Source organism: Mastacembelus armatus, chromosome 12 (assembly GCF_900324485.2).
Source record: "Mastacembelus armatus chromosome 12, fMasArm1.2, whole genome shotgun sequence".
Classification (NCBI taxonomy): Eukaryota; Metazoa; Chordata; class Actinopteri; order Synbranchiformes; family Mastacembelidae; genus Mastacembelus; species Mastacembelus armatus.
In genome coordinates, this window is record NC_046644.1 from 8920443 (window position 1) to 9166079 (window position 245637).

The following is a 245637-nucleotide window of genomic DNA, read 5'->3' on the forward strand; positions in this document are numbered from 1 at the left end:
TCATTAAAAAAAAGAGGATGGGATCTGTTTTGAAAATTTCACCCACACAAGTGAGTGCAGTTTTCCAAAGAACTGGTTATAGCTGTGATGTCATATCATAAAAACTTGACAAAGCACACTAAGAGTACTGTATATTGCTTAAGTCTGAGAAGATACTTTACTTTGTACAGGTGCTAAATGCTTACTATGTATGCATGTAAATATGAGGCACTTAGAAAGTCTCTAAAACTGATAAATAGTGAATTAACATGTGACAACTGATATCGGAGGCTGAGTAGTTAGCACCGTTGCCTCACAGCAAGAAGGTCTCAGGTGCGCAGCCTGGCCTTTCTGTGTGGAGTTTGCATGTTCTCCCTGTGCTTGTGTGGGTTTTCTCCAGGTACTCTGGTTTCCTCCCACAGTCCAAAAACATGTATGTCAGGTTGATTGGTGACTCTAAATTGCCCATAGGAGTGAGTGTGAGTGTGTGAGGTTGTCTGTCTCTATGTGGCCCTGTGATGGACTGGTGACCTGTCCAGGGTGGACCCCTGCCTTTCACCCAGAGAGAGCTGGGATAGGCTCCAGCTGATCCCCGTGACCCTGGTTATGGAATAAGCGGGTATAGATGATGGATGGATGGACAACTGATATCCAAAAAAAAGTTTGGTATAGAATAATGTAAAGCAGATGTAGGTTAATGTAAGGAATGTAAGTTTCGTCTAGGGCATCGTGCGTGTCTGTCTGTCTGCAGTGTGAATGTAGGTCATGTATATGAATGTGTGTTGGTACCTCCCATCCTCAGAGGATATCTGTGTGTTTGACATGGAAGCTAAGGGCACATCCAGGAAACAGGTCCTCTGTTAGACTATTATCCATCACTGGCAGCACTAGGAGTCCTGCGCCACAAGGTAGAGGGTCAAAACCTGTAGGAAGAAGAGGGTGAGGAATGGTTTCACTCTTAAACCAGATTTTCAACAGTTTTTCTGTGATGTTTAGTAGTTTAACATCAGATAATATGCGCCACTTAAGTTAGGGTTAGGGCTGGATGGTTGATTCTCATGAAGGGTATGATTGCACCAGTTGAATTCTGCTTGTCTTTTCCTGATCAACAACAGTCCTCTTCCTGATCAGCTGTGGTGCCATTTTAAGGAGGGAGAACATCATACCAAGCACAGAAAATACCAATAGACAAAGGATTCTGGAAATGAAGGTACAATTGTTAACATCAGCAAAATTTCCTCTTGCTTGGTTTGATGCCTGATCATCTGTTCATCGCTCTGGTTATAGTACACACAGATGACCACTGACGTTCAAATTTTAGTCATCAATTATGTAATCAGACACCTACACTTTTTAGGGTTCATGTCCTGGCCTGTTTTCTTTTGTTTCACTACATAAAATGACATCAATATATAGAATAAACTGCAAAAAAAGATAATACAATGTATGCTATGAAAGTTGGCACATGACTACAGATCAGCTGTCTGCCAGCCTGACTCATAATAGAGCCTCGCAGCGGCAGTCACTGTTGTTACATGGCTGCTGTTGCTATGGGTGAAAATGATCTGCTTTCTCCCATCTTAGCGTCGCTGCACGAACACAATTCAAAGGTCATGAGGTTTAACAGAAAGATGGATCACTTGAAGGAAGGAGCAGCAGAGGGGCATGAGTGGCTGAATGAAACAATGAACACATGAAGGAATGGGGGATAGTGTTTTAGGGTTGCGTTTCTATAGGGGAGCGATGATGAAGGGACCACATGCATGTGACTCATGCACTGTGTTTTGGAGAAAAAGTGTCCTAAAAATTGATCTGAGGCACCCCTGCTGACTCCTGCCAGGAAAAACACCATAATCACATTAATGTGTTGTTATGAACCACTGTGCTGATAAATACTGCAACCAAGAAATAAAAAGGCAATAACCCCTGAAAAAGTGAAAATGGTGACAGGTTGTTTGTTTGCCTATGCATCTTTTTTTTTTTTTGTCATGTTTTGTGACCTTCCGGGTCTCATTTTAATCTAACAAAATAAAGAACACAGATTTTTGCACATAATGTGTCCAGACGGGGTCCGGGGGCTTCCAGTAGCTGACTCAGACTTTTTACTGGAAGCCCCATGAGTCACTCGTCTTTTACCCCTCCCAGTCCACCCCAGTTCTCCCATCATCCCCCCTCCTCATTTATCCCACATATCAACTAGTCCTCTCAGCCTGAACTATCCTGCTTCAGGTTCTCCATCCATGTAAAGATAAATTTAAAAAAAAACAGCTAGAACATTTTTTGTTATGCAGCTAGTTTACATCTTTGTTGCTAAATGCTTCATTGTGTCCCATCATACAGTGCATGCATTCCTCAGAGAAAAGTAAAGAATGTCACCATCAACTCCTCCCACCCCTTTGCCCCGACACCCATTATACCCGTCCCCTCTGCTACCCCCTCCTCACCCCCCTATTCCCAAACTGTAATGATCTCAGCCAGCTGTCACTGTGTAATCCCACCCACACTCACTACAGTGTGCAGATCTGTTGCTGCTGGTGGCGACTGACATCATTTGTTTTGTTCATGTCACCGTTTCCCTGAAATCCAAAACACGCTGCCAGTCAGACGCTTCTGAGCACAATGTTTAGTAGCTTTATGCTTTAATGTGCCCATTAAAAATGCTCTAAAAGTTGAAAAAAATAAAAGAAACAGCTTTGTGACTGTTTTCTAACGTAGAGGTGGAAATAAACGGGATTATTTTGTGCAACTGGAATTAAGACACAGATGACATTAAAATGAGTTGGGGGCAACATGTGGCAAATATGGTGTGATTCAAATTGACGACATCGCATGAAAACGCGATACATGGATGCCAGCTCTACTGAGCAATCCACAAAAACATAAAAGTAAATTTATTCCACATGCATCCATAAAACAAATATTTTGTGTCATAATGGTGATGGTTATGGCGTACTGACCACCAGTTGAGTTTAATCTTATTTATATTGACATCCTTGAGTTTATAGGACTCTTTGACAGGAAGTCTTCCTCAGCAGCACTCCAGGAGCCGTGGGTGTGAAGCAGACCATCTAAAAGCCAAATCCAAAGAGGGCCCTTACTGAGCGTCGCCACGGTCAAGTACCACCAAAAGGAGATGCCTGAGTGTGTGACTGTGTTCACGGGCATACTTTTATTTCTGTATGTTTGTGGTCTACGCACAGTTGAGCACATCCGGAAACGCTGCACTCGGGTGGCTGGTGTAGGAGTTGAATTATTGAAATGAGAAAACCCTGCAGCCTGAAAGACACAGAGATCAGCTATTCTGGCCTGTACGGTGATGTGTCAGAATGTAAGAGGCGTCAGTGATCAAAAAATGAGCACCGCCCACAACCTCAGAGCCCGGTTATACTGCAAATCTATGCTGTGTTTATGTAACTTGATGTTTATGCAGTGAAAAGAGATGGATTGGGCTGAGGTGGATGGCAGTGGTTCTTGGGGGGGTGGGTATGGTGTGCACCCACCTTGCTTTAATTACCATATTTCAGGGAAAATTAAGACTGTTGGCGGGAGCATGGCATATATATTTAGAGTGTATTCTAAACATTTAGAAAAGGAGATGAGGTGTGTTCGACTCTGACTAAAAAAAAAAAAAAAACATTGAATATTGCTCCTGTTTAATCCTGCTGGTGCCACATTGGACTGGAAGACTTATAAGGCTGCATGTAATGAGATCAGGACTCACATATTCCTGTTGTTACACGAAAACCTCATTTTTATCATCTTAATGTTTTTCACTTCAGCTTAAGAATAATTATATTATGGGATGAGTAATTTTACCCAACCTTTTAGGCTTGTGAAACCTTTTTCAAAACCCTAACCCCGATATCAGGAAAATTATTGTTGACGGTTCTTAATTCCTGTAAAAAAGTAATGCAACAACATGAGATTAGCGCAGTTCCTGCAAATAAAGACAAATCCCTTTAAATTACCACTTCGCCTTAACTGTCTGCTATTTTGAATAGTGTACACACTACTGCTGACTTCATAACCGTGTGTATAGATAAACTCAGGTAGTCAGGTAGAGTTGCAGATCTAGTTTTTCCATCCATGTTCCAGCTAAATTTAGCTTTGATGAGTCTGATATCTATGAACAAATGCAGGAAATGATCAGTGACTGCGGTTCTTTACTCTCTGGACATTTTTAATAACTTTCAGCTCATTGTTTTGGTTCTTTGCAAACTCATCGATGGCCTTTTAAGGAAAAAGACAGGTGTTTTAAGGCAGAAAGCTCAGAATCAGACAGAACAGACACAGATGGTGCATTAAGGTGGATCTAGCAGCTAAAATGTTTTTCTCGGCCCTTAGTGGAAACTAAAGGAAAATGAATATAGGCTATTGTACTTTGTCAGGTGCCTCAAGATAGATGCAATTTTTACTTTGTTTGCTGAACGTGTAAATAGATGTTTTTGAACATAACTTTATAACATAGCCTGTCAGGTGTGTTGTCCACACAAGTGACCAAAGAAATAAATGGATGAATGCACCTTTAAGTGTTAACTGTGCTTAATAGCGTCACTGAAACAGCTTAGACGCGTTGCACTCTTACAAACTTCTGGTTTTTAATTCACTTTGACCAGGTTACAGCCGCACACAGCCACATTCCGGGAGGAAACCTTACACCTCCCATCCTTTCAGCCTCCAACAAAAACACTCAATCCTTTTGGCTTCGCTTTGCAGAGTAAAAACTCGATGGACGGCGAGCCAGCCAATCAGAATCCCCGAAGATTTCGATTTTTCACCTCCTCCAATGCGATTGGTCCGTATCGTCCCCAGAGGCACCCGCCCCTGTGAGGCGATTGGTCGGTTTTCCCGGCTTTGTGAAGTCATTTGAATACGCTTTGCTTTGAGGCTGTGTAGCGCTGCTGGTTCAAATGGACTGAAGGATCAGGAGAGGAGACACAATGGAGCTGAGTCGCCGCTGAGACACTTATCTGTATGTTTCGTGCAGCCTGCTACACACTGCTGACCGCGGAAACTACCAATAGTTTGGAGAGACTTCTTTCTTTTCATTACCAACTTTTTTTTTCCAGTCACAGAAATTACAGTCGGACATAAGAGGTGAGTTTCGAGGTGTGGATCATGGGATTATTTATAGAAGCTGCTTTTTTAGTGTTGAAATTAATACTCGACGTCAGAAATGTATTTTGACTGTATTAATCTGTTGTGTAACTCATGAATACGTTTAATGCGTTAATAATAATGCATTTGCATTACTAAATTAACCTTTAGAGTCTTAAAATAATGTTTACAAGCTTTATTGTATTGCATGTATATAAATTATTCACTAAAGTATTAAGTATTTAACTAATTTGCCCTTATTCTTTGTAATTGAGGTTTATTTTATGACTATAACAAACCTAATTTCATAACTTTATTGTCAGAAAATCATGTGAGCTCAGACGCTTTTGCTAAGTTTTGTGACATTTTAAAAATCCAGTGTAAATATTATCTTCCCTGATGTCTTTTGTCTTCTTCATAGGAACATTTGTTGTTGTTTTTGTTTACCATCCATATGAGTTTATAATTAGGCTTTCTGTCAGAAACAAACAAAGATTAGTCACCAGCACCTGTGATGGGACTGTGGTTGCACAGCATGGCTTTTTCACAGTCAGCTTTTACTTTTACTGTGTTATGACTCAGTCACAAGCCCATAATGTGGACCAGGCTTGGTGTGTGTGTGTGTGTGTGTGTGTGTATGAGAGGGAGAGATACAGAGAGAGAGAATAACAGATTGTGTCTGTAGGGAAAAGAAAAAAGAACGAGAGAAAGTGAGTGTACTTCTGCCCAAACAGACTTTAACAAGCTTGAATCATCTCTTATTCTGTCCAACTCTGCTGAAATGAATGCTTCAGCTGACTTGGTAAACCAGGCTGCTTAAATTAACCTCAAATTAAATGGTCATACCTGATCAATAATTAACACAAGTGAGAAGCACAAACAACATTTGAGTCTAGAAACTATCATGTTGAGTTGTTTTGGGAGCTTAAATTCACATATTATAATTTGAATCTTAATATTATGTGTTTCCATTGTGGTGGGAGACAGTGATCTGTTCAAAAGTGCATGCCAGAGAGAAACCAGCTTAAGGTTATTATTTCCTATCACAGTGGGTGATAATGTGTCTTTATCCTTTCGTTCTCTGGGTTAATACTGTACTAGCCTACCAGATCATGCAGGGGATAGGTGTGTGTATGTGGGGAGCCTACACACAAGGAAATGCCAGCTTGAATGCAGTGTGTGGGAAATTAAATGAAATAGGGAGCAGCAGTGGGTGGATTGTATTTTACATATCTCTCCAGTCAATCTGAGTATGGTGTCTGTTTGGATCCAGCTCTGGTTGCCTGTTCTGTCAAATTTAGGTGCAGGTTTTCGCATTGATCGCCAGGTCCCTGCATCTGGTCTTATGGGTCTAATCGGACCAATGCGCTTACTCAAGCATGAGTGGAGTGGTTTGGTTGAGCTCTGTGATGTTTACTCCTACTTGGCTTGGCTCCGTTGGTCAGGTGATCATGGCGCTTGAAGTCTGGTGGCCGCGAGCGGAGACAATGGCAGCTGTGGTTTGTGTGATGTAATATAATTTCAACAAAGTAGAAGAAAGCAAACCCAGAACACAAAAGAGAGTGGATATAAAGAGATCAATACAGATTATCCTGCTTGAACAGCCAAGTAGAACAAAACATCTGGACTGAAGCTTACATTCAGCCGTTTATTCATATGTTTTTAACTAGTATGAACTCGACATAAGATATAGATAATTACATTAAGTAAGCAGACTGAAGTCATTTGTTGGCTAGTTTCTAGCTCTTTGAGGCCACAAAACTCAAAGTATCCCATGTGAAAATGAGTCTCATGCTCTCTAGTGTCATCTCAGATTTCAGACTAATTAAACTAGAGGGGATTTGACAGAACTATACAGTACTTACACAACATGCGTTTGATAATGAGCAGAGAAAGGTGAAAACAAGCATAACCTGGCTTAATATGCTCACACTGCTGAACTTGGCCTCTGTTATTATTTAGGCCATTGATTTAACATATTTATGAATTTTCCTGCAAAGACCATTTTCACTGTATGAAAATTACTAGGAGGAAGGAGGGATTGAAAAAAGGGGAGGATTCTGTATTTTTCTTTTTGCTAAAGGGAAGTTGGGCTGACAGGATGGTTTTTTACTCTCGTTTCACTTGTGACATTTATCATTTAAAGAACTGAAATGATAACACTCCAGTTTCCTCCCACAGACCAAAAACATGCATGTCAGGTTGATTGGTGACTCTAAATTGCCCATAGGAGTGACTGTGAGTGTGTGAGGTTGTTTGTCTCTATGTGGCCCTGTGATGGACTGGTGACCTGTCCAGGGTGTACCCCTGTCTTTCACCCAAAGAGAGCTGGGATAGGCTCCAGCAGATCCCCGTGACCCTGATTGAGGAAAAAGCAGGTATAGAAAATGGATGGAAGGAAATTATGATAACATTAAAACAAGAAAGTTTTAGCAGCAGCCTGTTCTTAGTGCACTCAGTATTGGCTTTTATAAATAATCATAATAATAATTCTATATTCAAAATAAGACAGTGACTGCATTTTCACCATTTTGTTATGTTTATTTTTAGTGTTTTGTTTGTTTATACATTGTTTTGACATGTTGGAGAGTATTGCATATTTTTCCTAAGTCATAGGGGTTATGAATATTAATGTTGCTGGGAATGGCTTTGCTTTTTTTTTTTTTTTAAAGAAATATAAGATTTAGACCTCCTCCACATTGCAGTAATGTTTGTACAGTTCCTTATCAGAACCTGGGCATCTGGGGCATCTGTGACTGCCAATTGTAATTTCAGCAGCTGAATCAGCGCAAAGTAGTTCCAGGTGAAAGAAAATCCAGTGGAGTTCAGCGAAACTCCAACAGGTTCAAGACAAGACAAGATCAGGATTAATTAATCTGGTCTGCTTATAGGGCTCAGATATATCAGCAGAAACTTAAGCGAATACTGTTCCTGTATTTGTATCATAGATTTTCTTATTTTTATGGCATTGAGTTGCAGTCACTTTCCCACAGGAAGCAACAAATCAAAACTAACAGCATCCAGTGAGCCCCTTTTCCAGCAAAACCTGGACTGTATTTAATATTACAGGCTGGCCAAGTTGAGATAAAAATACTTGGGATGTGTGAATGTACTTTTTAAGAGTTCACATGTAAAACACTTTAGTGTGCAGCTTTCACAACACCACAAGTGGTATGAGCACAGCCTGGACTTTAGCCTTATTTATTGGCTGACTGAGGGCTTTCCTTCAGACTACCATGCTTCTCTCACTACTTACCTGCTGGAGCTCATTAGTGTCAAAGTACATAAGGTTCAAAGTAGAACAAAGATATCATTGCATTATAGTGGCCTTTTACTCCTCTGAAAATATTTTTAAGGCCCTTTATCAGCTGCAGGCTGTTTGTTCAGTGCTTCTCTTGGGAGGTTTTCTGACACACCATGCTGTTGTAAACCTACAGACTTTATACCAAAATTAGTACATTTCAATGAGCTTAGCGTTCCTGTTGTGCGCCCAGATTAGAACCTGCATTGGAACTGATTACATGCTGTTTTGCTTTCAAATAAACTGGCCAGCACAAACAGACTTTCCCAATCATAAGAAATTTGCCAAGCACTTTGATCGTTGCTCACAGCTAATTTCAATGCAACAAGGCTGTTGAGAGACAAAAATGTTCCTAAGACCTCTGGACTAGATGTCAAAAAAAAAAAGCTGGAACCAAACAAATCTTCTCTTCTTCCTGGCAGTTCCTGTTTAACCATCAGGGAATTTCAATACTGACTATTATAAGTTCAGGGAGTACGTAGATGTTCACTGGGCTCCATTAGCTTTGAATAAGGACAACGTATAATGACAATGTTAGCTGCAGATTGTTTGCATGCCACTTTGCATGATTGCACTGTTATGTTATGGTCTACTGTCTGCTGTACAGTGCATGCGTAACACCCTGCCATCTTATTGTGTACTAAAGTAGAGCTGCTGTCCTTGAGCTCTATGCTTTAATGGCTGCTTCTGTCAATATGTGCGTTTTGATATGCAGTGTAACAAAGATCAGTGTGTCTATCGCAATTATAAATTAAAATACAGATTTATGAAGCATGGCTTAACAGCACATCATGTCAAGGTATAGTAAGAGTTCACACCGCACAGAAGAATGAGCAAGGTCTGTTTTACTGGTTTGATTGATGTGAAAATAATCCCAGGCAGTGCGTCATATGGCCTGTCGGTGGAAAGCAGTGTGTGTGAAAATCACTGTGTGTGTCTGATCTGCTGGGATCTGCTCTGATCTCTTCCTGGGGGTCTTTGTGTGGTTGTTAATGCCATGACAGGATAGATAATGCCCCTATTGTCGAAGACCTCCCCCTTGTCCTCCCCCTCCTGTTATTACAGGCTTGAGAATAGCTTGGTGTACCTTTTAAAATCACATTATGTTATTTAGAAGAAAAAAAAATTATTCTCCCTAAGGTAGAAAAGATTAGGTTGTTGAGTAGCTCTTGCCATCAGTGCTTCCTCAATTCTACAGGGATCCAGGAAGGAAGTTACTTCAGCTGCAAAACAAAGGGATGAATGCCAGCACTTACCCCTAATCAGTTTATTTCTTGTCAGAATAAAAAAAAAACCTTCCAAAGAATCATTAAAGATATCCATTAGACACTTAAAAAGAAAAACAGGCAAAAGCAAAGTTCATACGCAGGAGGATATTTCATAACTGTAACCACCAAGAGGGAAATGCACTGTAAAGTGTGCAGTGTTTCTTCAGTGTTTTAAAAGGTTCAGCAGTAGGGAAATTCCTGCACATATGAAACTTTATCCCTGTGGTTTTGTTGTTCTAACAAAACTATACATTTCTGCCTTTTCCTGTATCTTTATTACCACATCAGCTTTCCCAAAGCTGCAGTCTTCAAAGTTTACAAATAAGAGAATGTAAACAATGTTTTCAATATGAAATTATGCTTCTAATGTTATCATTAAGTCGTCCACAGACAGTCCAACCTATGATTTAGAAAGAGTGAAATTTCAGCGCAGCAGTTTGGTAGCCACAACTATCCACCGGGTCAACTTTTCAGGAAGTCAGTCTGGACAAAACAAGATTGGTTTTGAATTCTCAGACATGTTTTCCTCACATATAAGGTCATCTTTAAATGCAAACAGAAGCAAGGAGAAAGAGAAGGGCATCAAAACTGGAGTAAATATTATTCAGTAGAGTGTTATCTCAACTTGACCACCAGAACCTCGCCTTTTCAGATTACGTATCTTAACGTTAGGAAGGTAAAGCCACTGTAATCTTTTAACAGAGTTAGAAGAAGAACAGCAGGCTCAGATCACAGAGTTCAGAAGAAGGCTGGCACTGGACTGGCTTAGACTGGCTCAACGCCAGGCAACGTGGTATACAAGAGTGTACATGCATGTCATTCAAGCCATCATTTGTTTATGTGTGATATGTGTGTGTGCATGTGTGTGTGTGTTTGGATTATACCAGCATGTGGCTAGGCGCCATGGTGGACCTGGGTGTGTATGTGTTATGTGTGTGTAAGATGTTGGCTCAGGCAGACACTCCTCTGTTGGCACTGTGATGGACAAACAAAAGTCTGATTGATTTCTGCAGGGTTCTTTTTTGCTTCTGGCACAGTGTGTGTGCATGTGTATACATTGCTCTGCAGGGTATGTGTGTAAGTGTGTGTGCGGCTTGATTTACACTGGCATGTGGTTCCTAGACAGACAACAGTAGCAGGATAAAGATGGCTCCAGTGTTAAAGCGCGCCTTGGTGGTGATTTGGGATCAGCTTACCAGCCTCAAATCCAATTATCTTTACCATTAAAGCAAAAGAAAATCATTGCAGTCTTTAGATTATCCATCTGTTGGCCTATTTGTTTTCTTTCATGCAGCGCTGTTGCCAACAAGTTAACTTCAGGAATGTGTCGGAAGATGCAATAAAGCAGTAGACGCCAAAGAAACCCCCCAGAAAAACAGGAGAAAGTTCATTTCGCATGTATCTTAAGCCAAAACAGTAAACAGAGGAGAGGTAAAATTATGTGATTAAGTCTCATTACTTTCACAGACACCCCTAAGTCTGATTTGTATGACTGACTTGCTCTAAATAATATTTTCACAATATGCATTCTAAGCTTATGTATTAACCATACTTGCAGAGAATAACATGGGTGTCACTGGTTTCTCAACATGTGGGTCAGGACACACCAAAGAGGTTGCAAGAAACTGAGGAGTCATGAGATAATGATGAGCCTTTGTTGGAATGATCAAAAACCTGTCCTGCTTTGCAAAATCATTATTTTTCAGACCTTTTTGTAATCATTGTATTACGTAAATGCTAGTTTAATCACTAAACATTTTATTTAAGTCTGAAAAAGTAAAATCACCTGTCACTCAACTGAAAAAAATAGTTGTGTCATAATATTCCATATACTGTGACTTTACCCATTTTGCTCACATCTAAGGTTGTTTCTGTGTCTTTAACAGGTCATCATGCCTCCCACAACTCCATATGCTGGAAAGTTCAGCTCTTGCCCTCCATACAGCAATAACAACAATCATCCTCAGCCTCACAGCCCGTACCGCAGTGGCACTGCCCCGAAGCCCGTGAAGGAAAACGTCTACAGCTGTGCCTATTCTGCCTCAGAAAACCCCTACGCCATACCACAGCCTCACAGTTCGTACCGCAGTTCCTCTGTCTCCTCTGTGACCGTGAAGGAGCATCATTACAACAGTAGCTATGCGGTTTCAGAGAACCCATACTCCTCGCCACAGCCTCACAGCCCTCACAGCCCCCACCAGCACAGCACTTCCTGTCCGGGCCGCGCATACCGTCACACCAGCAGCAGCAGCGGCAGCGAGCAGTCTTGTCGCAATAACTCTGCAGTAGCCAATGCTCGACTTTATGGACACGGCATTACCGCCAGCTATGGGGAGATGTGTTACCATGATAACAGTCTGGTTTCAGCATCGCTTGAGGCGCTGATACAGCACCTGGTTCCCACAGTTGACTACTACCCTGATGTAAGTACTTCAGATTCACTGTATGCTTTAATGCCTGCCTTGTTTGGTGGTCATTAATCAACTAGTTCAGTTTGTGTGTGCAAACCTTTTTTATCATGTTGTTTTTCTGAGCGTTGGTTTGTCCTCTCATCATCAGAGGTCGTATGTGTTCACCTTCCTGCTGAGTTCACGCCTCTTCTTGCACCCATACGAGCTCATGACGAGGGTTTGTCACCTGTGTGTGGAGCAGCAACGGTCTGGAGACGCCCTGCTGGATAAGGTGAGAGGATAGCACAGGCACACACACACACACACACACGTAGGTAGTATTATTTCTGTCTCCTTCATAGCCTGACACCCACTGTTGCCATTCTTTGATGGGAGGAAATATTTATCAACTATTTCATAAGCAAAGAAATTCCAGAGAGAGGGCATTCAAAATCATGCAGGGGATAAAATGGGAACAGTGAACAAATGAACAAATAAAAGCAGTTTTTGTCTAAGACAGACAGACAGCAGTGGCTAAGTCAAAGTCAAAGTCATCTAAATGCTATTAAATGATATTGATGTGTATTTTAGCGCTTTGACACATAACATGCCGTATAATGTCTTTCAGATTCGTTTCCGTGAGGTGGCACCTAAACTGGTGCAGCTGCTAACCGAGTGGACGGAAACGTTCCCATACGACTTCAGGGATGAGAGAATGATGCGCTGCCTCAAGGACATGACACACCACGTGGCCCGAGGGGATGAGGTTAGTGTTGTAATTACATTTTTAAAACAATACAAATGAAATGTGCAGGTGCAGATGGGAAAGGAATTTGTGGCCCTTGCCGACATGCTCAAAATGTACTAGCATTTAAAGTAGTATGTTCTCACACAGCAGCTAGAGTTACTGTAGAATCAAAATCTTGTTGTTTTTATGGCTCAGATTTGGAAACTTGTTGTGAATGACCCAACCTCGCCTAGCATTGCCCTGGTCATGTAAAAGTTTCATTTTCCTGATCTTTAGCATCATGTCTAATGATCTGTGTTATGTGCATGTCATGGTTCCAGTACTCTTGGCGAGCCATGCAGCAGATGACCCAGCGGCTGATCAAACGCCTGTCGGCCCTAGGCCAGTACGAAGAGGCTGTGGCTGCGCTTAACACCGTGGCCATGGAGCGGCCCGCGTCCCTTAAAAGCAAACAGGCCTCGGGTCAGAGAAGTGACGTGCTGAGTGTGTGCGATGATCCGTTCGTCCTTGCTCAGCAGCTCACACACATAGAACTGGTAAGAGCTGGGTCTTAACTGCAGCAATGATTCACAAGTTACATCTGTGTAATCATTTATTGTGAGACATGGAGGATCTGGAGTGGTGTGTGTGTGACCTAAAAGTGTTTTCATAGTAGCAAAGATTTTATTAGTTGTTAACAAGCACAGTTTTTTTCCTTGAACTAAGTGTAATAAAATGAAATTCTGTCTCTAAGAACACATTTATGGCCTTGATGTAAAAGTTTATGTTCATATATATGTTAAATAGCTAAGTTGCCTTCTTTTCTGGGGCCTGCTTGTTTTGAATTGAATTGTTATTATTGCTTATCCTTATTTTTTTTTATTGTTTTTTCCATAAACCATTTTGTGTGGTCTGTTTTGCTGTGGCAGTGCATGTAGAAAGTTTAGTTGTCACGTTATATGAAGATAAATTGCTCTCAGTCTTATGCTCCTTTCCTTTAAATCCCTGCTTTTTCTTGTGTGAGACATTTTTTTATTTTTGTAATGATCCTTTATTAAAATCACAAATCCTCCTACGCACACTGATGGTTTTTCTTCTCTATGTTATCATCTTTTCATCATCCTTTCTTCCAGCTCACATTTTTTTTTACCTATTCATTACTGTCATTATTGCCCTAATTGTTTTCTCTTCCTGCGCTCCGCCTTCAGGACAGACTGAGTTTTATCGGTCCTGAGGAGTTCATCCAGACATTTGCCATGAAGGATCCTCTGGAGAACCATAAGGTACAATTGAATTTGAAAACATAGACACACAATATTTTATCTCTCTCAGCTTGTTTTTATATATTTATAATATTTCTGTCTTACACTTGGCCAGTTGCAATCCTGTGAGATAACTTAACATTAAAAACAATCACAACCTTTCAACCAGGAACTTGTAGCTTGGACTTTATTTGTCTTTAATTTGTTTGTTTTGCCTTGTGATGTTTTATTTTTCTGATTAAAATGTATCAGATGTATATCACAGAATTATCCAAATTAAACGGACTTGTTCCAGACAGGGTTAACGAATAGATAGAGTGGCTCTAACAGCTACGACATGTTGCATCGTTTTTTTGAGCAAAGTTGGCATAGGACATAAAGTAACATGAGCTATTTGTGAACGTCAGAGGAATGATACAGAAAACCACACATTGCAGTCACTTTTAGGTCATTCCTTGTTATTTTGATGACGTGTCTTCGATTTGGGTCTGCTTTGAGTGTAATTTGTGGCCTGTTTCAGTTCATTTGCTGTAGGAACCACATGAAATATCCTTTGGGCGGATTGTGTGTGATTTTCTGCGTTTTTTTTCTTTTGAAATTTAGTTTTGAAAATGCATCAAACACAGTACGAAGGAGCCATTCTGTGTATGTCTAAGTGTATCTTAAGGGCTCTTTCCTTCCTAAGTGGTCCTCTGAGTCACCGGAAGGGTCATTTTCAATCATCGCTGCTGAGAACAAGCTTTCAGTCGGTGTTTATGGCCACACAGCATCTCAGCCCTCACCGCTATTGTGCCAGTTATATAAGACCCACTTTTTTATAAAAGAGTGATTGAGTCAGTGTAAGGGGTACTGAAGAGGGGAACTTTGGAGTGGAGTGGGCTGCCGTTGTTGTGTAAGCATTTAATAGAGCTGTGAATCTCTGGGATTGCATCATCAAGTCAGCTTTATTTATACAGAGCTTTTATAATGTTTATTTATGTAAAAGTGCCTCAGGCAAACAGATTCACCACAGAGCATCTTGCATACGCTGTTACCATTTGCCTACCAGGGTTCCCGCTTATCTTTCTATCCATCTATTTATCCCGTAGAGGGTTGTGGGGACACTGGAGGCTAAGAGGTGGGGTACACCCTAAACAGGCCACTAGTCTGTCACATGGCTGGATAAATTCATATAAATAATAATACTATAAAATAATAATAAATAATATTAAACATTATGATGCAACTTTTTAAAGAGCTACTCAGATTTTATGTCAGGACATATTATGACCTTTTATAAAATATGTGTCCAAAATGCCCAAAAACTTATTAGCTTTCATCTGCTACTCATGGTTTTTCTCAGCAGGAGATAAGCCAGCATTTGTATTAATATTAATACTCAGTACTTCTCAAACGTAATCTTTTCATTGTGTGGACTTCAACCATTTCCTTCTCTCTGTATTTTAGGGGTTTTTCCGAAAGCGTAAAACCAGTAACCTGGAGGCCTACGTCAGCTGGTTCAACAGACTGAGCTACCTGGTGGCCACTGAGATCTGTATGGTATGAGCACTTGAGAAATATCTTAAGTCTATTCCTCTATTACACACACCAGAGTTTACAGTATCCTGCTGCAGGTTTCATTTACACTTTTTTCATCTGTTCTTCATACAGCATAAACAGTGTCTCTGAGAGCTGTAATTGATTTTTCTATAACTAAAACCGTCCTATACCACGTTACACAACAGCTTTAATTAACTTGCTGTCGCAATCTCCTTACAGCCAGTGAAGAAGAAGCACAGGGCACGGATCATAGAGTTCTTCATCGACGTGGCTCAGGAGTGTTTCAACATTGGCAACTTCAACTCCCTCATGGCCATCATCAGTGAGTATTCAAGAGAAAACAAACAGAGCATCACATGAAATAAACCTGGCATATAAGTAGAAGACGGTTTAAGTATTTTTTATTTAAGTTAGAAGACAACACATGTCTGACCCAACAATGTTTGAATAACAGGTGACTTCTGGGAAATGTAAAGCATAATCACCACTGTGGTTAAACTTGTGTCAACACACATTATGTACAAACACTTTAAGTCTTGCAGCATCTCAGTGCTACTGTAAAGGACAGATATATTTATACAATTATTTAAATAACTTCTGTTTATTCCTGAGTCACAAGCCTCTGTGTCTCAGTTTGTTTTTGACATAGGGAGCACTACAGTTAAATTGTAGTTCCCACTGTGTCCTTGTCGAACAGCCAGTATTGAAATTCAATAATGTCAGCAAATACGGTGCCAGCTGGCTTGAAGCTAGCACTAATCAGTTCAAGGAAGTATAAAACTGAGTTAGGGGGACATGAAGGAGTCCAGTCTGCTCCATTTCTTACATCTGTCTGTGTAAATACTTGTATAGTCATACTGTCTCTGTCTAACAGCCGGGATGAACATGAGTCCTGTCGCCAGACTGAAGAAAACCTGGAGTAAAGTGAACACTGATAAATTTGAAATCCTTGAGGTGAGAAAATCTGTATACATCATTGATTCACTGGTAGATGTTTTGTGTACCAGTCAATTGAAGATTTTATTTTGTAATTAGTTTTTTGTCATGTTTTTTTATATGGAAAGTGCAGGATTCCTCCTGCATACTGTGTGTAAACTTTGTGGTCACATATACTGTATGTGCCAGTGTTTGACCTCTTGGTCTTACTCCTCATTCAGCACCAGATGGACCCATCCAGTAACTTCAGCAACTACCGCACTGCGCTCCGAGGCGCCACCCAGAGGTCTGAGACTGCACACAGCAGCCAGGAGAAGGTGAGAGAGCCAAAAAACAACCCGAACAAACAAAAAAAAAAAAAACACTTATGTCCGAAATGTAAAATGTGCAATTAAACATACCATCATCTCTTTCTTCCAGATTGTGATTCCTTTCTTCAGTCTCCTCATTAAAGATATCTACTTCCTGAATGAAGGCTGTGCCAGCAGGTTACCCAACGGGCACATCAACTTTGAGGTCAGTCCACAAACCTCCAGACACAACTTTGTTACAAACATTATACCTGCATTCAGACTTGATACTTCATATCTTACTGCCACACAATAATAGCTCTACTTTGAGAAGAGACTTGCAGTCTTTCACATGTAATATATTGGCACCCCCTTGTGGTTAATAAAAGCAACACATACTAGGTGCTTGTTTTATTTATGGTCTTAGCGCTATGCCAGGAACTGCAAGAGCCACACAGATAGTCAGTAGTAATAACGTCTGTGCCTCAACAGAAACTGTGGGAGCTGGCAAAGCAGGTGAGTGAGTTCCTGGTTTGGCGTCAGGTGATCTGTCCGTTCGACAGAGACCGCCGGATCCTGCAGTACCTCGTCACCACGCCTATCTTCAGCGAAGATGGTCAGTGTACATTATCATCTTTCAAACATTTTACTGTTGCTTTTATATATAGCTGCATCTGTCTCGTTATGTATCAATCCTAAAGCCTTGACATTGTGGGACATATTCTTGTTAACCAATGGAGAAAACAAGTTAAACTCAGGCTTTGTGTATTTTATTGCTGCAGAGCTACATCTGGCCTCATATGAGAGTGAAGGACCTGAGAACAACATGGAGAAAGACAGTCGCAGATCTCTTAGGTGAGTGTACACACACATGCACACAGACATCAAATAATACATATAATACATCAATTAAGCCCTGATAATCCGTGATCTATTTTCCAGATCTTCCCTTCTGCATCGAGAGAATCGGTCTTAAGTGAAAGACTCCTCTGAGTTTCCTCTGCTCTACTGCCTGTAAACGAGGTGTTTTAAAGCTACACATTCCTCTGTATTATCTTAAGGACATATTTTACTATTACAATGGCCAAAGTTTTAAGTCGTGGACTTGGATAAATACGGATCTACAATAAACAGCAACAAATGTATATTGGCCATCATTTTCACACATAAACGTCAAACGGTTATGTGGGTTCACAAGGAGCATGAATGATTTGTAAATCAAATTCTTCTAACAATCCTTGATAAAATTCATCCAATGCTGAAGGACCTCAGCTGCAGTTATTGCTGTAGCCTCTTCATGGAATGAAGTCATTTTCTTCTTAATGATTTCCAAGAACATCTCAGATCAGCTCTTTCTAAGGCACTTACAATATATCAGATAGCCCCAGAATTAACCAAAAAGCAGATTTTGTTTATATCAGCAGTGCAACAACAGCCTCATATTGTAAAAGGACTGAAACTGGAATCATGAAAGGCTGGTTTTGTCTCTAAATGATAAAGATCAGTTATACTGCAATATTAGCACTCCTTGACTGGACAGCTTGGCTGAGTTCAGTCAGAAACCACAGTGAAACACTATAACACTATGAAAAAAGTCAGTTAACATTGCTTTGTATTATAAATAATGGGCTAACAACTGCTTTTACATGTGGTATCACTGCTTGCTGTTTTGTTAAGTGTTTGAGTTTAGTGCCAACTTTATGAACCTACATCAGATCTAGTACATTTCCTCCCTTTTTGCACACAGCACCAATTTCCAGCTGTTCAAGCCTTTTATCTAATGTAAACATATAATGTAGGCCACTACATCAGCCACGTTTCCAGACACATTTACAACACAGTATTTTTGTCAACCACATACTATTTGATTTTAAACATTTTGTGATGTGTGCACTTTTGCTGCATATTGTTAATGTAAGTGAAAGCAACATCATGCTACTCATGCTAGTTAAATCGAAATGCACTTCAGTGGGTTCTTGTGTATTGTATTTTAGGATTTGTTGACTCTTGGCATCTTTCTATACAGTATTAAATTGTATTTTGTATCAGAAGATTTTTTAAAAAAAAGTTTTTTTTTTTCTTTATATACCTTCTCTGAAATTTTACCATGAGCTTGCTACTGGCTGGTTGGTAAGCTATTTTGTTAATACAACACCAGATCATGTATGACAAAGAAGGGATGAGACTGATATGTGTGTGTGTGTGTGTATGTGTGTGTGCAACTTACAGACAGGAACCTCAGCCTCTTCTGCATCTGATCTGTGATGATGTAAGTGTGATGTGATCTTTTAAAATCTGCCTGAGTGAAAGTGATTTTACTTTTTATGTTTATAAAAAGCTCATTTTATGTTTCATATGTTAATGTAAAGTGTTTTCTCACGTATGCTTTTTAAAAAAAATCTTTTTCATGTATCATTTGTGTCACCAGTCAGGGTACTTGTATTGAAGGTCTTTGTGAAAAGAGAATTATATTTTTTTTCTTTCAAATAAACAATAACTGGATAGTTGTCATTTGGATTTAACTAATGCACAGAACTACAAAGGAAACAGGTGCTAGATGATGCAGTAAAAACACCAGAGAATATGTAAATATGTTTATATAAATAGATTTGCAATACAGTGAATTACAAAAGTCATATTTAAAGATACTGTACATCAGTCGTCAGCCAACAACAGGAATAAAATGAGAAGCGTCGATTGTCATGTCTGAATATCAGTGACTCTGAACTCTGGTGAAGTTAATGCAGCGTCCCTAGAGACAACCAGAAACACACATTACAGTCGTATACAGACACAATGCAGATGCAATTTGTGTCACAATAAAGATGAAATATCAATTAACATGTTAAGTTTAAAATGTTGACCTTTCAGCTACATTTAGACTTATCCATAAAAAAAAAAAAAGTTCAGGAAGATAGTGAGACCAGGGGTGAGTCCAAATTCCAGTAATTGCATCCATGTTTCCTGCACTTGTGTTATTCCCTTGTGTCATAGTCCTATCCACATAAGATACAAGGAAGGACAGAGCTGGGAAAACATGTTTTAAGAAACCTTTTTTAATGTGAAGTGTTCAAATGCACACTGATTTCCAATATAGGAGCATGTCAGCCTGTAAAAGACTTCTGGAAAGGATGAACTCGTGTATGCACATTTATCGCTCCTCCAGGCAGCCGCCTCACTCCTCAAGAGCTTTGGGATGGCCTTCATCAATGTGGATTGGAATGACTAGAAAGATTGTGCTTGCACTAGAATCTACATTTTTACTATCTGTCCTAATCAAGCTCATCACTGCCTCCTAGTGTCCGGGAGCACTTATAGCAGCAAATCCCCCTTTGCAGCATTTTTCTATTCTTTTCCGGATTTGCATTTTTCCAACATGCTAGAACACTTGTATGTATTTTTTGACCCCAGGTACCACCTCACTGCAAACATTTCTTACCTTGTCTTGAGGTGTCGGCCTCATGATTGCCACTCTGTCATACTGTCTCCTCAGTAATGCCAGCAATGCATCAAATCGTCCCTGACGGTCAAGTCAAATTAGGTTGAGTCAAAAACATAAGATAATAAGTCAAATAACGACAGGTGCTAGGACAGGCATAGAGTATTACTAATTTACAGGTGTCTGTATGAAGGAACAAAAGTAGTAGCATCCTAAATATAAGGATATTCACTGCAGCTTGCAGCATTTGAGAAAAAGATCTTGTAATGTAAAGTGTGGTCAGTAATAACTGGTCAAAGTGTCTCACCTTGATGGGAGTGTACCATTTGGACTGCGATGGGGGGGTGTAGACTGGAGGAGGTCTTGGTGGTGGTCTAGGTATGATGGGCTCCTCCACGTCCTCCGGCATAGTGACCACAGCATTTTTGGCTTTCTCTAGTCGTGACCCTTCCTCTGTGGATCCTTTATGCCCCCAACGCACCTAAAGGACATGGGCACGAATTGCACATTATAACTGCACTCTCTGACAGCGGCATCAACGAAGCCAAATTATTGAAGATACTGAACACTCGGACACTTGAACACAACAACAACCACTCAATCAGTAAAATGTTTATCTGAATGAAAGGTGTTAAAATATATATAAAAAAGCAGCAGGTATCCATGTAGGTGACTGAAGAGATATTTTCTATTTTAGGTTTTTATTTACCTCCATACGTTTGATTCCTCCAGGACCCCTGCCTCCATAGTATGAAGCATCCACTGTAGGCCACTTGTGTCTGGGGAAGGGATCCTCTTCTGGCTCCTTAGAAACAATAAAGGTACTTATAAAATGACTTTTATTGAGTTGACACATACTGACCAATAGTTACTAGTATAGTTACTAGCCCTGTGTACTATGCACCTTTTATGTCTAAAATTGTAACACAAAATTTAATACTGTTGCAATACTGGGTGTCTACTCACAATGACAGGAGGTGGAGGAGGGGGGCGTGAGGGAGGTGGGTCTCTGATCACCTGTTAGAAACAATATGTAATACACAGGTCACTTAGCACTGTCAATGCACAAAAATACATGGGTTTATTTCTACAGGAAGTCCATGACACTTGTAGAAACAGTTGAACTTGTGAGGTATTTCCATAAATAACTTGCTTCCACTAGGCCTAAATTTGAGAGACACACGCACCACAGTGCAGCAGAGAGGCCAGAACCACCAGAGTAAAGCCAGAGCCAGCACCAGCAGGAGAGCCAACAGCAGCCACAGCACCCAGGTCCCATCTGACTGCAAACAACACACCTAAATCAGTTCAACACATTATTCCATACACTACATTATATTACCTATACTTATTTGTGTGTGTGTGTGTGTGTCCTTATTCAGGGATTATTCCATTTTATATATGTTATATTTTGCCCTTTAGTTGTACAGAAGATGGTTAAAAGTAGCCTGTTTTGAGACTCTAGTGCCACCCACAAACCTATCCTGACAGAATTACACCAAGTAAATATTTTATTCTTCCTCCAGTTAGGCAAATCTCCTTCAAACCTAAAGCTGAGGGCTTTTTTTGTTTAATACGACTGGTACTTACACATGCTGTGGCATAGATGCTGATGGGACTGGAGATATAGGACTGTCCATTGTTCAGGCTAACCAGCACTTCGACAGACCTGGAACGATCACAACAGAATCAGTCCCTGTGTACCTGTTACCAGCTACTCTAAACCTTTTAACATGCAACTTCCCAAGAACACTGACTCACTGAAAAAGGAAGGCTTTGCCATTCATACTGTTATCATAACCTGACCAGATTTCCTGATTTGCAGTGAAATGCTGTGACGTTTCAACATTTTAACTTCAAGTGAGTTCCAGCTCTGCCCCTGGTAAATGTTCAAACCCTGCATTAAGTATTTCAGTAAAGTTGTGTTGTGTTGGATAGTGGGTGAAACATGATGGAAAGTGAGAAGTGACTGGAGACAGGGAGGTAGACAGGGAAAGAGTGCTGCTTGAAGTGGGTGAAGCTAAATCAGCCTTGGCTCGTTCTCTAAATGCCACAGAGATATTCTGGTCAGTCTGGCTTCAGTTCACCTAAGACCTCAAGCTGTTTGAGCTGTTCACAGATTTTAGTGTAAACTTTGTTCTCATGATGCTTTCCATTAAAGATACATACACACACACACACACACACACACACACACAGATTTCAATCTGCTCTGTTTGTTATCAGACAAAGGAAAACATTGATAGAAACTAATGAATTGGGGCACGACGATCTACATATACATTAATATTTTGTTTAATTTAGTATTAAGTATTCAACATATCACTGCATTTACAGTATCGTGCGTCAGCTTTGTGAACCACTGCTCACTACTGCACAACTTGATGCATCTCTTTAAAAGCCTGAGCTGAGCGGGTGTTGTCAGATAAATGCTGAGGTAGTGATGTCATAAAATTATATTGAGCCGCATAATGATCTGGAACTGGATTTTTCTTTCACAGACATTCATGTCTATCTCTATTTTGTCTTTCTATTTCTGGTAAACACAAGCTCAGTGTTTGCTTAACAGCGGAAGAAAAGGCCGATGAGGCACCGTGATGCCCAAAATTCTAATTTCACTCTAATTTTCAACATAGCCTTTAAATAATTTTAGAGGTTTTAGTAGACGACAAAAGAAGACAGAAAACCCCCACATGAACATACCCAATCAGAGTCACTAATTCCACTTTTCAGACTCCAACCTGGATTCTTAAGTTGTATATTAAGAATTTCCTGTGGCTATTATTTATTTTGTAGGCTAATCCTGCTCTGACTGTACAATAATGTTATTGTAAAAACACTTGTAATCACAGTTTGAGGGGATTTGCTATTTGGACATCAAGCTCAGTTTTTCGCTCTTGTAGCTTATTGACAGCTTAACACAGCGTTGCAAATATTTTGTGTATGTGCATGTGTGTTTGTTGACTTACTGTCCGACCTCATGCAAAACAGGAGCTGGGCACAGCAGATAGCCATCTCTAACTACTGTTGGCTTCTGGTCTTAGAGGAAACAGAGAGAACTACTGACTATAAAGAACTATTATTCCTATAAAAACATTTAAATATTAACAAATGGTGCAAGTAATTAAATAGTAAAGTGAAAAGAAAAACATTTATAATCAGAAGCAACAGAGATTTACTTCTTAACTTTGTTAGTAAAACTAACTACGCACATAAAACTATTGTAGCCCTGTCCAAGGGATAAGAAAGGTTGAAAAAAAAAATTCAAAAGAAGAGATAAAAATGAAGAAAAGCAAAGATATGCTACAGTCATGTGTTATCCCTTTGTGTCCTCCCAGTGACACTGCCCCCCCCCCAACCTCCAAACCCCACCCCACCCCACTCTCAGCCCACAAACCTCCCTCGATCTTTTAATAGACTAATGAGACCGAGAACATGCCCTTCCTCAATCTGCTCAGTCTTATAATGTCTCCTCTGTTCTCCGGCTGAAATCAATAAAAAGCAGCCACTGTTTGTTTCTGAGCATCATGACTCTGATTTTCCACTGCAGCACAGAGATCTGCACACTGTATCGAATTTCATTTCATAGATGATGTTATCCTAATGTGCATTTGCAGTATAGCTGCACGATTTAGCATCAGTCACGATGCAATAGGTGCATCCTTAGCATCCACTGTATATCACCTGACCTCTGATGTGTGAGTGTGTTAAGTCCTTTACTGACTGTAAGTGTTTTGATTGACAGTGAGGAAACAGAGGATGCTGTCAGCCTTCCTGGGTCCACTGAAGCCACTGCCCCTTAGCACCACATTGAAAGACTCTGTAAAACATCAAACACATTACATAAAAGAAAATTACTGTTTATGCCGTAATTTATTTATTTTTTGCTACATTATTATATTTAAACATCAGAGTCAATAAAACTAACTTACCATTCACGCAAACACTTGACGGCTCTATTGTGAATGCATCAGTGCACGACTGCTTCAGAATCTGCGTGGCAACAGGGATACATGTAGAGCGTAAGTTGTAGGTTTGTGTTCACAATCATAGCGTGTGTGCCCGTGTTTTTGTGCTTAGTTTTATATGATGCCACCTCACCGAACTGACGATGTCTTTGAGGGCATGAAACCCAGACAACACTGGGAAGACTTGCTCTGTGCCATCTGCTATTTCAGCAAGCTGTGACAACAATACAAAGAAGTTTACCAGCTTTTAAACTAATTTCATTTCAAGATTGCACATGTGAAAAACATTATATTTCTTGTCTCCTCTCTGGGAGGTCTTTTGCTGGTTTTACTTCACGCTTCAACTGTGTTTAGGGAGGAAATGCCTGTTTCTAGGAGATGAAAGCTTTGACTAGAGCCGTATCTTTCATCTCCTCCCTTAATGATAGCAGAACAGGAAGCTCATCTGGCATTATTCAATTAGAGAGTGATCCTAGACCGCAGAGTAGACTTGGTCAATAACTGGCCAGAAGAACCAGACAGGGGTTATGCAACTACTAATGCCACTTTAAACAAAACATTGTAGTATTATATTTCTCAACAAGTGTGATTGGAGTTTTTGTATTTGCTCTGTAAGTTGTGAGTGAAGATAACTTGTGAGGAGATGTTGACTAAAGAAAATATAGGTCAATCAGTCAATACAGTAAAAATCATATGGGTTCATTCTTATTCTGTGTTAAATTCAACTTTGAGGGGACATAAGGTTTTGTCTGTCACTATACTTGGTTCAGTGTTTTCATTACTAACACGGTTTTCTGTTTCAATGAACAGATACCTACAGAGTGAGACATTAAAGTCTCTCCCAGGAAGTAATAACTCAAAACATGCAGCCTCGTTTAATGTATTCCATGTTTTTACACAAACTGAATTCAGCATAAGCTAGAAGTCTCAGCATGCTGCTGGCTGCTCTGTCCTTAGTGGGTTTCACTTGAACTCAAACAGACTAAGCACAAAGGTCAAGGTGTGTGAATAAATGGGCCAAAGACAACATTTTAGTGAAGCTCTGACACAAAGACAAATAGAACCTGTATCAGTAACAGAGAGGAATGTGCTTTCTCACAGTGCTCCATGACAGTCACAAACCAACAAGGCAAAGTAAAGAGAGATGAGGAGGAAAATGAAGTCCCCCTACCTGTTTGTGGTCAAAGTCCATGACCCCGACACAGTACACTCTGGCTCCAAACCCTCTGGCTTTGTCAGCCTAGGAAGCACAACACAGGGCATGTGACTGACAGACAGTAAACCCATATTTATGATCACTTTTTAGAAAGGAAGTAACTGTTAAAAGACCATATGAGTGGTTTCACTCATTATAGCTCATTTGTGTCCAGTTTACTGTATTTTTTATTACAGCTCACCATTTCCAGGGTTTATAGTTATGTATGCTTTGCTTCTTTCATGCAGTGACTGTGGTTCTGTTCATGCAACATGATACAAAAATCAACATGCACGCCCTTGTTGCTGCTATTGGAGTGTTGTAATAGAGTAAAACAACACAGTGATGTGAGAAGCATGTGCTCGTGTCAGTGTGTCTGCTCAAGCAACACTGATTTCAGAATTGGCTGCTGAAACCACTGTCCTGCACTTAACTATAATCCACAAACACGATTTCCTTCAAGTCGAAGTTTTGTTTTCGTTGTTGTATATAAGGAGGCAACTTTCAGTATGCTTATGGAAAATGTAAACATCCAAAGTTACAGAGATGGGATGCTCATCTTGATCATGCAAGGCCTCGTTTTCAGTCTTCAACTTACTCCTCATCCTCATTATCTGCCTTCCTCAGTAGCGTGTGTGTTTTTGTGTGTGTCTGTGTGTAGGATACCTCCTGTACACTCAGTTCATATGGGTAGACCTCCAGTTTGCCATCAGTCAGGACGATAATGATGCTGGATGATGGTGAAGTTTGTGCCTTCATCTGCTCTGACACCTGGTGAGTGAAACATGCTGTTAATGCAAAGCTCAATGTAAAATCCAACCAATGCTTCAGTTGAAAATAACAAACACAGAATAAATATGCAGCCACCTGTGGAAGCAATATGATCAGAGGTAAGGCCAGTGTGTCATATGAGCATACCCACCGCTTTCATGCCTTCGTGCATAAAAGTTTCACCAGCAGGTTTGATTTGGCTCAGCTTCTTCAAACCCTCTTCTATTTTCAGCCTGCACAGGCAGATCACAGAACACAGTCAACACAGCTCAAGTAGACACTGATAGGAGCTCGGTTTGTGTGATCTGCTAATTTTGGGTATGTTTCCAGAAAACCGAGGACCATACCTGTCTCCAGTCAGTGGCAGTATTACAACTGCTTTAGCTGAGAAGACTATGTAGGAAACCCGCATCCTGGGACTACAACACACACACACACACACACACACACACACACACACACACACACACACAGGAAACATGCAAATCATATCTACAGTGAAATAAGAGCAAACACCTGAAACTAACATTTGTATCTTTTAAGGTCTAAGTTATAAGAGGTAATATTAACTTTGGACTGGACAGAAAAATACCCTGGAAAGTATCAGAGTAATAATATAAAACATGACGTTTAATGTGATAGAACATGACATGACTTTTTTTAACACAGTTATATTGTGTTCCAAACCATGACATGAAACAAATTAACAAACCATAAAATTTACACATGGGTAACACTTTTTCCCTGAGCTCCACATGTGGGGGGTACTGATGTTCTAATCCTGTCACTGTTGCTTCCTTACTCTAGGTTTCATGCTGTGAAGAGGGGCAGGATCGTCTGGTGTGGTCAGCACCACCTTTAACATCTGGCTGGATGTTTGGCTCTCATATTTAGTAACCCGTTATTAAATCTAAAGTTATCACACACCCTCTGCACCATTTCCCAGAGGGGTTTTGGAGCAGTTGGTGGCCTTACATGATGTCTGCTGCCCAAAATAGCCATGCCCTACTTTTCTTCTCACTCACAACTACCTTTGTCACTATACTGACTCCTCGTTGTGTAAATACTTTAATTTCTGTTGTATTCAACAAGTCTTGGTCCCATGTGCCTGACTGTCTGCAAAGTATTTTGAACTCTGTTCTGAAAGGAGTTATATTGTTTTGTTTTATACTGTGTACTTTCTAAGGCTTTAATGGTATTGATAGCATCTAAACTCTAAGGAAACGGACATTAGAGGAGAGGGCAGGAGTGAGGGAGTACGGCCTCATAACGTCAAAGCACTAAACAGCTGCTTTATTTACCTGACAAACCTGCTGGTCAGCTGCTCCACAAATCCATAGATCTCATGCCAGTGCCCCGACACACTGCCTGACCTGCAAAAACACACGGCAGGCTCTCAAATTTGACAACAGCGGTTTATAAAAACAGGAGAACAAGAGAAGGGCTTAAAGTGATGGGTGTTTATTCTGTTGTCATAAGTTTGTTAGTTTGGAATACACAGATAAAACAATTTATTGTTGGAAAGTGTCTTATGGCCACGGTCTGTGTATACTTGACATATGTAACAACAACATAATGCACTTAGAGCAGCACTGGTTGCTATAAAAACTAAGTTGATGGTCAGATTGAAATAAAGTCTGTCAAAGCTGCAGTGAAGTAGGAGAGGAACATGTAAACACAGCCTTACATGGAGAGGACCGAGTCAAAAGCCTGTCTCTGCTCCGAGGAAACTAATAGGTCTATTCAATTAGTATGTTCAGTCCCCGCTGGCTCATTTATCCCGCGCACCCAGACGCGTTGAGTATTTAACTCACCTGTCCAAAACAAAATAAATATCAAACGCCCCATCGCAAGAAGCGTCATCGCCGTCACTCAACGATGAATTCACATGAACCCATAGAAAAAGGAGCAGTTTGCAGCATATCCATGTGCGATCCATAATCCACGCGTTTCATATCAGCAGTGAATTTGATTTTTTAAAATTATTATTCTATTTTTAAATGTTAAAATAAGCAGGTACAGTGCATCTTCACAGCATCAGTCCGGCTGCTCACATGTTGAATCACTGGTGTGTGTGTCAGCAGGATGATAATGGAAACAGACGAGGCAGGGCACACAGCTGCTACTCAAACTAGTGTCAAAGCAGCTGCAGTGAAAACACAACGGAACTTCCACCAGGAAGTTAACCAGGGTTAGCAAAAACATAAAATAAATATATATATAACTGTATAAAAGTAAATTGTACAAAGTAAATATAATTTCCTATCATAGAAAAATGTCATTTAACGTAATGCATGTAATATTAAGGTGAAAAAAAATCATAGCATTTTATTTGTATTTGTTTCATTCTGAGGTCCTTTTATTTTGAAAGCGAATGCTACTGTGTTTCCCCTGGCATCTCAGATTATACATCACAGTTGCCAGAGCGCAGAAATAGTGTCTGACTGAGATAACAAAAATACAAAGAATGTCACATCGCTTAAAATATCTACATATCTGAACCATGAACATTTCTGTGACTTTATAACCTAATGCATGCCAAAGGAGTCGCTTTTCTTCAATCAACATAGAAATCCCTTCCCCTGTGAAAATGCAGTTGATTGATTTAAATTAGAAAAATGAATTTCCCAGTTCACACTATTATTAACAGTGTACTGTTTTTCCAATGTCTTGTTTCTGTTGAGGACAAACATGTTCCTGTAAATATGCTGCAGATGGAAAACAGAACTGAATAAGCTAACACAACGCCTTTGGTATGTCGAAGTGATCTGCTGCCTTGCATGAGTCTGATCCAAGTGACTTCCCAGAAGTGCAAATTACACTTTCTCCTCTGTCTCAAGAGATACAACTGTGTGATGAAACCCATTCTTATAATGATCCATGCATGCCTGTTCATCACAGAAAATAACCATACCCCTCAAATGCATCATGTTTACAGACAGAAGCAGCAGTGACTTTGAAAACAAAATGCCCTTTCAAAAGCTTCACAAAGTTAAACATCATCAGTATGAGGCACACAACACATTCCAAGGCTTCTTTTGCAGTGCTGTAATAATATATTGGATTGTGGGCTTTGCAAGCGTGCAGTGCACCGACTGACTGCACGGTTTGACTTCAGCCTTTAAGGAAGATGAAGTCACAACATTAAACAACCCAACATACCAAACCCATTGTTTCAGCAAATGGCCTGGCTTCTGTCTAATCTTGTGCTAGTCAGGGGACCCGCCCCCCCCCCATCATTGATATTTCACTGATGGTTCTTATGTGATCCGTTTTTTATTTGTGGGTGTAGCTGCGTTAGGAGGTAGAAATGCTTCCTGCATGTCCCCACCACATGTTGCCATATCTCTAAAGACAAAAAAAGTATTGTTTAAAACAACTACAGGGAAAGAAGAGGAGGAAAAGATGACCACCAGGTAATCATTAAACCAGTTATAGGGAAGATACAGTCTAAGACCAAAATGACTAAAATATAAATAGAAGATGCAGTGTAACAGAGTTCATCTGTCATATCAGGAAGGTTTCCAGCTGCCTTTTGACAGGACAGTACAAACTCAAACTGTGCAGCCAAACAGTGCTCACACCCTCACATGTCTATTGATTCCCAGAGTGAGATCACAAAACCACTCCAAATATGTTAGACTGAAATTTGGGGGATAGGTGTAGAAAATTATGCACATCTAAACTCATTGTACGTATTATGTAGTGGGAATTTATGAAGTAGAAATAGTGGAATAGGATTTTTTAAAAAAAATATAATAATATTACATAAAGTGAAAATTGGGGTTTGAAAAGTCAAGAATGCCAGAAGGAGGACTGGTCTTGTTTTTACCAGGGAAAAGGGACTGAAATGGGGTGTAGTCCAGATGTGGCAGAGATATTCTGCACTGACCTCAGTTTAAAAACAAAAAGAGCGTTCTTCATAGCGCTGCCTATGAATTTCAAACACTATATAACCACAGTCGACTCCTCCATCAAAACCCAAACAAACATTTTTCAGGGTGTGGCCATAAGTCTGCTCTATTAAATGAAAAGTTATTATGAGCAACTCTGTAAGTAAACAAGCCACATTGCAATAAAAGTGCAGACAAATGCATGGGTGCCAGTTATTTACTGGGAACTGTTCAAACCACTACAGTAAGAGAGACAAGAACATGCAGTACTTGTATGGAGAGAACCCACTGACTGAGGACTTTGTTGTAGAAAAGTTGAGGAGATCCTATAAATGTTTCATAGACTGTAAAATCCTCCACACTTAGTTGTCACCAGGTGGCAGCAACTCACCTTTTCATTATTCCAAACAAGAAGAAGATGATGAAGACGAACAAAAAAGAAAAAGAAGAAGAAGAGGAGGAAAAGGAGGAAGAGGAGGAAGAGGAAGACAAAGACAGGTTTGTTGATTATTAATTTTCTCTAATTGACTGATAATAGACTATTTTATTTTATTAAACAAAAATGTGATTTTTTAAGGCCATGCCAGCGTGACAGCCGCCTCAGGCATGGCTGCACTACCTAAACAAGGACATCGACAATCGGAATGAGACTGATGGTGAGTCTCGACCCCTTTTTACACCAGTTTCAGCGGAATAAAATAAAGCCTGTCACGGCCAGCGGTTAACGAGAGCTGGCTATAATTTAGCCTGCTAGGCTAATAAACAGTCTGACATACAACTACATCATTTTTTTCTCCTATTTTTATTTAGAGGGTTAGATTACACCCTTTGCTGTGGGAAACAAAGGCTTTTCAGACGATGAACATGGTAAATGAATGTTAGCTTTAGCCGGTTTACAGTATAACCCAGACTGTTTTACGTTTTAACGGGGTTTAAAGGTTATAAGGCCAACTGTGGTTTTGCATCAGTAAATATCTAAATGTTGTGAAGTTGAATTGAAGTCAGAGCCTCTCACTGACCACTGGTTTGTTTGTTGTTCTCCCCAAACTCAGCCTTAACCTCCCTCCTTTGCCTTGTGCCAGAGGAGCCTGGATCAAGATGCTACTGAAGATGCCCCAGAAGCTGCTGAAGACCGCACACTACATGGAGCTGGGCAGCTACCAGCACTGGCCGGTGCTGATACCCCAGAGGATAAGACTGTACACGTACGAACAAATCCCCCTCTTCCTGAAAGAAAACCCCTACATCACAGATGGCTACAGGGCTCACCTGCCTTCCAGACTCTGCCTGAAGAGGTGGGAGTACACTTGGACAGAGATTTGTCATTTGTGGCTCATGGTGTTAATAATGAAGTCCCTGAAAATGGGTATCATTCACACAGATATAGCAGGTGCATGTTATGCTGGTTAGTGTGTGTTTAGTGTGCATAGGGTTGTATTTATGCTCATAGATGTGTTTTTTTTTGTTTCCTCTCTTCTGCTGCAGTATTTTTATCCTATCCAATGAGACTGTGAATATCTGGAGCCATCTGCTGGGCTTCCTGCTGTTCTTCTCACTGGGGGTCAGTGACCTCTCATCAGTACTGCCAGCCTCTGGAGCTAACAGAGCGGACTACGTCATCTATGCTATAGGACTCTTTTGCTTTCAGGTGCAGACACATAGCAAGAGTGACAAAATGTGGGAATGTTCTGTACCTTCATCCTGACCTTTGCTGTGTTGAGTACATATGAAACTAAATGTGAATATGTTGTTTGGCAGTCATACAGTGTATTTTATGAGCCTCCACACTCATAAAGGCATGTCAGGTTTATACTGTATGTGCAGTTTCTGTCAACTTTCTCTATTCAGAAGTGCTAAGTCAAGGACTTGGTTTGGATTCTTAAAGACATTTTTCCTCTCATCCAAAAGGCTTGTTAATTTCTGTCAAGTGTTTTTATTTTTGAGCAGCTGTTGTCTGTGTATGTGTTTTGTATAGAGTTTATTATAAGCATCTTCTTCAGTAGAGTACTTGTCGATGAATGAAAAATGTACTCCCAGATTCTGTGTCAGATATACATCGTTTAACAAACGACGTAGTTTTACTTGTACATTTCCTGCAACAGGTGAATTCAGGTCATCTCCACATGCCGAGGTGTAACAGTTGTGAAGGTGGGGCACAGTATGTTGTAATATCAAGAGCTTGAGCAGGAATGTAGTGTAGTCCAGAGTTTGTCTTGGCAGCTGATGAGAGTTGTTCAACATAGATTGTGGTTAGTTGTATGATTCCACTTATGCACTTGTCTCCCTCCCTCCCAAAACATTTATCTCTTCTCCCATATTTTCATTTTGTGGGTATGGCCATCCAGATCATAACATGAGGAACATGCTTTTTAAATGTATTTGATGATATCAATAATGACATCTGTCAACACATCGAAATTTGTCAAGAAAAAGATGACGGTAATATTAATCTCTGTATGTGTTCATCCCAGGTGTGCATGCTGTGTTCAGTGGGGTATCACCTGTTCTCATGCCATCGATCAGAGAAGACTTGTCGTCGTTGGCTGGCACTGGACTACGCAGGCATCTCTGTTGGCATTCTAGGTTGTTATGTACCTGGGATCTTCTACGCTTTCTACTGTAATGCTGTAAGTCTTCACACACAATACAACAGTTTCTATGAAAATGATGCAGTTAAGATGATCTGACCCAACATTTCCACCAATAGATTATTTTAATTTTTCTCAAATTATAATCCTGACAAAGAAAAATATACTCCAACTGTGATTACTCTGTATCTAATCTCTCTCCTGTCTCATAGTTTTGGCGACAGGTGTACCTGCTGACAGTGCTGTCTCTGATACTGGCAGTATTCTGTGCTCAGATCCATCCTCATTACCTCAGCAACGATTGGCGATGGATACGGATGGCGATTTTCTGCTGTGTGGCTGGCATCAGTGTGATTCCCGCATGCCACTGGGTTTGGCTCAATGGAGGGTTAACCTCTGATGTTGTACAGGTCAGGAAATACAATAATATCAGAAAACGATGTCAGAGCTTGCTTATAAATGCTCACTTGTATTTTCACACCTCTGCAGTCACTGTTGTGCAGTGCAAGTGGTCCTAATTTTTACAGTTGTACAATTGTAATCCTGAAATTCTGATTTCCATTGTAGCTCATGAATCTTTCTTCTTATGACTGCAGCTTTTCCTGCCTCGTGTGATAGTGATGTACCTAATAGCTGGATCTGCCTTCTTGTTCTACGTCACTAAGATCCCTGAGCGCTATTTCCCTGGTGAGTCTGTGTTTAGCTTTTCCTCTCTTTTTCTCATTGTGTGCACAAGCCTGACGCAGAGAAGTGCCAAATCAAATCTGACATTTGTTAAACTAAACAAACAAAAAAAGAATAATTTAGTAAAGCAATTGTATGTTTATTAGTTTGTGAAAAATTATTTAAAGAAATACTGTTTCTGTTGAAAATGGTAGTTGCATTTTTCTGTCAGTGAAGAATCACAGTGACTGTTCCTCTGTAATTAGCTTGAATACTGTTCAAAGTCTTGTACTTAAATCCGACTCATATGGACCAAAATCACATGGTCACTTTATCACACCTGTGTTCAGAAACTATTGTTTAAACTCCATGTTGAATTCAGTCTAAACCCAATTGCTGTTCTGTAGATACTTTAATACCACTAGAGGTCATCATATGTTTTATTTCATCTTGTGAAGTTGTTAAATTTTGTGTAAAGGCAGATTTATACAGCTTGTCTACATGTATTATTTTCATAAAGAGAACGCTATTGTAACTGAAGTATGAACCATATTGAAATTCATTTTACAGCCATTACAGCTTATTTTTGACTCCTTATAGAAGGTTAGTGAAACAACATTCAGTTAGCAAATGCACCATCATATTCAACACAGCATTTCCAAGGAAGTGGATATGCTGTATGTTTGCCATGTTTATAGGTGAATAGGTCAGGTTGCTGCAATCTATTTTTGTATAGTCCAATTTTATGTAAGAAAGTACATAAATTAAAAATAAAACCATACAGTTTGTAAAGCGTTTTTGTTCTCTTTTCTCCCAGGGCAGCTGAACTACCTGGGTGCCAGCCACCAGGTGTGGCACATACTGGTGGTTGTGATGTTTTACTGGTGGCATCAGACCGCTGTACACATCATGCACTTCAGACACAGCCAGCCCTGCCCTACCCACACTCAAAGCAGCTAAGTGAAAGAGATCAAATAATGTTTTTTTTTTTTTCTTTTAAGGAGATCAGTTGCAGTTTAATAATCAAGTAAACTCACTATATTAACATTAAAAATCTCCAGTTGACTTGAAGTTGCTGTCTAAAGGTTTGTCAGTCACTGACTACCAGGCTATTACCTGCTGAAAGTGAGAATGTGACAATAATGAGTGACCATTATTTTTCACTGAACTGTTGTTTACTGTTTTTACCTGCTCGTGCCCTGACCAGCTCTTGAAGGCCAGTATCCTCTTTTAAATGTTAATGTTTCTAATAGTAGATGTCAGCTAACCTAGATGGCTAGGAGCAGTTGGAAGTTTAACAGTGTCCTAACAAAAGGGCAGTGGACCAGAACCTGCACTGGTGAGTACTTTGGGGATGTAGTAGTCAGAAGATCAAAGTTTAGCTTTCAGGGATTTTGAACTGATTGCAGAAGCGATGCAACTTCACCACACTGAGCCCCACAATGGAAAGAAGTGAGCAAACCTTGATGTTGCATCACGATTAGATCATTGCATGAACTCGCATGTTTATTATTAGTAGACACAAACTAAACTTTGCTGTTTTAAAATGGATAATCATGTTTTTCTCATGGTTGGCTTAGATTGCAAATTTTTTTTGCACAGAAATACAAACAAAATTATCCATGATGATCAAACACAATAGCCTGTGTGAACAATGACTCTTTTGCCTGTTTTATCTTGCATTTTGTTCACCTTTAGATTGTGTGGCATTTCCTGACTTAAACAGTGGAAAAGTACAGAAGAAAATTGTGACAACTGGAAATTCATTTAACCATTGTCTCACTACTAGAACATTCTTTAAGCTACCAAACACAGGTTCCCTAGCACTACTTGATTATATTGGGCAAAGTCAGTATGTTAGGGCTCATTAGACAAGATTAAGCCTAAATCCAGATCAGCAGAATTCCTCAAAATGTTCTACAACCACCTCCTTTGCTGGAATTGTCATCAGGGTGTTGGGTATAATGTTATCAGAAAAAAAGAGCCATCCATTGCCTAACATAATATTACACAACTATCAGGTCTCATTGGGAATATGGGAATATCTGCTTACATTTGTTTAAGCAGAATACAATGCTGGCCAGTAGGAAAGTTCTGAATTGCCTAACAAGAGCATGCCAAGAATGCTGTGTTCATCCAGGCTTCAACACAACATACCTTCTCATAAATCTTTACTCATATGCAGACAGTTGTGATTGTATGTGCCCTGAAATTGAGGCCTCTCCCTAATCCAAAACATGTCAATCAGATTTCTTGCAATGAAAATATAACATAAAACCCCTTTTAGGAATTACTTCTTTAAGAAGTGGTTCCAAAGCCCAGGCAAACACTATCTGCAAAGGAGAGACCGTTTTTTTTTTTTTTTTCTTGAACTGTAAACCTTGAAGTTAGTGAAATCACATTTTTTGCTGACAGCATGCTGTAGCACTTAACTCATTACATGCATTTAGTGATTCCCAGTTGTCACCACTGTAGGTCGTTTGACATAAAGACTGTGAGAATTGTTATTGTCTCCTTAATGCTGTTGTTTCAATCAAGCCAGTGTAAAGTTTTTAAATACCTTAAAAAGTTATTTTTCCTGAGTACATATTGGGACAGTTGAATAATTTAATGTTTAGTGTGTTATGCCAAGGTTTTTTTTTTATTTTTCTTTTCTTTTTTTTTTTATACATCACTTCAGTATGCCTGTACTTCATTTGCCTTATTATTTTTGTGTATTTGAACTGCATACAAACTTACTGTTACAATCTGTTTTTGGTCAAGAAATGACCATAAGCCAGAACAACATGATCAAACTCAGACTATCATCTTTACTCTTTCACTAGCAGGCCAGTATGTGTTTGTTATATATAGAGAAATAATATTTAGAATTGTTATCAAGCTGAGAGCACTTACTACTACAAAAACTGGAAAATGCACTGTTTCACAGGTGCTGAAAGAAGTGGCTTTATTTGTGCTTTTTCTGTCATTATTTTCTGGAGCTTTTTGAATGACTCTTTTATCTTGTATTTGTGTTTTTCATGAATATCATTTGTATGATAAAGCACTAGAACTGATATGATGTATAATATTTATTTCAGTGCCTCTGTGAAAATATTTTTTTAATCATGATCGAATGAATAAAGAATGCTGGGAAATAAATTGTAACTGTTATTTATAACAACTCATGATTTAAATGTATTTTAAATATTGGAAATCAGTAACATTGGATAATTGTGTTAAAAGTTGAGACCGAAATAACGTCTGACCTCTTGGTTACCTAACTAATAAATATACTGGTTGAAACGTTTAGTTGGCCTGTGTTTTGTTGTATGCCATTCACACTCTTGAACAACAGAGGGCAGAATTGATACAGAAGTTGCTTATTTACAATAAGGAGTTCAGAATAAATGTAGATGCTTTTGTGTTATAAAAGTAAACAAATTATTTAACTTGTTCTCTGTTTCCAAAGTACAGGAGCCATGTTTGTTTCCCCATCTGAGCAAATCAGCTATTAGTTCTGTTCTATCAAGTGCTTAACAGTTTTCTATTCAGTGTCAAGTGATTCTCCAGTGATTTGGCAAATTAAAAGTTTGATTCAAAACAAAACTCAGCAAAAACTACAACAGTATAACTAGATATTTCTATGTCACCCTATTCCAGAAGCTGTAAAGATTAGGGTATTATAGAAACAATAAAACTGATATATGCATTTAAATAATACTGAATGGTTTGGTAATAAGGTATATAGATGCCACTATCTTATTGTATCAATATATTTTTATAGCGCTTATATACTTTATTGTGGATTGTCCCACAATAAAATGTTTTATAGGCTACATATGACTGTGCTCAACCAGAAAAATGTAATGTGTACAAGTAACGCATGCAAACACCTCCACCAAACAACTCACAGGGTATGCAGAGACACTCTACACTTATTAACTGCTGCAGGTTTTACGAGCTCATCACAGATGTATACACTTAAGATGCCACATCGGGACTTCTATGATGCGTCTCAGGCGTCACTTTATTGCCCGAGGTTCACAAAGTGGTAAATACCAGACCTTTGTGCTGGTTTAGGGTGTTCTCATTTAAATGCAGAATATGTGATTTCTTTAGGAAGAGCTTGTTTGTTACATTTCTTGAATTTCTCTTTTTATCCCGATGACAGTGAATAAAGAAAACAGATGTCACCTGTTGTCATCTGTGCTTAAACAAGCCTGACCAATCGTTTTATTCGGCCATTGGATGACCAACCTGCCCGTCAACCTACTTCTTACATGCGTGTACTCTGCCTTTGCACTCAGTTTCCCATAGTTCATTGCGAACATTCGCGTTTACGCTTTATTTTCATAGCGAAGTTACGGCTAGTTGTGGCGGAGAAGCTCCACTGCAGTTTTCCTCCACAAACTAAAGACTGTATTAGAGGAAGACACAACTAAAAATAAGTTTGAAGCTGCAAAAACTAAAACCACAATTAATATTTTGTAGCGTTGGAACAACGAAACAACTGAGGGAGCTAAAGGGGCTGAAAATGGCGCCATAGTGGCCGTGTTTCTGCTCGACAGGTAATTATCAGTTTGTTTTGTTTTGTTTGGGAAGGGGGTTGTTTTCATGAAAAACGAAAGCACAACACAGTTAAAAACAGTTATTTTCCAAAACACAACACAGTTAAAAAGTTATTTGCGAAAACATTCGCTAATGTTATCAAAGTTACACCCGAATGAGCCATGACAGTGGCTGAGGTAACAGGCTCGTGGTACTTTGGACACTAGCAGCAGTAAATTGTATATTATATGTATTGTGCTTGTATATTTTATATGCAGTGCACACACAAGCATGATTGCTTGACTCTGTCTTGTTTTTGGCGCAGGGTCTTATGAGCCGAAACAAGCTTGACTTACAAGTTTTGGACCAACCATTTCAGAGAATCATTAAAAACCTACCAAGACACGTGTGTAATTTTTAGCTCAGTGTTTTGGACAGGGGAAGTCAAGGCTTTTTCTTAAGACTTTAAAAGTTAAAAATGTCCCTTGATTGTCACTGAAATTGACAGATAGACACATATGTGTAGTTATTCTACATAAAAAGTTTATATTATATGTTTTTTATTTATTTATTTAAAGCTGTTACGTTAATTGACTGCATGTGACATTAACCAACACTTCAGTTCACTTGTTATCAAAAACATATTTAAATGAATATTTTAGGGACACATTTTCCTTTCCACCCCAGACCGCCCTGCCACAAAATTGTTGCACACTAGAAACTCACTCTGATATTTGTCAAATGGATGGAGCAGATGTCCCTCTAATGATCCGTGGAGAAAAAAGGGAAAATAGATAACGTACACGAGATAACATTTGATTTGATGATGACCTGGAAGTATTTATTTAAAATAAAAGGTCAAATGTCCAAGTGTCAATACCATGAGTTACTCTTCTCAGCGATTTCTCTTGTGGTGGAAAAAATAGTTAACGTTACACCTTAGCAATAAAATGCCTTGTATCCTTATTATTATTATTTTAAAAAAGGTAGACAGTATTGCTAACATGTTTTAGGTTATATCTGTTAATCAGCTGTGTGACTGCATGAGTTAAGTAGCATGAAACTGTTTAAAACAGTTTCATGCTACTAGCAGGGAAATAGTTTGGACCTATGAAAAGGATTTTGCATGAAAGGAAATCTGTGATTTTTACAGGCCAGGAGTCATTGTTTACTCCATGAGAAGGGAATGTTATCTTGTACAGATCAGGAATAAAACAATGGTAACCCTGATACTCCCTGATGTCTTCCCCTCCCAGAGAAGCCCAGTGGTCTGCCAACAGAGGAACTGTGGTGTTATTGTGGACCAGGACCAGAGGCCACAGATGACTTCATGGGAAGAAGGACAAATGGACAAATAATGAACCCATGCATTTAACGGTATGTGAGTATATTCTTAAAGGAAAAAAAGATTTTGAACGGTGAGTGTTTAATTGGTTTTGGGTTCCTGAGGATTCTACACTGTTCAAGTAAATCTGTCCATAGAGATTAACCAAGAGTTTAACTGAATTCAAAATATTTTTCTGATTTCATTTAAACTGCTATTTAATACTTTTTACTAGTCAGTAAACCGCCTCACCTCAGACATGTAAACCTACGCAATCATTGTCTGTCTGTCTGTCTTTGGGCAGGCAAACTGCTTACTCTTAGCATCTTTACAGATAATAAGCAAAAGATGGTCCCTTAAAATACACCTGTATATCTAACTACAGTATGGATAATTACATAAACTGGTAGCTCTCAGAGGCAGCAATCCCTTTTTAAAACCCTTTTGCTATGCTCTCATTCAGAATGGGTTTGACCATGCAACGAGACATGCTGTAAGTGTAAAGTATGATAATTATTTTGGAAAATGATAGCTATGATTGTATTACCGCATGGACTAATTAATAGTTAGTGCAGCCTGACACAGCAGAAGCAGCAGTGGTACCTGTTGAGCTACTCAGGTTGTCTACACACCAAGAAGTGAGTTTTTGTTTGGAGAACTTTTCATTTTAAAGACTTAGTTACCTCAGAAACATTAAAGTAATTGTCAAATGAAAGCATCTTCTTCCACTTTAATATATACTGCATGTATGTAGCCTTAGCTCCTTGTGACTAAAGGTTGCACTTGCAGCACATTCCCTCTTTACATTTTAGCATTTTTCACATTATTTCTTTTTGGAAAGCCTATTTAAAATGTCTCACTGTTGCTTTAATTCCACTTAAGACTCATGTATCAAGATCTTTAGATTATCCAGAGAAAGAATGCCATTATTTCTAGGAAGACAAATTAATTCTGGACCCTTCAAATTTCCTTGATACAGTTACAGTAAAGTTATTGAACTAAAAAAGTGAGATCAAAGACACATAAACCCTAATTAGGGTGACTGGGTGATTGCAGAATTGGGTGATAATTTTGAATTGGTTTGTCACTACAAAGGGCCTGTCATTATAAAATAATAATTTGTGCAGCTTTATTATTTTTTTTTTTTGGGGGGGGGGATCTACCAAAACTTTGTGAATATTCCCTTAATTTGGTACGTGCTAATGTTGGCAACAACAAAGACACAGACTTTTCATTAAAACATATCAGTTTAATTCAAGTATTAACAGTAAGGCAGTGTAAGTATATGTAGTGTTGAATGCGAGAGCTGTTTAAAATTAAAGTCAAAGAGATTCCTCTAAAAAATGTAATGTAATCACTATACTACAAATAAAAACAAGAATGTCTGCATGTGACCTTGTCTTTGACATAAACTATAAAAATAAATCCCTTTTTGAATGATTAGACTAAAACTTATAGAATACTTACAAAAAATGTTATGGTTTTCATCTTGATTTCACATGTGCCAATAACAGGATAACAAACAAGAAAAACTGTGATTTCACAAAGCAATGTCTGCTCTAATTTTGCATGTCAAAAATATTTGATCAATTAAACCAGTGGCAGTGAAGAATTGTATCATAATATGAGGTAATGCTTATTTTCCCAAAGGACAAATACGTCTTGGGCACAAGTGCTGAACGCTACTGCATATAATGTACAAACTAAATAAAACAATTGGGACAAAACAACTTATGCAGCCTGTCAAAGGTTTTGGGTGACCTAATTTTTTTTTTAAATTTTGTATAAAAATGTCTGTAGCTTCCTCTAATGTCTCAGTGTATTCTGAGTCATTCAGCAGCCTAACACGTTTGTGGCATTCAATTAAATGAAATAATGATTGCACATTACAAATACAGAGTCCATATCTATACCAGATGTTGAGAAACCAGGACAATCTGATGACAAGTGGGTACTGGAACAAGAAAAAGAAGAGCTGAGAGTAGTGAACTGAATCACTGGGGATTAAAATATTATTGAAATGCTTCTACACAAATAACCCCAGTGAAAGGGGTTACATGCAGAGGATCTGGGCTCTATAGATACTTTGAACATCTAGGCTAATGCTGAAACAATTAGTAGCTCAGTGTTCCAACTGCACAAAGCACCTGCCATCATGACTAAAGATTGATGAGGTACAACACAAATGGTACAGCAAGCAGGTATAGGTATATCATCACCCCCATGCTGTAAAATTGGGTACCAAGCCCCAATATTAATTTGCAAGCTTAATGCAAGACAAGCTCACCTGAGATTCATGGTGAGAATGTACACCTGAAACCTCAGATGCTGATTATCAACACCGAATGAAGTACCTTCCACAAGTCTACTAGAAGATGTGAATACACCATTGAAAACAATCACTACTATCACTGAAACCAGTAACCTGATATGCACCACAGCATCTGTGATCCATGAGATACTTGGCTATGAGATGAACAAGATGAGCCATACAGAGTGAAGAAAGTGTTTGGAATCTAAGATCAAAGCAGCATGGAGAGAAGTTAGCCAGCTATGCAAACTGCAGGAAAACATGATGAAGAAAGGCTTACCCAAGAAGTACAACAAGTTGGCCATATCTGAGGCCTTCGAGACTAACAGGCAAAGACTCACAGCCCTGGCTACCTGCCTGTAAAGGTGCACCAGAGATATGGAAGCCAGGAGAATAAACCGAATGGTCTCCTCGTGAAAGAAAAACCCCTACACAGTATGTGCCAGAAGAGGAAGTGGCTGATATCAAAAAGTACAAGCAGTGGCTGGACAAAGCTGGACTGAAAGACAGCACAGAGGCACTAATGATGGCAACACATGAACAAGCTCTTAAGTACAAGATCATTAGAGACTGGGGTCTACCACCCAAGGTGCAGATGCAGGCTGTGCAAAGTGGCCCCTGAGACAATCCAGCACATAACAGTGGGGTGTAAGATGCTAGTAGGTAGCGTGTACATGGAATGCCCCAAATGGCTAGTATCATGTACAGAAATATCTGTGTCAGTTATGGACTCGAAGTCCTAAGGTCAAAATGGGAAACAACACTCACCACTATAATAGGAATAGTTCTACTTCCTGCTGTGCAGTTTTCTCCATGATGATGCAATAACAGTCTTTTCCAACACTGCTTAACGAGTTTGTTGTAAGTACTTAGTGATGTTGGGACAGGTTGTATCAATTAGATAGTCCTCAATACCTGATCTCTTTAATCTACATGAATTTACAGATTATATTATTTATTTATTTCCTTTGGTAGTTTAATACTGGACTTGAACTGCTTAATATAGTTAAACGAATGGGGGTGCGAAAAATGAAATGGGAAAATATGAATCACAAAACAGACACAATATGTAACCAGTGAAAAGGGTTAAATCTTTAAAAGATAAAAACTATATGTAACATTAGAAATGCAAATATTGGCAATGTTACCAATTTGAATTAGAGACCAACTTTTAATTAAACAAGTTAAATAGTTTTTCTCCTATTAATATTACACACCACAATTTTATAGAATAAGAACACTAAAATAGAATGTTAAGGAGGAATAAGAAAGCAAACTGAATTTCCTGCATGTGTTTAAAAGAATATAAATGATAAGGAGGTGAAGACCAACTGGGCAAAGTCCATAAATTAGATAAAGCAGTTCAACAAACAAATTAATAAGCGTTGTACTTTTTATTCCATTGCCTGATTAAAAACTATTCATGCACGATTTTTGTTCATCAGTCTAATAGAAGTTGGGACAGAGGAGAGCATCAGACAAATGGTTTTGTGGTTGTACTGATTTTGCTGGTTCTATTGCATCTATTCAGGGTGTCCCTTTATAGAGTATGAAATATCTGATAGGCCCTTCAGTATTCTGTCTGCTTGTCTAAGGACAGTCTTTTCATAAGTGTAAGCTATTGATCACAGGCTTATAGTTACTCACCTCCCCGGGGTCAAATATCATCTATTTTATTTAGTTAATTATTATCAATTAGCTGAGGTCTTGGCCATCATACAAGTCCACAAGGGTAACCTTCTCCTTGCAAAACACTAAATGGCAGGCGTAATATAGTGCTCTAAAACTTTGCTGCATCTGCATTCTTTGTGTACAATGTGAAGAGGAATGGTAAACTCATGCAACCTTGTGATCCTTCTCTTAGAAAAGTAGTGACTGATCTTAACCTGCAAACCTGTTGACTTGCAGCAGGTTTGCAGTCAGAAGTCATACATTTATAACACAGGCAACTTCAGTCATATCTTGTTTGTATATTTTTATGTGGATTTTAAACAGAATTTTGTAGCAAACAATCCAGCAAATGTGGCCACTGAATCAACACATGTAGAGTATTTGGTTATACTGTTTATAGACTGCAAAATTAATTCATAATAATAATTCATAATTTGATTTTGCCATATATGAAACGTTTTTAAGTGTAAACTGATACATTTCAAAGAAATTTTTTAGCCATGGTACAGTTTTCTCTGTTTCAATATGTTTGTGGTCTTCTTATCTTTTTCTTATCTTACTATTACTACAGAGTTTAAGCTTAGTTCTGCCTGTTCTAATATGGGGGGTACATGTCAATGAATTTCTCCATGTATAGATATGAAAAAAATGCAGCGGATGACTCAAAACATAGATTGTAGAGGTGTAGCTTGAACCGCATGGGTTCACCTCTGAGGAGAGTTAGAGGGCATCTCCAAACTGTCAGCTTGCCATATTCTTAGAAAATAATTCTGCATATTTGGCACATTTTCATGATATAATGTTAGAATCAGATATCAGGGTTACTTATACATGGTTGTTAGAATTAGGAGAGTGCTGTTTAAAAGGAGTTTTGGAAGGCACCATGTGGAATGGACCCTGATTGTTTTTGGGTTTTCCCGTTAGTCATTTAGAAAATAACTGCCCCCTTCCACTGCATAGTCCATGGCATAGTTTTATGACAGGGCCCTTTACCTGCAGCGAATTTTATCTTTAAAATTCTGAAAACAGTGTTAAAGATAGCTGGTTGTGCAGTTAATTAAATTAATTGTACTCATGATATTTAAGAACACAAAGCTCCAAAAAATTTTGTAGCCTGATTTTAAACTGCTTGTTACCACCATGTGTGCTTGTCTGCTTTCTACAAGGAAACATTTGAGCTACCTTATGTAGTATTGTTACAGATGGCACATATAAATTCACTTTTAGGTTTGCAAAGATAAAAAAAAAAAGGAGTAACAAAAGTGTTTTCAGTATTTCCTTTTCCTCCTCTGCTCTACACCACAGAGTCTTCTGACCTACTTTGTGCTGCTGCATATGTACTGTTCGCATGAATAACTGCAGCATGAACTGTATGAAACAGCAAGCTGCTCATGTCTTTGTCATTCTTCCCAAAGAATTGTCCCTTCTTCAGGGTATCAATAATGGAGGTGTTACAGCTGGCAAGAAGGATGTTCACCCCGATCTCTTTATATTCCTTGAATAGCCCTTTAAACGTGGCAACGCCTGTCGAGTCAATGAATGGGATGGCAGAGCAGTCTAAAACTATTGTGTGGAATTCCAGCTCTCTTTGAATTAGTTCAGGAGTGAGCTGTCCATTGTTTTTATCCCCCTTGGCCTGTTTCAAATACCTCTCTTTGGCCTTCTTCTGTGCCTTGTTCCTCTTAGTTATCTCCAAGAAAGGTTCTACTTTGACAACTTTGTAGATGGATTTGAGGAATGTGTCCTTGTTGGCATAGTACAGAGGAGCCTGGAAGCGTAAGACATGAACCCGAGGTGGTGGCACAAGGTTTTTGTACTCATCCACATCCTCGTAAAGATCAGTGTCAGTGGCCCGGCCGAGGAGAGAAACCTAATATCAGACATCAGATTAGTTTAGAATAAATTTGGAGATTGCTAAATGCCAATGTTGTTCTTTCACTAAATATTTCAGATCAACAAATCATAGTCAGTATTGTGGAAATTCTTTTCTGCAACATCTACAGTTAAATTTCATACTTTTGCCACCCTGGTATTATTATTTGTATCACTTTGAAAAAACATTATTAGCATCAAATCATTTACTCACCTTAGGTTTCTGGGTCTTAAAGATTATGCAGATCATGGAAAAGCTGATTCCGACCAGGAGGCCCAGCTCTACACTGATCAGAGCCGTGGCCAACATGGTGACCAGCCAAACTATGGTGTCACTTCGACTGTTGCGCCACTTTGCTGGTACATCCTTGAACTTTCTCAGGGCCCCCCGTAGGCTGATGATAATGATACAAGCAAGAACACACTTTTGAAGAGCATAGAAGAAAGGTGCAAAGAACAGGAGGACAAGAAGGACAACCAGGGCGCTGATCAGACTTGACACCTGATGGAGAAGCAGAGAAATGGAGCGAGATGAACAAGGATGAAAGAGACATTTTCTAGTTAACACCTTTTAAAAAGTTAACATGAACATATAAAATACAGTATGTTTTTATGCGCAGAAAGCTAAGGCTCTACAAATGACCTCAGGACAGGCTTTCTAGGAACCATTCCTCACACAGAAACACTAGGGGATATCAAACTAATATTTGTGTTATGCTGAGCTCTTTCCTCTAAGGTGATTGGACAAATCATTAAAAATAGGTTTGACCATTTTCAAAAGGTTTTAAATTTACCTGTGTCTGGCAACCTGTTGAATCCTTCACCATGGTTTTTGCCAGTGCTGCACTGGTGGTGAAGCAGTGGAAGAAGGAGGGGACAATGTTACAGAAGCCGATGGCCAGCATCTCCTGGTTGGGCCGAACTGTGTAGCCGTTTTTCTTTGCAAACATCTCGGACAGCGACACCGTGAAGGCAAAACTAGAAAATGAAATTTCATTGACTAAATGATGCTGTGGCCAATTTTTTCTTCCCGAAACAGTCACTATTAAGTGGAAAATGGCTTCATTTCTGCATCCATAAATCATTTGAAATCAGGAATTAAATCTCAGTCTGGGTAATGAAGACATGTGTATCACTGTCAGACAGTAATAAACTTACCAAATTGCATCTAACAGTCCAGATGAAACATATGTTAGTGTCAAGCAAATGTGGTGTTAAATTGGTTGTACATTACCTAATTACAGCCAGAGGAATGGCATCCAGTGCCACTTGTGGCATCAGACTAAAGCTGGGTACGCGGGGAGGGATGAACCCTGTCGGAATGTGACCAGAAACACTGGAGCCATAACGGGTGTTCAGCTCTCCAAAATGGCTGGCCAGTGTAGCTCCTGCCACTACTACAAGCTCTGTGGGCAGAGGGATCTTCAGACGATCCTTGTAGCGCTCCTGAATCTCTTTACCTGCCACTATATAAATATAATTTCAAAATTCATAGTGTTATTTTATAAGGAATTTGTTTCAGATTGTACTCAAGGTCATTACTAAACACCTGACATCAAATAGCCAAATATTTATATTTAATTTATTAATAGTCAAATAAATGATCATCTTTGTGTCACTGGGAAAACTCAATGTTTGGCTTTTTGCAATTAAAAATGTATGTGCAATAACTGGATGCCCCCTCCCATGTCATTCTGAGAAGTGCTGTGGCATCCATCAAAGCAGAACCAGGTGTGGCAGCTCATAACACTGACTGCTTTGGAGAATATGTAAAAAAAAAAAAAAAAAAAAAGGTTTTACCTAATATCAAAATACAGATGACACTAGTGATGAAGTCACACAGGTTGGTCTTGTGAATGCTCGCGAAAATGTTGAACCAGGTGACCACAACTGTGCTGTAGCCATGGTGACGAGGAATCTTTAGACCCAACAGGTATTTAACCTGCACGGTCAGGATAGTGACAGAGGCTCCTGTGGCAAAACCATCAAGCATGGGAGTAGACAGGTAGACAGAGACAAAGCCTAGCCGAAACACAGCCATGATGACCTGGTGAAGGGATCAGGATGCAGAGGAAGGGAGTCAGTAATACATGGAAAAGGCATACTGTGTTTGTGCACATAATATATACTAACAAAATGGGAAAGCACTTTTTAAAAAATTGCTCTATTGTGAGTGTGCTGGTTACCTGTAATTAATATATACAATGTATTAGCCCATACATTAGAGTCTAGGGACAGTTAAATCAGAATAAACTGTTTCTTCACCTGGTAGACACCAGCCAGTAATGTAAGAGCGGCAGCGATGCTGATGGCATAACACTCCTTGTCACACTGTAGACCCATTAAGTCCACACTGTGCAGTTGGCCAACTGTAATGTTAGTGTCCACTGAAGCATTAAACTTATCAGGACCAGATGCAATGGGATCCTCGCTGAGGTCAAAACCAGCAAGGAATAACTCCCTGTCAACCACCTGCAGGCGCATAGAAATAATGAACAACAAATCTTAATTCATCAATAAAATAAATAAACCACTAAAAATAGAGATTAAGATGTTATATGGTTAAAAGTGTAAAAAAGTAAAATTTTTGTTTTATCTTATTTGCTGTTTTTTTGTTTTTTTTGTTTTTTGTTTTTAAATCCTCACTAGGTTTGAGTAATCGGTGACCTTAATTGACAAATGCAACAAGATCTTTCTATATAATTATATGATTCCTAGGCAATTTCCTTTTAACTATAAGTGCTTTACACTTATGATCCATTACCTGTCCAACCATGAGGCTCATGAGACTGAAGATCCCCACAGAAACATGTTTGGATGTCCCCATGAGAAAGTAGATGATGTTGGCATAAAATGAGGTATATAAGCCATAGAGAGGCTCCACTCCTGCCAGCAGACAGTATGCAATGGCCTGTGGCACCAAGATGATACCCACAATCATCCCAGACATCAAATCACCCCAGATGTACTCTTGTAGCTTGTATTTAGGCAGCCAGCGCAATACAGGGAAAAATCCAGTCAGGGTGGATCGGACTCTGGGCACGGAGCAGGTCACGCCTTGCTTCAGTTTGGACTTGATGACTGAAGCTGTGGGCTGTCGCTGATGTACCCGCCGTTCTAGGAGGAGTGATGTAGTGGCTGGTTCAGTTTCTGTGACCTCCTCCATAGTATTAGTGAGGATGAGGGAGAAGAAAAGTGAGAGGAAGAGAGAGGGGAGGGTGACGAAGTGGTCAGCTGTGCTCCTAGGAGATCATCCAGGAAAAAGGAGGACCAACAGGGAAAGACAAAAATGGAAACTGTGAAAATCATCAGAGATACTGCAGTTTGTTTATATATACTGTAGAACAGAGAACGACTAACTTTGGAGGTAGTCCTATGTGTTAATGTTCACTCAGAACAGAAGTGTTATGGGGAATGACTTTGCAAAGACAATCTTATGTACAAATTAAACTGTTTGGTTAAACTTCAGTGAATGGTTTACAACAATGCAAAGTCACAATTTTACTTACACAACATGAATTTACACATTTGTGACACACGTGAATGATGCTTGTGATCGGCAGGTTGCAGAAGACCTTTCTCACAAAGCCTGTTGTTTTCAGTAGCAGCTGCATCTCAGCTGAGATAATCATATCATACATACCATAAAATAACATGTTGTAAGCCTCTATCATCACAACACTGGAATTTGTGATTTAGACCTTCTGTTACACCCCAGGTGACTTTCACAGACTGATATAAGGATAAAGAGGAATATATATATTTTGTTTGTTTACTTCCATCAGATTTGCAGTTTTTAACAAAATCTTTTGTAGAGATGATTTTTTTTTCTTGTCTCTAGTTTTACTTTGCAGTTCAGCTGCACACCATGCAAATATAATGCCTCTATAAAACAAATGAAGGGCCCAGACTGTCTTTATATGACCGTTATAAATCCAAGTTGAATTCTCTTTCAGTGATAAAAGAGAGCACAAGAACTACTTTCTATTTGTGTTAAGCACCCTGCTGAATTTCTTAAAACTGTCCATCTAAGCAAGGATTTCTTTCAAGTAGAAAAACAGACTCCTGATTAATTGATGAACACAACTGTGAGTCACACTGAGGACTGAGATTGAAGACTGAGAACTAAAAAATTTAATTTATGTAGTTGTCAACCCTGAACAACAGAAAACTGATTAAAGCTGTTTCTGTAAACCGCTTCTAATCAGTGTTCTCCACCTTTTAATCATGTGATATAAAAGCACACCACTTGCTTTGAGGTGACAGTCCCCCTTTCATGCATAGTTTAAATCTTTTGAATAGTATTAAAAGTGGAAGGTGAGGAAATAACTCGGTATTCTGAAGCTGAGCAGATACCATGCAACAAAACATTTACCCATCCTGAACTGTCAAAACAATATGTAACTGATTAGCTCACCACTAATCAGGTCACATGGTGAATAAAGTATAGGTTGTGATGGTCAAGATATAGGCTATCATTCAAATGTTCAAATCCTGAAAGATACAGTATTTAAGTGATGTGATGATTTTATTACAGGAACATGATTTTAAAAAAACTTTTATGATCAGCCCATAAACTGAGTGCAAAAACAATGCTTAACTTCTGAAGCTAGGACTACCGTCCCCAGTACAATTTTGGTTGTAAAACACACCAATAAAGACATAAAGCAACGTAATTATGAAAGACGGCAGTCTCGCCACCACAACCTAATAAAAGTCTGCAGTCAGCAGGGGCTCAGGACTCTTCGTACTTCAAGTTTGCTACGCCAATGTCGATTTAGTGGTTTGGCAAAAATGCTAATCATTGTCAGAAAACTCTCTTTTCAAATTAAACTGAAATGGGAAGTTCAGTACTACTAGTCCAAGAGGACTTAATACAAAACTTGAGTAAAGGAGAAATAGTGAATTTATATATACTCTAAAATACTGATTCTTACAGTACAAAGGATGCTAAGGTTTTAATATAGAGCTTATTGTATATAATATTCAAATATATACATAACTCTATAACTTTTGAAGCACTTCATATCCTGTATGTGTTCTGTTCTTTCACCTGCAAATCATCACTGTCCACAGCTGTGCAAGCAACACAGCAATAACAACATTATCTACTCTTCTCAACAAAAGTTCATAATTTTCTAAAATTAAGGATAAAAAAGAACCATATAGCACATGAACAACTTAAATTTTTACTTTTAAATCCAAACTTTAACATTTGTTTCAGGCAGTAAGTTGTGATATAGTCTCACCTGCAGAGTCACTGGGACAAACAGGACCGTAATATGTCTCCAATGTGTTGTAATTAACTCAGCTCTGTTGTCCGACTTGATGTCTTCTCTCTCTCTCCTTCTCTTTAACACACTCTCTTTTTTCATACGAGTAGTATGACAGCAGAACTGTGATATCTGCTGAATAAATAGTAAGATAAGAACAGCCCTTTGCTCATACATGCTGTTTCCTATTGGCTTGATCACCAGTAGGGGGTGGGACTTGCCATCTTTTGCATTCACAGAAAAGCACATCTGTGGGAGTGTGTGTTAGTGGGGAAGGGTGGCAGAGGTTAACTGTGGTAACAGGTAGTCTGTGTTTTATATGGTATCTCAGTGGTTCAAGGTGTAACAAGTTCAGAGGTGCTGGTGTTATCTGTGTGATCTGTACAGTAAACAACCCATACCTGTCCTACAACAAATTCACTGCTATCAAACATCACTTAAGTTTTTGTACTATGTCAAAACTGGAAGACACCCTGATTTGTATCTGCAAGATTGGATAAAAACAACCATGCATACAAGTTGAAAGTGACAAACAGGTAAAAGGAGTAGTACTTATATTCTGCTGTCATGTTGGATGACTGATTTACATTTAAATTTCATGTTTTTCTTTTTTCTTTTTCTTTTTTTTTTTTTTTACTTTATCTCTAGGTGGTTTTACTTTGCAGTGAAACTTTGCATAGAAATGAACCCTTAAACAAATACAGATCCAAGTCTGTATTCATATGGGTGTTATAAATTAAACCTGACTTTTTTACTGATTGAAGAGACACAAGAGACAAATAAGCAACTTTGAAGTATAACTTACAGTTAATGAACATCAGCCAAAAACTGGGCAAGAACATAAAGGTTTTTGTTCAGTACAAAAACACAGACACCTTATTAACTGCCAAATGCAGCGGGGAGTCACATTGAGGACTAAGACTAAAGAATGAGACCCAGAAAATCTAATTTATTTTAACCCTGAGCAGCATTGAAAACAACTGATTAAAGTTGTTTCTGTAAAGCGTTTCGAATCAATGTGCTCCGCTTTTAATCATGTGATATAAAAAGCGTTTGACTACTGCATAGAAAGCTTCTTTTGAGGTGTCCTGCTATTCATACATAATTTACTTGTTTTTAACTAACACCGATACTAAAATCATACCATATGACAAAGAATTTAGGTGATGTTTGGTAATATTTTCCCACCACTTTGATTAACTCCTGAACGGTGTTTAATATTACGTCAACAACAGTATTTCTTCTCAAATGTAATGCATAATATAATTTGATAAGACATGTTTCTTGATTTTGTTCTGAATTTTAAAAATTTGTCACATTACAGTGTTGGTCTTTAAAGGGGGATTAGTAACAAAAAATAATTTGTTTGTTGTAGGAAAGTATGTGGATACGGAAGAAAAAAAATTCTAGTATTACTTAATGAAGTACTGTGGCATTGCAGTTTAGCACTGTCGCCTCACAGCAAGAAGGTTTGGAGTTGGAATCCTATTTCACCCTGGGACCTTTCTGGGTTTGCATGTTTTCTCTGAATCTGCTGGGATTTTCTCATTTGGTACATTTTGTACAGTGGTACTGTATAGTGAGTGCATGAAAAGATGTGCAACAATCTTAAAAGGTGACTGGATTGACTGTTTTTTGTGATGCTGGCTGATTTGGATTGTGGTTTAGCCTATCAGAATGAATTTGTAGAGTGATGGTATGTTACTACTGCTTCAGCTAATTCTGGTTTACTGCTGATTTAACTTTAATGTCATGATGTTAAAGTGGAAGATTTATACATTATATGAACTGCAGAGTCCAGTGAAGTAGAAAACAATTGTGAGGGGACACAGAGGTAACATAATGTATTTGCAATAATTTTAGCATTCCCATAATATAATATGTAATGTAAACACTTTAGTAGTTGTCACGATGTCAGTGTGGAAAGTATGAAACATAACAGTCTGTGAAATACTAGCAAAGTACTTATCTAACAGATATTTACAGCTACAAAGGTTGTCAGAAAAATTGTATAGTAGCCATTGTTTTCATGTATTGATCTGTCTGAAGTGTGTGGCTGCAACTGTGATCATTATAAGAAAAATAATGGGTTTAATTTTCTAGTTGCTGACCAGGTGGATATTACAGAAAGTTGGTTAAATGAAAACTCAGAGCTGTTTAACCCTGAGTTGAGGGAAATTCAGTCTCAGTACCAGAAATAGAAAATTTAAACTTGGTTAGTTACCATGTGAAACTAACCTGCTCAGTGGTAGGTTTTCTTCAACAAACCCTGAGTTTCTGTGTCCCCTTTCCTCCTGGTGAGTCTGCAGATGCTGTCATACAGGCTCTTTCATTTCCTCATTCGTACTGTTCATACTGAAACACTGATTGGAAGTTGAAATCTTAGGAATAAAGTTGTGATATTGACATTAAAGATGAAATATGTCAAGTAGGATTATGAAGATTTTGTAGGTGAAATGTAGCCTATGTGTTGAAACTGCATTGTTTAAAATAAAATCCACTGCATGTTGAAATAAAACCACTGAGTAATGGTTAATTTCTTTAATGTGTCAAATATGCTTAAATCAAATGAGGTTATATTAATGTGCCTATGCAGTATACCTTACCTGTTTGTATGATGTTCCTATATTTCATTTTGAGCTGCTGCCAGGTGTGCTTTTGTCCCATTGGATTTCACCTAAATGAATATAAAATTTAGTCACTTTCCATTACTTTTTCATCTGTAGGCTACTGTTAAAACAAACTAGTAAGTTGTAAATGAAAGGATTGTGCGTAATGTAAATGTGTTTTTCAAACTTACGTAACGGCTGAAACAGCAATTGTGTCCTACGCCAATTCTCTCTTCTTTGCTGCTGCAGCTGTACTTTCTTTTGAACAATTTGTTCATGTTCTGTGTAAGAACGCATAAAAATTTCTAATTCCACTTCTGTGACAAATGCAGACCTTTTTTTTCCCTCTGTTGTGATGGTGAGTCATTGTATCTGAGCTCCATTGAAGATTGCTTTTTATAGTCCTTGTGCATGTGGTTAACTCAAACAATGAATCAACAAAGAGACAGTTGATTGGACTAAATCTAATCAGCTATTCTGAAACTGAAAACTCAGAGTTTCCCATCTTAGAGTTAATAAACTCAGAGTAAAGGTTAAGTTCAGAGTGTAATAAACCCCAGTAGAAGACTGCTTACAGAGTTTATATTAGTAAAAGACATTTGAAAGTAGCAGTTGTGTATCCTCCTGCATTTCGTATATTGCTGTATAATCTTTCTTCTGATGTTGCACATTCATTTGCAGTCCGACGAACATCCATGATAAGAAAACAAGTTTCCGGCATTCAGCCATGTCAGTTTTTTACCTTCGGCATGAGGTGTTTTGAGTTTGTAATTCAGAATGTTCGTCCTGGTCATTTCCAAATTTCAACTTGCATCAGTGTGGACATGAGTCATCTGCCAACTATAAGCCTTTTCCTTTTAAATGCCTATACACTGTGTCCCTCCCATGGTACCATCAGCTTTGCAAAATACACAACACACTGTTCTTAGATTGTTAGTAGTAGCTATCTCCTTTCTAAATCAGCTCTCATTTGCTACTTCCTTCCTGCCTTTAGCTGCTTGAAATATGCCTGTTCGAGGTTGCTTCCCTCTTTTTTCATTTTTAAAGACGCAACACTACATAGTTACATGGAAAGTTGAGTTTTTGTATTTTTGAATTTGCTGCATGTTTCCAGTTTTTCCATTATATGAAAACCTCCCGACACATACTTGTAGCTTGAAATGAAAGTCTTCTCTGAGATATATCGTTAGTGGCTAGAGTTTGTTTATCAGACAAAGCAGTTGCAAGTTCAGACATATTTGTAAAGTCTGCAATTTTTCAGTTACTGGCTACCTGTTGTTTTCTCTTATTTTACTTTTCTTGTAGCAGATGTCATGTAGCATATATAATTTGGAGGATAAGTGCTATGGGAGGTGAGCAAAACAAAACTTTGCAAAATAAGAATTTAACCCTACTGTTTTCTCCCACAACGCTCTTTTATTAGTTATTTAGCCTCCACTTGGTAACAGCCACTGAAGTCTGGTGAGAGCAATTTGATTTATGCAAGGAGGAGTAACAACACTGGGCCACAACTGGAAACACCTGTCTGCCAGCTCAGTAAGATCAGCTATGAAGATTGTTTTAAAAATGTCAAAAATTGGCTGAGTGATTAATCACTTGATGAGGTTCATACAAGAACCTGTATCACTGAGGTGAGGAGGGTTAAAAATATGATGAAAGTGGTTATGTGTTGTGCAACAGATCCTGAGTGTGTGTGTTTGTGTATGTGGGTGGGTGGGTGTGTCCCTGTGTGCATTATATGCTAGACTGATTGACATTGTCAGTGTTAAGGTGAAGTCATAGCAGCAAACCTCATTTTTCTCAGATACACTCAGCAACAGTTAAGACTGGAGTCATATTTGAACTGCACACCACATACAATACATTGAATATGTTTTTGTCTGTGTGCATGTGATAACATCAATGCATAAGACCAGCCAGTTATTTACTGCTGAGAAAAAGCAAGCAAAAGGAAACAATCCCAAGATGTCATGGGCTTCTGTCTATTTTGTCACCTTTGTTAAGTGTAAAACAAAAAACACCTGTCACTGTTCAGTTTGAGGGGATTACTGCACTGCCGCTTTAAATCCACAGGCAGCATCCATATCTGCATGTCTACCGTGCAGTCACACATTATGATTATCAGACACAGTTTGCTTCTTAGGTTAAAAACAAGTGAAATGAGGGTGGACTCACCCAGATAGAAGGAGCAGCTTGAACGTGATCTAGAGGCAGTATTGGCCATACCTCCCTGACTGGTCCTTCCTCTTCCACCAACAGTGGATTTCTTTATACTGCCGTTCACTCTCCGTCTGCTCATTAGCTTCATCTGGTGTCTTCCTGTTTCCTTCTGAAAAGCATGATGGGAGAGGCAACCCCCATCTTCTTCCTTTTTGCTGATTGGCGCTGAAAAGAAAGGGAGGGGAGAGAGGAGAAGAGAAGGGTGGGGGGAGTCAGAGGGACTATTGGCTGTGGATGATGGTTACCATGGTGACTAAGCTGCTGCTGCTGATGTACTGTATGTGTGTGTGCTCGTGCATAGATGATGTCCTCTGTGTTCTTGTACATTACTTGAGAGCAATGACGTATTGAAAGGATTTTTTATTTTATTTGTAATATTTGAACATACAAAAAAAATGCATTCATATTTCCAGTTTCTAAAAGCTTCTTGTGTTTATATCTTTCCCTTAAAATCAAACTGTGATGCATTTCAATTGTGTCCATAATGTACAGTATGTATGTGTGTATACTGTAGCCTATATAAGACAAGATGTGGCACTATACAGTGTATTCAGAAATTATTCAGACTCTTTCCACTTTTTTCAATTTTATGTTGCAGCCTGATACTACAACTGTTTAAATTATTATTTTTTCCTCATTAATCTACACTCAGTACCATGTAATGACAAAGTGTAATCACAATTTTAGTACTCTGTGAATTGAAATGAAAAAGGAAAAACTGAAATATCACATTTGTATTCAGACCCTTTACTCAGTACTTAGTTGAAGCACCTTTGTCAGCAATTACAGCCTCGAGTCTTTTTGGGTATGATGTAACAATCTTCACACACCTGGATTGGGGGATTTTCTGCCATTCTTCTTTGCAAATCCTCTTAAGCTCCTCTCAAAACCTAAATTCTGAATACATACTTCCTGCTTCTGAAGAGTGCAGACGCGTTTCTGCTTGCTCCTGCTTCTGCCAGCTTTACTTTGCTTTTATTCCTTTTTATTTCATTTATTTTTACCTAATGATTTTATGATACACTTTTTTTACCCCTTTTTTAGCTGCATCTGGAATTTTAGTGAGGATTTTAATTTTCTTTTTAACACTTAATCTGACCTATTGAGGGACTACAGCCATGGATTGTTTTCAACATGAATATTTCAACACGTCTGGAAAAGAAAACACATTGTGCCAAAACTGCCGGATATATCTTCAGAAAATCAATGTGTTACAAATGAAGATTCTTGCTCTGGAATCTGAAAGAGGACTTCACGACACGCTTCTGTTCAGACCCAGTGGTAAGAAGCCAAAACCTACTATCAATAATAAGTGTTATGTTGACCAAAACGCTACTCTGACCCTGGATGATACAGTGTCTTTCCCAAAACTTTCAAGAGTGGGAATTGATCAAAATGAAGCCATCTGGCATAAACTTGGTGCCAAGCCAAAGCGTCACAGAATTAGAAAGAAGAATGGTGGCACCCCAGGACCACATGTAGCATCAACAAACATACAGCTCAGTAACAGGTTTCAACCACTGTCTGAACTAAATCTTATTGATCAAGAAATGTCTGCTGTGCCTGAAAACCAAAAAAGCAATAACTTTAAAAACAGGAGCCATGGAGCTAGTCAGAGAAACAGATACAAAGATTCTGTGACAAATGTGAAGGACAGAGATATCCTTATTACATGCAGCTACCCAAGTGCCATGGTCACTGATATAGCAGCTCTCCTCCCCCATGCCATCTCAAAACACCATGGAGTCAAACAGCTGATCCTGCATGTGGGTGCAGTGGACACCAGAAAGGGAGAATCAGAGGTTTTAAAACAGGACTTCTCTAAATTATTAGAGAAACTTGACAAACTGAAAATCTAGTCATTTGTCAGTGGACCTCTCCCAAACATCGACAGGAGGATTAATAAATTCAGCCGGCTGCTTGCATTAAACACATGGCTGTCCAAGGCCTGTGAGATAAGAGGAGTGCACTTCATTGATAACTTCAACCTGTTTTGGGAACGCGATGACCTGTTCAAGGGAAAGGGCCCATATTTGAGCAGGAGTGGAGTGAGACGGTTAACGGATAACCTCCTCCACTCTCTGAGACACCACACTGGGTCTGGATGGCCGTCTGAACAGCTAAAGGCTCCTCTAAGAGAAGAGAGGAGTGAAGTAAACACTCACACCACACCAGCAACGGACCCCTCATCAGCCAAGGATCCCCCCCTCAACAGCACCTTCAATGTTGCCCTCTCCACTGCCCTGGGCCCCGCCAGCTGCATCCGCATCCTCTGCAGACTCATCACTGACCATCCCATCCCCGGCTTCACCAATGGGATTTCCAAATCATTTGGAAACCTTGGTGAAATCAGGAATTAAAATGGTGCCTCTGACCCCTAACCTGGCAAGGTCACGGGTATTATCATCAACGCCAGTCAACTCATCCCCCCAGCAAACACCTGTCTTTCCTCAGAGCACCCCTGTCAGAGCCCCCGCACCTGCTCCCGGACCAAAGTTCCTGATTAGCATCAATGCTGCTATCAGTAACTAGGACACCCAGGGCCTCTGCTGTTCTAGGACTTATAGCCATAATAAACCACTTATCGACCTGAGGCCCAGGGAGAGAGCACTCTCCCCTAGTGCTATAGCTCCAGTCAAAACACGCAGAGTGGCTAAAAGAGTGACAGTTAGACTGTCCAATCAGAGAAATCTAATTCAAATCCCTTGCAGACAGATAATCTCAGGTCCTACTCAAACTAATTTGAAAGTTGCAGTGCTCAATGTCAGATCTCTATGTAACAAATCATTTTTAATCAATAATTTTGTCTCCTCTTATAATCTTGATTTTATGTTTTTAACAGAAACATGGTTAGATAGCAGGACAGCAAATGCAGTTCTTATTGAATCCACCCCACCTAATTTTACATTTCTATCAGAAACACGAGAAAACAAAAAGGGTGGTGGCGTCTGTGCCTTTTTTAGGGATAATATGGTTATCCACAGACTGTTATTTGGGGAGTTCTTATCATTTGAGTATGTATCTTTTAAAATGGAGCAAAAATTCTCTCTCTCTATACTTTTTATTATCCTCTACAAACCTCCCCAATGCTGTCAAAATTCTATTGATGAATTTATTGAGATGCTTTCAGTCGTCTTCACAGAGTTTGACTGTTTGGTTATTACAGGTGATTTCAGTGTTCACATGGATAAGGCCTGTGACAGATATGCTTAAGAACTTTCTGCCGTCCTTGAAACGTATGGCCTTAGTCAGCATGTTAGTGAGCCGACCCATACCAAAGGTCACACTCTGGACCTTGTCATTACTAAGGGTGTTAACGCTTCTAATATCACTGTGATTGATGTTGCTTTTTCTGATCATTTTTGTGTCTCTTTTGATTTGTCCATAATTCCCAAAGATGCAACTGGACCTACACTTGTTCAGAAAAGACACATAAATGATAACACCAGGAAACTGTTTATGGAGATGATTAGGTTTGAAAATACCACTTTCTCTCATGTTGAAGACTTGTTGAATTCATATACTTCAAGTGTTCTAAATGTCATAGATGTGATTGCTCCTGTTAAGGATAAATTAATCAGGAACAGGCAAAAGCCACCGTGGAGAAATGATGACTCGGTCAGGGCACAGAAAAGGGAGTGCCGGAAGGCCGAACAAAGATGGCGTAAATCAAAGCTCCAGGTTCATTATGACATTTATAAGCAGATGCTGTGTGTGTTCAATGAAACTCTACGTAGAAAGAGAGAAATGTATTTCTCTGAAATCATCAACAACAGTAGTAACAACTCACGTGTCCTGTTTGCTACAGTGAGTAGGTTGACAAACCCTCCATCTCCATTGCCATTGGAACTAATTTCAACATCTAAATGTAACGAATTTGCATTATTTTTTAATGACAAGATTCAGGGTATTAAACAAACAATAAATTGCACAAGGCAGATACCAACTCTGCAGCCATCCAGGAAACATTTGGTAGAACTGACACACTTTACACCAGTAAATGACATAACAGTTGAAGAGACCATCTCAAGTCTGAGCTCATCCACCTGTCGCCTTGTTTTACCCACTAAGTTTCTGAAATCAGTACTAAGCAGTTTGTTACCACAACTCACTCAATTAGTTAATAACTCATTACAGTCATTTCCAAGGGCTTTGAAAATTGCTGTCATCAAGCCTCTCCTGAAGAAGAGCAGTCTCGATGCCATGGGACTGAACAACTACCGGCCCATATCAAACCTGCCGTTTTTAGGCAAAATCATTGAAAAAGTTGTTTACCAACAACTTAACTGACTTTCTCATGCTAAACAACTGCTTTGATGATTTTCAGTCAGAATTTAGGCCCCATCAGAGCACTGAAACTGCCCTCATCAAGGTGACAAATGACATTCGTCTGAACACCGACGCTGGCAGAGTCTCTGTCTTAGTACTGCTGGATCTAAGTGCTGCTTTTGACACAGTGGACCATGTGATCCTGTTACAAAGGTTAGAGGACTGGATAGGCATCTCTGGTACTGCCCTTAAATGGTTTAAGTCCTATCTTGAAGACAGGAAGTATTTCATTGAAGTTGGTAACTGTGTCTCAGACCAAATGGTGTTGACATGTGGGGTCCCCCAAGGGTCCATCTTGGGACCCCTTTTGTTCAATCTTTACATGTTTCCTTTAGGCCAGTTAATACGCAGCAATAATGTGTCATACCATAACTATGCAGATGACACTCAGATTTACTGTACATTTCACTCACAGCTGGTGAATATGGACCAGTCAACTCACTGTGCAGCTGTATTGAACAGATCACTCTGTGGATGCAAAACAGCTCTCTCCAAATAAACAGTGACAAGACTGAAATAATCATCTTTGGGCCTCAGAAACAAAGAGAAAGTATCAGCAGTCAGCTCGAGTCTCTTTCTCTAAAATTTAAAAATTAAGTTAGAAATCTAGGGGTAATCATGGACTCATACTTGAATTTTAACAGCCACATTAAATCGATAACATCGTCAGTATTTTACCATCTCAAAAACATTGCCAGAATCAAAGGGATCATGTCTAAACAAGACTTGGAAAGACTCATCCATGCTTTTATCTCTAGCAGGTTAGATTACTATAACGGCCTGTTCACAGGGCTCTCAAAACGAGCTGTAAGGCAGCTACAGTACATTCAGAACGCTGCTGCTCAGGTCCTGACTAGAACCAGGAAGTACAACCACATTACTCCTGTTCTCAGATCTCTGCACTGGCTTCCTGTCTCTCAGAGAATAGACTTCAAAACAGCACTGCTTGTGTATAAGTCTCTTCATGGCTCAGCACCACGTTAGATCTCTGACATGCTGATGCCATACAAACTCTGAGAACATCAGGGAGAGGCCTTCTGCTCGTGCCCAGAGTCAGGACTAAACAGGGAGAAGCAGCGTTTCAGTTATATGCAGCTAAAACCTGGAATAGTCTTCCTGATGATGTTAGACAAGCCTCATCTCTGGCAATGTTTAAGTCCAAGCTAAAAACCGTTCTTTTTTGTGTGGCATATAACATATGACCAAACTAGCCCTGACAGTGTTTTATCCAAACCGATCTATCTGCACTCAGTTTCCTTTAATATTAATTTTTAACTTTTTATTATTATTTATTTTTTCTTTTTTAAAACTGTCTTATCATTACTTTTGTCCAGTTGGGGGAGACAATCGGACTCACGGTCAGTACTCTAACTTGATTAGGTTGGGAACCTTCGATCTAAAGCCAATTGGGTCAGGGACTCAGGGGTTAGGAACCCTGGCGCTTTAGTGTTATCCTTAGAATATGGGTCTAAACAGCTGTAGACTTAAATAAGGGGTTTGGAACCTCCAGCTGTAGTCTACTCGATCCTAGACGTAAGAGTCCGGGACTCAGGATCGTCTACGCAGATAGTCTGTGTTGAGGTACTTTTAGTCCATCAGGGATGGGACAAACTAAAAGTAGGGGACCCACAAATATGGGTCAGCGTGGTCCGATAGTCGATATCATAAGGGGCAAATATGGTGACAAAGTGGTGGCATGCCTTTTTATTTTTTATTCTTGCTTATGTCTTTTATTTCTGTAAAGCACTTTGAATTACTCTGTGTATGAATTGTGCTATATAAATAAACTTGCCTTGCCTTGCCTTGCCTCGGTCAGGTTGGATGGGGACCATCAGTGGACAGCCATTTTCAGGTCTCCCCAAATATGTTCATCAGGGTTCAAGTCAGGGCTTTGGCAGGGCCACTCCAGCTACATTTACAGAGTTGTCCCTAAGCCACTCCTGTGTTGTCTTGGCTGTGTGCTTAGGGTCGTTGTCATGTTGGAAGGTGAACCCTCTGCCCAGTCTGAGGTCCTGAGCTCTGGGGAACAGGTTTTCATTGAAGATTTCTTTGTACTTTGCTCCATTCAACTTTCCCTCAACCCTGACCAGTCTCCCAGTCCCTGCTGCTGAAAACACCCCCACAGCCTGATGCTGCCTCCACCATGCTTCACTGTTGACACACACAATGTTTAGAATTGAGGCCAAACAGTTTGGTTTCATCAGACCAGAGAATCTTGTTCCTCAATCTGAGTCTATCAGCTGCTTTTTTGCAAACTCCAAGAGGCATTCATATGTTTTGCACTGAGAGCCTTCTGTGTAGCCACTGTGCCATAAATCCCAATGCCTTTTGCCTTTAAAGTACTTAGGAAACTGTACTTCCACATCACATCTACATCATAAGCTAAGTTTACTGCCTGACTAGTGTGCTTATCTTAAATTGCCCTTTATTGAAAATAGTCCTGATCTGTAAAGGGATATTAACTTACCGTATATATTAATCAGTTTATCCATGATCTGTGGCTGTATTCATAAAATGTCTTATCTTACCACTAGGTCTCCTTTTAAATTGTACTTAAGGTTCTTAGCTAAGAAGTGTCTTCATAAGATCTTCCAGAAAGCTGCTCAGAGCATTGTTTAGTGCAGATCTGAGAGAACTGCTAAAGGAAGGGTTGGGGTGGAAGTGACCTTGTTTCTGTACATGACAAAATGTTTCATAAATAAACCGATTCTTTATGACTACCCTGATTATGAGCAGGTGGTGAATGTGGGACAAATTATTTGGGAATATGAAGTTTAAATCCCATTGCATCAGATAGCTAGATTTCATGCTTTAATAGGGTAGTTATAGAGCACCAGTGCTGTATGTCAGTCCTGTGATGGTCATGAGATCAGTTTTATTCATTTAGTTCATTGCTGCTGTCGTTCATTACTGATTTAATAATTCTGACATACAGCTGAGTTAATTTTTCCATCTCTCTTACATAGGACCAAGTTACAGCTCTAAAATCAATCAACATCAACCAACATTTATTTAAGATGTGCCTTAAAAGGTTTTTTGAACTACAGCAAAAGCATAAGAGTTCAGAAGTTAAGACTGACACATTCCTGTGTTGAGCTTCCTTGAACCTGGCCACCGAGGAGCTATTTTTAGCTTTAGGATGTTTGTGAATACAGTGATTGCCTTATTTTTGCATTTCCATGGTTGAAAGACTAACACAAGAAAAACAAGTCACTGGTGCCTCAGGTGATTTTTGCTACGTTTTCATAAAACAGGCTTCACAGGTTGATTTAAATACACTTAAAGAACACAAGAACAAATTTAAACGGATGTTGTAACATTAAAAATAAGTGACATTTAGACAAATCAAGGAAAATGCATTTCACAAGTTTAGGTTTAGAACTGGTCAGTATGACAACGTAATGGCATCAAAAGAAAAGATAAGAAAAAATGGTGGGGGTTTAGTAGGCAGTGATTCAATATCATATGGAGTTGAGAATAATACTGCACTGACTTTCACCTTTCCACCCACAGTTTTTGTCAATCTGTAAACACGCACATTACATCATATCCATTAAATCCAGGAGGGCGCAATTCAGGTTTAGGTTCAGAATGGATCCATAAGGCGTAAACATGAGGGTGTTGAAAAGAAAGCTCGAGCTTGGAAAGTGAGTAAGTTACTCTTTAAGTCAAGTGGTTTAATGAGAACAGGTAAGAGGCTTTGAGGAGATAACATTAATCAAAAGATAAGTTCAAAGGTAAAATAAGAAAGGAAAAGAGATGCAACATAATATATAAAAAATAAATAAAAGCTACAGGTGGCTAGTAGGGAAAAGAGGGTTAGTAGAACATGGTTCTTAGGCCAATTTCATATGGACTTGAGAACTGTGTTATTTCTTGACTAATTCTATTGACTTTGACCAATTTCTCAACCCACCTTTTTGGTCAATCTGTAAACATAGATTTTAAAATCTTCCTGATTGTTAGTAGCAATATTAACTTGTTTACTAGAAATTCAGCACTAATTCTGCATACAGCAGGTATGTATTATTATTATATCTTTCATAACTACTGCAAGCTGCCCAATAGTTTTATATTATTACAATGGATCAAATGATGGTAGCTTGCTTTTAGTGTGGGTTTAATTGATTTCAAATCTGCAGTTTCCCTGAATTGGTACTTCTTTGGTGGTGTTTTTGCGTTCGTTTGTTACTTCTTCTAAGAAATCAAACCTCCAAATAATCCAAATCCTCCTAAAGACCCTTACAACATGCCACGTGGTAACGTTCTCTTCTCCTTCAAAATTTCTCAAGGATTACAAGGGAACTGCAGAGGACACTGTTTATGCAAGGTGGGCATCATCTATTTAATAATCCATTGACTTGAGGGTGAACCATTCACCTGTCTGGAATGTAAATGTTTAACAAAGACCATCTGTAGCAGAGGACAATATCAGGCTCTGATCACTTAAAGACTTGGTTTAAGTGTGTGAGTACAGCTTGGTATTAAATGTATCCTGTTTACTCAGCAGAACAAATCAGTGAAGTGTACTCATTACTTTTCTCAGAACCTGAGCCAGTTTGAATTTATTGATGAGTGTGCAAGAGTTACCATTAATATCCATGCAGCCTGATCTGGATGTGGTTTTCGGTAGTACAATTATTCCGCAACAGATTTCTTGAGAACTTGGAGTAATAATTATGCTTTAGTTAAAAAGTTACCAGCAGCATGAAAAAATGCACTTTGGGTGTTTGAAACAACAAAATATCAACTTGCAACCAATTATATGGTTGTATTGTTTCACAGACCAAACAGTCGAAATCTCACAGCAGTGATGTCAGGTTGGCTTCACTGATTTCACAGTATTTAGACTCATTTCTTTTCATTAGTATTCTGCTACAGAAGTTTGTCCATCTATGTAACTGATCCAATGGCTCACTGACTGCACCTGTGCCCAGTATATTTCAGACACAGGGCTCTGTAAGCACTGATTGACCTCTTAGGCACTGAAATATTTGCTATGGATTTTCATGCACAGGTGCACTATGTGGTGAAGCTGCAAGAAATAATATTTGTTTTGGCCTCATTTTTAAGGGTATTTTTTCCTCAGGTCAGCAGGTTTTAATAATGAAATAATTCAGTGGCGATACAGAGTATAGAGTAAGAAATAAACAATCCAGCCATTAAAGCCAAGTACAATTTAATTAATTAACAATTAAATTTTGTTATAGCAGCAAAAGCCTGGATGTTACTACTAATAACAACACTGTGTTCCCAGTAAGACATCTCTTCAGCTAAAAGAAATGTAGCCAACATTCATTACATTAAGGTTTTTCTAATGTGATATGTCAAAATGTGTTCTGTGAAAAAGACCCACTGCTGCAACTTTTATCTCCACAATATGAAGTCACCGTCAGCCTGAATGGCCCTGCCAGTGTTGCAGCTACATCTAGTGGTAGTATGGATGCAGTGTGTCATTGCATTAGAGTCAATGGTGTCTGTTATTTTCATTTCACTGGTAGTGAAAGAATCTCATTGAATATATGAGTAAGACTTAAAAGATAAGATAAACTTTATGAATCCCTAAAGGGGAAATAAAGCTGATAAGATGCCATGTATTGAAGCTTTTTAAAGTGTTGTCATGGCACAGTTTACTTTAAAAATGAACGTACTTGAACACTGAATTAGGATTTATATAGAAAGTGTGTTTTTCAGTTTACTCCTGTAAAGAGTAACCATTTCCCAGAGCTTTTCTGTGGGAACTACGTGGAACAGTCCTGAATGTGGCTAGGTTCACAGTTACTGCTTTGATGATGAAACTGACCTCTTACCTTCACATGGATGGAGATAAGTTAAGAAATCCCCCGGCAGGCTTTATTAAAAAAAAAAAAAAAAAATCACATATTAAATCCTGGAACAAATTGTATTTTCAGTGGACATATCCAATGGAAAACCAGATTAAGCTGGATTCACAAAAGAACCAAGAACATCTGTTGTTGCGACTTGCCTGACTAATTTCTTGCAGCCCATAGAAGGATAAAATACTGACTCTGTATCATGGGGTTAAAAATAATTTAATGTTGGCTCCAGAATAACCTTAGAGCCTAGATGTTTTTAGAAAACCCAGGTCCAGTTAGGACATTGCTGTGCTATGAGACAAAGCTGTGAGATCTTCGTGCTTTCAACAGGCTGTAAGTCTTGTGGGATTGTGTTGGAGTCTGTGCATTTTGAAAGGGCTCAAAGTTGATTCCTCCTCTAGATGTTCCCTGATTGGTTAATGGCCAATAGAGTCAGGGCCAGCACCAATCAACCCAGAAATGCAGTTCAAATAGGGTTTTCAGTAACGGAGTGAAAATTGGGCATGATCGTGTTTTGTTGTTACCAAACAGGCTGACGAGAGGCTTCATGTGTAATTGCCACCTGTCACCACCAACAAATGTGTTTCAGGCCCACACAGAATAATATTAGTCCATGTTTGATGCTTGTATCTTAACTGAGGACAGGAGCACAACAGAGTCCAAGTGAGGTATTAAAAAAAATGCTGGGACCTGCTAAAATATCTGAGAAAATAGTTTTATCCAAACAATTTGATATATGTAAAATATTTTTGTCATATTTTTATTATTTCACAGGTTGAAATCTAAAATCTTTTCAGTTTTCAAAATTCCCCAGAAATTAAGCAATTTCACTAAATATTGGCATTCTCCATTTCTTACAATATCTCCATCACCAAAAATAAACATGAATTTTGGGACACAGTCATCTGCTAAAAGTTGCCACAGAAACAAGATGTGGACTTTGAGGGTGCGCATCAAATTTACAAACAAAAGATGATGAATTCACTGTTTTCTGAGGCAGAGATGTGGAAAGAAATTAAAATGCAGATATGAGTGATGACAGAAAGTAGGTGGCTGAGCTGGTTTCACACCTCTGTATCGACCTCCTAGATGTGTTGTGATAGATACAGAGTGAGATGGAGAGGTCACTTATGTAAATAAGCATCAAACTGTGCTGTAGAGGTGTTGGTATTCTACCTTTCAGTCAAATGACTATATAATGTGTTGCTGAAATGTTCCCATTTCTTGTTTTTACAGGATAAAACAACATGTGCTCATGCAAATTTAGTTTAGCTTTTATTCTTGTAGCAGCATGCATGCACTGAAATGATTTGCTAGGGACAGAAAAAATGAAGATAATTTAAGAAAAGATTTTGTTGTGGTTAGAGGTACTTAACTAATAAATAGATTTAGATCTGAAATTGAAAGTTTTGAGAACCAGAACTGATATGCATTTTTTCTTTATATTTCCATCCATTATGTACAGAATCTTTTTGAAAAATAAAAAAAAGTACAGAAATTTAATGTATTACCATGTGCAGAGAATCCAAATTGTAAATTATTTAAAATACTGTATAGAAATATTGCTATGATGTGTTAAAAATATTTATGTGCAAAGCCTTTCTCAAAATATCACCTTCATATAATCCTTTCTAATAAATTTTTTTGCTTATCTGTGTTTAAAGACACTGGGTCCATTTCACAAGTTTAATCAAAGCATACTCCATATACCTGAAACATTTGCTTGTCGAGATACTGTACATGTACGGCAGAGTGTGTTTGAATGTCTTATGTGTACTTTGTATTTATAAACTCTACTTTATAAAATCTTTAAGCAAAAAAGTAATACATAAATTCCGATATGTGTCATTTCTTGCAGGATGATGAAGGTGTCCATAAAGATGGACTTCGGTATTGGCAGTTAAAATGTCTACAGCTTTGAAACTTTCAACCCACAGAGGTAAGTGCAACAATTCCTTATGTGCCACGAAATGTGAAGGTTGTTAAGTGTATCAGTACAGTTAAAATAAAATAATTTTTAGTCTTACTAAAGGGGAACAATGTTGGTAAATATAAAATACAATAACCTGCTGGTCACCTGCATGATCAGCCAGCATTTAGCTCTGTTATACAATGTCTTTTATTGTTTTCTTTTTTTGCCACGCGGCACCAAAGTATGACAGTTTTAAATTACGACACTGTCATCAGAAACAGGAAAAAGCAGAGGCTTCTGGCTTCCCCCTTATTCAGTCAGTCAGTTTGGCTTGTAGTTTTTTTTTTGGACCGTTAACTTGATAATGGACTAAGAAAAACAGTTGAACAGTGGAAACATATTAGTGGTGTGTTACAGTCCACAAAATAGTCAAAGTACTCTAAAATGCACCAGTGTGTTTCCCAGGGATCAGATTTGATATTCTGCAATCATTTTGCAATAGTTTCTACCAGCTCTGAACAACCCGGGAGAACATCAACATACTTTTAAAAGAGTAATTTCCAGGTAAGATAACATGTTCGACAGGAAGTGTTGGGAGGCCAAAATTTCAAAGGTTCTCCACACCTGCCGATGATGTCAATGTAAATGATATTCATTGTGCTCCAAGAGAGTCCTGTGACTCATGCTCGTTGGCCAATATCGTCCGTCCATTGTCGCTGTAGCTCCGGTTTGGCAGGAAGGACAATCTAGAACAGAAAGAAGCCTCTTTAGTAAACTTTGATAAAATAAAAGTTGTAAATGTACATATATTTATTTTTCTGTTGATCAGCACAGTCATGTTATTTATGTATTGTATGGACTTTCAGACAGAAACAAAATAGAAATGGCAAATTGGATTTGGGATATGCTAAATATTTTTAAAACACCATATTAGTAGTATTCAACAACACTGATCTACGCATGTATAATGGCTTGTGCTGGTTTGATTTTATCTGCACAACATCAGAAAGAAAGGTTATGGTCAAAGCAGGCACAATTTATCATTGCTCTGCTGGCTGAAAGAAGCAAAGAAGAAAGTGTCAATGGCTAGAGGATGGAGGCATGGGAAATGTGAAGAGGAGGGAGATAAGAGAAATAAAGTAAATTTCAATGTTTGTTTTTACAGTGATAGTTTGTCTAAAGTACAAATTTTAAATATAAGAATACATAACATAGCAACAATCTTTAACTAATTGGTGATTTGTCTGTTTTTAATGGTCCATTTACAACAAATGTTCAAGAAAACAGCAGCAACATTTATTTGTTTTTAATCTGGAAGTATGTTTGCGCATGACAGACACTTTTACTGTTTGAAAAGTACTGCAGTATATGTACAAACACATGCGTACAGAAAATGTAACAATTACATATTGTTGTCCTGTAGAAACCTAATTTAGGCTTTTTACTAATGATATAAGTCATGCTATCAGACATTTTAAATCTTTGTAAATACTCTTAAATATGTGTAAAAATCTCTTATAGTTACCACCTAATACATTTGACATGTAGCTGTATTCGTTTCCATTCGTTTGCTGTAGTTAAAGCTTGCTAACGATGAGCACCCCACTGAGGATATTGAGAGTAATAAGTCTTTCCACCAGTATGTTTTTGGTTGAACTGTACATAAATCAACTTAATGACTTCAATTGCTGTATGCTGTAAACCCTACAGGAGCCACTTTAGGAGCCAAGAAGTCATTTACTCTGGAGGCATTTTGTCCTCATTCCTGCATGTGGCAAGGGACTACCAGGAAAGAAACACAGTCAAACACACACCTGAACAGAAATCCGGGTGGATTCCTTCTGGTAAGTCCCTTTGATTGTCTAGTTGTTATCAGACCAATCACTACAATTACTCTGCGCACACACACACACACACACACACACACACACACACACACACACACACACACACACACACACGGGCACACAGAGTCCATGTGGTGGCATGTATGTGAGGGTGAGAAGGCGACGGAGAGAAAGATAAACAGGAATGTTCTGTAACTTCTGCTCCTCGTTTTTGTGTGTTTTCTGTACAGGCGGTCTGTTTATTGTACAAACACAGTTGTGTCTCACTGTCTGTCTCCCAGTTCATCTGTCTGTCATAGAGTTGTGGATGAGATTCTCATCATCCACTAGGCAGGGAAGGGATTAGCATTAGATACTACCACCCTGAATTACAGGGAGGAAATTCAGGGAAATCTCAATCTCATCCAGATTTGCATCCACATATTTCCATATTTGTATTTGATTAAAGGTAAGAATGAAACTGTTGATCTAATAATAACGTATATTCAAACCATACATAAAAAAATAAAAAAGGAAGCCTAAACTCAGCCTGAATAAAAATCTCTGCCAGAAATGGCTCTCCTCACTGCTCTAAGAAAGATTAAACATTTATTGAGTTTATTTTAATTGATTTGTCACGCAGAAATCCTTAAAAACATCTATTGCTTTACATGAGCCAAAATAAAGGCCAGCTTATCCCTTACATCTGTCCCTCGGCTGTGTTATATGAAAACTACAGGCAGTGTCATTTTAGACATACTTAACTGCATTAATTTAATACTTTACATTTGGAGGTGTTTGAGTTTTATCCTGCTGTGTTTAAATTCACATGTACACTTTGACATCAATATGCCGCCAATAGAACAAAGATGTTGTTTATGCTTCTTATCACTGCAAATTAATTCAACTTCAGTTGAGATACAGGTCACTATGCTCGACTTACATACTGTATATGGTATTGTTCACAATCAAAACAGAAACACGCTGTCCTAAGTCTTATCTGTAAGGCTGAAGCAGATGTTTTGACTACACATATCAGATGATATATGACACTTAAACACATACACGTGAGATATATTAGCATAGTACACTGCACATATCTTTTCTCTGACATTTACTGTAACAGCTTCTAACCACAAGCAGTGTGGCTTCAATTTAGTCTAATCTGTTGTGTTAAAAGATTGAAAAACCAGTGTATTCCCTGCATAACAGAACATTCCCAGAGTTTGAAACCTGTGTGAAGGGAGTGTTGGAACTTTACCAAATGTAAATCAAATCTTATTACATCAGTTTCATAAAGAGACCGCAGGGCGAACACTTTGTCCAAAGATAGTGCTTCATTCTCACCAGAGTTTTCCCTTCTGTGTCTCCTTTAATCTATATCACTGTCTGCTTCTTTATGCTACAACAGGGATTTTTCTTGCAGCACATGTGCATTTTTGTGTTTTCTGCTATTGTGTTTGGTGTGAGGGCAGTAAAATATCTTATAGGGCTATGTCAACTGTCAGTTGTGCTTAAAATAAAAACTTGGCAGGCAACAGACACCTCCCGCATGATAAGAGAAAGAGGGTGAACGGAGACATCCTGCACTTTGCTTGCCAGGCAGCAAATATTGAAAACCCTTTCTGATTGTGTACATGGATGGTGCTACCTTACAGTATGTTTGCAAGATTCGTAATGCAATCAACCACTATTCATGGTCCACACAGGATGGATCTGTTTTAGATAAAAAGTGAATTAAAAATAGCCTGAATTCCCCTCCGACATATTGTAGATTAAAACACACATCAAACAGCTACATGCTTAGGAAAACTCTGTGAGAAAGGAAGAAGCTTGGCCTAAGTGATCTTAAAGGGGTTTTAGTTCTTTTGAGGAAAGATGAGATTTTAAGTAATGGCAGACATTTCAGATTCAGATTAGAGATTATTATTTTTTTATTTTTTGTTCACACATTCTTTGTGTATGTTGGTTGTGTGGAGTTAATGGTTTGGACTGCTGCAGGCTATTTGGCAGGTTGTTTTCTAATGGGAAACGTCTTTTTCCCATGTTAATTTCCTATAGTGCTCTTGCTATGATATGTAAAAAACAAAAGGGTTTGGGATTTTTAGTGCTTTACCCTGCAGGCCAAATGAAATCCTTATCCAGGGTATATATTGTAAAAGCAATTTTTTCTGATCAGTGTTTTTCTATTGTGTTTTCATATCTTTAGTCAGAGTAAAAAACCAGTATGATCCTGTCAAAACCCATGAAAAATCTCTATGCACCCTTTCTTATTTCTACTTGTTCTCCAGTCCAATTAAGAAAAAAAAAAAAAAACGAACTAGCTGTCTCCTTTACAATCACTTGCTGTCCCATAAGTCACTTATGTGAAAACATCATCTGATCCGTGACCTTAAGACAGATTGACATGAGATAAGAGCAGAGGTTTGTGTTCCTTTCATTTTCTGCTAATATCTTTCAGGGACATTAAATAATTAAATTTCACTCTTATCTCTTCCCTTTCTGAGCTGATGTAGTGAGGAGGGAGTGCTGATGGGGTAGGAAGATAAGTCAGGTTTTCCTGCAGTAACACTGAGGGGCAGGGTGGTGGGATGTGGTGGTGGCATTGGCAAATTCTATGATTGAGCTTGTGACCGCACAGGTTAGTTTTAAGTCTGTTGACCAGTAGAGCGGATATTACTGGAAGAGCTAGGTTCTACTCTTGGAAAGCCATAGGAATGTTTTGGGGTGTTTTATTTCAATAATGGCAAAGTGTATCCTTTATACTTCTCATTACTGTGACCACAAAATGTAGTAGTGATAAAACAAATAAGGACTTGATTGTTGTCTCTCCTCTCTTCTGTCCTCTTTCTCTAACACATACAAATAGAACAAGTACAGACTGAAATTTTACTTGGAGAGCTCCAGTACTCCAGGGAAATTCTTTAGCTAATTCTCTGTGAATTTAATCTGGGCCAGTAAGGCCTCACTGTTTTCAATACAACAAATACAGTATGTTGGACAGATCAACAGGGAGCTGAAGGATGACTGACTTGAACTACTTTTTTAAATTTAGGAGCACCTGGGCTGACTTTTATTGTGTTGACATAAACAAAGCAGAGATACAAATACAGAAACAGGAAGCAGAAGTGCTCTGCTAGTATCACCATGCCATATATTAAGCTGTTTAATTTTTGTTTTGGCATGTAGGAAAATGGACGTAATACAGGACACTCAGCCATATTAATAATATATTTCAGGCTTTTACTCCCTGAGCTTTCTTTGCACACACTGCCATACATAATGTCATTTCCTCCCTCCTCCATGTAATTTGTTTTGTCCTGGGTAGAAAATGCATAGGATATTTGCCGTCCACATATGCCCCCATCTAATCTTTGAGTTAGGTGTTTCTTTCAAAACTTTTATTTCAAATTGAAGAGTCTTGCCTCTGTTCCAACCTAAACCGAATTAAACACCACATTGTAAAACGTTAGGGGTTACAAGACAACAGACTGTGCACTATAAACAATGAAAACAAAAAGGCGTGAGTGATGGTTAGACTGAGCATTCACACAGCACACAAACATGCCCCAAAATCCAAAAGTAACTAGTTTAAATTTAAAAGGTCCCATCATTATGCAAGAAAAAGTGATTGAAGACAGACGGTCCTGACCCAGATTCATTCCTCCTCTCTCATCAAACCATGTTCTGACAAACCTTAAAGAGTGTCTTTGCCACTCCAAGAATAAAACATACTGACCAGACAGTGACACATGAACATTCAGGTGTTTGAAGCTTCACTACGATAGCATTCAGATGGCAAGGAAGGTTTTGGCACAAACAAGCCTTTGAAAACTTTGAAAACAAAATTTGATACTGACTGACTGAACCACAAACAGCATACTTTAACATGATCCCTCACTGATGTCCCTCATCCCCTTCATGAGCGTAATCCCTATTTCTAGTACAGAAAATCCTGTGTTGTATATTTAGATGCCTAGTATTTTGCCACAGAAGAAAGGGAAGCCATTTTCACTCAAGAAATCTTTTAATGCAGTGACCTCATACTGCATACATTTTGCTTATGTGTCAATATTAAGTTTCTTATAATGAATAGAATATTAGGCTGGTCCCTATGAGTCAGCTCCAGAGTTGTTTCTGTGTGTGCAGACTCTCATTATATACCAAGAAAGCCCCTGCTTCTATCCAAACAGAGCTTGTTTTGTTATAGAAAAAGGAAAACAGTTTCATCTGATTGAGTTTTGGACCTTATCCCTCCTATCCCATTGAAGTTAAATCAGTTCACTTCCTGCTCAGTGATGGCTTCCCTGATAAAGAGAGGCTGTCTCTATTTTAGATCATGGAGTATACATGTGTTTGCCTATGTGTGGGTGTGTGCGTGTGTCTGGTACATCAAAATTTGTGTTTATTTAGGAATATATCATTTGTGTTAGGTCATATCTTTTGTTGTCGTTTTGTCTTGCCAACTTTTTTCTGACTCGTGGCATATTATTGATGGATATGACCTGTTCTGGACCATTTTTTGGAGCCCATGATTTTATGACCCCAGGTATTAATTTCAATTTGAGTTTAAGTTAAACTGAGTATAGTTTACTTTTGGATTCTCAGCACTATGGTGCCAGGTCAGAATAACACTATATTTCAAACCTATTTACTATAATATTAGGAAACTAGCTAAAAATGTGGTCATTTTTTGTCTTGTGTTCACATACAGTAATAGAGCTATGAACAAAAACAGAAATGTGCTGCCTAAAAATAAGAAAATGAACCAGAATATTTTAGAAACTCTTTGGAAATTGTGAAGTATACACAGTTTGTAGTTGACAGGCAAAAACATACAAATGTATCATATGATTGACATATAAGTGTGAGTCCATTGTGTCTTTACCATGTCGGTCATTGATTTGGAAGGTCAGTTACTATATTTTTCTATACTCAAGAGTGAGGCTTTTTTATTTAATAAAATTTAATTTGTATAAGATAAAATGATCATCAATCAGTCAATTGTAGCGTTATCTGGATGTACCAAAAATGTTGGACAGAACTCTAAGGGCTATTGGCCAGTTACTACTGTGAACCTTAAACAAAACACACACCTCTATTGTTCTGTCAGTCAAATACACACAATATTGCACTCACACGCACAATCACAGCTTTGTCAGCTGTTATAACTTAAGTATGAAAAATAAGACTAGATTGAATCTCTTAGCTGAAGCTGTAACAGCTGGAAGCTGTCTGCAGCCCCAAAGCCAACTTGACAGCAGCCGAAAAAAGAACATCAGTGCTGATGAATTATGGCAGCATTGACAATGGAGATACGCCTTATTTCAAACTGTCCGTCATCTTTCATTGTTGCATCTTAGGATGCATCTACACACTATATATATGAGTGGGCTACCACTAATTTTTGAAGGTGTCAAAAGCTCTCAAGGTTTCTTCCATCTTTTTCTTAATAACATTTCTAGGCATGCACTTTAACTTTTCCAGATGGACTGCGCGCTGATTTCAACCTGAGAGCATTTTTTAAACCTAAAAATGCAGTTTCAATTTTGAACCCAATTACTGAAAATTTTCTATAGGATGAAGAAAAGATTAGAGAAAATAGCATTTCATTCTCTGGAACACACAGCAGTCCTTTCTTACATGAGCCAAAGATGACAATAGAGATGCTAATAAATTAAAGTCATCTACAGATGGTGTGGCTCAGACTTTAACACAGAGATATTAAAAGCCAAAACAGAATATATAAATACTGTATGTGACTGTGATTATCTAAAGAAAGCACCACCATTTATTTTGGGAAAAAAAAAGCTGCCAGTAGGATTACTGTCATTAAAGTAATTAATAATAATCTCCTTTAAATATGTACATTAAGACATATATCTGTTTTGGAACTAACGGGAGTTAAATGTGATCCTGTCTTATCTGTCAAGTGCATCGGAGTGAAATCAGACTGTGCCCTATTTTGATGACTAACCTGTGGCTTACGAAAGACTAGTCATCATTTCTCCTACCTACTTGCTGTTGCTAAGGAAACAAAAAATTAGAAAACCACTCAAAGCAAAACAATTTTTTAAAAAAACTGAATATTTGGTTCATTGGAGTGTTTACAGCACATGGAAAACTGCAGGAAGGCAGGAGAATCTGGATGAAGACAGAAAATAAGAGGTGACCACAAGTGAAGCAGTTCAGCAAAGGGCTAAGGAATGAACAATTGAGTGAGAAGCAGACTGTAGTAAAAATAAATCACAAAAGTTGAAAATAATCTTTTTACTTAAATTCACCATAATTTTCTTGCTTTAAGATAAATACTAAGGTCATCTTGCTGACATGTTTTGAATGACAAGTTTATCATGCTGATGTTACCCTGGTTGTCACAGCCTTTGTCTGCTCCAGATTTTGCTGACTCTGCCCAGCACCTATGTATAAATATATAGATTTTTTTCTGTTTACACTCAGTTTGTTTTATGGATTCTGCCTTCTGCCTATTAATAAAGTAGTTGTGAAGACGTGTTAGTCAACAACATCAACATTGTCTGAGTAATCGGAGTAATCACTGATCATGTAGCTTGCCTGGCCAAATAAATACTGTATGTGCAGGAATTATATTTGTATGTTGGTTCCGCTGTGACACAAACTGTATTTTTTAAATGTGAAGTGTCTGTGGAAGGAAGCTTTAAAAATGGCAGAATCAGACATTCTCAAGGTTTTCGACCTTTAAATTGCAGCACAGAGCATCACTCAACAAATCCTAAAAATGTCTGAACCTCATTCCAATATTTAATACCAGCTCTGCACAATGCTTGCTAGCTGTGTTTATGTCAGATTTAAACTGAGCTTTTTATCATCTTTGTAAGGCCAAGTTATTTTTTCTGTCTTTTGAACAGACTGAGGAATGTATGTTATTCACCTCCAGCTAAAAGCACAGTTGAAGTTTCACTAGAGATGTCTGGCAGCTACAACAAACTCACCTTGGACACATATGAAGTCTCACACAAATACAGTCTATCTCTGCAACTCTTTGAAAATCAGCAATTCTGTTTCCAGCAGGTTTTGGAACAGGGCATTATGGGAAGCAGGTCTATGATAACAGCAGACAGGCGACAAATATGTGTTTGGAACCAAAATATTTAACTATCCTCTTTGTCCAGTTATTTATTTTTATTTTTTGAAAGGGTTCATTTCTTTAAAATTTGTCCCTCAGGGGATCTTATGAATAGTCGAATCATAATGTTTTAATGTCCTTTCCCTTGAATGACAGATTCATAGACCAACTAACTGACAGACTGACTTTTCCATTTGTCTTCTTAGAAATATTTATCTTTACGTCAATGGAAAAAGACCACTGTGACTGAATACCTTTACCTGTAGATGATAGTTTTTTAAAAAAAACCCTCGTTATGCATATGCAAATATGCCAGAATTACAGGCAGTGTGATTAGATAGGAGATATGCCAATAAAAGGCTTTGTTTTACTTTCATTAGCGTTAGGGGTTAACAACAAATCACATTATTATTTCTACGTTAAAGGAGTTGCTATTGTTATGAATCCACAGATCTGAAGAGCATTTTAGCATTTCAAGTTTGGGTTTTACAGCCATTCAGGGCTTCCCTCGGTGTCATTTTGGCCAAAGCAGGGATCTGTTTTTTCTACTGAACATAGCAGAGCATTTAGTAGCTAATGACAGATATTTTGCTCAAAAATACAAGTCCGAATGAATTCTAATGTTGCCCTGTGTCTCCTAGATGTTTTTGGGTCAAAAGGTATTCCATCCCCAAAATCATACTGAAAGAAAACAAAACGATACATTTATTTTGTCCCTTACATCAGATTGTCTCAGTTAAAATCCAATAAGTTTATTTTTTTAGATAATAACAAAAAAAAAATTTGTAGAAAGATGGAGAGGCTAGAAAAAAAAGAAAGGTGATAATGAAAACAAAAATATTTCACACCAATGCTCAACAAAAAAGAATTAAGAAAACAAAAGAATTTCTCAAGTAAAAAAAAAAAAAAAGAGAATCAGTTAAAACTGAGAGGAGCAGCTGGATGATTTTAAGTTTCAGTCAAACAATCATAAATCATACACAGCCTATAATAAATCACACACTGGAGTGTTTATACTTTTGTGGCCTGTGTGTCTAAACTAAGTGTCTGGGGTTGACACTGCATGCACGTTTCCACTAGTGACCCGCTTTTCACTCATGCAGTTACACACCTACAGTACATGTCTGCAGAAAGTGTCACAGCCTGTACAACTACAGTCAGAGCAGAAGGAAGTACACAAAAATGAAATGTTAAAATAATCTGTCATTTTAATGGCTAGCACTTAGATGTCTGAAAGACAAATGACATGAAAACTTTTGATTTGCACTTCTTTTTCTTACATGAAGTGCAACACACCCATTAATACCGTCTTTACCGTGTTTAATAGGTTCCATGGGGTTTTTGCACTCTGACCTGCAATCATTACCTTCTTTCCCTCTGTATCATTGTTCATAAACCCAATTTCCCTATAAGGAGGTGGAACTTTTATTTTATCTCTGTAATCAGAACACAGAAACATTCAAGATGGAAAAACAGAAAAGATCCATTCATAGGTTGAGCCCTCACAGCTGCTGTTCGAGATGAACCTCATACCTTCCAAATTCTGCTGCTTTTAAATAACTAAAATGCTTTGCTTTGACATAGAAGGCAGGTGAGTCCCATAGCACCCAGTGACTGTATATCCCTGTTAACAGCGTTTTATGTTTGGCTGTATTTATAGACTTTAACAGGACTTGTAATCTCTATGTGGAGCTGAAGGTGAACTTGGGTCAAATCATACTGAACCTGATTAACTTTTACAGGAAGAGTTTGACATTTTGATTTGTAGCTGTTGTTTTTCCTCACTAGAATTTAACACTTGTTGGAAAAGGAAAGCAGGTTCATCATAGCACTTTGGCTTATCTAAACCATTTAACTAAGCAGTCTTTTTATTATGTAGTGTGTTTTTTTTTTTTTTTTTTTGGTACTAAGAGGCACAGTGTTTTACCTGTAAAAGGCTGGCTGCTAATTTGTAACCTGGGGTCTGATTTGTGCACTTTTAAGTGCATATTACACCATTCACTCCCATAATTTTACTTTTGAATTCACGCTCACACATTCGGCCCACACTGTTTTAAGTAGTGATGCCAGCTGCTCTGAGGGAGGTAAAGATGACAGTTGAGAGAATCACAGAGCACTAAGAAACTGCAAACGAAAGGTGAGATTCAACTTGTAAAACTTAAAAAAAAATCTCGTTCATTCCTGAGTTACTGTTGTAGAAAAAACAAACATTCAGCATTTTCTGTCCATTTATATAACCACCTACAAAATCAATTTATTAGTTATAAAGTAGAGCTACATTACCTATTATAAGAGATAAAGTTAGAATTCTAAAACAACAGCAGCATGCAACCAGCAGCAAGAATAGCTGATTTACTACTCTTATTCATTTTATTACAGAAAATTAGATGAGAAGGTTGATACCACTCTCATTTCCGTATTCTAAATATGAAGCTAAAGCCAGTAGACGATTAGCTTAGCATAAAGCCTGGCTCTGTATTTGGTCTGCCCCCTGCACATAACAGTAGCTAAAGTTTCCCTCAGTTTGATATCAGCAATATGAGTAAGCAAACAACCCCTGTTCATCAGCATCAGGGTCAAGGTAAAAATCTTGGTAATTTTAAATGTCCTCTAACAGATAAACAGCAGTGAATCATCAATAAATATTGTAAAGTTGTACAATATCTTTTGTACTTTCTCTACCAATGTGCAAAATACAAGATCTTTGTTATAATTGTAGTCACAAACAAGCACTATTGCTGAAGCCGTGTGTGTGTGTGTGTGTGTCTACAGTATATGTGTGGGTGTATCTGTGTGTGTGGGATGGGACCTCTCAGGAAAACGGCCTCAGGATTTTCATAGAGGAAAAAGATCACAACAGTGCTCTGTGAACATATATTGTGATTAGAGCAGGAATGCATAGTGAACCATAAGCCAAAACTCAACTGGACTCAACATTACCACCAAAACATTTTGATACTGCAATGTTGATTTTCTTTCCCATAGGCAGCAACTCTTTATGAGTTATTTTCAGGGAAATCAACGTATACAGACTTGAGACAAATTATCCTTTGCAGGCAGAACAACCACTGTTGGTGCTGTCTTTTAAACATAACTACTACAACAATTTTTGAGTGAAACGAAAATCACCTTTTGAGCCATCTAATCCAAGAATTGAAAATCCTTCATTGCTAAAATAAAACAACCAAGAAACTGTTTTTTTTTTTTTATCTGCCGTCAAACTTCTAGTCTAAGCACCACAGATTGTGAGAAAACAATCAGTGGTTGATTAATAGTATAGTCATTGTTAAAATCTGTACTGTGCTTCAATACTAATGGTTCAGAATATTTCGGTCAGAATTTAAAATACTATAAACCCATAAAATGTGACTACATTACATCAATCTTAGCTTTCCTTCACATATCAGATCAGACTTTAAGGTGTTTCTAACAACATGCCCTTTATACCTGTCTGATCTCCTTAAATCTTATATTACATCTTGCTCTCAGAATGCAGGTCTCCTGTCTGTCCTCAGAGTTTAGGAGGAGTCTGCAGGCTGCAGGGCCTTTTTCTATCATGCCTTCTTCCTCTGGAATAGCCTTTCTGCTGATATCAAAAAACCTTTAGCCCACAAGAACCCAGAAATACAGGTATCACAAACACCACGATTTTTAAGGTCATGTCATGGGTGCACAAATTCACACACTGTCCCATGACTGCACCAGCTTTTTAGTAGGGATCACTTAGGGACTTTGTGATGAAAGGTCCAGGATAAAGCTGTATAATGAAATTTGCAATGCATTTAAAAGTTTGTGAAACCTGGGTTACCATGTGCTGTTATTGGTTACATTTAAACCTAAAACTCATATACAGTGGATACGGAAAGTATTCAGACCCCTTTAAATTTTTCACTCTTTGTGTCATTGCAGCCATTTGCCAAAATCAAAAAAGTTCATTTTATTTCTCATTAATGTACACTCAGCACCCCATCTTGACAGAAAAAAACAGAAATGTAGAAATTTTTGCAAATTTATTAAAAAAGAAAAACTGAAATATCACATGGTCATAAGTATTCAGACCCTTTGCAGTGACACTCATATTTAACTCACATGCTGTCCATTTTTTCTGATCCTCCTTGAGATGGTTCTGCTCCTTCATTGGAGTCCAGCTGTGTTTAATTAAACTGATTGGACTTGATTAGGAAAGGCACACACCTGTCTATATAAGACCTTACAGCTCACAGTGCATGTCAGAGCAAATGAGAATCATGAGGTCAAAGGAACTGCCCAGGGAGCTCAGAGACAGAATTGTGGCAAGGCACAGATCTGGCCAAGGTTACAAAAGAATTTCTGCAGCACTCAAGGTTCCTAAGAGCACAGTGGCCTCCATAATTCTCAAATGGAAAAAGTTTGGGACGACCAGAACTCTTCCTAGACCTGGGCGTCCAGCCAAACTGAGCAATAGTGGGAAAAGAGCCTTGGTGTGAGAGGTAAAGAAGAACCCAAAGATCACTGTGGCTGAGCTCCAGAGATGCAGTAGGGAGATGGGAGAAAGTTCCACAAAGTCAACTATCACTGCAGCCTCCACCAGTCGGGGCTTTATGGCAGAGTGGCCCGACGGAAGCCTCTCCTCAGTGCAAGACACATGAAAGCCTGCATAGAGTTTGCCAAAAAACACATGAAGGACTCCCAGACTATGAGAAATAAGATTCTCTGGTCTGATGAGACCAAGATTGAACTTTTTGGCGTTAATTCTAAGCGGTATGTGTGGAGAAAACCAGACACTGCTCATCACCTGCCCAATACAATCCCTACAGTGAAACATGGTGGTGGGAGCATCATGTTGTGGGGGTGTTTTTCAGCTGCAGGGACAGGACGACTGGTTGCAATTGAAGGAAAGATGAATGCGGCCAAGTACAGAGATATCCTGGAAGAAAACCTCTTCCAGAGTGCTCAGGACCTCAGACTGGGCCGAAGGTTCACCTTTCAACAGGACAATGACCCTAAGCACACAGCTAAAATAACAAAGGAGTGGCTTCGGAACAACTCTGTGACCGTTCTTAACTGGCCCAGCCAGAGTCCTGACCTAAACCCAATTGAGCATCTCTGGAGAGACCTGAAAATGGCTGTCCACCAACGTTCACCATCCAACCTGACAGAACTGGAGAGGATCTGCAAGGAAGAATGGCAGAGGATCCCCAAATCCAGGTGTGAAAAACTTGTTGCATCATTCCCAAGAAGACTCATGGCTGTACTAGCTCAAAAGGGTGCTTCTACTCAATACTGAGCACAGGGTCTGAATACTTATGACCATGTGATATTTCAGTTTTTCTTTTTTAATAAATTTGCAAAAATTTCTACATTTCTGTTTTTTTCTGTCAAGATGGGGTGCTGAGTGTACATTAATGAGAAATAAAATTAACTTTTTTGATTTTGGCAAATGGCTGCAATGACACAAAGAGTGAAAAATTTAAAGGGGTCTGAATACTTTCCGTACCCACTGTATATGCCCTAACTTTCGGTTAGTGATGTAGTTGACTACTTCAGGCCTTTACGTGTTAACATTCTCCAGCTGGTGGGTCTGCCCGTCTTAATGAATCATTAATATTGTCTACGTACACTACAGTCCAGGTTGCTCTCGGTATCTCTAGCCCATTGGCTGTTTTCTTGAGCACATGAGCATGAAAGCTGTGTGCCTCATTCTCTCCGTTCTCTTCCCTGCCTTTCTTTTTTCACTCATGCTTACTGTGCTGTGCAACAGCCATCCTGGACCTCTCTCTTTCTTCCCCAGGGACTGGGGCCTGATTAGAGGTGTTTGTATCTGGATCTTCATCGTCCATAAGTCCCAGCTTCTTCCTTGTCTTGTTTTCTTCTCCTGAATGAATAGTGGACTCTCCATATGTTCTTTGTATATGTTTACAACTTATAATTTGTCATTCTAATTGTCTTTAATGTAAATCCACCATGTGCTTTATTCTATACACAAGGCATCAATTGAATGTGTGTTTATCCTGGGCAAAGGATGTCTCCTCAGTTGCTCTTTGTTCCATTTGTCTTTTCCTATTACATGTTTTTTTTTGGCGGCGGGGGGTTATCTAATTCAAGGATCTAAGAATAGACTGTGCTGTATGCCTTGAGGCAAATTTCTGATTGTCATATAAGTAAAATTTGACTTGACTCAAAAAAAACACACTGCAGCTAAAACATCCACAGACACCTATAGGACAGGACAGGATTCATCTATAGTTTCCAGTATCCTGCCAGCTGTAATCTAATTATACAAATCTGTTCTCTGACTGAGACACATTTTAAAAGATGCACACACCATGGAAACACACAGATTATGTACAGTGGTGAAAACGTGTTTACCGCCTGTTAAAACATAACTTAACTGTGGTTTATCACACCTGAGTTCAATTCCAAAAGATCCTCAAAAGCTAGACATCATGCGGAGATCCAAAGGAATTCAAAAACAAATGAGAAAGAAAGTAATTGAGATCTGTCGGTCTGGAAAAGGTTATGAAGCCATTTCAAAAGCTTTGGGACTGCAGCAAACCACAGTGAGAGCCATTATCTACAAATGGCAAAAACATGGAACAGCAGAGAACCTTCCCAGGAGAGCAGCGACGACTCATCCAAGAGGTCACAAAAGACCCCACAACAACATCCAAAGAACTGCAGGCCTCACTTGCCTCAGTTAAGGTCACTGTTCATGACTCCACCATAAGAAAGAGACTGGGCAAAAATGGTTCACATGGCAGAGTTCCAACATGAAAACCGCTGCTGAGCAAAAAGAACATAAAGGCTCGTCTCAGTTTTGCCGGAAAACATCTTGATGATCCTCAAGACTTTTGGGAAAATACTCTGTGGACTGACGAGACAAAAGTTGAACTTTTTGGAAGATGTGTGTCCCATTACGTCTGATGTAAAAGTAACACTGCATTTCAGAAAAGAATATCATACCAACAGTAAAATATGGTGGTGGTAGTGTGATGGTCTGGGGCTGTTTTGCTGCTTTAGGACCTGGAAGACTTGCTATGATAAATAGAACCATGAATTTTGCTGTCTACCAAAAAATCTTGAAGGAGAATGTCCGGCCATCTGTTCATGACCTCAAGCTGAAGCGAACTTGGGTTCTGCAGCAGGACAATGATCCAAAACACATCAGCAAGTCCACCTCTGAATGGCTGAAGAAAAACAAAATGAAGACTTTGGAGTGGCCTAGTCAAAGTCCTGACCTGAATTCGATTGAGATGCTGTGGCATGACCTTAAAAAGGCGGTTCATGCTCAAAAACCCTCCAATGTGGCTGAATTACATCAATTCTGCAAAGATGAGTGGGCCAATATTCCTCCACAGCGCTGTAACAGACTCTCACTGCAAGTTATCGCAAACGCTTGATTGCAGTTGTTGCTGCTAAGGGTGGCCCAACCAGTTATTAGGTTTAGGGGGCAAACACTTTTTCACACAGGGCCATGTAGTTTTGGATTTTGTTTTCCCTTAATAATAAAAACCTTCATTTAAAAACTGCATGATGTGTTTACTTGTGTTATCTTTGACTAATATGTAAATTTGTTTGATGATCTGAAACATTGAACTGTGACAAACGTGCAAAAAAATAAGAAATCAGGAAGGGGGCCAACACTTTTTCACACCACTGTATATATAGTTACATTATACACATGCCAGTTAAAAATAGAGTATACTGTCAGTGTGATTCTTTTCTACAAGCTGCAGACACACACATAGCACCATAGATTAATGTATGTACTGTGTGCATGTACTGCCTGTGTTTTTGCGTATACAGTATATGCTGTGTTGAGTATACTGAAGGATAAAATCAGACAGTAGTAGTAGTCGTGTGTGTGTGTACTGTACATGTTTTGTATCAATGAATTTGTCAGCTGTGTGTCTGTGAAGTGGATGTGTGATTGCTTTTGTTTCTCTCCAGCAGCGAAGTACTTATGTTAAACAGTGTAGACAGACACAGGCCATCTCCTCCATCTAGTCAAAGGGATGGAGAGCGCATACACAGACACCAACTAAATCACTACCATTAACATCAACAGAAACCTCTTTTAAAAAAACACTGTTGGACTAGTCTATGATATTATACATTATCATTCAGTTAGAGTTGCCAATCAGTAAAAAACAGACATAACTATAGTTGTGTGAACTACTGGGTGTCTATCATATACAGTAGAGCAGTGCGTAAATGAGGGGTGAGGCCCCTATTAGTTAAACTAGAACAGCAATATTTTGGCAAGTGATAACTAAAGTTATTCATCAAGTAGCGAATAGGAACGCCTGCAAAATTTCATTAGAAAGTGTTTTGTTAATAACATGAAGGAGCTCTGTCACTCTTTGCAGGATGAGATAAATTAACCTGGTTTTCTGTATAGCACCCTGAGTTTCCTCTTGGACAGAGCACAGAACAGAACCACACACACATGCATGTCCTTCCAGACTCACTTATCCTCCTTTACTCACACAGGCTGTGTGACACAACATCAGTCCAATGAAACTGTCCTGCACATATCATGACAAATTATGTGCTCACAGACCAGCTGTAGGTAAAATGTATATTTTATAACACTGGTTCTTCTGGCCAACTATGCAAATTTGAGGATCTATTCACACAAACTGGTGCAAATGTGACTGTGCACTGTGTACATTTACCTCAGTGCCATAGACGTCCCATTAGCTGATGCGGCTGAACATGCTCTGCCGGTGTGTCCAAAAGAGTAGCTCCCCTGCCGTGCGTACCGCTCGTCCCCACAGCAAAGGATGACCAGAAATGCCCTTCGAAATGCCCTGTTCAAGAATGCATACAGGAAGGGGTTCAACCCTGAGTTAATGTACCCGAGCCACAACCAGGCTGTCCACAGCTGCCAGGGCACTGAGTAGTGAATGAAGGGGTCCACTATATTGGTGATGAAGAATGGTGCCCAGCATAGGCAGAAGCAGCCCATTATAACTGCCAGCGTCTTTGCCGCTTTAGTCTCAACTCGCATGCGGCTATTTGTGATGGGAGCCTGCTCTGAGGAGGAGGAGGAACATGTTGTTGTTTTAAGGCGGTAGTGCTCTGATGGATCTGAGGAAGTGGATGACCTCACAGTGATGACTGGAGCTGTCCCGGTAACAGGAGCAGAGCCAGCACGTTGTAGTGTCTCGATTTGCCGCACGTGGGTCATGGCGGTAACGTAGATACGCTGATAGGCGAGGATCATCAGGGCCAATGGGACGTAGAAGGCCACCGCCGAACAGATTAGGGCATATGGCCGATTGACCAGAAACACACAGCTTGTGTCGTTGGAGCCTCCTGTCAAAGCTCGCCTTTCCTCAATCTGCAAAAGAAAAGAGACACACACACAAAAGCATGACATGCTATCTTTAGAGCTAGAGCAAGGAAGAGATTAGCCAATCATAGCAAGACTGGGGGCAATGGGACACAGCAAACATGGATATATACAAGTTCAGAAACTTTGTTTTACATTTCTGTTTCTATAAACAACAACAAACAAGGTACAACAAGGTAATTACTTAGCTGTTGTTCCATATTTTTGGAATCAGCATAATGGTTTCCCCCCTTCTTCCAGTCTTTATACTAAGATAAAGATAATATGCTAAGTAATATATTAATAAAGTGCAGAATAATTTCTTTTTTTATTTTTTTTTTAAGAGGGTTTGCCCATATATTATTGTATTCATTTGATAAATATGGTTCGATCAGAGTAAATTGAAAACCATGGAGGCATAAAAGCAGTAAATGAGATTATCTATGCTGGATAACAGTGGTACCAGTACCGATGAAGTACAGTTTGAGCTCTCTGCGGTAATTTGGCAATAAAGTCTTAACTTACAAGAATTTAAAAAGAGTCATTCATATATATTTGCACTGTATTAAGTGCTTCTTGTTTCAAAGCTTAAAGAGAGCAGACTCCTCAGTTTACAATCAACATACCACCGGGAGTGTAGATCCTCATTCTTTCTTTTCTAAAAATGGAATAGATCTTGCTCAAACCAAACAGATATTTTGAATTACATAACCTTTGTCACAATTAATGAATCAGTTTTCTGACAGATGCACCGAGAGAAGGAGTTTCAGTTTTAAACAGTTCCTTTTTGGGACAGACTAATAGATTTTTTTTTTTTTCCTGATTTGAGTGAGAGTGACCAAAGAAGAGGCAAAAATAGACACAACATAAAAAAACTTGAAGTGCAGAGGTCATGGTCATTTCAAGTCTAGTGTAATTTCTGTGACATATAACTTCGGGACATTCAGACAGCTATTAAAAGCAGAAGATTGTTGTTTAAACGCTGCCTGAGTGAAAGACTGAAGAAAAAAATAACAATGTGTATTTCATTAAGTCTGGCTTAATGAATTCATCTACCCCTGTCTGCCTCTGGGAATCCTGCTGCTCATTTCAAGGCAGCTCGAAAAATAACCTCACGCCAAAACTTATCCAAACCAGCTTTGCAGAAGTGCTGTCTTAGCCTGTAGCAAGAGAGCCTCCACAGGGACTGGGATTGTTTTGTGATCACTGCATTACTGTGTCATTGTTCAAGGGATTGGAAACATTATTAGAAACAGAGAAGAATAAATAGGAAAGGTTTGTGCTGCATTTGTTTTCATAGAAAGAACATCTTTCTCTGCAAGCATTTGAGGAAAGTAATAAATAAACTCCAGTACATATTGCTTATGCAGAACAATAATACATTATTATTAATAATAATACTAAGTGCTGCTTGCATTATTATTATTATTATTATTATTATTAATTATAATGCAAGCAGCACTTATGTTTGTGAGCTCATTATTGTGTCACCTCTAATCTAAGCTACTGAGGACTCACAATGTCCTCGATGCCGATAGCGTTCCAGCTTTGCATGATGGGTAAAAAGGAGATGAATGTGGGGATGAGCCAACAGCCGCTGAGCATCACAGCTACTCTCACCGGGGTCATCTTGTGTCTGTAAACCAGTGGCTGGCAGCAGATAGCGTAATACCTAGAATAAAATGAAGCAGGCCATCTTACAGAGTGAACCTTAAAGTGATATATACATGATATGTGATATCACACATGCAAGAATTATTTGGAAGAGCCATCTCAAGTAAAATTTGCTATGCAATTTAAACATTTTGTTAAATTGAAAAGCACAATTTATTGAATGTGATTGATATCTTTGTTTTCATTCATGTTCATTTCATCATGAATGACAGTGTTTTTGGGTTTCAAGGAGAAATCTCAGTGTGATACACTCATTTCAAAGAAGATAATTTATCTAAGCTCTTAAATGAGGTTCAGATCGCCCTCATCATCTCTCTGTCACATGCACAGACCTGTCGAGTGCAATGCAGCAGAGGTGCAGGATGCTAGCAGTAGTTAACAGGACATCCAGAGACGTTCGGACCAGGCAGAAAATTTCTCCATACCGCCACTGGCCAGTGGTCAACTCAATCGCAGCGAACGGCATCACAACCAGCGCAACGAGCAAGTCAGCAAATGCCAGAGACACAATAAAGTAATTGGTTTTTTTCTTCCTGAGAGAAAAGGAAGACAGAACACAAAATTGTTCCAAAAACAATCACTGTTAAGATCATGAGGCGAAGTTCGGTGTAGTTTATGCCACAACCTTTTACGTCAGTGTTCTGCCATTTTTAGGCAGGCACTACTCACCGTAGATGCCTGTCCTTGCAGAGCGCCACCATGACCAGCAGGTTGCCAAATACTGTCATGACAATGATGATGGAGAGAAAGATGGTGAGACTTATTGTCTCCAGTGAGCTCAGGAATTCCTGCTGCTGTTCCTGTTGTTGTCTTGTGTTTATGATGTCATCCAACAATCTAAAACAAACAAATAAACAAAAAAAAGTTGTCAGTTAATATTTTGAAACTTGTATCAGTGTCATTTTCTCATAACTGCAATTAGTTTAGATTTATTACATTTATGACTTACTGTTGTGGTAATGCTGTGGCCATCACTGGTCATCTGCACTGACGTCAGCAGAGGAGAGTCCTCATCATTCCATGCTCTGGCCCTGTTTCGACACACACACACACACACACACACGGACGCTTATGGTGTAATTGTGTTGGCTCGTGCAAAGAGTGTGCATTTTTCTGAAAATAGCCAGCTTGCGTATATAAACTTGACTGGATTTCTTGCTGTTTCTTCATCCAACTCCAAGTTTAAGTGCCAGAAATGTGATACTTGTATCTCAAGTAAGCAGATCACAGTTTGAAAGCGTTTATAGGGTAAATAGGCTGCAACAGACAACAGCTGTGCCTGCCAGATTTCATCAGCATGTTCGTTTATCTTTATCGTGCAATAATAATGCCACATTTTAGTGAGTGCCACAAGGGAAATTCTCCTTTTATGTTTCTCTGTCAGGGAAGGTCAGAGGTCAGATATCAGTTTCTGAACAACACATCCGGTTCCTTCAACAGATGCTGTTTTTCAGTGTTGAAGGACGGTGTGTCTGATCTTGCAGCCCAAATTTAATGTAGTTTGTAAGGCGAACGTATTGATCTTACCTTCACCAGCCTGAGGTGCCTGAGCAGGATACTGAGGGTCACTTTTCACCTGGGCTTTCTTTTGCCTTTACCAATTTTTTTTGGCAAATAAGTAATCCCGAGTCAGATTATGTTTTTTTTTTTTTTATAATGTGATAATTTGAGTAAGAACACATAGATGAGTTAGAATTTATGTCTGTCTCTAGCAATTTTAATGCTATAGTGGCCCTGCCGCACTTTACTGCTGCCCTTTTTGGCCAGTGTCATGCCAGAATTGATCAATGAGGCAGGGTATGATGAGAAATGTTTCAAATAGTGCTCTGAGGCATTTTATAGTAACTGTTCTTGAGGAACAGCAGAGCCTTTCGTCGGCACAGTAAATGCCTTATCTGCTTTAAGTACCTATTACAGCATCTGCTGAGTCTCTGCTTTTTATGACTGCTGTTTGTTCTTATTGCACTCAAGAGTCAATATCATCGCCTGCCAGATTGTGACAACTGGCAGTCTCGTCAACAACACTTCCTGCAGACAGATCACCATTTGTCACATTTGTCACATCTAGTCCAGTAATTCTGAATCTCATTTCACTTATCTCAGTTCAGAGTATAGACAGTTACAGTAGGTCTGATTCGTTTGCTGGTCTACAGGGCTATGGTTGAGAACCCTTAATCTAAGTTTTTCTACTTGTGACTTGTCCAGTTTGATATGGACAAGAAAAGTTTAGGGTGTTTTTCGGCTATCAGAAGCAGAAAGATAACACAACCCTGACAGATGACGCTAAAGGTTCAATGTACTTGGATATACAGTGGGTACGGAAAGTATTCAGACCCCTTTAAATTTTTCACTCTTTGTGTCATTGCAGCCATTTGCCAAAATCAAAAAAGTTAATTTTATTTCTCATTAATGTACACTCAGCACCCCATCTTGACAGAAAAAAACAGAAATGTAGAAATTTTTGCAAATTTATTAAAAAAGAAAAACTGAAATATCACATGGTCATAAGTATTCAGACCCTGTGCTCAGTATTGAGTAGAAGCACCCTTTTGAGCTAGTACAGCCATGAGTCGTCTTGGGGATGATGCAACAAGTTTTTCACACCTGGATTTGGGGATCCTCTGCCATTGTTCCTTGCAGATCCTCTCCAGTTCTGTCAGGTTGGATGGTGAACGTTGGTGGACAGCCATTTTCAGGTCTCTCCAGAAATGCTCAACTGGGTTTAGGTCAGGGCTCTGGCTGGGCCAGTCAAGAACAGTCACAGGGTTGTTCCGAAGCCACTCCTTTGTTATTTTAGCTGTGTGCTTAGGGTCATTGTCCTGTTGAAAGGTGAACCTTCGGCCCAGTCTGAGGTCCTGAGCACTCTGGAAGAGGTTTTCTTCCAGGATATCTCTGTACTTGGCCGCATTCATCTTTCCTTCAATTGCAACCAGTCGTCCTGTCCCTGCAGCTGAAAAACACCCCCACAACATGATGCTCCCACCACCATGTTTCACTGTAAGGATTGTATTGGGCAGGTGATGAGCAGTGCCTGGTTTTCTCCACACATAGCGCTTAGAATTAATGCCAAAAAGTTCAATCTTGGTCTCATCAGACCAGAGAATCTTATTTCTCATAGTCTGGGAGTCCTTCATGTGGTTTCTGGCAAACTCTATGCGGGCTTTCATGTGTCTTGCACTGAGGAAAGGCTTCCGTCAGGCCACTCTGCCATAAAGCCCCGACTGGTGGAGGCTGCAGTGATAGTTGACTTTGTGGAACTTTCTCCCATCTCCCTATTGCATCTCTGGAGCTCAGCCACAGTGATCTTTGGGTTCTTCTTTACCTCTCTCACCAAGGCTCTTCTCCCACGATTGCTCAGTTTGGCTGGACGGCCAGATCTAGGAAGAGTTCTGGTCGTCCCAAACTTTTTCCATTTGAGGATTATGGAGGCCACTGTGCTCTTAGGAACCTTGAGTGCTGCAGAAATTCTTTTGTAACCTTGGCCAGATCTGTGCCTTGCCACAATTCTGTCTCTGAGCTCCTTGGGCAGTTCCTTTGACCTCATGATTCTCATTTACTCTGACATGCACTGTGAGCTGTAAGGTCTTATATAGACAGGTGTGTGCTTTTCCTAATCAAGTCCAATCAGTTTAATTAAACACAGCTGGACTCCAATGAAGGAGCAGAACCATCTCAAGAAGGATCAGAAGAAATGGACAACATGTGAGTTAAATATGAGTGTCACTGCAAAGGGTCTGAATACTTATGACCATGTGATATTTCAGTTTTTCTTTTTTAATAAATTTGCAAAAATTTCTACATTTCTGTTTTTTTCTGTCAAGATGGGGTGCTGAGTGTACATTAATGAGAAATAAAATGAACTTTTTTGATTTTGGCAAATGGCTGCAATGACACAAAGAGTGAAAAATTTAAAGGGGTCTGAATACTTTCCGTACCCACTGTATATGTCATCTAATGTTAATTTTTAAACACACATGATCATCAATTAAAGTAAATTTATGTGGCGCAGCAAATACTCTTTACTTATTTTTTGTGAATGATGTTGAGATCTTGATCATTTCCACAGACCTGATCAATAAACAAATGTCATGTGCTTCAGTTGAGCCATATTGTGGCCTTTAGGGGTCTGTGGGTCTGTGCATGAAATATTCATAGTTTATATTCACAGTTTCAGCCATGATTTGGAGATGAAAACACAAATTATACACAAATATGTCACGTTTTTGAAGAAATAATTCAGCTAAACAGTGGTACACAGATTGATTGTTGTTCAGCTTTGCTGTCTCATTACAACATCAATTTGGTTCAATAGCACAGAGAAAAATTAGCATTATCATTTGCTCCTGTTTATACACAGAGATAATATCACCAGACAACAACACTAACACTACCCACCCTCCTTCTCGTTGCTCACTTGGTTACTCAAATGTCAGACTCTTAGAATCTGAAATTCTAAGACAGGAAAAAAGAAGCAAGAAGGGAGAGAAGTCATATTTTGCTCACAGGTTGCTGCTGTTCTCTTGTGCGATGTGTGTCCAGGGAGGTGTGTTTTCACGGCTCGCCATGTCGATTTCACATCTAACTGACACAGAGCAGAACTGGACTGAACTGAATGAACTCTTGACAGCAGTTGGGAAAGACTAGGTTGTGCTTTTTTTTTTTTTTTTTTTGTCTATTTTTTATTTTTACTGTTATTTGTGCTGTTAACAAGTTGACATTGACAGTGTTAAAATGCTGATGTTGATGTTGACTAATAAACAATAGGCAGACATAGATTAAGCTTCTCATAGGTAGTGCTGTGCTGAAGGGAGGAATCTGACTGGCTGAGTAAAATCCAAGTGGGTCTAAATGTCACTGGAATAGTGAATGAAATGTTGCAGTATACTTACTGTCCTCATTAGATTCTGCTTTTTACATGAATCTCTTCATATTGTCTCATACTCAGATTGGCTGTGCCCTCAACAACAATGTCACTGAATTTATGTTGACAGGTGTTGCTCAAAGTTTTAAAAGTGTGTTTGTGAACACATTTCGTGATTCATGATGTGATTTGTATGGACAAATTTAGTCCAGAAGTTCATTCATCATGTTTTGCCTTATGTTTGCCAAGGACTATTTTATATACAACATAACAGCCCACAGCTTGCAAGAAGTGTGCCATGAGATCAGTGAGAAGATGCTGTGATGTTAGTCAATCCTTAAGATACTTTGTACACTTCTTTCTTCGTGTATTTGTTTACTTTGAGTCATACTATAACACTATTTTTACATTTACATTAGGACTTGAGTATTTTTTTTTCTATGAAAGTTGTGTTTTGAATGTTATTATATTTATTCCTCCTCTGTAACACTGTTCCTAATTATTTTCTGGCACTCTGTTTGGCACCCACTGTGTAGTGACTTTCTCCCATACACAACCATACACATAGAAGCTAAATTCAACACTTCATAAGCAACAGTTTTCAAGTACTCAAATACTGTGATGGGCTGGTGACCTGTCCAGGCTGACCCTAAATAGGAATAAGCAGGTATAGATAATGGATGGATGTTCTCAAATACTGGAATACAGAAAAACTGCCTATGTGCTGACTCTTGACAGTGTGCATAAAAGTATATGGTGACATTTGTAACAGAAGCCTGAAGTTGTTATTAATTACAAAATTAATTGATTATCACTGTTGCGTTGCATTGCAACAAATGCACTAAATTAAATGCTCTTTAACTCATTCCCTTGTTTTCTTGTTAGGTGGGAAGTAAATACTTCTCACAAAATCTCACACCTCAGCAGGCTGAACTGTGTGTTTTCATATGCACATTTGTTTGGTTGTATGTGGAGGAGGAATTTCTGTTGCCGAGGAGACCGAGGGGCATCATGGTCTGCAGATGATCCTCCTATAATTTTAAATGTTTGAGTAGATAAGATTGGCTTTTAAACAAAATGTTGCTGCATATATAAATGGATGCTACTAGCAAGTATGGTCTGTGAAGTCTGTGTTGCCTGACATATATTTTTTTTACTGCAATAGAGCTCCACTGTCCAAATTGTTGTTCAAAAAATATTAAGAAAAACATCAGTCAGCTGCACAGCTACACTGGGTGACTTGGGCACAGTAGTTTATTTTGAACAAATCTCTAATTCACAGTCCTGGTATCAAAAATAACTGACTAGATCGAATGTGCATTAATCTGCTGTTAAAAATAGTTAAAACAGCTCCAAACCCTTACACGCATACATCAAATCCTCTATTTAACACATGCAGAAATAAAAAAACAAAACAAACAAACGGTGGTTTTACAAGCTTAACAGCAGTAGGCAGCTAGCTTAACGTTAGCCTCGGTGACCATATGCATCAACTCTCATCCTCACAATGAAGTTGCAGGATTCACACACCCTCTAACTTGTGACTGTGCAAACAGCTGACACCAGCAAACCACCTAACAAGACACAGCACAGAAACAGCTTTGGAGTTATTGGGTGTTGCTTTTTCCCCTTTTTTGGTAGAGGCAACACTGTCAATTATGAGAAATGAACTCGTTGTCTTAAAGCATGGTCTAAAAAATGATTAGAGATCAAATTCCTGCTCCACTTGCTGGTTTTGTGGGTTTTCAACATAAGCTCTGTAGATGTGCAAACAGGTCAGTTAATTTGGTGTTTGTTCGTTTGGTTTTTTTTTCATAAACTACCAGCCCATTTTTCAAGCAGCCGAATAACCAGGCAGCATCTGGAGACACTTATTCCAGTGTAAAGGCCTTCTTTGTCAGCTAAAATAAATGTAGCTAATTTTTTGGGACATCCAGAGTGGCTGAAACAAATTTTCTCAAGTTATCAAAAGCCATGCAAAGTCTGTTGATTACGCTAATGATCTAGATTTACAAAATACTTCAATTTCAGTCATGTATTGTCAGAAAAGTGCTACTTGTGAGAAAACCCTGAATAATGCTTACATTTAATTTAACAGAGGATATTATCTTTTTAAAATTCAGTTAAAGACTAGAGTTATAACGTTAGTACGAGAGAAGATGATGATATGATAGTAATATTGATTTTAAGCCTACCATGATTCATCATATAATTGTTTATAATCTTAAACATGGGAATAATACTGCTTTAAATTTTGAAACACAAATTTATTTTTTATCATATTCAATATTGCTGTCTGTACAGCAAAATGAATCTGCCATTTCAACAAGGTTCAACAAAAACAAAAATTTAGCTTCCGAACCAGCAGTGTCACCTACAGAATCGAAGTACATGTAAACAGACACAAAGCTACATGTGCACAAATGCAACAGACAGGCAGACTATGGAAATAAAGCTTCTACCCAGTCACCCACTGTATGCCTGCTCATGGATTTGGTTAGACACTAGTCAGTTTTCCACTTTCTCATAGCACCACTGTCTACATCAATATCTCTTTCTGCACATGCTCTGCCAGGAAATTGTGCAATACATTTATGGAAACAAGTATGTGACAAACAACTGTTAAAATAGTGAAATCAATGAAAACAGTTCATCACAAAGCCTAAAGCGATATCTGAACTGCTTATAGTCCAAAACTCACAGATATTATTTACAGAGAAATAAATCTTCCAATTTCAGAAGCTGGAACCACTTAATGATATACATTTTTCACTTGGTTAATGTTGTTAATGATTAACTATTGATATTGTTGTTAGTTACTTTTTGAGAAGCAATTACTCATAAATGTCATAACCATGTCATACTTATCATTTAAAAAGTGCCATTAAATCACATTTACAGCTGTAATAGTGTACTGACAGCTACAAATATAAAAAATAACAGTCAGTATTGAGAGCTCTGTGTTGATTTTACTGTTGCCCACATGATCTCACCTTAAATTACAGAGACCAGAAGTATAAACAGATTCTGAGTGAGTTGATGCTGATTATGAATAAGGCCTGGCTAGCCCTGGGAATCAGGGTAATGAGTTGGCATTGGTATACATGGGCTAAAATTAACGTGAAGGCAGTGGCTCTCTCTGCTCTCTCTGCATGTCTACAGGGAGTGGCTAATAAGGACATCACAGTAGGCAATAACAAGGACAAGAACTGAATTGTTTTTGTGAAGCCTGAGATCAGGCCTAAGCCCCAAAACCAGATACTTTGCAACTGTCTGTGTGTTTTATTACCTGCCTGATACGTTTATTGATGCTCATACCTGGGAGCTAGCCAGAGTTATCAGTCTGCTTATGGGTACTGGCCAGTGTTGGAATAATGCCCTCCTCAGAATTTCAATTTCTGGATGAGGCAGGAGTGCTTATTTTCTTCCAAGATAATCAAAGTCAGATTTAAATTTTATCCAACTTTTATCTCAATAAATGTCTGATATTAGTAAATCACCATGACTAGTTGTTTGCACAAATTGCCTTTTATTTATTTTGTCTTCCTCCCAGATGCTGCCAGAGGACTATTTATTCCTGGGAAGCAACTTAAGGGAAGCTGAATAAAGAGCATCTTATTTTTATGCTGAATTGGATCAATGGTGTGTGTTTACAGGATTATACAGTATGGAATGTAATATGTTTTGTACATGTGGACATGCCAAAAGATGTTGGCAAGCTAATGCTAGTTTGGACAAGCTTTTCTGAGAAGCGGAGGTATGTCGAGGGAAAGCAATGAAAGTGATTTAAACAGTGGATATTTAATCAGTGGCCACAAAAATTACTTTAGGATGACACTACTGACTCATAACAGTTAAAGTATGTATGTCTGTGCTATTCTGTGCTTTGGCAAAACCTGCTTGCAAACAATCAGAGTATAATGTTCTTATGGTCTTCTTGTCGTCATTTCATTTTGAATATATTTGAAATGTGGAGAATTTTAAATGAAATGACTGAACTAGACACAAAATTCACTGTCCCATTCTGGCATTTCACTAATCAAATACATCTCACACTATATAGGACACTTCTCTCTGTGTTGGCACTGAACGTCCTGAGAAGTGTCCAATATCAACTAGGCTACCGGGCTGAGTATTCATATTATTCATATTTGCAATACATAATCTGCTCTTCCTCACACATTACTCATGTTGTGAATCTGTCTTGGTGCATCAGCTTGTGCTGGATGTCTGCACGTATCTGCTCACTGATGCAGGGTTGTGTGAAGTGTATTTGTGTGGACTGGAGCTAAGATTTGTATGTGTGTCACCTAGAAACGCAGGCTAGTAGACAACATCATCCCACTGCACTTTCAAAATAAGCAAGGCACAGAGATGTTGCTTTCAGTAAACTGGTCTGAGGGCAGTTTAAGATTGATATTATAGTTAACTTTAAAAAAGCACACGCATCATGAGACTTGAATATGCAGTACAGTGCTGCTGTATTTCTGCATTTGCCACCTATGAGCTGTACAATTAGGTAGACTACAGTATTTGAAATGATTAGCTGAGCTGTAAGCTAATGCAATTATATGACACTTTTATTCAATTTTTTGATGTTTCACGATTGATCAAACACACACACCTGGCCACATAGTGTGAACAGTACAATCTACTGTGAATGAGAGCAGTTATCTCAGTGATGAACTACTACTATTACAATGTTTACCATCAATTAAAAGCTTAATCAACTGAAAAGCAGCCAAATATACAACAGCAGAAGCTGCCTACTCTGCTGTGCGTTTGCTCTGTCAATAGATGTTGAGGATGTATGTGTGTTTAAATGAGCTTCTGTGTGGAAACAGAGACAAATGTGTGGTGTGTTTTTTAATAGATAATCTATACTGTGATAAGGTAACAAAGAAGGAAATGATGATGAAAAAAGATAAAATGTCATATATAACTGACTATATATAACAGTCAACTTTTCCATATGTCCTGACAGCCAACAACAGTATTTGGACATTTTGACATGTTTGGAGATATCGATTTGAAAACAACATTAACCAATCATCTTATGGATGTAACAACGGCTTAAAACAAAGACCAGGGATAATTGGGCAGATGCTGTTGATTGCTGCTCCTCTTGTCGCCTCACAGCTTCCATTTTTTACCTATTACACAACTTTACAGTATGTTTACTCGTCCATACACTCAGATGGACACCTGTGACTCATGAAGATAGAAGTGGTGTCATAAAACAAGAGATAGAACCTTGCTTAACCAAAAGAGGTTCAACTAAAGTCCAAGCTTGTAGTCTGAGGTCAGGTCTGCCTGTGTGTACTATACAATAAAACAATAACCTCTGCCCTAGTGCAAAGTTCTATATTTGTAGCCCATTAATTTCTCCTGTACATTGAGTTTCTTTTCTTAAAAGCTAATCTTGTCAAGCTGTGTTTGTATTTACTGAATTTCTGTCTGTACAAAAGACTCAGCAACTCAACATTTAGATTTTTTTTTTTTTTTTCGGTGACGTAAACAAAATAACACTGGAGCACTGCACCAAATGAAATCATAATGGATTATCAGTTATCTTAAAGAGAAGTCAAAGTTTTGTGCTTGCTGTTATTAACCTTATCAGGTACATATTATATCTTAGAACATTTGTCTTATAACAGCCATTGTATGCAATTTAAATTTTATGTTTTATGGCTTAAAGGTAGATGATAAAAAAGTAAACTGTGTGACAAATATAGCCTATATAGACCCAGAGCATGAATGGGTACAGTAATAAATGGTGACATTAAAATGATAAACACCTACAGTGTATTGCTCTTGATGATTGCAGCCAGATGCCAGTAAAAATACTATGAAAGATGAATAACTCTCATTAGGCGGCAAAAATCAATGATCTGTAATCAAACTGCAATTACAGTTTATGTTTCGCTTAAGGTGCAGGCAAAGTTTGAATTTACTCTTGGAAATATACAGTCTCTTTCCTTTTTTCTTCTCTCCGTGAAACTTTTGAAAAACGTTTATGAAAATCGCTTACCTGTACTGGGCTCTTTGGCTCCGTTACTCCAATCCAAGCTCTCCACTGTGTGCCCATATTCCAGCTGAAATAAAGAAAAAGAAAAAAATAATAATGTCGCCTGTCCAGACAGCCGGATCTGCACAAGCTGCAGATGAATGACAGTAGGGAACAGTGTGCCTCGTGCCATTGAGAGGGAAAGAGAGCAGAGAGAGGGAGAGAGAGAGAGAGAGAGGAGCAGTGAGAGTGAGACAGAGAGGTGACCAATGCTGCCATCATGTGGTCTTTTAATGCAGTCAGGCACAACAATCAGCATTGGGTAGGGCAGTGATAGTTGGAAAGCAAGAAATTTAAATGTACACATTTATATATTTTACAAATGCACAGCCAATGAGCGAGTACAGGCCTGCCCCTGGCCTTTCAAAGTAGCTTCCTGTGTTTGTCCTGCAACTCTTAATTCAGTTCAGATGAACTGCTCCATAATGCAGCACTCTTTGTTTCTCTTGCAGCCTTGTTAAGTAAGTCAGGCTTCTTGTTCTACACTACACCATTGTGAAAAGAGATCCTGCAGTTCTTCTGTGAACAGTTACACACAAACCTTTTATAATCCAAGGTTCACATGGGTTTGTAGCTCCTCTGAGAAAATTTCAACATCTTGAATTTAACAAATCCCTCTCTTTTCCTTGAAGACCCTGAATATCTTAACAGAGGTACAGAGATATCAGCCTCTGGTCATTGAGAGATGCAGAACAGATCAGGTATGCAATTTAACCCACGGTGTGGTTAGTTTCCTATTGATTTTTATGTAGTACTGAAACGGTATCAAAGTTTTGGGTTTGTTCATGTGAGTGCCACTTTCAGGATCTTGTCTAAAGCCATTATGTGGTAACAAAGATTGAGTCATGAAGGCTGATTTTCAGCATCAGTAAGAAAAAGGAGGCAGGCAGTTCTTATTTTAGTTGAGGATTTAGTTTTGTAGATTCTTTAATTTGGGTGTTTGAACAAGGCTGTTAACTTGTTTAACTGTTGTAGAACAACACAATTATTGCTTAGAAAACGTTCTGGGTTTCGTACTTTTGAAGGATTTGTGAAAGTTGTTTTTGTACCTTTTATATAGTTTTACTCCAGTAGTCTTCAAATGGCTGTGCAGGCTGGGATTATTTGTTGCAGTACTTTCCTCTAGATGGCGACAAATTATAGTAGATGATAGTCTCTTCCAGCATCAGGTCCTGTACTGCTGAGATACAGAAAGTGGTCAAAGACCTTACATTAAATTATATTATCCCTGTAGTACAGTAAATACCAGTTTGGTCAGTGTTATAATGTTCTGTTCTGTTGTTGGTCTTTCAGCTTGTGTTGTCGTGAATCCTGTTATTTTTGAGACTTTTCCACCTGCAACATTAAATACATCTCTAGAGTGAGTTTTGTTGCATTGACTCCTACTAACACAGTGTGTCAGCTTTAACAAGAAACATCACTGGACAAGTTACAGAGGCTCAAAGAGGCCAGACAGTCACTGCCTGAAAATCAAACACCTTTAGCTTCATTGAGTTAGTGTTTGGCCTGCTGCAGGGTAGTTTTATTCCATTAGACAGTGTGTCTGTTTTTGCACATTTCCTGTTTATTATAAATTGTTTCATGTCAGTGCAGGTATCATTTCCACATGCATTACTTACAGGTGACTCTTTGTATATTATGTTTTGTGTTAATTAACATGGAAATATTATATCCTGGACTTTCATTCATTAAAATGATTGTTGTTTTCATTCTGTATGCTGGTGTGACATTAGCCAAACTACACATATGATCAAAATCTTGTCTCTTGATTGGCCAGCTGTGTTCTCATAGGGCGTCTCATTCACTGTCCCCGCCTCCGTCCACACCAACTGTCTTTGATCACTGTGACCTCATTAAACAGGCTTATGCAACAGCCCAATCAGAGGCATTGATCCGTCTCTGCGATTGATTGGCTCCACTCCGCCGGAAGGAAGGAAATGGGTGGGGGTTGGGGTTGGTGGTGGGTGTGACGTGTGATAATGATGCTGTGAAGCCAAGTGGAAAGTCATTTGTCATTTCTAGGAAATGCACTAATACTTTTTGATTCGCAACGACCTTACTGGGACATGGGTTTACTTTAGAGAAGAAAGAAAATAGCCATGAAGTCCGTAAAGGTCATGATATAAAACAAAGAAACAAAAATGGGCAGACATGCAAATGTGCCAGATGGGTTTTCCAATACTGACCATGTTATTTATGTTGAAAATGTCAGAAGTAACAGTGACAGTTAATTAGTGACATACTGCATTTGCACTTATTATGCCACTTATTGCTTTTACCCTTTAATTTCTTTGTTTGACCTCAAACACATTATTAACAAGTAGAAAAGAAAAAGGGATCAACAGTGAAAGTGCTAGATCTGCAATGAAAAGATTGATGAGATGTTTGTGTGTGCAGGAAGGCGTTAAAGAAGCAAAGATTATTAGTATTCACAATCAGGTGGAAAAAGTAGAAGCTCCATCAGGTGGAACTAAGATATGCAATAGTTTTAGTAGCTTGCGTTTGAGTGTGTGTGTGTGTGTGTGTGTGTGTGTGTGTGTGTGTGTGTGTGTGTCTGAGCGGAGGAGGAAGAGAGTATGAACTCAGCAAGGGCAGTGGCATCTTTCAGTGAGAAACAAGAGAAAAAGAGTTTTGTAAAAAAAAAAAATCCACTCCAGCAGAGACAGCAAAAGAAAAATGGGAGAGAGGGCAGAGGGAAGAGAAACAGTGATGATGTTCTCTGCCAGTCCATTAGTGCAGCAACTAATGGATATAGTAAAAAGGTGAGTTAAAAGGATAACAATTCAGTAAGTGGTCTTTTTGCTCTAAGGTGGCTTCTTTCACCAGAACAACCAGCTAAGGCATTTTTAAAATGGACTTAAAATTTTAATTCAAGCAAAACATCAGTGTTAGAAATGTCCTATTCATTTTTCGAAAAGGGTACCTTTTCTTTCATTTCAGTGCAAGTGGAGTGCATGAGAACTGACAGACCTGCTTTAATATTCAGAATCTATGTGAAGCAGCATTTACTGTAGCGTTTGTGTAATCAACCCCTGCATTAGAACTGAATGTCAGTTCATTATAATTTGGTATATAATAACATGAAGTCTCCTCTGTGCTGCTGTAGGAGTGCAACCTCACAGACTTTTCACGTGTGTTAAGGGTTATAGTGCAATCTGTGTCAGCCACTGGATCCACCGCAACCCTGAGGTTTTTCAGCAGCCAGTCAACTTCCTCCCAGTGAGCTGGAGCAGAAGGTGAGGATTTCAATTTCTGTTTAAGTTTAGGCCTTGTTGTGGAAAATACACTAAGATATCCCAAGTGATTCTTCTAGTAAAGAAAACAAGATCAAACAATATTAAGGAAGAAAAAAATGAGAAACCTAGCAGTCATCTCAGATTTCGTTTTTAGCTCTTTAGACATAGCAGGTGCTTCTGTCTATAGATCAATATCTGCACCCACAGAGGCAGAAAACAAACCAGAATGATGTTCAAGAAAGTAAACACTTGAAAACTGGAAAAAGTTTTTTTTCTTTACGAGAAAGTTGTCTTCACCTACACATTAAACCTAAAGCTCAACAACAAAAATAACAACACTGAAAATGAATAATCACATACAGTAATGAAAGCATTGAACTTTCCATACTAATAAAATGAGAAAAGCAGCACTGGAACTCTCAATTGACTATTGGAGTTTTTGGGGGGAAATTGGAAATATTTTAAATAACGTATTAACCAGGGTCACAGGGATCTGCTGTAGACTATCCCAGCTCTCTCCAGGCAAAAGGCAGGGGCACACCCTGGTCAGGTCACCAGTCCATCACAGCATTCAGTAAATCACTAGTTTAAAAATAAACTCAGAAATGACGAACTAATGAAGGGCTTTAAACATAAATTTAGATTTACAAATAGCTTGCAGAGTCTACTTCTTCCCTCCTAGTGAAACTGACAAAATGACATAATGCAAAGCAGAATGATAATTCATTGGCATTTTGTGTGTGTGTGTGTGTGTGTGTGTGTGTGTGTGTGTGTGTGTGTGTGTGTTTCATTTCTGCTAAAATGACACCTGATCTGGGTCCTTCACTCAGTCACTCATTCAACCAATTTTCTATTCATCCACTGCCTCCATTCACCAATTTCGACTCGTTCATTCATGCGGCAGAGCAGAGGGGGGGAAAGCTTATGAATGTATGTATGTAGGCAGCTGCTGCCATGGAAACTGGTCACCTGACACAGTCTTTACCAATAGGGATTCCCTGTGCATTATTGTGTGTTTGTGCATATGGAGGGTGGGGGAGTATGAGATCCTATCATATTTTGTTTCTCTCTTGTACACATGTGTGTGTGGCTCAGAAAAAAGGATGGTGATTCCCCTGAAATAAAATGTTCTCTTTTAGTTTATGGTATTCCCTTCAGTTAAATATCACCACCACTGTATAAACCATTTTTTCTGTCATTTTTTGAACTGTAAACATCATCAGCAGGATCAGTTTTTGTCTGGGTGTAAAATTAGCAGTTGATTCTTTAAGTAGAAATTTATAGAACAATTTATAGATAATTAGCATTCAAGGGGTGACCTAGTGGATTTATAAAGAGAAAAGGTGTACTTCTTTATCTGATGTAAATCATTATTTGTGGTCACAGCATAATTCCTGTATTTTAGTATGTATGAAATCACTACCACGCTGAAAACAAACATGCTTCTTATATTTTGAAAAGCTCAAACAAGCATAATAATAAATAAATGAAACTTATTGATTTTCTGAAAATCAATTTACCAAATGTATTGTTGAGGATTTTTTTTAAGCAGAAGATATTATTAACAGTGCAATTCAAAATTTACTTAAGTGTGTGTAAAAGGAACAGAGCTGAAAAAATAAATCTATTAATGAGTAGACGGGTAGCTGCTACCATGGTAACTGGCCACCTCACACCCGTTTTTACCAATGGGGATTCCCTCTGTGTTTTGTGTGTGTACATCTGGGGATAGGGTTAGTGAATGAGTGAGAAGAGAGTTTTCTTGAGACAACAGTATAAATGAAGTCTAGCAACTTTATTATAAAAATATGCCATAAAGATAATAGGAGAATGTGGGTCGTGTGTGTCTAAAATTCTCAACTGAGCACAGCAAAGGTTAAACAGAGACCCACATTTAAAATATTTGGATTCTGAGCTCTAAAGAATACATCAGATTGCATAAGTACAGCTTCATCTTATTCATCTGCCATGCAGTAGTTATGTTATAAGTGAGCCACATCGTTGCACAGGGGTGCCACGATTTGTCATTACAATGAACATGGGAACTGCAGTTTACTTTGAGTTGATACCACGTAGACTCTCCTGCTTGCCATAAATAGTCATTAGAATGCCAAATCTGCAGATAAAGCTAGTTCACAGCAAAACACACTATTTATTCTTGTTTCAATGATTTTTATTAAGAAGTAAAAAACTCAGCTTTTAGGAATTTGTTCAGCTGTCTTTCCTATTTTACATTTAGCTGTATATCTTCAGCTAAATGGCATTCAGCATCAACCAGTGGGCTGGGGACTTAGTAAGTTGTTAGCATTTAGTTTTCATTTTCTTACATACATTTGTAGTTATGTTTGTTAAACTAGCGATTTACCCATCTTTGGTCTTTACCCTTGTTTCAGTCGATTTATTGCTGTATCTCCTCTTTCTCCTGTTTGTCTTCCGGCCTCCTTTCCTCCTTCCTGCTACTTTCCCTGCTTCTCCATCTGTCAGTGCTCTTGGAGACTGTTTTCCTGTCTGCCTTGATAGTTGCCTGGCTCCTTTCCTCGCAACCTGGCTGTTTAATTTAATGATTGCAGTTCTGTTATATAACAAGCCCACCTACATAACTACAGTTTAACCATATTGTCTGTTTGTGTTTTTGTGTGTGTTTCTTTGTGATAGTTGTAAGGTCTGTCTGTGAGCGTCTCAGTACATGTCGTCACACTGTGTGTGTGCTTTTCCAGTTGGAAGCAAATAGAAGAGTTGGAGAGTTATCCTATCAGCTGAACGCCCACACAGGCTCTGGCCGCAGATAAATGATTCGGAAGTGCTAGCAAACACAAATATGAATTTAAGCTACAGAAGCTGGTTACGGTAGTTTTAGATACATGTAAAAACAGGCAGTTTCCATTTTGTCAGCATGTGTTGTTTATGTAGGGCTAGTTCAGTTTATTGCAATGATCTCATCACACTTCTAGCTGGAAGGTCCCTGGGTGGACAAGAACAGAGGTGAGGGAGATGACGACCACATAGAACCACAGCGGCTGTGCAGTCTGCTCGACATGATTTATGGTGACAGAGTCAGACTTTGTCCCTCTGACATTTTAGCTGTTCAGAACTGGTTTTATTGTGTTTTCATTACTTTAAATACTAAATTTAGATCAGGGCATCAGTGAGCTCCTGGACAGTCTATGGTGGAACATGGTGCGGTCTGATGCACCAAGACATAATGTCCCATAGGTGCTTTATTAGAGGGGGGGGTACAGGTCAAGGGAATGTGAGGGCCAGTCAATGGTATCAATGCCTTCATCATCCAGGAACTGTCTATACACTCTGACCACATGAGTTCGGCTATGGTCCAGCACCAGGACGAACCCAGAGCTGATGTTGGACCTGCCAATTCTGGTGTTCTCTGGCAAATGCCAATCGGCTGTGAATACAGGGGTGTACTAGAGAACGCTGGGCCCTCATGCCACCCTCATGGAGTCTGTTTCTGACAGTTTGGTCAGAATAATGCAGGCCGGTACACTGCTGCAAGTCATTATGTAGGACTCTCACACTGCTCCTCCTGTTCCTCCTCAGATAAAGGAGCAGACACTGGTCCTGCTGCTAGATTGTTGTCTTAGTATCATCTCCATGCTCTTGAATCTATGATGGGAGACACACCAAACCTTCTTGCATTTGCTCATATGGATGTGCCATCTTGGATTAACTTGACTACCTGTGCCTCGGGTACTACCTCATGCTACTACAAGAAGGAGAGACCATTTGTCTATGGCCCCCAAAAGCAAAATCATTCCCTTTTTGGGGGGGCTGCCTTGCTACTGCCTCACCATTGAACCTGTTGTTCTTCTAAACAAGTGAAACTGGATTCACAATCACTTGTACATCGTAAATGGACAGATTAATATCACTGAAGGGTAACTGACTTGGTGTTATACTGTGTGATGTTTAAGTGTGTCTTTAATTTTTTGAGAAGTTCATGAATGAAACCTAAAAGGCTCTCAGTATTTTTCTGAAATTTGTACCATCTCAGAACAACTTCTCTAATAGCTGCTTTGCATTCTGTGTGCTACTAGGAGTGTAGGAATTTCTCCTCTCTGCTGCCTTTTTCTTTTTATAACTATTTTATGTTGGTGCTCAAATTAAGAACCATGCTGACACATGGTGTTTTAGCTGATGAGAAAAACCTGACAAATGCCATCATCACAGAAAAGTTTTTATGTTCAGCAAGTTGGAATATTAAGACACAGAAAAGTGCACCACAAAACAACATGCAGCCAACAATAACAGGTATATGCGACTACCTATTTTAGAAACCTATCTGTTCAAATTAAAGGCAGATACATGCATTAAACGTTTTCTTGGCCTCCAAGGTCAACTCCTGGCACTGCTCACACATTACACTTCATAGGAGAAACATTAATTATCTTGTACAATAGATTATTCCATGATTCACTTCCCATTCACTCAGCACATTTGATATAATTATATTCCCAAGTGCTTGGTAAGACTTCTGTGTCTCAATAATACAACACTACACTGAACACATTACATCCTCCTGTTTCAGGATGCCCTAACCATTCAACCATTAGACAGATGTTGCAGAGAACACTAATATTCTCCCTCTCTCTTTCTCTAGCTTATACTCACACAACGCCTCTTTCACACTGAAACCGGACTGTACACGTCATTAATGCTTCCTGTTTGCCTTTAATCAGAGCTCAAGTTTCAGGAAGACAGGATGCATTAGCGGCGTGAGGCGAGAAATGGTCTGCATTAGGAGGCTGTTGACAAATCTGCAGGCTGGAAACAACCGGTGCAACAATCTGTATTTTTGCAGTACTTTTATAGTATGTATATATACATACTATATAGTATATAGTATGTGTATTGTATAGTATATATTTAGAGGAATTACACTAACAGACTATCAGCCAGTGTGTAATGTTGCAACACTGATTCACATCCATGCTATTTTAGCAGTCAGAGAGGTCAGAGGTCTGACAGGTACTGTGTTATTTAAATTTAGACCTTAAAGGTACCCAGTGGAGTTTTGTTCACTAGTAGCACACAGAGAAAAGTTTTTTATAATAAAGTTTTTTATTATTTTGTTTGTATGATGTATAATATGCATTTCAGTTATTTGGTGAGTCACATTTGATCACAGCTGCATTTATGCATAAATGGGGTATGCAGTTTCCTGTCATTAGTTGTAAAATGTGATGTCAGCCCATCATGCCATCATGAGCTGACTGTCTTCTTTGATAGTTTTGTTATATTCACTGACCAGAAGCATGAAGTTGTCATTACTCTGCTTCGATCCAGTCCTGTTAACACCGACGTATTTTTTATTGTAGCACTTTGATTTGTAGAAAAACATTTAAAATTCACATCATAAAGTTTTTTTCCAGCTCTTGAAAATTTTGTCGTAATATTTTTACATTTTTTGCCTTTTTGTATGTGTAGGAATGCAGGCCAAGAGCACTTTCTGTGTGTTCCTTCATTAGCAGGCCTGGAAGCTGTGTTAAATATTTTCACTAAAGTAGTACTGCTTTAAACAGTATGATTAAATTTCTCTTTTTGTAATGCGTTTTTTTTCTATTTCTCAAATCTTGACAGCTGAATCTTACAGGGTTGAAGAGATTTGTATTTGTGTAATGTATGGACAAAGACACAAGATTAATGTAACTATTAATGCAGGACACAAGATAACATACAGTATGAACAAAGGCAGTCTCATTAGTTCAGAGTTTGGATGCAGCAGTGATACAGGTAACCATCCCCCAATCGTTCACTAAATGCAGTAGGCTACTACTCATGGGAATGATGAAATGTTTGGTTGCGTGTTGTTGTCCTGTTCAAGCCACCTGTCTGTCCCCGCAGCAATTACCATAACCACCACTGCTTATGTATATGTGCAATGGTGACTAGGGTGAATGCTGTCAAGAGAGTCAGGCACACACGCACATACCTACTGACATACATACAAAAACACACAGCCTGTAGAAGGCACCAGAACATGCCAGGTGCGTTATAGGTGTAACACTAGGAAGAAGAAATTTATTTCCCTTGTGGGGATGTTCCCTCTTGGGACATGTGCGTGCATGTATGTGTTGTGAGCTTTGACACTGGTGAGTGGGGACAACCGCTGCGAGTAAGTGGGTTCTCAAGACCTCTACGGAACTGGCCTGTATGAATCCGCTTTCACATATGATCACAGATGAACAAATGTAGATCGTTTTTAGTTCGCAGTGTTCTTCCAAGTCGTAGTGCCTATGGCAAGGAAAGATGTTGGTGCAGTGTGTGTATACTTGAACAAGACAGAGGTTAGAACAGTGTGTTTTATTTTTTCAGTTTGCTTAGAGAACATATTTTGCTGAATAGCTTTCCACACAGTTGGGGACCCTTACTGTGTGCTGTTGTAGCAGGGCTTTTTTAAAAAAAAACTTGTGCTAAAGAAATGCTCAGTGGAATTGGCCTTATGATTTATTAGGTCACTACTGTAAACTTGGTAGCAGAATGTTATAGCAGATCATGGCAGAGCAAATAAACTCACTGAATTGAAGTGGTGCACACTCTTTTGTGGTGATGCCACTGATTCAACTGTGAAGTCTATTTTTAACAGCCAAACACCAAATGTGCAACAGAAATTAGCTCTGTTTAATTTTGAGCACTTGGTCTACACACCCCTATTATAAATGACTTTGTTTATTGCCAGGTCACTTGCATGTCATTGCTGTTTCCCAATGAACAGTGTAGACAACAGCAGGAAGGAAGCAGATTGCACCAGTCAACCAATGAGAGGCTTATCTCAGCAGTCCACATCCGTTGAGTCAGACTGTTAACTAACACTCTTAAAGTGCATTACTTAACCTGTTGTGGTATATTACAGTCACTGAGACAAGATCAGTATGCTTTCTTCTTAGACTCTTAAGAGCAACAGCACATACATACAAACAAATAGTAATAAACCAATATTATGGATGGAGTGTTACTAAAAGTTATCTAAAATGCAGCAGTGTGTGATGACTCAATCCTCCTCACCCCCTCCACTCACACACAAACACACTCATGATTCACTGTAAATTTTAGGCCTGGTTGAATGGCACTCAGGTGAAATGTTCACAGTGCTCTTTCCTTCCACTGTCCTCATTTCAGGACAATCATATCTCCTTGTTTTACTGACTGTAGATAATCAAATACCACTTATTTTTTTATTGCTTAAGTGAGTGTTGCTCTGACTGGTGACCTGTCCAGGGTGTACCCCTGCCTTTCACCCAAAGAGAGCTGGGATAGCAGCTCCAGCAGATCCCTGTGACCCTAAATAGGAATAAGCGGGTATAGATAATGGATGGATGAATGTAGTGTTGGTCTTGCACTCACCCTCGCAAAATCAACAATATGTAGACATCTTCCTTTGGTATGAATTTATTTATATAGACAGTTGGAAATCTGTAATTGAGGTTGAAACACATTAAGCCATTTTATACCTCCATTACAGTGATTTATGTTTATGCTTTAGTGATAAGTAATTATAACTTAAGTATTAAGAAATTATTTTGCTACACCTAACAGGTTGATTTGAGAAACAGATCATTTGAATTTTTATTTCAATTTTTTTTTTTGTCTAAGATTTAATTACATCTAAATAATTATAGAATAATTATACAGGATTTAAATTTAATTTGTTACTTTTATTTATTTAATCTTTTTAAATTTTATTTTTGTATAATAATAATTATACAAAAAATTGCTCTCAGGTTCTTTGAGCAGCATACATACAGTGGCTATCTAAACACTGCTGTCATATATGTGCAAGCCATATACTCACTGTGCATCTACTTGTTAAGGTTTACTTTGCTCTAGTGATGCATGCATCAAACCTTATCTCTCACTGTGATCTCTGCTGGTTTGGCTTGAAGATCAGACTGTTTGGCTGTTGTAGGTGTGTCTGATTGCAGGCTGGCCACTTGCACATGCCACCACACACACATGCAGGAGGGCGTGACCAGACTAAAAAGTAGACTGCAGGGATCTAGGTCAGAGATGTGACTCATCGCCTCCTTCATCCTTTCCCCTTTCACTTTCCTCCCTACCCCCACATTTATCATCTTTCCTCCATGCTCACACTTCTGTCCTCCCATACTCCTTTGCTGTTCATTCATCCTGCTCCTCCCCCTCTATCAGGAAAATCTCCATAAAGTAGAGGCAGGCAGGACAGCCGGCTGTTATTGGTAAATGCAAGTGGTCAGCTATGTGGCTAAGAATTCGCCAATGCTGTCTTACGATGGCACCAGACATGGAGCTCTGAGTGTGCATAGCATATAATAAAGCTCTGTGGAATATATAGAATAGATCTTTTTTTTTTCTTGTGGAGCCACTGAATATGTTGAAGTGGAAAGTTAATTATTTACTTTTTGACGTCAATTGAGCGCAGATACAAGTGAAGTTATTTTTAAAAAAAGAGCAGATCCACATGACTCAAGTGAAAATTGGTTAGAGCCGCCAACGAAGTCCCATGGACCTAATGTTCCATTTCAGCTTGGCATCTAAGAAGAGCTCTATTACGTTACTATTCCTAAACCTGGAAAACAACACATAAACAAACATAAAGTGTTAAGGGGGTTGTAGTTTTGTAAGTTGGAGACTTATTCAGCGTTGGCAGAGGCTCTCGCTCTCACCTTTTTAATTTAGTATTTTGCTAATTTTTCTGCTGTAAAATTAGGCAATTGTCACTTATCACCCCTCTGCTCTTTACTCAAATGTTATTTGTCAGGAGGAAGTAAATTACTATAAACACAGAGCGTCTAGAAACAGATGTGTGTGTGTTTGTGTGTGTAAGAGAGAGAGAAAGCATATACCTGTTAAAGCACTACAACAGGAGTTTGGAGACTCCATCACAGGACCGTGAGTACAAATGGCTGCCTGTGTCTCACCCCACCGACCCTCCTACTATTTCTTTCATTCAGCTGGATCAGACCGGATCTGACAGAAGTGACACCAGCATGGGATTCACAATAGATTTGGTGTTAAGTTGGGAAAAATATATGAGCTCTAAACTGGCCAAATATAGCTGTCTAGAATGCAAAGAAAAAGCTAGAGCACATTTTAACACACAGAGAAAAGCCATCAGAAGGCGAGGCTTTCCCCCGCTGCCTATAAGACAGTAATCGTCCTGGGGAAAGCCGAGGAGTGCGCTGGTTTCACTCTGTGTGTTCCTCTGCCAGATATTCTGCAGCTTTCTTTGATGATCCTGCATTGGGAAACAAAATAAATGACTCATTCCTTCTTTCTTGTTGAATTTGACAGCATATATTTTGGTCTGTTTTTAATGAGTCATTTGTTACAGTTAAAAAGATTGACAACATAAAACTCTGGATCATTAGACCTGTCTTATACGTCAGTGTTGAACCGAGATACCCCTCTCTTTTTTCCCCCTTTTTATGATGCTGTAGACTATAAACAGAAATTGAAATAAACTGCAGCTTTTATAAGGTAGAAATAAAATTTTCCCCACACTTTTTAAACCTGCAAAATCCAAGTGAACCCACGCACACACACGCACAGAGGTAAGCCCTCAGATTCCATCACTGACTTCAAACCTGTCTCCCCTCCTCGCTCCGCCACCTAGCAACCACCACTGCTTAGCAACAGTTCGTCATACTGACACTGCCTCGCTTCCTTTTAGTATGCAAGTCTCACACACACACGCACAATAACCTGGTTATTTTTGAATGCATTCAGTTGGCAGTGATACACATGCCATCTGAATCACATTTAAATGATGCCAGAAGACATTTGAGAGCACACACCTAAATTTTAGATAATCTGAGTAATGTGATGATTTTTTTAGCCCATGAATCATCGATCAGCTACATGTATTTTGAGCCTGCTAAATACATAAAATTGATTTTTTAAAAATGTATTCATAATCAAATCTAGTATTAATACCTTATATGTTATGTTTGTATTTGTCTTTCATAATGGTTGAAGGACTCTACTTGTTACATATCTTTTGTATCTTCCATCATATCAACATTTGTCACATAAAAAATGTCATATCTGTCAACATAGACTGAGCTATATTTTAAGTATCTTATAGTGGCCTAAATATCACAATATTATTTTTCATATTGATAATTGTTGATATATACATTTAATACCACTTATGAGTGAGGGCATACATTCTTAATGTTTGTTAGACTTTAAGGATACACACAATTTGTTATGCTGAGTGCCACTAAATGTCAACGTGTGTTTACAAGAGAGTTCCACCATTTCACTTGAATTTCGATGGATCCAGTGTAGTGTGTAAGATTCAGATTTGATATGGTTCTAAACTCTTATTTAGTTTTTAATCAATATTGTCCACAATGAATATGACTTCAGATTTATGTAAAACGTGAAATGGCTCTCAATATGCCCCGGTTTATTTTTTAGCTTTTATCATACAGTATATCATGATAAATTGATCATATAATTGAAAAGGCAGATATGGGGGACTGCTGCTGGAGCTGAACGAAACTAACTATGCCATAGTGAAGTGGTTCTCACCTTGAGGGGGTTGGGGTGGTGGGTTCTGAGATCAATTTAAGTGATAACCAGATGTTTAAAATGAGAAGAAGAAAAAAGTCTGTCACATATAATTATTTTTGTCCGAGCTACTCATGTCCGACACCCAAAAAAAAGACTATGATTAATTTAAGTTAGTTTAATGTTGGGTACTGCTGCCAAAGTGTGGCTTATAGCAGCTGTTGTTTTCAGTCACATTTTACCTAAAAGCAATAATTCAAAATACATTTTAGGATATAACAAGTTACTATCCTCCAGTAAAACACAAAGTAACTAACATATATAAGGATATTTGGCCATTTTTATGATAGAGTTAAATTGTCTTAACATGAATTTAATTACAGAAATTAACATGCTGCAAAATTAATGCCATGTTTTTTGGGGTTTTTTTTTTCTTTAGTAGCATTTTTTTTCCTTCTGTTATTAATAAAAAATGTGTTCATTGTGAGCAGAAACATATTCAGATACCATGTTAATGAGTGGAGTGCTTAAGATGCATAAAATGTGAACTATGCTGTTTGCAATCTGCGTAATTAGCTATAGGCATGTGTATTTGAAAGATGCTCTTGTCCTGTGGACAAACCAGCTATTGTCCTTGCTGCTCTGTCTTGTTGTCACACATAGATATATCCTTTGCTATACACTGAATTATGCTGAAGACATGCATATTTCTTACTCGCCCTCTCTGTGTCTCTCTGTTTCTCTCATACATACACACTTGCAGTCATAAATCACACAGGAACTGGCACAAAATGAAGTTCTTGTGAACACAGTGGTATGACTCACTGCTCTCTGCATTTGTCCATTAGTTGAAGCGCCTACTCACAACAATTTATGACAGGCGAGAGTGACTTGCACTGAATCCTCTTATGCACTAGGACACATGCCTCTGTTTTGTGTATTTTAATTTTTTGTGACATTTGCTTCTTAGACTCAATTGTTGTTTTTATTCAGTTTTACCCTTCTGATCTAGTTGAAAAAACTGAGAGAAGACTAAACAGTTTAAGCAGGCTATTCATGGTTTCCATATTTTATCTCATAATCTTCAGATAATATTATTTTTCTGACAGCTGCTAGTATCAGATCATATTTACAGTGTGGAAACACTTTTTTTGTTATTAGCAATGAAAAAAAAATTTTTATGTCATCTTTAATTATCATGGTATTTGGGTTGAGTGCAGGGATTTTAATGGACGAGTTCAGTTTTGGTATATATGCTTATTCACTGTCTTGTTGAGAGTTGGATGAGAAGATTAGCATCACTGCTTCATCTGTTTTTTAAATATAATTCTTCAGCTAGCAGCTTATTATCTTGGCTTAATTAACTTGGAACCACTGCTAGCCTAGTGTCATCTAAAGGAAACAAAACTATGTACCAGCACCTTTAAAGGTCCCTAATAAACATATGTTTGTTTAGTATGGATAAAGACTGAAGTGTAAAACTGACCAGATTCAGTAACTCCCTGGAGCGTTCACTGGTCACCTCGGTCAACTGTTTCTTGATAAAAATCACATGACTGTGTACTCTCATACAATGGCCCAGTGACTGTAATGAACTCCAAGAATGTGATGAGCAGAGGTGGCATGTTATTTTCTCATTTTCTCTTTAATATATATGGATTAGAACTAAATGCAGTTCATTTAGAAGTAAGTGGCAGCTTAAGTGTTCATTTTGTGCACATGATCTTTCATTTAAAACCACATTTATAAATCATACCATTAAAACTACAATGTGAAAGGTTAAAATTGGAAGGTAAAATATGGAAAGGGTGGATTAACAATATAATAATTACATACAAAAGAAAGGGAAAAACAAAGACAGCACTACAGGTGGGGTCATTTTCCAGGATTGTGAGAAAAAGAAAATCATGTCACCCACTCACACACATCCAACAGGAGGTAGGCCACTGTATCCAGATGGCAGAACAAAGCCCCAGGTCAGTTTTAATGAGCCGAGCTAATTACCACATGACTGTCCTATCTGTCCAGTCTCAGTGGACTGAGGCCTTTAACAGGGTATACAAAAGGAAGTAAAGACAGGAAAACCCCACCCCCTGCAATGGCAATACACATAACAGTTACTGTAAACAAAAAGGTGTGCTGTTTTGACAGACATTGTTTTTTGACACAGTAGACTCACACATTAAGGTCATTGTAATACCAGAATGTGTTGAGCTATATCAAGCCTTAATATTTAGGTTGTTGGCAAGTCAGCTGGACATTGTAACATTTACAGTTAGTGCAAAAAAAACATACAATTTCTTGTGTTTTTGGTTTTGGAAAGGCTCAAAAATGGTAGCACTCTTCTGAAGCTTCCCATAGCTGGTACCACTCTTTTTAGAGCCCCTTTAACAATGGTCTACTTCAGCAGGATCAGTTCATTTCTGTTCAGGAGAGTGGTTTAGTAATTGTAGCCCTTCTCAGGCCTTGTTTGAAAATGAGATTTGATTTTTTTTTTTTTTTTTTTTTTTCAGAGATGTGCTCCCAAAATGAGAAGGTAAAACAAACACAGCACACAGTTTGTGCACCAATGAACAAAGAGCAATGAAGAGTTATTGTTGTTTCTGTTGCGATTAATCTCAAACTGCACAGCCACCGACTTTATGCTTCCTTCATGTCAGCTGGTATCTCTCATTGTTCTGATGTCTACAAGTGTTTGTTTGTCTGCCAGTTGAATCCCTGTAACAAATCTCAGGCCACACAAAAACACACAGGTACCCACTTGCACACACAAGCATGTGCCTGTCAGTGCAGCACACACACTTGTGCTCACTACTGTGTTTGTCTGTGCTCAGACAGGCAGGAAGGAAAAGCCATTAGTCACTGAGGTGCCATCAAGCACTGTTTAATTGTCTCATTTATCTTCGCTCTTCTGCTGAACTCCACGCCACTGTTCAGACTCACCAAGGAGCCCTCAGGAGCAGAGCACTCTTCAAATATAAGTATATAATCATTTGCTGCAGTAAATGATCCTATATCTTCTGATTTATATGCTTATCATAGAAATTGAAGCGATCACCTGGTTGCCAATTATACTCTCATATCAGTTGAGTTTGTGGTCAGTCAGCTCCATAGAATATTAAGAAGCTTTCAGATCCATGAAATTAAAATGTCTGAAAGCTAGGATACTTACTGCTTATAGTGACAAGGTTAACATGCTGATGCCAAGCAAGCATAACGCATCCCACCTAAGCAAAGTTAGCATGCATTCATTAGAATTCTTCATCTATAGAGCTTCAATGTATATACAGATTTTCATGGCAAACCATGTTGTGGTTGTTGAGGATTAATCAGGAACTATGTTGTCTCTCTAATGCCTGAGGCGTTTTCTGTGCCTTACTGGCCAGAATAGGGCTTTGCTTCAAAGCTGTAGCACTCAGTGTCTTCATACAACAGGAAATGTGACTGTGTGGGTGAAGTCTGGGTATTCATGCACAGAATTGACCTTAACTGGTAATGTCACCATTTTCTGTTTCCTTTCGAAGCAGCCTACTGTAAATACAGTTTTCTAAGGGTGAACAGTTGTTAAACACTGTATATAAAGTCAGTGTGTACAGGTTTTCCATATTTGTTAATCGAATCATTTATGTTGCTAATCCTCTTGCGTTACTTTGTATAGGTATTATTGAGACTCGGGTCTTTCTGATACTGAAACAGCTTACTAAGTTTGAATACTATTTTAGGTTTACTGTAGCTGTTATCCTCTGGTGACTCTCATCATAATTTCAGAATTAAAATCAAGTGTTGTTCCATAATGTTGCAATTGTAATGGGAGAAAAGGAGAGGAAACATGGGAGTCGGATGAGTGGTTGGGAGTATGGTTGAGTAAAAGCATCCCTCTCCAAAACTCCCTCCTCTCTCGCTCATTGACATACTCTCACTCTGTCGCTTAAACACTCAACCACTCATCCTCCTCGTCAGTCTCTCATACATTTTCGCTCCCCCCTCCCCATCTCTCCACCGCTCCTCTTTTTGGGACTGCAGTCATTAATTTCAACATCACGGAACAGCACTTGACCTGTTTTTAGCTGCTGGGGTAATGGCTCTGTCTCCGGTGACGTCCGCTTGGGAGGAAGAATAAAAGAAAAGAGGTAGAATAGGAAGAGAAAGCCAGTGAGAGGGAGGATGCACGGAAGGAATGAGAGGTCAGAGGATAGGAAAGAAGGTGTGTAGGAGAGGAGGTGGCAAGGAGAAGTTAAATTAAAAGTTGAGCTGGAGTAGAGACTTTAAGTCTGACAATTCACACTACTATTTTTAGGATAAATTTGCCACCAGCTGAACTGTCTCTCACTTTCTTTATCAGATTTGACCTGTTGTTATCCTTGGAAATAATATCTATGTGAGTAAGCCTGTGGCTTATTCCTTTGTGCCATAAACCTCCACTGTTGTCATATGACATATAAATGAGCCACACTGCATCACAGGATGATCTGTTATTTTGTTTCGAGAAAGAATAATGTAGGCCTTGTAATTTATTTTGACTCAATCACATGCTATCCTGTGCTTGTAAATAGTCACTAGAGCACCAAAAGTGTATCTGCCTCTAAATATAGTTCCCAACAAAGGCACAATTTACTAGTAGTGACTAAAGTTACCAGGTATTTTAGGGAATGAATAGGCCATTTCTAATTAAAGTCTATATTTATTAACCCCTTTTTAATGCTGTCCTGTATATTTTGATTAAGAAGTAGCTGAGAGCTACTTGGTGTTTTCTTGGATTATAGTTAATATTGAAATATATTACCCCTGCCTTTCACCCAAAGAGAGCTGAAATAAACTCAAGCAGATCCCCTTGACCCTGGTTAGGAATAAGGAGGTATAGATAATGGATAGATGGATAGATGGATGATATATATTATACAATAGTTAAAAAGATAAAATAGAAATAATTGCAGCTTTGTATTTTCAGACTGTTTAGTCCTTACCGAGTCTACCTTCAGACAAGCTGGACAACTAACATCCACCTACCAAAATAAATTCCAGACAAAACATCTTAGATGTCGGTCAGGCCTCATTATGCACACTAGTGCAGACATACATTCAGCAAACAGCCCAACCAGGGAAAAATTTGGACATGCTGCATTTTTCCTATCAATCTGTGCCAATCTGTGCCAAGCACTGAGAAAAGTATGTTTATCCTCAACAGCTTCCAAACACCCTCAGATAGAGAGACAACAATAGCAGGCCTGTTTCTTCTACAGACTTAGCCATGCTCACACAGTTTGAATTAAGAGGTCAGGCCACTTTTCTAATAGACCTCCTTTCATTCCTGACCATTATTTACACATTCTGAGTTTACTGTAACTGTTCAAGTGAGTTCATACGCAAACTCTTAGTCAAGTAGTATAGTTCAGTTAAATCATGAGTTCAGAAGATGTCATTTTACACATAAGGTACAGTAATAGATTTAGTATATTGCAATCTTTGCCTTCACAACATTCATTTTTTCAAGCAGCTTATTTTAAACCCATGCAGTGAGTTCAACTGATGACCTCACGTAAACACATCAGTAAAGGTACACAGCAGAGACTCACTTATTGGAGTAGATACTGTAAGCGAATGGAGGAAGTGGTAAAGGAAATAGAAAATAGAACATTTAAATTGTATTTTGCACAGTTCAGGTGATTATTGTTTTTTAGGATGATGATAATTATAGGATGGTGATTCTGAGTCGTAAATGTGGGTACATTTATAGTCCAAACCGATAGAACGTGTAGAAAAGAAACCCCCTCCCTAGTCAGCTCTCATGCAAAGAGCATTGTTATAGTTTAGTACTACATCTTTCTGTCCTCCATGATACATTTTTTCCTCATAACTTATTCCAGTGGGAGCGTAGGAGGAGATGTTTGTCTTTGCGCAATAAGAGAAGATAACAGCAGTTAGAATATGTGGTGTTAAGGCAAAACTCTCTGTCGTGATGCACTGATAGCAGAAAAGAAAGCTCGTATTCAAAACTGATATATGGCTCAGTGTTTGGCTGATGGATTGAGTAGGAGTTGGACTGTGAGTTCCAGTGAACTTTCCAGAGTTTTATTCTCCCTCTAGAGTTTTGATGGTTTCAGGATTTGAAGACGTGATAAAGTATTAAGACTGCGCAACATAGCATCTTCCTGAAAGTGATAAGCCAAGTGAAGATGATGATGTGTAATATTCTCAGCAAGAGGCAGCAAATGAGACACATTGTCCAAAATATTATCAAGTGTTTCCTGGCAACCACCCTGTTTTAGTGACATTAAAGCACAATGCTGAGGCGAATGTGTGACAGGCCTAAGGCATAATTCATGGGAAACATTTTTAAGGAGGAGGCATTTCCCCTGCAGCAAGAACAGGAGCTGGTTAGTGGGACATATCAGATATGGATAACACAGTCCTCTTTCAAAAATAAACTCACTCAAACTATCTTTGGTTCCCAGCATTTGGTCCGCCCTCAAAGTTATGTAACATCCTGTATCTACCAGGCCAATTCTCCTGTAAATATTGTCCAAAAGTCATTCTTTACCAAGGGGCAGTTATTTATAGACAGTGTGTTAAAGCAAAGGGCATGGGCAGTATTGCTTGCAGCATAAACAGACAGTGGGTATGTATAGTAAAGTCAATGTGGATAATACAGTGGGCTTTAAAAGAGCAAACCATCATGTCATATCAGCCACAACACAATGAGATTAGCTGAGAGGTCCAGTAAATGTGACTTGACCCTAACATCTGAAATATAATGATATTTAGTGGTCCGGCTAGAAATGATTTGAGCAGAAAAGTGGACAGGGTACAGTTAGGTTAAGCAGAATGACAATGATGTCATGTTGCTGTAACCTGTGACAGCAGAAAGTCGTTTGACTTTTATTTTGTGAGGAAAACTTGACTTGGCATGTATAATATGCATTTTTGCAGAAAGCCTGAGTTTGAAATGTTTACCTCATCAGTGCAGCTGATTTTATTTCACTGGTCAGGTGAGTCTTTGATTTTTCACAAAATGATTTTCCACCAACTTGGGTTTGGGCACCTTGGTGAAAGTGAGTGTTTGTTGGCTCAGAGTTAATCTTAACTTTTCTGATGCAAAAATGTGTGAAATGTAAGTATGAAGCAAGAAGGGAGAGAAAGCTTGTCAAATGTTACACGGTACATAGTATGATTCAGTTGCACTGTACTGTGGCACATTGTGATAACATCTCAAGCCCTGAGTTTCATTTTGTGCCTCCAGCAGGCACAGAGGGGGGATGAGGAGGGAAGTGTTTCAGTTGTGTGTTGTGTAACTGCAGTCATGTTGGCTGTCAAGCAATTGGGCAATTCACTCATGGTTATACAGTACACTCATATACACACACACACACACACACGCAGGAAATTCAATCACTTAAATGAGACTGTGTCACATTAACAAGGACACTCCGCTTCCTCTTGTTCCTCCCCCATTCACCTCCTGTCTTCCTCTCTTCCCCTCCTCTGCCTTCATACCCTCTATCACTGGGCAGCTACCCTCCATGTTTTTTTCTTTTTTGTTTTTTTTGTTTTTTTTTTTGGTAAAATGAACAGAATTTTATGTGCTGTGGGTCAACGTGAGTTCAGCCTGGATTGTTTACATATACTGTATGCATCCAATCTGTGAGATTGCAGTATGTGAGGATGCTAGTATACATATATATACTGTATGTGTGTGAGTGCACATGTGCAGTTTGTGTGTCCGTACCTGTCGTCACCAGCCACATTCGACCCTGCTCGTTGCCTTAGTAACCAGTTGCTGGCTCTGTCACAGTTTCTCAAACAAAAAACATGACAGATTGATGACGTCAACATGTGTGTCAGGTTGGACGCACCTCTGCCACATAGGATGATAGAGTGTGTGGTGCTAGGATTGTGTGTGTGTGTGTGTGTGTGTGTGTGTGTGTGTGTGTGTGTGTTTTCGACTGTCTGGGTGCATGCTAGCAGCAGTAAAATATAACAGTATTGTTTCTAGACTCTCAAATGCATTGTATGGATGGCCAAAGAGCTGCAGTGTATGTTTCTTTGCTTGTGTGATGTGGAAAGGGTTTCAGTTGCAGTTTCCTGTCTTTAAACCCTGTGTGCCACATGTAAAACAAACACACTCACAAGTTGTGCTTCAGTCCTGCCTGCTTTTGTTCTACAGCTAATCCTCCTTGCAGTTCATTCACAAACACTGAGCCACTGATGAAAATCATATAAAAAATATTTTCAAAAAAAGGGAAACAAATGTTCACACAGACAAACCTATGACATGCATGTGCACTTGCACCGTCAGATTACTAAATTACATTCTTCACACAAACTTTTATTTTGTCAGTTAATTCGTGTTTTATTTTACAGTTGTGTGGAACTTCACAGTAAACCTAATTCATTCCTGTGGATTAAATGAATCTTTTCATATAGTTTATCCAGTTTAAATTTGTTGAACTTGCAAATGCACACTCTTGACTGGTTGTAAGTGAAGGAAGATGTTGCACCATCTTTTTTCATTTCTTTTGAATAAACTTTATGAACCTATTCTGCCACAAGCTGGCTAGATGCTCAGAGAGCATTTATTCCCCTGTGAAAACACAAAATGCTAAGAAATGTGAAAGCCCCAGTAAGAGAAACTGAGAGCTGTTGAGCTTTGAGAAAAATTGCATGTCCCACAGCTGTTTTCTTTGTAAGTTAACTTGCCAGCTGCAGTAGCTACCGACTGGCTCTACAAGTCGTCACTAGTTCTCCAATCCTCTATAACTATATATATAGTAAAATGTGCAGGTTAATTTTGCTGTGCTGGTATGACCAGGCTATAACAACTTAAACATTGCCAGTATGTGATGGAGACTGCTGCTGAGCACTGGTCCATGTCATTGTATCATCCAAAGACGATGACTGGTTACCTTCACTTATGCCTTTGGCATCTCCACGTCTCTAAACCCTTGAACACCAGCCTGTGGACACTACCCAGATAGCCAAATATAAAAACAAGCAGTCTGAGACACTATTTATGACAGGAAGGTAAAAACACTCAGGCAATGATCATGTGCTCTCTCCAATTTGCATTAACTAACACAATATTTGTATTAGCTGTGTAGCGTGAAAAAACAGTTTGAGCGTAACAGGCCTAACAGGAATGTTTGGCTACACACATGCCCCCATGTTACAGAAGTCTAATTAAAATACTGTATGAATACTTTTGAATATAATCTCTCTTGTGCTGCTTAAACTATTCAAAACACAATTTGAGTGAGACATTAGTGTTTTGAAGAGGTTTTTTTTGGTCAAAGTTTCAGATAGCAAGGGAAGGAAAGAAAATGTTCACAACTTTTTTGTTACATATATTTGTAATTTATTTATCATAATTTAGGTTAATGTCATGCCAAACTGTAAGGTATGTTGTGTATAATGTATAATTGATAGGCTCCAGCAGATCCCCGTGACCCTAAATAGAAATAAGCCGGTATAGATAATGGATGAATGAATGAACAATTGATCATAAAAATAGTTCTACTTTCTTATCTATTAATAAAAATATGACAGCATAACCAGAAATTGATTAGCTACCTTAACATAAAAACTGGGAACAGAGAAACAGCTAGCTCTGTCTAAAGGTAAGAGAAATCCAAATTTATTAAACTGCACCTTATTAAATGTTCAGCTACAATTCTTGTTCCTTTAACACTACTAATTCAATTCAGTTTTTAGTTCAACACTGTAAGTTATTTCTTGTTCAGCATTCCTTGTTAAATAAAGGTTAAAATTTCCCAAAGACATTCATGTCGGGAGTCAAGTATAATCAAATGGTAGTGTTTGTGCTCAAGGGCAGGGAGGAAGTAGGTAATGCAATGACCAAATAGAGAGTTTGCAATTCACATTCACAGTGATGAGTGGGCGTAAAATAGCAATAAGGCACGTGGGTGTGTGCTGACAGTGTGTCTGGAGCCTGAGGTTTAGTCGGTTAGCGTGCAACAAGAAGAGTTTCAGTGTAGTGACTTTGCATGCGTATGTAGGGGTAGAACGAGCTGTGCCAGCAAAATGGGGATAAGCCACTGGTGACCCTTCAATGTTATTACTCATTAACTAGCAGAGTCTCCACAAACAGCTGTGGACAAATATGACATTGACATTCTCCATTTTACAGGTGGCAGAAATCAAATGTACACCTACTGCTATTATTTATAAATAGGAGATATCCAAACATAAAAATAAGGGAGTAGAAAATCAAAAATATCTAATCTAAACTAATTAAAACTGAGCCTACCAGTGACATGAAGAAGGTTTCAAAGATGATTCCTTTCATCACATATACATTAGAGTGTTGCCAAAGCAAGCAGCAAACAAACCCACTAATTATCCCAGAATAAATCTTTTGTCTTGTGAGTAATTGTATCTCTGCAGGCCTCAAATTATTCATATAAAACAAAAAATAAACATAAATAATGACCTAAACAGACTGGGACATACCGACAGTGGTAGTATACTGAGCAGCACAAACAAAACTATTCACTGCTATCACACTGGGAGGGCAGTATGTTGTTTTCATAGTTTTGGTGATCTGGTAAGGGGCAGCACGGTGGAATAATGGTTAGCACTGTTGCCTCACAGGTTCCTGGTTCGAAACCCGACAGGGGCCTTTCTGTGTGGAGTTTGCATGTTCTCTCTGTGCTTGTGTGGGTTGTCTCCAGGTACTCTGGTTTCCTCCCACAGCCCAAAATTGAGTGATTATAAATTGCCCATAGGAGTCAGTGCGAGTGTGTGTTTGTCTCTATGTGGCCCTGTGATGGACTGGTGACCTGTCCAGGGTGTACCCCTGCCTTTCACCCAAAGAGAGCTGGGATAGGCTCCAGCTGATCCCTGTGACCCTAAATAGGAATAGGCAGGTATAGAGGATGGATGGATGGATGGATGGATGGATGGATGGATGGATGGATGGATGAATAGTGATATGGTAATTTATTGCTTGTAAGAGACAATAGAATCATGAAAGAATTGTCTAGTCTTCTTGACACATTGAACCAACTAGCAAAAAAGCAAGCAAACGTGGTTTGTTGCTGTTTTTATTTCCCCAGTAAAGCAGAGGATTATTATTTTTATGATTTGATTATTCCATTGGAAAGGTAATCTCCATAGGAGTATCAACATGCCTCTGAGAGAAAATATGGATGTGCTCAAAACAGAGTAACAACCCGACCTCTCCACTCGACACTGCTCGACTTCCTGAGCTCGTCTCCATCTTTTTTCTGCTTTTTTTTTTTTCTCTCTTCTGTCAATTTTTCATTGTCTGTCTTTCATATGATCAGTCTCCCTTTCATATTGTTTCTCACTTACAAATAACTCACTGTCTGTGCCTCTTTCAACACATTCATATAAAAACAACTGACACAAACTCATTCATAAAAACGTAGCAGCACTCAGTCAAGGCTTAACCACTGGATTATGGGATTAGAGAGTGGGACAGATTTAGTGTGTATACACATGCATTACACACACACACTCATAGTTTTGAATCTGCGTTGTTTTTTACGGTATGTCTGTGTTTTCATTATCCTGTGTTTTGGACTTTATTTGTACTCCTAATACCCTATGCAGGAAGTCTATAATGCTGATGAATTGACACACTATTATATCACATACAATTCTGTGAATGCTACAGTTACATTACATTCTGTTCATTCAGAGCTTATTTAAAGGCAAAATTAATCGAGTTGATAATGCAACACACACAAGGTTATATTAATAATCAGTATCACCTTGTAGCTTATTTATACTCATTTAACATGATCAACATGGATGTGCCTTTAAGGTTCTTGTATCTCATGTTGGCTTCGAAAAATGCATCCAAATCCAGAACTTCATTTCAACCATTAGCTATTGTTACAGTGCTATTAGTGTTTATATGTGTTATGTGTCTGGCAATTGCATAATGTCTTATTTTCATTTCCAATTGAAAATTATTTTTAAGGTGGTGGTTACAAACATGTGATATGCAAAGCGCCATGAGTATTTTTGGTCATGCAGTTTTTCCCCACTTTTGGATGGTAAAATACGTTAGTGTTGAAAGTATCTGAACAGTGTGTCATGACCACGTTTAATGTTACCGGGGATTTCCAGGGGGAGCAAACATTTTAAGGGGTTCTGCATATATAGACTGAACCAACAAGTAATTTGATAGAATTGAGCAAAAATGGAGAAGGAAAAGTGATATTAGCAACACTGCAGAGCTCACATACGAAAAATCTTCTCTCTCTCTCTCTCTCTCTCGTCCACTGTATTGATGGATGACGGCATGCCGGCAAGGGATGTAAGGGGATGAATGGATGGAGAGGGGAGAGCAGTGGGAGGGAGGGATGACATCAGCTCAGTCTGTATCTGGCCAATCCTGTCATGCCCCCTTTCCTGCTGTCTCCGCCCTCCTACACCTCTCCCTTGTTGCTATGGCAGCCGCACCACCCTGCCTGTGCAAGGCATTGTTTAGGGTTGGTAGTAATGCAGCGTGGTGTGTGTGTGTGTGTGTGTGTGTGTGTGTGTGTGTGTGCGTGCGTGCGTGCGTGCGTGCGTGCGTGCGTGCGTGTCTGTCTGTCTTAATATGGGACTCTATAGGCTGCAATCCAGGACAAGCCATCACCTTTTTTTTTTTTTCCTGCACCCGAGCTTCCATCTCTCATTTTAACTCCTCCCTCTTTCTCATCTTTCATCTCTTCGTCCTCTTCCTTTCCTGTTCTGACCATCGCTCTCTCTCATCTTCCATCTCAGCCTCTCTGTCTTAATGTTCAGGCTCCTTTCATTCATGATTTATTTTGCTGCAGTGCTTCTGTCAAGAATATTGCATGCAACAAACAGCACACATATGCGCTCAGGTTGTATACACACACACTTCTTTTAATGTTCAATTTCTGCACATGCAGATATTTCCACACAAGGCACAAGTGGCCACTGAACTGTTTGTTGAGAATGATGTGAATCACACCGTGGCCTTTACAGTCCCAGGATCTCCACCTAGAACACCTGAGAAAATTTTGACTAAATTAGACAATGCTTTCTACCATCAGCATCATCATCCATCAGATTTTGATGAATCTGTATCAAGGAGCACTGAAGTTGCTCTAGTGTAACTAAACAACTCAAATTCCTGATTTGTCAACACTATTCTACATCGCTTAGTTGATAATTCTATTGTTAAATTTGATTTACCGGACAGTAAAATGTTATTTTACACATGAAGATCAGTTTACTTGTCACGCCGCACAGCCTGTTGTACAAAGGAGCTCTGTCAAATTTAAGAAAATAACTCACGAGATATCAGTGAAGATGCTTTTACGTTACATTATAGAAAACATTGGATCCATTGTTTGGAGTTTGACTCATACAAGGAACTTTGCTGCATAAATGATTACAAATCTTCATTTTTCTTTCTCTTCCCAAGTTCTCCTGCTTTATAGAAGTGCAATACTAAACTAATGTAGTGTCTCTTTGATGCAGAGGACAGATAGTACATCTAAATGTGTCATAGCAAGTATCTCCAGGTAATGTCTTTCCTGCAAAAATAGGAAATACTTTGTACTATAATGTACAAACATGTAAAAATATCACATATAAGTGAATGTAAGAACAAGAATTTTCATTTAAATAATTACAATCCAGTCTAGTCCAAACAACTATACTTTTTTTTTTTTTTTTTTACCATGTCAGACAGAAAACAAGACATTTCCACTAAGTTCCACCTGTTTGGAAATAAGCAGTTTCTGATCATCTGCTGCGTCATTTCAATGTTGCTGTCAGATCACACTTGAATTACATGTGTTGCGTCTTGGAATAGTCATTAAAAATAAATTAGATATACAGTATTTCAGATGTGACCACAAAGGCCTGTGAACAAAAGCCTAACACACAAACACAGATCCATATGCTCATGCCTGAGCTCTCACACACACACACACACCCTCATAGACTCATTCATAATAAATGCATCTGAGAATGCTAAAATATTAAAATGATCTGTTTTTACAGTCTGTTTGTCTGTCTTTTCCAGCTGGAGTGTCTGCCTATTTCACAGCCTGTCTGTTCGTGAAGGGGTGTCTGCGTTTTCCTCCTCTCATCTGCTGCCATGCTGCTCTCTTTTCCTCTCGTAACCATGGAAAGGAGATCAACATGCAAATACCTGTGCACGCTCACTAAGGCTGTGTGATAGAAGATGCAAATTACATTTCCTCTTGTAGGATTACACACCCACACACACAGATGCAAACTCAGATGTATGCACGAGCAGGTTTGTGTTCCTGTGCACACATACGTAAGCACGCCCACCTGCAGCCCAACACATCACACTGACTTTGGAATAATCTATAGGTGAAGTAAAACAGGATTTTTAAAATTTTTTTAATCGGCAGTCATGTTTCTGGCCCAATGACAAATCTAAGTCCAATATTAAGCATTCATATAGCTCTGACTTGGTTTACAGTAACCCTAAGAAAATAGAAAAAGATTTTTTTCTTTAGTTACTATCTTTTGTTTTGTCTTTCTTCACAAGCTAAAAAGCTAGAACAGTGGTGAAACTATATACAGTACATTTGGAGTTAAGAAAAACAAAAATATACAAAATATTTACTATCCCAGTTGTAATGACTTAGATGAAGGCCAGTTTAAAATATAAAGAAATTTAGTGTGGCATGTCAACAGTTATTAACATGTTGTTTTTTCTTAAATAGCATCTTGATTTCACCCTAACCCAGCCTGCTAAAGATCATTTAAACGTAGTTCTGAACGGCCTGCCTCATGGAGTCTAATCTCCATCCCCATCGCCTCTCCTTTCATTGATGGCTGTCTTTTTTATGAATGAACGACAGAGGAGGAAAGGGGAAGGGAAACTAGACGCCTTGTGATAGGCTCTCATCGGTTGACGTCACCTCCGCCGTGACGCGATGCAACCATTCATAAAAAAGGAAAAAAACAGAAACAATCCTTAGGAGAAACGCTTAGAGTGAAAGGGAGAAAGAAACAGAGGTGGCCAGACTGTGCGTAAAGAGTAGTGCGGTTACAATGCGCGGATAGAAGAGAAGCGCAAAGGGAATCCACCGCAGGATCCGTGCACCTTGTCCAGGTTTGGAGGGCGGTAGGAGCCACACAGAGAGAGACAGAGACGGGAGATTGGCGACAGTGAAGCGCACACACGCAGCCCGCAACGACGTGCGATGGAGGAGCTGTGTGAGATGGACTGCACGGTGCTGAAGCGGCTCCTGAAGGACGACAGCGCCAAGTGCCTGCTGCTGGACTGCCGCTCCTTCCTCGCCTTCAGCGCGGGACACATCCGCGGCGCCGTCAATGCCCGATGCAACACCATCGTGCGTCGAAGGGCCAAGGGCTCCGTGCTTAGCTTGGACCAGGTCTTGGCCGGAGACGAAGAGGTCCGGAGCCGCCTCCGCTCCGGAATGTACTCCGCCGTGGTGCTGTACGACGAGAGGACGCCGGACTCGGAAACGGTGAAAGAGGACAGCACCGTGACTCTGGTGCTCAACGCGCTGTGTAGAGACTCCTCCGACACACACATCTACCTGCTCAAAGGTAAGCATGTGCCTCATTGTTAGGTTTATTCTTTATACGGGACAGCTGTAGCTTGGAATAATGATAAAACTCAAAGCACTGAAAGCACCAGTATAGTCACGATTTGGATTAATCCTCAGTAGGTCCACTGAAAGTCTTAAATGTAAAGCTGCTGTTATTAGTCGGTGGTTCATTATTATTATTATTCAGTATTAGTATTGGACAGTAAAGATGTTCAAAGATTATAATAATACAAATTACATATTCAGTAACTCCTGTTAAACAGTACTAATGATGATAAAAAATATTCCTTTTTTTAAAATTTAACCTTTAGAGAAGCCTGTAGCCTGTAGAGAAGTACTGGCCTACAATACTATTATTATAATATATATTTTTTACTAACAATATTATCATAGGCTTTTTTATCCTAAATTAACCTTTAGGATGGTCAGAAAAACAAGTTCAGTGAAAATAATAACTGTGCAGCTAAGTGTTTCTGTTCAGCTAGAGATTGTGGCTTTAAAGGACAGACCAACATAATCAACGTTATCTTACCGCCTGCATAAAGATACTGTGTGTTGTGTTTTTAGCTGCTCATTAACCTATAAGCCAGAGACATCCTGCTGACTGTGCCTGTTCTATTTTTTATAGTCGTGTATATAAAGGACTTATTTTTGTTGCAATACACGGATTCGGTCGCTCACAGCTACACACATTCACACACAGACCAATGGCTTTGAGCTGATGAATGAGGTAATGGGGATGTGTAGAAGCCACATGAAGCTGGGGGGACTTGCAGGACCCACACGATCATTTCAATGAGAGTCTGCTTTGAGTTCATCATCACTGGTGGGAGACACTAAAATCTAACCTCAACACTGGATTTACCCACTAGACTATATTTAGAAGCTGCTGCAAGCTGTAAGCTGTGGCGCATCCTTTTTTTTTTTTTTTTTTTTTTTTTTTTTTTTGTGCATCCTAATGACGCAGACGCCTTGAAGCACAGGAGTGTATGTATATAGGTTATATAGATGACATTTTCAAGTTAATCTGATGTGATCCCTGAGGTGCAGAGATCAACAGTCAACCAGCAGCTGTCTAAAAACAAAACAAAACAAAAGAAAATAACAAAGGAATGATGAAATTGTTTTCAAATCCGTGGCGGTAGACACAGGATAGAGTAGGTCAGAGGTCGGTTTAAAAGACTCTGTGTCGGCCGATGTGGAGGAGAAAATCCTGGAGCTGATTGTGCTGGTTTGTTAATGGGGGCTGCCATGTTTTCTTTGTTCTTAAATCCACAATCTGTAGCATGTTTTATGCATAAAAATCCCAAACAAAATAAAGCTATAACGTTTCTGGCCTGTGATGCTCAGTAGTGAATTAATCCCCCATTGTTTATAACAGTTTCTTTAAAGTATACTATCTTTTTCCTAAAGCACGGCACTGCATTTGGATGCATCATATTTAATCCTAGTGTCTTTCTTTTTTTTCCTCCAGGTGGATATGACAGATTTTTCACTGAGTACCCAGAGTTTTGTTTAAAGACCAAATCCTTACCATCCCTCACCAGCCAGTCCAGTATCGACTCTGCCTGCTCGTCGTGTGGGACACCACACCATGACCAGGTAAGAATTAACAGGGCAAACAGATGAGATGAGGGAAAACCTACCTGAACTCAAACCTCACCTAGAGTACGTTTTCAAGCTGTAACGATTCATTTTAAAAATATAATTAACACACAACATTGTTCAACTGATATAGGTCATCAGTTAACAGCATGTCTGTAGCCACATATTCACAAATAAATCATAAATTATAAATAATTACAAACCAAAAAAAGTCATGAATCTGCTTATTTACTGTAGTCAGACTAAATGACTTAGGTTTTCATGTAATGTAGGACAGCAAGAAGATATTGTTTATTATTTATACTTACAATAAATAGATTATCAAAATTAAAACGTATGAAAGCCTTGTTAATCATTTCATGTTTGAACTGTTTTCATAATGTAGAGGTTGACTTCAGTTGCACGCACTAACGCTGAGAGCTCCTCAGTGCAAACACTGGAGGTTATTTGTCTTGCTCAACAAAACTCAACCGTTGTTCCCTTTCCCACATTCATTCAACCACATTAACTGTTCTAGTCTGAGAATTCAAACTAAGCAATGTAAACTTATTTCTCATGTCCAGGTTTTGCTGAGAAGACATGTTTTTTTGTAAATTAGTCATTTGTCTTATGAATGTTCACCGTTGATTCACCTCTTCATCACTTCCTGTGACCCGAGTGGCCTTGTTTTTTTGTTGAGCGATCTGCTGTTTGAGCCTGCAGATTTTATGCAACACTCGCAGTCACATGTGGTTTAGGTTTGATCCCACTGAAACGCATGAGCAGGGAGACAATTCAGCCTCTGTATGTTTTCTAAGAAAAATGCTTGCTGGTCACGACCACGGTGTCTGGTGGATTTTAATCCAAAGACTACTGTAGCTTCCTGTTGCAGCATATTTATGATGGAGTAAAATGTTATTTGCCCCCCCCCCCCCCCCCTTCTCCTCACATTACATCTCTTAGAAGTATTGATCATTTCCTGATGCTGTGTCAGTCCCGAGGTGGTCAGCAGCAATGACATAAACAGTCAATATGCTTCACTACCGGTATAGACCGCCAGTGAACGATCCAGTGAAAGAGGAAAAATCCTATCACTATTCCTATCACATTAGGAATTATTTTTAAAAAAAGCTGTCTCAAAATTGCATTGGTGCATGTAAACACTGGGTGATATTTGCTTTTTTATGTACCACAGACTTAAGACAGCAAGGTCACGTATATGCTGAGGTCATCTGGTATCTGGCCTCTGCTGCACTGACACAGTCATTTCTTTATCTTATCAAGTGAGCTGCTTTTCATTTAAGTAAATTCTCTCTGACATGGCTCACTAAGCTCAGTGTCAGAAGATGATTCTTTATGAAATGACTGGATGAGTTATGAACTGTCTCAGAGCAGTAAATCTGTTTCTTCACCCCTGAATAATGAAGACTTAATTAATCATCAACCTTCCATCTGTCCTTTGTCAGGGCGGCCCAGTTGAAATCCTCCCGTTCCTCTACCTTGGAAGTGCCCTCCATGCCTCGAAGAAGGAGGTTTTGGATGCTATAGGAATCTCCGCCCTGCTGAACGTGTCAGCTGACTGTCCCAACCACTTCGAGGGGGCGTACCAGTACAAATGTATTCCTGTGGAGGACAATCATAAAGAAGACATCAGCTGCTGGTTCCTGGAGGCTATTGAGTTTATAGGTCAGTGAGTGAGTGTGTGACCTTGTGTGTGTAAGTGTGTTTGTGTCTGTGTGTGTGTGTGTGAGGGTGTGTGTGTGTGTGTGTGTGTGTGTGTCCGTCCGCGCGCGTGTGCGCGCATGCGTGTGTGTGTGTGTGTGTGTGAATGTGAGTGGTACAATAACAGAGGAAATGCATTCCCATGGTGCATATCCAGAAATAATACAAGCTTCCTCCAGGCTACCGCATGTTTTCTGCTTTAACTTGTTTAGGTCAAATCATGTTTAGGTTATATTAAGAGTTCATCTTAGGTAACTTTGTTCATTCTGGGGGAATGTTTTTGTGCAGTGCTTGCTTATATAAAAAAGACATATTAGCTGCAGCTAATGAGAATTTTCATTAATGATTAGCAATTGTTTATCTGTGAAACAGCGCAAAATCTGTCATGTCCCGTTAAAAGTCTGTTAAATTTATTTTAAAAAATTCAAACATTTGAGAAGCTCAAACCATAAATATTTGGCATTTTTGCTTGAAATTAATGGACTATCAAAATTATTGCAGATACATTTTATGACAAATTTTTGCACATATTTAACTAAATATAATCACCTGTCAGTTAAACAGTGTGGGCAGGGCTGTGATATAATCTGAGTTTCAGATATGGTGGCTCACCGCTGCTCATCCTAACTAAACGGTCCTGTTCTTCTATTAATCTCAAACTAGCCAGAAATATAAAGTGCATCAATTCTGGTTGGAGAATTAAAAGAGCTTTCAGAGAGCTGCAATGGAAAAGCTCTCGGACAAATGAAAACAAATCAGACCTTTATTCACTGGAAATCTTTTGCAGTGATTATTTCCAAGTAGCCCTTTATCAATCACAGCTCAGTGGACTTTGCAGAGAGAAAAAAACAACCAAAACCTAATGAAATTAATCTACTACACATCAAAATGATGTTATACAGTAAGGGGTAAAAAAAAAACAAGCAAAAAAAAAAAAAAAAAACGATTGGATTTGAAATCTAAAACATTCCAGTCAGTTGTTTCTCTGCATCACAATTTCAGATGTGTGTTTGTCTGTATAATATAGGCAAGAGTGTGATTTGCCTTTACTTTGCATGTTCATACTGTGGGAAGATAGTGTGTGTGTGTCTGTGTGTGTCTGTGTGTGTAGGTGCTGGTATGCGTCATAGTTAGCTGCTGTGGGACCAGAGTCTGACTCATCCACTGTTACCGGGTGAACAGACGCTGTGGTGAAGTTACCTGAAATTTGCGTGTGTGAGGGCGTGCGTGTGTGTGTTTGGGGGGGGGGTGAGAGAGAGAGAGAAAATATGTCTGAAAAAGCAGAGTGAGACACAGGAACGAGAGATGGCTGAAAGAAATGGATGATTATTAGCAATCAAGCTTCTGTTAATTGGCAATAAACATTCCTCGATCTGGGGTAATTCTGCTCATTTGCCCAGAAAGGTGAGCTGGATTTAAAGCTGTAATTTTAGCTGTAGCAACATGGAGGAAAATTTGATGAAATTCACCAACATGAAAAAACAATAAATAATGTATGTAAATGTAAATAATCCTACATTAGCTTCCTCATATTCTGTGCTTCTAATTTCCTACAAAACAGGCTCCAGGGACATTAAGCACAATTGTCCAACTAATGCAAAATGACACAGTTATGGAAATTTAGTAAATGCTTTAATCAAACTATTACCTAAATCTGATTATTCACACTAACAAACTAATAGCATGCATCTAAACATACTGAAAGTGGCAGAGACATAAATAGGACAGTGGAGGAAGTGTGAAAGAGTGGCTGATGACTCAAATTTTGGCACTTGCAAGTTTCAGTTAAATGTGCTGCTTTCTCACTCTGAGGTTAGTTAACAGTTTGACTGCACACAGGGGAAGGCGAGTGTGGAGGAGAGGAAATAAAGAGTCTGAGGCAAAGGCCCATCTGTTGTGTTTAAAAAAACCTGGCAGCTGTAAAAAAAAAAAACATATACAGTTTTCTTTGAATGTACTTGTTCGTGTATGTTTGCACTGTGCATGTACCAGTACTGTTGGATGAAAATGTGTTTTTTTTTTTTTTGTTTTCATTTTGTTCTGTCTTTGCATTCAGTATGAATTGAGATTTACAGTTTAAGTCATCTCAGTGCTGTTAGGCCACCAGAGGCATCTTCATCACATGAAAAAATAAATGATTGAACTGCTACAAATGTTTTAGCACAATTACAACAACAAAACAAAAGCAAGACCGTGTCCACAACCATAGTCGGCATCATCCTCTGGTGACCATGAATCCATCCGATCGTTGAAATATTTCAGATATTTGTAGTAATCTTATAAAAAATGAGCTGTATTTTTCTGTGGAAATCTCTGAACCCTACTCCCTTTTCTTTTCAGATTCAATTCGGGACTCCAGTGGGCGAGTGCTTGTCCACTGTCAAGCAGGCATCTCCCGCTCGGCCACCATCTGCCTGGCCTACCTGATGAAGAGGAAGCGGGTACGTCTGGATGAAGCCTTTGAGTTTGTGCGCCGGCGCCGCAGCATCATCTCTCCCAACTTCAGCTTCATGGGGCAGCTGCTGCAGTTCGAGTCGCAGCTCCTCGCCACCTCTTGTGCCGCTGAAGCAGCCGCCACGGCGAGCCCACTGCTCGGACCCAAGCCGTCAACAACCACCACCTCGACGACAGCTACGCCCACCTCTCCGTTCATCTTCAACTTCCCAGTCTCTGTGGTGAACCCTGCCTACCTACACCACAGCCCGATCACAACCTCACCTGGCTGCTGATGGACAGCCAATCACAGCCTTCCCCCAACAGAGTAATTGAGCACAGACTGGGCTGGTGTTGGCCTGAAGAGCTGTCAGTCTCACTGACCGCTGCAATATGTACATGCTTCCAGGGCGTGGAGGTGAGAAGCGTCACGGTGCCTGATTCAAAACTCAGACTCGAAAAAAAAAAAAAAAAAAAAAAAAAAAGAAAAGGAAAAAAAAAATGTTCCTCAAGTTCGGACACCAGCCAACGCTCCTTCCATTTTAAGACAAAATTTGTCCAGACTGACCAAAAATGAACTGGCTTTTAAAACTTTTCAGAAAACAACTTTGGATGGAGTGTTGGACTGAACATACACACAAACCACATGCACAGAGGCACACTGACACACAAACACTGACACAGAGAGGCACGAGGCGCAGCAAACTCTCTTCTTTTCTCTCTCTCTCTCTCTGCCTCACACACACACATGCACACACACACATTCATGACTACCAACTGAATAAGTGCAGTATGAAGACAGGGTTTGTTGCTATGGATACAACAGGTTTTTAGGAGAGGAGATGGACACAGGAAGGAAAGAGGAATTTTAAGCACTCGCTCTTTCTCCTTTGGGTGTCCCTCCTGTTGCCTGACAAAAGAGATGGATGGAAAAAAAGAGGGGAGGAGACGGTGATAGAAAGCAGGAGCCTCTTCAGTGACAGGTGCTTTGCCGGCGATCCGTCCGGAGCTTCCTGTCTTTCATACGTCCTCTTCCTCTCTCTGTCTCTGCCCCCCCCACACACACACACACACCTTCCTCTCCTCTCCTCTCATCTCCTTTTCATCCTTTTATGTTCCTCACCTCCTTCCCTCCTCACCTCCTCCTCCTCTTCTCATCTCTGTCTCTCATCTTCAGCCTGTCCACCCCCTCTCCTCTGCTCCTCCACTCTTCACTGAAGAGGCTAAATAAATAAGATGCCAAATAAAGGCCAGCACCTTTGCAAATTGACTCAATCCACCCCTCCCAATAGGCTTGTGACACACACTTAGGAACCTCTTCTTCTACATAACAGAAAAGTTGTTGGATGAAAGGGCTGAAAAAAGCTAGAAGAAAAAGAATGTGTTGCTTCTGTGACATTTCCATTGTCAGTTACTGGATTTTCCTTTTAGGCCAGATGGCTAATTTTATTGCACAGTGGTCCTGGCAGACAGCCACTTAAAGGACCATGCTGGTAGCTTTGTATGTCTTAACTTATTGAAAATAATATATTCTCCACTGTTGGTCGCCATTTTCCAAAACATACATTATGCTTAAGACACTGGTTTCAGTTTCTTCTGCAGGTTTAGTTTCATAGTGCACAAAATACTGGCTCTTACTGGATACTTTGGAAGTTAGTAGTTTAGTTGTTCCTCACCCCCAATGAATGGTGTTTGTGCCTTCTTCATAAAGGTGTATTCCATGACTTTAGTAAGTAACCCTGGGGTTACCAGTGGAATAATACTTTTTTCTTAGCTCCTGAAAAGCAGGTTGGTGAATGCTAGTAAAAAAAAAAAAAAAAATCTCAGTATCTCAGCAATGGAGTACAAACTCTCAATGTCAAAAAGCTTTTCTCTTCATCTTTTTCCTCACACCTTCACTGATCAACACAACACACACACATATTGTACATGCGTAGGTGTAAGTCCATATTAGACCACAGTAGATGGTGAATTTGTCCTGTGAAACAAATTTTCCAAAAACCTTAGATTTTGAAAGCAGCGTTTGAATATAGACATGCAAACTTCCTAAAACATGAATGGACATTTATATTTTCAAGTAAAATAGTGATGATTGGTTAAAGTTGAAGAATTCAGGTTACCTTAAATGCATTTCAAAAGTAATCCTGCAACCATTTTTGATCCCTAATCATCTAAAAAGAATACTGTGACATTTCTATTTTGACCAAATTGGACTTCAGTACTATCTGTTCCAGCTCAACCTACCATACTAGATTTTTAGGGAATTCAAATGTGGATACTTTTATACTTTACTCCTCAAACAGTGTTGTTTCTAATGAAACAAAAAATGATTTTTGAGGCCATAATCCAATAACAATAATAAGTTATCGTTCATTTGGTATCTGTACACACAGCTGTTTTTGAAGTGGTCACTACACGTTAAAGTCACGCACTGCACTTAAAACCTATTCGAGAAAATAAGGAACGCAGTGGCTTTTTAGGATGTTACACTTACCATGTCAAATCTTCATAACATAAGAAGGTGAGAGACAGTGTTTTTAGTCTCTCTCTTTCTGCTAAGCTCAACACTCTGTGCTAGAGATCCAAAGGCACAAAGTCCAACCACAGTTGCTTTTTTTTTACCCAAGTCGTGATGTACACACAAGACACACTGGCATATACAAATACACACACATATATCAAAGAAAATGAACCTTTTTCTGTTTTTGAAGCTTGTTGGCACCTATCTCTGTAGCACTTTGAAGTGATGCAATACTGTATTTATAATTTATGATTGATTTGCACATCATGGTGATGCTGGACTGACTAGACATTTTGTCCATGTAGGTGAGAGAGAGAGAGAGAGAGAGAGAGAGAAAGAAAAAAGAGAGGGCAAAAACGCAATACTTTGTACACTTCCGTGTGGTCAGCCTGCCTGCCTCTCTGTGTTCATCCATCTGTCTCTGTCTGGTCAATGCTGTTTGCCCATAATGGCAATATCAATCTCCACTTGGACATTTATATATTATAAAAAACAACTTTCCCTCAGTTTTATTGTGGAATGAATGATCCGTGCATTTATTTATTACTGAAGATCCACTGTTGAATAAATAATGTTCTTTATTAAAGAGTATGTGTTCTCTTTGTATGATGGTGTGTGTGTGTGTGTGTGTGTGTGTGTGTGTGTGTGTGTGTGTGAGAAAGTGAATAGATATACAGCATGAAGACACATGAAGACTGAAAACAAACTATCGTCATATGAAATTTAAGACAGCAAATAACCTGTATGTATATATATATATAATTATATATATATATATAGTATAATTTCATCACCATAATTTCACTTGATAAATGGAATTATAGGAATTTAGGAAATCATGCACAGAAGTGGGAGTGCAGCAAAAACCTCAGAGAATGACTCATCTAATCACAGATGGATGATATAATAGTGTAAAAACAAGGAGAAGGAAGTTTTCGACCATAGTTCCTTTTCTGGTGAGCCAAACCAGTTTCCAATCAATTAATTTTATTTTACTATACAAGTAAATAAATAACCCCCCTGGCTGGTCAGAGGTCAAAGACAAACTGCAGAATGTCCAATATGGTCAAGAGGATAACAGCAACACCAGTACAATGTGATGCAACATCACTGTGGTTGTTAATGCCTTTACCTTTCTGATCTTTGATTTCTTGACAGATCAAGAACAGATCTAGATACAATGGTTTAGGAAGATAATAGGTGAATATTGTATATAGATCTATATATAAAAGTGTTTTAAAGAAAACAAATCTGTGCCATAAAAATATACAGAACTGCATTCTGTGTTAAGAAAATGCTGTTATTTTTGCCACAGAAAGCAAGTGTGAGGTTTGAGCACCTTCTAGTGGTGAGAACATGTAATTGTCCTGTTTCAACTAAAAAAATATGAGCAAAGATCCAACAGATACATGAAAACAGATTTTACAGTATTTATATTTGTTAAATAATTCTTCCACTTCTCATGGTATTAGCTGAGGAAGTATTTATCATTGAATAAATGTCAGATTCTTTCTCATTAACTAAAACTACCAAACAGACCATGATAAAGAAACCTTTATTTTTTATACATTTTACACCAGATTTGCTTCAACCAATACAATTTATTGCTAAAATTATTAAATTATGCCCAATGTCATGTCATGAAAGTTATGCATTACTTGTCACACGCATGCTTTTATTTTGGTATTTCCTGTCTACTCATGTATATGTGTCCCCCTCTTTACTTTCAGGTCCAACCTTTTGTTCTGCTCGTTCTGCACAAGTTCAGGGACCTGAGTGGTGAGAAGGTCCTAGAGGAGACTGTGAAAGGCTGTTAACCTCTCCATACAAACAACAACAAAAGGCACAGAAAAATGGATGTGAAGCCATATCAGACCACTAAAAAACAAACACTGTGATTTAAAAAAAAGTGTGGAAACAACCCCAAACACTGCAATATAGCAACCAAAATATATATAAAAAAAACAATTACCAGTGTCTGTTTCCTGCCTTAACCAAATACTTGTGTTTTTACAGTTTTCTTACTTTTTAAAGTTTTGTGGTGAAAATTGTCTTTTAATAGGATGTAATTATAAAATATTTCTGTAGTATGCCATGAAAAGGATGCCTTACAATAATATATGGTGAAATGTATGACTTAGTACAGCATGTGGTGAAAATGATGCTCTGTGTGTGTGTGTGTGTGTGTGTGTGTGTGTGTGTGTGTGTGTGTGTGTGTGTGTGTGTGTGTGTGTGTGTGTGTGTGTGTAAAACGACACGTTAGCTCCAATAATAGTCTATTTCTAAAGAACTGGGTCAAGCAGCGCCCTCTACCGGGCAGTGTGGTGGGAGAGGAAACAGGTGAAGTGAATATTTGTTGATTAAACGCCAAACTGGGACCGATTCAGATGCGGACGCTGCTGCCAGTGTGGCGAAATGTAAATAGAGAAGCGATAATTTCGGTGAATTGTGACGTTATCGGGAGGTTTTCTAGTGTTTTTGTCGGTGGACACAGCGGTATGAAGACACAAATAGGATATTTAATATTCGCCTTCATGAAGACACAGGAGAACTAACTTCAGCGTCACATGCGGTGAGTAGCCGAATGCTAATGCTGGTCTGGTGTTGTTTTGGTACAAGTAGTAAGAACTAACAGGTCTTAACTAGTTTGACTAGTCAGTGTTTATGCCAGTTTAGGATGTAAGCTGTGACATGTAGTGTAGTTGCAGTTCCTCAGACCAGTGTGGGGATGACGATGATGATGATGATGATAACATCCTTCATCCTGACTTGTTGGCGTTTTTAATTTTGGATTGGAGAGCTAACAGGAGGCCTCAGTGCCCACTAACCCACGCCCTCATTTGCATTTTGTGCTACTAGTTTTGTGCTACTAGTTAACTAATGATTATTTTGGCTCTCACTAGTTCAATCAGTGAACATTTTGGAACTTACTAGTAACTATGTCAAAATGCCTGTGTCGTTAATGGAGCTAGTGTGTAGATTTAACCCTGCTAGGTAACTAGTAAGCATTTTTATTCTCATTAGTTAACTGGTGAGGCCAAAGGGGCTTTTAAATAGTTAACTAGTCAGTATTTTGGTCATCACTACTTAACTCGTGAGGATTTAGGCTCTCACTGGTTAACTAGTACAGACAATTGCAGAGCACTACTCACCCAAACTCATGTTTGACTAGTAAACCTGTCAGTTTTTGCAGCACACTAGTTAACTAGTAAGACTTCAGCCTTAGTAGTGTTGTTTGGAGGTCCACTAGCACATCAAAAATCTGACTTTTCTTGGAACTAGTTGGACAAAAGCACCACTAGTTGCTGAGAAAGTGAGTAGTAAGTGTTTTTGTTTTACTAGTACAAGTTAAATGTCCGACTAGTTCTGATAAACACTGAACTAGTGTTGGATTTGGCATTGGTCCCCCTGCAGACACAGCAAACCTGTATCACCAATCAGGTTAATGTCCCTTTGAGACAGTTGCTGTGTGGATACTTGTTATAGCTGAGATTAGGGCTCTGCTGTGAGTCTGCATAGTGTGAGTGTCTGTATATAGGCATAGCTTTGCTTTTTGTCATAGGTAACATTACTTATTGACAGTCCTGAAAACCTTTTTAAGCTGAGAAATTGAAGAAATGGTAGGCCTGTGTGTTGTTTACTGTTTCTGCTGAAATCTCAATCGCTCTCATCATTTAGCTTGTTAATGCTAATAGACTGCAGTTTTTCAGTCCCCTTGTTTTTTCTGCTATAAGTCCTTTATAGACAGATCATATCTCCATATTTCACATTTGTATGTTATTAGTTTTAAAGTAAGAAAAACAGTTCACATGTCCTCCAGTGTTTCCTTTACCTTTTAAATGTATACTTAAATACAGTATTTTGTAAATGTATTTAGTATGTTTCAACATTGAAGATGATATTTTCAAAACATCTGGCATTGTTTGCCCCCCCCCCCCGATTATAGCCAGAAATACTTTTTAGTAAATTCAGTATCTTAAAACTACAGCCTATAGGTAATTTAATTGGATGTGTTTGTGTGCATCAGTAACTTACCTCCATGAGTGTAATGCAAAAATAATACAGAGGCAACACTAACTAAAAAGTGCATAATAAACCGTAGTCTTCAGTGAAGGAAAAGCAAAGCCACTTTGTTAACCTTTTATTAAGGATTTCTGTCTGCTCCATGTGTTAGCTGGTCAGCAGCTCTGTACATTGTCTGTACAACAGAAAGTCGAACATGTGATGAGGAAAAGTGTCAGTTGTATTGGTGACATTTGGTAAAAGGCAGATCAGAATGTGAGACAAGGATTGTCACACTTTCCAAAACTATTTACAAGGTGACTGACTGGCTCTTGCGACAGGTAGAGACAGACCACCTAAAACACAATTCAAATATTTATCACATAAAAAAAGTCTTTGAAAGAAACTCAAAATCATCCATGAAAGACCCATCAAAAGGCCCATTTGGAGTTAGGATTATTTACAGGTATTAAAACAAAGCCCAGAGCTCTCTGCTGACCTTAGTGAGGTCACAACATAACTCTACCTGCTCTGTTTACAAAGAAAACAGCCATCTGAAGCCACTGTTGTAGTGTGGACACTGATCAGGGATGTGTTTGTATTCCTGCAGTTTTCCAAAACACTGACTGCAAACTTACGTTGTCTGTCATTCAAACTCTTAGCTGAGCTTCAAAATTGAAATCTGGGCACTTTGTAAAATGGCAGACGTCTTGGAAAACATACTTTACACAGGGTCATATAATGTGTTCAACATGTGCCAGGGCTGCAGTGCTTTGATTTGCCAACTTCTCGCCATTACAATTTAATTTCAAGCTTATTACTTTTTCTCAGTTGTTCTTCCATGTACTTAATTTAATTTTTCAGTTTTAATTCACAGCCTTTTTATTTCCCTACAATGAATAATAGTAACTTTCAGTTATCGAATAAGCAGCTACACAAATAATTTCTGTTGTCATTTCTGAAAATATTGCTATTAAATGTGAGGGCTGTGTAACTGGAGGGAAACTGAGAGCTGAAGAACAGTCTGACAAAAAGGGTTAGTTTCGTAGTCTCAGGGTGCACTGACAGTTAACTTTCTTTGAAACGAGGTCTTTACACTCAGTCCACACTCTGACAAGGATTTAAAGTTTGTTTGGACCTGGCTCAGACCAATGTCATGTTCACTTTCCCCTTAAAGTGCAAATTAGCTGACATCTGAGTTTGACTGGCAGACAGCGTAATGCTAACAAAATACAGATAAAAGAAAGTCTGACATGTATTTTATGTTGGAATTAAAACAGAGCATGTATAGCTTGTCTTCTGACAAGCTTTTGCTGCTGCCCGATATGAGTTTTATCCTTTTAGATAAAGGATAAACAGTAAATCCAAGGCAATGTTTGACTTTCAAAAACTTTTAAGGCCATTTTTCTTTTCCATTTAATATAATCTCAAGACCTTCAGCACTCCTTAACCTGATGTGCATGACAGAAGTAAAACTCACGTGTGGTCCCATGTGGTCTACATAATAAAGTTAAAAAAAAATCTGTTCAGTACAGTACATATAGTGTGAGGAGTTTGCTTTGTTAGTTTTGTAGTACATGTTGTAAGATATGTGATAATTCATCTATATGTACAACATATCTATTGTCCTGGATCTCAGCCAACCTGCAGATTTCTGGTTATACAGTATAAATAATTTTTTGCAGCCTGTGATCAGACTGATGTATGGCTCGCTAAGATACAGTGACGAGGCTCACGTTTCACATTTGCTTAATATTTGAGGAGTGTAAACTCAGCAGAATAAACATGACTCCAAAAAAGAAAGGAGGAAAACAAAAATACAGTATGCCTCAGAAAAACAAAAAAACAAATAAATAGATAGGGGGAAGAACATATAACTACATAAATGTCCTTCTGATACAGTAAGCATTATAAGCACTCCTGTAGTCTTACTGCAAGCCAGCAATTCCTGTTTGGCCACAAGGGGGCATCAATAGTTACAGGTATAGAGGAGAAGGGGCAAGAAGGCAGCAGTTTCATGTAAACAACCTGTGATTAAATGTGGCTCCATCTGAGACAAACACAAAATGAAAAGATGTACCTGTAGATAAGAGAGACAGGTGTGGCAGAGAGAGGTGTGAATATTAAATTGCACTAACCCAGATTAGGATAAATCAGTTTAGTTTCACACTTCACAGAGGTTCTCCACTATTTTCCACCAGTCAGACCTCTTAAAAAAAAAAAAAAATCATTTGTCCCCAAATTATATCTTGTAATGATTGTTAGCAGGAAAACAGGACTCAGAATATAGCACTTTTAGTTTATCTGTCCCCAGTGTTGTAGTAGTAGTGGTAGTTGTTTGAGTTAACAAGTGCAGCTTTGTAGGACTTGTAGAACTAATTAAGGCATATATATATATATATATATATATTTATTTTTTTGGTAAGAATCAGTTTGGACTGTTTTAATGAGCTGGGCTGAAACAACCCTTGTATTTGACTATCAGAGCCAATGCCGAAGGTTTCAAAGATGCAGATGCTTTAATAATGTAATGTACAAGGTCAATTTTTACATGTTACTTGTTGACAGATAGAAATAACTTTCCATTTAAAGGAGTTTAAGACTCAGGGAACAGTATGTTTTAGGGCGTGTTGTTTGGTGTGTTAGGTTATTACACTCAGCTAGCTGCTACACTGCTCTGCCAAGTAAAGGTAAAAACCTCTTTCAAAAATGTATCAGTGTTTTCAGTGTGTGTTTTCTGGTAGGTGCTGCTCTCAGGCATGAACTGGTTTGGTCTGACTGGTGGCTGTAGAAGATGATTCTGGAAGAACTATGGTGGAAAATCTGAAGCCTGCACTGTAGCAGCAGTCATTATGGTCTGTCTGCTGCTTTCTGGCATCAGGTTGTTGGCCTACAGTAATATCTTAGTTTCCTCTACCCACATTTCTTCGTTGTTTCTAGCAGAAAAAATGTGGGTAACACAGAACTGTCTTATTGATGAGTTTCATTGGTGAAAATGTGCCACACTGAAACATAAAATGGTGAAAGAGGTATCAAGAATATCAAAACAACACATTAAAAACAGGTGAAAATACATGACCAGTGCAAAGGTGCAAAATCAGATGTTTCTTTTCCTTCAAACTGTATTCTGTTCCACTTTTCTTTTTAAATGTCTTTAGGATCAAGCCAGCAGCCAGCAAGTTTAAACATGAGTTTACTGGTTTCCACAAATACTGATCAAAGCAAATTGCGCTTTTCCTGTAAAATTAGAACCAATTAATTAAAGATGTGGACTGACTGCTTCTTAGAGCTGTGCAGGTATCATATGGCAAAACTCTGTCACTGCCTCCTAATTCCCCCTTTCTTCGTCTGTGCAGACAGGTCCATATCTGTTTCCGAGGGTCATCTGACGCCTGTTTGGTCGATGCACCACCTCAAGTTCATCTCAGGAGATGTTCATTTTGGGTGTGAGGTGAGAAAATCTTTCTATGTTCGGTACTCCTCTTCACAAGAAATGGCTGTGGTCCATTGCAGTCTGGCCTGATTCAGCTCTACGTCTGTTTTAGGACTTCTGCTCAGCCGTGGCAGCAGGTGTGGACAGACTCTCTGGCTTCACAATCTGGTAGGTGATCAAGTACTCTGGGTAAGCCTGTGAAACAAAATGTTAGACAGTTCTAGTGCTGAAATCACAAGTGAATTACCATAAGAGAGAATGAACAATTATGATGATTAATAGAATAAGTAAAGCTTGTTGTTCAAAGTAATCCACACACTGATAATGAAATTTCCTACAATATAAAAGTTTCTTTACAAAGATGAACAAGTTTCTAGTGATAAAAAAGTGTGTGTGTGTGTGTAATGACCTGCTCTCCTCTGTAAATGACATATTCTGCGTATGCCAGTCCATTGACACTGGGTCGTCCTATAACAGAGTGATGTCCAGGGGGAGCATGGGCCATTTTCATCGCACTGAACTGAAGAAACGACTTACCCAGTGTAACTCTGCAAAACAGCATCTGCCTGCAGGCAAACACAAAGGCAAGTGCCATCAAAGGTAAGACCCCTTCACTTTTTGACAACTTTGTGTTTTTGACTGTCCACTGAAAAGGACACCATTTCAATTTTTGATATCCAAGGGAGAATTTACAAGAAGAATTAACATTTTCAACTGTCCAAATGTCATATTTTCCATTAAGAAATTACACTGTAACCACCCTGACTTTGTGAGGGCTTGTGCCTGCTAGCTGCCTAAGTACAGATGATAAAAAAAAAATACTTGGATTATGTTATATTTTCTTAAAAATGACGATACACATTCTGACGTGATTTTTATGAAAATATAACATTATAGCCAATTGTAGTAGAAAGACTGTAGATAGCTGCCACATTCTGACATAAGAATTTCAGAATACTTCATTTAATATAAATAACATTTTACAAATAGCTGGTACAAATTACTGCAGTGTTAAGTGTTAACAGTTTTATGCATCTAACAGCCAGCAGAATCAGTGGATGCTTAATCACAGAAGTTAGTCCAAAATTAGACAACATTCACCTTGTATGTGTTATATGTGACCACCACTGTGTAATGTTAGCAAGTGTTTTCAAAGCTACGACCCCAGAAACAGTCAGTCGTCATAAAAACTGTTTACTTCAATTATGTATTGCACTAACTACAGACAGTTAATACTGCAACAAATAGCTACAGTACTGTTACAAGTGACTGTATATACAGTGATGTAACTGTAATATGTGGTATAGTGAATCACTAACATTAGCTGTACTAGCTGGTATGGTTTTATCAGTGTTTGTAAGGAGAAATAGCTGTATTCAGGTAGGTAGCAGGCAGTAGCCCTCACTGAGTCAGACAGCACTACAGTGCGATTTGAATATTGCTATGGTCAGATTCAATCCCGGAGACTGTTGCCAGAACAATCAGCAGGCTGCTACTCTTCAGGCTAAAACTCCTAATTTACATATGCAATTTGAAAATGAAAATGTGGCATTTTCCAAATGGAAAATGTTGCAGTTAAACAGCTATAGTCTTAAATAGAGAAAGGAGTATGTTAAAAGCATATATTTAATCAGGCTGACCAGTTTAATCCTCACAGGGTCTTCATCAGGAAGAAAACATTAAAACAGATTGTTTGCAGTAGTATTTCCTATAGATGGTACCATGGAAATGATGACGATCATCCACCCCTTCAACATCATAAATATTTTTTTACTTTCATTGGATGCGCTAAGAGACATCAGAAAAAACAGTCAACACAAATATGCTACTAGATTAAAAAACAGACTAATGCATATTATTTTGCTGAATATTAGTCATGCAGTGATAGTTTACTGAGGGTAGGGGGAACAGAAGCTATTGAACAAACTATTAAAGGGTGATCACCTTAGAAAACTATGCAAAAAACAACTTAGTGTAAATTTGATGCTCTGATATATCTAGGCCTGCATGAATAAAACAGACTAGTACATTATGACAACCTCATCACGTAGGTCATGTTTCTCCATTTTATTAATGCCAAATTGGTTTTCAAGTGCCTTTGTTTTATAATGATATTTCAAACTGGTTTGATATAATGGAAAATGTTTCATGTTGATGTGTTGGTAATTACATCACTTCATGGTACCAGCCAAAGGAAATACCAGGAAATATCTGTTTTTGTCCTGGTGAAGACCCTGTGAGGTCAAAACTGTTTGTCAGGCTTTATTTTGAGGCCCAATTAAATAAATACCCTTACTTACCAACAGCTTGCTCTATGTAGGACAGCCTGAAGAATGTTTTTCTCTTTAAAGAGCACCTTAAATTGGAAAATGCATTTGCATTTGTCATTGTATTTTTTTTTTTTTTTTTTTTTTTAAAAGCTGAACTGAACTGATTGCTGCACAGACCTGGTTCATCTATTGATAACATTAAAAATTCTAGCAGTCAATTTAAGTGAGGTAGTTCAAGGTGCTAGTATTGTGCATACTAGCTTACACATTGAACTGAGCCATTGTTAACCAATTTGTTTATGTGCTTTAGATGTGTCCTGTTATGACAAGTCTACCATGGACGAAAAAAAGGAGTTAGTGCGAAACTGGAAGAAAAGGTTATCTACACGTGAAATTTCTCACCTGTGGCACACATAGCAGGAGCGGTCTTTGTGGGTGGGACATCCTGTGCCTCCACCTATCCCATACACATACTGGTTGCTTTTGGAGGAGTTCTCAGCAAAATAGATGCCAGCGCCAAACATGCCACCGATGTAGGCATGCCGCTCATCAAAGCCCTTATGGATGATGGCATTGATGAAGGGAGAACCTAGCAGGAGAAATTTTACAAGGTGAGAGTTGCATTCCACTGTTAAAGCATGCAAGAGTGTGCTTGCAATCCACCACTGAGGGGGCATTTATTGTGTCATCATCCTTTTCTGACTGTCCTGGCAGGAGGGAAAAAAAAGGATAAATATATTGCACCTCTGATGTGATGTTTACATTCACCGTCTGCTCTGCTGCAACGGGTACATCTCCCTTTTAATAAACTTTCCAAACAGCTCAGTTCTTCAGGCTGTGAATCACAAAGCATAAAGCTATGAAGGATGCAGACAGGGTAGGGAGATTCAGATACTGTTTGACTAAGTGTTATCCTGGGAAATCTATGATCTAAGAGACTTTGAACATAGCAGGATGTTGTTGCCAGATACACTGTTTCAGGCATCATAGAAACCAGACAACTCCCTGGGATTTTCTACTCTACACTGCTTAAAGTTTTAAAGAAGCAGAACTCGACTGCAGTGCTGAGGGTTGTGTTCTTACTGAGCCTTGTGGCTGAAAGGGGACCTGAAAGATGAATGAGATTCATTCAAGCTTACAGTCAGTCTGCAAGAATGAAAATGCTGCAGTACAAAGCAGAGTTCATCTCAGAGCATACGCATGGTTGAACCCGGAAGCAGAAAACCAAGCTGTATTTAACTTGTCATGTAAAAGGAAGTGACAGAAGCTGCAGGAAAAGTTATCAAAGCCAAACGAAGAGGAAAACCTGCCACCAGGATGGTCAGATTCTAATCTTATGACAAGCAATCATCACTTAGAAATACCCAGATATTTGGTCTAATTTCGATAGGCCACTGACGGGGCCACTGACGGGTCCAGTGACCTCAGAGGGTCTCTTTTTACTACAAAAGGTCTTAGTTTAGGGTGTAGATATGTCTTATACCTAAGTGAATCCAAATGAATCTGAGCATACTATGTCAGCTGTGATTGTAATTGGAATAGTAGAGAATATTTTTGAAAATCAGTAGGATGTGACCCTTTACAAAATAATTTTTCAAATTTCATGAACAGGGAGTTGGTTATTTTACTTACACTGTATCTAAATAATGGCTAATGCTTGGCCCTCCATGCTATACCCTGCCTTTTATTTGTATTTACTTACCATGAAAGAGCATGCGCTCATTGTGGTGGTTGTGATTCTCATCTGCGATTTCCTTTTGTCTGTGTGCATATCTCTCCCTTAGCTTCTTATTCACCACCTTCTGAATCTGCAGAAAGGAGGAACAAAGGGAAACAGAGAAAAAATTGACAAATCCTTTGTCACAAAATTAAGATCAAATTTGTTATTTGTGGTCATGAAGAGAGAGACTGCTCTCAGTGCCTGTGTTTGTGTTTTGAGTACACACCTTAATGATGTTGTACCGGCTGAAGACTCCGCCTGCATTGCCTCCATCACGGTGTTCTCTGATAGTGCTTTGTAGCTGATAAGGACATAAAGATGATAATTAAAATGACACACAGAAACTCTTCAAAAGAGGAAATGTGTGAAATAGAAAATGCTAATGAATGAGTCATTTATGTACGTCAGCTTCTCAGGACCGTTTTCATCGTCAGAGAAAAAGGGACATCAAATGATGACCTTGATTAACAATTCAAACTACAGCAGTTTGTCATTTTTTTCCTTAATACTGTAAAAATGTATATCTGATGTTTCAGGCTAATACCGACTAGTGCAGGGATGAAGTGAAGCAGCAACTCATACAATTAGATACTCCAGCGATGCCAGTGGGGAATTTAAAACAATGCAGCTGCTAAAGTGTGGCATCAGCAGTGATAAAGAAGTGTTGCATCTGAACATGAGAAATGATAGGATGGTTTAAAGAAATGCTGCTGTGCTGTGGGTGACGTGATTGGTTTATCCCTTAACAATGGAAATTAATGATGTTAGTTAAAAGCAAAACTCCTGTGTGTGTGTAGGCTGCTTGTTTTTTCATCCCTAACCTGCCTACTGCTGATTACCTGGATCAGATGTGTTCAGTCAATCAGAAGCTGGAAGATACCAATTCACTTTGTCTTCCAGACCCCACCGTCATTTGAGATAGTATCTTCCACCTTCTGACTGGCTGAATACACCTGATCCAGATAATCAACAGTTTGGCAATGGAGCACTAGTTGGAAAACAAGTCTGTCAGTGGCTCTTGAGCAACATGGGTCAAATATCCCCTGGTGTAGGCAAATGCCGTTAACCTACATTTCTCAACACAGTTTAAGAGACACCATGCCATCTTTCAAGTTCTCCAATAAAAATTTAGTTCAAATTACCTGTTAAAGTTCTGTCTCTTATCTGACAGTCCTTATTAATTTTAAGCACATTCAGACTGGTGTCTGCTGTCTCATTCAATTGCTGCTTTCATTTACAAAAGTAATATAATCAGTGGAGCAGATATACTCTTATGGAGCAGTGATGCTACACTTTAGAGAAACTGCATGGTGTGTCCTCAGCCAGTTGACTGAAATTATAGCTGAAAACCTAAAATGTGTGCAGGTGATGAGAGGGAAAATTACCAAAATCACCTAAATGTGTGTAGTGTCTGTATTCGTTTTCTGAGTAAAGCTGCTTGTGTGTGAAAGTGTGTGTGCATACTTCCTCCTCCACAGACTGGAACTCCTTGTCATCAGGTGCCAGGTCGATCAGGACAGTGCCCTGGCTGGAGCAATGGAATGTCAGGTATGGGTTTGCACCTGCAAAGGCACATTTTGATTTTGAATGTCAATCAGGACAGCATCAGTCAAGCAAAGAATAGAGGATGACACCTTAAATTAGAAATTGCGTGTGTGTGTGTGTGTGTGTGTGTATGTGTGTGTATGTATGTATGTATATATATATATATATATATATATATATATATATATATATATATATATATATATATATATATATATATATATATATATATATATATATATATATATATATATATATATATATATATATATATATATATATATATATGTGTGTGTGTGTGTTCCTGACCTTGTTGTCCTCCCAGCAGCCTCTCGATGCCCTTTATGAGTTTATGTCTGTGACCATATGCATTGATGCCAATTTCTTTCAGCTCCTCGTGACCCATATCTGCCAACACATCCAGTGAAATCTGCCCAAAAACAATAACCAAATCACATTAGGTTATTACTTACTTTGAACAGTGGTTTGTATAGATGAAGTGCCTTTTTTGGGGGATTAATAAAGTATTCTGAATCCTGAGTCTTGCTTGTGTTTGCTGCTAAAATACTGTACATTTTTAGAAAAATAACACCAATTGTAACTACCCTATTGACATTGTCATTGACATATTGTCAGATAAACTAGAAATCAAATGTTTTCATCTATGTAACTAGAATGCTACAGCTCAAACAAAAATTATTTTCAGTTTCATAGTAGCAGCAGGCTACGCTACAATTGATCATCAAAATCATTAATGCAGTGAAAGATCTAAAACAGTGCAGAGACAACAGTTTTGACAAATATTCATGAGAGAAAGACAGAAGCTGCATGGAGAAAAGGTCAACTAATGGATTGCAGTCATCAACCTATTGCTATGCAAATTGATGATAGAGAAGGTTGTGAGTTTGTTCAGGGAGAGCAGAGATGAGATCCATGCTGGAGGCAGAGATAACTCTGTTTTTCAAACAGTAACCTTTACCTACTTTCCTGTGTTGATGTGATCACTGCTGCAGGTCCACATCATCACACACTAAATATCTCTGCTGGGACTTTAGAGGCAAAAACAACGGCAATAGCAATTTTCTCAGGCACAAACTTTGATCCAAAACTCCTGAATTTGGTTTCAGATAGAGTAAAGAGACTTAGTTTTCATTCAGCAGCATAAGCCTGTATGAGCTTTCTAATAGTTTGTCATCAGTCCAGTTTGAGCCAATGTGCTATCTGACAAAATAACATCTACTAGTTCCTTGTACTAATTCCTTACAACATTGCAAAATTATTAGCATTTTTCTGCATGAAAGGGTTAAGTCCATAGGCCGAAACAACAGTGAGAGACCTGTCCCTGACCCGAAGGCGCGGGGAAACAACCCTCTCATTCAGGGGGGAAAACTCCAACACGTGGTGGCTGAGCTGGGGAGCAATGTGCAAGCCCACGCCAGCTTGCCGTGAGCAACTGCAGAATAGAAGAGAGTCCAGCCCCTCTCAAGGAGTTGGGTTCCAGAGCCCAGGCTGTGCATGGAGGGCAAACCTGACTATCTCTAGTCGGTACCGCTCAACCTGCCGCACAAGCTGAGGCTCCTTTCCCCCCCAGTGAGGTGACATTCCATGTGCCTAGAGCCAGTTTCAGCGTCCAGGGATCGGGTCGTCGAGGTCCCCACGACCACTGCCCGATCCACATAGCACCGACCCTTTATGGATCCTCCTGCAGGCGGTGGGCCCACAGAAGGGTGGCCACACGTCACTCTTTGGGGCTTTGCCCGGCTGGGCCCTATGGGGGGAGACCCAGCCACCAGGCACTCGCCAATGAGCCCCAACCCCTGGCCTGGCTCCAGGGTGGGGCCCCGGCTTCGCCGTACTGGGCGACATCACGGTCCTTGCTGTTCTCTTTATAAGGGGTGTTTGAACTGCTCTTGGTCTGGTCTGTCACCTAGGACCTGTTTGCCTTGGGAGACCCTGCCAGGGGCCTATAGCCCTCGACAACATATATCCTAGGATCATTCGGGCACTCAAACCCCTGCACCACGATAAGTGGGCGGTTCAGGGAGGGGTAGTTATTAATCATTACAGCTAATATAGCTTGAGTGCTTTCTGTTTAACATCAATATTGTACTGTGTTGTGCACACAGCTGTAAAATAAACTGCACAAGAAAAATAAAGGGGCACATAATGAGTAAAGACTTGGTTTTATAATAATGAAACGCATTAAAAAGTCAGTGAAATCATGTATGACTGTTATACACTGAGTGCTTGTTAATGCTACTCTGAAATATGCTCTCTATCTGAATATTAATGAAGCCTTGTTTCCCTTTAGGGGGGACTGAGAATAAATGTAACACACATTCTGTCCTTACTGCTCCCACACTTTGATGCTTAGCTTTTTAATCAGCTGTCGCCTTCAATTTCACTATTTATTTTTATTTTCTCCTCTTTTTGTCACCCCACTGCCCCCCCCATCTATATTAACCACCATTTTCTCCTCATGTCTCTTTCTCTCTGGCATCACAAATCGAAAATAGAGCAAAAGTGATAAAATAAAACAAAGGTGTGATAAGACGTATAGTTAATCTGACATGAAAGAACTTCAAGCACAAAAATTATACATAAGGAAAAAACATCTAAAACTTTTCACTACAATTTGAAGCCTCTTCTGTCTTTCTCTACCCATTTATCTTTTTCCACTTTCTGCACCCAAACACACTAAAAACTGTGCGTACCTGTTCCCTCTGGAAGATGTCCCGCAGGTGTTCCAAACCCAGACTCTTTAAGAACTGGTTGATGGTCATGTCGAGTAGAGCTGCAGAGAGACGGTGAAGTTAGCAGTTGCTGTTACTTCTGTTTACAACATAACAAAAACAACCGCTGTGTGAGGACACGGCTTGTGTGTTTGTACATACTCTCTCCTTCTTTCCTGTCGGACCCAGATGCTCCATCTGCAGTTCCAGTGGCCCCAGCCACCGTGATGTCACTGAGAGGTGCAGTCAGATTGTCTATGCTGCTGGCTGCTGACAGGCAGGATGGGGAAGGAGAAGGAGAGATGACCACACCCCCTGTTGCACCTGTACTCACCACGCTTGCACTCACCTGAGAGTGGAAGACAACACATTTGTTTTGAAAGGATAAAATGTAGACACTGACTGATGTAAGATGCTCTTACAAAGGTGCTCACAGCTTTTACTCAGCACATGTTACAGTAGATATGAACTGACACCTACCTAAACAACAACAGCTTACACAAGGACTACTTTACAAGTATGTGCTATAAACTAAATGTAATTTCCATTTAACATCTTGCATACAAAAAAAAAATGGTCATTTTAAAAAGTGAACTTGTCAGCACAACTTTCTCAGGAAATGTTGCCTTTTCTAATTTCTTCTTCCCACAGGACACACATCATGTGGCCACCACAGGATACGTTTCAGCCTGAAGCTCTCTGTCTATGCAGTACTTGTATTAAAATGTGAGGACGTTTACCACAGTAGCCTGTGGTTTTAAACAGCTTGGCAGGGCATCTGGTGGCATGGCATCAATCAGCAATGCTCTGATGTCATCCGCCTGTGACAGAAAAAGAGATGAAGAGAAAAGATATAGACAGATGTTGTAGTTGAAGTACACTCTAAAATTTGATGAATATACTTAAAACTTTTTGCTTGTACTTTTTCCATATAGTTTTGCATTTAGTTGAGAACTGAAATAATCTGGATAAATAAATGAAAGTCATCTCTCATGTTTGCTAGTAACTTACAACACCAGCAGATGAATGGGTTAAATGCTCTTTTTTCCCCAACATAATCCCTGCTAGCGACAGTACCATACTCTCTGACCCAGAGCAGCTAAGTGCAAGCTGTACAACAAAGCAGGCCATATTTGTTGTCATTTCTAGGATGTTACATCAGGATGAACGTGGCACATATAAGGTTTGTTTTTGCTGTTAGCATCAAGTAAGTAACAGTCAGGATGTAGAACAAAGCCTGTTATAAATGAATGGTGGGCAGAGGTCTCTGCTTTGGGATATTTTGTTAGAACTAAACTAACACAGCAGGTATTTACTCACAATGAGACAGAACATATCAATATGTTTTTGTTCCATAAGTAGAACAGACAGTTAATGTTAGACAGGATACTCTTGACTTCATGTGGACCTCATCTGCACTCCTGCATTGTTTTCTCTCAAACTATGTCATTCAACTGAGGAAGACTAGGAAGCATCATTAGTAGGCAGCCTATTACATCATCTAAATACAACCAAACTTTCCTCAGAGTCCCAGTGTCCAGACCAGAATAGTTAACCACAGCCTGCCAAGTGCCAACTCATAACACATGTGAGGCTTGTAAGATGAAAAAATGAGGACAGATGGTGTCCAAGATCTCTAAGAAAGTGTACCGTTGCTAAGTCCAGTGGCGTCTGTCCCTCCTGGTTCTTCATGGTGGGATCGGCACCATGGGCCAATAGAAGAGCGCAGAGCTGAGTCCGCCCCTTCTGAGCAGCTTCGTGGAGGGGAGTAAATGCCCACTTGTCTGTGGCGTTGACGCATGTGTTGTATTTGATAAGGAGGGCAGCTATGTCCACATGCTAGACAGAGGAGAGGAGGCAGAGTTGAAGGCGAGGAAGAGTGAGGAGGAGGTAATGATGGACACAGACAGGAATGTAAGATAAAAGATGAAAGCGGACAGAAGCAAAATGAGAGGAGGTCGTGAGATGATGAAAAACAAACAGCAACTATAAAAGCATTTAACAAGAGCAGGTGTGTTAAAAATCATCATTACAAAAAATATGTTTCATTCTCTGGAACAGAAATTGGGTGAATTATTTATTCCATCATGATTCGTTTTCCCTCGGATCCTTCCCTCCTTCCTTTTTATCATTGCTTGTCTACAGCTCTTGTCTTAGCCTCAAACATCATGTACTGTCACTTGCTTCTAAGTAACAATGGGTGATGTTAAAGCGTGTGTATGTGTCTCCAAAACAGCTCGGCGAGCTTTCATTCAGACATGTTTAATGACTATTTCACTAGCAGACTGTAATCAGCATGTGACACCAAACACTTCAGATAAAGACTAAATTACATACATCTTCCATTTAAAAAGAAAAACCACAAACATCTGTTTCTTTCTTATCTCCTTTCTTATCAGCCTTGCTGACATGGCCAACATATGAAACCAAATTAAATCTGGCTTCTGTGTGACTATTTCTTTAGGCTTTAAAATGTATGAGAAAAATCATAAAAAAGGCCATTTACCAGAACCCAAGCTGTTATTGTCAAACTGCAATTAAAAATTAACTGAAAATCCACATATAGGAAAACCAGTGGTTTTTGACATTTTTGTCATGTGTGTGTATACAGTGCCTTCCACAATTATTGGCACCCCCGATTATGATGTGGTAAAATTGGTCGTTATTGGGTCTTTCAGCAGGATAATGACCCAAAACATGTGGCAAAATCTACTAAAAAATGGTTCAGCAGACACAAAATCAAGCTCCTCCAATGGCCATCTCAGTCCCCAGACCTCAACTCGATTGAAAACCTATGGGGTGAACTGAAAAGGAGAGTGCATAAGAGAGGACCCCGGACCTTGGATGATCTGGAAAGATTGTGCAAAGAGGAATGGTTAAAGATCCCTCTCTCTGTATTCTCCAACCTTGTGAGATGTTAGAGGAGATTAAGTGCTGTCTGGTTGGCAAAAGGGGGTTGGACGAAGTATTAAGATCAAGAGTGCTGATAATTGTGGCACACATGATTTCATATAAAGTCAATTATTTGCTAATGTTATTTTTGTTTTTTGCTGAATAATTGTCCTTCAATTGAAGGTTGGATTTTTCTCTTTTTTTTCTGAATTTTGGTTCTATTTTTAAAAAGAAAATTAATTTATTAGAAGCTTAAATCCAATCTTAATCAGGGGTGCCAATAATTGTGGAGGGCACTGTACATTAAATTGACTTATAGGTTCATCATTACACTAAATTATAGAGTTTATACTCTTCCTGTATAGAAATTACTGGTTTAAAGCAGTATATGAGCACCTAGACCTCTTAACTCAAGTTATTTTTGCCGCGTGTCTGTGTGTCTGTGTATCTTACTCCGTATGAAGCAGCATTGTGTAAAGGTATCAGCCCTCCTTTGTCCTGTGCATTCACATCTGCTCCATGTTCCAACAGATACTCTGCTACCTCCAAGTTATTATAGCCAGCTGGAGAGCGGCATGGAGAAGGCCAATACAAAAAGGAAAAGAGAATCGAAAATGTAGTCAGGTAATGAGAGAGAAGGAACGAAACACAAAGAAAACAACACGTCTGCCTACATCTACTGCAGCGTGACAGGATATAATCATCTTTTCATTTTACAAGCAAGTGTATGAAGGAAGGGGGTGTGTGGGTGTGTGTCGAGATGGTCAGATCCTTTAGAAAAATGCACAGCTTTTTAAAGTTTCTTTACTTTAGAAGTGATGCTGCAGAACATTTTCTTTTGCTTTCCAAGATATGCTTTGTCATCATATAAAACCTCAGTCTGGTCATGAAATTCTTTATAACTAGACAGTCTAAAGAGAAGACACTGCAAGAAAGAAAGATCCACTTCATGACGACCACCGTGCTTCCCACTAACATAAAGGAAGCTGTTTTTTTTATCTAAAAAACATTGGTGTGCATATCAGCACAGCTTCTGGATTGTTTGTGAGATTCTGTAGCAGCATGGTGCATCTCTTATCACTGAAGCTGATGTTATCATGATTACAGATACTGAATAAATACATAAGTATGTGTGTGTACGTGCACCATTATCTCTGCTATCAAGATTGTAAAACTGCATGAAGTTTCTATAAGAACCAAGGTCATCACTTACAGCTCCTAGTGTTTTATAGTTTATTGGTAATACAGGCATTTCCTAAAATGTCTAAGTTTTCTTTTAATTAATTAGCCTGCCCATAACTTTAAAGGCACTGCATGATGAGAACCTCTAGCTTTATCTTTCATTCATTAGAAGTGTTTGTTGATGAAATTGTGTTTCTGCTTGGACATTACCTGCAAGGTGCAGCGGGGTGGAGTTGCGTCCCTGTGTATCGCGGCAGTTTATGTTGTCAGGACTGCATAACTTCTGCACCCTGGCCAGGCAGCCTTTCTTAGCAGCATCCAGCAGCGCAGCGTCTCCCCTCAGCAGGTCCTGGATGTCAGTGTCCCCGTCCTTCACCAGGTCCAGAGGAGTGTTCCCGTCTCGGTTCTTCTTAGTGGGGTCCGCTCCGTGCTGGAGAGAGGAGGATGATGCAAAGGATTGAAAGACAGAGAACGAGTGTGAGAAATACAAATGCCGTATTTTAAAGAAATATCTCCCCATGTGTCCTTGTACACCAACAGCTCTAATCAAGACCATTTTAACAGAAGTGAATTCATCTTATTGTTCTGCCTCTGAAGTATCATGAAAAAACGTAAGTAATACCAACACTGAATATTGGAACAAAACAATAGCTATCACTGACTAATCAAAAATATATCATTGTCAAAACCCTGTTATTGTCTGAAAACCAGAGGAAGTGTTTCTCACCAACAAGAAAAAGAAAATGACAAGTGATGAGTGAGAAAAAGATGGAGGTAATTCACCAGAGAACAGAAGAGAGGGATAGACAGGAGGAGGTGGAGAGGTAAGGACAGGATATCCAGTGGAGTGGAAAACACCACATTCCCTGGAGATTTGTGGAGGGGGGCAGACATTTTCATCATTCAGCTGTCTGCTAGGTGATGATTTAACCTGTCATTTCATTGTAAGTTTTGAAATCCGCTCATTAAAATTAGATGCTGTGGGACCACTCCCCTGAGTATCCCCCGCTGGCCTGAAAATGTCCATTAAATATCTGTCATGGCTGCGTTCGTCCTTTTGAACATATCCATGGATTTTTCTGTCCTACTACTGAATTTCTATCATGTCTTTGCTGCTGTTGTAATCACAGCCTCACTGTAATTTATTCTCGATCCAGGAACATTACAATAGAAATAATTGGGGATGTTTATATATAAATAAATAATTGTTAGTCTGCATTCAACTCACGACAGATTTTCCATTTAAGCCACCATAACAAAAGCCAGCTACAGTACATAAGCTCAAATTTCACCAACAGGACCTCTGAACACACGACTTGATTGACAGTCTCCTGCAAGATGATGATACATCGCACCCAGTCATTAGTCAGCCGAGTTCACGCTTTTCGTGCTTAGTGTTAACAAGACAAATTCCACTTTAACTGAGGAGAAATGAATTATGTTCTCACATTCCTTCCCTAACAAAGGAAATGCTAATATGAATTCTGTGTATCTCACAAGATCCTTACACAGTATGGGAGGATCGGCAGTATTATTTTGAGCACAAATCTAACACAAGGAGGCACAAGAGAAGGTTGACAACAAACAAATGAAAGCCTACTGCTGAACTCTACAGTAGTTTATTCAAAAAGAGAGAACAGCTGTATCCCGAGGCCACAGCAGATTAAAACCAAAGTGTTGCTTGTGTAGGCATGTGTTTAAAGGGGGAAATGAGGGCACAGCCACGTGTACACAAGAATTCGCAATGACAAGCTTAAAATCCTCCACAAAATTCACCTGTGTGTGAAATCTCCAACTGGAAAAGCGTAAACTTGCACCAACCTGGACAATCAATCTCCTGACTCTGTAACCCCTACCTTCTGACCCCTCACTGCAAGATCCAAACCAGCCATGAGCAGAGTGAAAGTCAGGCCTGAGGGAGTTATCGTCTGTGAACTCTAAGACTGTTTCGGTAGCACTGACTAGAAGTTATCTGGACATGAGACCACACATGGCTCACACACTATCCTTCAGGAATATGTTGCAACTGGTTTATTCAAAATAAGCTACTGCAAATTGAATGATATGATTAATGACAAGGCTAAAAGTCCTTCAACCACAATACATCCATTCCACACAACAACAGAAGAACTACAACAAGAACTTAGAAAAATAAATAGAATTAGGACACCTTCAAACAAAATTGGTCAAGGCTGTTTAAAGACGAAATCCGATAAAGATCAACACATATAAAATCACCCTGCCCCCTGGACAAAACATCTTCCCCGTGGATTAACATATGGGAACCCACTTGCCTCAAGTCAGCAACTACAGATGTGTGTCTACTTACAGGTAAAATCACCACAAAGAATCAAAGTAATTTGGTGGACCACCACAAGCCTCCAGACCAGCTTCATTGCTCTTTTACATGGATTTACCAGCTGTGGAACACTCTGCTGAAGGGATCAACACCGAAGATATAAAATATTTCCCCAATTGATGTTTTAATGTTGTTTTAATGTTGACGATGGTCCAACATCTCCCAAAGGTGCTCAACTGGCTTGAGTGCCTGCAAAGGCCATAACATATGTTCACAAGATTTTTACATTCACCAAATCATTCGCTGACCTCATTACTTCTGTTTCTCCACTTATTTATTTAGGTTTTTTCTTAATGTGTATGCCATCTGCATTAGTCCAGTGCTAACACTGTTGACTACACAGCAAATAGGACAATCACATCCATGAGAGGGTAGCATTTCATTTGACTTTCATGCATGACATTTAAAATATATCATTTCAGATTGTTATTTTAGCAACTAAACATCCATCCATCCATCCATCCATCATCTATACCTGCTTATTCCTTAACCAGGGTCACAGGGACCTGCTGTAGCCTATCCCAGCTCTCTTTGGGTGAAAGGCAGGGGTACACCCTGGACAGGTCACCAGTCCATCACAGGGCCACATAGAGACAAACACCCTCACACACTCACACTCACTCCTATGGGCAATTTAGAGTCACCAATCAACCTGACATACATGTTTTTGGACTGTGGGAGGAAACCAGAGTACCTGGAGAAAACCCACACAAGCACAGAGAGAACATGAAAACTCCACACAGGAAGGCACAGAAAGGGTTGTGAACCCAGGACCTTCTTAGAGTACAGACCGACTGTCAGGCTTGGAAAACTGAGGGCTGCATTATGAAACCTTGTCTTCTTTTTTTCTTAAAATGTGCCTGCACACTTGCTAACAACTCCAAGTCTGTGTTCAACTGATTTCAACAACTTATGATGTGACTGTCTAATAACAATTGGTCAACACAGAACAAATTCAGAGCCCGGTTTGGTGCTGCCCTGCCTACCACTCAGACCACCATGTAAGGTGAACATCAGGAAAGAACATCCTCCAGAAATGAAAGAGGTGTTCAAATCACTAATCACAGTTAAAAGAGGGACAGCAAACACTTTACCTCCTGAGGAGAAATGTGAAAACATCACACTCAGAGCTTTTAGAGCAGTACTATTCAATCATCTGTAGATTGCATAACATGGTGCCGACAGTCACTCCAAATAATGAATATTTTCATTATACATGAATCTGAACGGTTTTCAGTTGTTTTGTTTTTAAAAATGTTCAAAAATAATGAAAACTGTTCATCACATTTTCTTAGAGCCAGAAGTGACATTTCTTAATTGGCTGTTTTGTCTGACCAAGAGCCCACAACACAAAGATATCTAATTAACAATCAGGTAACACAAGGAAGCAGAAAATTCTCACATTTGAGAAGCTGGGTCCAGTGATAAATGACTTAATTAAATGTTATCTGAATTGCTGTAGATTTACTGATTAAATCACTGGCACTGCCAGCATTACAGTATTATTTACAGCACTCACTGCCTCTGGGGACTCACTTCACATTTCGAAGGACTCACCCCCCACCAGCCACTGCATGTTTGTTCCCCAGCTCTCTGTGAAGCGATGTAGAGCCGTGTATATCCACACGCTCAAGACTTAGAAACACTTTCCCTCCCAGAGTGGTTGCTTTCCCTAACACTGCCCCCATACTGCCCACTGCGTTCAGCCATGACTGCCATCCAGCAACTCTACTGCACCATACTTGACATCCACACACATCATCTACTGCAGCTCTCAGTTATTGCTGCTGTAAACTGTTGCATGCCGTACTTGATTTTCACCTTGTCTCCTCCTATTGTTTTACCTTACTAAATGCATCCACTACAGACTACTCCTAACATCACAGTGCAATGACAGTAAGTGAATTCTTAATTATCTCTTGAAGCAGCATCATTCCCAGCTGGTGTGTATGGTTTGCTGTGTGTGTTCATGTGAGTCTTGTGTGAATTAAACAGTGCTGATCTAATAATAATTTATACTGCCCCAAATGGCAACGACACTGTGGTGATGTAACCCTGTCTGGAGGTGTTTATGACTGGAAAAACAAAAAACACATTCAGCTGTGAAACTGCAACATTTCACAGGACCCATTTAGACTCAAAGAGATGTGACAATCAGGTATTACATAACATAAACATATTTTCATAGCTGTAATGTAACCAGGCTGAAAACTCACACAGTCATACAGTATCTTTTGGTGAATAGTAGTTAACTGGCTACTGCTGTATGAGAGTATATACTTTCATAATTGTAATTTGTACATACTGAGTAACATTATTCTTTGCATCTGATACACAGGGAGTCACATATTATTTGTTGCATTAGTTACCATAACACTGTCAGAATAGACTTCTGAGTTTCACAGAGGCACTGTCTTATAAACACTGCCCTCTGAAACTGTCTAAAAAAGGATAAGGTGGATGTTTACACAGTAGACAAATAAAATGTAAAAGTTTGAATCCTGCAGACCTTTAGTGCACCAAGAAGTGACTGCAAATACCAGATATATATTACATAAACTGTATTTGATATAGGGTTGATTCCCAATTAGATCCATGCTAAAATGTATAAGCAGTTAGGGCTTCAGGTCATTTATCAATTAGCTTGCCAACTATTTTCTCAAAATATCAAAAAACAGTAAGAAATGCCCATCACAGTTTCCCAAACTAACATCTTCAATCATGTAAGTGTCATACTAGAGAAATGTGGACAAGGAAATTGCTTGAAAAATGACTCAACTACAACATACTAATGATTAATCCCCTCACTATTTCAGCTCTGTGTGCAATCATGGTACTGAATGCTGAATAGTTATGTGTAGGAAAAGACTATGCAGGTCTAACCTTAAGCAGCAGTTTGCAGATCTCGTATTTGCCCTTAGCAGCAGCTTCGTGGAGTGGAGTGAACTTCCACAAATCGGCCACATTCACTGAGGCTCCGTGTCTGACCAGCAGCTCGGCCACCTCATAGTGTCCGTACGAACAGGCATTGTGGAGGGGAACCAGACCTCTGCCATGGAAAAGATCAGTCGCACACACAAAGTATTAGTTTCTTAGAAATTAGTCCCCCTTGGAAATAAGGATAGGACTTAAACACTTGGAATGTAAAACAAAATGGCTCAAATTCTCTCTAATTGTTTTTCTAATGTAGTTTCTGATGTTTTGACATTTTTATATTTGCTCTAAATGTAACCACAACTCAAGAGTCGCACCCTTTGTCCTTAGCGTGCACATCCGCCCCGTGGTGCAGCAGGTACTCCACCACAGACACTCTGTTGTAGCCAGCAGCAAAGTGAAGGGGAGTGGAGTGTCGTCCCTCCAGATCTCTACAATTCACATTCTGAGCCGTACACAATGACTGGAGAGAGAGAGAGAGAGAGAGAGAGAGTGAGAAAACCTGTGAATCTGTCTGCAAAACTGGCCACAATTCATTATTCTATTATTTAGATTTAAGACATACTGTATTTCATCTGAACAAACTTTTGATTAAAAGATGCAACCACTGCAAGACGTTTCTCATCAAGTTTTTTTTATGTTCAAGTGGGAAAGATAGATCAGTCGTGATGAATAATCAAGCTCTTAAAAATGAGAAGAAAATAAGTGACAGGTAGCAAACCAGACATTTTTTCTCTGTGATAAAAAGTACATAATTTATTCCATATAAATATGAACAGTGCACCTATCTCTGTTCTGCCTTGAATAGTTCAGGTTTAGTTATATAAGCAGAAGAGTCTTCTTATGAGTATCAATGTTATACTTTGCTTGTTATGGCATTTCAGTGACATTTCCTTATTATATTGGCCAACTGTTCGAAATGAATCTACAAGAATTCAGGTTATGTTTGATTTCATTCTGTTGGCTTTTAGTGAAAGGTATACACAACCTTTGGACACACTGGCATGAAATTTGCTTTATCTGACTTATCATTTAATGCCATTACCAGATGAGATATTTCAAAAGCTACAGTCATTTTGTACAGCAATAAAAATGTTGCCAATACTCTTCTTCTATTCTGCTTTAACCAAAGCAGATGCAGCCATGTCCTTGATGCGCAGGTTCAAGCATTTACGTGACCTTTGGCTAAAAACCAAAAACCATGTTCTTATGTTCTGACACAGCAAGAATAGAAACAAAAAGACAGAAGAGAGTATCCCTGTTCCTTTGCTCATCCATCCGGGTTTGTGATGAAAAATATGTCTGTGAAATGAAATATGTTACAAAAAGGATTTTAGGGTGCAACTGCAACAAGTAATGTTTAATTACCACTGAAGCTGAGGAAGAAAATGTACAACAGCTGAACTGAGGCAGGCACTTGCTGCCATCCTGTTCACAGAAAATAACAGCTGTACTTTTCTGCCTTTTTTTTTTTTTTTTTAGTTCAGACCCAGTCACCTTCGTTCAGTAATGAAAGTGAGAAATTTCATGTTTCCTTGTACTACCCTCTAGGATCCCTATTCTACACGAAACAAAACACACCATCCTGCTGGTAGATTTCTTCCTCAATGTAGAGTCATTATCCCTCACTTCAGCTACCTGTGAAACAGTGCCGCTGCTGTTAATGAAAGCTGTGTTTGCAGCAAAACCTTTACAACTGTATCCTGGTCCATGGTGAGTGGAATGTGAATTTTTCTTACAATGAAAATGTAAGAAAAATAGAAATATTTCTAGCTGTAGCTTGTGGAAATTAGTTTTCACACTAATCAAAACCCCCAGGAACAGCAATGTACAGATAATCGGGTATGGTCAGGATGACATAGGCTCACTTGAGGATCCATTTCTCATTGTATACAGTATAATGTACAATCTTTTGATATAAGATGATATAATCTGTCTTAATCTTTAACCTGTAGATGCAAGTGATGATCTTTCTAACAGTCACAGTCTAACAAGTTCAGTTTGAATCTCCTCAACATTTGGACAGATGACAAGAATCAGCTCCAGTGCATAAGTGTCAGGTTAAAAAAAAAAAAAAAAAGCGACTGACAGAAAGCCAGACCAGAGCTCATCTTCAGTTCAGCTACCATCCCCTGCCAACTTGCCAAAGCATCACACGTCAGACCCTCTTCATCTGGATAACCCCATTACTGTCTGAGAAGACACACTGTTTCACTTGACATCAAACAGTTCTGTCCAACACTTCACCGAATGTTATCAGGTTCTGACATTTGGTGGGTGGTTTTATCCGAAGCATATTACAGTGCATCATGAGCGCCTACATTTTTAACATGAGTGGGCCCAGTGCAAATCTGTTAATTGAGGCAGTGCAATGAGTTGCAGAGGATGACTATGGACGGTACAGTACGGTAGGAAATATTTACAATTGTTATCAAATTCAATGTAAACAATAACAGAACACATCTGACACAGAGCAAAGACCATCTATCTGAGGTTTAACAACAATCCCTACAACCAGGACTCCCCAAGAGCAACAGGAGCAGTCAAAAAGGTCAAGACATATTGTTTCAAATTGATTTCAAAATAAACATTTGGAGGTAAGAGTAAGATTATTCAAGATGTGGGTGCATCTGTAATCCATCACTCTCTGTTGTGCGTTACTGTCATGTATTCATTTCTGATTGAACAATTAGGTTTTTACAAATTTAAGGACAACTACAGTTGTTTCTTTTATATCTGGACAAGATTGCACATTACTTTGTAAAATTAATGAAGCAATTAAAAAGATTTCTGTTCCCTCGGAGCAAATTATTTCCCAGGATTGAGAAAGATGTGATTAACTGCACCTTTGCAATTAATTTGGACATGAATCTTTCAATGATTTATTAAATTGTTGGGCTAACAGGCTGGCCCTGAAGGCAGAAGGATATAATATACCATATCTGGATCTGGATTATCATTACCAAAATGACCACAATGACTACAAGGACCACCATGTAATTTGTCAAAGTATATTACTGCTTAATTGTAATTTCCTGTAAGTAATACAAATACTCAGTTTAAAATGTGGGCAATATGCAACCTAACTACCTTGACTGTGTCCAGGTCTCCAGCTTTAGCGGCTTCCAGGAGTCTGTAATCCACATCTGAGTTTCTCACTGGGACGTTCTCTAAAGAGTAGCACAGAGAGATGAATTAAAATACACAGACCGAACATGCTTTGGCCAAATTAAAAGTTACAAATGTTTATTAAACTAAATTTATTTGCTACAAATATGTACAACTGAAGGGAAATGATGGTAGAATGAGTATTGTGAATTCATTTTAAACAATTATTGGTTTGTAGATAAATGTAAAGGAGGGGAGAAATCCTACATTAGAAAATGTCAAACAAATTACTGATCTACAGTGTTAAAATGTGTTAAATGTTAAACTACTAGATTTCTGACATTTTTGGGAATGAAAGGATTTGCATCTTGACAAAAACAGACAGGAGAGAATGATTCACTGTTTTTCTCCTGATGAATACAAAGCTGTGGTTAAACCAAGAGAAAACAACAATGGCATTTTGCCAAGAAGGTGGGCCAGGACTGGGCTTCTTTTTCCAGTTTTAGATAGTAAATTAAAATTGCTGCAGCTACAGTATGTCAGACACTAGTCTACAGCCACATACTTAAAAGTCATAGGCAAATTTAACTTACATTTTTTTACATTTTCCACATTTTAATTTAATTGTATTATTTCTTTCATTTGTTTCATCATTGTTGTTTTTTTTAAATCAGTAATCAGTTTCTCAGTTGTGAATACTCTGTATAGGTTTACATAGAATACAGTATTTATCACAGGGCTGGAAACCATGACCTGAAATCTACACTGATGAGTTAAACCATTATCAACAGCATGGCCACTCTGTAGCTGCAGGGTCTGTGATACATTCTTCCTGTAGCCATCGTTAACATTTTCTGTAACTTGTTCTGCTGTAGCCCTTCTGTTGATTTGGACCACACAGAATAGCCAGTTTGTGGTTTGTCCCTCCTCAGACCACCGTTTGTAGGTATTCACTGCTGAAAGCGTTAGAGATATGCTGACCCAGTTATCTGGTTATAATAAATTGACCCTTGTCAAAGTACCTCAGGTCTTTACACCTGCCCATTTCTATCATTGAGTGTGCACTTACTGTCTAATATACCGCAGGCTATTGTTACTAGATAATCAACATTATTCACTTCATCTGTGAGTGGGCATAATTTGTTTCAGCATATCAGTGTATATCAACATAAATTATCACAGTTTCCTGAATAGCTAGAATTACTTTTATGCCTTGATGCATGTGTTTCTTTTGTAATGTTTTGTAATGGCACAATTCTGACATGAAATCTTTAATCACCGTAGGGCCATTGCAAAGTACTGCAGCATTTGCTTGGTTGAAATTCTGGTGAGATATCATTGTTTGCTGTAATTACGGTCAGTTTAGATAATTAAAAGCACAATAAGTAAATGTATTTTGGTTAGACATTCACACAGTTAATTTAATAATCTAATGTACTGTTTTTGTATTTGTTTGTCTTGCACAGGAGTACACTAGTAATATATATATGCAATAGCCAGGGAAGAAGAAGACTACAGACCTATGAATGAGGATGTAAACAGTGCATGTTACAAAATGATAAACAAAATCAAATTTGCAAAGGTTTTGAGGGAAACAGCAGACATTGTCAAAGATACACAGAAAGATTTTGGTGAGAAACACTGAATGTAAACTAATACTGTGTTCCCAGCTCCACAAGGCACTTTTATTGTGGAAACACTGCAGTAACAGAGTGAAGGCTGAACAGTTGAGTTTGCCCACTCTGCCTTGAAAAGTATTTACCTACCTGCATCTTCAGTGTGAAAATGTCAATACAGACTCCAAAACAATCCCAGTTAATCCCATTGATGCAAGCAAAGCAAGCAAAACACAGCACCTATCCATCTACACACACACACACACACACACACACACACACAAGTAACATACCACTGAGTATTTGCTGAACAGCTTCATTTCCCATTTGAGCAGCAGTGAATCCCTGCAGTGACACCAGTGATGCGTCTGCCCCATATCCTAGCAATAGCCTGCAGGTCTGAAGGTGGCCAGCTAGTGCCGCACGGTGCAAGGCTGTCTGACCTAACGTGTCCAGTGCATTCACCTGCAAACACAGACACCATTGCATTTTAATTCCTGACAGCACCTTCAGTTTCTACATTTGTTCCTTGATGCACTGTTTATTATGCTACAATTTTATGGAAAATTAACTGTGAAAGTCTTTATGACAAAACAGACAAATATCATCTTGGCTATATCTCTGGCTAATCTAGCAAATTAAAACATCACAAACCACAGTACATCCATCACCTTATTATAAATAGACAATATTTATATATAAACTAGATATTTTTTTGTCATGTGACCTCCACCACATGACATATTCTTACATAACAAGTACACTCATGGCTATCATAAGAGAGAGCACATTTTCCCAGTAATGACTATGAGGAGTCACCACTTTTACTGAAAACCACTGCATTACATTCTGCTCTTTAATGGCCTGTTAATGTGTAAAAAGCTGTGCTTCTCCTACTCTGAACTATATACACCCTGTATGACTGTTGCATAGCAGACAAAAACAGACCCTGTGCTTTTTAATGCTGAGGGGCTGAAAAGAAAATAATGTTTAACACCTCTTTTTTTTAAACTGTAAACATTTGCATTAGTTACATGGCAATGACAAAAGAACAACTAAAAAATGCTTTAATTTACCTTAGCACCATGTTTCTGTAGTACCTCCATAATGTCATTATGAGCACGTTCTGCTGCTACATGGAGAGGAGTCATGAAACTGCAGATTGACAAAAGATTTTTTTTTTTTAAATACCTTTTTTTTTTTTCAAATTCATAACAAAATAATTCAGACAAGTGAGACCAAATTAAAACTGGTGAACCCTGATACTGCTATTGATTATTTAATTACAAAATATCACCTTTGGCAGCTTTTGTCTAATTATACCAATACCACCTTTTAATCACATGTATATGTTAATAATTTCATTTCTACACATACAAACATAAATAATGATCTCACTTTTTTGCAACAGCAATACTCACTCTTTATTCTTCTCATTGACATTGGCGCCCTTCCTCAACAGCAGCTCTGTCACCTGCTTCCTCTTGGGGTGAGGAGATGCTACTGCACAATGCTAACACACAGACAAATATACAATGTCTTAGCAACATGTTACAAGGGTAAACAATACGTACACAGCGAAGTGTTTTTGTGTTTATCTTACCAGTGCAGTGTCGTGTGTGTGAGGATGTTTGAAGTTGATGATTTCCAGTGCCAGGGTTTTCTTTGCCTTGGCCATGTCAGCTTCTCGAGCAGCTTGAAGCAGTGAGTGGCCCTTAAACTCATCTGAACACACACAATAAGTCGAGAAGTCAGTTCATCCTGACAGGTTACAAACCCAGAGGTCGGAAAAGTATCTAAACTCACCCAGGGCCATCCCATGATTGGGCTTATCCTATGCTTATTGAAAAACTGTACAAAAACAGGAGTTACATGTTCTAACCCAACCACAACAAAGCCTATGAACAGTCCAGAGAGATTATTTCAAAGTTTTAACCAGTGAGCTAATAACATATGATGCTGGATGTGGAGCGGAAACAAGTGATTATCTCCTACAGACCAAAAATAACAAAACAAACCATTTTCTGTCAGAAGCCATTCAACCTGCATAAAATAATTTTGTTCCAGCCTATCTAGCGGCTGAACAACAGCAATCATGAATTTATAATTAGGCATTTATACAAAAGGAATGAGAAACAAATTTATTTCATATTCAGTACAATATTGCTATGAAAAAGTCAAAACTGTCATAGAATATAATGCCTTTGCAATATATTCCAGTGAGAAGTTTGAAGTCATTTTTCATTCTTGTTAGTCTATTATAGTAGTGCCCAAGGTTTTGAGTTTGTGACCTTCCTTTACTCCAGACTCCTCATAATTTGGCTGTGTGCAGTTCAGCCAAAAAGTGATTTTTTTTATTCTGTGGCTGTTTTATGTAAAGAACATGCAGGAGCCTCACAGCAAGAAGGTCATGGGTTTGCAACCCATCAGGGGCCTTTCTGTGTGAAGTTTGCATGTTCTCCCTGTGCTTGTGTGGGTTTTCTCCAGGTACTCTGGTTTCCTCCCACAGTCCAAAAACATGTATGTCAGGTTGATTGGTGACTCTAAATTGCCCATAGGAGTGAGTGTGAGTGTGTGAGGTTGTTTGTCTCTATGTGGCCCTGTGATGGACTGGTGACCTGTCCAGGGTGTACCCCTGCCTTTCACCCAAAGAGAGCTGGGATAGGCTCCAGCAGATCCCTGTGAGCCTAATTAGGAATAAGCAGGTATAGATAATGGATGGATGGATGGAACATCCAGGGGCCAGGCAAAGCAATTTAAAACAAAGCAATTTAACATCAGGAAGAAGAAACAGAATCTTGTGCAGCAAAAACAGCGTTAGTCTTACTTGCCCTGGTGGTAAACAGTTTAAAAACAATGAAAGGATAACAAGACACCTACTGGATTAAAGGCACACTTTACATATATGCTTTATACTGGATTAATATGAACTATTTTCACTCACTTATGGTCTTCAATTGAACCAATCAAGTATTTAATTATATAGCACCTTTCATTCAGAGTTTGCCATTAAAATTGCTTTACACATTGACCGTTCTACCTTAAATGCAATTTACTTTCAAGAATTATGTGTATGTATGCATATGTGCTGGATTTCAGTGAAATGTGCTTGACATAAGAAACCCTTACAGTGAGCATTTTGTCTGATAAATTGTTACTGTCAAATATAACTGCAATATCAGATGGCTGATAATCAAATCCAAGGGATGACTTGCTAAAGTGAGAACACTTAATGCAAACATTTTTCCAATATGTTAGGACAAAGTAACACATGTAACATGTGACACAATACTCAACATCCAAAAATAGAAAAGCACAAATTAAAGTACGTACACATCACAACAAAGGCTTTGGCCAAAGAAACCTTCCTCAAATGTGAGAAAACATTCAAACTGACAAGATGTCTGGTTTTATCTTCTAGATTATTGGGTTCAAACCTAGTTGGCTCTGAGCAAAAAGTGGGTATCCGCTGGTTATTAACTATGATTTTAAAGTACTTTATTATTGTGGTTAAAATGTACATTTCAGTGGGCACTGTGACTTACTGATGTCTCTGCTGCTTGCCTGGCAACCTCGTGGCAAGAAAACAAATACGAATATTACCCAAAATGTCAAAGACTATACCTTAAAACAGGTGACCTTAAGCTTCTTTCACTTTTGTTTTAGTCATTCTGCCAAACTAGACTCATATTTTCTTCAAAATCACCTTTTTTCCCCACTATCAGAAAACTAGTTTCCCACACCAGTATTTAAGGTAATTGGAACTTTAAGTTCAGGGTATCAAAGGTTCAATAAAACCCATTCAGATAACAATTTCTGCTGGGAAAAGAAAAGGTACTGGCACATCAAATTTTGTCTGAACTCTGACAATATATAGTTACATCAAACACACAGAGACTTTCACAAATACTGTAGAGACACACACTCTGTAGAGACATAAAACCAAAGAATTTTAAAATGGTCAATTATCCATTTATATTTGTGTTCTACTGATGAGCCTTTTAACTGCAGCGAATGTCCCACACACCCACATCAAAAACAAACTAACACGAACAATTGTTGTGCAGTTGTACATATAATTAAAATGATTCATGTAGCATTTGACTTTTGTTTTGATCTGCATCATTACAAGGATACAGCAACAAGTGTAGCAGAGGCAGCACTGACTCACTAATTAACTTTCAAAGAGTTGCAGAGAGCTTTGGCAGAAACAAAAGCTAATCTTGTCTTCTGAATCTGTAGTGGCTGTAGACTCAAGCAAATTCTGCTGTTCCTAAAAAATAATTATAGTGCTCTTTCTTTCTAATAACATATCGTATCACTGGAAATGTAAAGTATATGTATGACCCATACTAATGTTCAAAACCAACAGTAGAAAATGGAATACATCTTTTGTCCAGCACAGGTTTTCGAGGACAAATGCAAAGTACCTCTTGACCCTGAAAAACTGTGGGGCTGAAAGGTGCAACAATTTATCGAATATGAAAATCTCTCTGTCTTTATATCCATTAGCCTTTCTTTCTGATCCAGAAACAGTTTGTCACAAGACTAATGTTTACATTGTCAAGTCCTTCAAAGCTCACGTAAGTTCAGATCAACTGCACCAAACATAACTGGTGTAAATATACCCCTTTCTAAGACAACCTATTCATTAATTCAGCACCATGACACATTTAGCAGTGCTGTACACTGCAGCTGCACTTTATGTAAATTAAGCACCACACTCACATGTAAGTCTCTCCTTCAGCTCAGGAGTGGGTGCCATGTCCACAGAGCTCTTGCTGTGGCAGTTGAGCAGGGTCGGGTCGGCCCCGTGGCTCAGCAGCAGAGAACAGACCTCCACTCGATTTTTAGACGCCGCTTCGTGGAGAGGAGTAAACTGCCACAGGTCCATGGCATTAACACATGCTCCATGCTGACAAAAAAACAAAAAAACAAAAAAAAAAAAAAAAAAAAAAAAAAAAAACCCAAAAAAACAGAAAAAGACTGTATTGTTAGGAGCTATTGATTATTATTATTTTGGATAATACTTAAGATAATTCAGCAGTCAGTTCTTACAAACACAAGGGAAAAGTAGATAATCATATCAATTAGGCTTGTCAATATTTCTGCCTACATATATTTAGCTACTGTGCGTGTGTGTTCTTATGTATATGTTTACCTTCAGCAGTAGCTCTGTAACTTCATAGTGTCCATAGGAACAGGCATTATGTAGAGGCACCAGACCACTGGGAAAGGAAAAAAACAAACATTTTACAATAAATCAACATTAACTGAAATATAAAGACCTAAAAACACCTATGCTTTACCCCTTTACCCTTATAACTGACCTCTTACCCTTATAACTTCAGTTCAATGACAAATTCTGTAACAAGGCTAAAACTATGCCAGTATGGATGCACCATGCATTAATCTACAGTATATGAAGTTGAAATCAGCCACAAACCAGTGCTTTCAGCTGAGATATCAGTATAGTGTTGTAACATGCTCATAATCAATGCCAACATACTGACCTTAAGCAGGTATAAATAACGTTTACCACGTCACCATCTTAGTTTAGTGTGTAAGCATGCTAACATTTGCTAATCAGAACACAAAGTACAACTCCAGCTGATGGGAATGCTATTATTTTTGCAGATATTTGATGTGTTTTTATGATTGCAAGTACCCTGGTTCATGATACATACAGTACTTTACTCAAACTACAAATATGAACCTCATGATGGCATTAGAGGTAAAGTCAGATGATCACCAAAGAGAGAAAGTTAATCCCCTGGGAACCATGAACATATACACAATTCATCTGACGGACGTGGACGTATTTCAAACTGGCGACTGCACTTACCTCAGAAAGTGCATGACTTACAATTGCCTCAAATTCATTCAAAATTTAATTCATCAAAATTTGAGATTATCAGAATTATAATCTCTTTTTTTAAGTTTGGAAATAAAAAGTGAGCCAACTGGTAAGTGATTGTCTGATCGGATCAGGAATAGATGATGTGTCAGTGATGGATCGCACAGATGATCATTTATTAACCTCCCGTGCCCACTGTGAAGTTAGTAGCACAGATATTGCACTTCAGCCAAGATCACCCTGACACATTCAAAATGCATTGCCTTTATTTACTTATTTACTTGTACTTACCCCTTGTCCTTGGCATGAACATCTGCTCCATGCTGTAATAACAGCTGAACTATCCTCACCCTGTTGTATCCTGCTGCCAGGTGAAGCGGAGTAGACTGGGGAGACAGGAGGAGAGACAGAAAGAGAAAAGGAGAGGTAATAAAAGCAGTAGGAAGGAGAAAAAGAGGCAGGGGGAAGGTCAAACAGAGTGGGAAGAAAAGAGAGAAAAATACAGTAAACACTTGCCCATATGTTCTTTTCACAGCATGGCAGCCTATCATCAGTCCTGTTTACAAAATGTTGAAGATGTGCACATCCAGGTATGTACTCTTTGAACAGCCAGGCATTTCTAAAGGAGAAATAGGCTTCCCACCCCAAATCGATCTACACTGACAAAGCCTGACATTTTTTCCATAAAACTGATGAAAAGCTGCAGTTCTGAATGCTTTAGGAAAGGACTGTGAGGAGATGGTTTTAGCCCTCTATACAGTGCTACATCTGTAACACCATTCCTTATCCAAACCTGAGTAACACCCAGACTGGTGGAGAAATGTTATACTGTAGGAGGAAAAAGTAATAGAAAACTTGCCTCTAATTCGTGATATTTAAGACATGTATTTATTTACAACACTGGAGAGATTAACAGACTAGAAAGGGACTGGGATTAAGCTACTACATGTCTATATCCAGATTAGCTGACCCACCAACAATTTCCTTCAGAACCTACAGAGATACTTAGGACTTTGCAGTGCTGCTATACAATGATGATATTCACAGGTGAGAGGCAAAGTTGATCCAAAACATACTTTACCAACAAACATCCTTTTTTTTTTATTTTATGAATGTTTATCTAGATCCAAGAGCATTGCACATCACCACATTGCAAGCCTGGTTATACTGCTTACATTCCCATTATCTAATATTCACAAACATTAGTTTGAAATAGTACAAATATATATGCAAACAAACTTTTTTTTCTCTTTGTGTAAAAAAAAAAATTGGCTTAACTGCAGGCTCACGCATGGAGAAAAACAGCCCTTCAACTTTCCTTTCAAATGCAATACACGGCACGTTAGGACCATATTAACATCTGATTTCAGAAAGGTAGCGACAGGCATCTCCTGACGTGATGGCATTCAGCTGAAAAAGAAAACTATCATTTTGAAAATGTGCTTTTAGAAGGCTTGTTTTTTCCAGAACTGCTGTTGGACAGGTAAAAAAAAAAAAAAAAAAAGGTCTGAAATGATTTGAATAAACACCATATTGTTACTGAAATAACTTTTTCTTTGGTGTTTATCACCCCTTTGGGAGTGGATGTGAACCGTTTAACAAACGGTATCATTTCATCATGCATATGGTCACATCATACTTTAGCAACTCACACCTGTATCTGCTGACAACTACATTATGCTCTAAAAAATAGCAAGGCATCACCGTGTGATAGCAGCAGCTGGTGGAAAGTGAAGGAAAGGTGCCTAGAGAAGAAGACCAGGTGTTGTGACTCGTGTCAGCAGGATTCAGATGTTCAGTTGCTTTCATGGCTTCACTATAAACATGTTATGACAAAACAGCAACAATCCAGAAGAAAATGTCAAGTCCTAAAACAGTGCATCAATCTGAGCTGAGCAAGCAAGGCAAACATGAGTTTAAATAAAACCATAAAGAGAACAACAAAACGGCACAGAGATCACAACATAATGGCAGCATCCACTAATGATACAGCACAGATAAGAACAACCAAAGGGGTGACCACAGTCACAACTTAGCACTGGCGCTTTGGATATTTTTTCTGTTGTAAAACCAATTAACAGGTTATTCACAAGGCAATTAGAGGGATGCAAAATATCTTTAAAAATTCAGCCTACAACATTGTTTCAGCTGTGATGCAAAGCCTTGGCAACATCAAAAACATTAAAAATGTTTACAACGCACTGGTTTTCCACTTTCAGTGAGAGTTGTTTACAAAACAAATGAAAATGCTCGTGTTTCCACTGGTGGCTGCCTATTTTGTAAATTATGCAGCATGTTTTCAAAATGTTACGAGAACCATATAATAAATTTTAACATAGCTCAGAAAAATACCAACAGTGGTTGCAACTTGGTGTTTCTTATTTTTTAATTTAGTTCCAAGTGCCATTTTGCCCAGACTTCAGAGGAGCTCTTGAAAAATAGATCATCTCTGGCGATCGCTGTTGCTCACTCAGGAGCTCAGCTGAGAAGCAGCAGCAGCAGCCAGGCAGAGAGACAGAGCTGGGAGGACAGATGGTACACTCGTATTTACAGGATGTGACAGCAGTATTTGGAAGGAGCAGGACAGTTAGTCATCATCCTCATTTTAAATGCAGTGTCATAATGTGTGTGTGTGTGTGTGTGCGCACGCACGCTTGTGTGATTGTTATTGCAAATTGTTGTGGATATAAATAAACAGAAAAAAAAAAATCAAAAGTGAAAACCATTAATCGGGTCCTGGGTACATCTTAAACCGCAAGCCACCAATGAGTTATCAGGTAGGTCTTACACACATACACACGTATACTGTTGCATCACCATGATGTGGTTGCCAGGGTCAGACTGGGTAGTTTAAGCTCCACCTCTTCAATCTGTCATCCCTGATAGAGGAACGGGTACACACGGATTTGTGTGTATAAGGCGGCTGCTGCACAAACACCATCACATCTTCAGTTGCTCTTGTATTATATTCTCTACACAGAAGCCTATTTGGAGTGAAGTCATAAAAAAACTAACTATGATTGTCTGACCACAAGGGAAAATCTCTAATTTAATCAAAAGCACCATCTATTTAATGTCTGTTTGACCCATCTTACATCCTCCACCCATTCACCACTGCAGACTTTTCCTAGCGCTCCCTAACGCTTAAAAAATAAGATTATTGTACATATTGTGTACATATGCCACAGTCTGAAAGAATCACCTTGGGCTGTTTCAGCTCAGTTTGTATTATTTACAAGCTACATGTTCCAGGCATGTGCAGTATGCAATATATTATATAGAATATATAGTATACATATATATATATATATATATATAATATAGAAATGCCCACATTTGGCATGTGAGTGTTTGGTGCACATTCTAGCACCAAATACCAACAAAATTAATGATCTCCTTGCCAGTCTCAGCAGCTTTGTGCTTAGTGTTAATTAGCAAATGTTATGCTAATACACTAAACCAAAATGATTAAAATCCTATATAGATATATTGCATTTGTTTCATGTTTGCATCAATTCCTTTCAAAATGTAATTTACTGTGTTTTTTTGCAAATTCAGTTCAGTTAGATGTTCAGTTATGAGTTAGATGTATTTTGTTTGTAATGCCTGTGTCCTTCAGTGGTGTTTCTGTTTTTCTTTCCATAAAGTCCTCGGAGACTTGATGAAATATGCTGCCCTAAAGTGAAAACCTAGTGGACCATATTTCAAATAGATGCAATCGGCAGTTACAGAGCCAGAGTGAAGGTGAACAATAGCAATACAAAGAAAACCCTGCTTTGTTGTGTTTTAATCATCTAAAAGCTTTTCTGTGAGATGGAGGGGAGTGGAGGAGGGGAAGAAGGTGTAGGAAAAAAAATATGGGAGCAAAATGAAGATGAAGGGAGCAAGGAAGCGAGCAGAGATGCTGAGGGCATATTTAAGCCTTGATGGAAAATACAAATATATTTTTCTGACTTCCCTCAGTAGCATTTATCTCTTTTTTGATTTACCCCTTCCCCCTTCACAGAAACACTTCGCATTTGAATGGTAGCTGTAAACTCAAAGTAATGCAAACATTTATTAGGTTTTGCTTCATTCGTCATCTTCCACCAACCACTACTGTATCAAAACCAGCTAGAAAAACAAGTGTCAAAATCAATATCAAAAATATTTGCTACATTTTTAATACACCATTTAAAAACAGATGGGATGTGTAATCTACTGCTGTGTTAGTTCCTCCTTTGTTTCCATTTTTCTCTTAAACCTCTCTTACATCCTCTCCCGCTCGTCTCTCTACGTGCCTGTCAAGTTGTTCCCATGACAACGGTGACTGCTAGCTGTCAGCAGTTGCCATAGCAATGAGACATGATCTATGTCGGACGGTGAAAGCCACATTTGGATCGTTTTGTTTGGTGTTGTTAGCATGAACGTGTGTGTGTGTGTGTGTGTGTGTGTGTGTGTGTGTGTGTGTGTGAAGCTCTGATGTTATTCCTTAGCTTTGCCCTGCAGGTTCTGGACTCGATACACTCCCACTTAAACCATGAATCTGTGAATTCACCAGCTGCAACAGACAAAACTGCAAAAAAAGAACAGTCCTAACAAACAATTACACCTTAGGCTGTCTTGAAACAAAAAATATTCTCCTAGTAGGGTGAGAGAATTCAATTTAAATCCAAGACCAGTTGCACTTGGGTCCTTTAAAACTTGTCACAAGAGCAGAGATTACTGCACTTCTATCAAGAAAACTGATTCAACTGGATTTTTTTCCACAGTGGAAAAAGAGGGAACAAACCGTGGGTAAAAGAAGAGAAAACAAATAGTTGTCGCACCCAAATTGAATCTAAATATATGGCCTGTGTTGAAACTAGAGGTGCACAGCAATGTTTAGAGCATCAATCAGCAAATGAATGCAAATGAGGTCATAAACATCTTTACCTGTCACTGGTGCGGAGAGTCTTTATAATCAATCAGTGGGATGACAGAAATACAAAGTACATCTTGTGGCACTGACGCACACATTTGTCTGATTGCGATATTTCACATTGCTGACAATGGTAAGAATGTATATAATAATACTGAGCTTCATAAAAGATAAACAGTTACTGATGCATCTAAAATTCAGGATTAATTGCTCTGGTATTCAGGTCAGAGGGATGTTTCTGTCCTGTCTTTCATGCTACATGATATCTTCCCCTTGATGAACCGATCCATTCATTCTCTACTTCAGTCTTCAAATATAACCTTAAAACAAATTTCCAACTAGACATTGTTTCTCTAAGTATTTTAAAACATTACGTTCTTGATATTGTCTCAGTTTTAAGCAGGCTTGTTAAATGCAAAGTAAAACCATATATTAATCGACTAAAACAAAACTACTACTACAGTAAATCAGTAAAATTAGTAGACCATTAAAATGTTTGTAATTAAAATAATAGTGAAATATCCTTTTAACTTGTGCTCAACTCTTATAGCTGCCTTAGTACCCAGGTCATTCCTGCACATCAGCAGGTGGATGCTCGAACAAGATGAGTAGAGTGAGACGGCTGGATCAATAAACATATTGGAAAATCAGTGTGTTATTTCCAACTGATACACACAGATACACACACAAACACACACATACATTATAAACTGTTGACAGCTCAACTGAGCCACAGCTTGAAGATAAATAACCCACAGCTAGTCTTCACATCTTATGCTCGCCGTGTGTGCTCACACAGACAGACACACACTGATATCTCAGCCATCACCTGTCTATCTGCTCTGCTTCCCACCCATAAACACTGACATTTCTAAGGAACTTGGGGCTCCATGGAAAGTTTAAACCTCAGCAGCTCAAAAAGTAGAACTTCAGGAAAACACTTCAACAGTTATAAAAATACCCCACAAAAGAGGATGCTTGGGGTGGAGCAATAAGGTATAAGACCACAGCAGTACAGGCCACACAGCTGTGAAGGAGCCACTGACTGTGAAGCTTACAGGAAACAGCTGACAGTAACTAGCTGATACAATTTCATGGCTCTGACACTTCCCTGCACACAACTTTCTGCCACAAATGCTTCCTGCAGCAATACACAACACTGCCCCTGCACATAAATTGTTTGCACACAACTGCTGAATCTAAACATCGCATATATAAGGATACTGTGATGTCAATGTAGCAGACAACTACAGTACAAGGTTAATTTGGGACCCAAAACAAATCCATCACCCGTGACTAATAACCTCTTCACATAGGCTGTTTTTTTTAATTCTCTGGGTATGTATCAACCTATCCACAAGTATGAGAATAAGTGGAAATTTTCTTCAGACAACGTGGGCGTTATGGAAGTAACAGGTTAAATATATCAGTGACAAAGGTTTATTCAAACTTTTCCAGACCTTACTTGTCACCTGTCATTTGAACAGTTACATACCTGTCCCTCTCAGACAGGACATCAGGATACATTTATAAAACATGCAGAGTCTGCTGTGAAAAATCTGTCAACCAGTTACTTCACCTGGATCTGTAAATATGAGTGAATTTCTGCCAAGACAAGAGCCACAACGGCCTCGACTCTGATCTGATTACTTTTTTTTTTTGATGTATTAAATCCTACTTCTACCTTCATTACCTTTTACTATATTTTGTCAATTTCAGGTTTCCATATCACATCTAATTTTAGAAACTGACATACAAAGGTGGAGTATAATATAGCAGGGCTTCTACAAAAGCCTTTTTTTCTTGAAGTCAAACATCCACTATATTTTGCTCCTGAAAAGTTCACTTATGGAAATACATTTTTCAGCAGACAGGGATGATGAACACTGTCAGTCAGAGTGGTGCTCTCAGCAGTGTAAGGTCCTGTATAATCAACATTTAAGCAGGGCTTCAAGCCTTTTCTTTTTTCTCTTTTACTCTGTGAATTTTAGTCTTAGTCTTGCTCTTCCATTATCAGTTTCTCTCATGTTCATGCCAGCTAGGACACGAGTGGGTGCAATGATTCTCAACACAGATATAGACCCAAAAAAAAAAAAAAAAAAAAAATCACTATCTACATACACACACACACAAACAAATGCAAAAACACATTCACAACAGATGGGGCTCAACAGAGTCCAAAATATGAAATATATTCCTTTTTTAAAAAACTGCATAAACAAATAATAGAATTTCCAGCACAGCTACTGACAGTCAGTCTCAACAATGCATATTAGATGAGAAAATTAAATAATAAAATCAGGGGAATGAGAAATAAATGTGTAAAAAGTGTGGTGCATGTCTATGTGTTTGCAGTGGGTAGTCTGAAAGCACGGGTCTTCTACTGACAAAACAGTATCTGTAGGAGTGTGTGTGTGTGTGTGTGTGTGTGTGTGTGTGTGTGTGTGTGTGAGGGTGTGTGTGTGTGTGTGTGTGTGTGTGTGTGTGTGTGTGTGTGTATCCACCTCCATTGGGTGTATATACTGTATGTCTGTGTGGGAGTTTGGGGGGGGGGGGGGGGGCAGGTTTCAATAGTGGTAGCTTGATAACACTCTCGACTCAGCTGTGTTAATAATATCCCACTCCGATGGACTCTCAATCATTGGAGTGCATGTGCACACACATACAGAGTACTGTTATCTGTGCTATAGAGCTGCTTAATATTTTTCATTTAGATCAGTGAGGCTAGACAAAAGAATAGAAACACTTCTCTGTATAATGCAACACAGTTCAACAACAGCACATTCTACAGTACAGCTCCACATGATCTACAGCTGAATCAACACCTTTTAAACGATCTCCACACAAAAATGCAGTCTAAGTGTATGATTGTTGAATATCTCATTACAGAAGAAAATGGCATTAATATGCTGCTATAAAAGCCTCCACTCTACTTGCAAGATTTTGGAACTTGGCTAAAGGTGTTAGCTCCCATTCAGCCAAAAAAAGCATTACAGAAGTCAGCATCTGACATCTCACAGTCTTCAAATAGTCTGCAAACTGCTGCCAAAAGCACATTATTGTTTAAAATATTGCTGTATCATTCCCAAGAGTTTTTTTATTTCAAACCAAGGAAAAATGTTTAAGTTCAAAATTATATGGTGGCTGTTGTCCATATATTTCTGGCCAAAATCTCTCCCTCCATTTTGTTTGCTCCCCATTTCTTCTCTTCTGTATGTTGTGTACAAGCAGAGATTTTAATTTTACCAACAGGCATCTGCAATTCTGCAATTAACATTTACGCTCCAGATTTGTGAGAGTGTGTGAGCGTGGTTGAGGAGGAAGAGATGAAGAGCTGGTGCCACTTCTAATTAAAAATAGAAGAGCGAGGGGGACAGAGAGACAGAAAGGGAAGGAGGTGTCTCATGTCTAATTTTAAAATAAGCATCATTATTTTCAATCATTAGGATTCTGCCACGCTCCATTTTGCCCATGATTAACATTGGTGTGCTCATAATGATATTTCTGTATGTGTGTGTGTGTGTGTACATGATGCCTGTGAGATGCTTAATGTGCTGGATGACAGTCAGCTACATGTTTTTGGGGATATATATCAAACTTTTTGTTTTATAATTTTAAATAGATTAAAAAGACATCTGTTTGCAAACACACCTGAAATATAAAATCAAGTCTCTCTTTCCAAATCAGTGATTTAGACCATCTAATAGCATATCATTGGTGGGATTAAAAAGCTTTGTTCCCACAAAAAATTGTTTTGTTACTTTTAATGGTAACTATTGAATATAATTTTATTTTCTCATATTTTTTCTGACGAGTCTTTATGGAGAAGCAGTTAACAATAGTTTGAAAAGGTATTATTTATCTATTATCCCAATATAATGACCATAATTACAGAACAATTTCGGGAACATCTGTGCCTTTTAGCATGTACACAACCCACTAAAGATGCTGCTTGTGTCTGTGCTTTTACGCCTCTGTAGCAATAAAATGCATGCATCTATTCTCCGCACTGGAGTTTTGTTACTTACTTTTATACTTCCCAGCAGACTGATTTGCTATAGTTGCTTTTGTGAATACGTAGTCTGAAAGTTTTTATTATCCCTTCATTTCATCTAATATTTATAGTTATTAAGCAGAAGAACCTTAATTTCTGTTAGGAGTGGGAAGGTAAATCCCCATCACCCCATTAAATTACTCTAAAACCATAACTAAAATTGCTATGGTGCACGACTACATTTATTCTGAGAAATCAAAGGGCATTACACAAATATATTGTGCAGGTACGGTCATTTCAGAATATGTCTTTGCACAGTTTTTATATTTGGGGCACTGGTGGATTCTGATGCTTATGAAACCCTAAATTTTAATGTTTCTCAGTGATCTCTTGTGTTTGTCTCCTGCATCTCTACAGAATTTCAAATTACATGGTTTTCCCTTGGGGTATCACATCCCTGGCAGGCCACCTGCACAGATAATAGCCAGAGAATGTTCCCTCACAATTATGGGATGATGGTGATATGATGGATTCAAGCTGCAGCTGAGCATCATCAACATCTGAAGTACCCATAATTATAGGAAAGTACCTCCTCAAGGCTGTTATAGCATTTATATGACAGTAACTAGGAATACATAGTAAGTCTCCCTTTAAGGTTCCCTGCTTGTCCAAGCAGTTGTCATAGCAACCAATAAAATACAGTGGGCTCTGATTTAGCAGCCAATAATTAACAGCTATCACTTTTTTGAAAAATGTCTCTGATGGATCAGATCACTTAGATGAAACTATCTCTCCATGATGGTTTGTTTCTGCAAACTAACAGTTCTCTCTCATTACATCAGTGTCTGAAGAATGTCACTGGTTTGGGTTTTTAATTCTGCTGTTTCAATTTTGCTGAATGCTGTTTCGGAAGCTTTTCTACTCTGACAAGATCATTAACTCCCAGGAGATACCCACAGAACCTCGAGAGGAACCCCAAACCTGTTTGGTCAATTGTCACTGCAGAAGTTTCAGTCTTGCTCTGCTCAGAAGGAAAAACCAAGGTCACCAGCAGTTTTATTTCTGGCAGGTTGGAAAACAGTGATATGGAGGACTACTGGGACTACTTCAACTAAAGCTTGAAAATACCCAACTCGAGAGAAGTCTGTTTCTCCTTTCACTCATTCATCCAAGGGACTAATTAGTCACAAGTCAGATGAACTGCTCAACCTGAGGCTCATAACTGCCTGAGCACGCAGGAGGGAATGCTGTGGTCACATAACAACTTTTATTGAATGAACAAGATGTAATACAACACTTTACTCTATTGGCCAATGTACTTTTAGTGCTACCTGGCATTTCATTTAGTAATCCAAGCAATTGTTCAAGCCCTTAAGTCTTACTCTACACTCTGCAATCTAATAAGACACAAATTAATTTTCTAGTGCAACATTAGCCAACTGAAACTGATCTAACTTTACTATTATATATGCAAATACAACATACAGGTAATTACACTGAGGCTACACACACCGCAGGACATGTACAGAGATGACCAGCACAAGAAAACTCAGATCACGTAAATTTTACACATTCTGGTTTTCTAAACCTCTTTCAATATCTTCAGATTTGTGCTTCACAGCACCTCGAAATAAACTCTCACTTGGGTGGCTTTTGATTAATCGAGTTTTCTTGGGTTCACCCATGAATGTATCAGGATAAGTGTTGCAATCATTGCAGTCAAAGCTAATTAATTTTCTATTTCACTTAATGCCTCAAATGATGGTAGTACACAGGAAAAGATTAATTTTCTCAAGATTGCATATGGAAAAATCATTTATGCACCACATAATCTGCAGTTCCACGACTGCAGCCACTACACCAAAAATGCCTCACAGGGCACAGTTACACCTGCACCTATAAAACCAATAAGGATTTACCAATATTAATTAATAATATAACTAAAATCCTGAGGCAGAATTTGAGGACCTGTCTCATGTTACCTGAACACTGTCATACATTCTTTATAAAGTCAATTACATGTATTTTTTAGTGTTAAACGCTTAATATAAATTAACACTTTTGGTTTAGGTTTTCTGATTATAACTCAGTCAGAAATATATAATGTTACTCAGAAATACCTATACTTACTGGGTTGCTAAACAGAAGAAGAAGGTAATGCTTCTCTGCATTTATTTCAAAGAGAAAGCCACCCTCAATTCTCTGGGAAACATTACAATGAAGCAGCTGCAGAAACTGTGCAATTTGCATTGGAGGTACACAGCCAAACACACCTGCTTCCTAACAACTGGTATATCTGAAGAAATTATTACATGTGAATTACTGCATTAATACATTCATCCAAACCCATTTTTTGTACATTCATCAACTGAAAAAGCAGTTTATTTTCTCTGGTTTCAGGGACAGTTACCAGAGGAGAGGTCTGGCAGTGTTTTGCATGTTCCTTTGCACTGCTATTGTTTAGCATGAGTACTAATTTATTCACTAAAGAGTTTGTGTCTCTTATTCAATTAAAATGACTGACAGCCACAAAAGGCTGCTAATGCCTGCTGGAGGGTGCTTAGATTATTTGATAAAACGGAGACATACATCTGCCAAGGACATCATCTGTTTCACTTTCCAGGACAAAATGTATAAAAATAAAATCAAATAAAACCTTCAAGTATTAGTTGTATGCTTTTGTACCCCTAATGACTTTACTAAGGCCCAGTGACAGTAAACACAAAGTGTAAGCGATGAGCTTGTTACCCTGTATGTGTGGGGATACAGGGAATTTTCGACTTACCTTGCGACCATCACTTGCATGGCAGTTGACGTTGAGAGGAGTGAGCAAGGCCATTAGTTTCTCTTCATTTCCACTCCTGCCAATGTACACACATGAACACACACATTAGACAGAAAACATCCACCACCACAACCACCAAGCACTGTTCCTCAGCAGGAAAGTGTGTTTGTGTGTGTGTGCCTACATAAAGGGGAGGGTGCGAGGCAAGGGGAGTGAGATGATAAACTTGAGACTAGATTAAACCAAATTTTACCTCCAGAAAGAGACATACGTTAAATATTTGAAGGACAGAATGAAGGATGTGTATGTGTGTGTTCATGCATGTTTCCTGCATTATGTCCATAAGATACAAAGAGTATGTTAGAGAATAAGCCATAAGCCTAGCTACAAAGGAGTTAAGATTTTGATTATGTTGTTTTGTGTTTCCTGGTTCATGGGCTCACTGCCCTGGCATTGGATGACCACTGGAAAGTGTTGCCAAGGCAGCAGCCAATCCACCATCATCCTCATGACAGCCGTAAAGGAAGAGGCTGTCAGATGGAAAGAAAAGGATTATTCTTCTTTTCCTCCATGTTCCCCTCTATTCCCACTCTCCTTTTACATGTCCTTTTTTTGGGGGAGGGCGGGGTTAAACTTTTCATTCCTTCTTTTTGTTTCTACATCTTTCACTCTCTTTTAAATAAATAAATCACATCCTCTCTTTTATTCCTTTCTTCCTGTTTTTTATTCCACCACACCAACCACCATTATCTCCTGTTACTGACCCTCCCTCACTCTTCTCTCAAAAGAGCTGTTCACCTTTACCCTTCTCCATCCATAGCTTCTCTCTCTCCACCTTCACTTCCACCGATCAACATCTTCCTTTTATTTGTTCTATTTCAACTAACCACCTCCTGCTGTTAGCGCCAAAAAATTCAACCTTCATTTTGACGGAAAGTAACATCACGTGTGTGTGTGTGTGTGAGAGCTAGATGAATGGGCATCACAACTTAGCATCTAGTCAGCTCACGATAATATAAATTAAAAAAATCAGAACACAGCAAAAAAACTACAAATTTATATTATCAGATGAATATGAGATTGTCATCCTATCTTGATCTTGTTTAAATGAGGTATTTTAAAGGTGCAATCAGTAACAGTGACAGTTTTTGTGATTGCTCTAAAGGTACCAATATGTCTTGTCTGATCTCACACAGCTTAAAAATACCATCTGAAGAAAAATGAAAATGCATTTCTGACAATCTCTATAGCTGTGACTGGATCATAATACTCCTATATCTCCTTAACGTCTTCTGAATCAATCAATATGCATGTTCATGGTATTAATTCACCAAAATTAAACAATGTTCTCAATGTTTACATTTGGGTTGTTTAAAGCTGTAATTAATACTTTTATACCATCAACTGATCAAATATGAAAAAGGGCTGCAGTTGAGTGACGACTGTGAAGGGACAGATTTGCAGTGCTGGACTCCCTCATAATATTTTCTCTTATTATTACTAACAATTACTTCTTCTGTCAATGCACTGAGTCATTACATTACTCTCAGACAATTTAGAACTGTTTTACCAATTCTACCTATTTTCCTTCTACACTACCACAACTGCGATCTGGGCTACTAAAAAAAAAACAGGAAACAAAAATAGAGCAGAAACCACTTTTCCCATATGCCACGTGTAGGAGTTACCTGACCAAACACTAAATTAAAAAACAACAATATATTGTCCTGAAAAATGACATTGGTGGTAAGCAAGTCAGTGGCTCAGCTGTGAGAGGCTCACTCAGTTCACAGTTCATACTTAAGCAGCCTGCTGACCCCATAATACACTGGGGTTGTGCGTTGCTAAGCCAGCTGCTTCCTTGTGTTTGTGTGTGCGTGTGTGTAGGGGGGTTGTTGAGGCACTGAGCACTCAGCCTCCCACACACAGTCCCAAATGAAAGCTATGTCATTTCCACATGCAAAACATGGAAACATACACACAAACACACTGCCCACATGCACTGCCTGTAACCATAACATGCTTCCAAAACGCACATGTCCCAGGTTCACATGTATTGACCTATCTGGATGTTGGACACTTGTCTAGTGTGTTAGTGTGTTCGCGTGTGTGTGTGTGTGGGTTGTGATGGAGGAGAAAAAGCACAAATGATGAATGACAGTCTGACATGGAAGTAGAGTGGCAAAATAATCCCAGCAAATGATGGTATCCAAAACAATATAAAAAAAAGCAGGAAAAAGATTACAAGTAAAATTACTTGAAGAAAAAAACAAGGAAAGGAAAGGAAAGGTAAGGAGGAAAAAGAGAGGAAGCAATACAGAAGAGGAGAAATCGGAAGGAGGAAACAAGGGGAAAAGATAAGACAGGAAATAAAAAAATGAGATGAGCTAAGAAGAAGCAAACAAGAAAGCAGAGATGAGGGTGAGAAACAAGGACTAGAAACAAAACAGACATGGATCAACCAAGAAAGGAAGAGGAGGTAGGAAACAACACTGAAGAGGGAAGAAACAAGCAAACAGAAATATAAGAGAAAACAAGAGAAGGGAGAAAATGGTAAAAATAAGAGAAATTAGAAGAAACAATGGGAGAGGAGAGATGGAGGGGAAAGGAAACAAAAACAAGAGGAGCAGAAAAGAAAGTAAGCAAGGAATCAAGGGCTGGAGGAAGAACTTAACTGGTAAACACGGAAGAGGAAAAGCAACACAGGAAAACAAAATGCCAAGAGATTTCACAAAGTCGGAAAAGAACAAAACAAGGCAAGAAAAGAAAAAAACAAAACGAACACAAAGGGTCTGGTACTCACCTCGCTGCCTCCAGGAGCTCATCCTTCTTGTATTCACCTAGATGGTTACACAAGATCATGGTGTCAGACAACTGGCCACTACCACACACCAGCTACACAAACACACATCAAGCAGAAACAACAAGCACACACATGTAAAGACACACAGGAAGAGGGGAAGACACCATGTCTCTTTCTCTCTTCCCTTGCCCCCCCCATCCGTCTCTCTCTGCCATTCTCAGTGCGCACCCCTCTGGCTCCGGTTGCCGTGACGATGCGTTGCCGGCAGCGACCACAGCACGTTCATTGTTTGGCCGACGAGCGGCAGACTGACACGCGTGCTGCCTCTATCTGTCCGTGCATCCATCCATCCCTCTGTCCTTTACCATGTTTGTCTCTGGTCTCTCAGCCATTGCTCATATTGCTAAGCATCTTCCTTCGCCTTCCATCATCTCTGTCCCTGTCTCTCTGTCTCCCTGCTTTTCTTTTTCCTCTGGGCTCAGGAGGCACAGTTACCGTCAGAAAAAAAACACAACGGAAATAAACAAACCCCTCCCCCTGCCTCCCTTGCTCTCTCTCCCTCTCTTAGCCCAGCCCCCTGCTACTACAGTCACAACACACGCACCTTCCCATATGTGTCTTTCTGCCTAGGAAACAGGCGAGGGTGGAGAGACAGAAGCTCAGACATGGAATCTGTATCCTTGCTGCATTTATCTGTTTCACTAATCCATTTTTGTTTTTTGGCTTTCTTGCACAGATCATCCGTTAGGGTTGTGGCATTTGATGATCACATTGATGATGAAAAGGAGAAACACCAATTCTCAATTTCAAAATAAAATGTTGTGGTAAGCCAGTAGTCATTTCCTAGAACTGTTAGAGCTGAAATATAATTATAAGTATCCTAATCTGAGCTCTATTATGTCCTGGATATTTTTTGCATCATCACCTAAAAAGAATAGTTCAGCATTTTGGAAATGCTCATTTTCTTTCTTCACTCTCAAAGTGACTCAAAAAAGCAGATTTTAAAGAATCAGGGGTTTTCTAAACTAAACTGTCTGTATAAAATCACTGCAGAGTCACTGAAAGCAAAACTTGGATTAGCTTGGCTTCTAAATGTCACCAACTGCACACTATAGTTAATGGAATAGAAATTGTAAAAAACTAAAAGAAGTCATGTTTTGCTTAGTTGTTAATGTAGTTGTGTTGTTACTTTACCACTGCACTACATAAATGCAAGCTCTTTTGTTTTCCTCACAGGCCCCGTTTAGCCTGCTGTTAAACAAAAAGCTTTTATTGTGAAACAGGTATAGTTGCTACATAGACTTGATTGAACTTTTCTAGCTGTGCTATTCTTGAATCAAAAGGCATGTTCTGAGCTATTTAGTAGTTGGATCCGTTTTTACAGGGAGGAATAGGAAAAAAAACCCCACAGACAATGGAATGCAGGTGACAGGCTCTTAGTCCTTATGTCTCTAACACATCTAACATCTAAGTATAGATATAGTTGACACTATATATAAGTATAGATATAGACACATCTCTAACACAAGGGCAAGAAATAATATTTTGCAGTAAAACTGAATGACAAGGTCGGACCTAGTAAAAAAAAAAACACACTGCCTTTACAACTTCTGCTGAAAAGTGACTGGAGAGCTTATTCAAACATCAAACCAATATGGAAAATTGCCAGTACAATCATGCAAAAAAAGTTCATCTCTGAAAGGGGCTAGACAGCAAGACAGAAACATAACGAAATAAAACAATCGGAAGATAGAAAGGTAAATGTGATTCAGATAAATGGAAAGAGGATGAAGAGGAATGGGATGTGTGTACATGGAGCAGACAGAGGGGTGGGGTAGGGCGAGGAGCAAAGAAGAAAGGTTACAGAGAAGGGAAAAGGAGGAGGGAGGAACAAAGGATTTGTAGATGAAAGAAACAGGATGATTAGGGATCTGGAAACTGACATGCATGGATTTGACACAGTATAATTGGTGTTAGGGAGGCTAAGGCAGAAAAGCAAGAAGAAAAGGGAGATGGAGAGGAGCAGAAAGGCTGAGAGACATTAAAAATATAAATACAAAGAAGGATGAAGAAACTAAATTAGATGCTGTAGTGCTAAACAAATTCACTCGCTGAGACAGAATCATATTTCCATTACACACCTGCCAGACACACCTTGCAGTTAGTTGGATTATATTACCATTATTATCATGGTCATTACTATTGTCGCCATGGAAACATTTACTGGACAACAAACACAACTAGGGCTGATATTTTACGTTTTATACCGCTGCCTTTTTTTCCCCCCAATGGACGACAGTTCCCATAGTTTTACCACCACATACAAATACAAGACATTGAACTTTGATATTACTCTTCATATTGATCCAGTGTATGTTTCATACTAATGTGATATTATTTATCCCCACAGAGAAAATTTAAAAAGTTGAGAGAAAAATGCAAAACTATATAAAGTCTTACCAATCACTCCCACAGTTCATATTATCCAACTTTAAAATGTGCCATCACACTTTGAAGTTTATTGGTTTAAAATCGAGCTTTAAAGCTGTTAGCTCCAAGCTTTTTGATATGTGTTATAGCTACAGGGCAGTGAAGCTACCAATGATATTAACCTCTCTGGGCTCAAGAAGTTCTCTAAACAGCAGCAAAACATTTTAATTGCATCTGCTCTAGCAATTTTCACTCTTCAGATATACAGTATACATCAAAAATGTTCAGCTTGGTGTCCCCCCACTTGAAGCCTCGGAGAGATTTATGTTTTGAGTTATGACAGACAGAAAGGGAGTGACTCGGTCTCCTAATTCAATCCAAGTGCAACTGATATGTGAAAGCAATCATATTATCACGTTTAACCGTGTCTACAGCCATACACTGCATACAAATGGTGTGTAAATAAAGGGGAGGCAATATGAGAAATCCCTTTTTCATAGTTTGCTTCCAATATCATGCTTTGAGAGCTAAAGCAATTTAAACCAACTATGACTAAGCAATTTTAATTTGTCTTCAAAACACACGCACACACGCACGCACGCAGGCACGCACGCACACGCGCACACGCAGGGACATAACCATAACCAGGAAACAGAATTCGGTCCCTCTGCACCTGTCAAGTCAGACAAACCGTTCACGTCAACCTCTGACTTAACAGGGAGTTGGTGAATTTCTGTGAGGAGTGACAATAACACCATTTGGTGCAAGGAACTACAAACATGTCAACAGTTGGCAGAATGCCTGCAAATGCACCACCAGCAAAATAAAATCTACTAAACAAGCTCAATTACTAAGAGTTATTCACTTATTTTTCCCAGTCTAGCGGCACCTACTTATACCAACAACCTGTCAACCAGAAAAGGCAAGAAAGCCATCAAGCAGCGTTTTGCTGAGGAAACACTACCTATTTATTTTTTTGAATTATTTATCAATATTTATCATTTTCAGTGCCACCATATTTTCCAGCAAGGAAAACACACAAATTGCCTTAGGTTTTAAGCAACATGATGATCAAAATAAAAGTCAAATCAACCTTTTAAAACTGCATCTGTTTAATATTCTGTAATATTTTGGATGTTTTGATGGTTCTGATGTATTCATTTTGACAGGTAATGTCAAAACACTAAGACAACAGAGAAATCTGTTTCCTTCTGTAGTGGAAATAACTGAACTAACCTGTTTTAACATACTTTATCAATTTATTTTTGCAGCTTAACCTGCCTCAAAGCATTTTTTTGTTAAAGACCCACTTCACTCAAGTGTGGGTAAGTATACGGGGGGGTTCATGCTTCTTAAATTGTCTGTCCAATATTCATAGACTCTAAATCTTTCAGTGATGGAGAAAGATGCAAAAAAAAAAACATATCTGAAAGTTATTCCTTAATATTTTCAATAATAATAATAATAATAATAGGCCTACATTCTCTGAACCAGTCCACACTTCACTAGTTAGCCAGTCCCCACATCTATAAAATTTGAGAACTCCTGCTTTAATGCATAGTCAACATACGATGTGAAAACAGCATTTATATGTTAACACAAACCCTACTGACTGTGGTGAGCTTATTAAAAGGGCTATCAACTATAGTAAGAACAAGTGCATGTGTGGTGTCCACAGTCCTACTGACTCCAAAAAGAAGAGACAAGGACAGGTTAAAACCTGGGACAGTCTAGCGTCCTCCTGAATGATGATGATGATGATGATGATGTATATGTGAGTGAGAGATACGAAGAGAGATGCAAACAGGGATAGAAAGAAAGAGAAAAGGACACAGAGAGAGTGTGTGCATGTGTCTCTGTCACTCCCTTGACACAGTGCAGCAGACAACGATCACTGCTTGAATTCCAATAGATGTACTGTTTTGCTTGCAAGGGGTCTGTCTGTGCTGCACTGTTATCTGTGCACATGTATGTATACGCACATGCATTTGTATGACTAAAGGTCAATCAGTAAATGCACACTTTTATATATGCACATATATATATCTTGACAATGCAGCAAAGACCCTGCATATTGTGTGTGTGTGTGTGTGTGTGCGTGCACCAAGTACAGATGATGCTGACTGATGCTGAATGGACCGTGTGTCGCCTCAATGCCCAGCTGTCTGCGTGTGTGTGTTGGTTTGTGTTTAAATCAAATATCATTTATTGTAGAAGCAGTTTATCCTCTGTTATACAACAACTGGCTTTGAGTCAGGAGTTGAGTGATCCACTTATAACCTCGGCAAGGTCGCAAGTGCTGAGGTTGTAAGTGGATCTGTGTGCACTGAGACCAATCAAAGGGGGGAAAAAAAATAAAATAAATGGGAGGTGAACGGAAATTGGGCCCTTTACTGGCTGACTCGGCTTACTTCACACACTCACCACTTACACCTCATGATTAATTGCTTCACATAGGGCACCAAAGTGAACTGCCCTGAATTAATGTTGTTTCTGGGCACCTGCTCCACCCTGTTTCACTATGTTGTGGTTTGTAAACTTTGGAATCAGTGTATACCTCTGTAAACCAGAGAATGAATCATTTGCAATTTACTATGACACCATGTCAGTGTGTTTCTGTGTGTGACCTTGAGTGGGCACAGCCAAGTCACTTTATTAAAAAGGTTTTTCCAACCAGGTTTTAAACTGGGTTCATCTGAAGTTTCTTCATAATGTTTTGTTTGACATGTTTTCTCCTGTTTAGTAGGTTTGTCAACCCACCAAAATGTGTGTGCTATTATTACTGCAGGTTGCAACACTGAAGTTATCTAAGTTGACCTATAATAATAAAGGCATTTAAAACACAACAAAACAAAAATTCCATTTGTTTTTTTAAATGGTCATTTCAATGTGACTGTCATATCTGACGTTCTTTGATTGTAACAGCTTGGATGAGGCTAAATAACAATAAAAAAGAAAATGCTAATTTATGATGCTATCAGAAAACTAGTTAGCATGCCTTTAAAGCCATAACATGTAAGCTTGGACTCTCTTCATTATTTCTTTAACCAATACAAAGGACTGAACAGGGCCTGAGTGCCCACTTCTGCTCTCAGGAGCAAAACTATAAAAACAACAAAGTTAACTATGGACAAATGAATAGGTATACAGATAAAATCTTGACTAATTTGTCCTGACTGAGGCTTGTAAACAAGAGTCAAGCAAGAAGAGAAACAAAACAGACCACAGTCAGCTCATTACTATACATTCCTATTTAGATCCTATCTGATCCCTAACAGTCCCCCAAGCACGCAGGGCAGATCAGACTGGTTTACACAACCATGGCAGGTAAAGAAACTTATTACTGAAATGGTCAACAGATATTATAATCTTCTAGAGGACGCTCCTCAGTCTGAGTGTGACACTGGTAATTTCCTGAGGATAAAGAGCTTAAATTAATCAATCTGTATTCCTCAGTGATTTATAAACAATTACTTGCAAAAGTGTAAGGAATTTTAAAAACTGCTGCAGGAAACGAGGCTACAATCAAAAAGAATATTCTGTACAATCTTGCAGTGTTTGCATTTTGCAGTGACTCATTTGACATGCACACATTTCACACACAAGCATCGATCCATCCATTATCTATACCTATTTATGCCTTAACCAGGGTCACAGGGATCAGCTGGAGCCTATCCCAGCTCTCTTTGGGTGAAAGGCAGGGGTACCTGGACAGGTCACCAGTCCATCACAGGGCCACATAGAGACAAACAACCTCACACACTCACACTCACTCCTATGGACAATTTAGAGTCACCAATCAACCTGACATACATGTTTTTGGACTGTGGGAGGAAACCAGAGTACCTGGAGAAAACCCACACAAGCACAGGGAGAACATGCAAACTCCACACAGAAAGGCCCCTGATGGGTTACAAACCCAGAACCTTCTTCTGTGAGGCAACAGTGCTAACCACTAATCCACCGTGCCACATTCACCTTTTTTGTATAGTGAAGACTCACAAACCCAGAGAAACAAATTTGTCCATACGTACTTTTCGGTACTTATTGTTCGCCCACTTTTATTTTTTTAGTTCATTAACCAAATTTTATCAGTCAGCCGACTGTAATAGCTACTGACTCCACAATGTTGTGGAGCTGTGCAGTCATGTGAAAAATCAGGCAATTTCAGCTGCAGAAGAATGGCTGGAATGTGGCAGAGGGAACCTTGGAAGTGCATCTCATACACAGAAACACATACGAAATCAGAAAATAGAAAAAAAATGCTGGCTTTACTTCCTAGGTTATTCTGTATTCTTAGAAAAAAAAGCCCTGCTCTGTGTGTGTGTGTGTGTGTGTGTGCGCGTGTTTGAGGGGAAATAGCGTTTGGGCTCATTCATCACTGGGGACTAATCGAACAGCAGTCATCATGGTAATCAATGAGCATGTCACTGATAAGGGGAAGAAAGCTTCACACGGGGACCTTGCAGCCAGGGGAATTCACTTTCTATCTCTCACACACACTCACGCAATTACTCTCAAAGGTGTACACAGGTGCAAGATTGCCTTTGCTCCCACTGCATTAGCAGGATGAAACCTTCAGAGCAGCTACAGCAGTTCTTTGTCTTCATGATTAGGCTGTTAACATACACACCGATCACAGCTTTCCTCTCTTCCAGTTTCTTTGCTTTCGCTTGATGCTGCATTAATTCATCTCTCAGTTCGTCTGTCACCCAAGCCAGTAAGCATCCCCGGTTCTTTCTCGTCTCCCGTCCCTCATTCATCGACTTTCTTTCCATATCTCACCCCTGCCCCACCCTCCCCAAAACCTCTCATCATTTTTCAGCAGCCCTTGTGAGAGTGCACAGGCTAATTTTCTGCTGTGTTAAAGCTGCCTGCCCACCACGGGCCTCTCTTCAAGGCAACAATTTCTTTTTCTCTTTATTTACAATAGAGTGGAAGTGCTTGCTGACAGCACATCTTCAACACTGTGCATGGCAGGAAAACATTAATGGGAACACACACACACACACACACACACACACACACACACACACACACAATGTCTGCTGAACCGCACCAGATCTCAAACTGTTTTTTCTAAACACACAGCAACAGCAGGAACAAGGACAAACGCTTCCCAAAGCTTCTGTTCAGTACTGTTAGACTGAAAAGCAGTGCAGGGTGGGCACAAACACTAATTGATTCCAAGGGATGAAAACCTGTCTGCCAGCAAAAAAAATCTGATTAGTACCAGTTCCAGTTATGAAAAGGCGACAGGGATACTGCGCAAAATGATTGAAAAGCATTTTATTCTTTGGATTCATTTTTTTGTTCTGCCCTGCTCATATCAGCATATCCTTGCTGCTGCAGTTTCTTTGTCAGTAGCGGCATATTATTGCTGTCTGTAACTTATTCCTAGGGATGAAAAGCCAACTATGACAAGATCATGGGCAGGCGGGAATTCTTAGCCAAAAAAAAAAAAAAAAAAGAAAAAAATTTTTCAGAGTAATTCGGCATTTGTTCACTCAGTCTCTTCAAGTTCTCCATCTTTAGTCTTCATGGCAGTCTAAAGAGCCAACATAGAGCTGGACGCGGGGTTGAAATCATACACTCCATAGCAGTGGAGCCAGAAATGATAGCATAGGGCCTACAAAAAATAAGGTGTGATCTAGTGATAGGAGACAAAATAACACCATTACAATTGTACTTGTAGAATTTTCCTCATTTACACTAAGCTACAGAATTACTGGTACCAAACCAAACAATGAGGAAATAAGAACCTGCAGCATCTCAACCGCACATTGCTCCTAACCATAAACACGTGCCCTCCCACACATATATATTAAATTATTCAATAACAGCAGCATATAGTTTGCAGATTTAAACACACACAAAGCTACCAGACAAAACTATTTAACTCACAGTTGTCCTCTGGAGAGTTTCACTGTGGTCCACCCAGTATCGCCTTGTGACATGGATATATTACTGAACAGGTCTACTGTCACATAGACTGGGACCAATGATCCCTGGAACTTTGCATTCAATATGAATGAATTAAAATAGCTATTAAATGATGTAAATCTAGAAGCAAAAGACCACACAGGTATGCAGACCGACTACAGAAAGACAATAAACAGACACAAAATTAATAAAGGCACATACAAGTGACACAAAGTGGCCCAAAAAGCTATAAAGTAACTACAAAGAGACACAAAGCAACACAAAAACGAGAGACAATAAATAGAAAGACACATTTACTACAAAATGGCCACAAATGGTCACAAAATAGAGATGCAAAACAACTACAGGTAGTTTAAAAAGTTACAAAATGCTAATAAAATGACTAAACATCTTATTCCAGACAGTATATTGAGGTTATATTTTGCATCTCATAATTTGTTTATGAGACACTGTTTTTGACTGAAATGCAAAACCATAGAAACACTACAATAAAATTCACTCTTGAGGATTTCCAAAGTCGAGTTCAGGTGAAGTCAGTCCAAAGTCCTGTACAACATTGTCTGCTACGGTCATGTAAGTGAGACTAACGCTTTTTTAAATTCAGGAAACGGATCAACATATAACACTGAAAATGCTCTAATGTGCTTTGCAGAAATTTTTGTGAAGCAACCAGGTCACTACTTTGGTATAAATAATAGGGTTCAAAAGGAAAGACAATGGGAAAAAAAAGGAGTATATAAAATTTACATTTATCATTTATGTATTCATTTATTTATTTAAATTTTCTCAGCTGCTTCTATGGCTTTAAGCAAACTTTTGTTATGGAACAACTTCTGCAACTCTAGCCCACTGATCTTTATCATAGATCTTTTATATTCTAAGTTCTATTTTTTGGACCCTGGACCTTTACACACCTGTCTATCAGCCGTAGACTGAAAAGGTCACACAGATATTGCCTTACACTTACTGACTCATACTGAGTATTTTTGTCTTTGCATTTCAAAGATAATAAAGAGAAAAAACCATCATGGGTTATCTTTAACAGGGATGTCAATTTTAATTATATCCTTTCATATCACATCAATTTAAACCGCAAAAAGCTAAAGTCGTGTTTGTTCAGTACCAATGCAGAACACACATCCTGAAATAAAAAGGACTCATACTTCACCTCACATTGGAATTTACCAGTTACCATGTTTTTTTGTTGTGTTTTTTTTAAGCTTGGGTCAGTAGCATTAGCAAGAAAGTTAAAAAGACAGCACTGGAAACTACATTCAGGTGCCCACTAGTCAACACTTGTACCACACAAAATAGAACACTTACCATGAAACTACAGAAACTATACAACATATTTCATGTCAATGAAGCAACAACCTTATCAGATGACACAGACTCTGAAACATCACCTTGGATGCCAAATTAGCTGCTCACTGTCTGCTAAACACTTAACCTAAAGCACATGTTAACCTGACACAAATTCTGGCCATTTAAGTAAACAAAACTTGTCACCCTAAAGTTACTCTGCGTGTATGTACCATTTCAGTCCTGCAACAAGTTCATGTGAGTGTCAAATTTGACACGACCTTCATGCTGGAACAGTTTGTTAACACTCAGAAAAATTTGCTCTTCATAGGCCAGAGAGGGAGAACTGTTTGGTGAACGAGAGTAAGTTTAAATAAGAATGGCTAAAGGAATAAGAGTGTGTGTGTTTATGTGTGTACTAATGTGTGTTGACGGAGGTCCAGAGTGGGGAATTGATCTCTCTGATGTTCAGAAGCAGCGAGTCTGTGAATACCAATTGGAGATAATTAATAGCAGCTAATGGACTCTGTTTCTCACTTCGCTCTTGTCTTTCTTCTGTCTGTATTTATCCCTTCCAGTGTTTCTAGAAGGGGATGAATAATCATTATTTTCTGTCCTATGCTAAAGATTTGCAGACATTTAAAACGCCCGTGTCTGAAGTTTGCTTATTGCAAGTAAACAATGAAAGATATACTGAAGGTAACAAACAGAAATCCAATATCTGATGTGTACAGTATCAACAAGAAATATTTCACGTGACTTATTGTGGCTGAATCCAAATGGAAAAATTCTTCTTACAGTTTAAAGCTGTGACAATGTTGAAGTTGTACATGGACATTGTGTGTCAACAGCCGTTTCTACTAACCTTTCTAGACAAAAACACCACCTGTAACCATAATAACTGTGCACAACAAAGGGAGTGGCAGCTGCAGCCTATAATTGCTTAAACTAGACTAAAATGTATACAGGCTATAATAAAACTAAATCAAATCCAGGTACCAAATTTAACACTGGACGTTGATTCAACATCAAACTTTCACACACCTTTTCTATGTGGGTTTGTCATGGCATAGACAAAGAAAGAGGCACAACAGCATGGCCAAATGAAGCACTGACTTAACTATGACCCATCTTTTCCTAGAACAACATTTACACCAAATAGTCCACAATGTTTTCTCACTCCATAGACCCCGACAAGAAATTCAGCTTTCTTTTGGGAAAAAAAGTAGAGGACACAAAAAGAAGATAATGTGTGAGGGTTTGCTACTATTCTCTGTTAAAAATAATTAGAAAAACATTTTTCATTCATTTCTGGCACAATAACAAAGATAAATAATCATTAGTTGCATGTGATTTCACCCACTAAGCTGTCAGAATTCCCTTCAGCTTCAGAGCATTTTGTTCTGTCATTGTTCATACTAACACTAAAAACCTACCTAATGCTAACATGCTACAGTATGATGGAAAAAATGGTAAACAGCTTCTACACGTCAGCATCATCCCTGTGAACGTAAGCATGCTCGTGTTAAAATCCAGCATATTCCTGTCATCTGCTTGTTGTCGATACTTTGAACACCACTTTCAGTCTCAGCAAAATATGTAACTTTTCACCTTTCTGCAATAAGTGTACGGTTAGTCTGGCTCTAGCACAACCCACGCGCCTGTCACTCATTCCATCATCTAGCCTGAGGCTGAAACAGCAGCAGCAACAGTATAAAACCTATTTTTCTTCAACAGGTCTTTTTCTTAGAAACAATCAATACTTTTTTTTTTAACATGGTAAAGTCTTAACACGCTTTGTTTCCTTTTAGGGAATAAAACAAACTCAGCTGTGAGAGCTTAATACAAAAGATGCAGTCAAAATCGACACTGAGAACTTAATACTAGAGAAAATTCAAAAAGCCCCGGAGAGATTAGCACATAAATTACCTCCACCAGAGAAGTAGAGCTTATGCTTAACCAGTCTGTTTTTGAGTAAAAGGCTTTGGCTGAAATTTAGTGGACAAAAATATCTTATTCCTGAAGATAAACTAATTATATTTTGGCTGTTTTATTGATCAGTAACCTCCACAACAAATATCATTTTTCATGGTTAACTGAGGTCTGTAATGCTCGGTTCAGTGTTCTTCATGGGCTGATATAATACTGATATCTGCAAAGTGCAGATTACTGCCAGCAGTTTAAAGAGGATGAGGCAAAGTGAGACATGTCAAGTGAAGAGCGGTAAGAGAATATATGACAAATGTCTGAAGGAAAAAGACGAAGCTGCTGATTGGTTTACATCTTGAGACAGGTCAGAGACACCAGGGGAAGGGGGACACACAATACAGATGACGTGTCAAAAGGAAAAACAAACCAACGCAGAGGCTGATGTAAGGATGATGGGTGGATGGGGTATGTGCTGCAGTTGTAAGCTCATTTAAACATTGCCATAACTGATGAGTAAAGAAAGGAAGCAATGGAGAGATGACAGGAGGAAAAAAAAAAAGAATTGTCAAGGGCAGAAACAACTTGATGGAAATGTCCTAATCAGTGCTTTCCAATGAGAGAAAGATCAATCACTGACGGCGGGAAAGATGGATGTAAAGAAGAATCCACATGGTGATGCTTTTGTTTCACAAGTTAGCTCTCTTGAGGCTTTTCACATCATTATTGTGTGCTTCTCTCAATCACTTATCTGCAGTCTGCTAAAGGGATTTTTCAGGCTTTAATTTACACTTACATGCTGGTGCCGGTGCCCTGGACACACCTGTGTTGACTGTTAGGCTGATATTATTATTAAGGCAGCATAACTCTCCACATGATAGGAGGAGAATCTATTATATTAAAATACAAATATAATGGACTTTATGCTAACTTTAGCTCATCAGCTAGTTTTGTATTCAGCAGACACGTGAGAGCGGTATGAGTCTTATCTAATTTCAACAAGTTAAAATTTGCACATTTCTCAAAATGCTGAACTGTTCCTTTGAATGATGAATGCACTGCAATTGATAGTGTTCAAGACAGATTACAAGGGTTACCAAAAATGTATATTCTTATGCAATTTGAATCCAGTGCCTCACCAATGTACTGAAAATGACTTCACTCGATTATAAATGCAAATTTGCTAACATCCGTCAACCTGTGCCACATTCATGCTGAACTAAAACTCACACCTAAATATACCAGCTACATTACAGCAACATTACAGCAACATTACAGCATGTCTTAAACACTACTCACTGCAGGCTGTCCACATTTAGCTCTGTGAGCCACTGACCATTTAGTGACAGGCTAATCTCTCGGCAAATCTCAGCATGCTGCTCTTTGTAACTTGATAAGGAACAATATAATTAACTTGCTACACTATAGGCTTTTACACGTCACGTTATGATGGAAGGAGTTTACCTCCATTGTGCTTTGTGCTTTTAAGTCATTTATGTCAGACTGAAATGCTTATCTTTTGTTCAACTAACAGAGCAAACATAGGTAACACAGAGCAGCCTTAAAAGATGAAGCCTGTTATCTTGTACGAGAATTAAGCATAATCTGTCTGGAAAAAAAAAAAAAAAAATCACTCCACCTGGGCTTTTGTCAACACATTCACGTTGGAAGTACGGTTGTGCACGAGACTCTGCCATCTGGTGTGGTGTGACTAATGGTTTCTCATGCTTGCAATAGACAAATAACAATCAGCTGAATTCAGTTTGTGTGTGTAAAGAGGTATATTTGGGGAGGCCTGGGTAAAGTGAGTAAACTGAACAGACCTGATAATCAACACTGACCTTTCCTGGAGTGATGTGTATGTTCATGCTGATCGGGAAATCAAACTATAGGAGAAATTCACAGAACACTAAAGCAAACAAATTTCACACATTGAATTTAGAACGACTGATTTTAAATACAATGTGAAGGGCATCTGAAGCTAAAAATTATTTTCTTTGTCTTTCTTTTTCACATCTCCAGCTAACAGGGACCAGAGTCTATCATTTCTGAGAGCAGTTTGTTGGATGCGGCAGAGGAGGGGGGCAAATTTATGGGTCAATATAAACTTCCATCACCACAGAGTGAAGCTGAAAGCTGTTCTGGCCTGCAGCAGAGGTTAAGAATAGGGCAGAACCTCTAAATCAGACAGAGAACAAACAAAAGCCTCATGCACAGTGCCACTGTAAAAGCGTTTACAAATGTATAAACATGATTATGCAAACACTTACACTTTCGAAGGATTTACTTAGAAAGATCTTTTAAAGGCCTACGTCAAATATTCTGCCAACAAGACAAGTGTAGCAAATGCATCACTACCAGCAATAATTGCAACAGTGGACTCATTCCAGTGTGTCACTAGGTGAAAAAACAATGCAACAATAAGTGTAGGTAATTAGTGCCAGTCATCAAAAGCATAATTCATATTAATAAGATGCGCTAAATTGATAAGGTCATAACCACAGAGACAATACAGCACAACACCAGGAGGAATAATGGCATCCAAATACCTGTGATACATCTAAATGCATGACTGCATGCCTGTTTTGTATTCTCCTTTTGAAAATACAACCATCGGTTTCTTTCGGACGGTAGTTAGAGAATGAGTTTTCAGCCACATTTTGTATGTTTCTAGCATTATCCTGCTAGCTCACATACACCACTTAATAAATCACCTACATGGAGCAGAGCCATTTTTTAATGATATTAATTACACGTGTTCTCTCCTTACTATGACACGTTCAAATGTCTGCTGAGCAAAATGTCTATGGTAGGTCCTATGTTATATACAGTATATTAACACATTTTAATAATAAATACTACCTGGAGCATATACCTATACTACAAAAATATTTCCATTTTAAAAATAAATTGAGTTTAGGAGGTTACTGGTGAGGTGTGCCCTTAACCTTACTTTGAGCTGGAAAACCCTCTCATAAATTAATGTCATGTATACTGCAGAGCCTTTTTTACTCTCCACTAGAGGAACCAGTGCCTAAATTAAAATCCAGGAAAATAGTTTTACCCCTAAAAAGTTGCAGCTCTGGGGATAGTACTGATTGATCCATTAACATATTGCAGAATGTGTAATAGAGTCCTGTTTTCAACCTGGACACATATACACATATCAATGGATAACTTTGATAATGGAAAAAAAAACTTATAAATGTGATGATATTCAGCCCCTGAGTTATGAGCTGTGTGTGATAGCAAAAGCTGCATTAACTGTTAACTGTGCTAGTAAACAGGTCAAATCAGCAGGCAAAGCTAAAATAATTACATTATGATAGATGTCAAAACACCTCACAGAGTATCTTTCCCTCAGTCTCTTCCACTTGTAGCCCCACCTAACCCACCAACATCATGACCTCTAAGTGAAGAGGGTCAAACTGATGCAACAAAGCTGCACTGCGTATACTGTAAAGTGTAAGCAGCAATGTATTTGAGTCTGTCTCAGGAAGTGTGTTGTTTACACATTCAGCTGCTTTCAGTCATTGCAAACCACCCGCACGCGCACACACACGCGTACGTGCACACACACACAAACGATGAAATTTTCCCACATACACACAGAGATCACTTACTCTACTAAACACTTCAGTTTTACTGTTCATAAGTTGCTTTTTATGATAGCTGCACTGTCCAACTTGCATCATGTGTGAGATAGAGTGAAAGGACTAAGTGTAATACCTATAGCTATATGTTATATATGTATATATGCTATATGTTAAATAATCCCATTAAAGAACAAACTCATTTCAATTCTAGCTCGCAAATGTGATCGGTTCTCATAGGGTGGCTGTGGTGAAATTCACACTGCACAGCTCCACGCTGTGGTATCTCCAGGTTTATCTCATTTACCACAGAAGCCAAACAAGGAGAACTGATGATGTAATCCAGTGTAAACACAGAAGTGGAGCTGTGAAAACTGATTTAGAGCCTGCGTCAATACCCAGAGACAAAAAGTGAGACAAAGACAATACTCACTAATCCACTACTGCAAATACGTATTTCTTTCCACCGTTCTCATAACCTGTTAAAAATAAAATCATTCACCATATCCAACACATACATGTGCAATAAAGCACAAAGTAGTTAATCAAAAGTGTGAGTAGAGGTGATAGAAAGATTTAAAACATCAACCCACAAACAGGCTAGAAAGCCTGCAATAGGATTCCTCTGTGGCTGTACTTTCCTCTGTCTAATTAAAAAGAAACTACAAAAATATATACTCAAAATAATTTATTTAAAAGCCATATATTTTTAATTAGCTTCTCATTTAAAAGTTGTAACTGTGTCCCAGTGGTTTCCTTGCCACTGAACAGCCATAATGAGTCCTGCTGCCTTAAAGAGCTTGTAACAATGAAAGAAACAGTAATTAGTCTGAGTTTCACTGAAAAATTTTAGTATCCCATGTTGGCTACTAAAGCTCGAAGTTTAAAGATTTTTTTCACTTGCAAGGGTGAAAATGCTTCTTTTTATATAGTGGTGAAACAGTGCATAATGACTGAATATTTTGTTGTAAAAAGAACCTTTAAATGCAAGCTAATAGATTCCTGTCCAGGGTGTACCCCTGCCTTTCACCCAAAGAGAGCTGGGATAGGCTCGAGCAGATCCCTGTGACACTAAATAGAAATAAGTGGGTATAGATAATGGATGGATGGATGGATAAACCCAAGCGGAACAAAAAGAAAGAAAGAAAGAAAGAAAGAAAATGGTAAAAGAGAACAAGAAAGAAAGATAAAGGCAAGTAAACCAAAGTCGAACAAAGAGAGCGATTTTGCTGATCAATGAGAGCAGTCTCAGCCAGAAGAGGAGCAGCAGAGGGGAAAGAAAAAAGCTGAAAATTCTGACCACTGATTACAACCTTGAAGTGAGGCAGAGAGCAGAACAAAAAAAAAAGTAAGGTAGTGACCACTCTGTGTATAGCCTTGGACAAGTAGACAGAATAACAAGTGTGGTGAGAACAGGAGCAGCATTGCCTTACAAAGTAAGAGGGTGATAAATGTCCAGGGGCAAAAAGGTGATAGTACCTGTAACCCCAGACTAAATAAGACTAAATGGGATGTTGGTTAAAAAGTGTGTATAAAATGTGGACATTAAGATACAAGTTGAAATATGCATCACTGGAGGAAAGAGAGAAACAGATGAGGCAAAGAAACACAAGCACTCTGCAACAGCACACAAGTGAAAACACAATGAAATGTATAAGGCCTCTGACAGACATGTACAGGCAGGAAACTGACCTGTGAGCACAGCCTTGGCGGATGGTTCAGCCAGGTCCAGGGCAGACTTTCCATCAGTGTTGCGGATGTTAGGGTCAGCTCCATGCTGCAGTAACACTGTACAACAACAGGGGAGACACAGACAATAGCTGAGCTCCTGAACTGACATGCAAACTCCCCGACACACACCTCTTCCCAGTCCTCCTCCTCCTCCTCCTCCTCCTGCTGCTGCTGCTGCTGCTGCTGCTGCTGCTGCTGCTGCTGCTGCTGATGCTGCTGCTGCTCCTCCTGCTGCTGCTGCTGCTGCTGCTGCTGCTGCTGTTGCTGTTGCTGCTACTGGACCACATCCTGCTCCATACACTGCTCTTGCTGGACCTCCTCCTTTTTCTCCCACTTGCTCCTCTGCTATACCCCCTTTGGTTGTGTCTATAGACTCTCCTGGCAGCCCTTCTGCAAGTCCTCCTTCACATCTTTCTCCTCCTCCTCCAGCTGCTCCTCCTCTGTTGCTAGCGCCGGTCCCCTGGCTGCCCCTGGCTGCCCCTGCCCTGCGAGCCATGCTGCTGATGTAAACAGACATGCCACAACAAGAGCAGCGAAAAGCTACGCTACAGCACACCGCCAGAGAATCAGCGGTCCTAACAGAGCAGCTACGTGACCAGTTACAAAACACATCAGAGTTCCATGGATAAGGGAGGGAAGGCTATGGTAAAGCTGAGAAAATAAATAAAAATGAATGAGAACAGAGAGACGAGTGGCTACAGCTAATTGAGGTAGAAGCAGCAGCAGCGACAAGGCGGTCAGGCAGTGCGAGTGGAGAGACTCTCGCCTCTCCGACTGACTGAGTGATGCAGCGGAGAGCAAGATGAGAGAGGAGCGGGGAGGAGAGGAGAGAGGGGGAGGATGGGATTGGGGGGGGTTAGAGTCAGAGAGGATAAGAGAGAGATAGAGGACAAATAGGGGGGTGAGCAAAACAAAATAAGAGTGTTCATTTGTTTGACAGCAAGAGACAGGTGAGAGAAAAGAAGCGAAGAAAATGAAAGAAGAGTTTAGGAGAGGAAAGGTAAAAGGGAAGGAGGAGAAATGAGTAGGAAAAAAAAGGATGGGAGGAGAGAAAAGGTAATAGATGGAGAAATTAAAGAGGAGGTGAAGAGAGGAGAAAAGAGGAAAATGAAAGGAAAATAGTGGGAAGGGAAAAGAGAGGAGAAATGGATGTAAAGGAAGGAGAGGGAGAAAGGAAGAAAGGAGTAAGGAGAAAAGGAAAGGAGATGAGAGGACAGAGGAGGAAAGGAAAAGGGATGAGTAGAAAAGAGGAAAAGAAGAAAAAGGATGAGGAAAGGAGGTGAGAAAGGATGAATATGAATGGAAAAGAGAAGAAGGGAGTGAAAGAAAATGAAAGGAAAGATGAGAAAGGAGAGCAGAGGCATGTAATGACTGAACAGGTATGAGCTGAATAACAAACTGCCTGTGCTCAGGTTTTTTTTGTAAATTAGCTCTTTTGAGGGTGCTAATGTCAATACTCTCACTGCCTTCCTCTCTATCTCCTCTATTGTGATTGCTGAGCAGTTCCCAGTGCACATGGCCTTTGACTCATGTACACATAGAACTACCCTGCTCAAACCCAGAAGAGAATAGGCAATAACCATGTGGGTAATGCAGTGTGTGCGGATGTGCACAAGTATGCGCATGTGGGTCTGCCAGCACTGACGCAGACCTTAGTTGCCATCTCACTCCTCAACAAAAATATGATTAAGCTCTGCACCAAAGATATGTCCATACTGAGACAGAGAGAGAAATGACTGATGCACAACTATAGCACCATAAACTTGTATGTACACTGGTTAGAACGGTTCAACGCTACTTTGCTAATACAATAATATTCGACAATACAAATCCCACAATATAGTCTGCAATGTTTTTGATTCATCTGCAACTTTCAAATTTAAATGTGAGATTGTCAAATTTTATGATTTAATTTTTCTTCCTAATATGCATGGCTTTTCTGCAATACCTGCAAAAGCCTCTCTCAACAACCTGAAATTCCTTTTTGGGCAGGATTCATTTTTAGGTGAATGTCATATCTGTAACTGTTCTCTTATGTTTAGCTGAGATGTCTATGGCCAATCAATACATACCTTCTAAACATTGTGAAGAACTCGGATGTATCCAGATTTTCCTAGCCTGCCTCACCTGAGGGATGCTCACTTGCCCAGTTTAACTGGAATTATAGCTGGGACTATAAATTAGTTAATCATTTATTTATAAGTTATTTATACAGCCATATATTTGTTACTTCCACTTTCTCAATTGTGTGAATTACACAAAACTTTGTGTTTGTTTTTTTACACTGAAAATTGAGTATCACAATCACTAGATGCACTCTTAACCAGGTGCTTTAGATGCATTTTAACCACTGAAATTGTCTTCACTCACCACTTCATTTGTATTTTAAAAAGTCAATTTAAAACTATAGGACAAGGCATCTAGCTATTAAGCACAAGTATTTAATCCAATGATAAACCCTGGTGCCTTAATAATATACATTAAAAACACAAGGGCTGAAAACATAAGAAGCAATGTCCATATCACATCACCGGCCTTCACATCACCCTACAAAACAATTCAAGAACAAACCTCAGAAGAAAATGTCACAGGAGGGTGCAGGGACAAGCAAGGAAATCATTAATCAAACCCTGTATTCAACTGCCATTTATGGAAGTGGTAATTTTCAAACTCCGAACCAAAGCTGCCTAAGGATTTTTAAGATCCTCTTATCCAAAGTTTGTTGATAAAATTTGCAGATGCAGGTCTGGTAATGACGGGTTAATTTCTTACTCAAGTTGTCTGAACACCAAAGAGGACAGACTGTCCATCATGCTGAGCTGAAGTTACAGTTGAATCACAGTCCATCTGACTCCGCTAAATCCTCAACCTGGCAGGATGACAGGCTACTAAAACTCAGTCCAATAAAAAATCCACTGGAGGTCATATGGCATCTGTTTACAAGCCATGGCTTGCTTCTAACCGTTAGGGCTAAAAACCAAAAAGCAGCTTCCCTAACAAAACAAACTGAGGCTGTGATAAAATCTTTAACACCATCTAAAAAAACGTTTTTAGCTCTTTCCCTACAGACCATGTTTACTCAGCATTACAAAGGACAAATTTTCTCAGAATAAGAGAAAAGTTTCCATGTGCCTCTACATCCCTTAGTTTCTTTTTTTTTCAGTAATATTAACTTTGCAGACACACAGAGCTGAGATACACAATATATCAAGGAGCACATTCAGTATAACTTATGGTTTGATAATTTTCTTAATGTTGCACCATAACCTTCTCATAGACAAACAGACTATGTTTGGTACATCTAAAGGTTGAGACATGGCAACTGGACTTTGAACAACAGGAGTGAGCTCAGGTGAGGGTCATTAGGATCTAATAGTGGATTCATGTGACCCCTCTGATTCACCAACTGGTTGCAGAATGTGTCCACCCTGGGAAACATTTGATTTGTTCCTTAATCTGCTGGGAACAGATGAAAAGGCAGCCTGGTAAATTAAAGACAGGTTATGTGTGATACAAAAAACAATAAGTGGCATGTTTGGATAAATGCTGACAGTCATCATCACCACATCCGTTGCATGACCAGCTCCCTCTAAAGCCTGGTTATTGTAACTTATGCAAGCACATTTTGTATTTTTATCCTAAACTTCTTATAATTTTTTTCTTTAATGATGTTTACTTGCAAAAAAGTTCTCAATTATAGCAGACTTAATAGCACAAAAGTCTAATAAATTGCTTGCTTCAGCCTGATGGGTGCCCCTGGCTCGTGAGGAGGTGTGTGTTTGCAAGAGGTCGTATTCATGAAAACGAGTAAAAAGAAGAAGCTTAAAAGTTCTTTAAATCTTAATGTTGGAAAAATCAGCATAACTTGATGTATTTGGCAGTATAAATACCTGTTCTAGAGGGCCCAGACTCATGCAGCTACAAATGACAACACCATTACTGCTATAGCAAAACAGGACATCAGGCAGGAGGCCATCAATATGATGTTTTTGTTAGGGATGCTATTTGATATTCACTGGGAGATATTTGACAATTATTCAAAGATGAAGCCCACCCCCTCTCACAGACACACACTGCACACCTAACACACAGCAAAAACACAAAGCCGTTCAACTGTTTCTTTTACCTTTTTTATTTAGAATCGCTGTTTGCTCTGACCATCAATCCTCAAACTTACTTCTTCAGTTCACAAAGCTAGACACTGCCTGTTAATCTATGGAAAGCACCCCACTTTCCGTTGGATGCCTTGCCTTCACACGGCTGTGCCTATTTGTTGTCCAATTAGGATATGCTAACTTAGCCTGGCATTGTTGGGACTGCACCTCATTTTTGTTTATTTTCTTGACGTTCCACACAGAACCTTTTGATGGCTGTAATCTCTGCAAGTTTCTGTTTCTTTGTTTTTAGTTTCAGTGTCGTTCATAATTATTGATCACTCCACTGTGCACCCAGTTCTGACAGCAAGATGAAGTGTGTGCACAGTGATCAGAGCTCCACAAAGCCTTCTGCTGCCATGCAGTCACCCAGAGCATTCAAGCAGCAGCACTGCAGAAATAAAAATGGCTGGCTCAACTTCACCTGTTTATAGCTTTCAGCACTCCAAGCAATGTGGCACCAACTCTCATCAAAGTCATTTGTTATTTCTACTCATGGTAAGAAATATTTTGCATTGAGATCATAAAGCCTACTGTACAAATTACTGCTCAGGCAGTTTTCATGCTGTGGAGAATCTTGTCTAGGGACCAGTTTTCAGTACAACTTTAAAAATCGACTGCCCCTGCTGATGCTTTCTGAACTTAGCCTGTGGTGCTGTTTCTTTTTTTTTTTTAATTAAAACTTCATTAATGGGGACTCATATATTCTAAGACAAAGAAATCATTGCTCTTGTGTTGGCTGTATGTGCTTAAGCATAAGCAGCCAAACACAATAAGCAGTAACACAATAATTGGAATTTATGGGCTACTTGCTGCTTTATTCTTAAGGAAAAATAATAGTATACAGTCTGTGGGTGGTTTAGGCCTAGTTTATAAAATCACTGTGTGATTGTACAGCACCTGGTGTCCAGGTTGTGACTTTGGAGTGGCACGAATTTAAAACAGAGGTAGAATTTAATAGTAAAAATGTAGCACCACTAAGGATAAAGATGTTTCACAATGTCAAGGAGAAACTTTTGACTTTTAATGTGTCCAAGGGAATTAGTGACACTGGTGACTGTTTTCTATTTCTGCTCTGTTCATGCAACCAACTCAGCCTCACTGGACCAATAAACACCAAGAAAACAGCAACACCTCCAAATGCCACTAAATAATGTGCTGTAAACACACCGAAGTGATGGTCACTGTGCAACAAGATATCTTGCGAATCACATGTAAGGCAAACACAGTTAATACACACTCATGTTCACTTGGGCCACAATACCTGCAGTGTCAGTTTGTGTGTGCTTACCTATACAGACGTCTATCTTGCCCTTGATGGCAGCTTCATGCAGTGGTGTATAGTTCCAGTTGTCCCGAGCATTGGGATCAGCCCCCTGACACAGCAACAAGGACACCACCTGAAAACAACACACAGAGCATCTGCATTTATTGTATATTTAGCAAGAATCCCCAGGCACAAGTATTTTAAAGAGCTAACCTGGGCAACACAGGGTGTCACCTCTTCAGGTAAAATAGTGACTTTTCATCTTGGGCTATATAATTAAAACACAGTAACAACAGTTTGGCACAATCTCACGCCCCATCTTAACCATCCAGCCATTATCTACAATTCCTAACCAGGGCACAGGGATTTGCTGGAACTTATCCAAGGTCTCTTTGGGTGAAAGGGCCACACAAAGTCAAACAACCTCACACACTCACACTCACTCCTATGGGCAATTTAGAGTCACCAATCAACCTGACATACATGTTTTTGGACTGTGGGAGGAAACCAGAGTACCTGGAGAAAACCCACACGAGCACAGGGAGAACATGCAAACTCCACACAGAAAGGCCCCTGATGGGTTGTGAACCCAGAACCTTCTTGCTGTGAGGCAACAGTGCTAACCACTAACCCACCATGCTGCCCCATCTTAACTGCTGCTAACCTGTGGGAAAACAAAAAGTTTATGCAGTAACTCACTCCCAAGTTGAAATGGTTTAATTTTCCACAGTCCACAATCTGAGAACTAGTCCCCTACAGGTAACCTTACACTGCCACCCACACTACACGTTTGATCGAAGTGTTGCAGTGCACTTAAAACAAAAAAACATAAAAGCAATGCAAATGACCACTTACAGAGTTTCGACTGTGTAGTGGGTGAGAGACAGGTTTCAGTTTCGACTGTGTTTTTACTCTCATCACTGCGATCGAACAGCTACATTAGCAAGGCATTTCTCACACAGGTTTGCAAAGTGCTCTCTCTAAAACATCTGAAACTGTAAACATTTCATTGATCGCTGTAGTTAATGACCAGGAAAATCAAAAAGGGCGATCGTGATCGAGTGAGAGTAGAGTATCAAACCAGCAATGACAGACAGTTAAGGTTCGCTCAGTGTGATCTTTAAGGACTGTGTAACAGTCTGGGCACATTATGGTTTACAGCAAGCACAGCAGATTTGGATGTTTGGACAGTGTAATCTCCTGCTCTCTCTGGGGCTTTGCCTGAATCAGCACATTGACAACGCAGTGACAAATTAATCCATCCTAACCATAAATACAGCAAAATGAACATATACATCATCAGAAACATCAGAGTGGTATTGCGTTAAGCCTCACCTCCGAATGGCCAAATGAGCAGGCATTGTGAAGTGGGATCAGACCCCCGTCGTCCCGTGCGTGCACATTAGCTCCAGTCTGCAGCAGGTGGTCCACCACATCTTTACGCCCAAAACCTGAGACAGAATCAGAAAGAGATGAAGTATATATATATATATATATATATATTGTATAAGCTAATTGTGAAGTTCTGTTCACTTTGTGTGTTGTTTTATTTCCAATTTTCTTTATGTCTCCATGTTAAGAATCTTTTTTTTTTTTTCTCATTTGCAGTTTGGGTTTTTTTTGTATTTATAAATACAAGGCGTTTGTAGCATCTGTGCATGTGAAGCTTGTTAGGTCATCACTACAAACGTATCATAGGACTCAAGAGAACCTGTTCCTGTTCATGCTGCTGAGGATTATGAAGGCCTGACATGTAAAACAGCTGTCCACGTTTTTCCTTTCTTTTTTTTTTTGTCTGTACTCCTGAGACACGAACGGAGGAATCTGAAACTGAGGAGCTGAAGCACCATATCAATAACAGATGCATTTTGAAAAGACAGCTCAGATATCATCATCATCATCATCATAGACTGTAATACTCTGCTAATACAAAGCAAAAATGTCACAGCTTGAGTATATTTCAGATGAGCATTGACATACTGTGTCTTTGTGTGCATCACCTCACCTATTAACCCTCCAGGCCTATAAAAGAGCTGACTGTGCAGCCTGTATAGAGGATGACTATGCTGCTGCAGTGCTGAAATATCAGCCCCTGTCTAGCTTTAAATATTATAATGTCGCAGCAGGCTACTTTTAACAAATGATAATGCAAACACTCTCAAAACTACAAAACTACAACAGCACCAGTGACTTAAACTGTGGACTGGCTCTGCTCAACTAAGACGATGTTTACAACTTTTTTTATTGATTCAGTGCATTTTCCTCAGAACTTCATTATTTGTGATTTCTGGTACACCCTGTAACACTGGTGATGCTTTGTCGATGCTTATGGAAATGAGAAATTAGACAGAGCAGCTCTGCCTAGGCCCTAAACAAATTACTGTATGACAATCGCAAAACTTTTCCAAGTCATTTTGTGTTGTTTTTGGCAAGATTTCATTATTTTGGTATGGTGATAACATTTTAGACTGAAAAACAGGGACGTGAAATAGTTTTTAAGTGTTTAAAACACATTATTTAGTGAAATAAGAAGTAACAGGGTAACTAACTATACATCAAAAGTGTTTGTTTCTCCCTTGTGTATTTCAAATGTTTTCTGTTGACACTCTCTACGTATTATGCTGAAAACATGTGGCAAAACAATGGCTCTGTTTGTAACAAATGTTTATCGGCGTCCTCCTGGTCAGTGCCTTGCCCTAAACGCGGCTCCACAGCTGCACAAACAGGCTGAGCGTTTGTTTAAAATGTGATTGCTTTGTTTACCCGCAGCGAAATGCAGCGGTGTCGATTTGCGTCCTGTCATGTCTCTGGCGTTCACATTCACAGCATCCACGAGTTTCTTCACCCTTGAAACATCCCCGTTGCGACAGGCTTCAAACAGCTCCCTGAAAGCTCCGTTTACACCAACACCGACGCTGCTGCTGCCGCTACCGGGGTTTCCGCTACCGGAGTCGGGCGTAGAGTCGGGGCTGGTCCCGCTGCCCTCGGTGGTAGTCGGGGAGCTAGCGCTGCTGCTGCTGGAGCTGGAGCTGGAGGTGGAGGTGGTGCTGCTGCTGGTGAGGGCCGGAGTTGGGGAGGTGGTAGTGGGAGAGGCCGGGGTTACCTCACCGTCTGCCCTGTTCTCCGTCGCGGCTCTGTGGGGAAGCGGGGAAACATCGTCGGTGGGTGCCGGGGGAGAGGCAGCAGGAGTGGCGGGCGGAGAGGAGCCCCGAGGCGGGGAGGACAGCAGGGAGTTTGGCTGCTGCTGCTGCTGCTGAGAGGAGCGACGAGGTGTCGCCATTTTCACAACACAACAATCCCCACTAGCAACAAAAACATGCTGACAGTTTCCTGCCGAGGAAAAGCCAACTTCCGCTGGGGCTGGGAATACATTTGACGGACTGCACCTGCAAAAAATGTTAAATAACATTTATTAGCAACAGACAGCCTTCAGTCAATGTGAAAAATATGTGTAGGCCAAAGTTGGAGGAGGTTTGATTTCAAGGGAAAAACAAGACAAATAAAACACGTCACCCTTATTAAGCTATTTATTGTTTCATCCCTCTATGTAAGTTACTGTTATCTCCATGTGCGCTGTGTTTATGCAGGCAGCAGGTTGATGTTTACTTAGTGTGTTGTTTACATAACATTTTGTTTACAGTTTATCAGCAGAGGGGAAAAAAACATGCTTTTGCTTTTCAGCCATCATGTCTATATATCAGTCACACTGCTTACCTGAACACAGCCCGTCTAATGTGGATGGACAGCGATAAATAATGATGTCTACCTGGTTCAGCCCAGCAGAGTGTGCGTGTGTCATTAGATAATTGATGTCAGCTGGCCTGGCTAAAGCAAACACTGCCACCTAGCGGTCCACCACTGGCCCCACACCAAGCCCACTGCAACCATACACATTTCAAATATACATAGTAAAATATCAATACAATAGTATTTTATGAATGTCAGCATATTGTGTATTTCAGAACAGATTTTAAACAACATTGTTACCACTACACAGCAGTGTAGAAACAATCATGGCGACAACACTAGGCCTATCTGAAGTGATAATACGCCTGTTTATAAAAAAGAAAACATGCAGGTCAAACTTTGTGCTTTTCTCTTCACACATACAGAAATGTTTTAAAATAACCAGCAACTAATTTTTGCAGGTTTAATGGGTGTGTTGTGTATGCATTAGCAAGAAATTCAATGAAATATGAAGGTGTTTGTTCGAAGGTTTAATGAATAAGATGCCATGTAGGGTGACGCACAGGTTCCATCTGATGTTGTTGTTCCACCTTAGTTCCAGACTTCAGCTTCAGACTTTAGCAGCAATCCAAGCTGCAAATGTCTATCCAGAAATTTGCATGTCCACATACAAGCGGTCAAATGAAACAGTCAGGACAGAAGGCCAGTTCGACACAGGACAGACACGTTCAATTTCATTGGCAAATTACTGAATTTCTAATTTATCTGAACTACATGGTTTCGACATGTATGTCAGGTTGATTGGTGACTCTAAATTGTCCATAGGAGTGAGTGTGAGTGTGTGAGGTTGTTTGTCTCTATGTGGCCCTGTGATGGACTGGTGACCTGTCCAGGGTGGACCCCTGCCTTTCACCCAAAGAGAGCTGGGATAGGCTCCAGCAGATCCTTGTGACCCTGGTTAGGGAATAAGCAGGTATAGATAATGGATGGATGGATGTTTTGGACTGTAAAGAGAAACCTGAGGAGATAAATAAAAACCTATACACAAACTGAAAGTTTTACGCAGATTGCTGTGATTGAAGCCACTGATGTTCTCCCTGTAATGCAACAACACCCATGAGTGATGTGATGATATCTGGGGTGTGCTACATGGAAATACCTTGAAGAACAAAAAGTACATGTCAATCTATCAGTGGCATGTGCCTGACAATCACTTTGTTCTGTGTCCTATGCACTAAATATAGCACTTTGTGCAGTATTGTGTAATGTGCTGTGACATGAACTGCAATACAAATGACATGACTAGTGAAACAGCAGACACAGATGTAACTGAGCAATGATTTGTAGGTTTTTTAAAGACTGATCCATCTCTAATTTATAGATACACAAATAAAAATGTGTTTCCATATAATGTAACCAAAAATGTTTATTACACTTTTTAATTCCTTTTATTTATTCAGTCTAAAGTCCCATAGACATTAACAAAGAACATTGGTAGGGCAGGAAATACAGACTGTAGGCAACTGTAACATGCTTCAGAACGATACCAGTACAATAGTTTTCCAAAGCCATCTAAAACAATAAATTTTCAGTACAAACACATGGAGGGCTATTTCCCAGATATATTTTTAAAAAACAGTGAATAAAAAGTCGCATTTCTTCAATTTAAAATAACTTTTCAGTCATATTGAGTTTGTACATTGCATCTTCAGGTGTGTGGGAATGCTCACGCCTGTGAACTGGGAGCTATGACATAGGTACAAAAATTTCCATGAAGGCCTAAGTGAGTCGTCACAGGAATGTGTGACTAAGCCTATACACTACCACAGACGCATCATGTTCATTTGATGATTTGGGACAATCATGATAATGTCATTTTAGACCCTTAAAACGTGCCGTAGTTGTAATGATTGTAACTCATGCAATGTTTGACAATAAATCCTCTTCGTGTTTATTTGCAAATGACAGGGCCTAGGGACTAAACAGTGGCTGTAGCTCTGTCATATAACTCATACAACTGGATATATCAGCTGTTCCTTACAATGAGAGAGAGAGACAAACGTGCAGAAAGATATTCCAGCATTTGTCAGAGGAATCAGGCAGAACCACATTTTTACCAGAAATGTTTCCGACGCTGTTCACCTTGTAAGAGTAACAGCTGCTGTTGCATGTATTTCTATTTGATGACAGAAGGTTTAGTCTTTTATCTTTAAGTGTATGGCTTCTTTCATTTTCATTTTCAACTGTCTTTTTTACTCTAATTTATAAATTGGAAAAACAGTGATATTGTTTTTAATGACCTGACTTTTAATTTCATCATCTGCCAGTTATTGTATTGACTAAGAGATAAGCCGTCTTCAATAGGTTTGTGACAATTGGTTGACTTAACAAAGGCGCGTTAAAATAAAGGACTTTTATTGTTTTGAAAGCTGAGCAGGCTGACGATACCGGCCCCGCCACAGTGACGTTGAATACACATCCTATTCTTCTTCTTCATCGCTATTTTACAAGATAACCTCGTCGAAACTGCCCCCTCCCCACCCCACCCCACCCCGCCACACCTGTCCTATCTGGGGACAGGTGAGTCTAAAGCCCCGCCCACTGGCAGGTTTCAGTCGGACTTGTTTTTTAAGAGCGGCTGTCAAAAGTCGATCGCTCCTATCTCAATTAGTTCACCGAGTCTGGGACTAAGAGCACACGCATCGAGGACAACTGCAGCGATCATGCCGGGTCAATCAGACGAGTGGGTCCGGTTATCAATGCGCACCCCGGGCATCCTGATCTTCGGGATGGTCATGGCTCCATGCGGCTGGATCCTGAATCTGACCGCCACCGTGGCTCCAAGCTGGAGGACCCTGAACAGCCTCCCCAACATCCCGATCGACCAATTCCTTCAACAAGGCATCTGGGACATTTGCTTAGCCTCCACAATAAAACCAGGAGGGACATGCGGACAGTCGGACACCACATACTTCAACAACCAGATCATTAAGGTCGCTCAGGGTTTGATGGTGGCCTCCCTCTGCGTGACAATACTCGGGCTGTGCGTGGCCATCCCCGGGGTTCGCTGCTGGAAAAGGACGCCCAACTGGACTTTGGCCGGCCTGGGCGGACTGCTGATCTTCATCTCGGGCGTCTTGACCATCATACCCATCGCCTGGTACACCCACATCCTCTCAGCTATCACGACGATCAGCTCGCGCAATGATGTGCGCGTCGGCTACTGCATCGTCCTGGGATACATCGGCGGGATATGTGAAGTCCTGGGCGGCTTCGTCATGTGCATCGGATTCTGCCGTTGCTGCGGAGGTAGGAACCGAGGGGAGAGACGGGTCGAGGAGGTCACAGTCACCCGGTTTACCCAGAAGCATTACCCCAGACCAGAGCCTGTGCCAAGAGTAGCCCGACCCACGAGCAGCACCAGCAGCAGCGTCCCATACTCCAGAGAGGACCTGGATGATGATGTGTCCTTCCCACGGGCCAAGAGCCCCCCAGCCCGGTTGGTCCACACCAACAGACCCTACGATGCCGACCTATGATGTCTCATCCGGACACACACACACACCAACAACTAGAAGATGGACATGACTAGTAGGAAAAGGAGACTCAGAGGATATTGTAGAAAGAAGCAATGGTAATTACAAAATGACCTCATAAAGATACAAATGTGGCCCACTATAGTAAATCTGTATATAGCTTACCCCTCTATAGGCTGTCATAATATTCAGAAGTATTGTAGTAATAACATAGAAGACTGTGGACTGATTAATTCTTTTGAGACCAGAAAATCTCCAGCAGTACTTAGAGATCAAATAATTTACTTATGAAAAAAAACTCTAAACTCACTAAGAGAAGCAGAATCACTTTAACCACCTCTTTAAGTGTTACAGTGGGGGCACAATAATGTGATAAAAGCAGTTTACTGTGGTTACTGATGACACATTATGGCCTTATTTTGAGTATGATTGATTGTAATACGTTACAGGTTTATGCCTCAAGCTGTGCAGACTTTGTCTTAGATGTAGAGATGAGATGAGCATTAGAAACTAGAAGGCGATTTCTGTGTAAGAAGCCTGGGAAGTGAAGAATTCTGTGTTTTATTTTATTGTTTTATTGTGGACCTAACTACACTGTGTATTAAGCCTGAAGGAAAAATCATGTGAATTGGAAGTTGGCTGTCTGATGAACTCTGTTTGTAAATAGTTCTCACCTTTAAGTAAAGTTTAACATTTTTTTCTCTGTTTTATATAAATACTCTTGTGCACTTTAACCATTAGGACCATCCTTATAGGACAATGGGCCACATGCTGGGTATCAAAGTGATCAATATTGCTAACAGTGCTGCTTATTAAATGTGCATTGTTTCCTATATTATATGCGACAGCTTCGCTTTGCACAGCTTAACTCTTCTTGCTTTGCTTGAATGATGGGATGTTTAAATAATAATAATATGAGGAAATCAAATGTTTTTAATGATACAAAACCAAAATGTCACGTCCATGGGGCTGCAGAGGTTAATCCCATTAATTCACATTTTAATGACGCAAGATAATGTTTTCTATTATATGCAGCCATAAAACGTGGTGGCATGCTGCTGTGACATACCAGGGGAGAGTCATAGGCAAGGAGGGCAGATGTCATTATGGATACCAAACACACCTACAGGCAGACTCCATTTTATATGTTTGTTTGACTTCCAGCCTGCTCAGTCTAAACTTTAAGTATACAGTCAGACCGGTCTGACAGGTTGGTTTCGTCACCAGCCTGTCCAACGGCATTATCTCTTCTGTTTAAACATCTCAAACAAACAGACACTGTAGTGAACAATGGTCCCTCTATGGCTCCTCATAGGTTTTATATAGTTACATAGGCCTTCAGGAAATCACTACACACTTTGTCCCTGCAGGATCCGTCTCACACCACAGCCACTTACAATAAGGCTGTGGAGCTTTGGATCCTGAAGGGCGTGCTACAGAGCACTGGTATGCAGTGAAGATACATTTTGCATTGCCACCTCCCTCTTTTCAGTTCCATTAAGCTTTAATGTTATGACCTGCCTGTTTTAAATTGGTTTGTATTTGAACTTTCAAATACGTTTTTGAATTATTTTGTTAAATGTGTCATTATTTATATAGTTTGTCAAATGTTATTCAGCATTAGTAAATCAAAATAAATGTGATAAAAAGTGATAACATTTTACAGACTGTTTTGTATGGATATTAATAAAGGTGTGCCTTAATATTTTGGTTTGGGCTTTGGTGTAGTTTGGACACAAAAAGTTTTTTTTTAAAAACTGATTTTTAAAGTACGATTAGTGTACCCATAATTTCAATGCACTCCTCTTTTAAAGTCTGCTCTTCTAAAGAAAAACAGATACTGACCTGTTACCTTCTTCATACCAAGAGTTTATATTTTCAGTATAACAAAAAAATGTTAGTTGCTCTGTTTGCATGACTGCAAATCAGTTATTGCCTGGGTTCCTGTTGAGTTTAGTAAACACTGAAGCTTATTATATCCCAGAAAGAGTTAAACCTGCAGCGCCACATATTTTGGTGTATGCACAACACACAGACTGACAGCCGTCTGTCTCCACCGTTAATAAACAAACTTCACTTTATATTTCTATTACAACACTTATTTTATTATGAGTTTGTCTTATGTAAATTCCAACACAGATCACACAAACAATTACTGATATTAAGGACATGTGTTTATTTAAAAGCTTGAGAAGCTCAAAGTTAAATACAGCTGATCATATTAAACAGTGTGCAGTAAGTGACTGATCCAAACTCTATGGACCAAACAACAGCAGGTAAATGGCACAGTGAGGCACTAGTGTCCTCTGCCTTTATCAGAGGTGGTGAACTCTGGACCTGAGGACCACTACACTGCTTGCTTTCCAACTATCCCTGTCCTGCTGGCTTCTGATTGGCTGAACACACCTTATTCAGGTAAGCAGAGTTCGTTACCTCTGGCCTATATATTTAAAAAAATACAGTAATTGTGAACCAAATAGACCAGTGAAGAGTTATTCCATAAAGAAAAGCAACTAAACAAGCACAAGCACCTATTAACGAAAAATAGTAAAGTCCATAAATTCAAGCATTCGGGCTTATCTTTGTGCTGTGTGAAGCATTCACAGGAGAGGAATTTTGAAATGAAGCTAAACAGGATCTGCAAAGGTGTGTGCACACATTTTAGTTTCGGGTGGTTCAGTATACTCACAAGTTCATGCTTTTCATTCATGACCAGTCATCATGATCAGTTTGTAAACATACATTGCTGATCGGTGCCACATGATCAGGTGCCAGATAAGACTCCAGGTGGCAGGTACTCATTCTGGGATTGAGCTCAGGGGCTGATTTAAATGCACACAGGCACAGTAGGCATGGAATAAATTGCACAATGTGGAAATTTAAGAAGAAATCTAACACACACAACTGCTTTTGAGAACTGTAGCATCTATAATGATTCTGTGCTTGTTTACCCTCAAACATTTTCTGCTTATCTGTCCTGCAGGATTTGCAGATTACCTCTAACAACAGAATGACAGTCACTTTGGCTTCCACTGAGAATTGCAATATGTTAGTTCTTTATTAGATATGCATCAAAATTTGATCATTGGCATGGAGAAAACAAAAACACTACAATGGGTCCCAAGCAGTTAAATACAAAGAAAATATAATAAAACAGCAAATGCACAAAGAGTATGGTCTTAACAGCATGCTCTCTTATTAAAGACATCATTAAAAAGTAAGAACAAAATAACTAGTTAAAAGTCCTTTCTTTACCACCAAATGAAATGAGTTGTTCTGGACACATCTAAAGTCTTTACTGTTGGCTTTTGTAAGGACTCACACTTTGTCAGCTTATTTTACTGAATCTAGCCAGTTTTAAAAAACCAGGGAGTTTATCTATGGAATCAAGATTTTGAATTCTTGGTATGTGCTCCAGGAAGTAGACTGGGTACAGACAGTTCGTGTAATGCCGCATGTGGTCACATACCAACATATGAGGAAACGAAGGCAGTGAAGATGTAAAAGTGACAATTTCAGTCAGGGTGTGAAATATTTGCCCATATCACCAAAGTGGTTGCCTCTACATTTAAGATTTATGGTTACACTTACTGCTCATGTTTAATCAAAGACAGCTCATTTGCACTGAATACCCATGATAACAAAATTCAATAACACTATTGTTATAAGTGACATATCAGTAAATTGAATACAGCGTATGCTATTGCCTATACTGTTTAGAAATGAAATAATGCAATCAAGGCTATAGACATGTTTTTATCATTGAATGAAATATGAAAAAAATATTTAATTACAGCAGCAGAAATGTATTTGTGCTCATCTAACTTTTTTACTTTGTTTCACAATAGTCTGACAGTGTGGAGAATTTAAATTACAATCAAGTGTTTCTGGTATGCTGCTGCATACTGTAAGTCAGTCGCAGCCAAAAAGTCAGACATCATGGTAGAGTAAACTTGATTCTCTTTTTGACTTATCACAATTAAACTGCGCTGTAAGCTCAGTGAAGAGAAAAGCTGGTGGAAGCTCAATAGTGTCCCTCACCACAGAGTCATGGTTGACCTGGAAGAGAACGAAAGAAAAAAGCACTTTTATCCTTCATTTTTATCATTGTTTCTGTCTTAGTAACACAAATGTTTATGTCCTTCATAAACTCAGCACACCTTTATGTATAACAGGTCCATTTATAATTAAGTTCACATACTGAGCTTTCCCACATATTCCCATCTTTGTGCTTACCTTAGATATTAACTGACGTCTTATATCACACATCAATGTTGTTGTCACGATTTGCTGTCAAATGTCTCCTGTTTAAAAGAAATAAGTAAATACATGAATAAATAAAACAAATTATAATTATTAATTTTCACATCTTAACCTGATGGAAATGGTATTATATGACTGACACAGATGTGTGAATCGATCCAAACGTTGATAATAGCCTATCAATATCATTGTTGGTATTGGATCAGTTTCACTTCCTCTCCCCTACATTCAGTACCCTGCTCCCATTTTGATTGAAGTGTGGACATGCCCGTGCAAATACCAGTGCTCCCTTCATATCTTGCACACTTTGCTCCTCCTCCTGCCCAGCTGTGCTTTGTTGTCATACCATCATGAGCACGCTGACTGCAGGGATGAGTGAAAGTATGATAGTGTCATGATGTCAGAGAGAAAGAGGAGCGTTGTGTGGTATTATTTCACGGCAGCAAATGACAACAGTGTGAGCTGTGCTGCCGATGGGGCAAGCGCACCAATCAAAGAAACAAATAAAGAGAACTCAGAGGTGCAAGAGAGAGGGAGGGAGAGAGAGAGAGAGAGAGAAAGAGAGAGAGAGAGGGAAAGAGAGGGAGAAATAGAGAGAGAGAAAGAGAAAGAGAAAGAGAGAAAGAAAGAAAGAAAGAAGGAGAGAGAGAGAGAAAGAGAGACCACTGCTGAGTGCTTTCTATGCTGCTGTAAGCTACAGCATTAGTTCACTTTCAAAGTGTAATTGGTCAAATTAAATGAGCCACAGACTATTTTCTATTAAAATTGAATGAAATGTATCATCTGAATAAATTATTTTACTGGAATTGGTGAAATTTTGATGATACATTCGCCTAATAAATGATCACATAACATCATGTCCCATACAAAACAGTAGCCTACACAAGCTGCTTTAATAATTAAAAAGTATCAGCATCAGCACTGACAATATTCATCCTCTGTATTTACTTGGTATCAGATAGTTACCAGATTTTACAGTATTGCACACCCTCACCATGATATCTATCTTTCCAAGGCACATTTGAAATATTTTGGTACCTTCGCTTTTTCTTTCGATTCCGCCGAAACCTAGCAATGGCAAAAGCCAGGACCATTATACCGATGAGGATACCCAGCACACTCAGGGTCAGTGGAACACTCAAGGCCCCGTTGACTGTGCTCTCGCAGAAATCGCCTTTGTAGCCCAGTTTACAGTTACACACCAGATCAGCACCTCCATCTGGAGGAACCACACAGGTGCCACGGCCATTGCACTGAGTCTCTCCACATGTTGGCACTCTTGACTGGGAAGAAAGGAAGGAGGTGGACATTGTAGAGGTGGAGGGAAGGATGAAACAAAAAAAATGGGCTATTAAGGGAGTGGAAGGAGAATAGAAGAGGAGAGAGATGAGTGGATGAATAAGACACAGCCTGAAACACAACATTTAAATATGAAAAAAGAGAAAACGAGCTTTTCTGTAGGATAGTTCAAATGAGGTCAGGCAAATGTCATACTGGGTGTAATTATCAAGCAGCACAAATGAAAACCTTTTTAACCATCACATTCTTCCAATTTGCCAAAAATGTAAGCATGGAGAACATCATCCTGTGGGCACAGGGCAAACAGAAAAACAGAACATGGCTGCCCTGCTGTTCCACATTTTCCAGACCTGGTTGGACTGTCCTATTGAAATGGATTACAGTGGTGGAAGAAAAAAAAAACATTAAAAAGAAAGACAAGACATTGTGTGTAAGTAGAACAGATTCAGAGCTGACAGATGATGGAGTCTCACTGCCAGCATACAGAACAGTGAGCTGCTTGTGTTGTGGCCTGCCCTTAAATATTTTTTTTTTTTTTTTTTTTAAAATCAACAGAGAATTTTTAAAAAAGCATAAACGCCTAACGGCTGCTATAATTTGACAAATGATACAAAATGTGATTTTTTTTTTTTCAATCCAGTGGAAGTAACAACTCTCCTATTCACTCCAGCTGTACCTGTGTCATAAGGATTACTGGCCCAGCCCAAACCTGGACCGCTGGCCATCAACGCCCAACTCCTATTAAACAAACAACAACCTGATCTGAAATGTTATGGACATGTGCTAAAGCATCTAGTGAAGTGTGCAGCACAACTTTAATCATAAGGATGCACCAATAAAAAAAGATTTGCTATTCTGCTCACAGTAGTTATAGAACAAAATGAAAAAAGTCAACTGGTTTTCTTTTTTTTTTTTTTTTTAGAACCAACATAAGAATGAAACCAGTAACACTATGTCCCCATTAGTTAGAGCTAAGACACTACATTCAGGTGACTGCTGAACAAAACGCACCACCACCTCTTGTGTAATAAACACAAAGGTGTTGAAAAGCCACTGCAGAGATTTATGAGTAAACACTGGCCATCTAATAACCAGTGATAGCTAAAGTTAATCTACTTCTCAAAGCATTTCAATATTTAGCCATGTTGGCTTCAGTCAACATATAGATAGGAGCAATAACATCACAATATTAAAAAAAAAAAAAAGAAGAAAACTATCTACTTACAAAGGCAAGCAATGCAGTCTGGGTATTCCAAAATGTGGGCTATGGAGTTTCAGGTTTGTTTTGTTGTATGATAGTCCATGTGTATGTGCTGTAAGGTCCTGGATATTTTAAAGTAATCTGAAGTTTCCCTTTCAGTGAAGGAATCTGCAACAAACGGAAGAAGAGAACAGGAGGAGAGTTAAGACCTGTTAATACTCACCTGTTATTTTCCACGATCACACACAAAGAAAACTAGAGTACATACTCCTCCCTCTACCCTTTTGAAGGAGCTGAGTCACACACACACACACACACAACTTGTGCTCATACCAGATATCCCAGTGCAGTGATATAGCTGTGCATTTCATAAACAGAGTGCAGCAAAACGTGTCGTTAATCATCGACTCACAAAACTCAGTGCTCGGAGTGCTGGAAAACATAAGCTTGATTTGTGTGGCAGGTTTGAGACACAGGATGCCTAGAGAGGAAGAACATGAACAAAATGTGAAAAAATATGTTATGGGTGAAAATAACACACTCAACACTTCACTATTGCTGGAAATCACAGGCTAAGTAACATTCCAACAATTTCTCAACCTCTCTCACACACACACACTTACATAATACATAGGTGTGGGCCAGAACAGAGAGGGATTAAAGAGGGTAGACCTGACAGGATCTGACATGTCTGTAACAGGCAGCAGTGCATACCTCTGTTGTAATAAGACCAGAGGATATTTTGTATTTAATATGCTTTATTTGGGAAAGAGTTGGAATTTTTGGTTTTTAGCAATTAGCGATCTTTCAGTTCACTGGTTTTTTTCCAACAAGTAAATTCCTAACCTTGAAATGCATGGGCGATTAGCTTACACACCTGAGACTTATAAAACTATTCACTGAACATTTTAAAGTCAGTTTGCCTGTAAACCACCCAAAACATTATCTAAACAATTATCAATAAAAAATAGATGTTATATTTGGTATGTGTTACACCTTTATTGTAACTGCTATTTACCCAACAAATTACACACCACAAAAAATTAATTATATTGTGATTACTTGTAACATATGTAATTAAATAGACAGCGCCTCTTAAAACACTGAAGTCACACAAACGGAAGCTACAGGAAGTTGGCTGTGAATGCCAGGAAGCAGAAGAGTAACTGAAAGAATCTCAGCAGGATTGTAAACAGGTAGAAATTTGACTTTTATCACTGGGGTAAGGGGCTTGTGTGAATCTCTACACGTGGTTTCAAAGTTCAAACAAATCCTTTTTCAAAAAGGAAAAACATTATACATGCCTGTATCAAGAATATTTTTAAAAGGACAGATCATTTTCACTTTATATGACACTTCATATGATCAGATGCAAAAACATGTGTGTCCTAACTACCGTGGTTGTGGATTAAGTTAGACTCTTAGCGCCGCAGAAGTTCAATAAGAAAATTCTCTTTAATGTCACTGGTGTTACTATGGATGAATTAACGTCAGAATATTCAGCCTATGACAGACAAAGCAAGTGTGTGAAGATTAGACAGGATAAAAATATGTCTGCAACACAAAGTGAAGAGCCCAGGATGTAAAGAGTCATTGTTTTTGTCAATGTATGCTGGATTATGTATTACCTCTGAGAGGCCTATTAAACCAGTGAGAAGAGTCACCCAAGTTGATGCTCTGTAAATACCTCTACTACACAAGCTACAGTACCACCAAATCAGCTGATGTAAAACCATTCTCAAAGTGTGAGAAGAAAAAAAAATAAGACAGTGAATTTTGGTTCTTCTTGGTTAACATTTATTACAAACTTTACTACAGCATGTTGAAATTCATGGCCAGTGAAATGTATCCTGTGACGTCTGAGCCACCTGGAGTTAGTCAAGAAACCAACTCCACAAGACCATGAAGCCAAATTTCCTGTTGAATGCAGAACGTCTACTGAAGCTGTAGTGATGTTAATGTCAGTGGGGGGTTCTTCACATCTACTGGTGACTCTAACTCCTGGGGAGGAAAAAAAAAAAAAAAGCTAACTCCTGTCCACTTTTTAAAAAAATCATTTATATAAAACAGTATGCCTCCATGATGTTTTACCTCAGAGTCTGAATCATTGTGTTCATAAGGCAGGCCCATGTTTGACATGAGAGTTTCCTTCTCCATTGATCTGCTTCCAAAAGACTCCCAGAACCTGCTACTGAAACAAAGTCAGAAGGTAAATATTTATTTGCCAAAAAAAAAAAAAAAGTCTGGTTGAGTGTCAGACTAGAAGCTTCAATTCTAACCAAACACTACAGCAACTGACTAATGTTTACACTTTTTTATAGCTTAAAAAGTGTGATTTGGCTGCTGCAGCAGAAAAAAAATTTCTGCCCACCACTTATTTCACAGAAAATCCTGCTAGGCATGATACAAAGAAAAACAAACATCACAGTCAGTACCTTTTAGCAAAAATAAAAGCAGCACCCATCAAAATGGCAATGAGGCAGAAGATACCCAGGATCACAGACACATGGCCATGTCTAGTTTCTGTGTCTTGGCAGAACTCTCCCTTGTAACCAGCATTACACTGGCAGCGATGAACTTTTCCTTCTGTGATGCAGTTGCCATGGCCACTGCAGTGTTGAAGATCACATGAAGTACCCTCTTTTCCTAGTGAAAAAACAGAGTTCTTCTGAACCTTTGAGTTAGGGGTAGAGAAAAACTGGCGATGGCCATCACTGACTTTGGTCCTGGAAGAGGGTAAATTTGTGTTTGGACCTGAGGAGAAAGTTATTAAAGATATTATACTTCTGGAAAAGACACACATTATTAAACTTAGCATTAAGTCAATAGCGTTTCTTAGAAAATATTCATGAATAAGCAACAACCAAAAACTAGCTGAAGACTCACATTCCTGCTCGTCTGACTCATCCGGACAGTCCACTTGTCCGTCACAGAATTTGCTGCTAATGATGCACTTGCTTCCATCGAAGCAGGATTGTTTTCCAGCAGGGCAGGTGGGCAGGGGGGCACAGGAAGTGGCATTGACGCTGTAGAAGCCCTGCCCACATGTACATGTCCTGCCTTGGGGATAGGGAAGACACAGGTGGAGACATCTGCCATTGTTGATGGAGCAGCTATTGCTTCCTGGAAGAAATGGTCCAAATGTAAAGAGCCTTAGAAACAAAATCTAATGTCTGATAAATAAATAAAATAACGTAAGTGAATATTACAATAACTTGGGCATAAAAGAATAATACTTCATGGTAAATATCTGAAGAACAAATGATTTGTCACAACAATATTCAAAAGGTGGGTGCTATCATCTGGAGCTTTCTTAATGTACCTCCTAGGTCTGGAGTATAGTTTTTTTTTAGGAAACGCTCAGAACCTTTACCATGGTTGCTAGTCCTCCTGAAGTTTAGATATTTGTGGGGAAATGCAGTAAGGTCATGTAAGTTTACATGTATAGAATAACGTGGTTTTAAATTTGCTGGCAAACTGATAAACTTGCTTTATTAAATCACTAAAGAACTTTTCATTTATTTATACTGAAAGCATGTGTGACAGATTAAAGTAAGGAGAAAGTGAGAGAGACAGACCGAGAGCAAATGTGTGTGTGTGTTACAGTTCTAGCCATTGTTACCTTTTCTCAATACACACGCGTGCGCACACACACACACACACACGCACGCACGCACACACACACAAGTCCCATTCCCCTGACAGGTATCACATCACTCTGCCAACTATTCAACTCAAACTGAGCCCGACTTATTCATACTGACCACAGTGTCATCTGACACTATCTGCTCTCTCCACCAGGAAAAGCCAAAGCAAAGTTGAAGTGAAAATGATGCTGATAAAAACTGGTTTGGTGTGTATCGGTTTTAAATGACACCAACAGTGCTCTGAAAATCTGTGTTATAAGTCCGGACAGGAATTAAATACAGGATGCAAGATTGTCTAAAGAGGATTTTAGTGTCAAAGAGGTCACTTTCAGAATTTGACAAGTCAAACTGTTTGCTTTTAGCCCAGCAGAATTGTCACACAACATTTACTTAATTGGTTGGGAAACTATAGATAACCAGCTTCTAGTGATATGAAATGTACAAGTCTTACATATATGATTCCAGTTATTTCTTTTTGCTGAGAAAGCATCTCTGGATGGGTTCAGATCTGTTTATTTTTCTTAGTTCTTATACTGTCCTGCCTGTATCAGCTAAATGATGTTCTGTGAAGTCAAATTCAAAACTAGTATACTAAACGAGTATAAACTTGTGCTTTATAGAAAATACACCACAAAAAAAAGCAACTGAACTGTCATATCTCAATAATATAAAGCCTCACACAAACTTCAGCAAAGAAACAAGATCCCATCACTCCAATCCACAGGCCTCTAGTGCATAAACTTCAGTTTTAAAATGGACTAAGATTTCATGAACCACTTAGGACGTGCAACTGATTTAGCCCTGAGCTATTTCATGGATCTCTGTTAAACCTCATATGAACTTGAAATCCACAGCTGGGGCTCCTGTTTTTTTCAGTAATTTGTGCTGGAGTGCCAACTAGTGTCATGCTGCCAATATGTTTTTGTCCTTGTAGGATTTTATTTGGTCTATGTTATTCTATAATACGCTATATAGCGCGCTTGTGGTCTTACTACCTTATTAGTTCCAGTAACACCTGCTCTGCCCCCTCCTTCTGACACTTGACATTTTTAGTCTGTATTCTGTCACGGCTCACCTGCCTTATAGCAGCTATCAGTATCAGCCTCACTGGCATCACAACTGCAAATCTGCACCTCATCTCAACAATCCGGTTCACTGTACATTATATAAAGGCAACTTTCCAGTTTCCAGATGGATGGCATATTTCCTCGTCCTGTACCCATCTGTATCTCCACGCTTGAAAAGCTAATTTTCCTGATAACATGTTTCCATTGTAGTTCCTTAGTTGACTTCCTGCTGCAGGTTCTAGGCTTACTGCTGACCATGCAAAATTAATTGCATTTACGCGAGTATGCTGCATCAATGCCTGCATTTGCTTCGTTTTGACAGTATCATTCAATTTTTACTATATCTGCCTGAAATATCTACATTCTTTCAATGAGCTTTGTTTAGTAACGAGGCTGAAAGTGGAAATCCTTCCCACACAATCTCAATGTGGTCGACATCCGTGTGGCTTTAGAGCAAACCTTCATACTTATGTACGTATATTTGATTGGTTCATTTCATTTTCTCTCATGTCCTGCAATGGTTTTATGTTCCTATTGTGTTTCAGTTTATTAATTTTGTCTTTTACTTATTGTCATGGAGTAAAAAAAAAAAAAAAAAAATGTACTTACCAGATTGGCTGTCTTCACTGTAGGCTTTGACTTCCACAATGTTTGTCTTTGTCTCAAACCACAGTTGTTTCGACTGGAGACCATCACTGAACCACACTTTTGTGACATCTACAGAGATTGGATACAAAAATAAAGTAACATTTCACCAAGCATAAACATGAGCTTATGAGTTCTTGAGGTAATTTGTTATTTGGGAATGCAACAATAAAAGTTTTGCTTGACTGATTAGTTCTTCAAATTAGTCTGATATCATCTGCTGCCTGAAAAGAAAAAAAACTGATGGAAAGAATGTAAAAGCCAAGATAAAGTCCACACACTAAAACAAAAGTCAGGCCATCCTCACCTTTGTCCAGGGAGGCCCAGAGCAGGATGTTCTCAGTATGTGTGAAAGAGATAAGCAGCCCTGGCCCGGTTTTGTACTGTTTATAACCTGATCCATCCACTCCAATAGAACTAATTACTCCTTCACCTAGAGAGAAAGAAATTACGTAGCTACATATAGGCAGACAGAAGCAAGCTAGCAAAACATATTTTTAATTGATATTTTTGAAGTCCTCACCTGTATCCGCCCAGTAGATCAGGGTTCCTTTATTGAAAAAGACCAGCGAGGTGGGGATGCTCGACTTCCTCCAAAGCACTGCTTTGTTACGGCCATCCATCCAGGCACAGCTCACCTCTGCCTGGCTTTTCCCACCTGCCACAACTATTGCTGTGTAGCAAAGAAGACCTGAGAGGGGATGCAGTGCAATAGATGTGGTGCCCTGAAAACACAAGACAAATGAAAAATGAAGTAGAGAAGTCGGCATATACATTTTCACATGTAGATTTGTTTGGTACATCCATGGTCCTTGCAGATTCAGACAATAATAGGGTGAAAAAAATGGGGATTTTAAGGAATCATGTAAATATCAGAGGTAAGAGGTGATCAATGAGCAGAAGAGAGTCAATGTGAGCAGCTGAGAAAAATTCACCTTCAGTGATCCCTGCAGCAGTGATGTGGTGTAGCCACCATAATGGGAGGTCACATGGAGATCAGGTCTCTGGGTACTGCTCCAGTAGAGGTTAGATGTCACCCAGTCAACTGCCAGAGCTGTGACCGAATCATCCTTGTGGAACAGAAGTTTTGTTTCCAGAATTTAAATTACTCCATAGAGTGACATTAACTCAAGAACTGCTGACTTGAAAGTGAAGCTAACTGAGTCTCCAAATTACTTGATTTATATTTTTAAGCAGTGTTAATGTGTTTACCACGCTATCTATTGAACACAGGAAATACTGAAGGTCCTAATAATTTACAACAGCAACATGAAAACATGGAGAAACTTAAAAAAGAAAAATATGCTGTTCATGTTGTTCCAGGATTTCCCAACTTGCTATTTCCTTTGAAAAGCTAATTATGCCTGCCTACCTTTAGCTGTAAGATTTGTCCAGCAGGTGTCAGTCCCTGTCTAGACCTGGAGCTGCTTAGTTTTAGCACTTCCACAGATCCTCGTTTTGCATCAGCAACATAGATGGAAAGCTTCTGGATGGACACATCCAGTGCTGTGGCTTCAGTTACTCCAGGAAGGGCTAAATCACGGCTGTTTGGCATTTTTTTCAAATCAACACCATCCATGTGCATAGAGCGCAAGTAAATCTACAAAACACAGGAGGGCAGAAAAAGAATTAGCAATCAAACATATAAGACAAAGTGTAGAAAAAAAAGCAGGAAAGTGTATTATTAACGTAAAACCTTTGAGAAATCTTGGCCTTAACACTGTGATAGAAAGAAAAAAGGAAAGAAAAATGAGACAGTACCTGATATACTGTGGCAGGAGATAAGAGCAGGATGAAAGTTGACTCCACAGGCAGAGAGCAGGTGATCTTGTCCTTTGAAAGTAGGAGCCCCTTTGGACATCGACAAACCGCCGTAAGCGCCCTCACCACAGAAGCTCTGGATGAGCCTTGTGCTCCAGACTGGGCCCTCACTGCTGGGGCCAGGAGGCAGAGATGGGAGCAGTGTAACTTGTCACAGGGGTTGGATATGGCTGGCTGGGAAAGGGGATGCATCACCTGGACAGAGAATGCAAGCAAGTCATAGTTCATACCTGTGAATTAATATTGTAGTCTCCTCAGTCTACATTTTACCATTAATGTAAAAAAACAAAAATTAAATTAACAGTTTTCTATAAAAACCTCTCCCTAGCAAACTAAGAATTTCACAGCCAACTAAAGACTGTTTGCAAGTAATGAATGCCCTCTTAGAAAGGAAATACTCACTTTCAATCCAAATGGCTGTCCTGGTCTCTTTAGGAGAACCTTCTGATCTTTTCCAGTTCTCTTTTCAGCTGAACGGATGGTTCTTCTCTTAGTGTCAGACCAGAAGACTCTGTCATTAAAGACCGCCACAGAAAATGGGCTTGGTGTTTCAGCTAACTGAAGGATCTAGTAAGAGAAGGGTATCAATTTAATAGTAATGGAGAACTGCTGGGAGACGTAAGCATACACACACAAAAACAAACAAACAAAAAAACCTGAATTTAACAGGAAACAAAAGCATTTGAAATGCAATGCACTTCAGTCACTGACAGGCATATAGTAAATGTGTTCCCCCATACCCAAAATGACAACTGTTGGACCCCCCTCACTTTGAAGTTCATCATTTGAATGTAATTTTACCTTGACATTGTCTCCATCTAGAGAAGCTGAGCCGATGCAGCGCAGCTTCTCATCAGCCCAGTACACCCTGTTGTCCAGGAAGTCATAGGCCAAACTTACAGGCCAGCTCAACCCTCGACTCACCACCACCTTTCTCTTTGAACCATCCATCCCGGACCGTTCAATCTGAGGGCTGCTCCCAATCTCAGACCACAGCATCAACCTATAAATGTTGACATAAAATGACAAACAGGTAAAAAAAATTTTTTAAATCAAAATCACTTTTTCTTTAGATACCTTTTTTTTTTTTTTTTAATTTTACCCTTTATGGGGCAGCAGGACCAGTGAGCTTGGCTGCTCCAGATCTTGACCAAGGACCACTGTGTAATCCTGAGATCTCACTGTGGTATCACTGAGCTTCACAGCTAGAATCTGGCCAACAAGTCCGTCCACCCAGTACAGGTTCTTACCGACCCAGTCAACTGCGATGAAATCCGACTTCACTCCTGTAACATGATTTCATGTGATTAATACAAATTCAGGTCAGTCTAAGCTCCTCAAACTGTTCAAGTGGCTTAACTTGTATACATTCAAGTTTATAGGCCTTCAGAGACAGCATTTTGACTTAAACCAGATTGCACAATACTAGGACCCTTGAATTAGCTCCCTTCAGTTATATGAAGATGTTTTGCATATTATTGCTTAAAACTGGTTCTCACGCCAAGAGGTCTGCCATGAAAAAGATCAACTGCTGTCTTCATATCTTTCCACCTGATACATTACACAGGTAAAGCTCCAGAGATAGACATACCTTTGATAAGTGTCCCTTTCTTATTTGAGTCTTTCACATCAACCCAGCGGATGCTCTGATAGTCAGGACTCAGCCAGTAAACTCTCTGCTGAGCCCAGTGGTAATCTAGGGAGAAGACTGGTCGACTGGCAGAGGAGAGAAGACCTAATGTGTTGCTATGCACCCCCAGTAGTAATAGCTCTGTCTGCACTGATGCCAGAAGCAAAGGCTCGTCTAGAGACAGAATTAGGAGTGTGATAACACCACCAAAAATCACAAAGTGCAATAAAAATGAACACAGCTTATACATGTTAGTATTCATAATTTGCTGCTGAAGACAAAAACCACCAGTCATATGTCTTGCATTATACCAGACTTGATCTTTCCTTGTTTGTGTAGTCTACAGTACCCTTTGTCTTGCAGCTTTTGTTGTCAGGCTCCAGGTAGAAACCAGGGTGGCAATGACAGATGTATGACCCACGGGTGTTGAGGCAGGTGTGTTTGCATACAGCATATGGTGTTGTGCTGCACTCATCAATGTCCACACAGGGGTCAGCATTGGACTGCAGTTTGAAACCTGCAGCACAGTAACACCTCTGCAAAAGGGAGGAATAACTGTTTTCAAGCCAAGCAGGAACAAGCATGGTCAGAACCTTCATGTTTCTGGAAACTTTGCCACAAGTATGTAATGTACCTGTGAAGGCTGATGAAATATCACTTATCCATAACAAACAAATGAAAGTGCCACAATTAGCTTGCTTGTCATTGCATTCATTAGCATGTCCTGAAGCAAAAGTTAGGAAAATCATTGGCAGTAGAAACAGGAGACTTGTTTGTTGTGTACTGACCGGTCCATCTGGGGTGCTGACACAGTGGTGGTCACACTGAGGACCAGACCAACTGGAACAGTTGCTTTTGGTGCATCCCTCACCCTCATCTGAACTATCAGCACAATTGGTGAAGCCATTACACACCAGTGTGGGGTCAACACACTCACCACTGCCACACTGGTAGAGGTGAGTGGGGCATTTCCTCTGCTGGCCTGTGGAATCAAAAGAGTATGTTTTAGAGGTCGCTCTAAAGTGAAATAAATTTGACAGTTTATTAGCCACACCTGGCTAACACAAATGCTGTTGAATATTAAAACACTTCAATATACATGGAATGAATGTAAAAGTCACTGAAAATGCATCACCTTTTATAACTAATCCTGTCTATACAGACCTAAGTGCACCCAGTGACCTGTTTGGAGTAAAGGACAAACTTTTCTAGAGCAAAACAGTGAACATCAAACATGCTCACATTTGTCTTCGTCCACACCGTTATGACAGTCCTTCTTCCCATCACACCTCCAGGGCACAGGGATGCACTGACTGCTGTCTCCACACTGCCACTGGTATTCCCTGCACTTTGCTGCTGGTGTCACACAGTTCTGGAAAGAAATGAGTTTCAAACACAGATTCCTAACACCGCACAAAAAAAGTCCTGCATCCTTGCCTCTGCTGATCAGTACAGGTTCACCTCAGTCAGACCTTATTTACCTTCTCATCTGACCCATCTTCACAGTCATCCTCCCCATCACAGAGCCACTCTTTCTGCAGGCACTCGTGGCTGTTTGGGCACCGCAGCTGTGCTGGGCACCGTGGGGGTCTTGTGCAGTGAATCTCATCAGAGTGGTCACTGCAGTCAGCATATCCATCACATCTCAGAGCCTCGGACACACATTGCCCACTAGCACAGCGATACTGGTTAGACACACAGGCCACCAAACCTGGAAAGTGTGAAAAAGAAACATGGATAACATCTGTAATAGTATACATAGTTTTCACAGAAGCTGCTGTACAAATGCATGTTAAAAGTAATTTACCACACTTTTCTTCATCTGACCCATCTGCACAATCTCTCTCGCCGTCACATAAGAAGGTCTCAGGTATGCACCGGGTATTGTTATCACAGCGTTGATGACATCCCTCACTCAGCTTTGAACAGTCCATTTCATCAGATTGGTCCTGACAGTCATACTGCCCATCACATATCTGCTCTGGTGGGATGCATCTATTCCCATGAAAACACAGGAATTCACCTGTGGAAAATAAATAAATATTACTCCAAAACTGTCACCACAAAGCAAACCACTCATTTTTTGCAGTGTGTGTAAATTTTTTCCTACCACCTGTAAAACAAACCTGGTTTACAATGAGCAACACATTCCTCTTCATCTGATCCATCTTGGCAGTCCTCCTCTCCATCACACACATGACTGTAGATGACACACTCCAGTCCATCTTTACATGGCTTGAAACCTCTGCGGCATATCATAGGTGCTGATCTGGCATTGACCACATTGACGGACACTTGGCAGAAAGAAAATTATGCATTACATTAGGAAAGTTGCAGTAAATGGTAGATAACTACTGCACTGTATTTGTTCCTATTTACTTACAGGCAGAAGTAGGATTTGCTGAATGACACCGCCACTCATCTGAACCATCAGGACAGTGGGCACGACCATCACATACTTCCATCCTGGAAACGCACTTTCGCCGATCGCTGCACAGGAAGTCATCTGATGTACAGGGACACAGTCAATATACTGGATTAAAGTTGTGAAAGAAGCCATCCTGAAATATTAGCACTTCAAGTTTCATATAAGTCTCCTACAGCAAGTACATGTCATCAGTTGGTGGGTAGGTGGGCCAGCAAGGACTTTTGCACTGTTGTAATTGTTGGAGTCAGACTTGCCTGGGTTGTTGCACCGGAACACACAGTCATTTTCATCAAACCCATCAGGGCAGTCTCTTTGTCCATCACACAGCTGTTTTTGAGAGATGCACAGCAATGAGCCTGGACAGAGAACTGAGGGAGTGATGCAAGATGATGCGGATACAAAAAGCGAAGGCTCTGGTGTTGCAGCAGGAACAGGGACTGGAAAGGAAAAAGGTCAAACTGAGGAGTGTCAGCAGCCACTAGCAGTGCTGTCAGCTGGTAACACTGATGAAAGACCAGAAAAAAAAAAAAAAAAAACGACAACATTGAAGTGGGTTGATATTTGATCATACCAATAATCTCAGAGGGGACACAAGCTTTCAAACTTCTAGTGGTGGAAGATGTAACACAACCCAATAAATTTACCAATGATAACGTTTGGTGGAGCTGGACTTACCACAGCCCACCTCATCTGTGCCATCTAGGCAATCGTTCTGTCCGTCACACAGGAATTTCTTTGGGATGCAGCGTTTGCCATCAGCACAACGATGCTCACAGCTCTTGGTTCGTTTCCAGCAGTCCAACTCATCAGACTGGTCCCGACACTGTGGCCTCCCATCACAAACCTGAGCCTGAGGGATACACATCTTCCCATGGGAGCACTGAAACTCATCTGGGACAAAGCACAGTGGAAGAGTATAAGAATGAAACCTCAGTGCTGGTCCTTCAAGTACTCATTTGGGAATCTGTTTAAGTTTGTCTCTGCCGTCTATGCACCAGTTTATGTCCTTTGATAAAAGACAGTGAGGGAATTTTATTCACTTAAAAACATCCACTTCCTCACTAAGAGAAAACAAAAACATGTGCATATAATGGGTTAAAAATCTGCTTTCATATATACACACACATACATACACACTAAAATGTGTAAGACTGAAGCAAAAGAACCTTCTCTGCAGGTTTCACGACATCCCTGCTCATCAGATCCATCCATACAGTCCTTCTCTCCGTCACATATGTGGCTGTGTAAAACACACTTCTTGCCATCATTGCACGGCTTTGAGCCCATACGGCACATTAGGACTCCGCCCTGAGATGAAGAAGCGGGTATGCTTGGACAGTCAGTCTCATCTGATCCATCATGGCAATGAGCGCGACCATCACAAATCAAGCTCTTGGGGACACAGCTCCAACCGTCTTTGCAGCGAAAATCATCTGTGGGAAATTTGTTAGAAATAAATGAACCAGAACAAGCAAATGTGTCAGATGATCTGCTGTGCATTATCAATTCAGAAAAGTTATGAAACTATGAAAACACAACATCTGGAAATAAATCGCATCCTCCAGATTGTGACTTACTATTTGAGGGACATCTTTTCACACAGTTCTTCTCGTCAAAGCCATCTGGACAGTCGTTACGACCGTTACAAAACTGGTTCGGTGAAATGCAAAGGTGAACAGTAGGACAGAGCACCGAGGGGCTGCGGCAGGTCGATGGAGTTGGAGCGGGAAATATTTGGTTTGTTGAACCCATATTAGGTCTTACTGGAGGCAGGATCTGTTCTGTGATATCTTAAAGACAGCAAGGACAGCTTAGCTAATGATAAAACTGAATTTAAAGATAATATTCACATATAGCAAAGTCAATTTAAAGACTCACCACATTCCAGTTCATCTGATCCATCCTCACAGTCTCTCTCTCCATCACACACATGGCTGTATAAAACACACTCCATGCCATCTGTGCATAGTTTGAAACCTCTGCGGCACTTCACAGGTGTTGACCTGGCATTTGGTACGTTGATGGGGGCTTGGAGGAAAGAAAACGAGGCAGCTGATGAGTAATGAAGACACAGCTTAGATTTTGAGAGTTGAGGTAAACATGCAAGAGGAAGACCCAATTATAAAATCATGTGAAATAAATCATGTGCAGTTGCTAGCTCAGGAAAAAAAAAAAAAAAAAAAACAGTGGACAGTTTGACTTTCTGCTGTGGCATACCTGAATGGTAGTGTGTTATTACCATAAGAGTTTACCTGTGTTTGCACAGGTGTAATTAGTTAGTGGCCTTATAAATGTTGCCATAATGACTATAGTAGGTACAAAGAAGCGTTTTAATTAAGCTCCTATTTGTAGACAAACTGAGTATTGTGTACAAAAAAAAAAAAAAAAAAATTATTGTGATGAATTAAAATATTCATGTGATGCATCAACTGCTTTTCAACATAACTACTGCACTGTATTTGTTCCTATTTACTTACAGGCAGAAGTAGGATTTGCTGAATGACACCGCCACTCATCTGAACCATCAGGACAGTGGGCACGACCATCACATACTTCCATCCTGGAAACGCACTTTCGCCGATCGCTGCACAGGAAGTCATCTGATGTACAGGGACACAGTCAATATACTGGATTAAAGTTGTGAAAGAAGCCATCCTGAAATATTAGCACTTCAAGTTTCATATAAGTCTCCTACAGCAAGTACATGTCATCAGTTGGTGAGTAGGTGGGCCAGCAAGGACTTTTGCACTGTTGTAATTGTTGGAGTCAGACTTGCCTGGGTTGTTGCACCGGAACACACAGTCATTTTCATCAAACCCATCAGGGCAGTCTCTTTGTCCATCACACAGCTGTTTTTGAGAGATGCACAGCAATGAGCCTGGACAGAGAACTGAGGGAGTGATGCAAGATGATGCGGATACAAAAAGCGAAGGCTCTGGTGTTGCAGCAGGAACAGGGACTGGAAAGGAAAAAGGTCAAACTGAGGAGTGTCAGCAGCCACTAGCAGTGCTGTCAGCTGGTAACACTGATGAAAGAAAAAATTAAACTGACAATACTGAAGTAGGTTGATATTTGATGGTACCAACCATCTGGGAAAACACACAAGCTTTCAAACTTCTAGTGGTGGAAGATGTAACATAACCCAATAAATTTACCAATGATAACGTTTGGTGGAGCTGGACTTACCACAGCCCACCTCATCTGTGCCATCTAGGCAATCGTTCTGTCCGTCACACAGGAATTTCTTTGGGATGCAGCGTTTGCCATCAGCACAACGATGCTCACAGCTCTTGGTTCGTTTCCAGCAGTCCAACTCATCAGACTGGTCCCGACACTGTGGCCTCCCATCACAAACCTGAGCCTGAGGGATACACATCTTCCCATGGGAGCACTGAAACTCATCTGGGACAAAGCACAGTGGAAGAGTATAAGAATGAAACCTCAGTGCTGGTCCTTCAAGTACTCATTTGGGAATCTGTTTAAGTTTGTCTCTGCCGTCTATGCACCAGTTTATGTCCTTTGATAAAAGACAGTGGGAATTTTATTCACTTAAAAACATCCACATTTTTGTTTTATGATAGTGAGGAAGAGAATATTTCAGTCAAACATTTAAGACTGAAGCAAAAGAACCTTCTCTGCAGGTTTCACGACATCCCTGCTCATCAGATCCATCCATACAGTCCTTCTCTCCGTCACATATGTGGCTGTGTAAAACACACTTCTTGCCATCATTGCACGGCTTTGAGCCCATACGGCACATTAGGACTCCGCCCTGAGATGAAGAAGCGGGTATGCTTGGACAGTCAGTCTCATCTGATCCATCATGGCAATGAGCGCGACCATCACAAATCAAGCTCTTGGGGACACAGCTCCAACCGTCTTTGCAGCGAAAATCATCTGTGGGAAATTTGTTAGAAATAAATGAACCAGAACAAGCAAATGTGTCAGATGATCTGCTGTGCATTATCAATTCAGAAAAGTTATGAAACTATGAAAACACAACATCTGGAAATAAATCACATCCTCCAGATTGTGACTTACTATTTGAGGGACATCTTTTCACACAGTTCTTCTCGTCAAAGCCATCTGGACAGTCGTTACGACCGTTACAAAACTGGTTCGGTGAAATGCAAAGGTGAACAGTAGGACAGAGCACCGAGGGGCTGCGGCAGGTCGATGGAGTTGGAGCGGGAAATATTTGGTTTGTTGAACCCATATTAGGTCTTACTGGAGGCAGGATCTGTTCTGTGATATCTTAAAGACAGCAAGGACAGTTTAGGTAATGATAAAACTGAATTTAAAGATAATATTCACATATAGCAAAGTCAATTTAAAAGACTCACCACATTCCAGTTCATCTGATCCATCCTCACAGTCTCTCTCTCCATCACACACATGGCTGTATAAAACACACTCCATGCCATCTGTGCATAGTTTGAAACCTCTGCGGCACTTCACAGGTGTTGACCTGGCATTTGGTACGTTGATGGGGGCTTGGAGGAAAGAAAACGAGGCAGCTGATGAGTAATGAAGACACAGCTTAGATTTTGAAAGTTGAGGTAAACATGCAAGAGGAAGACCCAATTATAAAATAAATCATGTGCAGTTGCTAGCTGAGGAAAACAGTGGACAGTTTGACTTTCTGCTGTGGCATACCTGAATGGTAGTGTGTTATTACCATAAGAGTTTACCTGTGTTTGCACAGGTGTAATTAGATAGTGGCCTTATAAATGTTGCCATAATGACTATAGTAGGTACAAAGAAGCGTTTTAATTAAGCTCCTATTTGTAGACAAACTGAGTATTGTGTACAAAAAAAAAAAACTACAATTATAATGGATCAATAAAATGTTCATGAGATGTATCAACATAACTACTGCACTGTATTTGTTCCTATTTACTTACAGGCAGAAGTAGGATTTGCTGAATGACACTGCCACTCATCTGAACCATCAGGACAGTGGGCACGACCATCACATACTTCCATCCTGGAAACGCACTTTCGCCGACCGCTGCACAGGAAGTCATCTGATGTACAGGGACACAGTCAATATACTGGATTAAAGTTGTGAAAGTAGCCATCCTGAAATATTAGCACTTCAAGTTTCATATAAGTCTCCTACAGCAAGTACATGTCATCAGTTGGTGGGTAGGTGGGCCAGCAAGGACTTTTGCACTGTTGTAATTGTTGGAGTCAGACTTGCCTGGGTTGTTGCACCGGAACACACAGTCATTTTCATCAAACCCATCAGGGCAGTCTCTTTGTCCATCACACAGCTGTTTTTGAGAGATGCACAGCAATGAGCCTGGACAGAGAACTGAGGGAGTGATGCAAGATGATGCAGATACAAAAAGCGAAGGCTCTGGTGTTGCAGCAGGAACAGGGACTGGAAAGGAAAAAGGTCAGACTGAGGAGTTTCAGCAGCCACTAGCAGTGCTGTCAGCTTGTAACACTGATGAAAGACCAGAAAAAAAAAAAAAAGAAACCGACAATATTGAAGTGGGTTGACATTTGATTTGATGCAACCCAGTTTGTTTCATTAGGTCTCTTTACACACAAGCTCTTAAACTTTTATATTAAAGATATATCTATCTATCCACATCTCTCTCGCTTTAAATACATACATAGTAACAAATAACTTGCTCTAACCTGAATGAACATCCCTAAGAGCAGCAATTACATTGACCACATGACCTGTGACAGTCATGTCTTGGATGCGACTCCCATCACGCCGATCCCACAGAGTCATGACGTCATCAGCAAGGGACAACAGGAAGGGCTCAAAGGCAGCTACGACTGAGCCTGAAATGTTCCATCTTCTTCCAGCTTGGTGACTTCGATCCGGAATCAAACTAAGTGTTGTCAAACCTGTAAAAGTACAAGACCCAAAACACTTAAAGGCAAAAGGAAGATGTTATACTATAAAATTCAAAACTCTGGTTTATGTAAAAACTGTGCAACCCTCAGACTAAGAAATTATTTATCATCTTTATGTTAAAATTAACCCTGGTGAGATGGAGGAAATAATCTCTTTTTTTTTTTTTTTACTCTGACCTATGAGGTAACAAACCTGCCCTGTTTGAGTTCCACAGCAGACTATTGGCCCTGAGGTCGAAGGCGATGTTCCCTCTGACTCCTCCGGCTAAATGCATCAGCTCTATGACTGGGCCTCCCATCATGCTCATGGAGAGAATCCGTTGTTCTTCCAGCCAGTGGATACCACCCCTTAGCCAGTCCACATAGAAGTCTTGAATCACACCTTCTGTATGGTACAACTGCTGTAGGTATCTACCGTCAGCTGTGGTGGTGCCAATGGAGTTATATTTGCATGATACCCAGTAAAGGTTCCCACTCCTCTGGTCTACTTTTATAAAACAAACTAAACATAAAACAAAAAAGAAACCAGTCAAAAAAAAGTAAAACTCCAAAATATGAAATTATCTACAAAAGAAGAGTAAATCAGAAAATTTTAATATTTAAGCTAAAAATGAGCATTACTGCTTGATTTAATTTTCTGTTGAACAGTTAATCATTTTATCTTTTCATACTCAACAGAAATGTCTCCAAATCACAACATTACTTTCATTATCTATAATTGTACGAGCCAAGGAAGAGTCAATGAAGTAACCTGTCAAATGTGTTGGGACCACTTCAGTCTTCAGCTGGGTTAGGCTGGTGCGATGGATGTGGCCAGTGTGATTGGTCCAGTACAGCCAGTCTCTGTACCAGTCCAGATCAAAGGACAGGATGCCAGTGTTGGAAAAAAGTTGGGTTTTAGTCGACTCTTTGATTCGAAACTCCAACAGGTTGACATCAGTAGAGGTACCATATATAAACCTCGGATCTAGGGAGCAAAAGATATTTAAAACACCCTAAGGAAACAGTTACATATGGTAATGACAACAGAAAAAAATATTCAGAACAGGATAATATAGTTAACATGTTTATGTCCATTTCCTAAACTATGATTTTGGAAGCAAAACGGTTCCAAATACATAAAATTTAATTAAGATGATGTAACTGCCCTTAAGCCTAGGTCTTGTCACTGGATTTGTGGGAGACCTGTAGGACCATATAAAATGTATGGTATTGTCCTCTGCCAATGGAAGAGACATGCATATCATGACTGACCTTATATATAGCTCAGGCATATTAAACAAACATATAAACCTACATTCACATGTCCCATCAAGCAATAATATTTTGGAGTCTGGACATGCACAGGTGAATCCAAAAGGGTTGCTTTTAGTTAGCTGGCAGAGCTGGCATGGAGTCTTCACACATGCAGAAGAATCTGAAAAATACCAGACATCATAAAATGCAATAATGATCCAACAAAACAACAGTTTTTATGGCTATGATAGCTTTACTTTAGCACGTACACATATCTTCGCTGCAGTTACGTTGGAGAATTAATTTTAAAAACTGTTAAATGTATTTTGTTCATGAACTTACACAATTTTCCACAAGTAAATTGTTTTCATGGAAAAACAAATTATCTGGGCACCATAACCTCAAATATCAAGACAAACTCAGAGGGAATCACATTTTTCTTTTAAATACCTTGAGGCTGCTGCAGCTCATGGTAGACAGTTAAAAGTGGCATTTTAGCTTTCCCGAGCAGCAGCTTCTGGTTTGGTTGCTTCTGTGAAGCCTGCCACAGGCCTTTGTCGTCAACCCAGTAGAACGAACCTTCAAAGACGGCCAGGCTGAGAGCTGGTAACCTGTTGAACAGCCCAGTGAAGGAGTAACGGCCAGTCCCATCCACCTTCACCGTCTCTATGGACTGCATAAAATAAGATTAGAACCACTGTAGGATACACAACAAATGCTTCCAAAGTCAGCCAGTGACAACCCAAACTTTATATGTGTTTCTCTGTTCACTGATCAATAACCTTTGCTGTTTGAATACAAATGGTGAATGTGTATGTTAATATGTACACAGATTTCTGTTGGAAATAGCTGATTTTAGGTAATTTCATGTAATTAATGGCAAGAAACAATACTGATTCCCTTACTAATGAAAACAAATTACATGCTTAATGCACCTTCTTGAAGTCACTGATCCAGAACAATCTCCTGGTAGCCACGTCAGCAGTGAGGCTGTGGGCAGACTGAGCAGTGAGAACGGTCAGAGAGCTTCTTTCTTTCCCATCCATCCATGACTTCTCTATTGTCACCCTGTCACCTTGGCCCTCATTGATCCAAAACATCAAGCTGGGAGGCAGAGACCAGGGAATACAAGTAAGTCCTACCCAGTGTATCATCTCTGACTGTGTTCCTGACAACTCAAATTTCACATGCATCTAGTTTCAATACTGGCACAAAAACAGATGCACTTTACAAGTTTCATGTTTAAGTACTAGCTTTTATTCTTGTTAAGGCAATACCTTTCCACAGGAACGAGAACCACATCTGTTGGCTTGATGTGTTTGCTCAGCACAGTAGTGTAACTGTCCTCATCTGGTGCCTGCATATAAATGGCCTGCGTCTTCTGATTAGTCCAGTAAAGGTTTCCATTCAGCCAATCACAAGCTAGACTCTTTATTCCAGGCTCTCCTGTTAAAATAAATCAATTCATTCATTTATGCTTAGGAATGTCTCTTTGGTGTAGTTGGGACTCAAACTTGAATATGTCCCAAAATCAACTGGAAAACAAACTGATTGCACAACAATTTTTTTTGTGAGAAAGGTACTGTACACTTTAGTCAATTACTGCACCACCAAACAACAAAAAATGCACAACCAACCAGTAAAGATGGTCCCACTGTACTGTCCATCACTTTTGTAAATGCTGCCATGGCTGTCAGCCCAGAAGTACCAGCCTCGGGCAATGTCAAACATCAAGGCCACCAGGTCAAACACTGGAGTATGGACAACTTCAAACTGTTGAGACTTCACATTCAGCAGTCCCATGGCACCCCTCTGTACTGTCAGCAGTCTGGTAGCATTGCCTGGACACATTTATAGATTCAGAAAGAAGGGTGCAGTGACAACACTACAGACATGAGGAATTACCTTGTATCTTACCAAGTGTAGAAATGTACAATATTACAAAATTCACTATGATTATATTTGAACAGAGTAAATAACCAGGATGACTGACTCTGTGCATCTCATTTCATAACTAATTTTATGCTTTTATTACAAATGTGTGAATTTACACTTTCAAGTTAACTGCCTGAATGCTTGAAAGACAAATTGCCTCTTTGATCTTAGTGAACTATCTTTCTTTTGTCACATCAAAGAGGCCTATTAACATGTCGACCATCTTTTGTCCAAATGCAATTCATAGCATTTGTAGGTGGGCTTGATCTTTTTTAAAAAGTGAAACCAAATCCAGCAGAGATGAACAATGTACAATTAAGTTGATGACTACCCTCAAACTGGCGCACACAAAATTAGATTTGTACTTCCATGTTGGTGTATGTGTCAAAATATCCTACACATACATGAAAGGTACTCTACAAAAATTTAATTTGATACCTAACAATTAGGTGAAGAGGTATGAATAAGCAGGATAAGCAGGGAAATCCCTGCCTCATCACCTGTAGCGAGACATGTGGAGCTTCCATTCAGTGTGAAGCCTTCTCTGCAGTGGCAGTAGTAGGATCCCATGGTATTAGTGCAGTAATGCATACAGCGAGGGAAAGGTGTGGCACATTCATTCAAATCTGGGGACAGAGAGTGAATTTTGGCTTTATAAGCCTGAACTGTGCAGCAAAAAGAGATTAGAAACAATTAATGTGGCAAAAATGAGAAACAGGCCTGGTTTAGTAGGGCAGAACTTCCAGTCATCAACTATCTTACAAAACAAAGTTCATCAGTGGTGTTATTTATTACACACCTTCACAAAGTACTCCATTGGGAGAGAGCTTATATCCAACAGGACAGGTACACAGAGCACCCCAGGGTTCATCGGTGCAATCGTGACTACAGCCACCATTGTTCATAGAGCACATACGACCTGCAAGAGGAGCAATGTGAACAGCTCAGCTGCGTGTTACATCCATCTACAAGAAGCATGTGATTCAATCATTCTAATTTGTGTTATTGGTCTCAAACTTACCGCAGGTTATGGGCTCATCGCTGCCATCTGAGCAATGAATCTGTCCATCACATTTCTCTTCAGCAAACAGACACGTCCCATCAGGACACCGTATGTGACCCGCATCACAAACAGCTTTAAAAAGGAAAACATAGAATCAGCACTTCACCCTTAATTATTTGTTTCTAGCCCTGTGGTAGGAGCTGTATTTTGAGTTCAACATTTTTTATGTTTCACACCAGCTATAAAAAAAAAAATAATAATACTGCTAAATAACTAATATCAGTAAAAAAAATAAACATAAGCTGACAAAGCTTAAGTGTATGAGTGCATCAAGGTCAGAAATCAGAGTTCATTCAAATGTATTTAGACGAGAAAAGCTCTGTTTCTAAACTTCATAATGGGTCAGTTCATCCCAATGACAAAATATTTTCTATCTTACTTCTGGTGATGTTTAGCTGTGCAGACAGTTTTGGTTTATTTAAAAATTTGACTCCCGAGATTCTGCTTTACCTGTAAATTTAGCTGAACACATCAATATACAACATATCTCAAGGTAGATAAGACTGGATGACAGACTCAGTACCAACTGTTGACCTAAAGTTTGTGTTGTAGTATGTAGCAAAGTTTCAACACTATCTAACCTCTGATTACTGACCCTGATAGATTTCTGGCTGTAGTCCCATAAGTAACTGACTGACTTTCAGTTCCATGTGATACAGCCGTCAACCTGCCCGTCTTTCTCACCACAGTCATCTTCATCTGAGCTGTCCATGCAGTCGTTCAGTCCATTGCAGCGCAGCTCTTTGGGGATGCAGATATGGTTTCGACAGCTCCAGTCTGAGTCCAAACAGCCCCTGACGGCTGTGCAGTTCTCCTCATCAAAGCCGGTGGGACACTGCATTTGTCCGTCACAGCGGGCTGATGCGTTGACGCAGCCGACTGAATCCACACAAGGAAACTGTCCCGATGGACAGTCAGGAGCGCCTGGGAACACTAGAGAGAGGTTAAGAAAATAACATACCATGAATATAAATCTTAAGAATGGTAACAGTAAGTTTATTGAATTAAAAATCATTAAAGGTTGAGGTCTAATTTATCTTTCATTTAAAAAAAAAAAACAAAAAAACCAAACCTTTAATTTTATGTAGTTACATAGTTTTTTGTTTAACATTTCATCATTCTACGATCAAACAATAAAGTAAGACTTTTTTCTTCTGTTTTCCACAACTTCGTGTCATTTTGATTGCTTTTATTGTGAAGTAGCTGGTTTGCTAAAATGTGGAATATAAAAGCTCTTCCTGCTGCTGGTTCTGTTCTGGTTACATATATTGTTAACCAGTTTAGGCTTAAACAACTAAGGGAAGGTTGCAGGAGGAGAGAATGGAGATCTACCAGCGCAATCCATTTCATCAGAACCATCCAGACAGTCTCCTTCTCCATCGCATCTCCAGACAACAGGGATGCAGTTTCCATCATCACACTGCCAATGGTTTTGACGGCATCCAAAAACATGGCCTACAAACAGAGAGAGCAACAGAGCGGTCCTTTAAAACATCCCTGCTGTACAGTTCAAGGACTCAGGCAGTCATCTGCATGTGGTATGTGGAAATGCTGAAGCACAGATACAAAAAAAAAAAAAAAAAAACAAAAAAAAAAAACAAAAAAAAGAATTAAGATATTACATGACCTGTCATTTAAATTACTTTGCCAATAAATTATTTGATTTGCTAGCATAGCATAGTGAGCTACAGCCACACAGTCACTAAGAGGTAAGTGATATTTATTTTAACAAGATAGATATTTAAGTGAATACAGTTGCCAAAAGGTCAGACACTGATGTTTCATTGCCAAGCACCAACAGGAAGTCATGCCTAAAGCCTGCAGAACCACTATTCTGGAGAAGACTGTTTAGGACTCCAGCCTCTTTTATATTTTAGAATTCATTTCACCTGGGAATGTTTCAGTGTCTTCAACCCGTTACTTGTGTAAAGTTAACTCACAGATACAGATACAGGTCGACTGACTGATTGACTGACTGGAATTAAATCTCCAACTACGCTTGCAGGCCTGAACATTGGCGTGCAGGCCCTGGCAGAACACCCCTGAAACCCGCCGGGCGCCATATTACCCCGTTCATGTCAACAAAAGGTCAGAAACACAAACGCATATTTTGCACACACACTCACGCTCACTGACTTTCGACAGAGTAACACAAATGCGTTAGAGAAGTATGTTTTAAATGTCGTTACCTCTGGCAAACCCCAGACCCGTCAGAA

General features: G+C 39.2%; 9 protein-coding genes and 2 long non-coding RNA genes across 26 annotated transcripts; 5 read left to right on the plus strand and 6 right to left on the minus strand.

Annotated features, from left to right (window-relative positions):
- The first annotated feature begins 4870 nt into the window (after positions 1-4870).
- LOC113124452 (ras-GEF domain-containing family member 1B-B-like) lies at positions 4871-19293 on the plus strand. Its single transcript, XM_026297322.1, has 14 exons — positions 4871-5076; positions 11532-12068; positions 12205-12327; positions 12664-12801; positions 13104-13319; positions 13971-14045; positions 15471-15563; positions 15783-15885; positions 16438-16517; positions 16721-16816; positions 16920-17015; positions 17282-17405; positions 17572-17644; positions 17732-19293. Exons 2-14 carry the CDS (start codon positions 11538-11540, stop codon positions 17763-17765), a joined length of 1782 nt encoding a protein of 593 aa, XP_026153107.1. The 5' UTR covers positions 4871-5076; positions 11532-11537; the 3' UTR covers positions 17766-19293.
- Positions 19294-19430: 137 nt separating this feature from the next.
- On the minus strand, positions 19431-28459 carry LOC113124453 (anthrax toxin receptor 2-like). Its single transcript, XM_026297323.2, has 17 exons — positions 27977-28459; positions 27464-27535; positions 26510-26581; positions 26314-26395; positions 26058-26162; positions 25368-25436; positions 24330-24410; positions 24161-24221; positions 23953-24048; positions 23198-23267; positions 21819-21897; positions 21416-21511; positions 21195-21245; positions 20938-21033; positions 20536-20709; positions 20229-20309; positions 19431-19541 (listed from the first exon to the last, which is right to left on the minus strand). Exons 1-17 carry the CDS (start codon positions 28099-28101, stop codon positions 19503-19505), a joined length of 1449 nt encoding a protein of 482 aa, XP_026153108.1. The 5' UTR covers positions 28102-28459; the 3' UTR covers positions 19431-19502.
- Positions 28460-30499: 2040 nt separating this feature from the next.
- Positions 30500-36447, plus strand: LOC113125016 (progestin and adipoQ receptor family member 3-like). Of its 2 annotated transcripts, none has more exons than XM_026298260.1 (8): positions 30500-30553; positions 30633-30711; positions 31108-31350; positions 31541-31703; positions 32527-32682; positions 32856-33053; positions 33240-33330; positions 34124-36447. In XM_026298260.1, exons 3-8 carry the CDS (start codon positions 31154-31156, stop codon positions 34264-34266), a joined length of 948 nt encoding a protein of 315 aa, XP_026154045.1. In that variant the 5' UTR covers positions 30500-30553; positions 30633-30711; positions 31108-31153; the 3' UTR covers positions 34267-36447. The 2 variants fall into 2 exon arrangements, with proteins under 2 accessions (XP_026154045.1, XP_026154046.1); XM_026298261.1 differs by having other exon boundaries at positions 30506-30553; positions 31138-31350.
- A 6403-nt stretch (positions 36448-42850) lies between these two features.
- slc26a1 (solute carrier family 26 member 1) lies at positions 42851-55210 on the minus strand. Of its 10 annotated transcripts, none has more exons than XM_026297915.1 (12): positions 55072-55210; positions 53088-53177; positions 52894-52964; positions 52526-52650; positions 50264-50419; positions 47779-48256; positions 47280-47486; positions 46815-47061; positions 46249-46480; positions 45809-45992; positions 45229-45516; positions 42851-45012 (listed from the first exon to the last, which is right to left on the minus strand). In XM_026297915.1, the coding sequence occupies exons 6-12, from the start codon at positions 48178-48180 to the stop codon at positions 44437-44439; spliced, it is 2136 nt and encodes a 711-aa protein (XP_026153700.1). In that variant the 5' UTR covers positions 48181-48256; positions 50264-50419; positions 52526-52650; positions 52894-52964; positions 53088-53177; positions 55072-55210; the 3' UTR covers positions 42851-44436. The 10 variants fall into 10 exon arrangements, with proteins under 10 accessions (XP_026153700.1, XP_026153698.1, XP_026153702.1 ...); XM_026297913.1 differs by having other exon boundaries at positions 50264-50422; XM_026297917.1 differs by having other exon boundaries at positions 52526-52668.
- An 11930-nt stretch (positions 55211-67140) lies between these two features.
- Positions 67141-136194, plus strand: dusp4 (dual specificity phosphatase 4). Of its 2 annotated transcripts, none has more exons than XM_026297926.1 (6): positions 67141-67221; positions 68905-69038; positions 125818-127346; positions 128823-128950; positions 130399-130618; positions 132995-136194. In XM_026297926.1, the coding sequence occupies exons 3-6, from the start codon at positions 126977-126979 to the stop codon at positions 133381-133383; spliced, it is 1107 nt and encodes a 368-aa protein (XP_026153711.1). In that variant the 5' UTR covers positions 67141-67221; positions 68905-69038; positions 125818-126976; the 3' UTR covers positions 133384-136194. The 2 variants fall into 2 exon arrangements, with proteins under 2 accessions (XP_026153711.1, XP_026153710.1); XM_026297925.2 differs by lacking the exon at positions 67141-67221 and adding an exon at positions 67627-67758.
- Positions 67751-98134, minus strand: LOC113124803 (5-hydroxytryptamine receptor 4-like). Its single transcript, XM_026297924.2, has 7 exons — positions 98008-98134; positions 88065-88146; positions 87785-87952; positions 87448-87648; positions 86960-87113; positions 84783-85450; positions 67751-67940 (listed from the first exon to the last, which is right to left on the minus strand). Exons 2-7 carry the CDS (start codon positions 88085-88087, stop codon positions 67847-67849), a joined length of 1308 nt encoding a protein of 435 aa, XP_026153709.1. The 5' UTR covers positions 88088-88146; positions 98008-98134; the 3' UTR covers positions 67751-67846.
- A 1671-nt stretch (positions 136195-137865) lies between the features above and the next one.
- Positions 137866-151626, plus strand: LOC113124525 (uncharacterized). Of its 3 annotated transcripts, none has more exons than XR_004463185.1 (7): positions 137866-138180; positions 142967-143061; positions 143156-143211; positions 143492-143643; positions 145624-145924; positions 148512-148581; positions 148970-149159. It is a non-coding gene; the product is annotated as an uncharacterized LOC113124525 (long non-coding RNA). The 3 variants fall into 3 exon arrangements; XR_003295060.2 differs by lacking the exon at positions 148970-149159 and adding an exon at positions 151500-151626 and having other exon boundaries at positions 137870-138180; positions 143521-143643; XR_003295059.2 differs by having other exon boundaries at positions 137870-138180; positions 143521-143643.
- LOC113124523 (poly [ADP-ribose] polymerase tankyrase-1-like) lies at positions 142024-211856 on the minus strand. Its single transcript, XM_026297477.1, has 30 exons — positions 211801-211856; positions 210850-211472; positions 209422-209537; positions 208111-208219; positions 202627-202722; positions 185741-185777; positions 182938-183013; positions 171550-171644; positions 170563-170629; positions 170130-170316; positions 167005-167126; positions 166823-166914; positions 166478-166556; positions 165695-165866; positions 163768-163847; positions 160995-161140; positions 160627-160792; positions 155595-155814; positions 154656-154765; positions 152961-153149; positions 152051-152131; positions 151473-151659; positions 151293-151372; positions 148888-149008; positions 148498-148595; positions 147260-147334; positions 147016-147121; positions 145716-145902; positions 143453-143609; positions 142024-143238 (listed from the first exon to the last, which is right to left on the minus strand). Exons 2-30 carry the CDS (start codon positions 211364-211366, stop codon positions 143152-143154), a joined length of 3855 nt encoding a protein of 1284 aa, XP_026153262.1. The 5' UTR covers positions 211367-211472; positions 211801-211856; the 3' UTR covers positions 142024-143151.
- Positions 211857-214421: 2565 nt separating this feature from the next.
- Positions 214422-216962, plus strand: LOC113124632 (claudin-23-like). The gene has a single exon (XM_026297661.1). It carries the CDS (start codon positions 214497-214499, stop codon positions 215310-215312), a length of 816 nt encoding a protein of 271 aa, XP_026153446.1. The 5' UTR covers positions 214422-214496; the 3' UTR covers positions 215313-216962.
- An 867-nt stretch (positions 216963-217829) lies between these two features.
- Positions 217830-222594, minus strand: LOC113124666 (uncharacterized). Of its 3 annotated transcripts, XR_003295071.1 has the most exons (5): positions 222485-222594; positions 222097-222240; positions 220611-220920; positions 219546-219613; positions 217830-219368 (listed from the first exon to the last, which is right to left on the minus strand). It is a non-coding gene; the product is annotated as an uncharacterized LOC113124666 (long non-coding RNA). The 3 variants fall into 3 exon arrangements; XR_003295072.1 differs by lacking the exon at positions 222485-222594 and having other exon boundaries at positions 220611-220855; positions 222097-222309; XR_003295070.1 differs by lacking the exon at positions 222485-222594 and having other exon boundaries at positions 222097-222309.
- Positions 222595-223991: 1397 nt separating this feature from the next.
- On the minus strand, positions 223992-239486 carry LOC113124719 (low-density lipoprotein receptor-related protein 2-like). The gene is made up of 33 exons (XM_026297789.1): positions 239381-239486; positions 238991-239178; positions 238722-238762; positions 236941-237074; positions 236497-236712; positions 236087-236269; positions 235788-235910; positions 235189-235362; positions 234888-235100; positions 234477-234743; positions 233986-234201; positions 233565-233747; positions 233266-233388; positions 233009-233176; positions 232690-232905; positions 232364-232593; positions 232125-232254; positions 231671-231864; positions 231227-231418; positions 230844-231051; positions 230355-230538; positions 230054-230255; positions 229655-229819; positions 229193-229447; positions 228804-229031; positions 228367-228501; positions 227955-228156; positions 227739-227864; positions 227396-227503; positions 224959-225195; positions 224508-224826; positions 224164-224260; positions 223992-224073 (listed from the first exon to the last, which is right to left on the minus strand). The coding sequence occupies exons 1-33, from the start codon at positions 239484-239486 to the stop codon at positions 224008-224010; spliced, it is 5829 nt and encodes a 1942-aa protein (XP_026153574.1). The 3' UTR covers positions 223992-224007.
- Positions 239487-245637: the final 6151 nt, after the last annotated feature.

What these genes read in the sequence shown, in the direction of transcription:
- LOC113124523 (XM_026297477.1), bottom strand. Translation starts at nt 211,366, where the DNA reads ATGGCGACACCTCGTCGCTCCTCTCAGCAGCAGCAGCAGCAGCCAAAC. An exon ending in ACCGCTGCATTTCGCTGCGG is followed by an intron (nt 209,538 to 210,849) that starts GTAAACAAAGCA and finishes ATTCTGTCTCAG; the next exon opens with GTTTTGGGCGTAAAGATGTG. An exon ending in TCTGCAAACTGCTGCTTAAG is followed by an intron (nt 155,815 to 160,626) that starts GTTAGACCTGCA and finishes TCCTCTCTCCAG; the next exon opens with CACGGAGCGGACCCCACTAA.
- LOC113124452 (XM_026297322.1), top strand. Translation starts at nt 11,538, where the DNA reads ATGCCTCCCACAACTCCATATGCTGGAAAGTTCAGCTCTTGCCCTCCA. An exon ending in ACGTGGCCCGAGGGGATGAG is followed by an intron (nt 12,802 to 13,103) that starts GTTAGTGTTGTA and finishes TCATGGTTCCAG; the next exon opens with TACTCTTGGCGAGCCATGCA. An exon ending in CTCCCTCATGGCCATCATCA is followed by an intron (nt 15,886 to 16,437) that starts GTGAGTATTCAA and finishes TCTGTCTAACAG; the next exon opens with CCGGGATGAACATGAGTCCT.
- LOC113125016 (XM_026298260.1), top strand. Translation starts at nt 31,154, where the DNA reads ATGCTACTGAAGATGCCCCAGAAGCTGCTGAAGACCGCACACTACATG. An exon ending in ACGCTTTCTACTGTAATGCT is followed by an intron (nt 32,683 to 32,855) that starts GTAAGTCTTCAC and finishes CCTGTCTCATAG; the next exon opens with TTTTGGCGACAGGTGTACCT. An exon ending in TAACCTCTGATGTTGTACAG is followed by an intron (nt 33,054 to 33,239) that starts GTCAGGAAATAC and finishes TTATGACTGCAG; the next exon opens with CTTTTCCTGCCTCGTGTGAT.
- slc26a1 (XM_026297923.1), bottom strand. Translation starts at nt 48,180, where the DNA reads ATGGAGGAGGTCACAGAAACTGAACCAGCCACTACATCACTCCTCCTA. An exon ending in TACTGGCTGGTGTCTACCAG is followed by an intron (nt 47,062 to 47,279) that starts GTGAAGAAACAG and finishes TCCCTTCACCAG; the next exon opens with GTCATCATGGCTGTGTTTCG. An exon ending in CAACAGGTTGCCAGACACAG is followed by an intron (nt 45,517 to 45,808) that starts GTAAATTTAAAA and finishes CTTCTCCATCAG; the next exon opens with GTGTCAAGTCTGATCAGCGC.
- LOC113124803 (XM_026297924.2), bottom strand. Translation starts at nt 88,087, where the DNA reads ATGGCCACAGCATTACCACAACA. An exon ending in GCCACAGCATTACCACAACA is followed by an intron (nt 87,953 to 88,064) that starts GTAAGTCATAAA and finishes TGTTTGTTTTAG; the next exon opens with ATTGTTGGATGACATCATAA. An exon ending in TGCTGCATTGCACTCGACAG is followed by an intron (nt 87,114 to 87,447) that starts GTCTGTGCATGT and finishes ATTTTATTCTAG; the next exon opens with GTATTACGCTATCTGCTGCC.
- LOC113124632 (XM_026297661.1), top strand. Translation starts at nt 214,497, where the DNA reads ATGCCGGGTCAATCAGACGAGTGGGTCCGGTTATCAATGCGCACCCCG.
- LOC113124719 (XM_026297789.1), bottom strand. Translation starts at nt 239,486, where the DNA reads ATGGGAGGCCCAGTCATAGAGCTGATGCATTTAGCCGGAGGAGTCAGA. An exon ending in GTGGAACTCAAACAGGGCAG is followed by an intron (nt 239,179 to 239,380) that starts GTTTGTTACCTC and finishes GTACTTTTACAG; the next exon opens with GTTTGACAACACTTAGTTTG. An exon ending in TGAGTCAGACGAGCAGGAAT is followed by an intron (nt 224,827 to 224,958) that starts GTGAGTCTTCAG and finishes CTTTCTCCTCAG; the next exon opens with GTCCAAACACAAATTTACCC.
- LOC113124453 (XM_026297323.2), bottom strand. Translation starts at nt 28,101, where the DNA reads ATGGATCGCACATGGATATGCTGCAAACTGCTCCTTTTTCTATGGGTT. An exon ending in CTGCCACTGACTGGAGACAG is followed by an intron (nt 26,396 to 26,509) that starts GTATGGTCCTCG and finishes CTGCCTGTGCAG; the next exon opens with GCTGAAAATAGAAGAGGGTT. An exon ending in TCAAAGACATCGTCAGTTCG is followed by an intron (nt 24,222 to 24,329) that starts GTGAGGTGGCAT and finishes GTTGCCACGCAG; the next exon opens with ATTCTGAAGCAGTCGTGCAC.
- dusp4 (XM_026297926.1), top strand. Translation starts at nt 126,977, where the DNA reads ATGGAGGAGCTGTGTGAGATGGACTGCACGGTGCTGAAGCGGCTCCTG. An exon ending in ACACATCTACCTGCTCAAAG is followed by an intron (nt 127,347 to 128,822) that starts GTAAGCATGTGC and finishes TTTTTCCTCCAG; the next exon opens with GTGGATATGACAGATTTTTC. An exon ending in GGACACCACACCATGACCAG is followed by an intron (nt 128,951 to 130,398) that starts GTAAGAATTAAC and finishes GTCCTTTGTCAG; the next exon opens with GGCGGCCCAGTTGAAATCCT.